Source organism: Macaca fascicularis, chromosome 11 (genome assembly GCF_037993035.2).
Source record: "Macaca fascicularis isolate 582-1 chromosome 11, T2T-MFA8v1.1".
In the NCBI taxonomy this organism is placed as follows: Eukaryota; Metazoa; Chordata; class Mammalia; order Primates; family Cercopithecidae; genus Macaca; species Macaca fascicularis.
The window spans coordinates 87566388-87812597 of record NC_088385.1 but is presented as its reverse complement, the minus strand read 5'-3'; the positions used below and the strand labels follow the sequence as shown (position 1 = coordinate 87812597).

General features: G+C 36.9%; 1 protein-coding gene, 2 long non-coding RNA genes and 1 pseudogene across 6 annotated transcripts; 2 read left to right on the top strand and 2 right to left on the bottom strand.

Annotated features, from left to right (window-relative positions):
- The first annotated feature begins 2321 nt into the window (after positions 1-2321).
- On the top strand, positions 2322-3653 carry LOC102130199 (nucleophosmin pseudogene; annotated as a pseudogene).
- Positions 3654-78504: 74851 nt separating this feature from the next.
- Positions 78505-85859, bottom strand: LOC135966286 (uncharacterized). Its single transcript, XR_010579518.1, has 2 exons — positions 81656-85859; positions 78505-79976 (listed from the first exon to the last, which is right to left on the bottom strand). It is a non-coding gene; the product is annotated as an uncharacterized lncRNA (long non-coding RNA).
- Positions 85860-91416: 5557 nt separating this feature from the next.
- LIN7A (lin-7 homolog A, crumbs cell polarity complex component) lies at positions 91417-245527 on the top strand. Of its 4 annotated transcripts, XM_074007483.1 has the most exons (7): positions 91417-91483; positions 144924-145042; positions 186895-186966; positions 187042-187118; positions 189278-189487; positions 227507-227725; positions 240294-245527. In XM_074007483.1, exons 5-6 carry the CDS (start codon positions 189371-189373, stop codon positions 227723-227725), a joined length of 336 nt encoding a protein of 111 aa, XP_073863584.1. In that variant the 5' UTR covers positions 91417-91483; positions 144924-145042; positions 186895-186966; positions 187042-187118; positions 189278-189370; the 3' UTR covers positions 240294-245527. The 4 variants fall into 4 exon arrangements, with proteins under 4 accessions (XP_073863584.1, XP_073863585.1, XP_005571692.2 ...); XM_074007484.1 differs by lacking the exon at positions 144924-145042; XM_005571635.5 differs by lacking the exon at positions 187042-187118.
- LOC135966285 (uncharacterized) lies at positions 148381-156339 on the bottom strand. Its single transcript, XR_010579517.2, has 3 exons — positions 156234-156339; positions 155293-155395; positions 148381-148504 (listed from the first exon to the last, which is right to left on the bottom strand). It is a non-coding gene; the product is annotated as an uncharacterized lncRNA (long non-coding RNA).
- Positions 245528-246210: the final 683 nt, after the last annotated feature.

The window sequence follows — 246210 nt, the reverse complement described above, 5'->3', positions numbered from 1 at the left end:
TATCTGTTTGGTGGTCTGATAAAAGAAACTTTGCTTAAATATACTATAATATTGAGATTTTTGTCACCTAGGTATTCATTTCTTTTGGTCCTCAGTATTAAAAATCCATGTATTTCTCACTAGTTAGAATCATACCTGAAACTGTTGTCTGCTGCCCTGTAGGAAAGAATCAGTTGAAAATCAGTCCCAGTAATAACAAGAAAAAAGAACTGCCTTGTTGAGACAAGTTATCAGGACAGTGGAAGATGGGGACCAATATTAAATGTTAGTATTGCAGTAAGATCTCTTCTTGTAAATTCTTCACAGATTTGCTTATAGTAGATTCTGTGCAAATGCATTTATTTTGTAAGTAGGATCAAAGGAAAAACAGCAACCTTGATCAAAGTTGAAGAAGGTGTTTTAAATCTTTTGTTACAAGTTATTCAAATGCAAAAAAGAGTTGCATCTCCTTTCTGCTGTATTTAAATGGATTTTCAGTTAAACAAACACCTCTTATATGTGTGTAGATTTTATTTTTTTTCCTCCAAATACAAGATATGTATACAGACTGAGGATAAACTGTGAGAAACAAAAGAAACAGAAGAAATAGAAAAGATATCTAGCTTATCTTCTGGCAAAGACAAGCTTGTTTTTTAAAAAAAATTTTTTTATTATACTTTAAGTTCTGGGAACACGTGCAGGTTTATTACATAGGCATACACGTGTCATGGTGGCTTACTGAAGCTTTGCGTTTTCTATTAAGCCATTGTTACAGTAACTTCAGAATCTCTGTGAATTTAACATTAGTATCATAAAACTTGAGATCTGATAAAGACAATCTAATCTAAACCCCTCATTGCCCAGGTGGTGAAAAAAGTTCCCTTAAATCTCAGTTTAAAGTTGATTCCACAACATCAAAATAGTGTAATCTCATTAGTTTGTTACAAAATCACCAATAGCAAGTAGATTCACTTTTATTTATACCTTTTTTAGTACTAGAACTGTTAGCTGTAAGGCAATAGGGAACAATGTTCCCTATTAGTTGGCATATTGGGATAATTTTTGAATTACTACTTTAGATAGAGCATATTATGTTAGCGGTAACATGACATTTTGTTTAAAAAATCAGTATTCTCCACAGCAAGGGAAACAACCAACAGAGAAAAAAGGTAATGCATTAAATGGGAAAAAATACTTGCAAGCCACATATTTGATAAGGGGTTAATAGCCAAAATTTATGATGAACTCTTACAACTCAATAGCAGAAAAGCAACCCAAGTTTTTTGTTTGTGTTTTTGAGATGGAGTCTTGCTTTGTTCCCCAGGCTGGAGTGCAGTGGTGCTGTCTCGACTCACTGCAACCTCCATCTCCCGGGTTCAACTGATTCTCCTGCCTTAGCCTCCCAAGTAGCTGGGATTACAAGCGGGTGCCACGTCCGGCTAATTTTTTGTTTTTGTTTTTTGTGGTTTTTTTTTTGAGACGGAGTCTCGCTCTGTCGCCCAGGCTGGAGTGCAGTGGCCGGATCTCAGCTCACTGCAAGCTCCGCCCCCCGGGTTCACGCCATTCTCCTGCCTCAGCCTCCCGAGTAGCTGGGACTACAGGCGCCCGTCACCTCGCCCGGCTAATTTTTTGTATTTTTTAGTAGAGACGGGGTTTCACCGTGTTAGCCAGGATAGTCTACATCTCCTGACCTCGTGATCCGCTCACCTCGGCCTCCCAAAGTGCTGGCATTACAGGCGTGAACCACCACACCCGGCCAGCAACCCAATTTTTAAATGGGCAAAGGACCTGCACTGACACTTCTCCAAAAAGTTACAAAAATAACCAACACATATATGAAAAGGTGCTCAACATCACTAATGAGGAAAATGCAAATTAAAACCATTGGGAGATACCACTTCACACCTGTAACAATGGCCATTAAAAACAAGGGATAATGAAGTTTGGCAAGCATGTGGAGAAAAGGGAACTCTGGGAAGGTAGATTAGTTCAGTCATAATGAAAAACAGTATGAAGGTTCCTAAAGCGATTAAAAATAAAACCGTCGGCAGGGCTTGCTGGCTCATGCCTGCAATCTCAACACTTTGAGACGCCAAGACTAGAGGACAGCTTGGGCTCAGGAGTTCAAGAACAGCCTGGGCAACACAGCAAGGCCTTGTCTCTACTAAAACTGAAAAAAAGAAATTATGTAGGCATAGTGGCATATGCCTGTAGTCCCAGCTACTCAGGAAGCGGAGGTGGGAGAATTGCGTGAGCCTGGGAGGTCAAGTCTGTAGTGAGCCGTGATCACGTTACTACACTCTAGCCTGTGTGACAGAGATCCTGTCTCAAAAAACAAACAAGCCTGGTGTGATTCCGTCCTGCGCGGCTGTTCTCTGGAGCAGCGTTCGTTTATCTCCGTCCACCTTCTCTCCCACCTAAGTGCGTGCCGCCACCTGATGGAAGATTCGATGGACATGGACATGAGCCCCCTGAGGCCCCAGAACTATCTTTTCGGTTGTGAACTAAAGGCCGACAAAGATTATCACTTTAAGGTGGATAATGATGAAAATGAGCACCAGTTATCTTTAAGAACGGTCAGTTTAGGGGCTGGTGCAAAGGATGAATTGCACATTGTTGAAGCAGAGGCAATGAATTACGAAGGCAGTCCAATTAAAGTAACACTGGCAACTTTGAAAATGTCTGTACAGCCAACGGTTTCCCTTGGGGGCTTTGAAATAACACCACCAGTGGTCTTAAGGTTGAAGTGTGGTTCAGGGCCAGTGCATATTAGTGGACAGCACTTAGTAGCTGTGGAGGAAGATGCAGAGTCAGAAGATGAAGAGGAGGAGGATGTGAAACTCTTAAGTATATCTGGAAAGCGGTCTGCCCCTGGAGGTGGTAGCAAGGTTCCACAGAAAAAAGTAAAACTTGCTGCTGATGAAGATGATGATGATGATGATGAAGATGATGATGATGATGATGATGATTTTGATGATGAGGAAGCTGAAGAAAAAGCACCAGTGAAGAAATCTATACGAGATACTCCAGCCAAAAATGCACAAAAGTCAAATCAGAATGGAAAAGACTCAAAACCATCATCAACACCAAGATCAAAAGGACAAGAATCCTTCAAAAAACAGGAAAAAACTCCTAAAACACCAAAAGGACCTAGTTCTGTAGAAGACATTAAAGCAAAAATGCAAGCAAGTATAGAAAAAGGTGGTTCTCTTCCCAAAGTGGAAGCCAAGTTCATCAATTATGTGAAGAATTGCTTCCGGATGACTGACCAAGAGGCTATTCAAGATCTCTGGCAGTGGAGGAAGTCTCTTTAAGAAAATAGTTTAAACAATTTGTTAAAAATTTTCCGTCTTATTTCATTTCTGTAACAGTTGATATCTGGCTGTCCTTTTTATAATGCAGAGTGAGAACTTTCCCTACCGTGTTTGATAAATGTTGCCCAGGTTCCATTGCCAAGAATGTGTTGTCCAAAATGCCTGTTTAGTTTTTAAAGATGGAACTCCACCCTTTGCTTGGTTTTAAGTATGTATGGAATGTTATGATAGGACATAGTAGTAGTGGTGGTCACACATGGAAATGGTGGGGAGACAAAAATATACATGTGAAATAAAACTCAGTATTTTAATAAAGTAAAACAAACAAACAAACAAAAAACAAACAAACAAACACAAAAACCCTGTCATAAGACCCAGCAATCTCTCTTCTTTATATATACTCAAAAGAGATGAAATTACCACTTTATATGTGTATTTACAGTTCATTGCAGCATTATTCACAATAGCCAACAATCTAAATGTTCATGGATGGGGGAACAGATAAATAAATGTGATATATATATATATATATATATATATATATATATAATGAAATATTATTCATCCTAAAGAGATCCTGCCATTTGCTACAAACATGGATGGACCTGGAGCACATTGTGTAAGTGAAATAAACCAAACACAGAAAGAAAAATATTGTATGATTAAACTTATATGTGAGATAGAGATAGATAGATAGATAGATAGATAGATAGATAGATAGATAGATAGATATTTTAAAATGTCAAATACACAGAGATAGAGAATGAAATGGTGGTTACTAACAGCAGGTATGTGGGAAAAGGAAATAAGGAAATGCAGGTCAAAGAGCACAAAGAAGCAGATATGTAGATTGAACAAGTTTACAGATCAAATGTACATGAGGATAAAGTTAATAAAATTGTATAGTATTAATAATTTTTGTTAAATAAGTCAATTTTAGCTGCCCTTGTACTTATGTGAGATGAGAGATATTAATATATATAGTATACACTAGTAACTATTTTACTACCTATATATACTGTATAACATCATGTTGTCAATTCCAAATATACACAATAAAATTTATTTTATAAAATAAATAGGTATTTTGCTTATTTTCACATTATATTCAGGTACAAAAATAACACTATCAGTATTAAAGGCACACCAATTAATATGAAAATATAATAATTCTCCCTTAGATAAGTGGAGTTATCATGAATAACATACACATCATTTGAAATTTCCATTTCAAAAAATCATAAAACCAAGCCTTCAAGTGAGAAATAGCAGCAAACAATCTATCTTTAGTGTTCAAATTTCTTGTATTTTAAAGCACGAAACTTTACTGCATATTATTCTTTTAAATTCACACTGTTTTTAATTTCATGCAGTGCTTTAAGTATCGAGTGTCCTGAAGCTCTGGTATTTTCCTGTTAAATGAAGTATTTCCAACTAAGAGCTGATTCCTTGAAATGTATGTAGTTAGAGTAAACAGATAACCTACAGAATGGGAGAAAATATTTGTAAACTATGCATGCGACAAAAATTGAATAACCAGAATCTATAAGGAACTTAAATTAACAAGCAAAAGACAATCCCATTAAAAAGTGAACAAAGGACCCGAAGATACTTCTCAAAAGAAAACAGACAAGCAGCCAACAAACATATTTTTAAAATGGTCAACATCACTAATCATCAGAGAAAAGCAAATGAAATTCACAATGAGATACCATCTCACACCAGTCAGAATGGCTATTATTTTAAAAAGAACAGATGCTGGCAAGGTTGTGGAGAAAATGAAACACTTATATACTGTTGGTGGGAATGTAAATTAGATCAGCCACTATGGAAAGAAGTTAGAGATTTCTCAAAGAACTAAGAGTTGAACTACCATTCAACCCAGTAATCCCATTACTGGGTTTATACCCAAAGGAAAATATTAATAAATCATTCTACCAAAAAGACACTCACTTGTATGTTCATCGCAGCACTATTCACAATAGCAAAGACATAGAATTAACTTATGTGCCCATAAACATGGACTTGGATAAAGAAAATGTGGTGCATATACACCAAGGAATACTATGCAGCCAAAAGAACAATATTGTGTCCTTTGCAGCAACATGAACACAGCCGCAGGTCATCACTCGAAGCAAATTAACATAGGAACAGACAACCAAATGCCACATATTGTCACTTATAAGTGGGATCTAAATGTTGGGTACACATAGACATAAAGATGGGAACAACAGACCCAGGGGACTACTGTAGTGGGGAAAGCAGGAGAGGGGTTAAGGGCTGAAAAACTACCTGTCAGGTACTATGCTCACTACCTGGGTGACAAGATCATTTGTACCGGAAACCTCAGCATGATACAATACAGCTATGTGACAAACCTGCACATGTAGCCCCTGAATCTAAAATAAAAGTTGAAATTATAAACAAAATAAAAAATAAAAATAAATTGCTTTAAGCAAGTTAATTAGCAATTGCTTTTTCTTCTTTATTGAACAGATGTTTATGTATTTTGCTTATTTTAAAATTCAGTGTTTGTTTCATTATTGATCAATAAAAGCTTGTTATTCATTAGATAAGTTTTTTTAAAAAAATAGCTATTGCACTTTATAAATGAATTGTCTAACTAAATCAAGAAAATAAAATTTAATTTTGCTGACTTAATAGAGAGTATTTTAGTGCTATGCAATACAATACTGAAAAACTAGATTAGTCACCCGGACTTTTACAAGTTATACTAAGTAAAATTTTCCTGTGGGAAATATTATCACATAGAGCACATACTAAGATATTTGAAATTACTTTTAGGTCTGTAAAATCTAATTTGTAAGAATGTTTACTTCATTAGTTGGAGACACTTTGCCTAGAGCTGCTATTTTCTCCTTTTTATCCCTACAACTTCAGAGAGTTAGATACTGAAAAATAAAGTAAATGAAATGAAATAACTGTTTTGAAAAAGAAAGTGTATTTATTGGGGAATAAAGCATTGCAATGGAATACACATTATAAACTATGTGTGTATTCAGGGAGGTAGAGAAAGACCAAAGTTTTTAAAGGAAAAAAGGAAGAGGGTTACATAATTGTTTTAAAATCATTATCCTTGGCTACAAAAATCAATAACAAAGGTGATGTCAGTCAGAGGTTGGACAGGCAGTTGCTGGGCTGATGTCCTTGCAGAAGTGTTTTTTGTGTAAGATGGCAACAGCCTTTGTGCAAGGTTATGAATTTTGCAGTCTTTTGTGATAGGTTCTGTTATCCAGCATGCAAACACGAGAACCCTTTCTCCACCGTCTTCCTTGAAAATAACTATTTAAAAAAATACCTGATGAGTATTTTTTCAGGTTAGCTGTTTTCTGGTCATTCTTTCCTATGCTCATTTAAAATTATGGAACCACATTTGGTGAAAATCACTACTTTCAACCACTTGTCCTGCCTCTACGTTTTTCTTCAAATCTATTCTAATTGACTCCTTTTCTAAAGTCTTATTTGATCATCCTGGTTGAAAGATTTCTCTCTTCTAAACTCACATAGCATTCTGATACATGGAATATATTTTTCATTGTCTGTTATTTTGATCTGTATCAAATTGCCATTTGAATAGCCAAAAATGTTGGTAATTTCATATTATTTAAATTAATATATGCTAGGCCGGGCGTGGTGGCTCACACCTGTAATCTCAGCACTTTGGGAGGCCAAGGCAGGTGGATCACGAGGTCAGGAGATCGAGACCAACCTGGCTAACGCAGTGAAACCCTGTCCCGGGAGGCGGAGCTTGCAGTGAGCTGAGATCGTGCCAGGGCACTCCAGTGTGGGCAACAGGGCCAAACTCGTCTCAAAAAAAAAAAAAAAAAAAATTAATAGATGCTAGTTTGTGTATGTTTTTAAATGTGTGATTCGTTCTATTCCCTCAGGTACACCTTGTATACTAGATTTTATTATGTATAATTAAACATATATCACTTTCTCATCTAGCATGTCAATTCCTGATGTAAAGGAATGCCACATTTTTGTTTTTAAAGAAGAAGAGGACAAAAACAATTTTGTTGAAAGAATAGATGAGCATATATGACCATCGCAGTAAAGAAAGAGTCAATTCAGTTATTACATTAACAAACAAAATTAAGGTAGTTCAACCATTTTCTATTTGTAACACCTCCTAGCCAGAGCTTTTGTTATAAAACATAGAAAAGAGAGAAGCAATATAAAATATTGCTATTTGATGTGTATTTATTAATCCAGAAGCATAGTTATTCATTCATTTATTCATTCATTCATCCAACAGTATGTAGTTATCACCTATTATGTTTTAAAAATTATATGGGTGTGGGAGAGACAAAACTCATAATGACAAATGTGTATTAAATATGAGATTTAATATACCAAGCACTATTCTAAATGCTTTTCACATTTTAACTCATTTTATCCTCATAATATCCTACCAAATGTTACCCACAGTTAACAAGTGGTGAAAATGGAACACAGAGAATCTAAGTAAGTTGCTTAAGGATACATACCTCAAAAATAGTAGAGATGGGCTTCAAGCAATGCAATCTAATTCCAAAGTCCATTCCCATAACCTGTAACTACTAGCTAGTACTCCTTCTGAAGAAAAGATCTACCTACATGATCCACTAGACTGAAAACAGAAATTATTCCTTCCTTTTTTTTTTTTTTTTTTTTTTGGGGGGGGTGGGGAGACAGGATCTGGCTCTGTTACCAAGGGAGGGGTGCTGTGTTCTGTGTTGCCATCATAGCTCACTGCAGCCTCTAACTCCAGCTCAAGCAATACTTCCACCTCAGCCTCCCTAGTAACTGGGACTGGGACTATAGGTGCCTGCAGACACATTGGCTATTTTTTTTTTTTTTTTTTTTTTTTGGAGAGATGGGGTCTACCTATGTTGATCAGGCTAGTCTTGAACACCTGGCCTCAAATTATACCTCACCCCTCCACCGCCTCGGCCTCACAATCACACCTTGAATTACAGGCATAAGCCACAGTGCTCAGCCAGAATTTGTTTCTATTGTTTTCATTCCTCCATTCTGAGAACCCAGACCAATGCCAGATACATTGTACACAGAATAGTTGTTGCTGAATAAATGAATTAATGCTCACCAAGAACTCCAGAACTAACAAGATAAGTTAAAACCTGTAATAAAGATTTTTTTTAAAGCATTGTGAAAGATCTCAGGGTGTAAGATTTAATTTAATAGAATTAGGTGGAGTTTCATGAGGGAATACTGTGAACAGTTTTTGAAAGACATTAGCTACAAGAGTATCTCCGGTGTAGAAAACAGCATTGCAAAAGCTCTGAGTCTTACAATGAGTTAGGTTCTGCTGCTGGGTGTTAGAATAGAAAAAGGATAAGAAATCTGTTTAAATTTCCCTGGGGTGAGAATACAAAGGGTGATGTATCTTAGTCTCAGGAGAATGTGTTTAATCCTAGGGGCAAAGGAACAGCTACAGGCTTTCTTTCTTCCCTTCTCTCTCAGTTTGAATGTACATTTTTAAAGTTCTTCAATTCATGAGCGGTTTTTTTCCGCCTTATAGCCTGTCGCCACTATATTTCAGCTAGATTTAGCAGAAGATCAGTCATTGAAAGAATACGTTTCAGATATTAAAACAATATAACAAATTATTAAACAAAACCTCCACAAAATCAAAGAGAATGACTAGTAATTTAACTGTTTATTGGAACACAAAAACACTTTCAGAGGAAGATAACAAAATGCACAGTTTCTGCAACTTTGCTGCACAATTTCTAACATGCAATAAAAGGTGCTAGACTTCAAAGAAGCAACAAAATATGACCCATTGTCTATAAATTTTAAAATGCAATAGAAAATCACCAGAAATGGCCAATACATTGAAAATAGACAAAGTTTTTAAAGACACTATAATAAATATATTTCAATGAACTTAAAAGCAGACTTGAGGCAACAGATGGGGCAGTGAACTTGAACACAGATCAACTGAAATTATACAATCTAAAGAAAGAGAAAAAGGTTGTAAGAAAAAAAACAGCATAGCCTTATAAACTAAGTGGTCTGACATACATGTGAATGGAGTTCTACCAAGAGAGAAGAATAGGGCAGAGATAAATATTGGATAAATTTTTCAAAATTTTCACGAGTTTGGTGAAAAACAAGAAACTTAGCTAACTCTACACAAGATAAATACAAAAACAGTACATCTAGGGACATCATAATCAAATTGCCAATGAATATCAAAGATGAAGAGAGTATCTCAAGTAGTAAAAGGGAAAATATATATATTACATTCAAGGGAACAGCAGTATGAATTGTGTGGACTTGTTTCTCATCAGAACAAAAAAATGAAGAAAATGGAATTACATCTTTAATGTGCTAAAAGAAATCAAAATTCTATGTCTACCAAAAATATTCTTCAATGATAATGATAAAGTCGATTTTTCAGATAAGCCAAAACTGAGATAATTCATCCCAAAGATCCACACTATAAGAAATGCTTGAGACTTTAGATTATAAAACGTGATTGGACAGACTGTTATTATTCCTTTATGTATTTCTCCCATTTCACATCATAGTGACTTATACAGGGTACGTACTCAAAAAATTTTTTCAGAAATCCATATTGTAATTAACAGTTTTGCACCAATTTATCTGAACTACCAATACTTAATTTTCCAACTTTACTTTTGCAATTTTTGTTTTCCTAATCCAGTTCTATTTTTTCTGAAGTTTGAAGATTTTTATTTAATTGTACTCTCCAAAAATTTTACTAAAACTGGGTCAATATTTACTGAAGGAATGAGACTTGTGATATGTAAACAGGAATTCTGAATAACCAACAATTTTTCTTGAAAGATTTGCAGTTTCATTTTATTACTGCCTAAAGTGCTTAAATAATTATCTTTTGTTTAGCAACATTACACATTATCATGGTATAACATACTTAATATCCCTACCTTTATGTTCTAGACACAATACGATTTAAAAAGTATTAATGTGCATTTTGCTGGGATAAGCTTTAACCTATGGCCTGCAAGAAATAATTGTGGGAAATATACTGCCACTACGTGTTTTTTTGTCAGTACAAAAAATTATTGCACCCCTAAACATTCTATTATTTCACTATTTTAATTTCCAGAACTAGAATACAAACTCTTCATAGATAGAATGGAATTTAGATATTCTTGGAATCCTTTGGTACGATGCTTTCTACCTTGTAGCTGCTCAGCTACTGGTGAATTAAAGAAAGAAGTAACGAATTTTATAAATAACAGAATCACTAGTCTAGTGCACAGTCTTTTAAATTTGTTATTTGAAAATAGATCCTAAAGAAATTGGATTGCTTGCCACACTATCTAATTATTTATGTTGTAGACTTCATAGTCTAATGCCACTGGATTGTCTGTATTTACTGACTTCCTACTACTCATTCTTTCTTTCCGCTGCTCCCAGTATTCCATGAAACTCCATTCATCAACATCACAGTGATTTCCATCTTACTGAATGAAGTGGTTTTTAAAAAAATTTCTCATCATATTCCAACTCATAATACCAGTACCGAATCTGATACTGAAATCCTTCTTTCTTGAGCTCTCTATGATATCACATTTGCCTAATTTTTATCCACATTCACCAATTATATGTGTTAAATTTTATTTTATGCCTTTTTGGTTATTTGTTGAATTTGTTATATTATTCTATAATGCATTGATGATATAATCACATTTTAAAAGATCAGTATATCCTTGAATTACTGTAAATAATATTGAATAACTATGTGATTATGGAAGGTTATCAGTTTATTGATTTTTTAATCACTTTCATAGGCTGTTTTATTCTACATATTCATAAGTAGATTTGCATCAATGAGAAAGGGCATCTTTATTTGAACTCAGAAGCATTTTAACATTGAAAATGATAGAAAACATTTTTCCATTTTTCTATTCTGTGGTAGTTTATACAACATTTGATGTATCTACGATACAGTTTGTGAACTCTGCATCCCCCATCCCCATTTTCCTTGGTGCTTTTTATGAGAAAGCAATGAGAAGATAAGTAACTAAGCCATTGCTATGTTTTGGGTCTTTTATTTTTGGAAACTGAGATTGTAAAATATTTATAGTGATTTAAATCTGCTATGGCAGAAAGGATATTTTCTCTCTGCTAAAGTCTCTGCTCATTGAAATATATGAATATACTTTCTATAGCATCTCCTCTCTACTAAAATTAATGTTAAATTAAACTTTTTCGTCAACTAATCTACCTTTAAGTTAATTAATGTTCAAGCATCCTATGTCTATTCATTGTGTAATTAAAATTTTAAAAGTTAAATTGAGTTTATGTCTAGGGAATCACTAACAGTGATAACTGGATTACAAGACATTTTGTAGAATAATGAAAAAAATAAAATGAATCCAAGGAAAAATGCAGCAAGCCATTTATTTTAATATCTTCAATATTTAGGAAAGTAAATCACTAAATTAGTCTCTCCCTTTTTTTAAACCAAAGACTCATTACTTATAAGCCTCCTGAACTAGTCTGTGACTTATTTTACAAGTTTAATTCAATTAATTTGTATGGTACGATCAAATCAAAATTTGACTCTTATATTCCTTTAGCTTTCAAATATAAAATAAAAGCCTTCCAATTACAAAGAAAATGAGGAATAATACTAATATTTATTAGTGCAAGTTAAAAATAGCTCAATAAAAAGTATTATCCAGTTCCCAATTTTCATGTTTTTAGTAATAGGCTTTAAATGATGATCAATACAGGAGACCCACTCTTTTTCAATCTGTGGCTTTCTACATGTGAGCTTCTTATTCATCATGGTTTCATAGCATCTCCTCTAGGCCAGGTGCTGTAATCCCAACACTTTGGGAGGCCAAGGCAGGAGGATTGCTTGAGGCCAGGGGCTCAATTTCCATCTGGACAACAAGCAAGACCCTACCTGTAAAAAATAATAATAATAACAAAAATTAGGTGTGGTGGTGCACACCTATTGTACCCACTACTTGGGAGGCTGAGGTGGGAAGATTGCTTGAGCCTAGATGTTTGAGGTTACAGCAAGCTATGACCATGCCACTACACCCCTGCCTGGGCAACAGAGTGACACCCTGTCTCTCTCTCTCTCTCTCTCTCTCTCTCTCTAAAATATATATATATATATATATATATATATAAAATGTATATATACACACATATACACACAGACACACACATATGTATATACTGCATGCATATTTCAAACTATCATATATCATATATCATTACTTTTAAAAGTTGCTACTTTCTGCTTCAAGTTCCAACACTATATTTTGGTTACAAGTTTGAACACACCATATTTCACAGCTTTTATTCTAACCTCCCATTGTTACTTGATTAATAGTTTACAGGCACTGTGTGGAATCTGCTTCTAAGAGTAAGCTAATTATTTCTGTCAAAATAACTACCCCAGAGATTATTGAATTAATAATTTCTATGATGCCTACATTAATGTGTTTTTATGTAGTTCACCTCCAGCCACATAAACGCAGTCATCCATTTTCTTATTAATGACTTGATTGTGTATCTAAAAAGTTTGATCCTTTTCTCCTTTCAGGTCTTTGTTTAAATGTTACCTTTTTGGCAAGATCTTCCCTGGCCATCTTGTTTAACAGTATACCTCCAATATAACCTACCCACTACCATGATTTGTTTTGGCCCATAGCACTTATCACCATCTCATGTTTTATATTTTATTTGTTTGTCTTCTGCATCAACCCACTTGGATGTAAGTTTCATATAAGTGATATTACATAACTTTGTTCATGCTCTAACCACTGATACTAGAATAATTTTTGGAATATAATAGGTTCTCAGTAAATATTTGTTGAATAATTTTTTAAAAAAACATCCTAAAATGATGTGGACATTATAGAAGAAGGTATATAGAAATTTTCAGGTAAACTTCAAGAGCACTTACACGATTTGCCAACAAAAGTAAGTTTATGCGAGTTTCTGGACTTCCTCATAATATGTATACAGCTGTGTAGGGCATACTATTTAGCAGAATCTTGAAACAGAAAATACGAATGAAGTTCTTAGTACGCAGGATTCATGTTCACAGGGCAGATATTAAATTACCAGTGAAACGATGAGGTGAACATGTGCTGTAACGAGTGGAAATATGCTAGAAGCTAGAAAACAAAATCGGATGTGCTAGTAATAGGTTGTTTCTGTTTTCCCTGAGCTCTGGTGTCTCATTCAGTCATCCTCATTGTAACTTGCTTCTCACTGCCAAGAACACTCTGCAGGAAAAATATAAGGCAGTCTGTCTCTGTCGGTTTCCCCCCATATCTTTTGGCATGTATAATACTCTGGGAAATAAAGACCCTAAATAGAGTTGGTTGCTCTACTATTTAAAGTGCTCCTCAGTGTCTAATGAAGCAAAGTGCTCTATAACTGAGTAGGTAGGGGCGTCATTGCCAGAGCAGCTGGAGTCATAGCTCATTTTGGCACTAGTGACTGATGCAGGGTGAAGAAAGTAGCAATATGCCAGGTGGAGATAAGTCACTTAGCTGGCTGATTACATCAAATTGCTTCCAATATAATCAGCCGGGACACATTTACAAAATTGGCATTTCAAATCATTATACGGAAGTTGAATTAATCACATAGGTATATGGCTTCATATTAGGTGTTCAGTATGTGTTCATAATAGGCACTTAATACAAATGTTAATTATAATGTATGGAGGAGGAAAATAAAACAAATGAAATCATAGCTGATTTTTTGTAAAGTTAGGCTTACCTTTACATTATGACTAGAATATTGTCCTAATCAAAAACTCTGTTAGCTTTAATAAATGTTTTTGATTAGCCTAAAATCTGACTGTTCCAGGGCAACCTGGACAGTCAGCACCTGATTTTCTTTGTGTCAATCTCCATTTAGAGTCAATCAGAATTAAATTACAACTCATTTTTAAATTTACCTAGTTCTCCATTGCTCTGTGTCTGCCAGCTCCTGGATCCAAATTCAACTGTGCTGTGTCCTGCATACATTCCTCTTGATTAAGAACCTCTATTGGTTGGTTGTGGCAAGGTTTTACACAGTGCCTTGATCCCACAGAGTTCATTTAAACTGTCTTGCCATTTTCACATTTCATTACATAGAGAAAATGGAATATGGGAAAGATTGCAGTATAGTATAAATCATTTTTTCTAACCTTTGAAATGATGACATGACAAACGGCAATAAAAAATGTGTTTTAAATCCAAGTAGAGTGACATTGACATTGACATTAACCTAAATGTTAATTTACAGTTTAAGCAGTTCTAAGAACTGAATGATTCCTTTTCTTAGGAACTTTAAGACAGGCAACATCAATATTAGAGAGTCTCTGTACAACATTGTCCCTTTAGCTAAAAATGTTGTGCACTTAAAAATTCATTAAGATGCTAAATTTTATGTTAATTGTTCTCACCACAATAAAAAAACAAAAATCATTTAATTTCAGTCACTGTCATTAGATTTATAATATCATTATATTTTTATAGACTTTTCTAAGATAAATATAGTATCAATTTTAAAAAAAGAATAGACGGGAAATTTTTTTTCCGTTTCAAAACAGTTCAGGTAGAGAAATTTCTAAAATATCACCCCTGGCACACATGTGTGCATGCACACACACACACACAAATGGGAAAAAAATCACATCAAACTGTTAACTCTTGTTATTTTAGGAAAGATTATGACTTTTAAAATTTCACTTATTAAACCAGAAATACTACTTTTTGAAATTTAAAATATTTAACAATATAATTTTAATCACAAAAAGGAATAAACTCTCTCTTTAAAGAAGTCAGTATGCCCCTAGTTTTTATTGAGCACATTAAGGACACTATAAGTTATTTGCCTTAAACAAGGAAATGTACTTATTCTACTATATTTATTTCTTGAGTGATTTTGTAGCCGAGCATTGACTTCTTTTTCTATCTCATATCCTACCAGCCATCTTATTTGGGAAGAATTCCCCTGATTTAAGTAATGAGAAAATTCTACCTCTTACTACAGAAATGGAAGCATCTAGATATCTCCTCTCCAGGACTCCCTTGGCTGCCAGGTCATGATGCTTGACCAGTGAAGTGCTTCAGCTTCAACTTTGAATTTTGAGATGGTGATGCAAAGATTCGGGTCCAACCAACTCTAGCATAGCAATATTGAGAGAGTCTTGCAGAGGTGCCGAGAATGGTATCCTGAGCACAACCTTGGTTGTGTTCATTGATGCCTAACCCTTCGGTGCATGCTTATGTTCTCAGACTGAATCTTTAGCTTTCCTGGAATTTTTGAACTAATCATGATTCATCCAGAAAACAATTTCTGCTTAACTTCTCCAGAGTTGGCATTGCTGCTTACTACAGAAGCTCTGTTGAAGAAATGGGTGTTTGGGAATAGACTGTAGCCAGTAGATACTTAGAGAAATGAGGATTCTTGCCTAAAGAGAACTAAAGGGAAATAAAAATCCCCTGTAACTATCAACAGTTGGAAATCCAGCAACTAAGGTATGCAAGGCATAAGGAATTCAAGACTGTAAGACAGGTGGCTATTTATAGTTGTAACAGAAAGCTTAGAGAGAAAGAGAATGAAACCCACGCTGTCCTACTGCCTAGTCCCATATGGCTAAATATGCCAGGAATATTGAAGACTTAGTGCTTAAGAATAATAACATGTAAGTCTGTCGTTAATAATTTTATATTGCTTATGTATTGAAATTATATTTTGGTTACATTTCATTAAATAAAATATAAAATATAATTTTATTTGTTTACTTTTACTTTGTGGCTACTAGAAAATTAAAAATTGCATGCAAGGCACATATTTGCAGCTCATATTGTTTCTATTAACAGCACTTCCCTAAACCATTAATGTGAGGGCCAGTCTGAAACTCTGGTACTTTCTATTACTGTACTTTAAAAATTAAAAGTTAAGAAAAATTTCTCTTACAGCATTGATAATGAACTAGCCAAATACCAAAATTTGATTGCCAAATTATAATATCGTTGAAATCATGGTCTTGCTAATTCTCTTACATGAAATATATGGCAATGACCGAGAAAGAGTGAGGACACGAAAGAGACGCGTCAAGAAGAGAGGTTCTGAAAGACTTGAAATATGCTTATTCCTCAATCCCACTAACCTACTGCCAGACAAAGAAACCCCTTCCCATTTGCTTAAAATTCTGCAACTCCCTTACATGAGTGTTATCTGGGAAATTAAGCCAGTATCTTTCATATCCAATGACGGCACATTTTTCATTGTTTCTATTCTTCCAGCTGAAGCCATTATCAACATGGTTTCGAAATTGCAGACTCACAGGCTCAAAGAATTTCAGAACTTTTGTTCTTATGTCTGCAAATGTGTGGAAATATTAATGAAAATAAATTCTGAAAATATTTAACAAAGGAGGAAGTAATATTATTTAAAATAGGGCTGAAGGTATCAATATAAACACACATCCCAGAGATTCATGATTCAGTGTGTTACCTCAAATATTGGGTCTAATTATTTGCTCCCCTAGAATGACGTTACCAGTTACCCACATTACTGTGCCTTGGTGAAGGCTGTTAATGGAAACACAATGTGAGCTGCAAATATGTGCCTTGTATGCAATTTTAAATTTTCTAGTAGCTACAAAGTAAAAGTAAACAAATAAAATTACCTTTCATATTTTATTTGATGAAATGTACTAAACATTATAATTTCAATATATAAGCAATATAAAATTATTAATGACAGATTTTACATCCTATTACAGGATGTAATAAGAGAAAGGGATTTGCTCACACCTTTAAAGGAATTGGTACATTGAGCCAATGTTAATTCTCATTTCCCACACTGCCATTGCAATCACCAGTAAGAATGGGAGTGTGTTGCAGTTAGAAAGTTGGTGGAGTTTTGACCCAAGTCTGCCACTTGGTTAAGTCAATTAAAGCCTAGTTGATAGGGATTATATTTCACAAGTTCCTAAAATGATTCTGCAAGTTGTGTTTCTGTTAAAAGAAACCACAGTCTATTTCTATTGCTTGCAACAGAGGGCATTCGCTGGCTGACGTAAATTTATAAAGCTTAGTAATTTATTCCATTTATTGAAAAGGGTACTGATGTTGATAATACATCTACTTTTAATTTCAGCTTTTAAACTAACAACTGTATGACTTTTAGCACCTACCTTCTTCACCTGTGAAATTAAAATATTTGGCTATTATTTTAATTGCTTCCAAGCTTAAAATTTTTGATTCTTTACACCATAACAATCTAAATGTAGCAAATGTCTCCAAATTAAATTTGTTTCAACCCAATGGTTTAACAGCTCCCACACCATAAAATCGTGTGTCAATAGAATTAGAATTATTGACAAAGCCTTCTCTAAACCTGAGGATATTTTTATATTTTTCTCCTCATACTTGTATTAACCGAAATTCTAAAACATAAAGCTTCATTTATTGATTTGCCTCCTTTAAAAAGTGTTGCCTCCTCGCCCTTTTTTTTTTACATTGTGATTTACAGCCTTTGATTGTTAGTTTACAATTACAACAAAGTCAACTTCTCTAATCTACAATAGAATATAATCTCTAGGCAAAGGAGGAAGACAAATATAAAATGAATAGTTTTACAAATATGTAACAACAAATGTGGTAAGTGCCCCAAAGTTTAATAGGGTGTTATGAGAACGCATAATGAAGCACCTGGCAGATAACTGCCTCTGAAAGAAGCAACAGGATTTTCAGAAGTGTACTAAAGATGGAATCTGGATCACACTAAGCCTGGTAGCTAACAGATAACAGGGCTGTTCTCCAGCTGATGTGTTTAATGCAGATCAAACTGAAGCACAGGGTAATGTGTAGTATGTCAATCTGCTGACATAAGAAGTTTTATTAATCCTCTTTTCCTCTTAGAGTTCTGGAGCCTGAAACCTCAAAGGGCTTAGGTCGAGGTTTTCTCCCCTCACCAGCTCCAATTAGGTGTTCGTATCTCTTGGGAAAGATAGTGATGAAAAAGCAAATAAATGCCTTCAGGTTACTTCAAACATCAAGCTATCTGCAAAACTCTGCCTTACATGTATGCAGCATCTCCTTCTCCTGGTTAGTTTCATCTTCTTTTAAACTAAAAGAATAAAAGTTTTAAACTGCAGGAAATAAACCAGAGTTCTTCTCAAGCAGCATAGAGTCCTATAAAAATCCACTAGTCACAAAGCAGAAAGTAGATTTTCTTGTAGGCTACTGGCCTCGTTTCCTTTGACACTTGAGTTTAATTTAGGTCCTGGGCATGAGCTTGTTTTCACAAAGGTATTTATAGAGAGAAGAAAAGAGAGAGAAGCTTAAATTTGAATTTCATCAATGCCTTCTGAGATCAGGGCTTTTTCCAAGGAACATGAATCCATTTTCTTCAGACTGGCAGCTTCCTAAATGCAGTCACCTGGGTAAGTGACAGGCCTGCAGCAAGGAGGTGGAGTTATAATTTTATACTGTCTTCTGCATGGACAAATCACCTAATCACCTAAGCCTCAACTTTCCAGGCTGTAAAATGTAGCCAAGAATGCAATTATCATGAAGAATGGATGAAATACATATGTGAAGTGTTTAGTACAGTGCCTGACGAATATCTGCTCAATAAATGTTAGTTATTAACATACTATCATCACTATTTTTTAACAGACAGCCAAAACCAGAACGGTGGTGGAAATAAGAGTGCACAAAAAGATGAGAGACAAAAAGAAGCATATTCATGTCACACAGTAAGCCTCGGAAAACATTTTAATTTATATAAGACCTATGTTCATCTGCGTTATTCATTTTAATCACTTTTATTGATTGTGTATTTTTGAATTGATCTTTTAAAATTGTATCACAAAGCAGCACATTACAATATTTAAGAGTAAGGTTGGTGGAGTGAGAATGCCTGGATATGAATGTAGTTTCCACCATTTTCAAGCTATATTAGTTCAGACAAGTTCCCCTTCTAAACCTTTGTTTTTACATCTTTAAAGTAGGAGTAATCGATATTAGCCCTTTGTCAGATGAGTAGATTGCAAAAATTTTCTCCCATTCTGTAGGTTACCTGTTCATTCTGATGGTAGTTTCTTTTGCTGTGCAGAAGCTCTTTAGTTTAATTAGATCCCATTTGTCAATTTTGGCTGCTGTTGCTGTTGTTTTGGTGTTTTAGACATGAAGTCCTTACCCATGCCTATGTCCTGAATGGTATTCCTTAGGTTTTCTTCTAGGATTTTTATGGTATTAGGTCTAACATTTAAGTCTCTAATCCATCTTGGATTAATTTTCGTATAAGGAGTGAGGAAAGGATCCAGTTTCAGCTTTCTGCTTATGGCGACAAAGTGCTAATATCCAGAACCTACAAATAACTCAAACAAATTTACAAGAAAAAAAAAACAAACAACCCCATCAAAAAGTGGGCAAAGGATATGAACAGACATTTCTCAAAAGAAGACATTCATACAGCCAGCAGACACATGAAAAAATGCTCATCATCACTGGCCATCAGAGAAATGCAAATCAAAACCACAATGAGATACCATCTCACACCAGTTAGAATGGCGATCATTAAAAAGTCAGGAAACAACAGATGCTGGAGAGGATTTGGAGAAATAGGAACACTTTTACACTGTTGGTGGGATTGTAAACCAGTTCAACCATTGTGGAAAACCGTATGGCGATTCCTCAAGGATCTAGAACTAGAAATACCATATGACCCAGCCATCACATTACTGGGTATATAACCAAAGGATTATAAATCATGCTGCTATAAAGACACATGCACACGTATATTTATTGTGGCACTATTCACAATAGCAAAGACTTGGAATCAACCCAAATGTCCATCAGTGACAGACTGGATTAAGAAAATGTGGCACATATACACCATGGAATACTATGCAGCCATAAAAAAGGATGAGTTCATGTCCTTTGTAGGGACATGGGTGCAGCCGGAAACCATCATTCTCAGCAAACTTTCGCAAGAACAGAAAACCAAACACCACATGTTCTCACTCATAGGTGGGAATTGAACAACGAGATCACTTGGACATGGGAAGGGAAACATCACACACTGCGGCCTGTTATGGGGAGAAGGGACGGGGGAGGGATAGCATTGGGAGTTATAACTGATGTAAATGACGAGTTGATGGGTGCAGCACACCAACATGGCACATGTATACATATGTAACAAACCTGCACGTTGTGCACATGTACCCTAGAACTTAAAGTATAATTTAAATAAAATAAAATAAAATAAAGTAGGAGTAATCATAGTGCCTCCCTCACTGGTTTGTTGTCAGGATCAAATAAAATAATGCACATAAAGTTCTCAGAACAAAGCAGTCTAACACAAGCTAAGCACTCAGGAAATGTTATTTCAAAATACAGTGTGTCACTTAACAATGGGGATACATCGCATCATTAGGCATTGACTGTGCAAACATCATAGAGTGCAGTAGTTTCACAAACCCATATGATATGGTCTACTACACATTGAGGGTGTATGACTTCTAGGCTGCGAACCTGTACAGTATATGACTGTACTGAATACTGTAGACAATTGTAACACAATGATACATATTTGTATATTTAAACATAGAAAGGTTAGGTTGTGGCACAACCTTAGGATGACTACGACGTGGTAGGCGATAGGAATTTGTCCATTCCATTATAATCTTAGGTAAGCACCATCATATATGCACTGTGTCATAGGTTTTACATCTTCCTTAATGATCAATCATGTTCTCTCATTTCCCATCCTGTGAAGCCTGTTTAAGGGTTTAGCTCAGTGTGTTAAGAGTCGACCTGTCAATTCTTTGAAAAAGGGCAGGCTAAATCAAATTGTGTTGCCAAATCTCAAATTTTCAGGATTCATTTGAGCAATATCATGGTATTAGTCAGGGTTCGATTAGAAAAAAAATTGTTTTTAACTCTCTGATATTTAAAGCAAGAATAAATTTAATACAGTGAACATAGTGATTTAAAAATGCATAGAAAGGGCTGGAAGAGCAGCGATCATAAAGAACATTCGCTATTACTCAATCACGAAGAACACTCAGTTTCATCACCAGCCATGAGAGGATTAGGAAGTTTCAGGAATCACAGGAAGCCCTCCACCATGGATCTCAGCTCACCATAGCACCTGATGAACAATTTCCAGGGGATCCGCAGGAGCTGCAAAGCATCATATCTGTTGAAGCCCAAGACATCTCCCCATTGAATAAAGAATAATGGTTTCTGCTTTTCATTCACCTTTCAGACTTTGTAACCTCTGCTTGCTGAACTCTAACCAGGAAACCTGCTGGCAAAGGATTCTGGGACACGTATTTTCTAGGCTTCTAGTCACTGTGATTTGAGGACAGCCAGAAAAAGAAATAAGGGTGCATGCTGGCTGCTCCAAAAGAAATAATATGCAGCAGTCACTCCTCTGGCCATTTAGCATCTATATAAACCTTTCTAACTATGTTTAAACTTTTAAACACCAAAAAAAAAAAAAAAAAAAAAAAAAAAATAGCAATGGTCTAAAATCTAACATATTGGAATTATTTCTGATTCAAAAGAAATTTACTCTCTCAATACAAAGAAAAGATCACAAATTCTACGAGTTATTTTACCCAAATTAGTAATGTTACATATTCTTCCAGTTTGGTAACAATCCTTTTTGATAAACTTTAACCTAAACATTAAATTATCAGGTTATCCACCACCAAAATACTTGATATAAAAAATTACATAGGTTAATATACACAAATATATTCATAGCAAATGCCTGAGTACTATAGAAATTTCTGTCTCTAGATATAAAGCAATAATTAATATTAACAACTTCCCTTTCTGGTAACTGTTCTATGTCCTCAGCTGGTACCTAAGGTGCTGTGGTTCTTTGCTTGGCAGGGTGCCCTAAACTTTAATGATCTTACCTGTATTCAGTTGCTAGAGTTGTCCCTTAATTTCTCCCTCTGTAGATGGAAGCAGTACGAGTTTTCCATACTCCACCCCACTGTGTAGCAGTGACCTTCTTTTCCCTTAATAATCAGGATCATTTACCCCAAACTGTTCAGTACACCCCTGATTTGCCTGTTAGTTCATTTATATGACATATTAAGATGGCAATTTCAACTTCTATTTGCATAGACATTTGGTTTTATTCCATGGTAGAAGAATTCCTCCCTTAGGAACCGGAGCCCAAAGTTGTTGGGACAGGAATTGGGATATTAAGAGTGAGACCGGCCGGGCGCGGTGGGTCACGCCTGTAATCCCAGCGCTTTGGGAGGCCGAGGTGGGTGGATCACGACGTCAGGAGATCGAGAGCATTCTGGCTAACACGGTGAAACTCCGTCTCTACTTAAAAAAAAAAAAAAAAAAAAAAAAAAAAGCCGGGCAATCCCAGCTACTTGGGAGGCTGAGGCAGGAGAATGGGGTGAACCCGGGAGGCGGAGCTTGCAGTGAGCCGAGATCGCGCCACTGCACTCCAGCCTGGGCGACAGAGTGAGACTCTGTCTCAAAAAAAACCAAAAAAACAAAAAAGAGTAAGACGAACCACGAACCACTCTTATTTCTTCCCCTGGTTCCACACCCATGTGTTCTCCTGTATCTGGAGGTGATAGGGTACCCTGTAAAACCAGTGACTCTCATAGTGTTAGTTTATCTTCTCATTAATCTCACAGCAAATGAGTTCCTTGGTCAGAAACAATAGTTGGGATCCTATGACAGTGATATGGTTTGACTCTTGTGTCCCCACCCAAGTATCATTTTATAATTCCCAATGTTGAGGGAGTGACCTAGCGGGAGGTGATTAGATCATGGGGGCAGATTTCTCCCTTCCTGTTCTCACAATAGTGAGTTCTCACAAGATCTTGTTTTTAAAAGTGTCGAGCACGGGTGGGCGCAGTGACTCATGCCTGTAATCCCAGCACTTTGGGAGGACAAGGCAGGCAGATAGCTTGAGCCCAGGAGTTTGAAACCAGTCTGGGCAACATGGTGAAACTCCATCTCTACAAAAATTACCCAGATGTAGTGACACCTGCCTATAGTCCCAGTTACTGGGGAGGTGGAGGTGGAAGCACTACTTGAGCCCAGGAGGCGAGGCGGAGGTCGCAGTGAGCTGAAATCACGCCACTACACTTCAACCTGAGCAACAGAGCAAGATCCTGTCTCAAAAAAAAAAAGTGTGTAGCATTTCCCTCTTTGCTCTCTCTCTCCTGCCCCACCATGGTAAGACATGATTGCTTCCCCTTCACCTTCCGCCATAACTGCAAGTTTCCTGAGGCCTCCCAGCCATGCTTCTGTACAGCCTACAAAACTGTGAGTCAAATAAACCTCTTTTTTTCATAAATTACCCAGTCTCAGGTAGTTATTTACAGCAGTGTGAGAACGAACTAATACAGACTGGGAGTAAGGCATTCAGTGAATCCAAGCATCATGTTTCTGACAGAATATTATGGGACTGGGAAGGAAAATGCATACCCACAGTGTCTATTTCAGTGATTTCAAATTGTTAACCTTAGTATGATATAAAAATCCAATGTAATCAGTTTGCCACCAGATGACTGGCTGGTCCTGGGGAATGGTATCATTAGAGACTCAGCTTTCATCTCAAGCTCTTGGCAAACTCATTATTTAGCAACTTTCCTGGCCAGATTAGCCTTGGAGAGGGTTACACTCATATGGTTTAACTCTTGGATAATTTCCACTGGAGCTGCATTGAACACTTTTTCTTGGATTTATTGAGCAAACACTAGGTGGTTGTTGAAAATGACTGATATTGACCAGGCATGGTGACTCATGCCCATAATTCAATACTTTGGAAGGCTGAGATGGGAGGACTGCTTGAGGACAGGAGTTCAAGACCAGCCTGCACAACATGGCAAGATCCCATCTTTACAGAAAATCTTTAAAAAAAATTAAAAAGCCAGGCATGGTGGCACTTACCCCTGTAGTCCTAGCTACTCAGGAGGCTGAGGTAGCAGGATTGCTTGAGCCCAGGAGTTTGAGGCTGCACTGAGCTACAGTCATACCACTGCACTCCAGCCTGGGAAACAGAGCAAGACCCTGCCTCTGAAAACAAAAAAGCATTAAGACAGACTGACTTCCAACATCCACCAGGTCACCTTGTCTGTGTGATTATCGAGACTCCTCTGCAGTGTATGCCCTGTGCCAAGGCAGTGTATATGTGAGATACAAATATATTTGCACTAAGTAATGACCCAAGAGGTCTTTTGCTGATTTCCCATTTACTTCTTCCTCTGAAAACCTTGTCACTGATCCTCAAGTCAGTTTCCTTTCATGTTTATTATTATTCAGAAAATCTATTGAGATCATTCATTGTTGGGTATGTATCCATATGTCTAGTCATCTCCACTACCATTGAAGTGCACTGCTCAAGTTTCTGCCCCTACTGTCTTCTAGGACCCCAGTGAGTGGAGTTGTTATGTTATAGTTGTATAGCTCTTACTTTGAAAATCCATTTTTAATGTGTAAACCAGCCTTACATTTTTTGCTTTCTCATACAGCTGGTTATAGAAAACTTCCCATGAGATCACAGGTACAGGCTTTAGGAATGGTGGGAAGGCATGTTGCCTGCAGACTCTAAAGGGGCTTTTCCTCAATGGCAGGGGCGTGTAAGGTGTAGAAACTTAACTTCCACCTTGTAGAGAATGAGTGAATGTGGCATAGACCACTGACAACTTAGAAACTTCACCATGGTGGCAGGCGCTCAAATTTTCATGGGGAATACTTCCCACCATCTGGCACATTATGTGCCACACCAAGGCATCTAGGGTATTTGTTGATTCTTGCCACCAGATCCTAAAAAGATACCATCAGTGTAGTGAACCCAAAATCCTATGGGTTGGAGAGATGACCCAGATTCCTGTAAAGAGGTAGAAAATTAAAATTATCCTGGTAAGTGAAAGAAAACTGCTACCAGTAATCTCTTCTAATTGGCTTAACTTCAAAGACAGGTTATAGTTTTTCATGTATGTGAACTGGTGCTTTAGAAAAGATTTGGCCCGGCGCGGTGGCTCAAGCCTGTAATCCCAGCACTTTGGGAGGCCGAGGCGGGCGGATCACAAGGTCAGGAGATCGAGACCACAGTGAAACCCCGTCTCTACTAAAAATACAAAAAATTAGCCGGGCGCGGTGGCGGGCGCCTGTAGTCCCAGCTACTCAGGAGGCTGAGGCAGGAGAATGGCGTGAACCCAGGAGGCGGAGCTTGCAGTGACCCGAGATCGCGCACTGCACTCCAGCCTGGGCAACAGCGTGAGACTCCGTCTCAAAAAAAAAAAAAAAAAAAAAGAAAAGATTTAACATTTGGTGAGAAAGAAAAATATTTTCATATCTAATAAGCAGATTTATGAAACAAAGCAGATGAATAAAATATATAATAGGAGTATTATGCTAAAAGACACATAAAATGACAAGAGGTAAGAAGATGAGATCATAGAATAGAGGAAATAAGATGAGTTCATAAAAGTAAAAATGAATTTTAGAGAAATATAATGAAAATAAGGCATAAGTATAGCAAAAGAAAAAAAGAAATGATGATTATATAGAATACTATGGCAATCTATTCACAATTTACTTCATTATCACTTATTTTCTTTTTAAATTTAGCAAGTATGAAAGGGAAAATATCCATTGTACTTAAAAGTATTTATTACCGGTACATAATAAAAATAACGTTTTGCTACAGTGCTGATACCAAGAAAATCATAGATCTTATTTGAAATTTAAATGTGGCCAATATTCATCTTTATCTAGATACTTAAAACTCACATATGCCGATTCTTTATTTTTATCTTTTCTTCGTTTCATTGTTCTGAAAAAACTTGAAGTATTTCTGTTGAATAATTCAATATCATTATTTCCTAGTAAACTTAGTTACCTTCATGCACTGTTATAAGTTAGAAAGATATCACTGGTTCTAAAAATAACTTTCTTTGCTTTAGATGAAACCTAATGAATATAAAACACGTATTTTCTTCCAAATTTATTCTAATTTAGCATAATTTAATAATTCCTTTAGCATCTTGAATTTTGCATTTTACTATCTTTATGATATTACCTTACCTTTATTGCTTCACCTTTATTTTATTATAATGTACATGCAACAGAATTTTAAATTTTAGAATGCCTTTTGGAGACCTTGGTGGGACCTTTCAAAAAAATAGAATACATTTTCAGGTCTTTGGTTTTACTAAGGCTAAGTGCTAGCCATTACACATTCTTAAAATAACAATGCTAAAACTCAAAGAGAAGTATAATTCAAAGTATGTATTGGCCAGGTGTGGTGGCTTATGCCTGTAATCCCAACAGTTTGGGAGGCCAAGACAGGCAGATCAGTTGAGCCGAGGAGTTTGAAACCAGCCTGGGCAACATGGCAAAACCCCATGTCTACAAATAATAGAAAAATTAGCTAAGCGTGATGGTGCATGCCTGTGATCCCAGCTAGTCAGGAGGCTGAGGTGGCAGAATCTCTGGAAGTTGAGGCTGCAGAAAAAGAAAGGAAGAAAGAAAGAAAGAGAGAGAGAGAGAGAGAGAGAGAGAGAGAAAGAAAGAAAGAAAGAAAGAAAGAAAGAAAGAAAGAAAGAAAGAAAGAAAGAAAGAAAGGAAGAAAGAAAGAAAAAGAAAGAAAACAAACAAAGAAAGAGGAAGAAAGAGAGAGAGAGAGAGAGAGAGACGGAGGGAGGGAAGGAGGAAGGAAGGAAGGAAAGAAAAAGTTTGGAGTAGGCATTCACGTTGTACTGGGACTATGTTGGTTACAGTGCAAAGCAACAATGATCATTGCCATGGGGTAATTTATCATTTAAATCATAAACCACTCTAAATTCCTTTTCATTTTATATACCTTTAAATTTAAAATAATTATCTCATATATTATTTTATAGTTTCTTTAATATTATTTTATAGCTTATAATACTTCTAAACATTTGTTAACATAAAATGTTAAATTGCTAGCATTCTCTTCTTAGGGTTTTCTTTTTTTCACATTTCAGCTCTGTTATTTTTTAAATTATAGCTTTTTATGAGATATAATTCACATAACATAAAATTAAACCATTTAAAGTGTACAATTCAGTAGTTTTTAACATGTTTACCACTATCTAATTTTAGAACAACCATTACCATCTACTTCAGAATATTTTTGTCACACCCAAAAGAAACCCCACAGCATTCACTACCCCTTTCCCCTTTACCTCAGTGTCTAGAAACTACTGTTTATTTTCCTCTCTATCATTTTGTCTATTCTGAACATGTCCCATAAATAGAATCATTCAATACATGGCGTTTTTGTCTAGTTTCATTCATTACAATGATGTTCGAGGTTCATTTGTGGTGTAATATGTATCACTACTTCGTTATTTTTATGAACAAATAATATTGCATAGATATATGATGCTTTGTTTATCAATTCCTCAATTGATATTTGGGTTGTTTCCACATCTTGACTGTTATGAATAATACTGCCATAAACACTCATATGCAAGTTTTTGCATGGACATATGCTTACAATTGTCTTCAGTATATACTTAAGAGTGGAATTGCTACATCATATGGTAACTCTGTATTTAACATTTTGGGAAAATGCCAAACTTTTCCAAAATGGTTGAACCATTTTATTATTTTTATAATTTATTTATTTATTTATTTGTTTGTTTGTTTTTTTGAGACGGAATTTTGCTCTTGTTGTCCAGGCTGGAGTGCAGTGGCGTGATCTCGGCTCACTGCAACCTCCACCTCCCGGGTTCAAGCGATTCTCCTGCCTCAGCCTCCTGAGTAGCTGGGATTACAGGCACCCACGACCACGCCTAGCAATTTTGTATTTTTAGTGGAGAGGGGGTTTCACCACATTGGCCCGGTTGGTGTGAAATTCCTGATCTCAGGTGATCTGCCCCCTTGACCTCCCAAAGTGCTGGGATTACAGGCGTGAGCCACCGTGCCCTGCCGAACCATTTTATAATCCTGTCAGCAACATATATGGATTCCAATTTCTCCACATCCTAAGCAACACTTCGAACAGATTGAGCATCCCTTATCTGCAATGCTTGGGACCAGAAGTATTTTAGATTTTGAATTTTTTCAGATTTTGAAATATTTGCATATACATCATGAGAAATGTTCAAGAGGAATCCCAAGTCGCATCACAAAAATTAATTTATATGTACACCTTACACACATAGCCTGAAGATAATTTATACAATATTTTAAAATAATTTTATGCATGAAACTAAGTTTGTGTACATTGAAACATCAGAAAGCAAAGGCGTCTATCTTAGTCACCCATGTGGATAAACTGCTTGTGTGGCAGCTCCATCATTTCTGAGTCTGAATTTATATGCTACATATAAGCAATCATTTTCTTACACTTAATCACACGTAAGTACTTCACAGTGAAAAACAAAATGACAGACCATTCACACAGTGAAAAAATAATGTATTCAGGGTAACTAAGCAGCACAGCAGCACCACCAGAACCTGTATCAGCTGTTAAAGAACAAAACAGCAAACAACAGCAGGCTTTCAGACTCCACCTATGGTGCTGTGTTTTGATTATAAGATTATTGTACATCTTATTTTTAGATAAGAACATCAGAAGCAGTTGAGGAACCGGCACATGAGGAGGCATTCTGCTGGATGGCTTTTAAAAATGTTTCCTCCAAAGTCATCTGCCCCATTAACAACAGTTTTTATCTTAGAAGTCTTTGATTTTACAAACTGAAATTATTTTTTGTTCTGTCGTGAATGCACACTGCTCTGGTTCAATAAGCCCATCATACATTTTCACCATGTTGCCTATAGGCACTTTTTTTTGCAGTGTTAACATCATCCTCATCATCCCTATTATCACAGTTACCTTGATTCAGAACCATTTTGGCTATTTCACCATTGATCAATATGAACAACTGGAGCCTCATTATCAATGTTAAAAACTCTTCAATATACGCCTCTTCCAGCTTACTGGTGGACTCTAAGGGTATACTCTTTGCATACGTAAGGAGGTCAGACATTTTTTCTCACTTGACATGTGGAATCTTTCAAAGTCACCACCATATTTATCATCATCACTGAACATAGTTGTAGACCAGAGACTGTGTCAGGTCTGCAAAACTGTGTCCTTAGTCACTGTGTTCCAAGCCTTGGCAACAGCTTATCTGTCATCCTTCATGATAAACGCCTTATGAAAACCTTCCACACCTGTATCTTAGTTCACTGTTGATAACAGACTGTTCAAGGAAGTGTTTTTATATTTAATCTTGATTGATCTAAGCATACCCTGGTCACAAGGCTGAATTAGGAAGTCACACTTCAAGGGAAGGACCTGGCACAATCTCATAAATTATTATTTATGAGAATTTCAGCTAGAAAATGAGCGGAACAGTTGTTAGGAAATAACAAAATCTTGCAGGCATTATCCAGTCCAGCTTCCCCGCAATCAACACAAGCCTCTGGTACAAAATGTTTGTGAAACCAATAAGAAAAGATATTCCTGGTGATCCATGCCTTTTTGTTGGCAGAACAATGGACTGGTAAGATACTCACTCTTTGAAAACAGCACAAAATGTTGCCTATCACAGCAAGTTTACACTGATATGTGCCTGCTGTATGAGCACATCGCAGCAGGGTTATTCTGTCCTTGGAATCTTTAGTTCTTGTACAGGGTGCCTCATCCGCTGTAGTCAGTTTCATTCTGGTATAAGGCGGCCAAAGTAGTGATGTTTATTCAGCATTATAGGCTTGTTCCTGAGTCAGATTTTTATCACTGATGACCTTGGCAAACTTGTCAATGAATTTCTCTGCTGCCTTGTGATCAGCAGATGCTTTATCATCAACAATCTTTTAAAAAGTAGTGCTGTGTCTTTTTTTTTTTTTTTTTTTTTTTGAGATGGTGTCTAGCTCTGTCACCAGGCTGGAGTGCAATGGCACAATCTCGGCTCACTGCAGCCTCTGCCTCCCAGGTTCAAGCGATTCTCCTGCCTCAGCCTCCCGAGTAGCTGGGACGACAGGCACGTGCCACCATGCCCAGCTAATTTTTGTATTTTTAGTAGTGATGGGGTTTCATCATGTATGCCAGGATTGTCTCGATCTCTTGACCTCGTGATCCACCAACCTCGGCCTCCCAAAGTGCTGGGATTACAGGCGTGAGCCACTGTGCCCAGCCAACTATGTTTTTTCTTAAATTTCCACTACCATCCTGCTGAATATTCACAATTCTCTTCCACTTTCAGTTTATCACGGTAGATTTTTGCTTGTTTCACGATCAGTGTACCATTACACATGTGTTCACTACAACACTCGTGGATCGACACTTCCAATATTCAATCAAGGTCTTTATTTTAAGCTTTATGCAGTGTTTTTCTATTTTTCATTAATGTCTGTCCATCACTTGCAGTATGGAACTTCAACAGCTTATTCTTCTCTTTCTTTAGGTCTTACAGTGACATATGTCATTCCAGTACCATACTCATCTGTAAGATGTTTCATACTTACACTGCTGTTCAGTTTCTCAACCAGCTTGACTTTCTGTGCTATAGATAAACATAAATGCCCTCTCTTTCTCTTATCACTGTTATCTAGAGGGGTACCTTCGGGCCTTTTTGATATTTTCAACAACACCTTTACACCACAAAGGAGAGAATACACAAAAACCACTGTGAGTAATGCATATAGATCTTGGGCCCACTTGGGGCATCATGGGGAACCTGTCATTGGTTTGTCCAACCTGTACACATGCCATTTTATTATTTTGTGGACATGCTTGTTGAGGAAAACTGGGCAGGTGTGGAAAAAAATATACCACAGCTGAAGGCAGCTGCAAAGGTCATTTTTCCCTTGAGGATACTGAAAAATCTATGTATTGTGCACCTGCATTTTGACTGTGACCAATCACATGAGGTCAGGCATGAAATTTTTCACTTGTTGCATTATGTTGGTGCTCAAAAAAAATTGGATTTTGGAGAATTGGTGATTTCAGATTACAGATGCTCAAACTGTGTCTATCTTTTTTATTTTAGCCATCCCAGTATATGTGATTTGGTATCTCATTGTGGTTTTGATTCAATTTCCCTGATAACTAATTTGAATCTTTTTTCTTGTGTACATATTTTTATTTGTTTCTATATTGCAGATATGTCTATTTACATCTTTTGTTTGTGTTTTAGTTGGGACTTTTATCTTTTTGTTGTTGACTTATAAGTGTTCTTTATGTATTCTCGATTAAGTTCTTTATCATACCTATAATTTGCAAATATTTTCTCCTATTCTTTGAGTGGTCTTTTTACTTTATCAATGCTGTCTTTTGAAACCAAGTTTTTATTTTGATGAGGACGGATTCATTTACTTCTTTGTGCATTTGGTGTTCTATTTAAAAAAAGCATTACCTAATCCAAAGTCTTGAATATTTATTCTTATGTTTCCTTCTGGTAATTTTTATAGTTTATTACATTTATGTCTCTGATCCATGTTGAATAATATTTGTATATGATGTATGGTAGGGGTTTAACTTCATTCTTCTGCATGTAGAGATCCATTTGTTCCAGCACCATTTATTGAAAAGACTATTCTAGTTGATGTCTACATTTGTTTGCATATCATCCATGAAGTATGCATATGTTTAACATAATGTATAAAGAAATATGCTGAAAGTACACATATTATTATAAATTCCATAATCTTTTGGCAAACTAAAAAGTTCTAGGCTAAAATTTTAATGAATGTCTTATCGTCAGTGGAATAATATACCACCAAGGTTAGTAAAAAGTTATTTTCCATCACTATCTATGACTCTTGGCAAGTTAGCTCTATTTAGAAATTCTTCTATTCTGTTTTTCCCTTGTCAACTGGATTGTGGCCTAGATTTACCAATGAGAGGCATTCGTGTGAGAAACAGAGAGCTTAAGAGAGGCTAAAAATGTCTTATTGCTCTTGGGGCATCAGTGGGATATATGTGAGCTTCAGCAGATATGAAGTTTTGAAACGGCTTCTGGGAATTCTCCTAAAACTTATCTGCCTTTGGCTTAGAGGCAGCTACAAAGACACACAATGAATTCCTGTTTACTGAAGTTGCCTGACTCTCAGAAAGCTTGCAGTGGACCTGAGAGTTATGGTGGCTTTTCTCAATCTCTGCTCTTTCAACATACTGAATGGTTTCCCAATCTTCTAGCTCCTTGTGTTAAATATTTTCCTTCTTGGATTACTTAGAGAGTTTCTGTTTTTTCTAATTAAAGCATACATTTTATATATATATATATGGGAGGATATGCCACATACATATTTTAAGTATTATATAATCAAAATTACACATATAAGAGATTCTTTAAACATTAACTATTACAGGAAGTTATCAAAATTTATTTTCCTTTCTCATACTACCATGTCCCTTGCCTTGATATTGCTGTAGCTTCATCTGAGATGTTTACAAAAGAGGGTAATTTTTTCACTCCTGCTGTTTATGGAGGCCACCATCTTAGGGCCTGTGGCATATTAGCTTTACTTTCTACTTCCTGAAAAGCCACAGCCCATAACATTTTCTTCTTGCTTTCATCAGATGTCTGTCTCCCCATGTACAATATGCGGGACCTTCTCTGATTTCCTCTGGGAGAACTGGGTCTTTGTTAAAGGATATATAGACAGAAAAGTCTTGGTTCCTATTATGTATCTTGTAGAAAAAGTTCACAAAAGTTTGTTTTCTGTTCTTTTTGCTTCTAATGGTTTAATTCGTTCTTCTAGTGGTCTAATTCCTTCTCTGTAATACATTCTGGTACTACAACTGAGGTATGTAGGTAAGTAGATTGATAAAGATGATGATATGGGTACAGAAAAAGGCTACCTATTCCCAAGAACCAACTTCATGCCAAATACTATAGGAAGCATTTTCATAATAATAACAGCTGATGGTTTTTAGTGCATAGTATATTCAGGGCACTATGCTAAGGGGTTGATAATCATTATCATGTTAAATCATTAAGCATTTCTAATAAGGTAAGTATTGTGGTCATTTCTATTTTACTGTTGAAAAAAAACAGACTTTAAAAAAGTTAAAAAATATTCTAGCAGTCAGAGTTACTATGTATTAATAATACAACTAGGTTTCAAACCCAGGTCTATGTGGCTCTGTAATTCATATTTTTTTATACTAATTGATTCTGAGACTTACATTTGTGCAATATATTTAAAGAGTCTATAGTTCCCTTCCATATAGTTTTTTTTTTTTTTTTTTTTTTTTTTTTGAGACAGAGTCTCTCTCTGTCACCCAGGCTGGAGTGCAGTGGTGCAATCTCGGCTCACCCCAACCTCCACCTCCTGGGTTCAAGTGATTCTCCTGCCTCAGCCTCCCAAGTGGATAGGACTACAGGTGTACAGAACCATGCCTGGATAATTTTTGTATTTTTAGTAGAGGCCGGGTTTCACTATGTTGGCCAGGCTGGTCTCAAACTCCTGACCTCAAATTATCCACCCACCTCAGCCTCCCGAAGGGTTGGGATTACAGGCGTGAGTACCACAGTTCCCTTCCATATTATTCCAACCCATCTTCCATTGCCACAGGGTGTTATTTTTTCATAAGCAAATAAACACAGCTACTTTTTTCTCCTAATTCTTCAGTAGTTCTCCATCACCTACACTGTGCAATCTATATACTCTTATGCTTGGCTCAAAAGGCACTTTGCAATTTAACCTTTTAAGCTATTGAGTCTTAGTTTCCTTTACTTCCTCTAAACTTCCTATTATTCTAACATGTTTTTCCCTCAGTCTAAAATGCTTATAGGACAGGAAAACTCTTAATGGTTCTCAAGTCCTGCCTCAAAATATCACATTCTCTGTAAAGGTTTTATTGATTTGATTTCTTCCAGAAGACTTAGACAGAACTTCGCCTCTACTCTCATTGCTTCTTGTGCATTTATTTGTGTTAGCTAAATATCATGATGAATATCAAAGAGTATAGTCCTGTCTCGAACTTTTGGTAAAGTTACTTAATTTCTCGGTTCTTCACTTGTCACTTTGGGGACAATAACAGAACTTCTGTCATAGGTTTCTCTTGATGATTAAATAAGAATGCCTATGTAAATGACTCAACAGAATGCCTGGCACACAGGAAATGCTCATCAAAACGTTAGTTATTACTTTTGTACTTTTATTACTAATATAAAATTAGCACATTGTAATTTTATTTATTTTGTGTTATAGCATTTCATTTTATATCATTCTACATTTTTTACAGTAAACTATTTAGATACAGCTTGTACTTACGATCAGAGAAAATCCTGTGAATATTTTAGGCATGGCTTGTAGACGAAGATCCTGTTTAGATGGTCAACAAACCAAATTTGAAAAAGTTGTTAGACTCAAAAATGAAAGTTTTTTGTTATGATGATGTACATTTGGGTTTGTATTTAAATAAGTGTGACTGAGAAGAAGTGAAGTGAAGCAGCTGAGCCTCTCTAGTGATGACAGAGAAGAACTATATTTTCAATAGTTCAGGTGCTTAAAAGGTAAAGGCACTGGCCTCTTTTTGAGAATGGCTTGGTGGAGCCACACATGCTCTTTGCCTGCTCTGTTGGCTACCATGATGTGTAAATGAACATACATCTCTTCACTGACAGGAAGAAAATGATACAATGGGGAGTTACAGACTGCTGAGATAAATTTCTAATTCTTGCTCCTTCTATTAGATCAGCCCATACTTTGTACCCTGAGTGACAGCCAGCAATAAAGTGCCCTCACGTTCTTAACCTGAAAATAAATATATGTGAATGTGCCTTGTCATTATCACCCCAAAACCTAAAAGGACCTGAGACAATTGTGGAGCCAAGTCTGTGATCTGAGTAACATCATTAGGTGTTCAGAATACACTATCATTTTACCTCCAAGTTCTTAGCAATATTCTTATCCCACATGTGTAAACCCAAAAGTATCTGAGACAGGTCTCAATCAATTTAAAAAGTTAATTTTGCCAAGGCTAAGGACATACTCATGACACAGCCTCAAGAGGTCCTGATGACATGTCCAAAGGTGATTGGGGTATGGTTTGTTTTTAGGGAGACATAATACATCCATCAATATATGTAAGATTTACATTAGTTCAATCTGGAAGGGCAGGACAACTTGAAGTGGGGGGGGGGGGTGATGAGGGTGAGGGCTTCCGCATCACAGTTAGATTTAAAAATGTTCTGATGGCAATTGGTTGAAAGAGTTTTTATCAATCAGAAGGAATGTCTAAGTTATAATAAGGGGTTGTGGAGACAAAGGTTTTATCATGCAGATGAAGCCTCTAGGCTTCAGAGAGAATAGATTGTAAATGTTTCTAATCAGACTTACGGTCTATGTTGATGTTAATACTGGTTGGATTTTCTTGAATTCCAAAAGGGAGAAGGGCATAATGAGGCATCTCTGACCTCTCCTTCCCATCATGGTCTGATCTAGTTTTTTTAGGTTAATTTTGGAATGCCCTTGGCCAAGAGGTTGGGTCCATTCAGAGGTTTGGTGCGGGGGGAACCTTAGAATTTTATTAGTGGTGTGCATGAGATACTGGATGAGAGAAAAAAGGAGAGAGAGAGGAGAAATAAAAAGCAGTTAAATGGAGGAAAAGGGAGGGAGATTTGGAGGTGACACTGCTCCCTTTCACTGACTGCACCATACCCATTTTTTTTTTCTGCTGCCAATATCTCTAGGTTTTCTGCTAAAAGTCGTTTGTTCTCTTTTTGCATTATGACACCCTGCTGCACTCAGCTTCTATGGTAACACTTTTTTCATACTCAGAGCTGTTGTAGCAGACATAACTAAAGCTTTACTGGATGGACAAGAAGAAACTATGTTCTATTAAAGTTAGGAATGCCTGTGTGACCTGCACAGGTCTATTAAATGTGAGGAGCAGGGATGAGAGTCTTTTTGTCTGTTTTGAAAGAAGCATTTCTGAGGGGATAACAAATGTTCATGCTCTCCTTTCCTGCCAAGGCAAATGGGGAGGCATGATGTTGAAATAGCGACCTTATTGATAAACTAAGGAAATTACTTTCAATTTAGATCCTTGAGTAACCACGATGAGTGGAGCTCCCAGGTTAACCCTTGGTGACATACAAGTGAGAAGTAATCATTATCTTAAATGACTAACATTTTTGTGTTCACTACTGCAAATAACCTCATGTATAATACTGAATATGATGACTATGCTGAATAATACAAATACACTTTTTCTTTAGGCACATTGAACCTGAAATAGATATTAGGCCTCTCATTCCAATGAAAGACCCTATTATATCAACCTCTTTGTGATCAAACAGAGAAGAAGAATTTTCTAGACATGTATTACTCATCAGGCTGACTGCTTTGGCTATGCGGGTCATTGCTACAGTGAGTTTTAGTCTGATCACACATTATTGGTCAGCTTCTCTTTCAGTATACCGACAGAAATTCTTTACCAACAACTATGCATGTGAATTACAAGGAAGAGTTTTTAGGCTCCATATCCTATTTATAAGTAATAATCTGGAACCACAGTCTCCAACCTTTTTGGCACCAGGGACTGGTTTCAGACTGGCGGGGTTGTGGGGGTGGATAAAACTGTTCCACGTTAGATCATCAGGCATTAGTTAGATTCTCTTAAGGAGCACACATCCTATCTCCTTTACATGGCAGTTCACAATAGCATTTGTGCATCTGAGAATCTAGTGCCTGTGCTGATCTGACAGCAGGCAGAGCTTAGGCAATAATGCTAGCTGGCCTGCTGCTCACCTCCTCCTGGACAGTTGGGTTCCTACCAGGCGGTAGACTGATAGTGGTCCACAGCCTGGGGTTGGGGACCCCTGATCTAGGAGATTGTTGGTTTATGGTGGATGGCAACCAACAGTAGAATAGCCTTTATTTCTATTTGTTTCAACTCTTCTCCTGATGAAAAGTAGCTTCTAATGACGCAAAGACTTTATCCTCAGTTCAGCACCTTTCTAATAAATAATTGTATGTCCCCAAAATAATGCTATCAATTGCATTTTGTTTGGTTCATCATATTCCTAATGTGACTCAATTATAGACAAACTCCTAATATCTGATACACTCCAGAGTTCCTTTGGCTTGAGATTGATGGAACTAAAAATTAGCTGGAACTACTCATAGATTTTTAGGAGGCTAAGCCTGTTTTTCCTTGTATTTCAGGAAACTCAATGGTGTGACGGGGCAGAGCTGTTTCATTATTTTCCAGGGCCATGTTTATGTTCATCCTGAAAAGGAAATCCTTTAAAACCTTAGCATTATTTATTTATTTATTTATTTATTTATTTATGCAACAAATCTTATACTATTTAATATCTTTAGTAGTTCAGGCAGTTTTCTATGTGCTGAGGGCTCTGCCCTCATGGGGATAGCAGGTAATAAACAGGAAACCAAATGAACTGAAAGTGTCAGAAAGTGATAAAGGTAACAAGTGAAATATAATAGATAGATGGGCTCTACAGTGCTTGGCGGGTCCCCTTAGATTGAGTGTACAGGGGAGACTTCTTACCTTATTAGTTTGATTTAGAAATATTAGTGGCCTCCTTCAGGTGAGCTCATACCGGTATAGGTGCTGCGCAAAACAAAAACAAAAGTAGCAGAAGACAGAAAACTGCTCTCAAAGATGTCAGTGAATTTGTGAAGAACCAAATAGTTAACCAAATTGACTCCACACAGAGAACCTTATCAGCTGCCTCCAGTTTTCCACATACCCCCACCTTCCATCTCCGATATTCAAGCCTGGTCCAAATCCAATCAAAATAGTTTGCATCAGAACAAGATGGGTTCAGGAATGTGACTTATCACAAGACCACCTGATTTTCTGCTTTTGGCTCTGAGTGATGCTCTAGTTATGGAGACATATAAAGCCTATTCACTTCAGATCTGAAAATGTCATTATCATTGTATTCACTAAACATCCTCGTTTTATCACAGTGCTTTTATTGATAGCTATGAAAAGGAGAATTATTCTTATCAAAACTAAATTTTAAAAAGAGTCAATGACAAGAAGCTCAAGTGCCTTGTAGTACCAAAGACACTGCTCTGTGTTGACAGCAATTGAAACAACTCTTCAGAAAAACTAACAGTGTGCAGTTTAAGGGGTCAACAAGCCTAATATACAGTTGGTTTGAGCTTCTCATTTTTGTCGAGGGCAGCTAGTGAGCCTCAGTGCCCGGAAAGTTAGAAATTCTCCCTCTGTGCTTCTCACACATGCTAATACAGACCATAACACTTCCCAAGCTGGACAATAACTTGGCTGACATCTGTAATCTGAAAGAGGGAAGGAAAAGGTAACCAGGATTTATTCAGTGCTTTTGATGTGCTACTCAGGCAATCTGCTAGATACTTTACATGTATTTCCTCATTCCAGGTGTGCTTCAATTTCCAACGAGGCATCAAATTCTGCCCTTGATATACAACCTTTAGTTATGTTCAAGTAATTCTGCAACATTTACTGGGATATAGCGGTGGCTCCATGGCTGTAGATACAGTTTATCAGTACAGGAGTGGAATGTGCATACCCACACAAGAGAAGTAAAATACATGCTCCTAAAGGGAACTAAAGCAGCACATTTACAGAATTCTGTTCTAGAAATTATATTCAGGAGATGAAGAACCCTACATTTTTATGGTATTCAAATTGTACATACAAAACCTCTTTATTTAAAACAATAGAAAAGGAAGAATGAGGAAAGAAAGCAAAAAAAAAAAAAAAGGATTCTATCATCTTGCCTCCTATTAAAAAAAAAAAACCTTTTTTTATGTTAAGATTAGCAAAGAAAAGATAATGTCAATACTGGGAGAAGATGGAGGGAAAAGCTAAATACTGGAACATACGTGAAAGTCTCTCTGGCATACGCCCTCAGGCTAGGACATAAATTAAACCATTCCCAAGGGTTGCCTGCAAGAGCAGACAGTCTATTAAGGCAAGGTTTAGAGACTAATTTATTGTCTGTGTTTTTGTTGTCTCTTTTTGTAACTAAAACATATTGGACTTTTTCCCCCCATATTTTCATTTGAACCAAGGTTATGAAAGTAATCTGAATTGTATATCAGCCATTTTACATCCTCATGAAATCTTTCAATATGACACAGTTGGAAGTGAATGATTGTGTGAGGTATGTTTAGAATAGTAAAGCTGTACCAGAAAACGTGAATTGCATTTTTTTCCATTTATCCATAAATTAATTCCTCAAGTACTCAGGTGTATGTAGAAATTGTTGAGTTTTCTTCACTGGTTAATTATTGACCAAAATTCTATTAATATTTACATACATCATTCAGGCATTATTTTCTGATGTGGATTATATCTCAAGAAATAAAATATGAGCCTCTAGGGTAATTGAAAAACCTCTACATTTTACAATTATCAGATAAAGTCTAAAGTGATAGATAATGCCTTTAAAACACCCGGGAAGCCATTATTTCTAAAAATATATTGTAAACTAAGCATGATTTTATTTTGCAAGGTTTCAAAGCTATAAATCAATTTATGGTTGCCACTATTAATTTAACCTATTGTTGTTTCACATTCCCTATTTCTAAGGAGGTGATAATAATAACCCCTCTGTATCTCATAGGGACTCTTATGAAGATAAATGGGAAAATATATGTGAGCATTCTTTGAGCTACTTTAAAGGGAGTATGTGTGTAAATAAATATATATATATATAAAAAATATATATATAAATAGCCATCATTGTTTTTGAGGAACTACAGAATGAAAATTTAATACAATTTTTATTTTAAATACATATACAACTTCATATTTTCAATTAAAAAATTAATTTACCACACCTCTGATATAGGTAAATCAGAATAAATACTATTGATTTTTTCCTCTTCATTGTCCTCTTCAGTTCATTATTTTTGAACACTCTAGTAAGACTTCATGGGCCAGGATTCACTGGTGTATTTTCTGAGCTGTGGAGCCCAAACCCAGAAACACACCCACACCCTTCTTTCCTGTATTACAATTATAGACAGTTAAGTCAATGACTGTGTGAAGTTAACGAATTGTATTCTTAGCATCAATTTCTAAAAGTCATTGTGTTACCATCCTTAATATTAATTGTGCCGTTTTCAATCCACCATTTTGCCCATAAATAGAGAGAAGCAATGAGGCATGTTGTAAGAAATAACAGGTAATTCATTGATCCCTCTATCAGAGTCAGCATTTTTATGCAATAGGGATAGTTGTGGGAATTGTAAAGATGTGGCTGCAAGTGGGTTGAATTTGTTTTTTTCTATGGCTTTAGAAGGCAGTCTCAGCTGGGTTCAGCCCCCAGTTGAATTGTGGTTTCATGGTTTCAAGGTCATCAATAGTTGGAAAATGAATACAGATTAATCTAGGGAACTGAATTTAATTCTTATTACCCTGGAGAAATAGCACTGGGAATTGATGCTATGCCTGCTTGACTAATAGATCCTTCTTCTGTTCTCCCAAGTCACCTTGTCTACAGAAATATTTTCACTTGGACAGATAAATAATCTAGACAATGACATTCATCCTTTAAAAAGACCAAAAATAGGGATTGTATGTTTTAAACCTAGCAACTAGAATGGTGGTGAAATGAACAAATGCAGTATAAAATATGCTTATATGAATAAATGAATTACTTGGAAAAATATTCATTAACCACTTTAGATATCAATTTCAAAAAATGTCCTTTGGGTATATGCCCAGTAAGGAAATTGCTGGTTCAGATGGTATTTCTGGTTCTGCATCTTTAAGGAATTGCCACATCCTCTCCCACAGTGGTTGAACTAATTTACATTCCCACCAATGGTGTAAAAGCATTCCTATTTCTTCACAACCACACCAGCATCTTTTGTTTCTTGACTTTTTAATAATCACCATTCTGACTGGCATGAGATGGTATCTCATTGTGGTTTTGATTTGCATTTCTCTAATGATCAGTGATGTTGAGCTTTTTTTCATGTTTGTTGCCTGCATGAATGCCTTCTTTTGAGAAGTGTCTGTTCATGTCCTTTGCCCACTTTTTAAACGGGTTATTTGGGTTTTTTGTTTGTTTGTTTGTTTTATAAATTTGTTTATGTTTCTTTTAGATTCAAAGGAATATAAATCATCCTATTATAAAGATACATACACACATATGTTCATTGCAGCACTATTCACAATAGCAAAGACATGGAATCAACCCAAATGCCCAACAATGATAAACTAGATAAAGAAAATGTGGCACATACACCATGGAATACTATGCAGCCATAGAAAGGAATAAGATCATGTCCTTTTCAGGGATGTGGATGGAGCTAGAAGCCATTAACCTCAGCAAACTAACAAGGGAACAGAAAACCAAACATCACGTGTTCTCACTTGTAAGTGAGAGCTGAACAATGAGCACACATGGAGACAGGGAAGGGAACAACACACACTGGGGCCTGTCGTGGGGTGGAGTTGGGGGAAGGAGTGCATTAGGAAAAACAGCTAATGTATGTTGGGCTTAACACCCAGGTGATGGGTTGATGGGTGCAGCAAACCACCACAGCACACGTTTACTTATGTGACAAACCTGCAGGTGCTGTACATGTACCCCAGAACTTAAAATAAAAATATTTTTTTAAAAAAGAAAAATGTCACTGTTCTTATAATCTGAGGTCAGATAAAATTAGAAAACAGAGACTTGGAAAGGAATTTCAGAGAAATGGTGGAATTTGAATTGATTGCTTTGTTGGGGAAGAGGGAGCATCTTATTAGGCTATTTTGTTACACACAAATAAAGCAAGGGCTCTGCCTCCTGTTTCTGTTTTTGAAGAAAATTGGGACAATTACTTGGTCCATTTTAATCAGAGCTATAACCGCTCTATTTCTGAAGACTTGTTTTTTTCTTTGTCCAAAATATCTTTCTCTCTCTTCTCTCTCCCTCTCTTTCTCTCTCTCTCTCTCTCACACACACACACACACACACACACACACACACACACACACACACAGAGAGAGAAAAAGAAAATTGGTTCAGCAGGATGATTTGCAGTAGCAAAGTATTTGTTTTTGTAAAGATCATGTATTCTTCTTTGGACAGTTACTCAGAAAATAAAAACCAGAGCCTTAGACACTGAGGATCAGAATTATTTCAAGTTTTACCAGGCGTAAATGGTGGATGCAGCACTTAAGAGGGCTCTACATGTTACAAACACTAGTCAAGCCCCAAGAAGGGCTCTTTCACATCTCTTGTCAAAACAAAGACAACTGCTGTTAGTAGGTATGGAGGTTTATGAGTGATGCTGCTGTTGAAGTTGAGACAGTTGAGGAGATAAATTGAATGGTGAAGAGTGGTGAACAGAAAGAGAAAAGATAAATTAACTAACTTGTGGAATTCCTTTTCTTAGGCATACAAGACCTTGCCTAACAAAATACTATTTCCCAGGCATTCTGAGTGTCCATTTACTCACCTCCCATTCCAATTTGCAGTCTCAGCAGTACTTTCAAAATGTGCAGTATTTATGAGAGTCACCAATGAAGGCTGAAAAACATTTTATGATACCATTCATATTTCTCTTAAATTTGAATTCACATTGGTCTGTATTTATACTCTACAATGTGGTAGTTGCTAGCCAATGTGACCATTGAACGCTTGAAGTGAGGCTGGCCCAAAAGGCTGCAAGTACAAAATAAACACTGAATTCTGAAGACTTACTGTGAGAAAAAAAAGAATGGCATAGATCTTAATAAGGTTTTATATTGATTTTATATTGAAATGACATTGCTTTTAGATATGTTGACTAAAATATAATGCATCCTTAAAATTTTACCTCTTATTTTTACTTTTTTCATTTTTTCAAAATTACTTATGTGGCTCACATTATATTTCTACTGGACAGTGCTTGAAGTTTTAAAAATGGTTAATTTTTTCATTGTATTAAATTAGTTAAAAAATTGTCAAGGGGAAGCTCATGAAATAGTGCTAAATGTATCTCTTAAAAACAAATATGTACTTCCAGAATTGTAGACAAAAAGCTAGAATCATTCTTTGTGCTATATATGGACTTATTTTGACCTCTATCAAAGAAATGTGTCTTCAGCTATGCCAACAGTGTAAACATTTTTTGGATATAGTTCATAAAATAAAAATACCAAATGCCACATTATAACCACTCTCAGACACGCTATGAAAATATCAAGCATGTGCTGTTGAAACAATATACACTAGAGGAATTAGAGAAAACAACAGAAGGTTCTCAAATAACGAATGAATAGTGAAACCACCCTAAACTCAAGTGCTGAGAAGAGGGGATACTTAAAGCTCTCATTCTGTTTTGGGAGGAATTTGCGGAATTTCTATATTTCATATATTATCCAACTATTACACCAACCCATGATCTTGTTAAATGAAGTTCATTAGTCCGTGCCTTGACCCAGAAAACTTAAATTCTAAAGGACCTACCTTAAGCACAGAATTCTTCCTTGACAAATTCCATGATACATCTGAGAATCTCATGCAATATGTATAAGTATGGGATTGTACCTTTGAAATTAAAAAAATTGTATATTATTGTGGTGAAAATTTGAGGTTTCAATGTTTATTAATATTTTTAATTTACCCGTAATGTTATACAGCTGGTGCTCAAAATTGTTGTATATTTGCTGCATAAACTTTAATTGCAGAATATGTTTATGATGTATCAAAAATCCCCACTGGGCTTGTTATAAATAATTGGATAGGTATTAAACATATTAAAACAATCTTTTAAATGCCAAGAACAACAACAAAAAATAGTGAAGTGTGAAAGAAATCAAATCAACCTTGAGTCTGTACTATCTGCTGTTGCTTAGTATAAATTGTTGTTTGCCATTGATAATGTTGGCAATCAGTTCAAAATTTACTTAAATTTAAGATCGGCTACTTCAGTTTTTGACAGGATAAGGTACACTATGTAAAAATTTAGGGAAAATGTTGTTTCTAAACTTAAAAAATGCGTGAGAAAATGTCAACAAAACTGATTTCCTAATAAAATAGGAAGACATTAAATAAATGAAAAATATTTGCATGATGATGATGAAGAAAAAGATTCATATACAAATAAACAGAAACTAATTTCTATTTTAAAAAAAATGCTTCTAGGCTGGGCACAGTGACTCACACCTGTAATCCCAGCCCTTTTAGAGGCCAAGGCGGTCAGATCACGAGGTCAGGAGATCAAGACCATTCTGGCTAACCCCGCCTCTACTAAAAAACAAAAATTAGCCGGGTGTGGTGGTGGGCACCTGTAGTCCCAGCTACTCAGGAGGCTGAGGCAGGAGAATGTCGTGAACCTGGGAGGCCGAGGTTGCAGTGAGCCGAGATGGCACCACTGCACTCCAGCCTGGGTGACAGCCAAACTCTGTCAAAAACAAAAAACAAAAAACAAAAAACAGCTTTCTATTATAAATTTAAGTTATACTCCTAATGCAGGAAGATTTGAGTCATATAGTTCTATTTAAAATTTTCTTTATACTATTCTAGCATTGAAGAATTAGGAAGAATCAAGAAACAAGTATCGTTTTAGATGATGCGTTATGAGGGTAAAATCTTGATATAAGTAATATAAAATTATATAATTGAATTAAATATTTATGTGATAGTTTCTGTAAAGCATTAATTTTTCAAATGTTACCCTTATTACAATGTTTTAGCATATAATTTTATAGGGTAGTTCCAAATATAAATATTGCTTTATAGCTTTATTAATAATTTCATATACTTTTTCAAAATGAAGTTATTAAAATAAACCCTAAGCATTATGATGATTCAGAAAAGATTGTCTAATTTTGTCTTACTGTCAAAAGAATACAAATTATGTGAAAGCCATGATTATAACAATATATGAGTAACTTTGTTGATATGAATGCAATAAATATAATATATAAAATAAAAACGACTGATAAATATATATACATATATATGTTTTGCTTATTAACCATACAAATACTTTACTCTTTTTAATGAAGCAGCCAAGAATGTGTTATAATAATTTAAATTTGGTCATTTAAAACATTTTTTGACCTTTAATAATAAAGAATTACTAAAGTTTAATACATATTTTTCAATGTGTTCATTATAAAGGGCTGCTTGTTAAAAAAGAACAGTGTACTATTTTCATGTAGTAGTCTGAAATTCAGATTTCTAACTTGTACCTATTTGGTCATATTGTATGTGAATCTACATTTGTGATGTTCTCCAGGTCCCACAAGTATCAGTTGTAAACCTAGTAGTGATATTAGATCTGAAGGAAGTGACCATTTCCATTTTTATTAATCATGTTGAAAAAAAGAATGTCAAAGTATAATTTTCTAAAAGAAAAAATGTAACTCAAAAAACACAAAGTGAGCTCACATTAAAAATCTTAAGGAGGAATTAAACCAAAGGATAAATTTGTTCAAAGTAGTATAGAAAAGACCAAAGTATGTATAGTTAAAGAAAGAGAAAAAATGCTGAAATTATGTTGCTAAATTAAATACAAAATGATTTAATGTGCTCCAGGACCAAAACAACTAAGCTTTATGGTTATTTTTTCTGTAAGATAGAAATTATTTGCATCTGAACTAGATAAAAATCATTTGCAATTTAACAGCCTTCTGAAGGTTAATATCTTACTGCACAGAGTTTGGTACTTTATCAATAGTAAATAGTAAATCAAATGAAACTGTATAATCTTAGAGAATTAGATAAACCTGGGGCAGATCTGTTAGTGCTTGTTTAGGCCTCAAGAAGAAGATGCAGTCATCCTTTTACATCCTAGATTTTAAATACTTTTCTTAGCAAGGAAAAGGAAATAAAGTCTGGGAAATTCAGTCTTAAGTTGAAGTGAGCAAGGGAATCCTTCCTTAAATGAGACTTGGGGCAACCCCTCCCCTTATATGGGAGCTCTGTTTTCACTCTTTTTCACTCTAATAAATCTTGCAACTGCACTCTTCTGGTTCGTGTTTTGCCATCGCAGACCCACCGCTGACTTCCAGCCCTCCGGATCCGGCAGGGTGTCCGCTGTGCTCCTGATCCAGCAAGGCGCCCATTACCACTCCCCATTGGGTTAAAGGCTTGCCATTGTTTCTGCACAGCTAAGTGCTCGGGTTCATCCTAATCGAGCTGAAGGCTAATCACTGGTTCCATGGTTCTGATCTGTGACCCACAGTGTCTAATAGAGCTATAACACTCACCACGTGGCCCAAGATTCCATTCCTTGGAATCTGTGAGGCCAAGAACCCCGGGTCTGAGAACACGAGGCTTGCCACCGTCCTGGAAGTGGCCTGCCGCCATTTTGGAAGCAGCCCACCACCATCTTGGGAGCTCTGGGAGCAAGGACCCCCCGGTAACATTTTGGCGACCACGAAGGGACCTCCAAAGCGGTGAGTAATATTGGACCACTTTCGCTTGCTATTCTGTCCTATCCTTCCTTAGAATTGGAGGAAAATACCGGGCACCTGTCAGCCAGTTAAAAATGATTGTGTGGCCACCAGACTTAAGACTCAGGTGGGAGGCTATCTAGGAAAGGGCTTTCTAACAACCCCCAACCCTTGTGGGTTGGGGGCATTGGTCTGCCTGGAGCCAGCTTCCACCTTCAATTTTCTTGGGGAAGCCGAGGGACTAGAGGCATAAAGCTGTCATCCCGAACTCCCGGCATTAGCTGAGATCATGGCACAGCCAGAAGCCTCTACTCAACAGTCACCCATGCGTGCGTCCCTACCTTTCCTTCTGATCTGTACCTCCTGGGTCCCAACCATGAAAATCTTGAAAGTGTAGCCCCAAAATTCTCCTTGCCTCTGAATCTTCCTCTGATCGCATTTCCTCTAGCAAGTTGTATCTCCAAGGGGATCTAAGGAAGCTCTAGGCTGTGTCCTTAGGCATCTAGATTATAAACCCAGGGAGTCTTATCCCTGGTGTCCCTCCTGATTTAGGTATACGGCTCTCAACATGGGCAGTTATGTAGGACCCATTCCCCACCACACTTGCCAGGGCCACAAGTTTGTAATGGCTGTGAGAGAGAGATAGAGAGAGAGAGAGACAAAGAGGGAGTCAAAGAGAAAAAAAAAGAAAAAGATAGAAATAGTAAAAAAGTATGCCCTACTCCTTTAAAAGCCAGGGTAAATTTAAAACCTGTAATTAATTATTGAAGGTTTTCTCCGTGATCCTATAATACTCCAATACTACCTTGTTGTCAGTGTAAACAAGGGCGTAGCCTGAGAACACTGAGGCCACTGACAACCCGGAGCTTTCCTATCAAAAATCCTTAACCCAGCAGATATCCTAACAAGGGATTTAAATCTTAATTACCATACAAAGGTCCGACCAGACCTAGGAGGAATTCCCTTCAGGACAGGATGATAGATGGTTCCTCCCAGGTGATTGAGAAAAAAACCAGTGGGTATTCAGTAATTGATACAGAGACTCTTGTGGAAGCAGTTAGAAAAATTGTCTAATAATTGGTGTCCTCAAACATGCGAGCTGTTTGCACTCAACCAAGCTTTAAAGTACTTACAGAATCAAAAGACTCAACTTATATTCTTCTGCAGTACCGCCTAGCCACGATTTCTTCTTCAAGGAGGAGAAACCTGGCCTCCTGAAGGAAGTATTATTTATAACACCATCTTACACTAGACCTCTTTTGTAGAAAAGAAGGCAAATGGAGTGAAATGTCATATGTACAAACTTTCTTTTCATTAAGAGACAACTCGCAATTATGTAAAAAGTGTGATTTATGCCCTACAGGAAGCCCTCAGAGTCTACCTCCCTACCCCAGAGCCTCCCTGACTTCTTCCCCAACTAATAAGGACTCCCTTCAACCCATTTGGTCCAAAAGGAGATAGACAAAGGGGTAATCAGTGAACCAAAGAGTGCCAATATTCCCCAATTATGCCCCCTCCAAGCAGTGGGAGGAGGAGAATTTGGTCCAGCCAGAGTGCATGTACTATTTTCTCTCTCAGACTTAAAGCAAATTAAAATAGACCTAGGTAAATTCTCAGATAACCCTGATGGCTATATTGATGTTTTACAAGGGTTAGGACAATCCTTTGATCTGACATGGAGAGGTATAATGTTACTGCTAGATCAGACACTAACCCCAAATCAGAGAAGTCCTGCCCTAACTGCAGCCCGAGAGTTTGGAGATCTCTGTTATCTCAGTCAGGTCAATGATAGGATGACAATAGAGGAAAGAGAATGATTCCCCACAGGCCGGCACGCAGTTGCCAGTGTAGACCCTCATTGTGACACAGAATCAGAACATGGAGATTGGTGCCGCAGACATTTGCTAACTTGAGTGCTAGAAGGACTAAGGAAAACTAGGAAGAAGCCTATGAATTATTCAATGATATCCACTATAACAGAGGGAAAGGAGGAAAATCCTCCTGTCTTTCTGGAGAGACTAAGGGAGGCATTGAGGAAGCATGCCTCCCTGTCACCTGATTCTATCGAAGGCCAACTAATCTTAAAGGATAAGTTTATCACTCAGTCAGCTGCAGACATTAGGAAAAAACTTCAAAAGTCTGCCTTAGGCTCAGAGCAAAACTTAGAAACCCTATTGAACTTGGCAACCTCAGTTTTTTATAATAGAGATCAGGAGGAGCAGGCAGAGCAGGACAAATGAGATAAAGTAAAAGGCCACTGCTTTAGTCATGGCCCTCAGGCAAGCGGACTTTGGAGGCTCTGGAAAAGGGAAAAGCTGGGCAAATTGAATGCCTCATAGGGCTTGCTTCCAGTGTGCTCTACAAGGACACTTTTAAAAAGACTGTCCAAGTAGAAGTAAGCTGCCGCCTCATCCATGCCCCATATGTCAAGGGAATCACTGGAAGGCCCACTGCCCCAGGGCATGAAAGTCCTCTAAGTCAGAAGCCACTAACCAGATGATCCAGCAGCAGGACTGAGGGTGCCCAGGGCAAGCGCCAGCCCATGCCATCACTCTCACAGAGCCCTGGGTATGCTTGACCATTGAGGGCCAGGAGGTTAACTGTCTCCTGGACACTGGTGCGGACTTTTCAGTCCTACTCTCCTGTCCCGGACAACTGTGCTCCAGATCTGTCACTATCCAAGGGGTGCTATGACAGCCAGTCACTAGGTACTTCTCCCAGCCATTAAGTGGTGACTGGGGAACTTTACACTTTTCACATGCTTTTCTAATTATGCCTAAAAGCCCCACTCCCTTGTTAGGGAGAGACATTCTAGCAAAAGCAGGGGCCATTACACACCTGAACAGAGGAGAAGGAACACCCATTTGTTGTCCCCTGCTTAAGGAAGGAATTAATCCTGAAGTCTGGGTAACAGAAGGACAATATGGACGATCAAAAAATGCCCATCCTGTTCAAGTTAAACTAAAGGATTCCTCCTCCTTTCCCTACCAAAGGCAGTACCCCCTCAGACCTGAGGCCCAATAAGGACTCCAAAGGATTGTTAAGGACCTAAAAGCCCAAGGCCTAGTATAAACCATGTAATAGCCCCTGCAGTACTCCAATTTTAGGAGTACAGAAACCCAACGGACAGTGGAGGTTAGTGCAAGATCTCAGGATTGTCAATGAGGTTGTTGTTCCTCTATACCCAGCTGTACCTAGCCCTTATACTCTGCTTTCCCAAATACCAGAGGAAGCAGAGCGGTTTAAAGTCCTGGACCTTAAGGATGCCTTTTCTGCATCCCTGTACATCCTGACTCTCAATTCTTGTTTGCCTTTGAAGATCCCTCAAACCCAACATCTCAACTCATCTGGATTGTTTTATCCCAAGGGTTCAGGGATAGCCCCCATCTGTTTGGCCAGGCATTAGCTCAAGACTTGAGCCAATTCTCATACCTGGACACTCTTGTCCTTTGGTACATGGATGATTTACTTTTACCCACCTGTTCAGAAACCTTGTGCCATCAAGCCACCCAAGTGGTTTTAAATTTCCTCGCCACCTGTGGTTACAAGATTTCCAAACCAAAGGCTCAGCTCTGCTCACAGCAGGTTAAATACTTAGGGCTAAAATTATCCAAAGGCACCAGGGCCCTCAGTGAGGAACGTATCCAGCCTATACTGGCTTATCCTCATCCCCAAACCCTAAAAGCAACAAAGAGGGTTCTTTGGCATAACAGGCTTCTGCCGAATATGGATTCCCAGGCACGGCGAAATAGCCAGACTATTATATACACTCATTAAGAAAACTCAGAAAGCCAATACCCATTTAGTAAGATGGATAGCTGAAGCAGGAGCGGCTTTCCAGGCCCTAAAGAAGGCCCTAACCCAAGTCCCAGTGTTAAGCTTGCCAATGGGGCAAGACTTTTCTTTACATGTCACAGAAAAAACAGGAATAGCTCTAGGAGTCCTTACACAGGTCCAAGGGATGAGCTTGCAACCTGTGGCATACCTGAGTAAGGAAATTGATGTAGTGGCAAAGGGGTGGCCTCATTGTTTATGGCCAGTGGTGGCAGTAGCAGTCTTAGTATCCGAAGCAGTTAAAATAATACAGGGAAGAGATCTTACTGTGTGGATATTTCATGATGTGAATGGCATACTCACTGCTAAGAGAGACGTGTGGCTGTCAGACAGCTGTTTGCTTAAATATCAGGTTCTATTACTTGAAGGGCCAGTGCTGCGACTACGCACTTGTGCAATTCTTAACCCAGCCACATTTCTTCCAGACAATGAAGAAAAGACAGAACACAACTGTCGACGAGTAATTGCTCAAACCTACATCGCCCGAGGGGACCTTTTAGAGGTTCCCTTGACTGATATTGACCTCAACTTATACACTGATGGAAGTTCCTTTGGAGAAAAAGGACTTCAAAAAGCGGCGTATGCAGCAGTCAGTGATAATGGAATACTTGAAAGTAATGCCCTCACTCCAGGAACTAGTGCTCAGCTGGCAGAACTAATAGCCCTCACTCAGACGCTAGAATTAGGAGAAGGAAAAATGGTAAATATGTATACAGACTCTAAGTATGCTTACCTAGTCCTCCATGCCCACACAGCAATATGGAGAGAAAGGGAATTCCTAACTTCTGAAGGAATGCCTATGAAACATCAGGAAGACATTAGGAGATTATTATTGGCTGTACAGAAACCTAAAGAAGTGGCAGTCATACACTGCCGGGGTCATCAGAAAGGAAAGGAAAGGGAAATAGAAGGGAACCGCCAAGTGGATATTGAAGCCAAAAAAGCCACAAGGCAGGACCCTCCATCAGAAATGCTTATAGAAGGACCCCTAATATGGGGTAATCCCCTCTGGGAAACCAGCCCCAATACTCAGCAGGAGAAATAGAAAGGGGAACCTCACAAGGACATAGTTTTCTCCCCTCAGGATGGCTAGCCATCAAAGAAGGGAAAATACTTTTGCCTGTAGCTAATCAATGGAAATTACTTAAAACCCTTCACCAAACCTTTCACTTAGGCATTGATAGCACCCATCAGATGGCCAAATCATTATTTACTGGACCAGGCCTTTTCAAAACTATCAAGCAGATAGTCAGGGTCTGTAAGTGTGCCAAAGAAATAATCCCCTGCACTGCAGGCCATACATTTCAATCCCTGTATCTTTAACCTCCTTGTTAAGTTTGTCTCTTCCAGAATCGAAGCTGTAGAACTACAAATAGTTCTTCAAATGGAGCCCCAGATGCAGTCCATAACTAAGATCTACCACGGACCCCTGGACTGGCCTGCTAGCCCATGCTCTGATGTTAATGACATCAAAGGCACCTCTTCCAAGGAAATCTCAACTGCACAACCCCTACTATGCCCCAATTCAGCAGGATGCAGTTAGAGCGGTCGTCAGCCAACCTCCCCAACAGCACTTGGGTTTTCCTGTTGAGATGGGGGACTGAGAGACAGGACTAACTGGATTTCCTAGGCCAACTAAGAATCCCTAAGCCTAGCTTGGAAGGTGACCGCATCCACCTTTAAACATGGGGCTTGCAACTTAGCCCACACCCAACCAATCAGAGAGCTCACTAAAATGCTAATTAGGCAAAAACAGGAGGTAAAGAAATAGCCAATCATCTATTGCCTGAGAGCACAGCGGGAGGGACAAGGATCAGGATATAAACCCAGGCATTCAAGCCGGCAACGGCAACCCCCTTTGGGTCCCTTCCCCTTATATGGAAGCTCTGTTTTCACTCCATTTCACTCTATTAAATCTTGCAACTGCAAAAGAAAAAAAAAAATGAGACCTGGATAGTAAGCCAGGGCTCTGAAAATAGACAGACTTGAAAACATTCTATGTAGTAAGAGTAACCTGGCCCCAGCCACGTAGAGGCAAGACAGAAACCGGGCCAGGAGGTGCCCTGTGACTGGGACTCTTCAAGCATGGTCTGGGCTAGTACTCTCCCAAAGCAGCTTTATGTCATGATAATTGTAATTTATTCTGTGTTTTGATCACCTCTCTATATCTCCAGTCTTTAGTGGAATACTGCCCAGTCTTGTCTTTAGATATGTTGTGGGAAATTAAAGCAAGGTCCGTTCCATGTTTGGGTTAGGTATTCACTTATGGCATGGAGAGAAAGGGGTGAGACAGTGTTTGTCCTCATACTGAGGCCAGTATGATGGTAACAGCAGTCAGTGGCTTAAGGGAGGATGAGGGAAGGAAATCTATATGAAATTATGAATTAACATTGTTGGGTACATTAAAAAGAGGAGCCATATAGACCCAGCTCGGCCAATGGCAGTGGCAAATGAAGAATAGGTCGTATGAAAAGCTAGTGAGGTGCTTACCAGAAATATTTAGAAGGGGACCCTGGAAAAGACTAGCTTTTCCCTTTGGATATATGAATGAGGGCCCAGAGCACCTATGCTTGTTGAATTGTAGTATAATTGAGGTAGGAGGTGAAGTACAGACACCAGACTAAATTGAGGACTAGCTAAAACAGGTCCTGGATGGAAGCCTTTCCCCATAAGACATCCTCACCAGCCTGCCATGTCAATTTACCACTGCCATGGCAACACCCAAAAGTTACCACCCCTTTCCATGGTAATGACCCCAAAACCTAGAACTTACCACGGTCTTCCTAGAAATTTCTGTATAAACGGCCCTTTAATTTGCATATAATTTAAGGTGGATATAAGTATGAGTGCAGAACTGCCTCTCGACTGCTACTCTGGGTTCCCTGGCTGTGGGGCAGTCCTGCTCTGCTGCTGCTGTACACTGGTGCTTCGGTAAAAGTTCCTGTTTAGTACTACCAGGCTTGCCTTTTAATTCTTCTCTGAGTGAAGCCAAGAACACTCCCCAGTTAAGCCCCACTTTTGCAGTTTGCCTCTCTTGCATCACAATGACTGCAGGTATGAACTCTAGAATCATATGACCTGGGTTCAAATGATAATTCCACCTCTTAATAGCTATGTCAATTTTGATCATATTACCTAGCTTCTTTATTCTTCAGTTTCTCCGTCAGTAAAAGAGGGATAAAGCCATATATACCACACAGGGTTGTTATGAAAATTAAATGCGTATCTATCTACCATCTATCTTCAAATAGTGTCTGTTATACCGTCTGCTTTTTGATTATTTTTCTCTTGGCATAGGTGCCATTTCTGACCCCCTATGTTCACTTTTGAATTGTAAGAGTGACAGCCTGCAAACTCTATTTCCGTTACTAGTTAAGAGACTGTAAAGTAGGAGGAAGAGAGATACCAGTTTCCTACCTTTGGAGATGGCCTCAGCAGAAATAGCAGCAGTGTCAGATGAGCTCCTCAGCAGCAGTGTGGCTCCCAGGTGCTCACTAAACTGCAATACCAGCAGGAGCAGAGCCACCAGCCAAGAAGTGGAAAGGCGGACTACAGACCAGGAGTCATAACAACTCCATACCCATGAATAACTACCTGTACTCTTTGGTTCACCCAGCCCTTCCAAGCACTTTGTAACTAATTCCCTGCATTAAATCCCCCTGCAGTTGAAATATTTTCCTTACTGATGGACACAGCTATCGCTATTACTAACCAATTAGAGTAATCTTGCTATTATTATCCTCTGAAACATTACCCAAGGACCAATATTATCCTCTGAAATATTACCTAAGGACCCAAGTATGAATATAACCTTCGTACTCATTTTTCCACTCAACTATTCTAATACTTTTCCCCACAGACTTTGTCCTTGGCCCAGAAGTATTATATAATGAATGGTCAATAGTTATATGTACTGGTGTTTCATCTAAATACTCCACTGTAGGTTTAGCTCCTTCACTGATCAATAACCTAATGGGAGGAGAGATTTAGTTCATTTGAAGTCAGTCTAAGAAGTTCACTGGAGTTCTATTTTGGAGAATAGATGTAAGGAAGCAAACGTGCCTAGAAACATTGTGTGATTTACCTTTAATACTTTATTTTTTTCCAGCTATGTATTGAATACCCATGACTTATAACAGTTTGAAGGAGAAAATATATACCACACAGGTAACCTTGTTTCACAGCTGAAGCAAAGTTTATTTTCAGTAGCCGTTCTGCCTTGGTAAGTGAAACTTTGATCAATGAATTTAGTGTCCAGAACTATAAATTCACAGAAGAATTTGTGAATATGAGGACTTAAAACTGAAGAATAGTTCAAAAAATGATCCAGAAAAGACAGAACTAATATAAAGGGAAAGTGTGGCTCAGAAATTGACTTAAATTATGTAAGAGATTAGTATGATTCACATTGTTTCCTTAATTTTTCTTTGATTCTTATTCTCTTTCTCTAAGGATTTAGTTCTGTGTTTAAATTGTCATATCCATCTTTCCTCATTGTCCTCTTTTAGACTCTGGAGAAGACTATTGTTAAACTTGTCATCTCAGTATACTGGCTTTTGCTGGCAAGCAAAAGACTTCTCATTAAACAGTTATGCAGATTTGTAGCTGGTTATGAACAATGTTAGCTGAAAAATGTCTTTGAATGACTCTTTCAATTAGCATACTTCATCAAACAGCTTCCTTGGCTAGTTATATTAAATTATTTTAAAAAGCCAAGAAAGCTACTTTTATTAGTTTTTTGTTGTTGTTGTTGTTTGTTTGTTTTTTGAGACAGAGTCTCCGTCTATTGCCCAGGCTGGAGTGCAGTGGCGCAATCTTGGCTCACTGTAATGTCTGCCTCCTGGGTTCAAGCGATTCTCCTGCCTCAGCCTCCCTAGTAACTGGGACTACAGGCATGCACCACCACACCCAATTAGTTTTTTTTGTATTTTTAGTAGAGACGGGTTTCACCATATTGGCCAGGCTGGTCTAGAACTCCTGACCTCGTGATCCACCCACCTCCACCTCACAAAGTGCTGAGATTACAGGCGTGAGCTACTGTGCCCAGCCTAATTTCTTTTTATTGATAACCTATAGTAAGTAACTGTACAATATGTGACCAAAAATAAATAAGATCAATACACAGGTATGACATGTAGAACCAGCATCACTATTACAGTTGTACCACTTACAGTATATGATTAGTCTTCATGAGATAGTCTACTACTTTCTGAGAGCTGGGAAAAAAATGCAGAGAACTGCTAGAATATAATTTGAAGAGCTGTTGACTGAAAGACAGCAGAACAGAATTAAAATAACACTGGTTTTATAATCATACCACTTAAAATTAATCCCCAACTTTTTCCTCTCTAAAGATTATTTCTCTCTCTCTATCGCTTTCCTCCTCTCTCACTCTCACCTTCATTCTCCCTCGCACTCTCTCCTTCACTTACATACTCACAAGCCACATATACACCCTTGAATCAGGTGCAGCAAATTATGGACTGTGGGACAAACTTGGCCTACTTTTGAAAATAGTTTTGATGAAACACAGCCATACCCATTTGTTTACATATTGTCTACAGCTCTTTTTTGCTTCAAAAGCAGTTTAGTAGTTGTAACAGTGACCATATATCTGCAAAGCCTAAGATATTTATGGTCTGACCCTTTACAGAAAATATTTGCTGGCCTCTGCTTAAGGTTATAGTAGAAGTTCAAGAAAGATCAGTCTCCTTCCTTTAGTTTGAAAAAATATGACAGAACACTTAGTACTGTGATCTCCAATAAAAGAAAACAGGACTGCTTGGAAAAACAGCTGATTTTATGACTGGGACAGAAAATACACAGGACGAGCCTGGAACATTTTGTAGAGCCAGAAAGTAAAGAAGTGCTAAAAAACAAAAACAAAAACAAAAAACAGAGATATGTCAACGAGATAAAGGAGACAAATGAAAGTGCTCCCAATGGCCAAAGCTAGAGCAATTCAAGTACAATAAATAAATAAAAATGGTATTGGATTATAACTTAAAGTTTAAATTAATGTCCATGAGTCTATGCTGATATAAATGACTCACTGAATAAAGAAATAAGAGGGTAACAAACAAATCTGTAGTGTAGAAGATTTCCAAGTAATTTATGTAGATGCTACCCTCAAAGAAGCGTCATGTTACTGTCCACTCCTCAAGTGTGGGCTGTGCATGCTCACTTTCTTCCAAAGAGTACAGCACTGGAAAGAGGAAAAGGAGTAACTTTACAGTGGAGAAACCTGACAAACACTACCTCAGCCAGGCATCACAGTTAACATCAACAGTGGTAAGTCAGGTTGATAGTGAGAGGTGAAGCTGGCTGGGCTTCTGGGTACAGAGGAGACTTGAAGAACTTTTCTGTCTAGCTAAAGGTTTGTAAATGCACCAATCAGCACTCTGTCAAAACGGACCAATCACCACTCTGTGAAACGGACCAATCAGCACTCTGTAAAATGGACCAATCAGCAAGATGTGGGTGGGGCCAAATAAGGGAATAAAAGCAGATCATCCGAGCCAACAGCAGCAATAGCATGAGGCCCGGTTGCAATTTAGGGATGCCTTGTTCTTTCCCCCTTTGCAGTAAATCTTGCTGCGGCTTACTCTTTGGGTCTACGCTGCCTTTAAGAGCTGTAACACTCACCTGGAAGGTCTGCAGCTTCACTCTTGAAGTCAGTGAGACTGTGAACCCACCAGGAGGAAGAAACTCCAGACACATCTGAACATCAGAAGGAACAAACTCCCATCTTTAAGAACTGCAACACTCACCACGAGGGTCCGTAGCTTCATTCTTGAAGTCAGCGAGCCCAGGACCCCACCAATTCTGGACACAATAGTATGTACCCTTCATATTGTGTGATAAGACTGGTAGCTTGCCTTCATCCACAAAATATGTGATACAGGTCTGATCATGAGAAAACTGTCTAGTTTCAATGTCTCTCAAGTGAGAGACATTCTACAAAGTATTTGACCAGTACTCCTCAAAACTGTCAAGGTCATCAAAAACTAGGAATGTTGGAGGAACTGTCATAGCCCAGAGGAGGCTAAGTAGCCATAACTACATAATGTGGCTTCCTGGATGGAATCCTGGACAGAAAAAGGTTACAAGTAAAAACTAAAGAAATATGAAGAAATTAGGAATTTTAGTGAGTGATAATGTGCCAATATTGTTGTCATATTTATTGTAACAAAGTTATCATACTAATATAAGATGATAATAGGAGAAACTAGGTATGGGGTATATGTGAACTCTCTCTACTCTTTTTGTGATTTTTCTGTAAACTTAAAAGTATCTTAAAGTATAATTTTTTTTTTAATTTGGCAGAAAACACCTGAAAAGTTACTACATTTCATGACAATTTTCTTACACACTCAGATGTAGAAATTATTTCACCATGGATCTAACAAAGAAAATTAAACAAGTTCCAAATATGCTTATTATCTTACGGTAATAGTCTGTGCTTAAGTGTTTTATTTGAAAACTTTTGAAGTTTTTGCATTTACAACTAATGGGCTCCTATCCCAGAAATGCTGGAGAAATACAAAACTCTATTTCAAGTAGAAAAGACAAAAATAGCAAGAAATAACAGTCATGCTCTGAATATAATAAAGTCATTCAGAGGTTCTATATAATTGTAGTATAAAAAAGAAAGAAGGAAATAGTTAAAGGGTAAAATCTACTGGGAACATATTTAATTCGTGTATTGTATTTTGGAAACTACCCAAAAGCAGTAAGAGAGTTAGCACAATGTCTGGGAAATTATAGTGAGCAATACAATGGCATAGTAGTTGATTTGTATATTTAGAGGAAAAAAATCAGCATGAGAAAGAAATTTTTTTTTCTACATTTGAAGAAAAAAATACTCTAAACTAAAAATATATTTCCTAGGGAATAGCTATCTCCAGGTAGCAAATGTGTAGCAAGGACAATTCTATGCCAAGAATAAATCTAAAATTGGCATACAGTTCATCCTAGACATGCTAAACTTTGAATTCTTTAAAAAGTTAAGCAAAGAAATCCAAAGCTGTCATCTGAAGCTTTTTAAATCCATGACAACATACTTAGTTTTAAAATGACAGTTCTAAGACAAATTAAGCCATGATGGCAACCTTTCTAAAAGGGAAACTGATACTACAAGAGGGCTGTGTCAGGTCATGTCATAATAGGGTGTCATTGGCACCCTTGGTCTCTGATGCTAAAAGCAAAGTGATAAACCCCCAATTCAATCTTCAAGAAATCTTTTTTTAATACATACAAATAGAAGAAAGCAAGTCAATCATTTAGATCAGTGGTCCCCAGCCTTTTTGGAACCAAGGACTGGTTTTATGGAAGGCAGTTATTCCATGGATTGGATTCTAATTATGGGAGGATTTCTGGATAAAACTGTTCCACCTCAGACCACTCAGATCATCAGGCATTAGTGAGATTCTCATAAGGAGCATGCAGCCTAGGTCCCTCACATGCACAGTTCACAAAGGTTTTGGGCTGCTATGAGAATCTAATGCTGCCACTGATCTGACAGCGGGTGGAGCTCAGGCAGTAATGCCTCTTCCCATCACTTACCTCCTGCTGTGCGTCCTGGTTCCTAACAGGCCACAGATCAGTACCAGTCTGTGGCCTGGGGGTTGGGGAACCCTAATTTAGATGACTGATGATATTTCCACTAAAAGACACGTTTTTGTGTCTTAACTTAGAATACAGTTAACCACAGATCAATGTTATCAAAGACTTTCCCCAATATAGTAGAAAAATATTTAAAATCACCTTTCCTTTGCCTTGAAAACAATTTTGAAAAACGGATAGTTCCCAAACAGCTAAAGATAATCAAATGATTTCACCTATCTATTCCATAATGCTGGATCAGAAAATGTCTGTTACATAGAAAATATTTATTAGCTTATTAGTGCTATATATTAATACTTCAATATTGTGCAATTAGGAACTTAATTGTCAAAATAATTTTTAAAATGTGATTACACTGAGTAAATTGAGCGTATAGATTCTCCACGTTTGCTTTAGCCTGATATCAGTTTAATCTTTGAAAAAAGTAAAACAACTAATATTTCTATCAATTAAGAGTAAAATAGTGAAGGAGAAACAAACTTAGACCAATTCCTTTAACTGCTTCATAGTTATTCTGTTTAACTTCTCGGCTAAAAGGGAAGGAATTATTTTTTCTTGTCCCATTAGAGCCTTAGCACAGATCACTTATCAACATTCATTTGCATAACAAATATTTCTTGATTACAAAATTTACATGAGTCATTATGGAATAGCTGTGGGAATACAACTGTAAGCAAAATCAGAAAGAGTCTCTACCTTTACAGAGCTTATAGTCTTATAGAAGAAAACAATATTAATTAAATAATCACATGAACAAACATGAAATTGCTCTTGGAATAACTGCTAGGAAAAACAGGTGAATGGTGCTTTCTGATTTAGTTGGAGAATTAGAAAAATCTTCTTCTGGGGAGTCATACAAGATATAAATAAAGCATAAGTAAAACTTAATCAAGGGCAAAGGGAAAATTTTCCAGGTAAAGGGAAAAATATATGCTAATATCTTATGGTGAAAAATAGTTTGGAACATACATGAACTTTAAAAATCATAGTAAGAAAGTTTATCTTTTTCCTTAAGAGGCTACAAAGGCGTTTAAGAGTTTTAGCCAAAAGTGACATGACCATCTTTTGCGTTTTAAAAAATGCCTTGTAGTCTACAATGTGGATAAATGATTAAATGGGGCTGGCCTGGATGCAAGTAGATTAGTTAAAGGGTTATTATTGTTTCCTGGAGTCAGATAATAAGTAAACCATGATGTTTTCTACAGAGCCAAAAGATGGATGAATGTGAGAGTTACTTAAGAAATAATATGCATTGCACTTGATAATGGATTGAATATGGGATAGGGGAATAAAAGAGAGAAACAGAAACAGGTGCAAAAATTAGCCTCTAGGTTTCTGACTAATAAAGTCTCAGTATTTTGACTATTCATTGAGATAAGAAGATCATTAAAATGTGAGGAAAATGATGTGGAGTAGAATTTATCCATTTTGAGATATTAATAAAGCACTGAGACATTCAGGGGGAGTTTGTACTTCCAGAATGGCAGAGTCAAAAAGCCCTGAAAATAGGTCATAAAACAATGCTGCTCATAAAAGCAATGAGAAAACTGGCAATAATAGAGAAAATCAACTGTTTAAAAACTGAAAATTAACCAAAGACTTGCAACAATCACAGCTTTTATGAAAGAAAAATGGCTGAATCTCAGTAAGAACAATGAACTTTTTGACATTTTAACTTGCACTACTCCCATTACCCTCTTTCTTATTCCGTAGCAGCATTGAAAACCAACAGGCTCATAACTATGTTAGTGATCAACCAGCAGTCTACCAGCCAATGGAGGGTTTGGAGCTTCCTAAAAGTGCCATCCCCAGAGAAATGTTAGCATTTGGCTTTTCTAGCAGGTTCTAGGTAAAGCTCCATTCTTAGAGCTTGCCTTTATTTGACCTAAATCAAGACTTCCTCTATGTAAGTGTTGTCTTCAGGAAAGTTGTAGAAAATAATGACAATTCTTTAACATTGCAGCTGGCTGAGGAAGTGATAGCAGTTGTAGCTAGCAAGAGGCAGGCTAAGAATTTTAGAAAGGAAAAAGGGAGTGAAATCCTCACTGGGGGATTTGAAAAGACCGAACATATTCTTAAAAATCTAGAAGGTCACATTCATATGAAGGGCTGTGCATATACCCAGGAATGACCTGAGAAAACTCTAGTCTGTCACATTTGACTGATGTTGATGCCCTTTCCAAGTGGGAAGTAGAGGCTAAGGCAGAGTTTTAAATATGTGATGGAACACTGAAGCTATACACCACAATACAAACAGTACAGCTTGACAAAGATTCAGAGACTTATTGGTTCCAGTCTCTAAGGAAATCTCTGTGTAATTATTAACTGGTCACTAAGTTAACTGAGAAGAAATTTCACTGGCTGCAACAACAAAGAACACGGATTTTACAAAATTGGTCCAAGAAAGTCATCAAACAAGCAATGCCCTTTGCTTTGCTCAGCATCAATGACAAAAATAATGACAACAAATGGCAACAGTAACAAACCCTGGGTAGTGAGGCGTTATTTGATTTCAGAATTATGACGTTATGTTATTTTACATGTCTAGTGTTTCAAATTAGAAAAATCATAAAACACACACACACAAACAGTAAAGCAGGGCCTGAACACATAAAAAAGCAGTCAGTTAAAAATTGGCCTTAATAAAGTCAGACATTGGACTCACTAGACAATGAATTTAAATCAACCATTATGATTATGTTCAAATAACTAAAAGAAGCCACATAGAATATGAAAGAAGAAATAGAAATTATTTAAAAGGCTGAAACAGAAATTCTGGAGTTGAAAAGTACAATAACGTCAATACTAAACTTTCAATAATGGATAGAACAACTAGTCAGAAGAACAAGAAAATAAAAGACATGAAAAACACTATAAACAAACTTGATCTAACAGACATCTACAGAACACTGACCTAGTAAAAGCAGAATGCACACTTTTATCAAGTATAAATGGAACATTCTCCAGTATAGACTGTTATGCCATAAAATAACTCTCAGTATATTTAAAAGGATTTAAACCATACAAAGTTCGCTTTCCAACTATAACGAAATGGAATAACAGAAGGAAAGAAACAGAAGGAAATGTAAAATTCACAAATAAAAGGAACATAAACAGCATGCTCCTAAGTAACCAGTAACTTAAGAAATCCCAAGGAAAATTACTTTGAGATGAATGAGAACAAAAGCACAGCATATCAAAACTTACAGGATGCAGCTAACATAGTGGTTAGAGGTACATTTATATCTACAAGTGGTTGTATTTAAAAAGAAGAAAGGTCTCAGTTAAATAACCCATCTTTTCATTTCAAGAAACCAAAAAAAAAAAAAAAAAAAAGGCAAGTTAAAGCAAGAAGAAGGAGGGAAATAAGAGATACTAGAATAGAAATTAGTGAAAGAGAGAATAGAAAAACAGTCATCAAAATCAGCAAACCCAGCTGGGCGTGGTAGTTCATGCCTGTAATCCCAGCACTTTGGGAGGCTGAGGAGGGCGGATCACGAGGTCAAGAAATAGAGACTATCCTGACCAACATGGTGAAACCCCATCTCTACTAAAAATACAAAAATTAATTGGGCATGGTGATACGCGCCTGAAGTCCCAGCTACTCAGGAGGCTGAGGCAGGAGAATCGCTTGAACCTGGAAGGTGGAAGTTGCAGTGAGCGGAGGTCACATCACTGCACTCCAGCCTGGGAACACAGCAAGACTCAGTATCAAAAATAATAATAATAATAATAATAAGCAAACCCAAAAGTTGGTAATTTGAAAAAAATCAAAATTTGTAGAAATTTTAGCTGGATTGTCTAAGGAAAAATGGGAAAATATTCAAATTATTATTTAATAAATCAGGAATAACAACTATCTACCTCACAGAAATAAAAAAGATTAATAAGAAATATTACAAAAAATGGAATGTTAACAAATTAGATAACATAGATGAGAAGGACAAATCCTAGAAATACAAAAACTATCAATACTAATTCAAGAAAAAATCTGAATAAACCTATAACTAGTAAAAAGTTTTAATTAGCAACTAAAATATTTTCCACAAGGAAATTTCAGGCCCACATGACTTCACTTGGTAACTACAAATGAAAAGATATTGACCTTCAGGAATCGCAACACTTAATATTATCAAATGACAATAGTTCCCAAATTGATCTATAGATTTAATACAATTACCATCAAAATCTCAGCTGCCTTATTTGCAGAAACTGGGGCTCAGAAAATAATACCGTGAAATGAAGGCTTCAGTAGCGACCTCAGAAGCAGACATTTTTCCTTGACCTTCTCCTGCCCTCATGAGTCTCAGTTCCGTTCTTCCCCAAGACTAGCCATAGAAACTAATTCTCTCTTCCCGCAAACAAACCATAAAACTTAAAAATATTACTGTAATTTTCCTCTCCCTTTCCGTGCAGAAAGTGGATATAAAGAAATTATCTGTCTTACTTTGATTACACAACATAAGACCCCCATTCTAGGGAAGAATTCCCTATACTCAAAAGAAACGAATACATGCTCAGAGAGGCCAAGATTAATGTAGAGAGACAGGCCTTTCTGGGTTTCCCCACTCAGTCTGTAAAAATTAGATCAAACCCATTTTATCCAATCACATTTCTACATGACTGTCCATACTCTGTTGATTCTAAGCATAAAAATGGACAATTTCCCCTGTATTTTCAGTTCTTTATTCTGAAGGATCCCACATATACATGTTAAATAAATTTGTATGCCTTTTCTGCTATTAATCTGCCTTTCAAGAGTTGATTTTTCAGCAAAACTTGAGAGGTTTGCTGTCCCCTAGAATTCTAACATTCATATTGAAATACAAGGGACCAGAATAGATAAAACAGTCTTGAAAAAGAATAAAGTAGGAAAATGCACACTTTTTGATTTCAAAATTAACTACAAAGCTATAATAATCAAGAGAGTATAGTATTGGCATGAGCATAGAAATATAAATAAATGGAATAGAAGTGAAATTCTAGAAATAACTGTTTTTTTAAAAAATGTACTTTAAGTTTTAGGGTACATGTGCACAACGTGCAGGTTTGTTACATATGTATACATGTGCCATGTTGGTGAGGTACACCCATTAACTCATCATTTACATTAGGTGTATCTCCTAATGTTATCCCTCCCCACCCGCCACCCCATAACAGTCCCCTGTGTGTGATGTTCCCCTTCCTGTGTCCAAGTGTTCTCATTGTTCAATTCCCACCTATGACTGAGAACATGCGGTGGTTGTTTTTTTTTTTTTGGTCCTTGCAATAGTTTGCTGAGAATGATGGCTTCCAGCTTCATCCATGTCCCTACAAAGGACATGAACTCATCCTTTTTTATGGCTGCATAGGATTCCATGGTGTATATGTGCCACATTTTCTTAATCCAATCTATCACTAATGGACATTTGGATTGGTTCCAAGTCTTTGCTATTGTGAATAGTGCCACAATAAACATATGTGTGCATGTGTCTTTATAGCAGCGTGATTTATAATCCTTTGGATATATCCCCAGTAATGGGATGGCTGGGTCAAATGGTATTTCTAGTTCTAGATCCTTGAGAAATTGCCACACTGTCTGCCACAATGGTTGAACTAGTTTACAGTCCCACTAACAGTGTAAAAGTGTTCCTATTTCTCCACATCCTCTCCAGCACCTGTTGTTTCCAACTTTTTAATGATCGCCATTCTAACTGGTGTGAGATGGTATCTCATTGTGGTTTTGATTTGCATTTCTCTGATGGCCGGTGATGATGGGCATTTTTTCATGTGTCTGTTGCCTGCATAAATGTCTTCTTTTGAAAAGTGTCTTTTCATATCCTTTGCCCACTTTTTGATGGGGTTGTTTGTTTTTTTTTCTTGTAAATTTGTTTGAGTTCTTTGTAGATTCTGGATATTAGCCCTTTGTCAGATGAGTAGATTGCAAAGATTTTCTACCATTCTGTAGGTTGCCTGTTCACTCTGATGGTAGTTTCTTTTGCTGTGCAGAAGCTCTTTAGTTTAATTAGATTCCATTTGTCAATGTTGGCTTTTGTTGCCATTGCTTTTGGTGATTTAGACATGAAGTCCTTGCCCATGCCTATGTCCCAAATGGTATTGCCTAGGTTTTGTTCTAGGGTTTTTATGGTTTTAGGCCTAACATTTAAGTCTTTAATTCATCTTGAATTAATTTTTGTATAAGGTGTAAGGAAGGGATCCAGTTTCAGCTTTCTACATATGGCTAGCCAGTTTTCCCAGCACCATTTATTAAATAGGGAATCTTGTCTCTGTTTGCAGGTGACATGATTGTATATTTAGAAAACCCCATCGTCTCAGCCCCAATCTCCTTAAGCTGATAAGCAACTTCAGCAAAGTCTCAGGATACAAAATCAATGTGCAAACGTCACAAGCATTCTTATATGCCAATAACAGGGAGCCAAATCATGAGTGCTCTCCCATTCACAGTTGCTTCAAAGAGAATAAAATACCTAGGAATCCAACTTCCAAGAGATGTGAAGGACCTCTTCAAGGAGAACTACAAACAACTGCTCAATGAAATAAAAGAGGAAACAAACAAATGGAAGAACACTCCATGTTCATGGATAGGAAGAATCAATATTGTGAAAATAGCCATACTGCCCAAGGTAATTTATAGATTCAATGTCATCCCCATCAAGCTACCAATGACTTCCTTCACAGAATTGGAAAAAAAACTAAAATTCATATGGAACCAAAAAAGAGCCCGCATTGCCAAGTGAATCCTAACCCAAAAGAACAAAGCTGGAGGCATCACTCTACCTGCTTTCAAACTATACTACAAGGCTACAGTAACCAAAACAGCATAGTACTAGTACCAAAACAGAGATATAGACTGATGGAACAGAACAGAGCCCTCAGAAATAATACCACACATCTACAACCATCTGATCTTTGAAATAACTCTTTATACTTATGGCAACTAATTTTCAACAAGGGTGCCAAGACAGTTCAATGGGAAAGAATAATTGTTCAACAAACAGAATTAGAAAAACTGGATATTCATTCTTTTGCATCTGTAATAGACAATGACAATAACAAGTATTGAATAGCATGTGCAGAAATTGAAATCTTCTTAAATTCCTGGTGAGATTATAAGTGATACAGCAACTTTGAACAAAAGTTTAGCAGTTCTTCAAAATAGTAAACATAGAGTTCACATAAAGAATGAAGATATGCCCCCTACCTCACACCATATACAAATATTATAAGTGTATGGACACAGACCTAAATATAAGAGCTTACCCTTTAAATATTTTAGAAGACAATGTAAGGGTAAATCATTGTGACCTTGGATTAGGCTTTTTTAGATGTGAAAACAAAAGAATAAACAACAAAAGAAAAAAGAGATAAATTGAATTGCATCAAAATTTAAAATTTTTGTGTTTCAGTGAACATCACCAAGAAAGTAAAAAGAAAACAGAATAGAAAAAATATTTGCAAATAACATATCTAAGCAGGGAATTCCACTATTGTAGATTAGTTATTACAGAAATAACCCTTTATACTATGGTCAACTAATTTTCCACAAGGGTGCCAAGACAGTTCAATGGGAAAAAAATAATTGTTCAAGAAATGGTATTAGAAAAACTGGATATTCATTCTTTTGCATCTGTTGTAGAGATTACAACTCTACAATAAAAGACAAATGTCTACTTTTAAAAAGGTAAAGTATTTGAATAGAAATTTATCTGAAGAAGATACATAAATGACCAAAAAACTGTATAAAAACATACTCAACCTCATTAGTTGTTAGGAAAATGCAAATTAAAACTATAGTGAGATACCACTTTACACCTACTTCTAGGGCTAAAATAAATAGACAATGACAAAAACAAGTGTTGGCTGGGAGGCAAGAAACTGGAAGACTGGGCTGGGCATGGTGGCTCACAGCTATAATCCTAGCACTTTGGGAGGCTAAGGCAGGCAGTTCACTAGAGATCAGGAGTTTGAGACCAGCCTGGCCAACATAGTAAAACTCTGCCTCTCCTAAAAATACAAAAAACTTGCTGGGCATGGTGGCACATGCCTGTAGTCCCAACTACCGGGAGGCTGAGGCACAAGAATTGCTTGAACCCAGGAGGTGGAGGTTGCAGCGAGCCAAGATTGTGACATTGCACTCCAGCCTGGATTACAGGGTTACAGAGCAACTCTGTCTCAAAAAAAAAAAAAAAAAAGAAAAGAAAGAAAGAAAGAAAATAGAAAGAAAACAAACTGGAACACTCATACATTGCTGGTGAGATTGTAAAGTGGTGCAGCTACAGTTGGAAAACAAGTTGTGCCATGCGATTCAGCAATTCCATTCTTAGATATTTGCCCAAGAGAAGGGAACACCTATGTTCATACAAAAACTCATACATGCTCCGAGTGTGGTGGCTCGTGCCTGTAATCCCAGCACTTTGGGAGGCCGAGGTGGCAGTATCCCTTGAATCCATTAGTTCAAGACCAGCCTGGGAAACATAGTGAGACCTTTGTCTCTCTAGGCATGGTAGCCTGCACTCATAGTCCCAGCTACTTAGGAGGTTGAGGTAGGAGCATCACTTGAGCTCCAGACATTGAGGGTCTAGTGAGCCACGGTCGTGCCACTGCACGCCAGCCTGAGTGACAGAGTGAGACCCTGTCTCAAAACAAACAAGCAAACAAAATACATGAATATTCATAGCAGCATTACTTATAGTAGCAAAAAAAGTAGAGAAAACCCACATATCCTCCATCAGCTGAAAAATGGATTTTAAAATGTGGTTTTTAAAAATGCAAAGGAGGCAGGGCATGGTGACTCATGCCTGTAATCCCAGCACTTTTAGAGGCCAAAGCAGGCAGGTCACTTGAGGTCAGGATGAGAGTAGCCTGGCCAACATGGTGAAACCCCATCTTTACTAAACATACAAAATGATTAGCTGGGCATGGTGGTGGGCATCTCTAATCCCAGCTACTCGGGAGACTGAGACAGGATAATCACTTGAAACCAGGAGGCGAAGGCTTCAGTGAGCCAAGATCGTGCCATTGCACTATATCCCAGGTGACAGAATGAGACTCTGTTTCAAAATAAATAAATAAATAAAATATAATTTAAAAAATAAAAATTAAAAGTCAAAGGAATTTTGTTTGGTCACAAACAGGAATGAAGTACTGGTACATGCTGCAACATGGATGAAACTTGAAAATGTCATGGTAAACAAAGTAAGATGTAAAAGATTTCATATTGTATGATTCCATTTATATAAATGCACAGAATAGGTAAATCTAGAGAGAAAATTAATGGTTTCTAGGGGTTAGGGGAAGTAGGAACAGGAAGTGACTGCTAAAGGTCACGGTATCTCTTTTTAGGATGATGAAAATATTACAAAATTAGATACCAATGACAGTGGTGAAACTTTGTAAATATACTTAAAGCCACTCAGTTGCACACTTTAAATGGATAAATTTTATGGCATGTGCATTATATTTCAATAAAATTATTATTTAAAAGTGTTTAGGCCAGGCACAGTGGCTCATGCTTGTCATTCCAGCACTTTGGGAGGCTGAGGCAGTTGGATCACTTGAGTCCAGGAGTTTGAGACTAGCCTGGGCAATATGGTGAAACCCTGTCTCTGAAAAATACACAAAAATTAGTCAGGGCATGGTGGCAGGAACCTGTAGTCACAGCTGAGGTGGTAAGATCACTTGAGCCCGGGACGTCAAGGATACATTGAGCCATGATTGTGCCACTGCACTGCAGACTGGGCGACAGAGTGAGACTTTGTCTCAAAATTAATTAATTAATTTAATTTAATTAAAAAATTAAAGGATGGAATAATAAATTTGAATGGTTTACAGGAAAGATAACTTTGGGTGCAAGTTAGCAAGCTTTCTCTTAATATGTTGATAGAATGTTTTATTAATGGCATTTCAAAGTAAAATCTCTCTTAAAGAATATGAAAAATAAAGTAGGGGGCCGGGCACGGTGGTTCACGCCTGTAATCCCAGTACTTTGGGAGGCCGAGGCGGGTGGATCACAAAGTCAGGAGATCGAGACCATCCTGGCTAACATAGTGAAACCCCATCTCTACTAAAAGTAAAAAAAAATTAGCTGGGCGTGGTGGTGGGTGCCTGTAGTCCCAGCTACTCAGGAGGCTGAGGCAGGAGAATCACTGGAACAGGGGAGTCGGAGGTTGCAGTGAGCCAAGATTGTGCCACTGCACTTCAGCCTGGGCGACAGAGCAAGACTACGTCTCAAAAAAATAAATAAATAAAATAAAATAAAAAATAAATAAAAAATAAAGTAGGGGAGATATGGAGCTCAGGGATTGTATGAAGAAATGGTTGCAGACATCTTAGAGGTATTACATAGATGTTCCTGGTTTACGCTGGTTTAAAGCTATCATTTTAGAAAACAAAAATATGTTAAAAGTTACTTTGAAACAAGGCAAGAAATATTAAGATAAAAAGAGCCAGGTAGGATTAAAGCATATGGTCTTTTGCTGTTTCTCAAACTTCTTAATGCCTTCTTTTCAAAGGCATTGGAATAACATAGCAAAGCATAAAGACAGTGAAAACTAAAGGGAGCCATTCACGGTAATTGCAATAGCCAAATGTAAAATGCAAATACGTTTTGAGATATTGGTTCTGCTTTGAGAATGCTTGAAGTTTTTTAAGAGAAGATAAAGATTGGCATAGTTCATATAGATAAAGAAAAGAGATTTCAATGAAAAAGAAGCAACATTCCTTTCCATATATGTGGTGCATTTAAACCACTAGGCAATTCTTATAGCCAATTATTTATGTCTGTGAGAAAAAAACTAAAGAAACTAAAAAACTAAAGAAACTATTTTGAGTGTGTTAGTTTTTAAAAGAAAAACATTGTAACATCAAATAAATCCATCTCTAGCCTCATTGTCTTAATTATGGTGTCTTTATCTGCTTTGTCCATATTAGAGTCTTACTCAAAGAAGTAGTCATATCAGTTCAAGTCCTGGTGATAAGGTAAACTGCTGGTATTTAAACAATTGCCAACCTTGAATACTAATATCAGAACTATAAACAAGGAATAGACTGGGATGGTGATAGGTGAGTTAGCCTTTGAACAGTGAATAAAAAGCTGCTATTGTCTCTGATGGGTTCCTTAATGTAGTTTTTTGAAAAAAAAAGGTGGGGTTTGGAGTCTAGCTTATTGGAGAAAGCGGTCATGTTCCTTCACCTCTCTGTGTACTAATTTCCTTACCTGCAAATAGAAAACAATACCTTCATAAAGGCACAGGAAAGATGAAATAATGTTAATATCCTGTGTGTACCTGGCATATATAGTAGGCCCTCAATCAATGTAGCTATCATTACTTCTGTAATTATCAAATCCTACTTTACATTATAATAATGAAAAGCATCAGAAAAAAAGCAACATTGTGGTGACATTATGAAATGTCCAAATATTTATAAATCATTATGATAAGCTTTGACCAACACACTTTAATGTCTTAGCAACTTGACTCATATTCAGATGAGGTTGAAAAAATAATTATCTCTATTTAAATATAGTACAAAGGTACAGTGTTTGTGAAACAGTGTTTCTCTCATTTTCCAGCTGAAAGTAAAAAGGAAAGATTCATTTCAAAAAGATGATATAGCAACTGGTAAAATGAGACAAATGAATGTAAAATATCAAACTCCTCCTGACCCGCTCTCCTTCACGGATGAAAAGTAAAACAGAGGAAAATGGTTATCAAATGACTGTACTTGTCACTTAAATTAAAATACACATATACTTGAATGCACACAAATATTTCATATTTATGTAGGATATACTCTGTTCTGACCATCCTACAAAGAATAGTTAGCTACAGAGTTGTATTAGTCTCATATATTGCAGCAAATATTTATTAATATAATGTTCATTCTTCCCTGCTAGATAATAGGTGTTATGAATTCAATGTATGTTGCTCACCTATTAGTATATTAAGTGTACCACATAATCTTTGGTATGTTGCAATACTGAATAAAAATTGGTTAAATTAATGAGATACTTAGCTGGACATGCTAAGAATACATCTGCCACCACTGTTTCAGTAGGAAGAAATACAGCTTTCTCTTATTTAATCGGAGGCAAGGACTCTGAGATCATGGTAGCAAAGGGGTAAAAGTTTAAATAGCTGGTGGTACAAAAGGGGTGAGTGTGCATGTGTGTCTGTGTGTGTGTGTGTGTGTGTGGAAGTGGACCAGAGGACCTGGGGGCCTCATGGCAAAGCACCTGGAAGAACCATTCCTTTGGTGATTCTAACTGGGATTGGATATGCTATTGAGGTGTGGCCGGGTATTATGACAGGAAAGGCTTTTTGGCCAATGAGCCAAAAAGATTTATTCAGGAGGACTAAACTGGTAGATCTTAGTGATAAGGAGTTACATTACAGGTGTATTTAACTTTTGAGCTGGGCTTAGAATGTAACCCTCACTTAATCTGCATTTGATACCTAAGAGCATAAGACTGATTCCTGTTCAGTAGGGCCTCCAAAGGTAGCGACAGACTGGAAAGATAGGACACAGGCAGCCAAGGTAATCTTTCTATCTTTTCCATGAATAGTGTGCACATGAATCTGCTCAATCAAGATTTAGATTAAAATCCAGTAAGCATTATCTACTGTGTGTCAGTGACATTTATCTCCTTACCTCTTCCCAGGAAACTATTTATTTATATTCATTAAGTTTACAGAGGCTGATTTGTGAAAACAGAATGGAGTAAATTCTGTAGACAGACAAAAACAGTTTATAATTCTCATCCATCATTTGTCCTTTGTTAGGAATTGTATAGTTATCATAAAGTCAGGAGGAATAGCAAACACACTTCACCACACGCTAGACCCTGTTTCAAACCATTTACACAGATTATTTCATTTGATTATCACAACAATCTATTCCATAGGTACAATTATAATCCAATTTTACAGATGTGGCAATGGAGCAAGAGATATTAAGTCATTTGGTCAAGGTCATACAGACAGCTGCTGAGCCATAGATCTGGGATTCAGAGTCAGCACACTGATTTCAAAGCAGGGATTCTTAACCTCTAAACTATACTGTCACTGAGCACTATGGGTCACATGGGTCACTCACTCACTACCCAGAGTTTTGACTTTGTTTTGCCATAGCTTAGCACAGTACTCCTCAAATTTTAATGCATTTACAAATTACGATGTAAAAGTATAGATCTTCAAAATCAAGTTTTATGGGTAATATAAGGGATTTCAAGGGCAATTTTTGCCTTAGTAGATAACTTTACAGTTTAACCCTTTAGAAGTAATCTCGCTGTAATTTGCAAAATTCCAGACAGCCTGTAAAGCAAAGGCAATGTTAAGTAGAAGCCAGCCATCCCTAATAGGGTGCTTGGATATGCTAATTAAAGATAACTTAGGAATTCGTTCGGGCTCAGACTTTTTTAGGCAACACTAGTCTGCTTGCTGTATTGCAGTTAATATACAAAATTTGAGATATAAGATAAACACTTAGAAATATACTTGTATTATTTATCCATTTGTCCCTTTCCTCTTTCCCTTAACTTCTTCCCATTTATTCATTTTTCATTCACCACTATGTCAGATTTGTGGACTAAACAAAACAAAACAAAAAACCCAAACATGGCCGTATCTATGTGCAGCTTATTCACTTTAAATGAGTAAGGAGCTTCCACATTTCTCAGCATTCATTTAGCTCATAGAAACATGCCAAGTATTAATCAATGGAACTGAATCTTTTGCTTAAAATTATATAAAAATTTAAGACAAATAGAAGTATGTTTTGATTTTTATATTTTAGAACTCAGATAAAATTCTGGTACAAGTTGAGGATTATGAGAATCTAGTTTGAAATTGATAAACACACTTGTTGTCATTATGATATTGTCCTTTTATAGCTAGGTAGTAGAAATAATGTGTTTAGCTCTAAAAATTTCTATCTGTTATCAAGCTGAGGGATCAATTGCAGTTGTCTATATTCTATTTTTATATTCTCACATTTTAAATATTCTTAAAAAATATTCATGGATTTTTAACGTCTAAATGTTCCAGTGATTTGATAACCAATTGCTATTGTGTTCAAGTGAAAACTTCTACACCACGAGCAACACCAGAATATTACTAAATGAATTCTTTAGGAAGTGGGGATTTCAGACCAAGAGGATAAAGAAGCTCAACAGATATCTATCTCATTCTGAAAATAACACATTTATAATTCCCTCGATGCAATAAGGTAATGCCCACCTAAGAATATCTCATCTGATGGAGATAATGATGTTACCAAGTTGCAGGAAGATATATTAATATATTTTAATTTATTTTAAATTTTAAAGTGAATTTGAATTTGTAAATCTAGGAAAATAAATGAATGACTCATGGTTTCCATAGAGATAAAAGAAAAATTCCTCAAAATCACCAATAAGCCTATGAACAAACATAATTATATATGCTTGCCATATAAGGTGCTCAGACTTGATATCATACACGATATCAAAAGCTTACTAATTTAATTGGAATGTTTATTTCACTAAAATAGTCAATAAAATATGTAATATGATGGACTTTTTTTTCAGAGCTCTCTTCAGAAGGTGAAGACACAAAGCAAAAGTAGTTTTGTTTATTCCTCTTTAAAGAATGATTTTTTGCTTTAATAAACATGAAAATTTACAGTTCACAGAAGGATGTTTCATTTTTCTGTTTGCTATCATTTCCCTCAGGATTTGTGTAAATTCTTTCCAAATTTAGCAATGGAACATCTTGGAAAGTAAAAATTTGGAAAGGCAATATGAATATTGATAGAAGAGATGAAAATAAAAGCAAACATAGATATGGAAAATTTGAAGGGGAGCATAAGAAAAGAATAAGTAGGTGAGAAGTAAAATCACTAGTAGTAAAACGCAGATTTTCTTTAATTTGCGTACATATTAATTTTCTGAATTAAGAAAGAAGTAAAAAAATAGTAATTTCAAGCCTCAAATTTAAAGACAATGTCAACCTGGAGTTGATGGAAGGTTACATAGTGGTACCCTTGACATATAATGATACTATAACTCAGCTCTAAATCACATTGCAAAGATGAAGATTCATAGAGAATCGGAAAGCCAAATTCTTGAAGCTGCACATTTGAAGTCTCAAGTTCTTTCATTACATGGAAGAAGCATCTATAGTCATTGAGAGCAGTGAATCCCGAAGGACTAGAGAACTACTAAAAAAGAAAAGTGACCTGTCAGATGATAATTAAAATTACCTGCAGGTTTAGTATTGTTGGTGTACTACAACCCCAAGCATGCCACAGAGACAGCTGATAAAACACCTCTTTCCTTACAAAATCTATTTTTCCATCAGATTGCTTGTAATATTTTCCATAGAACTATATTTTCAATTTTATATTGAAAATGAATCAATGGATGACATTGTCTTTATTTTTTTAAATGCCCTGAAACTCAATTTTATGAAATGTATTTCTTCAGTAAACCGAAGAGACAGGGGAACAAAAAAAATTCGGACATCGGATATAAATAATAATAAGGGAAGAAAACCTAACAAGTATGGAGATGAAGGAAAATTGAAAGGCAAAAACATAAATGCTGCAATTTTATCTGCACTTTTTCTCCTGATAGATGTTGAATACAACAATTAACTTGGCACTAACCTCCACCCACACTTCCCATTGACTCAGCGGGAGCTCTTCACAAAGTTACAATTATGAGCTGCACGTAACACAAAATTGTTAACCTGCTCATTTTCCATCTCTCTTATTCCCTAAATATTTTATCTCATTTATTAATGCGAAAGTTCCACTGACATCAAATGTAGATACTCTGTTTCAAGAATTATATCATGTGTATACATCCCACATGATAATGGTACATAAATCCCATGTATATGTTTAACATTTGTCTTACACACATCTTTGTCTTACATGTCCAGTAGTCTAAATCAAAATGCCAGTCATTATGTACTAAAACATTATGATGCTAAAAATCTATGGGGCAATGTTATCCACATAAAGGCCTGATGTAAGGGGGAAAAACTTCTTCCCATGTGATAATATTCAGTCATTTCTATAGGCTCCATGATATTTCCATTTTGTTTAGGCTTTGTCTCTCATTGTAAAATTGGGATTAATGATAATTATAACAGAACTGACATAAATGACTCAGTATACACACCACCATTTAAATCTCCATAGCCATTCTCTCTCCTCATCTAGTTCATTGTTCTCAAAACATTTCAACTAAATGAATATATCATCATTATTTCAGAACTCATCTTGAAATAAATAGGAATCCTTAATAATTCCCCCAAAGCTTCCCAGAATGAACCTCTCATCACTGATGTAGTACCAATATTTTGTTTATATCCTATTAAGTCAAAATATCTCTCACTTTTTTCCTTATTTCATTGTTGTTCTTTATTTACAAGTCTGTTAATACTTAAGCCATCTTGAGAATTATTACCACGTTTTTATACTACCTGGGATCAGATAAGCTACTATAATTAGAGGGTATTCACAAAAGAATACAGTTATTTGGGAGTATATAAAGGGACACTTAAGGAAAGGTATGGGATGTTAAGAAAATGTGGGTCTTCAGAATTTTACACTTAGGCCACTACATACTTTCCTTTGTATACCATTGATTTTTCTACAGTCAGACTTATAAACCTTCAAAAAAGTAGTATGTTTTTTCATTTCTGCCATAGCAAACACTGAAGAAAATGGTATGGAAGGCCATCAAGCCAATGAGTCAAGCTGTAGTTTGGTGTGAAGGCCTGTCTCTATGACCTGAGAATGAATCTCTTCTCTTCATACTAACATAGAATATCATTAGTTCATGTGGATAATTTTGACATTCTGTAATTATACCTCTTTAAAATTCATCATCATTTTTCTATAATAAGTTTTAACACACTGGCAAGAACTTCCTATCACCTTCCTGCTCAAAAAGCTTTAGACTGAATGAATCTTAAACTCCTTAAGGTAACTCTCAGAGCCCCCTATAGTATCTTTCTCTTCCCTTTTCTTTCTACTTTTCACAGGTTTCCACTTTCCTTCATGTCTCCCATGTTCCAGACAAGTAGACTGTTTCAGTAATAAAACACATACCATCATTTCCTGACTGTACCTTTAGACTTTCTGTTTAGGTCAACTGAAATGTTTTTCAATCCTACCTCCACCTAAAAACTCTTCTGTTTTAAAAGATCCAGCATAAATACCACCACGTTTGTGAAACTTTCCATGTTCCATGTAATACTTTGTTCATATCTCTTATATAGGGTGGCACTTACCATGTCCTACCCTGTTTTGCAGAGAATTGTGATAAATGTAAGTTCCTGTAGGGCACGGGCCACATTTTTTTAAAAAATTTTTTCTTGTAAATCTCCATAGAACATAGAAGATAAAACATGTTGTACAAAGTGAGCAGTTAATAACTGTAGTTGAACTAATTTTCCATTGTAAAATGTATTTTAAATGAATATTATTTTCTAGACAGTATGGTTCTTTTACTCATTATTTTATTTATGTATTTATTTATTTTTTGAGACAGGATCTTGCTCTATTGCCCAGACTGGAGTATAGTGGTGTGATCATGGCTCACTGCAGTCTTGACCTCCTGGGGTTCAAGCGATCCTTCTGCCTCATACCCCACCTGTAGGAGCTGGGACTACAGGCTGTACCACCATGCCGAGCTAATTTTTGTATTTTCTGTAGAGTCGGGGTTTCACCATGTTGTCCAGGCTAATCTTGAACTCCTGGGCTCAAATGATCTACCTGCTTCGGTCTCCCAAAGTGCTGGGATTACAGGCGTGAGTCACTGTGCTGGCCTTCTAATTCTTTTATTCACAAATATTTACTGGGCATCAGTTAAATGCCAAGCAATGAATATGCAGTGGCAACCAAAACATTGTCCCTCTACTTGTGAAATTTACAATCTAGTGTAACAGCACAGTGTAATATAAAGGGTACTGGACTGGTTGAAACTTGGGTTCCAGTTTGAGCCCTGTTCCTCACCAGCTAGGAATAGTGGGGCAGTTGATATAATCTCTCTGGGTCTCATCTCATTTTCCACTGTTGGTCAAATTTGATACTCGTAATGAGTATCAAATTCCATTATGGCTCAAAAAATGTTTTCATATTTTATCTTGACTCTGGAGAAACATGTTCAGATGGATGCAACTCGTTCAATGATATATATGTCAATATCAGGGCTGTCATTTTTGGGTTTTTTTTTTGAGTTACTTTTTCTCTGTGTGCAGCAAAGACAGAATCAGCATATGTGGGTGCATAGTAAGTAACATCAAATAGAAATGAAGTAAAAATCAGCTTCAAATATTTTAGTAGGCCTAGAATCATGTACTAAACATTAATCATAAAAAAAAATAGGGCTGGGCGCGGTGGTTCACGCCTGTAATCCCAGCACTTTGGGAGGCCGAGGCAGGTGGATCAAGAGGTCAGGAGATCGACACCATCCAGGCTAACACGGTGAAACCCCGTCTCTACTAAAAATACAGAAAATTAGCTGGGCGTGGTGGTGGGGTCCTGCAATCTCAGCTACTTGGGAGGCTGAGGCAGGAGAATGGCATGAAGCTGGGAGGCGGACGTTGCAGTGAGCCGAGATTGCGCCACTGCACTCCAGCCTGGGCAACACAGCGAGACTCTATCTCAAAAAATAATAATAATAAATAAATAAATAAAATAAATTATATATGTGTGTGTGTGTGTGTGTGTGTGTGTGTGTGTATATATATATATATGATTAGCAGTGTACTGTTTTAGAAAAATGATGGTCACGTTGCAAAATCCTGACCAGGAAGTTACCCAGAGCTATGAGGGTTTCCTCCATCCATGGTTATTCAGTCAGGCAGTCATGATGGGAAAGATCATCTGCTCCAAATCAGTTCAGTGCTCTATGGAGAAACTGAAGCCACTAAGCAATAGCCGAACTATAAAGTGTTATGCTTTACTTTGAGGAATATTAAAAGAAGTAATTCACAAAGCTACTCGTAGAGTTTATATTTTGGCATTTAAGAGGATTGGGAGTGGAAGAACCTATGTGGCCAAGGCAGTATCAATCAACTTAGGTGAAGCAGATCCTTCAAAAACTGATTAAACCTGGACCTCGATCCACTTTTTATTAACTCTATGCAATATATATATATATACTTAAAAAAAGGAAAACAAAAAATACCTCTATGAAATATTTATTTCAATACTCTGTACTCTACTCAGACCTAGTTTGGTCTCAGTACATGGCTTTGCTTCTTATATCACTAAATCCAGGGGTCTTTGTTCAGGTTGGCTCTTCTCTCAGAAGCGCTTGTGACACATTGCCCATTTCTTTTGTATTCCCTTGCTGTATATGCTATTAATCTCTCTTAGTTTTCCTTCTACCTCTTGTTTCTCCCTTCCTGGATCCTTTTCCTTTATATGAACTTTAAATGTAGGCTTTCCTAAGGGTTTAGTGTGAGACACTCCCCATTCAGTAGTCTTTCGTTGTGTGGTTTCCTCACATCTCAAAGGTGTCAAACTTTGGTGTCAAACTTCATAAGTTGAAAACTAACTTTTCTTCCCAATTTTTCCTTCAATATTTCCTACCACCCTTTATCCACTCATTCATGTCAGAAGTCCAGGAGGCACTTTTCAAATATCTTGTCTCCTTTACCACTTGCATACAATCTTACCGAAGGCCGTGGGTGTTATCCTTCAAACATTTCTGGGATCCATCCACTTCATTGAGTTTCGATTCCATCTTTGTAGTCCAAACCACTGTACTTTCTTACCTGGATTGCTGAATAGCCTCTTTAATGGTCACTGCTAATTTATACCTACTCCCTGCACCCTGATCACTCTTCACATTGCATTCAGATATTAAAGAAAATACAAATCTCTTTATTTCACTTATTCTGCTATTTAAGACTATTCCCATGACTTCCCATTTCTCTTGGGATGAAATCCAAAATCCCTCATGTGGCTTTCAAGACCTGTTTTTTTACCTTAGCTTGACAGATTCTTTGGTTCTGTTTTCTTAAGCCACATTGACCTTTCTTTCTGCTTTTTGAAAGGGCCAAGTGCTTTCATGCCTAAGGTACCCCATAGGGTACCTGATCTTGGAATGCTCTCTACAACTTTCACCTTTGGTTGGTTAACGTCTAATACTCATTCTTCACATTATGCCATAAATGTTACTGCTCCGGAGATATCCTTTCTGAATCCCTAGATTGGTTTATGTACCAGTTAAAGGCTTTCTCATTGCACGATGTACTTTCCTCAATCACATTTATATTATTGAGGAATAATTCCTACAAATACCAATAATTCCAGTCAGGTATTCGTGGTTTTGAAAACTGCTCAATGTTTAGTGCTTAGCACAGTATGTGGCACTAAGCATCAACTAGACATGAAATTATAGAATAAATGAAGAATGTCTCTCTCTCTCTCTCTTTCTCCTGAAGCAAATGTCTTTCATAACCATTCCAAAATGTTTTCCTAAGCTTTAAAAAAGCACCAGTAAGATTTTTGGAATCTTTAGAAGATGGTGCAGGAAGTAAGGAGTGTTGGAGGAAAGACAGGAAGGAGCTCATGATGGTGGTCACTGTCCACCATGATTTCCTAAATATACACCCCCAGCCATTCTGCTCCTGGGAGGCCCCCACTTGTTTTCTCCAAAGACAATAAAAGCAAGCATTGTAGCTGCTACTGATTTATGTAAGGCATAATGTTTTCAGTTCGGTTATTGTTCTACATCCATCTTTTTTGTATTTTCTCTTTATTACATGATTATTTGTGGTGATGTATGCCGGCAACTTATTTGCAGAATTCACAACTGACTTCAGTGTAGAAGTTCAAGAATGAATATTTATGCGTGCACATACATATACACACACATCCCTAAAGGAGAAAACAAAAAGAAATTAAAATTAAAATACTATCAGTCTTTGGAGACAGAAATTTATTATGATGGTTCCTATATAACTACAAATTCTACAGTGATTGTAGTTGTAATAAAGATAACGCCAGTAGAGAGCACTATATGCACTAGCTTTTAAAATAGTCTTTGCATTACTAACTACTAATAAAATTTAATGGAAGAATAGTATTTATTGTTTTAAGTTGTACTTAGCTTTTTAATTCAGTTGATGAATCAACATGTCATTTTATTTGAAAATGAAAGTACTTAAACATCTCTTTGTGTTTTCATTGTGTTCCTATACAATTTCACAACGAATATCTAAAAGTGGCTCTATTGTACAGCATAATGACCACAGTTAGTAATCTATGTATTCTTGACATAAGAGAGTGGATGTAAAGTGTTCTCATCGCTATAATAATAATATGGTGAGTTAATACATATGTTAATTAGCTAGACATAAATCATTCCATGATGCATATACTTAAAAGCATCATATTGTATGTGATAAATACATACAATTTTTTAATTATTTATTTATTTTTTAGACGGTCTCACTCTGTCACCAGGCTGGAGTGCAGTGGCGCGATCTCGGCTCGTTGCAACCTCCAACTCTCCTGTTCAAGTGATTCTCCTGCCTTGGCCTCCTGAGTAGCTGAGATTACAGGTGTGCACCACCAGGCCCAGCTAATTTTAAAATTTTTAGTAGAGACAGGGTTTCACCTTGTTGGCCAGGATGGTCTGTATCTCCTACCTCATGATCCACCCGCCTCAGCCTCCCAAAATACTGGGATTACAGGTGTGAGCCACTGCAAAAAGTGGTACTTTTAGGCTTTTAATTTTTATCTTCCTTCGACATATATACTATTTGTTTCTTAGTAGAAAATCATTGTCATCATCTTTTGACTTACTGAATAGTCATCTGGATAGTGTACGATACCACATATTTCAAATGGAAAAATAGTCATCAGTCTATGGTGACTAGTTTTTTGCTTTTAATAATTTTAGGTTTTATGAATTCAATTACATATGACATTTTTATAGATAAGTGGTAACAAATGGCATATGATAGAATGCACACAATGAAGCAGGAATAAATGCATCGCAGGTATTATAATCTGGAAGCGCAAAATTGAAAATGGCCACATTAGCACTGGATTATTCAAAACGACATGGACATAACTGAGTGGAATTCATGTTTATAAAGATGCTATAAACAAGACTGATTTTCTTTCATAGCCTGTTTGAGATAGCAAACACCTAGAAACAACCTGAGATTACACCTATGAGAGACTATTTTGATGAAATTTTATGAAGTAGTTAAGAATTATGCAGATGTATATGTATTGATATGAAAATATCACTAAAATAAAGATGCAAAATATAGTGTATAGTAGAATTCTACTTAGAATTTTAAAAAGACATGTGCACATATAACATACATTATATACATTTCATATTATATATATGGTATTAAATATACCAAAAAAAAAATCCTTCTTAACATTGATGACTTGTGATTGAGTGGGTTTCAACAATACCTTTTGAACTGTTGGACACGTGCATTGTCTTACGTTAAAAATTCCAAAACAAAAACTCTTGTTAGAGAAAGAATATATAAGATTTATAAAAGACTTAATAGTTTGTTTGCTTATCTTACCTTGATAAAGATGGCAGAGATTTGCTTGCTGTCTCCACTTTTTGGGGATTTCTTTGATTTGGAGTCAAGATAAAAATATTTATTCAGGTTGGTTTACCACAATTAATCTATGCAATATTCTGGGTGACAGGAGCCTTGAGATATTAATATAGAGTTAAAACCATCTTCAATTGCTTTGTTTTCCCCCATTCTAGTTAAATCCTTAAGAGACTACAATAAAGTCACAACTGGATTTATTATGTGGGTATATGCTTTAAGCAAGAAGTAAAATTAAGAAACCTTTAAAAGAGGAAACTTCTCAGAGATACTGCATTTCAGGAAGTGGATCTGCCTTGTGTAATGGCATAGACTCGGGAATAGCATAAGGAGATTACAGGGTCAGAAAGGCCCACCTGAGGGGCAAGAGTGTAAGAGTTCCTCCAGGACCAGACAGGCCAGGGAAACACAGAAGCTGAGAGTAAGGAACTGTTTTAGAGGAGCATCATTTGATCCTCCTAATTAGTTTTGAGAAAAGGGCATTTTATGTTTTAGGCTGGGCCCAGAAAGATGATATTTAAATATAAACTAACTACAATTATAGCAATTTTTGCTTCAAATTAGAGCATTGGAGGATAAAAACTAGAGGGAGTTTGGAATTCTCTACTGAATGTGCTGTCCATGCTAATGGTGGGTTTAGCTCTTAAACTTGCTAATTACTGACATGTATGTTTCCCAGCACACTTAGAGTAAATTCTGTTACTAGCCCCAATTACTGTACGGTGTAAGAATGTGAAGAATTTGAAGACGGCCTGTTCATCTGTTTCTTCCTCATATCTTTAATTAATTCCATACTACCAAAATTAGAGATCAATTTTGCTGGTGGGAGGAAGAAGTCAAGCTATATTTAAAGGGATAGAAGTCAGATATTGAGGTGCTCCTCAAGAAAAAACCATTTTAACCAGGTTTTAAATAAAGTTAGAGTCCCAAACAAGTCCTAGCTCTCATTAATGTCCTTTCCAAGTATCAGGTGACAGTGTTATCCCTTCACCATGGTAAGACTCCCCAGCCACATTGAGACTCTATTATGCCCCTCCTCTTTCTTTAGTTTTCTATGAAATTCCTTAGATTCCTTTTATTTTATAAAAATAAAAATAATAATAAAATAAAACAAATACAGAAATGAAAAAAAAAAAAAAGTTCCTGGTCTGCTTAGCAATCCTCTGATTCAAAGTTGCAAAGAGTAACTCTGCTCAAAGGTAAAACATTCTCCTATCTACATGCAAGAAAGTAAATATTTCTAAGTTTCTTCTGGAAGTCAACATAAATTGCCTCCAGAAAGTCATCACAACACACACTTGCCTTTTTTATTTCTGTATCACTTTAACACATATAAATTTATAGTATCATTTATTATTGATATATAATTTTGTAATTAATTTTATGCTTTTTTCCCCAATTATTTTGTAAACTCCATAAAAATATGAATGTCTCCTACTTCTAACTCCATCTCTGGTCCTGTGTCCTAGTCAGTACACACACATCAAGTGGAGTGCAGATTTGATATTTTAAAAAATGTTCTATTAAGTACAATGTGACTTTTTCCCTGACCACTCCAAAGTAGCCTCTTTCCCTGTTGTATATTTCATCACAGCATCCTCTTTTATTTTCATCATATACTTTGTGGTATTCTGGTAAATGTTTAACAAGTGGCTTTCCAGAGGGACAAAAAAAAAATTGGTACAGAGTGTTTACCAATCCCAATGGTTTAAATACAGCCACCATGGTCAATCAAATGATACCAATGTGACATAACTGAAAGTGATGTTGAGACAAAATGCACATTATTAGGTCTCACATACAGTGTGAATAGGCTTTAACACATCAATGTTTGTGATAATCAATACCTAAGATTATCTGATTGATTGGCTAATTTGTATTTTATCTGTCTCTCTTCATCAAAACCAAGTTCCAGGCACAGAATAGTGCCTAGCATATTGCAGGTGCTTAATTTGTTAGACAAAAGCCTAACTTTTTACTCAATGTTAAATACATTTAAAATGTTTAGATGACAATGGTAATAAAGATGTTTTTAAAATTGTTAAAGTTTGTGAGTTCTAATAGTTTAGAAATATCTCCTGAGCAAATGTGAGAAGAGACTGTTTTACTTTTAAAAATTAGTTTGTCTAATATTTCTTGTATTTCTAGACATTCCTGAGAGATGTAAATATGAGTTTGGGATGCATAAAGAAAAAGAAAAAACTAAGCTTTGAATTTAAATTTCATTATTAAAAGATCAGTCATAACTTCTAAATGTGAAAACAGAGAAGTGTTATTTCTTTTGGAGAAAATAAAAAATAATAATAATTAGAATTTACTTTTTTTTTTTTTGAGACAGTTTTGCTTTTTTTGCCGAGACTGGAGTGCAATGGCATGATCTCAGATCACCTCAACACCTGCCTGTTGGGTTCAAGCGATTCTGCCTCAGCCTCCCAAGTAGCTGGGATTACAGGCATGCGCCATCATGCCTGGCTAATTTTGTATTTTTAGTAGAGACGGGGTGTCTCCATGTTGGCCAGGCTCCTCTCGAACTCCTGACCTCAGGTGATCCTCCCACTTTGGCCTCCCAAAGTGCTGGGGTTACAGGCGTAAGCCACCATGCCCGCCCTTAGAATTTACTTTTAATATTTTAATTTCATCCTAAATTTTTTTAACATCCAACTCTGAATTAGTAACTGTTCATTCTGATGTTAGCAATTTTTAATGCAGATGCTATGATGCAAATATTTTTCTTAGCATAGATTGCATTCGTACATTTTATTGTATGATTGGCACAAAGAAATTAATGAAAGGTTCATTGTATTTCTGTTCATTAATTATATTACCTTCCACCACCTAACTCTCAATAGCTCTCTTTAGGCTTTTTTTTTAATTATTATATTCCAAAATGAACTGCCGATTTTACCCAAATACACACTATGCCTGCTCCCTCATCCCTGGCTTTTCTCTCCTGCTCCCTATAAGGCCCTTCTCCCTATCCCTGTCTTTTGTAATTCTGACATTATTCTAGATCTAGTTTAGTCATCAATTTATTCATTCTTTGCACAATACTTAGTCACTAATTGTTCTCTTTCTTGTTTGTTTATTGACTTTCTCTTCCTTACAGAATATAAAACAAGTGAGAACAAGAATTTTTTCTTGTTCACTGTAATACCCCAATGCCTAGTATAGTGCTTGACATATAATCAGTATATTGTCTTTGTTGAATGAGCAGACAAATAAGTAGTTATCAAAACAAATATAAAGATAAAATAAATGTAAGATACGCTATGATGGTTTTCAAAAATAAACATTTAAATTTCAAAGTATTGGTTGGCACTTCGTCTTAATCTAGTGCTATTTTGACAAAGCTGTGTGAATTAAGAAAGATAACATGTTATCTTAAATCAGTCAAAAACAATTTCTAATACCCAGGCTGAAATAACTCTAGTTTGAATGTGCTATTTTCTCATATGAAACTGTGCTCATTATACTTCATTTGTAATCTAACTAAACACATTTCCTTGGTATGCTAATGCTCTATGCAAACCGTCTTTTGATTTTGTCATATAATTTAAAAAAATTCAATTAAGTGAAACCGACCTTAACATAGCTTTGATGATTCTGCTAAGAACAGATTTTATATATCAAATAGGCAGTTGTTTGAATATTAACCTATATGTATACAGAATGGAACCAGTATCATAGTTCTGTTGTTCTTTGACCTAACTTCCCTTCATCCATTCCTCCCTTTGAGTATGTCTCAAGTCAACACACACACAAAATAAGAGAGAGAAAAGATGTGTGTGTGTATATATAATATATCATATATGTATTAAATATATTTTACATGTATTATATTTATTAATATATTAAGATATATTTATAATATTATATATTTATATCTCTTAAAAGATACATATCTTGTCTTTGGTTCTGTTTGTATGACAGATTACATTTATTGATTTGCGTATGTTAAACCACATGATTATCTCAATAGATGCAGAAAAGGCCTTTGACAAAATTCAACAGTGCTTCATGCTAAAAACTCTCAATAAACTAGGTATTGATGGGACGTATCTCAAAATAATAAGAGCTATTTATGACAAACCCACAGCCAATATCATACTGAATGGGCAAAAACTGGAAGCATTCCCTTTGAAAACTGGCACAAGACAGGGATGCCCTCTCTCACCACTGCTATTCAACATAGTGTTGGAAGTTCTGGCCAGGGAAATCAGGCAGGAGAAAGAAATAAAGGGTATTTGATTAGGTAAAGAGGAAGTCAAATTGTCCCTGTTTGCAGATGACATGATTGTATATTTAGAAAACCCCACTGTCTCAGCCCAAAATCTCCTGAAGCTGATAAGCAACTTCAGCAAAGTCTCAGGATACAAAATCAATGAGGAAAGCATCACAAGCATTTCTACACACCAATAACAGACAGAGAGCCAAATCATGAGTGAACTCCCATTCACAATTGCTTCAAAGAGAATAAAATACCTAGGAATCCAACTTACAAGGGATGTGAAGGACCTCTTCAAGGAGAACTACAAACCACTGCTCAGCAAAATAAAAGAGGACACAAACAAATGGAAGAACATTCCATGTTCATGGATAGGAAGAATCAATATTGTGGAAATGGCCATACTGCCCAAGGTAATTTATAGATTCAGTGCCATCCCCATCAAGCTACCAATGACTTTCTTCACAGAATTGGAAAAAGCTACTTTAAAGTTCATATGGAACCAAAAAAGAGCCTGCATTGCCAAGACAATCCTAAGCCAAAAGAACAAAGCTAGAGACATCATGCTACCTGACTTCAAACTATACTACAAGGCTACAGTAACCAGAACAGCATGGTACTGGTACCAAAACAGAGATATAGACCAATAAAACAGAATAGAGGTCTTGGAAATAATACCACACATGTACAACCAACTGATCTTTGACAAATCTGACAAAAACAAGAAATAGGGAAAGGATTCCCTATTTAATAAATGGTGCTGGGAAAACTGGCTAGCCATATGTAGAAAGATGAAACTGGATCCCTTCTTTACACCTTATACAAAAATTAATACAAGATGGATTAAAGACTTAAATGTTAGACCTTTAAAACCATAAAAATCCTAGAAGAAAACCTAGGCAATACCATTCAGGCCATAGGCATGGGCAAGGACTTCTTGACTAAAACACCAAAAGCAATGGCAACAAAAGCCAAAATTGACAAATGGGATCTAATTAAACTAAGGAGCTTCTGCACAGCAAAAGAAACTACCATCAGAGTGAACAGGCAACCTACAGAATGGCAGAAAATCTTTGCAATCTACTCATCTGACAAAGGGCTAATATCCAGAATCTAAAAAGAACTTAAACAAATTTACAAGAAAAAATCAAACAACCCCATCAAAAAGTGGGCAATGGATATGAACAGACACTTCTCGAAAGAAGACATTTATGCAGCCAACAGACACATGAAAAAATGCTCATTATCACTGGCCATCAGAGAAATGCAAATCAAAACCACAAGGAGATACCATCTCACACCAGTTAGAATGGCGATCATTAAAAAGTTGGAAACAACAGGTGCTGGAGAGGATGTGGAGAAATAGGAACACTTTTATACTGTTGGTGAGACTGTAAACTGGTTCAATCATTGTGGCAGACAGTGTGGCAATTCCTCAAGGATCTAGAACTAGAGATACCATTTGACCCAGCCAATGCATTACTGGACATATACCCAAAGGATTATAAATCATACTGCTATAAAGACACATGCACACATATGTTTATTGTGGAAGTATTCATGATAGCAAAGACTTGGAACCAACCCAAATGTCCATCAGTGATAGACTAGATTGAATAAATGTGGCACATATACACCAGGGAATACTATGCAGTCATACAAAAGGACGAGTTCATGTTCTTTATAGGGACATGGATGAAGCTAGAAACCATTATTCTGAGCAAACTATCGCAAGGACAAAAAACCAAACACTGCGTGTTCTCACTCAGGTGGAAACTGAACAATCAGAACACTTGGACACAGGGTGGGGAACATCACACACAGGGGACTGTTATGGGGTGGGGGGAGGTGGGAGGGATAGCATTAGGAGAAATACCTAATGTAAATGACAAGTTAATGGGTGAAGCACACCAACATGGCACATGTATACATATGTAACAAACCTGCACGTTGTGCACATGTACCCTAGAACTTAAAGTATAATAATAAAAAAAGATATATATCTTAATAGATATATATTTATATATCTCTTAAAAGATTTTATATACATATATATACTTATCTGGAACTCTGAAATAAAAGGCTGAAATAACTAAATCTTCAACAACATAGAATAAAGTGCGATGAGGCCGGGAGTGGTGGCTCAGGCCTGTAATCCCAGCACTTTGGGAGGCTGAGGCATAGGGATCACTTGAGGTCAGGAGTTTGAGACCATCCTGACCAATATGGTGAAACCCCGGCTCCACAAAAATTAGCCAGGCGTGGTGGTGGCCGCCTGTAGGCCCAACTATTCGTGAGGCTGAGTCAGGAGAATTGCTTGAACCCCAGGAGTGGAGATTACAGTGAGCAGAGATCATGCCACAGCCTGTGCGACAGAGTGAGACTCCATCTCAAAAAAAACAAAAAAAACCCAAAAAAAACAGAGTGTGATGTTTCTTAGTGGAAATCACAGGAGATCGTGAAGGTGAAGCCAGGTGCTACTATTCTTAAGCAAGTTTTGTAAACTCTGTGAGCTTCAGTTTACCTATCTCCAAAATGGCATAAACATACCTACTTTTCTGGGCTGGAAAGAAAGGGAAAGAGAGACCAACCTAGCACCAAGTCTGGCACATATACGTGCTCACTAAGTATTTATTGAACTAGTTAATGCCATGAAAATATAGTTACTACTGAACTAAATTTCTACGTGTCATTTAATGAAAGAGTGTAGTGATTTTGTAATCAAATAGCTAAGATAAAAGCATAATTAACAAATATTTTAACAATTCTCAGGTTAATACACAAAGCAAAGCAAATGGCATTTGACTAAGTCAAGTATATCCCTGCATGTCTCAAAAAGAAATTCACAAATATTATTGGAGAGATATTATTTCTTGATAAAAACAAATCTAATGGATAATGAATTATTATTAAATTTTCTATACCTGTGCAGACATAAGCTAAAGGGAATGCACTTTCCACTACTAAAAATAATAACAGATGAATTTATGGTGATTTATGCTTCCTCTTAATTTCTCTTTTAATCTTGATTTAAAAACAGCAACAACAACCCTACAGAGTCAACACAGAGAAAGAATGACAGAGCAAATTTTCAAATAGGAAGCTCAAGGCATAAGTCCAGAAATACGCTATGAAATGTTTGGTCCTGAGGATGCATCAGGAAACAAAAAGACAAAAAAACTCTACCTTCATTGACACCACAATCAGGGATTTGTGTTGGAACAGGTACAATTTATGACTTTTGGGCTGATGAATCAAGCTGCTTAAATACATATTCCCTAATAAAGGATGTTGTAAAATAACTACATTAGAAGTCAAGGGATCTGTATGTTCTTTTATCCTCAGTTACTGAGTGAGGTTTAATAATTTTATGCAAAAGCTTAGAACACACTCTGGTATCATTGAGCTCATCTCAACTTCTTTCTGTTGCTTAATTCAGGGAATGTGAATAATGGTAACAAACCAAAGTTGCTTTTTCAACCTCTGGCCTCCAAGAGCACCTCCTTTCAATAATGCTTAGAGTACTTACCGCACAGAAGTTTATGGTTTGCTCACCATCTCTCAAGCAAGACTGGGCAGAGTGGGCCGACTCAATCTTTGCATGGTTAGCACCTAGCACAGAGCTTACCACATGGCTCCAGGGGATGTATGCTTGTACGAATAAATTTGTATATTCTTTACTGTTTTCAAAGCACAATCACATGTATGAGTCCATTAGTCCCTCACAAATCTCAGTGAGATTGCAAGGTAGAATTTGTTTCCTCATATGACAGAATCTCTTTGAGGTTGAATAATATTTTCACCGTATGACAGAGGAGGAAACAGGATCAGTGAGAAATTGTGTGACTTCTGAAGAGCACATAACTAAGACTCAAATGTCAAGACCAGCATTCTTCCTTAAATACTAAATAAAAATAAGCATATTGAACTACTATTTTAGGTTTGTTTTTAGGGTCTGTTAAGTCTATATATGGCCAATCATCTTTGGCTTTCCCACATTGGTGAAATGTTGCTTTTTAAAATTCAATTGTAGACTATAAAATGAAAAAGACCTTCAGAAACCATATCTGTAATCAGAAGAAAATGGCATCAATTATATGCAAATATTTTGCTATAAAACTGTATCTGCCTTTTAGAGTTTATTGCTAGCCCAAACAATTCAGCTCTGTCACAGGGAACAAGATGGAGGCAGCTTTGTCATTTCCAATCCTGCACCCACAGTCACCCCTATTCAGCTTATAGAAGGTTTCTTTATGTCAGGAAATGAATCCCTACTATGACAAGATAGTGAAAGTAGCCTTTTTATTGGGGCGAAGAGGTCACAGTCAGTATTTGAAGGCTCTTGTAATTTAATCCTGATCAACTGACTCTAAAGTCAAGCTTTTAATAACACCATCTCCCACTAGATTACAGGCTACAGGAAGTCAGAGACTAAATTGAACTCCTAAATCAAGGCGTGGCACAAGGCAATGTAACTCTTCTATCTCAATTCCTGGCATATTTGTTAATCAATAAGTGGCATCTCTGACCCACTGGTTAGAAATCAACATGAAAAGTGCTAGGCACATATTTTTCAAACTAAGTGATAGACAACCAAAATCAGTTTGGACATTAAGAGCAAAGTTTTTGTTGTTGAGTGGCTGGGCGGGAGTGGGACATGTTTACAAGACGTGGTATGTAAAAAATTTGGAGAAAATCTGAACACTCTACTTGTTTCTGAGCTACATTTACTGAATTGGTAATGTATTAACAGTGGCTTGAAAAAGAAAAGAAAACTTAGAGATAGAAACTTACCCACATGCTTTTTATTTTGAAGCACTTTTAAGAGGTTTGCTATTTTTTTTTTCCAGGCAATATACTCAGATCCTAAATGAACATCTATGATGGAACTCTGGCCTTTAGTCAGTTATCTTTATATGCCGTTATAGGTCAACATTCCGAAAAACTTCAACAGAAATTAACTGCAAATGTAATTACATCCCAAACATTTCTGACACTGAAGCATTTTCTCTCTAAAGGAGATGGGATTATTGGATTGGCAATTTCTCTTTATCTGAGAAAACTCATCTCCCACTCCCTCCCCCATATCCCCTTTCTATCCTCTCTCTTCCCCTGACACACACGCACACGCATGCACACACGTATATTCTGACCATTTTATTAGAGTGGAAAGTTGAAAGAAAGCAGTCCGCCAGCTACACCCACCCAGTGCTCCTGGGGGTGGAATAGCAAAGTTCCAGGACAGAGCCTTCCCTCCCAGAGCCCGGTGATGCAGTCGCTCTCGGATACCTGCTCAGCTCCGCACCGCAACTGAAAGATCTGCCGCCGCGGAACAGTTGCGTCTCCATCTGGCTACCAACCCACCCAAGCTTTCTTCTCCACCACCACCACCTTCTTTCTTCCCCCTCCTCCCCCTCCTTTCCGTCTTCCCTCTCCACCCCCGCCCCCAATCTCCTCCTTTTTTTCTCACTACGAGCGGTTGCTGATGCTGAAGCCGAGCGTCACTTCGGCTCCCACGGCAGACATGGCGACATTGACAGTGGTCCAGCCGCTCACCCTGGACAGAGGTAAGGGAGCGGCTCGCTAGCCAGGCCACCGCGTCCCCTCTCCCCTCCGCCCTCCCCCGCCTGCCAATTCCCACCGGGACACGGGACGCGCTCGGGCCGGGGGAGAAGGGGAGCGAGGACGAGCCAGGAAGACGTTCGCGCCTAGAGCAGGACACTTTCTTCCCTTCTCTCTCCCCGCTACATCCCCGCTGCCCCTTCCCACTGTACTCGCCCCGCCGAGGGGACGCCTCCTTCTGGCTCTAGGGTCCCCGCTGCCACTCCCAGTCCCTCGCCGGGTCGTCTCCGGGCCTCTGGCTTTGTTGGAGCGGCTGCTTGGGGACGGCTAGGCGCCAGGGGCTCGGGGTTGGAGAGGGGCAGAGAGCAAGCTCGCCCGGCCGGAGCCCAGAGGAGACCCGCGAGGGAGCCGCCTGTCAGCCTGCTCGGCGCGGGGGCGCGGGAGGAAGGAAGTTTGTCCAGGCGCCGGAGGGCGAGGGTCGGTCCAACTGCTGGAGTCAGGGCGGCCGCTCGGGGGGCGGGCTGGGCGCACCCCGGGGCGGCCGGGCGCACAGTGGCGGGGCTGCAGCAGGCAGGTAGCTGCCCTCCGCCGAAAGGGCAAGGCAGAGCGCGGGGAGCCGAGCCCCAGCAGCCGAGCTCGGCTCTCCCCGGCTTCGCGTTCGAAAGCGGCGAGGGTCGCGTCTGCTCCCGCCGCCGGCAGCTCCCAGTCGGTAGCAACTCTCGGCTTCTCCCGCGCCAGCCTCTCTCGTCCTCTCCCAGCTCGGTGCCACCGCGGCGCCCGGGCTGCGGAAGGCGCGGGGACAAAGCGCAGGTCGGGTTAAAATTCAACTTCTGACCTGCGACCCAGTCAGTCCTGCTCTCTGACCCGAATGGGGAAAGTGTTCTCTTCCTCCCCAGGACGCCCCCACCGAGCTCAGGGATGGAGACCTCTGCTGCGATCCGGGCCTCGCTGGTGCACCCGCGCGGGGTTATACCTGTCCCTGAGTGTATGGGTTTCCTTCCTGGCTTCCAACGTCCAGTGATGAAGGCGCTCGAGTCCCACGGCTCTGCAGAGGAGGACACCCGCTAGTCCCTCTCCGCAGCCGCCGGATTTAGGACCCTGGGCGGCCATTTGGAAATTGTGTGCTCAGAAGAAAAATGATTTAGTCCGATGTACCTCTAAAAATTTTCTTTCTAGAGGATTAAACTGAACGGTGGGGCAAGGCAAAAGAGCATCCTGCTGGGAGTACAGTGACAAAGCCAGTGAACTCAGTTTGAGGTTTTTAATTTGAAGAGACTGTGGGTGACTTTACGCAATCTGTTGGCGCCAGAGCAGATGTTATGTGGTGCCCATAGCAACCTTTCTTAGGATAAGAGTTGAAAAATAAAATGTAATTGATTTTATATTAGAAAATGTTGATTTGCAAGCTGGCAAAATTAATAACAGTAGTTAAAGACCTCAGAAATCCATTGTATAATCCATGATTTTACCCACAATATCATCATCTGCACTAAGCAGGATAAATCCATTGCCGGTAAGAACCAAACAGATGGCAAGCTATCAGAAACTATGGGCTTCCCAAGAATTTATGTTTTAATGTGATGTGCTCTTATATTGTCCCATTACAAAATCACAGTCATTAAACATCCCAAACCAAGTGACTACATTAGGAGCAAAAACTCCAAGAAGATTGCATACTTGAGTCATTTTATATACTACCACTACTACTACTAATAAAAATATTTCAATGTTTGGTTTTTACCCTAGCCCTTAGATGCCTCAGTCAGTTGTTGAGAGGAGGTGCTAATCAGACTAAGATTTATTCTTAAAGTTTGTTCTTGTTCACAACCAAACTCTACTTGTCCTTCTGAGTGTGATTACGCCCATGGAGTAGCTCAGGAGGCAAACAGGGTTACCCTGTGGATAGGTCTGAAAAAATTCACCAGCAGCTCATGAAAATCTATAACCAAGAGATGATGGGTTATTGGCATCACCACTGAGCATAAAGTCAATATAAATAAATAATTGTTCTTTGTACCTTATTAAAATATGATTAATTGATTACTTTCATTATTAAACTGATGAAAGAAAAGGTTCTAAAAATTTCCCTGCAAAAAAAGGTGCATTTTAAAAGAGGCAGCCCAGTATTACATATCTGGGTCCCAGTTGTAACTCTGATACTCACTCTGCATACATGAGCCTCTTTGGACATCAGATTCTCTCTGTGCCACATCAGGAGTTTGAATTAGATGATTCTAACACTGTGCAGCTTTAGCAGTCTATAATTCAATTAATTAGAGTTAGGACTCAGTTTTTGGTCACCTACTGGGAGATTTTCCAGATCACCTCTCTCCCAGGCTGCTTTGGTACCCTTTGATATGCTTTAAATTGACTTGCTGCTTTGGCCCCATTAAAGCATTTATCACACTCTGTTGCATTTGTCTCCCTATTGGATGGAACTCCTTGAGGGAAGAGACCATTTCTAAATTCATCTTTGAATTCTCAGTGTCTGCCATAGTCCCTGACTCACAGTACAATAAAAAATTAATGTTTAGTTGGGGTAAGTAAACTCAGGATAGCAGTAACTTAAGCAATGTTAAAATATAGTGATTTGCTAGTGAACTGAGGTGCATTTCATAGATTCACAGTATTTTGGACATGGAAAGGATGATAGTGATAACACAGGCCAGAGATTCTCAACCTAGCCTTCCCCTTATACACTTGATGGATTCCCATCAGTAACAGTAGCTCACCAAAACTGTGACATTTAACCAAGAGAAATTGTGGCAGGTGGGCAAAGGAGAAGAAGGGAAGAAGGTGATGGACAAAGCCTCCCAAGGGCATCCCAGCAAATCTGAATATATAATCTATAATTTTAGAGCTGCTAGTTCTTTTTTGGTATCTTCATTTTACAAATGAAAAAGCATGAAAAAGTGAAGATAAGAGATGTTTTCAAGGTTGCTCTATTTAGTGGAAATTTTATGTTAAAATTGAATTACTTTTTGTTTGCTACCCTTTGACATCATACATGGATATAGTCTTCAGGGCAAACGTTTTAAGCAAACAAATCAAAGCTAGGGATCAAAATTAAGATTTACTGCTTTCCAAATTTGAAAGATATATCTGAAAGTAAGAAACTCAGAAGTCTCCACCTAGCTTCTTGGGTCTGCTCTGGGAAGTAAGCTTTTTCAAGGTCCAGGCTGGGCCCCAAAAGGATGAACAAGGTGATTTCAGACTTCCATGGCTCTGTGCCTATCCAAAACTCTTTTTGATCTGCCATTAAGACCTGAGATCAACACTGTAAAGTCCTCTGGGTGGCTATGGTCATTGTAAGTTCTTGTTGACTTTGGTCCCAGTCCTTGATATCCTTCACTTAATGAGTACCTATCATAAGCCAGAACCTATTATGGAATTGGTACACACTGGTGTGATAAAAAGATATAATTCTACTTTTCACTCTAATTAGAACCTACTAGGAGAGGGAGATTAAAATACACACAGAGGCAAATATTAATTCATTCAACATTCATTTTTCACCTACTATATGCAAGATGCTTGAGGAATACCAGAAACAAAAGTTCCTGCTTTTGTGGTCCTTACGAGTCTAATGGAAGAGACGGATGATAAGTAAGGGCTTAATTAATTAATTTAACAAATAAGTATTGTGCACCAGACTTATGCCAAACATTGCTTTATACACTGTGCCAGTGCTAATGAACAAAATAAATAAAATCTAATGGCATTTGCATGCTAATGAGAGTCACACAATGAACACATACATATACAACGACAAGTGCCAAGGAGAAGAAATAAAACTGGGTAAATGAGAGTGCTGTAAATGGGGGCTGCTGTTTTAGATGTGTTAGTAAGGGAACACTCTCCTGAGTCAGTGACATTTGAGAAGAGCCCTGTAGAAAGTGAGGAGACAAAGTTGCAGATACCTGGGGAAATGTCCTCAGCAGGGGAAACTCCTGTGCATACTGGGAACATCCAGGAAGGTCAATGTGAAAAAGTGAGAGAGGGAAGAATATGAAAAATGGGATGCGTGAAGTTGGTAGCCAGGGGTCAGTTGATGTAACTCATAACTAGAATTTCAGATTATTTGAAAATTTGAAGTGCTCTGAAGAAAATAAACATGTGGTTGGAATAGAGAATAATGGAGAAGGGCCTGTTTGGTTAGCATTGGTCGAGGAAGGCTCACTGAGAAAGCAAAATTTAAACTGTGTTTTGGTATATTAGATTAGTAAGATCCTTAAGATTCTGGAGAGAGTGAAGAGTATACATAAAAGCAGGTCCACAGTCACAACTTGTCTGTCTTTCAGTTTATACATTTATAACCAAGAAAATGATTAAAAACTGAAATTACCAAGAAATAATAACACATTAATTATGCATCCTGGGGTAGAAATTTAATTATATATGCCAAGAAAATCTATAGATCAGCTTTTTGCTTCTTTGTATTGCAAGACTAAAACATCATATATTATAATTAGATTTTCAGAAATATACTGAGCACTGTAATTTACATGTCACTATGCATAAATCTACATGTTGAATCCAAGTGGTCATAATAGGAGATATATTCATTTTCAGTCCAATATTTTATGTTAGACAGTGGTATAGAAAGTAGTACATGCCATTTACCCTTGTAACAAAGAGAAGATACTGATAAGGAGATTAGGGTGGAATTCTTCTCTTCCAGACTTTAAAATGTTCGTAGCAACTCTTCTCTACATCAGAGGTTAGTTTGCTCAGATTTTAATCTCTAAAACCAGGAATGACCTTCAGCTCAACTCAAGGGAACAAAGCAGAATGCAATCCTTGATACTTAACACGTGGATATTAAAGAACATAGAAATGCTTCAGGAATTAAAGACCGCATGGATTTAGGGACTTTCTAAAGTATGGTAGCTCCAATTCTCCTTCACATTTCATCTCGAGGTCAGAGAAGATAATACAAAATAACTCTTCAAATTTTACTTTTGCTTACTCTGTTCCCCTAATTTTAAGCCAAATGGCTCTTGAATACTCATGGCTTATGAAGGAATAATACAAAACCAACTCTTGGAGAAAAATGAATAATTAAAACATTTCTAATACTTTCCTTATGACATGATTAGTAGCTTCCAATCTGCATTTAAATGCTTACATAAGATACAAGGTTGGTACTACTATCATCTAACTTTTCTGTGAGTTAAATTCATTTCAGACAAGTTGCAAAAACGTAAATGGAAATCTTTATTTCTTGGCTTCTAAAATAAGTCGTAATTTAAAATATTGATTAAACAAATCCTAGTGTGCTTTTCATTTAAAACAAATCAAACTTTTGTCCTTTAAAAAATCTGCTATAAAACCAAGAGCTTTTATTCTGTGGATTTCAACCTTATGGAAAACAAATATAAAAACAAAAATTGAATGCAAATAACTATCCCATGGGTGCCACACTTGTCATAGAATTTGTGATACGTTACAATTTTTCTCTTTTCCCTTTTCGCTTTTCAAGGCGGGCAGAGCTTATTACTTCATGTATCTTCTTCCAATTCAAGCCCTGGGCAGCCTATAGCTTTTCTAATCGGTTTTATTCACCAGTTTTTATAAAATCCGTATTTGGCAGAAAAGTGCTTTTCCTTACATTCCAGAGGGATTTGCCCCTTCTCTTACTCCTAGTTTGTTTGTTTGTTTGTTTTTAATTTGACATGGAGAAAGACTAAGGAAGAAGGAAAATAAAAATTAGGTTAGTCTTTATGTCGTCTTCAAGATGTATGCCCTGGTGTTTCGATCAGGGGTGGAAAAGAGGAGAGCTGACTATATTTTATGTATTTTGTCCTAAATCCTTCCCACAGCAGCAGCCACATGTGTTTTCCTGTACGAAAAAGTAAGTGCTTGCTTGCTCTCTCATGTTTTCTCTGGGCTTCAGCAAATATTAAAAAAAAAATTTTTGAACTGAACTTTTTTATTTCTTTGTAAATCAGTGAGTGTTTCCGTTCACACTATATAGTTACAAAACACCCCTGGAGTTTTGCCTTTTTTTTTTTTTTGAAACAGAGCCTTGCTCTGTTGCCCAGGCTGGAGTGTGGTGGTGTGATCTCGGCTCACTGCAACCTCTGCCTTTTGGGTTTAAGCGAGTCTCTGACCTCAGCCTCCTGAGTAGCTGAGACCACAGGCACACACCACCAGGCCCAGCTGATGTTTTTGTATTTTTCAACAGAGATGGGTTTTCACCATGTTGGCCAGGCTGGTCTCGAACTCCTGACCTCAGGTGATCCACCTGCCTCAGCCTCCCAAAGTGCTGAAATTACAGGCAAGAGCCACTGCACCCAACCAGTTTTTTATTTGATAATTAAAAGTTACAAAGAGAATGACCCAAATCTCTAAAGCGTTTTGGCTACAAAAATAAAAAGAAATTTGGTGAATCTCTTCTAGTTTGGTGTGTCAGCCACGCGAGCCCTGAGATGTATTTGTTGTGCTCCTGTCAGTTACGAAATTAATGCTCTTGCTTATGAGTGTTATTTTTCAGGGATCACAACTAAGGCCTAGCTATTAAGTAGAGGAAAGAAAACATCTAGGGAGTACCATCAAATAGGAAGGTGTCCTGGGTATTAGAGATGGTGTTATATGCACAATGCCAGTATCTCTTAGAGTTCTTTTCTTAAAGTCGTGACATTTGCCTGTGAGGATATACTTTCCGTCAGGTCAGAGACCATGTTGGGTTTGTTTATGTAGAACCCAGCACATTGTGTGGCACATAGTTGGCACTCTCTTTGTATTTGTTGTTTGAATGAGTGAATGAATGAATAAAATTGGCCTAGCAAGACTTACTGTCATGGATTATTCTTAATGCAACAAAACAAAACAAAACAAAAGCCATCTAACCTAACGTAATGCAAAAGTAGTGGCTACCTTAGGATGTCACTTAGCCTCTCTGTGTGTACGTAGCTGGCTCCTACAAGTGTAGTGCTCTCCAGGGTCAAGAAAGAATGTGAGGTGTTGGTTTTGATAGTCATAGCCCTGATTCGATTGTCTGCATTCACCTTGCTGTTTTAACCTGTGAATTGAATCGTACAAGCTATCATCAGAATACAACTGAAAAGGTTTTTTAAATGGGTGGAGTTGCTATAGAATTGCCCCCCTCCACACACATACCTATAAGCTATGTTTTTAAATTTTTTAACCATAAATACATGAATGACAGAAGTATGTCCTAATCAACAAATTAAAATGGATTTAACTTGAACTCACTCTGCACTACCAAATGTGCACTTAACCTTAAAAATTATATTAATTTCATCCATACCTTACTTCTGGTTTATTCAGTTGAAATCTTTTTTTTTTTTTTAAAGATTGAATTTTGCTAAGTAATATACTAACTGAATTCAAACAGTTGTCCAATAAAAATAAATATGCCCAAAGACCACTTGAAAAAAATCATGAGGGATTGAAACTTATTTTGTAGTTATATTCAAGTATCTACCTGTCTTGGACAGAAAACTAGGGGATCTAATTTCCATTGATGGTAATTTTCCTTAGAAACAATATAACTAGTCCAAGTCTAACTGTTTGTGCAACTTTTGTTTACTTCCCCAGTGTGGCGATAGTTATATTTCAATATAACATCTTTTGTTTTTAAATTAACCAAAGGATTACCTTTAATAAAAAACGATAGAATAATGGCAGTCACAACATGGCTATAAGATTTAAACCCATAAAATAGATGGAGAAAAATAGCATGAAATTACAGCTGGGTCTATTTAACAATAATGAAGAAAAAATGGGGAATATAATTGAGGGACTGCTGAAAGTGATTTTTGAGGAAAATTGGAGAAGAGCAGTAATTGCTGATGGACCAATAACCTGGCTTCCAAAAAAATGACAAAGGTGTTTTGGGAAACTATAGGGCAATCTATTTGTTGTTGCCTCCTGGCCCATATAGGTATTTTAAAATATATATAAAATATGTATATACATATTTTTTTAAAAGAATGAGATATTGGCACTTAGAAAAGAAAGTGGTGATCCCAGAGGCTACATGGAAAATCACTAAGAGTAGACCTTGCCGAAGTTCAGACATATGCCATAGTCTGATTATATATTCATGACCACACAACTCTCAGATGCCTTGTGGAAAATGTGGAAGTACATAAAGTGGATGATTGCACTGTTGGATTTCTAGTAGCAACACTTCTCCAAGGAAGTTTGGTTCATGGTCTTGTTCAGCACTGTTACCAATATTTTGAATGAGCACCACAGATTATATTTTAATAAACTTTACAGGTGACTAAGCTAGGAGAAATAACAAATAATTTGGCCAACCATACCAATATTCTAAAATTATTCCTAGCTTGAATGGCAGGTTACAATAAAAGAGATATAATTTAGAGGAAATGAATGTAGCTTTCATTTATTAGATTGAATCAAATTAGAATGTTGATTGCATATTGATTGTACTGGTGTATGGCTAGAATAATCTGGTTTAAGAGTAGTTTATTTGGAAAAGATTGAGGACTTTATTTATTAGGTTGGTGCAAAAGTAATTGAGGTTTTTGCCATTGAAGGTAATATCAAAGACTGCAATTACTTTTGCACCAACATAATAATGCACCATGAGCAGTGTGATTAAATTATCAAAATATTATAAAAACTCTCTTGAAAATTAAATACAAAACTATTTAATATCAATAATGTAGAAAAACACGAATACACCATACCCTAGCAGGGATTATTTAAAAAATATTAGAATGACTGTATTGGTATATTAATCATGTTTAATAATGTTTTAAAACATGATGAAAATTAAACTCAATACAATACAAAAATTAACTCAAGATGGATTAAAGATTTAAATGTAAGACCTAAAATCATAAAAAAAAAAAACCTAAAAGAAAACCTAGGCAATACCATTCAGAACATAGGCATGGGCAGACTTCATGACTAAAACACCAAAAGCAAATAGCAACAAAAGCCAAAATAGACAAATGAAATCTAATTAAACTAAAGAGCTTCTGCACAGCAAAAGAAACTACCATCAGAGTGAACAGGCAACCTACAGAATGGGAGAAAAGTTTGGCAATCTACTCATCTGACAAAAGACTAATATCCAGAATCTACAAAGAAACAAATTTACAGGAAAAAAACAAACCACCACATCAAAAAATGGGCAAAGGATATGAACAGACATTCCTCAAAAGAAGACATTTATGCAGCCAACAGACACATGAAAAAATGCTCATCATCACTGGCCATCAGAGAAATGCAAATCAAAACCGCAGTGAGATACCATCTCACTCCAGTTAGAATGGCAATCGTTAAAAAGTCAGGAAACAACAGATGCTGCAGAGGATGTGGAGAAATAGGAACACTTTTACACTGTTGGTGGGAGTGTAAACTAGCTCAACCATTGTGGAAGACAGTGTGGTGATCACAAGGATCTAGAACTAGAAATGCCATTTGACCCAGCGATTCCATTACTGGGTATATACCCAAAGGATTATAAATCATGCTACTATAAAGACATATGCACGTGTATGTTTATTGCGGCTCTATTCACAATAGCAAAGACTTGGAAGCAACCCAAATGTCCATCAATGATAGACTGGATTCAGAAAATGTGGCACAGGCCGGGCGGGGTGGCTCAAGCCTGTAATCCCAGCACTTTGGGAGGCCGAGACGGGTAGATCATGAGGTCAGGAGATCGAGACCATCCTGGCTAACATGGTGAAACCCCGTCTCTACTAAAAAATACAAAAAACTAGCCAGGCGAGGTGGCGGGCGCTTGTAGTCCCAGCTACTCGGGAGGCTGAGGCAGGAGAATGGCGTAAACCCGGGAGGCGGAGCTTGCAGTGAGCCAAGATCGCGCCACAGCGCCACTGCACTCCAGCCTGGGTGACAGAGCGAGACTCCATCTCAAAAAAATAAATAAATAAATAAAAATAAAAAAAGAAAAAAGAAAATGTGGCACATATACACCGTGGAATACTACGCAGCCGTAAAAAAGGATGGAGTTTATGTCCTTTGCAGGGACGTGGGTAAAGCTGGAAAACGTCATTCTCAGCAAATTTATCACAAGGACAGGAAACCAAACACCGCACACTCTCACTCATCGATGGGAATTGAACAATGAGAACATATGGACACAGGGTGGGGAACATCGCACACCGGGGCCTGTCGGGGGGTGGGGGCTGGAGGCTCGGGGAGGGATAGCATTAGGAGAAATACCTAATGTAAATGACTAGTTGATGGGTGCAGCAAACCAGCATGGCACATTGTATACCTATGTAACAAACCTGCACATTGTGCACATTTATCCTAGAACTTAAAGTATAATTTAAAAAAAAATGATGAAAAACAAATTAACAGCAGTGTCTTTCAACTGAGACACCATTGGTAGGTAAGGCGCTAAGTTTATTTGTCATATAAGAGGTTTAGTATCCCTAGTTCCCAGGAGCTAAATGCCAGCTTGAATCACACTGTGTTAACTGAAAATACCCAGTGAATTTCCACATTCCCTTTTTAAAGGCAGTTCTATCTCTTGTAGCTGAGAACCATCAGTGTCCAAAAAAGTAGGATAGTTCAACATTAGAAAACAGTTTACTGTGGCCAGGCGTGTTGGCTCACGCCTGTAATCTCAGCACTTTGGGAGGTCGAGACAGGGGGATCACGAGGTCAGAAGATCGAGACCACGGTGAAACCCCGTCTCTACTAAAAATACAAAAAATTGGCCGTGCGCGGTGGCCGGCGCCTCTAGTCCCAGCTACTCGGGAGGCTGAGGCAGGAGAATGGCGTGAACCCGGGAGGCGGAGCTTGCGTGAGCGGAGATCGCGCCACTGCACTCCCGCCTGGGCAACACAGCCAGACTCTGTCTCAAAAAAAAAAAAAAAAAAAAAAAAAAAGAAAAGAAAGAAAGAAAGAAAGAAAAGAAAATCGTTTACCTAACTCTTTACACTAACCGATTAAAGGAGAAAAAAAACATATCATTTTAGTATATATTGATAAAGGCATGTGATGAAAACATTAATATCTGATTTAAAAACAACTTTTAGTAATCTCTAAATAGAGGGCTTCCTTAACTTGATAAAAACTAGGCATCAGTTGCCTCCAATGTCAATTTTTTCTTTTTCTTTTTTTTGAGACGGAGTCTCGCTCTGTCGCCCAGGCTGGAGTGCAGTGGCCGGATCTCAGCTCACTGCAAGCTCCGCCTCCTGGTTTCACCCATTCTACTGCCTCAGCCTCCCGAGTAGCTGGGACTACAGGCGCCGGTCACCATGCCCGGCGAATTTTTTTTGTATTTTTTTAGTAGAGACGGGGTTTCACCATGTTTGCCAGGATGCTCTCGATCTCTTGACCTTGTGATCCACCCGCCTCGGCCTCCCAAAGTGCTGGGATTCTCAAATATTATATTTAGAGGCGAAAGAGTGAACATTTCTGTTCATATCAGACACAGCACAAAAATGATTTAACCAATGTTATAAAACAATAAATAACAAAATATTAAATAGAAACTGTCAAAATAATCATTTCCAGATTGATTATCAACTACAAAGCTATTAGATGATATTAGCGAATTTGCTAAGGTTATACAACCTTTCATATGCCCAAATCAATGATCCTATTTCTAAAGAGTGTCCAAAAAAACAATCAATCCCTTATATTCAAATAATAAGTTAAAAAATTGATGGAAAACTAACTTATAATAAAGAAGGAATTTTAAAAATAGGAATGAAAATAGGAGCAAAACAGCTAAAATCATATTTTTGAATGCCTTCTGTATGTCATGTTTACTCTATATTTAAGGAGAGAGATACAGAAATAAACAAGATAGATTCTCTGTTAGTGATGGTGCTTATCTTCTAGTTAAATCAACAGATAAAATATTTAAATAAGTAAACAAATAGTATGATTCCAGAGAGCAAAGTGCAGAGAAGAAAAGTAAACAGTGGAATAGGACTGAAAGCTACACCATGAGATTCTGGAAGGGCTCTCCAAGGAGGTGACGTTACAGGAGAAACAACCATGCAACGAACGATCTGGAAGAAGAACACTTTGAGAAGAGGAAAGAGCTAGTGCAAAGATGATCATCTTGCAGGGTGCAAGCAATAGCAAGCAGTAACTAGAAGAAAGAAAATAAAGAGGAGAACGGAGCAGATGGATACAGGGTGGTAGTCAGGTTGTAATGCTTATTTTACAAGATTGTCATGAGGATTACATGAGATAATGGAAAGCAAAATACTGTGCAAACTGTAAAGTGACATTTTAATACTATTTTCTTCAAGTTTCTATTGCACTCGAAGTCATTTCTCGAGTATTATATTGTTTGGGAAGTCACATCGTTCTGTATTTAAAAACATACACTCCAGAACCCATCCTGCCTGGGTTTGAATCACAGCTTTTCTACTTAATAGCTCTCCAATGTCCCTCAAAGTTACTTGAATAAGTCTCAGTTTTCTTATCTGTAAAACGGAAAATAGTAATAACAGCACTGACCCCACAGAGTTGTTGGTTTTAAATGAGTTAATGTGTATAAAGCACGTAGAACAGGTCTGACATATTGTAACCACCCAAGAATGATAATTATTTATTTGCTGAGTCCTGGATATCATGTACTTCCACCCTCCTGCCAAGAGGCAAGGACAGAGAATGTTTGCTGCCTTCAGGCTATATGAAGAGGCAAGGGCTCAGTTTATTTTGGTATCTCCAGAAGCAGGAAGCACTTGGAGATGCCTGGAGGTCCAAATAAAAATTGTCCTGTATACTCACCTAATTTGCCATCCTGCTCTTTCCCCAAATCACACACTTCTTGATGCTTCAATTAACACTTTTTAAATAATTCTATTAGAACACTTACTACATGAGGTTGAAATTTTCTTCTATATGGCTGTCACCCTAAAAATATGTGTTTTAATATATATCTTTCTGTACTCATTGCCTATCACAGTGATTGAAAGATACGTGCTCAAACATTTGCTGGGTAAATTAGTGGTTTGTCTTCAAATATTGCATAGTTTTAGAGGGTAAAACTAGGTAAATGAGTGAAGGATATAAACTGACATTTTTTATTCAAGAAAAAATTTCCTACATTCTCTTTAAAATTAGACTCAGGCAGTGCCTTCTGGGAATTAATGAGCATCATATTAGTGGAAATGGACAGGCAAAATTGAATGACAACTTGTAAAAGTTGTTACAGATGACCTTTGAGATTCAGTGATAGTTCAGGACACGAATTAGAGTTTATGTAGATGTTCAGCTGTCTTATTTTATTTTTCTAATATAAGCTAATCACATACAGAAATCAAATGTGTACTAAATAATTGAATGGGGTAAATATAACCAAGAGTGACTTTTAACTTTTTTTTAGTTCTGTTTAATTGCAATGCATCACATGATGCTGAGAGAGGCAAAAGTGGCTTTAGGGGTGTGAGCTTTGGATCCAGATGGCTGAGTCCCAGTCCTGTCTATCCCTGCTTCATCCTAGCCATATAACCTTGACCTGTTCCTGTCCTTTCTGTACTTTAGTTTTCCTCTGTAAAACTGAAAATAATTATAGTCTCTGCCATATAAGGTTGCTGTAAATATCAAATGAGAAAACACATGCAAGTGCTTAGAACACGATCAGGTCCATAGTAAGTGCTCAATAATTATTTTATTCTCCACCTCTTCTCCCCAGGGGTGGATTTTCCCTAATGCAATAAATGAAAAAATGCATGGGCTTCAGATGTAGACACATATGGATTTGAATTGCAGTTCTGCCACTTACCCTCTATGAAAGCTTTGAATATTGCTACTCTCTCCACACTGTACTTCTTTCATCCTTCCTATAGGAAACATGACACCAAGTTTGCATGGTGACACATTCCTTTGATTATTCTTTCCTTTGCTTAGTCATTCAGTGTAAAGTAAATGATAGCCTAATGAGTGCCCAGTACCAAGGCAAGGCTAGGGAAAGAGCTAATATTCTAGGGAAGAAGACAGTTATTATGCAGATAATTTAGGATAACATATTTTGAGTAGGATAACAACAGCTCACATACACTGAATATTTACTACATGCCAGACATAGTGCTTAGCACTTTTCATGTTTCATTTTAATTAATCTTCACAACAAACTTATAAGGCAACAAGCCTCACAGCAAACTTTCATTTCAATTAATCTTCACAACAAACAAAATGCAAAACTGTATTTTGAAGAATTGAGGCATAAAGAGGCTAAATAAAGAGGAATGGAACTCAGCCTGGTTGATTCTTGAGAACTTAAGCTTAACCACTAGACTATACTATCAATAACAAGTGCATAGATCAGTGATAGCATCTATAGCAAGCTCTGAGGAACATGAACTTGTAAGGAACAATTGAGACACAGGTGCTTGCAAAGACTTCAAAGAACAGACAGGTAGAAGACACACCAGGAGAGTACGTTGTATGATAAAAAAAGGATGGAACTTTGTCCAATGCTTACAAAAGGAACTTACATACCAATTTGGTAAAGCAATTTAAGTAATATATTTTTAAGGTCCAGCACAATTATTGAAAAATAGCAGATGTTAAATAAATGATTGTGCTTATTAATAGTGGTTATTAATTTCTTAGTACAAAAGGCAAAATTACCCATAGACAGTGTATTAGGCAGGGTTTTTCAGAGACACAGAGCCAGCAAGATATACAGCTATAAATTTATGAGAAGAGGATTTATTAGAGGAATTGGCTTACACAATTATGGAGGCTGAGAAGACCCACATGCCCCTCAGAACCAGGAAAGCCAGCGGTGTAACTCAGTTTGAGACAGAAAGCCTGAGAACCCCAAGGGTTGCTGGTGTAAATCCCAGAGTCCAGAAACCAGATAAACTGCAGTTCTGATGTCCAAGGACAAAAGAAGAAAGGTTTTCCAGCTCTAGTAGAAAGAGTGCAAGTTTGCCTTTCTTTTGCCTTTTTGTTTTATCTGGGCTAGGGTGCCCGCCCACATTAGGTGAGGGTGGATCTCCTTTACTCAGTTCAGACTCAAATTCCAATCTCTTCCAGAAACACCCCCACAGACATAACAAGAAATAGTGATTTACTGACTACAATAGTGCCCTCCCTTATGCAAGGGGGTATGTGCCAAGACCCCCAGGGGCTGCCTGAAGCGAAGGTTAGTAGTGAACCCTCTGTATACTATGTTTTTCTTATACAGAAATGGGCAGGTAGTGTATACAGGACAAAGGGATGATTCATATCCCAGACAGAGACAGAAGGCAAGGGGTTTCATCGTGCTACTCAGAGCAAATCACAATTTAAAGTAGATGAATCACTCATTTCTAGAATTTTCCATTTAATATTTTTGGACAGAGATTGACTTCAGGTAACCTAAACCACAGAAATCGAAACTGGGGATAAGGGTGGATTACTGTATCTGGGTATCTTTTAATTCAGGCAAATTGACACTTAAAATTAACTATCTCAGATTACATTATAAGAAAGTACCAGAAATATTCTGATCCTTCTTCCCAAGCTGTGCTAGTGAACCAAGAGATTATGACTGTGACATTCAGGTTACCTTTCAGTGGCCTATAATGCACAGGCAAAACTTCTTTATATGGACCTGCAATTTTGACAGGCTCACAAAAAGGAGTGAAAAGTGGTAATAGTACCCCAAGTCGTCTTTCCTGATAGTCTTTTGCCTCCAAGTGAGAGGAGAGAAAAGCATTTGCGAATGTAGCAGGCCCTGAATTTCACTCATGAAGAGAGAATCGTGACATCTTTTTCCCTTAAATATTAGTTGTGAATGTCCTGAAAGACATAAACAGACTGTTCTTATCCATCATCATTAAAATACATGCCTCGAGGTTTTAATATGGATTTTAGTGGCCCAAATAATGCCATATTTTTCTAGCACTCAATCTGGAAGAGATGTTCTACCTAAGTAAACTTACAGATAACAGATGCTTACTCCTGTAGGCCAAAACTTTTATTTTTAACCATTTTAAACCTAAACATAGGATTTATTTCCTTTCCTGTTTCATTACAGTGTATGTTTTCCAGCAAATGGGCTTTTTTGTAAAGGGTAGAAGATAAAACAAATAAGGCAGTTGAATTTAATGCACATTACTGAAGGAATGCTGAGATACTTATTTTGTGAACTCAAGGGGAAAATTTGCATCCTTCCAGCTTCTCAGACCTATTTTACTTAGCTGAGTTTGACAGATACATGCCTCTGGATAAATGAGATACTCTGTGACCAGGCAGACATTAATTTCTTCTGATGTCACACATTTTTCAAATATTGCCAGTTTGGCATCCACATGGTAACTACCAATAGGAAAATGTTAAGATGGGTGTACGTTATAGGCTGAATGTTTCTGTTCCCCCAAAATGCATATGTTGAAGCCCTAACCCGTAATGTGGTGGTATTTGAGGTGGGCTTTTAGGAGGTAATTAGGTTTCCATGAAGTCAAAAGGGTGGGGCCCCCATGATGGGATTGTCAGCCTTCTAAGAAGAGAAAGAGACCAGAGCATGCTCCCTCCCGCCCTCCGCCGACACCTTCGTGCTCACTTGCTCTCCCTCTGGCTCCTGACTTATGAAGACAGATCCAGAAGGCTACTGTTTGTAACCAGAAGAAGGCCCTCATCAGGCAGAATCTGCTGGCACTCTGATCTTGGAAGTGCCAGCCTCCAAAACTATGAGAAATAAACATCAGTTGCTTAAGCCACTCAGTGTGTGGCATTTTGTTATAGCAGTCCGCCTTAGTCTATCTGGGCTGCTATAACAAAATACCATAGACTAGGTCACTTATAAACAACAGACATATATTTCTTATGGTTCTGGAGTCTGGGAATTCCAAAATCAATGTACCAGCATATTTTATGTCTGTTTAGGGCCTGTTTTTCCCGGTTCTTAGAGAACACCTTCTTGCTGTGTCCTCACATGGCAGAAGGGGCAAGGCAGCTCTCTGAGGCCTTATTGACAGAGCCCTCTTGACCTAATCATATCTCAAAGTCCTTACCTTCAAATACCATCACACTGGTGATTAGGTTTCAGCATAGGAATTTTGCAGGGACACATTCAGACCATACCACAGCTGGAGCTAAGAAAGTGTAGCAATCATTACATGATCTTGGCCTCAGCAATCCTCTGTCCTAAGTAGCTGAACAGATTAGTCACAGGCCAGATAGATGTACATGGATATTAGAACTGGATATTATTATATTATATATTACATATGGATATTATTATATATTACAACTTAATATTATCCATATTAAGGTGTTCCTGTTTTTTGCTTATATTTATTTTTTCTTCTCTGCGTTTAGAAATCTCCATCTTTCATGTACTGACAAGTTTTCAAAACTTCTTCTCTTGGATCACTCCCCATTATTTTCAGAGCTTTAAAGAATATAATTTAATTATGTATATTTTTAAAATTTCTCCTAAATATGTTTCAAGATGAGATTTTCTCATCTTTGTAAACTGTAAATTTTCCAAATGTGACAGAGTTCTAATCAATTGTCTTATATTCAAATAATACTTTAACGATCTAATGTTGATGTGAGCCTTTGCCTATTTTGCTCTGTCTTTATTTTATTGTTTGTAATGCTGGCCCTGGGGTTTAGATTATATACCCTTAATTTAACACAGTCTTCCTTAAAATAATATCACTTATAACTGAAAATATACTTCCCAGTGCTCCCTCCCATCTTTGGTGCTATTGTTGTATCTATAAACCCATAATTATTGCTACAAATTTTGCCTTAACCCAGAGGTCACAAACTACAGCCCTGATACCAAATCTATCTTGAGACTTAAAATTGGCTTTTACATATTTAAATAGTTGAAAAACATGAAAGAAAAATATTTTGTGACACGTGGAAATCATATTAAATTCAAATTTCAGCATCCATAAGTGAAGCTGATTGGAGCACAGCCATGCTCATTTACTCAAAAGTTGTCTACCGGCTGCTTTCCTGCTACAGCTGCAGAGTTGAGTACTTGGGACAGAGACTGGTCTGTAAACTATTTACTATATGGGCCTAATATTTTTCAACCTCTGTTTATAAAGCATTGAAGAAAAATAAAAGGAGAAGTTGTATTTTATATTGACTTTCAACTTAACCATTTGAGGTGCTCCACTCAGCCTTAGGTCTTCAGTGTGCACCTGTGTCACAGGGGGATTCTGTCTCTTTGCTCTCTACCTTTCCCCCGGGGTAGACTGCAGTTGCTTGTGACTTGATACTGAACAAGCTTGGTGGTGGACATGAAGGTGTTTCTCTGTTGTCCTCGTCCAGCCTCAGTCTTAGGAAGTCCCTGTGTGTCTGGGTCTCAAGGATAGGGCTTTTTCAGGATCCTGCCTTTCTTTGGTCTGCCAGACTAAATTCAGCCTTCTGTCTATGGAGAGTCTTGTGTGGGAGAGTTCCCTGCCCCTTTCCAGTGGTAGGAAATCTATAATAATATACCGATACTATCATAGGATTTCAGGACTAGGACTGTTTCCTGCCCTCTCCTTCCCACCCCATTCCTGGGGTAGAAGGTTTTTTGCTTTTATCCTTCTCCCAGTTGTAATGCGTCTTCACGTCTTGTTTTCCACCCTGATCTGCTCTTTCTAGAAGCACCTGGTGGAAATTTGTGGAAATCTGTGAGTGCTTGCCACTCTCAAAGGTTATATACTCATGCTTGCTCACAGTTGGCCCTTCATGAATTTGTTAAACATTTTAGCTGAATTTCTCTTACTTATTTGAAATAGCACTCAGTGTCTGTTCTTCCCACGCTCTGCCACAGGTCAGGGAGCCTGTGTTCACTTTCCAACTCCTCTTAGAGGAGTTTTCACCTTTTTACTACTACTGTTTTGCAACGTTAACTCATACAATATGAACTATAAGTTATTCTCACCTAGCAGAGTAAGAAACTGTGTTCCCAGATGGGAAGACAGACTTAGAAAGCACTTTTGCAGCGTGGTTAATTTTGGGTGCTTGTTTGTACATCTCAGCAACAACCAGCATGCATTCCTTCACGATGGAAATACATTCTGAGAGGAAAGAAGCATTAGGTGATTTTATTGTGGGAATGTCGTATGTAGAGTGTACTTGTAAAAACCTAGATAGTATAGCCTACTACACACCTAAGCTGTATGGTATAGCCTATGCTCCTGGGCTACAAACCCATACAGGCTGTGACTGCACTGAATACTGTAGGCAGTTGTAACACAATGATAAGTGTTTGTGTATCTGAATATAGAAAAGGTACAGTGAAAATACAGCATCATAATCTTACGGGATCATTATCATATATGCAGCTCCTCCTTGACTGAAATGTTTTTATGTAGTCCATGACTGTATTTGGTTATGCAAACTCTTTTTCTGTTGTTGCTCATATTTCAAATTAAAATCCAACTTAGAGATGAATTTAAGTGAGTCTGTAATATGGTAGACTGAGCCAACACAGAAACAGAAGATTACAAATATCAAGACGTGCCAGATAAAATTTAACAATTAAAAAACAGTAGCTTAGATTGCAAATGAAGGAGTATAATCTCTAAGTGTCAGAAATTGAAGGGAAAGTGAAAGCTGGAATGGGAGAGGTGTGAGCTGACAGTTTAGTAGAAGTAGAGGGAGGGAGATGAAAAGGGAGCAAGGGGTCCCAGACAGCCGCATGCCTGGGGGCAATACAGAACTGGAGGTGAGACATTAGAGTTCTAATATGCTCATAAGCCAAACTGCATTACCTAGTTTGCGATCTGAATATATGCCACCTGCTTGGTTCAGGAAACCACCTTTCAAGGAATGTACATAGGCCAGGCATGGTGGCTCACACCTGTAATCCCAGTACTTTGGGAGGCCAACATGGGTAGGGTTGCTTGAGCTCAGGAGTTTGAGACCAGCCTCATCTCTACAAAAATAAATAAACAAACAAATAAATAAATAAATAAATCAGCCAGGCCTGGTGGTGCATGCCTATAGTCCCAGCTACTATGGAGGCTGAGGTGGGAGGATCACTTGAGTCTGGGAAATCAAGGCCGCTGTGAACTGTGATTGTGCCACTGCACTTTGGCCTGAATGACACAGGGAGATGATGTCTCAGAAAAAGAAGAAAAAGAAAAGAAAAAAATAAAAGAAAAAAATGTACATAAAATGAATTGTAGGCCAAGGCATACTGGAGATGGTAAAATGAAAGATAGCACTCTTAAACATTTATTTACACTGGTTTCTCATAGAAGAAACAGCCCCTGCCAAAAGTGTGCTCACAATTAAACATTAAAAACATGTGAGGAGGAGCCAGAATATGGGATGAATCAGTGCACACAACAAACCGACACGTTAATGAGGCCTGTGTTTCAGGCAGAGGGAACAGAAATCTCAAGGGAAAAGGTTATGTTTGAAGAGCGATCTTGATACAACAGTCAGAAACTATAAAATAAACATATTTATAATTATTAAAAATACGTATTGTAAAAGAATAGAAACTATAAAGAACATAGCACTGAAATAATAATAGGTAAATTTGAAAAAAAGATTATTTTAAAATATAAGAATACTGAAGAAAGATACTTTTAAAAATAAAATGGCATCAAATTTTATATTAAAGTTATAAAACAAACATTTTAAAATTATAATACCATTTTTATGTACTCACAGAAAAAAATAGCACCATTTTCCTTTAAACTGATGCTATAGCCTTTTGTCTGAAATGACTTTTGAACTTAAAAGGAAGCTATTGTGAGTTAGGTATTAAAACAGCCAGTTTATGTTTGCCTTTTATTTCCTGAGACACTGATCTGGTCATCCTTTGCATTCAAATCTTCAGTGGCTTCTCATTGTCTAATATTCTTAACATGGCTGGCCTGCTGGGTTTTGTGGAACTGGGTCCATGGTTTCTTTGCCAGTTTGCCCTCTCACCACTTTGTAAGTATTTTTCAATTTTTCCCGTTTATAAGCATATCTTTCTCCTCTTGAATTTGCTGTTGCCTTGCCCAGAAATGCTTTTTCCTCAGATAATAACTTACCTGAGCTTCATTCAGTCTCTTGTTGCTCATATTTCACCTCCCCAGAAGTATTATCTGCCATATCTAAATTGTCTTTTCCCTACTCCCATCATTCTTTATTCTCTATCCCAGCTTAATTTGTTTTTATAACATTTTTATTAACTGACCATATGCCAATATTTATTTGTGTATAGCTTTTCTCCTCTACTTATGATGTCCCAAATGCTAGAACACAGTCTGGTACATTGTAGATTTTTATCAAATATATGTTGAATAAATAAGAATAACCTGAGTCGTGTTGTGTTGCTCTCTGCGGGAAAGCTCTTCCCTTCCTCTTCTTCTCTTTACCTGGCAAATGCCTACTTGTCTTTTTGGCACTCAGTTTCCAAATCCTCATGAAATCTTTTCCTATTCCTGCAACCTACGTTATTTCCTTCTGCTTTTACTTCCAAAGCACCTGTATACCCATTTGTAAATGCATTCACTTATCACAACAAATTCTTATTGAGGGCCCAGTATATTTCAGCTCTGTTCTAGGTTTTGGGGCTGCAGCAGTGAATACAACAGACACAATCTCAACTCTCAGGAAGCTTCTATTCTAGTGAGGTGGGGACAAGGGGCAAACAAGCAGGATAATTGGAGAAGCATGGCCCAGTCAGAGGAAACAGCAAGTGTAAATTCCCTGAGGCAGTAATGATCTAAAGTGTTGGAAGAACAGCAGTGAGCCCAGTAGAGCTGGAGCAGAGGAAACAAGGGAAAGGACAGCAAGAAATGAAGTCAAACAGAGAGAGAGTGAGAGAGAGAGAGAGAAAGAAAGAAAAAGAGAGAAAGCAGGGGGTGCATGAGGCTCAGGGTTACTATTTTAAAGACTTTGGCTTTTACTCTAAAATATTAAGCCACAGGAGGAATTTTGTGGATTACTGACATGATCCAACTTATGTTTGAATAAACTCACTCAGCTATGTTGATCACAGAAAATAAAGACTAGACAGATTAGTAAGAAAGTTATTGAAAGAATTCAGGTCAGAGGTGGTGGTGGTTGGGATCAGGTTAGTAGCAGAAAAGATAATGACAAGTGGTCAAATTCTGGATACCTTTGGAAGTCTTAGTAAACAGGTTTTCTTCCCCATCAACTTTTATTTTAGAATCAGGGAGAACATGTGCAGGTTTGTTAGAAAGATATATTACATGATGCTGAGGTTTGGAATATGAATTAATCCATCACCCAGGCAGTGAGCACAGTACCCAATAGGTAGTCTTTCAATTATTACCCCTCTCTCTCCCTCCCCTCTCTTATATTCCTCATTGTCTGTTGTTCCCATCTTTGTGTCCATATGTACTCAATGTTTAGCTCTCACTTATAAGTGAGAACATGTGATATTTGGTTTTCTGTTTCTGCATTAGTTTGCTTAGGATAATAGCTTTTAGCTGCATCCATCCAGTTGCTGCAAAGCACATGATTTTGTTCTTTTTTATGGCCACATAGTGTCCCATAGTGTCTATGTATACTATATTTTCTTTATCCAGTCCACCATGGGTGGGCAACTAGGTTGATTCCATGTATCTGCTATTGTGAATAGTGCTGTGATGAACATAAGAGTTCATGTGTAAGAGTTCATGTGTCTTTTTGGTAGAACGAATTATTTTCTCTTGGATATATACCCAGTAATGGGATTTCTGTGTTGAATAGTAACTCAACTCTTAGTTCTTTGAGAAATCTCCAAACTATCTCCAGAATGGCTGGACTATTTTACGTTTCCACCAACAGTGTATAAATGTTCCCTTTTCTCTGTAGCCTTGCCTTGCCAATATTGGTTTTTTGTTTTTTGTTTTTTTGACTTTTTAACAAAAACCATTCTGATTGGTGTGAGGTGGTATCTCATTGTGGTTTTGATTTGCATTTCTCTGATGATTAGTGATGACGAGCATTTTTTCATGTTCATTAGTCACTTGTATGTCTTATTTTGAGAAGTGTCTGTTCATGTCCTTTACCCAGCTTTTAATGGGGTTATTTGTTTTTTTGCTTGTTGATTTAAGTTCCTTGTAGATTCTGGATATTAGACCTTTCCCAGATATATAGTTTGTGAATATTTTCTCCCATTCTGTCAGTTGTCTGTTTATTTCCTTGATGGTTTCTCTTGCTGTGCAGAAGCTCTTGATTTTAATTAGGTTCCACTTGTCAATTTTTGTTTTTGTTGCAATAGGCTCAAGTGATCCTCCCACCTTAAGCCTCCTGATTAGCTAGGACCACAATCACTCACCACCACACCCAGTGAATTTTTTAAATATTTATTTTTTGTAGAGTCAGAGTCTCACTATGTTGCCTAGGCTCGTCTTAAGCTTCTGAGCTCAAGAGATCCTCATACCTCAGCCTCCCAGTATGCTGAGATTACAGGCATGAGTCACTGCGCCTGACCATTAGAAACTATTAATAGAGGTTGCCCACCGTTCTGTGTGAAAAGTTAATTCACTGCCAAGTGATGGTACATATTTATTTGATATGAGTGTAGGCAGTTTTAGTACAATGGATGCTAAGCTTAACATCTGGGCAGCTACCAATATGAAGAAAGTCATGAAAGATAACATGAAACATGTAGGTTGCAGATTAATAAGCTTCCTTTGAAGGGAGTGTTTGATTGAGAGTGTTTGAAAATTCTGAGGAAGGCAGTGAACTAATCTGAGTGGTATATTTTTTAACTAATGTGAAAATTGGTTGCAGGATTGAATGTATGGGGAAGATTCATGCTCTATAAACATTACTCTGAGAGATTTTATTGGATGGTCTTTGAACAAAAGTTTCATGGTAAAATAAATTAGAAAATAATGGGTTTCCCAAACACTGGGTTAAACATACTTGAAGGTGTTTCTTTACTGTAGGTTACAATATGCTTTGTGACTCTCCAAGTGGTATGTAATATGCAGACTATGAAACTCTGTTCATGGAACCCGATCATTCTTTGGAAGAGTTTGAGGATATTGGATTCTATTATTATAGTAATCTGGATGATCTGACCTTAACTTGAGGAGGAGTAATGGGAATGAAAGGAAGAAAGAGATCTTGATGGCATGCTTTATTGACTAATATGAGATGAAAATGAGGAAAAGGAAAAAGTCAAAGAGGAAACATGTTGGTCCATGAAGTTGATGAGTTTAGCTCAGCACTTAATGAGCTTTAAGATGCGGGGGAAACAACCAAGGATAAATTGGGACTCTGATATATGAAAAGTATTCTAAGTTAGAGGCAAGTTTCAGAAGCACAGATGCCAAATACTATATAATGATAGAGAATAATCTCAAAGGAAGTAGAGCATGAATTAGCAACATTACAGAAGTAATAGCTATAGATTGTTTTCAGAAAAAAAAATGCAGGATAGAACAGAAGACTACTTGAAGAAAAGCTATGGCAACAAATAGTTGAAAGTAAGGATGTTTTGTTTGACTAGCATCATTGTCAGTGTTCAGACTGAGACATGAAAACCTAATAAACTCAGCATATTTATTCGCTATGGCAGTAAAGTGTGATGATTCCTTCTGAAATCCTGGCATACTCGGGCTACTTGAGCAGTCGGTGATTTTTGACAAGCCAGGAATTCCTCACTGTTTTAGCTTTCTCTTTTCTCAGGCGGGTATTGCCTCATAATTCATTGTGAACACATCAAGATCACAATCCCAGGATCCCATTTCCTCTTCTCCACATTCTCAGACATCTAACTTTTTTCTACACCTTGTAAACCACCCTCCTAGAAGCAGAATTTGTTTCTTAGAACTGTGCTTGTCTGCACTTGCAGGCGTATCATGCAAAGTGTAGGAATTTATAGAATGGCTAAAAGGCTGAAAAGCATCATCACCAGAAACAAAACCTTAAGAAAAAAAAAAAGGAAACTGAGATTACATAAAATGCAACACAATATGTCCTTTGTTGTATTATATCCTTTGCATAATTAGATCTATTTAATACCTGTATTTATGGTTAGAAGGAAATGCATGTAGCAAAATATGTAGATGCATTTTCAAGGTCAGAATATGGAGTCTGGAAGAGAAATAAGGAACAGACGGTAAGCTCATAGGAAAATTAAGTCAGCCAGCTTTCCCCAGATGGTCACCTTTATACTGTTTTTTGTAGCTTGTGAATTAGGCACCTGTGTTTTCTTCAATTCACTCTCTGCCATGTGAATTCTTGCATTTGACATTTTAATGGCAAATAAAAACAATACATCCTGAACATTTTTAATGAGAAACATGAGTGTTTTATTCTTATTTTTAATTTGAATGAAATTAATGTTTTAGAATTTCTAAAATGCGTATGCAGGTATAGTGGTGAGCTCACATACAGGATTTCTTTTTGCATTTTTCTGGAGACTGGCCTGGGTAACCTTTAAGATCTTTTCCATTTTAACATATGTATAACATATATTTTCTATAAAGTGTTTTCTTTTTCTTTTCTTTCTTTCTTTTTTTTTTTTTTTGCAGACAAGTCTCACTCTGTCAGCTAGGCTGGCGTGCAGTGATGCGATCTCGTATCACTGCAACCTCTGCCTCTGGGATACAAGGGATTCTCCTGCCTCAGCCTCCTGAGTAGCTGCGATTACAGGTGTGAGCCAACACACCCAGATAATGTTTGTATTTTTTGTAGACACAGGGTTTCACCATGTTGGCCAGGCTGGTCTCAAACACCCTACCTCAGGTGATCCGTCCGCCTCAGCCTTCCAAAGTGTTGGAATTACAGGCATGAGCCACCATGCCCAGCCTAGAGTGTATTTTTAAAAGGAGATCTATGATTAATGATAAGAATAGCCACACTGATTTTATATCTAATTCAGTTACAAATGTTTCTTGAATGTGATCATTAAATTAGGTATTATATATCCCCCCCACCAACTCCCATACATGAGAAGAACATAATGCCTTTTATATAACCAATGATTTTCAAGTAAACAATGTGTTTTTCTCAGTCACTGCTTTCAAGCTTCTTTGCATTTGAATTTGCATTCCATTATGGAAATGTCAGATAAAGATAGTAAGGCTGCCCTGAATCGGTGCTTGATAAACCAGCATAATAATTTCCTGTTTCATTTGCATTGTGTATATGCATTAGTAAGTGTTGACACTGAGATGCACATAGAAGAGAAGGAATTCCTAAGACTTATTAATTTTTTTCTTATCTGTTAATAAATGTAACAGAAAAACAAATACGTTTAAAGCATTAATAAAATGTGATGAAGTACTTACACCTGAGTTAAGGTATTCAATGTATGTATTATTAAAGATAAGATAAAAATACTCACTAAATTATGACAGGAATAGTTCATGTTAATACCACTTGAAAAACAGTGCCTTCCAAATAAACTTGTTTATGTATGAGTAATTTGTCTTGCATTTAAAAAAATGTGAATTAAGTACCGGGATCTTACTTATCTTGTTCAAAACATAAAACAAAGCTAAGCTTACTTAATCTTCTCTCAAATGCAACAAAACCAAGCTATTTACTATAAATCCAAAACCTTGTTGAGCAAGCCATTTCAAATTTATTGCATTTGCCTGTTTATTTTGAGTCAATTAGATCCTAATGACTCACCAACTAGAAAAGGTACAAGGATAATTTTCAGGAAATCTAGTGGTCTGTGATTAAATTTGTTTTCATTTGGCAAGGAAACATTATGTTATTTGATGAAATATTAAGGTGCTATATCTCTTTCCATATAATTAAATGTCTTGTTTATAAATTTTAAAATTAATCCCTTATGCTTAGAGTCTACAACCCAACCTCCAAGCTTGCATTTCCAAGCTAGGCCCAGTGGCGTGTACCTGTAGTCCCAGCTACCAGAAGCCTGAAGTGGAAGGATCTCTTTAGCCTGGGAGCTCATGTCCAGCGTGGGCAACATAGTGAGACCTCATCTTCTCCCTACCAAACAAAAAAAAAAAATAGACAAACTTCCGTCTTGTTGAACCTCCTTAAAATCACATTTGAAATTTTTCTGACACATTTTCATGTATGTAAAGATTGAATTTTGATTATAGAGTCAGTGAACATGTGTACTGAATAGCATTGAGCAAGGCAAACTTTCCCCCAAATATTTCCTCCATCTTCTGGACAGGTGTTTTAACTCAACAAAGGAATAAATAGAATCTGTTTTTAAAAATTAATTTGTACTTAAAAATATTTTCACAGAGAATAATTCCTGCTTTGATGGTTTCATTGGTGAATTCTGCCAAGCATATAAGAAAGAAATACTATCAGTTCAACACCAACTTTTCCAGAAAATACTAGAAAGGGGTCACTTTTCTCATTTTAGTTGTACAAAATTACCCTAACAAATACCCAAACCAGACAAACACAATATAGGAAAATAAATCTATGATAAATATTTCTCATGGATATGATTGTACAAGTGGCTAACACAATTTTAACATCTCAAATTCAGCAGAAGATACACAAAAAGGATACACATACAAAAGATAATATATTCTGATCAAGTGGAGTTTATTCCCAGAAGGTAAGTATGGTTTAACATATTTTAAAATCAATCCAAATAATTTACCATAACAAAAATCATATCATCATCTCAATAGGTGTAGAAAAAGCATTTGAATAATTCCATATCTATTCATGATTTTAAAACACCTAGCAAAGTAAAAATGAAAATTCTCTCAACAAAGGTTTCTGCAAGAAACTTATAGTAGATGTCATACTTAATGGTAAAAGGCTGAATTCTTTACTCTTAAGATTGAGAACAAGGCAAAGATGTATGCCCTCATCACTTCTACTTAGTATTTTATGAGATGTCCTAGTCAGTACAATAAGGTAAACAAAAGAAATACGTAATATAGATTTGAATGGAAGGAGTAAACTGTCTTTATTCACCGACAATATGATTGTCTGTGGAGAAAATCCTGTAGGATCTGCCAATAAAGCTACTAAAATTAATAGGTGACTTTAGTAATGGAAGAAAATATAAGGTTATTTAAAAATATCAGTTGTACTTCTGTATAATAGCAATAAACAATTAGAGACTAAATTTAAAAGGTAATATTTACAATATCATCAAAACAGGAAAGTACTGAGTCAGATTTAACACAATATGTGCAAAAATTGTTTACTAAAAGTACAAAACATTGTTGAGAGAAATTAAAGACTTGAACAAATGAAATAATATACCATTGTTCAAGGGATTGGAAAACTGAATATTGTAGAGATGTCAATTTTTCCCAAATTATTATTAAGAGTAATGGCAAAAACTGCTATTACTTTCACAGTAACCTAATACATAGATGTAAGACCGTCTTAATTAAAATGCCAACAGGTGCTTTTTTGTTTTTTATTTTGTTTTGTTTTTTTTGATAAAAATTGACATTAGGTGTAAAATTTACAAAAATGCAGATGACACAGAATAACAGAATTGAAAAGCAAGAACAAAGTTGGAAGGTGTTATGATAAAAATATTCGTGTTCACTCAAAATTCGTATGTTAAAATAATAACCTCCAAGGCCATAGTATTAGGAGGTGGGGCCTTTGGGGATGTGATTAAGTTATGAGGGTGGGGCCCTCAGGAATGGGATTAATGCCCTTATAAAAAAGGTCCCAGGTAGCTTCATTGCCCCTTCTGCCACGCAAGGACACAGTAAAAGGTGCCATCTGTGAGAAAGTGGACCCTCACCAGACACTGAATCTCCCGGCACCTTAATCTTTGACATCCCAGCCTCCAGAACTGAGAGAAATAATTTTACAATTTACAAATTACCCAGTCTATGGTATTTTTAATAGCAGCCTCAATGGACTAAGACAGAGAAGGTTCATACTACTTTTTCATTTCAAAAATTACTATTGAGATATAGTAATTAAGATATAGTGTGACTTTTGGTATAAATATTGATATATAGGATCAATGAAATATAATATAGTCCAGAAACAGGCCCACAAATATGTGCTTAATTGATATTCGACAACTGTACCAGGGAAACTCACTGGGGAAAGGCTAATTTTCTTCAATAATGGTACTATCGAAATTGGGTAACCAAATGCAAAAAAAAAAGGAACCTCAATCCTTTCCACTATAATCAAAAATTAACTCGAAATGGGCCAAAAATGTAAATGTAAGACCTACACCAATATTATTTTAAAATAGAGAGTATAAGAGAGAATCTTTGAGGCCTTGAGTTAGTCCAAAACTCCCTAGGTTAAATATAAAAAGCATGTATCATAATAGAAAAGGATGATAAATTAAAAAGTATTAGTCTTCAAAAGATAACATTAAGAAAGTTAAAAGACAAGCAGAAGATTAGGAGAAAATATTTGCAAAACATTTCTGATAAAGGATTTGTATTCAAAATATACAAATAACTCTTAAAACTCAACAATAAAATAAAATAACCTATTTTTTTAAAAAAAAAGAATGAAAGATTTGTATAGATACTTCACTAAGGAAGATACACAGGTGGCAAATAAGCATATGAAAAGATAGTCAACATCATTAGTATTTAGAGAAAAAAAGCAAATTGAAACCACAGAGATAATTCTATGAGAATGTTGTTTTTAAAAATATCACCTTTTGTGTATGAGCTTTAAAAAGGTAAACTGTTTTCTCTATCATTATTGTCTCAACTACAGAAAAGTATAGAAATAGATCTTCTTGCCTCAGTAAGCTCTCTTATTAGTCTAAATACCTTAAGTCACCTCTCTCCAATAATTATTTTTTACTTGATAATAAGTTTTCATAGATGTGTATAGATATTTAACTCTGATAAAACATACTTCCCATATCATTAGATATGTTAAAATATAGCATTTATTTAGGTCATTTTCATGACTCTTTCCCCTGGGTCAAATTTTATTACAACTGTTATTACTTATACATATGAATTTCATAGCCATTTAACATCTATATAGTAGATACGTGAGTATTGATTTAGAAAATGTTAGAATCATTCTTATGATTGGTACACGTTTGTGTATATAGCAATCTATTTTTAATACTAAATCTAAATCTATATTTCTTAAATCTTAACTAAACTTAAATCTATATTTAAGACTAATTGACAAAAGCAAGTCTGGAAATTTTTAATTAAATATTGAGTAGTACAGTGGGAAAAGATCTGTCCTGGGATTCAGAGTATCTTTGTCCTGGTTTTAACTTCATCACTGATATCTCAGGCTAAGTACTTAGAAATGCTCAACTTTTAGATCATAGGCAATTACTTTATCTTACTTGATTTTGGTTTGCTCACCTATAAATTTATGAGTACTGATTTGATTATCACTGGAGTAGCTTCAATTTGAATTGTCTATTCTATACAGATTGATTAATTTCAGGCACATAGAAGCATTAAAATTTGGCTGTATGTCTAGGACACTTTTAAAGAATTATTTTTCTTTTACCTTCTTATATTTATTACTAGTTTACCTTGAAACAGGGATCCTCTTTATTTCTTCCTACTCTTTAAGCATTTTCATTTTCCATTCTCCTCTAAAAAGCCAGGTTGGTGTAATACTATATTGAATCCACAATTGCCCTCTATCACTTTTTTTCATAGCCTTTTTTGTTGTTGTTCTATTAATTTAATAGCACTATTGATAAACAAACCATCCTTTTAGGCAGAGCATTTATTCTTTAGAGCCAGAAAAGATAAACTCATCCAAACACTCATTTTATAGATAAAGATGCTGAAGCTGAGATTAATTAAACAAATTTCAAAAATTTCAGTTACAGTTTTAGGACTAGAAACAAGGACTGTTGACTTACAAGTCCATTGTTTTTTCCATAATGTTATAATGCATTTTCCAAGTAAGTGAATGACAATGAATCAAGATAGTGGGTTAAGCACATATGATATGTCCTCATTGCCTCCCATTCCAAACATCATAGCTGCCAAAAAGATATAAAGCAAATAGTAAATGTTAAAAGGCACTGGAGATAAAAAAGATTTTACTGAACACAAAACATTTTGAAGAATTTCTGAAATATAGCACACAATAAAATCAGACTGATGAGTGAAAATAATGGTAATAATCACCCACAGTAAAATTTATTAAGCATTTACTGTGTGCCAGGCACAATGCTAAGTATTTTTATGTATTCTCTTATTTAATCCTCAATACACACACACACACACACACACACACACACAGCACACACTCTGAGGTATGTTCTATTATGATCATTGTTTCACTGAAAATAAAACTTAGGTTAGGTTAATTGTCTGAAAAGACACAATTTGCAAATACTGAATTGAGATTGGAACCAGGAAGTCTGAACTTTGAGATGCCTTCCTAATTATCTGTCCTGAAAAGTTAGCTTCCCCACCTTTCTAGTTCCTAGCTCCTTTCTTTTTTGTTTTGTTTTGTTTTTTCCAATTTTCATTTCAGGTTCAACGGATGCATACATAGGTTTGTTACATGGCTACATTGTGTGTCGTTGGGGTTTCGTTTACAGATAATTTTGTCACCCATGTAATCAGCATAGTACCCTATAGGTGGTTTTCCAATCGTCACCTCCTCCCACCCTGCACCCTCAGGAAGGCCTTGGTGTCTACTGTTCCCTTCTCTGTGTCTGGTTCTTAGAAAAAGGAACCCAAAAGCATGAACCTGAGAAAGCAAGTGCAAGGCAACCCCCTCCAACCCCTCATGAAAGCAAGAAAAACCATAAACTCAAAGACAACAGGTGAAAGAGAGTCCTGGATCAAACACTTGGTAACTGAATTGGAATCACTAGGTGGATCCACTCTGTCTTCTCTCACTTCTCTACACTGAGAAACAGCAGCACTTGTTGCTAGTTAAAGCCCCAGCTTTTTCTCTGAAGTATGACATGCAAATAGTAGAGTGAGAGCTGAGATAGGAAAAGAGGCATAGCAATATCCTCAGACACTTTTCAAAGGCCCGGAGTGACTGGGCTGCCACACAAGTGACAAACCATCTCTTCATTTTTCCTTGCAGAACACTCCATTCTTTAGCCACCTGCACACCTAGTCCTAGAAATAGGCTCTTATTATTAGAAACTGTGTATACTGACAAGAGTGAAAATACCAATTTTATTATGGAGGTATACAATTTAATCTAAATCTTTAAGTACAAATATTAAATAAAAAAATACTAGCTCTTTGAGGACTTCCATCTTTATGAAAGAACTTATCTAAAATAAATTATCCCCAAGAATGTAAAATGAATGGAATGATTTGATTATATGCTTTAGAAAATAAATACCAGAGATAACCAAGAAAATAATAAGCTGCTATGAAAAAGAGACAATCATAAAAAGAAAGTTTGAAAATAAAGAAATAGAAAATGAAATACTAGGAAAAAGTTAACACAAAAATACAGCAATATAATATTAAAATATCAGTCAAAATATAATTCAAGCCAAAATTAAATGTGAAAGAGTGATATTTAACTTAGAGAAATGTTACCAAGATGCCATTAGCATCCTAAACCTAGAGCCAACTGTGTACCTATCCCCATAGCTTTGAAATACATGTGTATGAGGCAAAAACTGTTAGTGGGAAAAATTAGCAATTCAACCAATTTCTCAAAGATTGCCAGCTCAAGGAGATAAAATAAAATAAGGCTATTTGAGACTTCAATAAATCATTTAACAAGCTTTAGCATACATATTATATATGTTTGTATCTGTATTATCTATTATTTTTAAACATCTGTGGACGATTTACCATATGGAACTCCAAAAATGCTATTAAAATCCAAAATGAGAAACAACACTGGTAATTTTCTCTGACCAATATATAACAAAATTAAAATACAAAGTGCAAAAGTATAATCTTCTTAAAACCATATCCTTTGGGAGGCTGAGACAGGAGAATTGTTTGAACGCAGGAGGCAGAGGTTGCATGAGCTGAGATCCAGCCACTGTATTCCAGCCTGGGTGACAGAGCCACATTCCATCTCAAAAAAAGAAATAAAAATCCTTGGAAATTTTAAAATTATAAATAACATTTACTTTAAAGAAGATATAAAAATTAAATGGTAGAAAGAAATGATCTCCTCTATATGAAAAGAAGCAATATGTCACTAGATTGGAATTCTGAAGAAATGTAGGATCATTAAAACACACACACACTCATACACACACACTCTCTCAGCTAGTCAAACTATAAAGAAAAAATACAGATAAAAGCAAGTAATAATAAGTAAATGATCATGAACCAAAAGATGTTTCAAAAAACTAATTGCTGAATCTTTGAAAAAAAAGTGAATAAAAATTTCCACACCTGATCTCATGTACACAAGCTTTGTTTTATGCACAAAATTATTTAAAATGTTGCATAAAATTACCTTCAGCTACATATATAGGTATATACAAAGTATAAAAAGTTTCATGATTAAAATTGGGTCCCACCCCCAAGACATCTCATTATGTATATGTAAATATTCCAAAATCAAAAATATCCAAAATCTGAAACACTTCTAGTCACAAGAATTTTGGATTAGGGATATTCAACCTGTATTCGATTGTGTATGTATACCACATTTTTGTGTATTATTCAGTCTTGAAAAATAAGGAAATCCTGTCACCTGCAACAACATGATGGATCTGAAAGACATGATGTTAAGGGAAATAAGCCAGACACAGGAAAACAAATACTGCATGATCTCACTTATGTGTAGAATAAAACAAATTCATCTCATAGTAACAGGGACTATCATGGTAGTTACTAGGAGATGGGGGCTAGGGAGATTTTGGTCAAAGGATACAAAATTTCAGATAGAAAAAATAAGTTTAAGAAATTTATCGTTAAACATGGTGACTTTAATTAGTAACATTGTATTGTGTTCTTGAAAATCACTAGGAGAGTAGATTTTAAGTGCTCTCAACACAAAAACATGACTAGTATGTGAGGTGATACATATGTTGATTGGCTTAGTTTGGCCATTCCATAGTACGTGCATGTTTCATAACATCACGTTGTATACAATGTTTGTGGAATTTTTATTTGTTGATTAAAAATAAGTAAATTTTACAAATATATACTTACTCTTATTTAAGTTAAAATTATTAATTTAGTTATATTATTTTCAGTTATTTTCATAAGTTTTCATTTTAATTTTAAAATAAAAAGCTTAGTGATGGTCTTGCCCACATAGGAAAAAGTGTAAAAGATTGTTATAAACATAGAAAAATATCTAAAGTCTAGGACTAGGATTTATACTTACTCTATAAAATCCCAAAATGCTCAAAATCACTAATTGTCAGATAAATACATATTAAAGCCACAGTAAGATATATCATACATCAGTCAGAATAGCTATTATTAAAAAGTCAATAAACATAGCAGGTGTTGATGAGGCTGCAGAGAAAACAGTTTATACACTGTCAATGGGACTGTAACTTATTACAGCTTCTATGGAAAACAGTATAGCGATTCCTCAAACAACCGAAAATAGAACTACTATTTGGTCCAGCAATCCCACTACTGGTTATCGACAAAAAGGAAAAAAAAAATCTTTATAAAAAGAAGATACCTGCAATCGTGTGTTGATCACACAATAGCAAAGATCAACCTAAGTGGCAATCAATGAATAATTGCATAAATATAATGGGGTGTATATACACCGTGCAATACCATTCAGTCATAAAAAATAATGAAATCATGTCTTTTGCAGCAACGTGGATGGAACTGGAGGCCATTAAGTGAAACAACTAAGAAACGAAGTCAATACCACATGTTCTCACTTATAAGTGGGAGTTAAAATAATGTGTACCCATGGACATAGAGTGTGGAATAATAGACATTGGAGACTTGAAAGGATAGGGAGGTGGGTGATGAAAAATTACTTAATGGGTACAACATACATTAATCAGACAATAATAGCTACACTAAAACCCCAGATATCACCACTATTCAATATATCCATGTAATAAAATTGCACTTGTACCCCTTACATTTAATTTTTTATCTCTCAGTTGTTATTTTATTATTATAAAGTACTCCACTCGGTTTTTAATATTTTAATGTTTTGATAATGTTTAAATATTAAAGCAGAACGTTTCTTTGATGCCTAGTTTGTCATAGATAACTTTTGTTATTTTGAGGTATGTTTCTTCAACATCTAGTCAACAAACATTGAAGAAACAAACGTACCTCAGAATAATAAAAGCTTTTTATGACAAACCCACAAACAACATCATACTGAATGGGTAAGAGGTCAAACCATTCTTGAGAACTGGAACAAGATAAAAACACCCACTCTCACTCCTCCTCCTCAACACAGTACTGGAAGTAGCCAGAGCAATCAGGGAAAAGAAAGAAATAAAAGGGATCCAAATAGCAAAAGAAGAAGTCAGACTATCTTCACTGACAATATGATTCTATACCTAGAAAATCCTAAAGACTCTGCCAAAAGTCTCCTAGAACTCATAAATGACTTAAGTAAAGTTTCAGGGTACAAAATCAGTGTACAAAAACCAGTAGCCTTTCTATACACCAACAACGTCCAGATCGAGAGTGAAATCAAAAATACAATCTCACTTACTATAGCCACACACAAAAAATGAAATACCTAGGAATACAGCTAACCAAGGAAGCAAAAGATTTCAATAAGGAGAACTACAAACCACTGCTGAAAGAAATCAGAGATGACACTAATAAATGGAAAAACATTCCATACTTGTAGATTGGAAGAATCAATATCATAAAAATAGCCATAGTGTCCAAAGCAATTAACGCATTCATTTCTATTTGTCTGAAATTACTAATGACATTCTTCACAGAATTAGAAAAAAAATTATTCTAACCTTCAAATGGAACCAAAAAAGAGCCCAAATAGCCAAAGCAATCCTAAGCAAAAAGAACAAAGCTGGAGGCATCACACTACCTGACTTTGAACTATACCATAACGTCACATTAACCAAAACATTTTGGTACTGGTACAAAAAAAAGAAAAAAATAATAATGACACATAGATCAATGGAACAGAATAGAAAACTCAGAAGTAAAGCCACACACCTACAATCATCTGATCTTCAAAAAGCCTGACAAAAACAAGCATTGGGAGAAAGACACTCTCTTCAATAAATGTTCTTGGGTATAACTGGGTAGCCATATGCAGAAGATTGAAGCTGGACCCCTGCCTTTCACTATATACAAAAATTAACTATAAATAATCTCTTATACTGCCCTGTAGTAATAATGTTCTCGACAAAATAGATGTACTATTCACCATAACAACTTCTGCAAACATCAAGCTTTACTTTGCCCTCTAATTACCCCTTAAAGATGTAGATAGCACCACACTGACCTCATCATACAACTCTCAAAGTAATGAAGAAAATGGATGACAGTATGATATAGCAGTGATAAGATAAAAGAGGAAACATTATTAAGGAGCTTTACAGCAGAATTATATATCAAAGTGTCAGTTTAGATAAAAATATTCATCCATTTGCTAATATAGGATGTATTTGAGGACAGGAAAAGTTAAATTTGCAGTTTCTTTATAACAAACGCTCCGAAAACACCCAGAAAACTTGATGGGGTGTCTTTTCAGCAATTTCCTGATAGGTTTTCTCTTCCAATTCCCTGAATGCTATAAAAGGGAACTGGGATTTACTGATAATAATTACAGGGAAAAATCTCTCAATTTTTACAATGCGCACAGATGGAACACTACCAATATAAAAGGTAGTTTGTTTTTTATGTACTAAGCTAGGAAAATGTTACAACTGGTATATTGTTGTGCCTTGCATTTTGACATGCCAGCAATAATGATTTAACTCTTATTGAGAGATCATTAGACAGATAAGAAATTATGGAAGTAAAGGTAAAATACATATACTTCAAATTAAGTTAAACTTGAAGCTCTGTGAAAGGTGTTCTGTTTTTTCACCTAGCTGCATCTGAAATCAATTGAGGTCATAGATGGAATGTAAATAAGGAACAGTGTGGATGGACAGGATGGGAAGCCAGCAGTGCACTGCTGAGTTTTATCATGTTGCTAATCTGTTACATAGCGGTTTTATTTTATTCCTACAGCTGCACTTCTACTGTACTTAATTAGGTAGTGCATAAGTGCTCATCATATTCATTTTCTAAAAAAAGTTGTCTGCATGTAAACTGTTGTAGTTTGGATAAGGTACTTTAAAATATCTTCCCCAGAGAGCTTAAAAAAATGACTTCCCTAAAAATTTTCATGAGTGCTAATAAAATGAATTCCAACCTATTTTCAAGTCATACCCTTCTGTTCTTTTCTGCTTCACTTATACAACTATATTTAATCATTATAAAAAGATGGAGTCCAGTTCCTTAAATCCTCATCTTCTTAGAATTCATATTTGTAAGGATTCTGAATGTTTTCAAATAGAGTTTGACATGGCATCATTGTTAACTAGTGAATACAAATACTTATATAAATAGAATATGAAAATTTGATTTAATACAATCAATTCTATTCAACAAACAGTCTTGCCTGACATAACACATACTCTAAAATCAGCTACACAATCGGCCATAAAAGAATCCTCAGCAAATTCAAAAAAACCAACATCATATCAACCACACTCTCAGACCACAGAACAATAAAAATAGAAATCAATATTAAGAAAATTGTTCAAAACCATACAATTACATGGAAATTAACCTACTCCTGAATGACTTTTGGATAAACAATGAAATTAAGGCAGAAATCAAGAAATTATTTGAAACTGATGAGAACAAAGATATAACATACCAGAATCTCTAGGACACAGCTAAAGCAGTGTTAAGGGGGAATTTTATAGTGCTAAATGCCCACATCAAAAAGTTAGAAAGATCTCAAATTAACAGCCTAACATCACACCTAGAGTAACTAGAGAAACCAGAACAAACCAACCCCAAAGCTAGCAGAAGACAAAGTAACCAAAATCAGAGATGAACTGAAGGAAATTCAGACATGAAAAACCAGACAAAAGATCAACAAATTCAGGAGCTTGTTTTTTGAAAGAATGAGATAGATAGCGTGCTACCTAGACCAATAAATAAAAAAAGAAGATCCAAGTAAGCACAATTAGAAATGACAAAGGGGATGTTACCACCATCTCCACAGGCATACAAAAACCCCTCAGAGAGTACTATGAACACCTCTATGCACAAAAACTAGAAAACCTAGAGGAAATGGATAAATTCCTAGAAATATACAACCTCCCAAGATTGAGCCTGGAAGAAATTGAATCCTGAACAGGCCAATAGGAAGTTCTGAAATTGAATCAGTAATACACAGCATACCAACCAGAAAAAGCCCAAGATCAGACGGATTCATGACCAAATTTGCCCAGATATATAAAGAACTGGTACCATTCCTACTGAAACTATTCCAAAAAAATTGAAAAGAAGGGACTCCTCCCTAACTCATTCTATGACGCCAGCATCATCTGATACCAAAACCTGGCAGAAAGACAACAACAAAAAAGAAAACTTCAAGCCAACACCCTTGATACACATAGATGCAAAAATCCTCAACAAAATGTAAACAAACTAAGTCCAGCATCACATCAAAAAGCTAATCCATCACAATCAAAAAGGCTTTATCCCGGGGATGCAACATTGGCTCAAATGTACACAAATCAATAATTGTGATTCACCACATAAACAGAACTAAAAACAAAAACCACATGATAATCTCAATAGATGTAGACAAGGCTTTTTATAAAATTAAACATCACTTCATGTTAGGAAAAAACCTCCAACAAACTGGGCATTGAGGAAACATACTTCAAAATAATAAGAGCCATCTATGAAAAACCCACATCCAACATCATACTGAATGGGCAAAAGCTGGAAGCACTCCCCTTGAAAATGAGAAAAAGACAAGGATGCCTTATCACCACTCCTACTCAACATAGTACTGGATTAGCCAGAGAAATGAGGAAAGAGAAAGAAAGAAAAGGCATCCAAATTAGGAACAGAGGAAGTCAAACTATCCCTGTTTACAGACTATATAGTTCCATACCTAGAAAACCCCATAGTCTGTGTGCAAAAGCTCTTTGATCTGATAAACAACTTCAGCGAAGTTTCAGGATACAAAATCAATGCACAAAAATCAGTGGCATTTCCATACACCAACAACATTCAAGTTGAGAGCCAAATCAAGAATGCAATCTCATTCACAACTGCCACAAAAAGAATAAAATACCTAGGAATACAGCTAACTACGGAGGCAAAAAGATCTTAACAATCAGGATAACAAAACACTTCTCAAAGAAATCAGAGATGACACAAACAAATGGAAAAAACATTCTCTGCTCATGGATAGGAAGAATTAATATTATTAAAATGGACATACTGCCCAAAGCCATTTACAGATTCAGTACTATTCTTATCAAACTACAATTCTTGAAATAATTACAAAGAAAAACTATTTTAAAATTCACATGGAACCACAAAAGAGCCCAAATAGCCACGGCAATACTAAGCAAAGCAAAAAACAAAAAAGCCACAAAGCTGGAGGCATCACAGTACCTAACTTCAAACTACACTATAAGGCTATAGAAACCAAAACAGCGTGATACTGGTACAAAGACAGACACAGAGACCAATGGAACAGAACAGAGAGCCCAGAAATAATGTTGCACACCAACAACCATCTGATCTTCAACAAAGTTGACAAAAACAAGCAATGGAGAAAGGGCTTTCTATTCAATAAATGGTGCTGTTATAACTGGCTAGCCATAATGCAGAAGATTGCAACTGGACCCCTTCCTTACACCACATACAAAAATCAACTCAAGATGGACTAAAGACTTAGATACAAAACTTAAAATTAAGAAAAAAAAACCCTGAAAGATAATCTAGGAAATAAAAATGAAAGCTGAAACAGAAAGGAAGGTAAAAGACAGATTTAGCAAAGACTTCATAATAAAGATATCAAAAGCAATTGCAACAAAACCAAAACCTAACAAATGGGACCTAATTAACTTAAAAAAACTTCAGCACAGCCAAAGAAACTACCAACACAGTAAACAAACAACTTACAGAATCAGAGAAAATACTTGCAATATTTTGGTTTTGCAAATAATAAATCAGTATTTAATATTTGATTTAATGCAATCAATTCTATTCAAGAAACAATTTTATTTATTTATTTATTTATTTTATTTTTTGGAGACAGTCTTACTCTGTTGCCCAGGCTGGAGTGCAGTGGCACGATCTTGGCTCACTGCAACCTCCGCCTCCCAGGTTCAGGCGATTCTTCCTCCTCAGTCTCCCGAGTAGCTGGAATTACAGGCGCCCGCCACCACGCCGGCTATTTTTTGTATTTTTAGTAGAGATGGGGTTTTGTCGTGTTGGCCAGGCTGGTCTCAAACTCCTGGGCTCAAGTGATTCACCCACCTCAGCCTCTCAAAGTGCTGGGATTACAGGATTACGCATCCAGCCCCAACAAACAATTTTTAGGTGTCTGCCACGGTCACGATTCTATACTGGACACCAAAATTGGTAGGAAACAGGTGTTCTAGGATTTCGCATAACGAGGGCAGGCAGTAGATTGTTCAACTTCTTTCAGACATGCAAAAACAGATTACATTTTTGGAAACAAGAAAATATGAAATAAGCTAATTTAACTGGGATTAGGAATAAAGCTATAGTTGGCTGTAAGGATATAAAAAATATGTACAAAATTAAATACGAAAGTGAGGTAAAAATACAGAAAAAAGGAAAGACATCAAATATAATAAAGAGGAAAAAAATGAAAGCTGAAACAGAAAGGAAGGTAAAACTTTTGACTTCATGATGTCTCGGGTAGTGGTAGGCAAATCAAACTTCAGTTTTAGCTGCTTAGGAAAGAAAATAAGAATTTAAAAAAAAAATAAAAAAGGAAAGAAGAAAAAGAACAAAATGCTAAATATAGTTCCTAGGAAAACTGGGAATGCATTATTGACTTTAACCACATAACAGCAATTGTTTAACAAAGAAGGCTGTATCTTAAGCTTTGTGTATCTAAAGATATGTTTATTGTGTAGGTAATCAATTTCTTTTTTTTTTTATTTTAAGATTATTTTTTTAAAAATTTATTTATTATTATTATACTTTAAGTTCTAGGGTACATGTGCATAACGTGCAAGTTTGTTACATATGTATACTTGTGCCATGTTGGTGTGCTGCACCCATCAACTCGTCAGCACCCATCAACTCCTCATTTACATCAGGTATAACTCCCAGTGCAATCCCTCCCCCCTCCCCCCTCCCCATGATAGGCCCCGGTGTGTGATGTTCCCCTTCCCGAGTCCAAGTGATCTCATTGTTCAGTTCCCACCTATGAGTGAGAACATGCGGTGTTTGGTTTTCTGTTCTTGTGATAGTTTGCTAAGAATGATGGTTTCCAGCTGCATCCATGTCCCTACAAAGGACACAAACTCATCCTTTTTTATGGCTGCATAGTATTCCATGGTGTATATGTGCCACATTTTCTTAATCCAATCTGTCACTGATGGACATTTGGGTTGATTCCAAGTCTTTGCTATTGTGAATAGTGCCGCAATAAACATATGTGTGCGTGTGTCTTTATAGCAGCATGATTTATAATCCTTTGGGTATATCCCCAGTAATGGGATGGCTGGGTCATATGGTACATCTAGTTCTAGATCCTTGAGGAATCACCATACTGTTTTCCATAATGGTTGAACTAGTTTACAATCCCACCAACAGTGTAAAAGTGTTCCTATTTCTCCACATCCTCTCCAGCACCTGTTGTTTCCTGACTTTTTAATGATCGCCATTCTAACTGGTGTGAGATGGTATCTCATTGTGGTTTTGATTTGCATTTCTCTGATGGCCAGTGATGATGAGCATTTTTTCATGTGTCTGTTGGCTGTATGAATGTCTTCTTTTGAGAAATGTCTGTTCATATCCTTTGCCCACTTTTTGATGGGGTTGTTTGTTTTTTTCTTGTAAATTTGTTTGAGTTCTTTGTAGGTTCTGGATATTAGCCCTTTGTCAGATGAGTAGATTGCAAAAATTTTCTCCCATTCTGTAGGTTGCCTGTTCACTCTGATGGTAGTTTCTTTTGCTGTGCAGAAGCTCTTTAGTTTAATGAGATCCCATTTGTCAATTTTGGCTTTTGCTGCCGTTGCTTTTGGTGTTTTAGACATGAAGTCTTTGCCCATGCCTATGTCCTGAATGGTACTACCTAGGTTTTCCTCTAGGATTTTTATGGTATTAGGTCTAACATTTAAGTCTTTAATCCATCTTCAATTAATTTTCGTATAAGGAGTAAGGAAAGGATCCAGTTTCAGCTTTCTACTTACGGCTAGCCAATTTTCCCAGCACCATTTATTAAATAGGGAATCCTTTCCCCATTTCTTGTTTCTCTCAGGTTTGTCAAAGATCAGATGGCTGTAGATGTGTGGTATTATTTCTGAGGACTCTGTTCTGTTCCATTGGTCTATATCTCTGTTTTGGTACCAGTACCATGCTGTTTTGGTTACTGTAGCCTTGTAGTATAGTTTGAAGTCAGGTAGCGTGATGCCTCCAGCTTTGTTCTTTTGACTTAGGATTGTCTTGGAGATGCAGGCTCTTTTTTGGTTCCATATGAACTTTAAAGCAGTTTTTTCCAATTCTGTGAAGAAACTCATTGGTAGCTTGATGGGGATGGCATTGAATCTATAAATTACCTTGGGCAGTATGGCCATTTTCATGATATTGATTCTTCCTATCCATGAGCATGGTATGTTCTTCCATTTGTTTGTGTCCTCTTTTATTTCACTGAGCAGTGGTTTGTAGTTCTCCTTGAAGAGGTCCTTTACATCCCTTGTAAGTTGGATTCCTAGGTATTTGATTCTCTTTGAAGCAATTGTGAATGGAAGTTCATTCATGATTTGGCTTTGTGTTTGTCTGTTACTGGTGTATAAGAATGCTTGTGATTTTTGCACATTAATTTTGTATCCTGAGACTTTGCTGATTTCAAATGAAGTACCTCCAGAGAATCTCTTAAGAACTATAGTTTTTCATTTTGTATCATATATTGTTCCCTTCATTGCAGTAGGTCTGAGAAACACTTTGAGCAGTCAATACCAGGATTTTGTCATTATATAAATTCATGACTCTAGTATTGTCAGACATTTTTTGTGATCCACTTCAGTGTTGTCCCAAATCCCATGATCATTTAGTTTTTGATAACAAATATAAAGTTGGGTATTTTCAACAAAATCCTGAGTCAGTTTTTAAAATTTAAACACATTTAACTTGAACCAGTTTTTCCTTGGCTTTGCCAATTAGTCTGCATTTGAGGAACATGGCAAGTTGTTGGCAGATTAAAGTAGAGATGAGGCTCAGATGAGTAGGACGCATCGATTGTCATGTCTCATTAGTAAATTCTAAATTGACAGTTTCCTTTCATATCACAGTGACAGAAGTACAAAGCATTATTTACCATTTATTTTATGTTGGTACACATGCACTGTTGTATTAGATTTTTCAACTGAGCATTATTTGGTAAAATGTTTAGGCACCTCAAAAAGCTAGTAATAAGTCAGTATTTCATGAGTGTTTTCAAAAATACACTCTTAATGGGGACTTCTGCAATACCGTGCAGGAAATACTGACCTATGGCTAGATATAGTTGTTTATAGCTGTTCTACCTAAACTTTCGTTCCTCAAGTATACATTTTTAAAAGGAGGACATGTAGGCCAGGCACGGTGGCTCAAGCCTGTAATCCCAGCACTTTGGGAGGCCGAGACGGGAGGATCACGAGGTCAGGAGATCGAGAACATCCTGGCTAACATGGTGAAACCCCGTCTCTACTAAAAAATGCCAAAAAAAAAACCACTAGCCGGGCGTGGTGGCGGGCGCCTGTAGTCCCAGCTACTCGGGAGGCTGAGGCAGGAGAATGGCGTGAACCCGGGAGGCGGAGCTTGCAGTGAGCTGAGATCCGACCACTGCACTCCAGCCTGGGCGACAGAGCAAGACTCCGTCTCAAAAAAAAAAAAGAAAAAAAAAAAGGAGGACATGTAGTACCTTATGAAAGGAAATTTGAGTTGCAAAATTTATTTCCTGAAATTTTACATTTCTTCTTCTAACATTGCCACTAACAGAACAGGAAGTGAGGACTCACAGGAGTAAAGGTTTAGGAAAAGACACAGATCTCATAAATGTGTCATATGGGAGGCACAATATATCAAAATCTCATACTTATATTTTCATTTAGACCTCATAATAACTGTATAAAGCTGATATTACCACCTTTTATAGTTTCCACGTCTCTCCGACTTTCAGGTCTTTACTCACATTCTCCACCCACTTGGTGCAGTGATGAAACATTTTACATAATCCCTTATTGACCCAAATTTAGGGATCACATACAGAAAGGAAGAGAATAATGGGAGAAAATGCCACCCTCTTATTGTTTTCTTTAAAAATAATTTTGTCTTCAGGATTCTTCTACCTCGTTATTCTGGGTACCTATTAAATTTATTGACACTGTTTGCTTATAGATAAGGCAATAGCCACAACTAATTATGAAGCACTGCTAAGACACATGACTCTATTCACTAATACATCATTTTTCTGCCTAGCATTCATTCTGTGGACACCGTCATCATATAGCTGTGCACGACGTTACACTACCGATTCTTCTTCCACCCAACTGTGCTTTAAAACTGTCCATGTGTCATCATTCCCACTGCCACCATTCTAGTGTAAGCTTCCACCATCTTTTGCCAAGGCCACTATAATAGCCTATTTTGTAACTAGTTTCCTATGTACACCATTGGTCCATGATTATTAGTATTCCAAACAATGTTCATAGGGATGCTTATACAATGTGAATCACTCACATCATTCTTCTGCTGAATACTTTCCAATGGCTTTGTCTGGCAATTCTACAGAAATCTAATCCTCTAATAAAGTCTTTGTCCAAAATCTGACTCCCATTTACTTGTCAAACTTTGTCTCCTCTCCCGCAGTGTGCTGGCGTTGGTGTTTTCTGGCTTGTGAGAGCTGAATATTCAAGAGTTTTTCAAGCCACTGATATCATATTGGTAACTTGAAACTGTCTGTGGTAGGAATATGTACACCACAGATATCAGTAACTGCTGCAAATCAGGACCCTTTTTCGGTCTTTGTTGATTCATTTTGGAGAGCTAGTGTTATTTATTTACCAGCACATCACTGTTACTATTGCTTGTTGCCTTGATTACAGTGTTCCACTGACACTGGTTTTGTCTGACCTTCCACATGCAGGCTTACTCCCTCACTTTAGCATCTCTGCCCTTTCTGTTCTCCTGTCTGGATGCTCCTCCCTTGGATCTTTACATGGCTGACATTTCCAGTCTCAATCCAAAGGTCATTTCCCAGAGGGGCTTCCATGACGATCTTAATCAAAAGACCGCTGTAGGTTACTCCAGTGTCTCTACAGCATCAATCTTATCCCTGAAACCTAGTAAAGTACCTTTAAAGTCACCTGCTTCCCTGGCAGCTAGATTGTGTTTGGTTGAAAACCAAACAGTGAAGCATATATTTTTTCTCACAGACAAGAATCATGGGGTTGGACAGTTCAGGGCTAGTACAACAGCTCAGTGAGGACATTAGGCCTGTGTCCTTTCCTTCTTCCTACTCCACCATCCTTAGCACTTGGCAGTTATCTTCGTGATCACACAATGGGAGTTTTACCTGCAAGGCACTTCAAGGCATTATAACTGTAAAAAGAAAGGGGAAAGAGGAAGGTCGCAAAGACGAAAATGTTGAAGGCTTGTGCCAGCAGTTTGTCCGTTTCAAAGGCCTTCCTGGAAGCCATACCCAGTGACTTTACACTTAAAACAACTTGGCAAAATTGCAGTAGAGTCTAGAAAAAGAAGTGCATTCTCTTTTCAGTTTCTGTAGTTAAAGATGGCAAGGGATTCGAGGGTTGTGGATAGCTTTGGGATAGATACTTCATATTGTTAGCTTGAGTGCTCAACACATTTTGTGGAATTAGTGAACAGTAACTTTAAATGACCCAGCTGCATCATTATCCATGTTCCAGCTTTGGATGCTTCATAAGTCAAATTCCACAGTCTAAATGTCAATGGGGTTAATGAAAACTCATCATTAAAGAATGAAAAGATAATTGAACTCCTCTAGATCATTGTAAGCTCATCCCTTTTAAATTCTAATATTTTTAAGTTCCAATATTTTGTTCTTGTTTTTGTTTTGTTTATAATGTTCCAGCTATTTTGAAGGAAGTCTTTTGACAATGTGGAACTTTACTATCAGGCAATTCATGATGATGTGATCATCTTTCAATGATCCACTGTTATCACTATAAACACATTGGTAATACTGTAATGTAATATGAGGCTTTTAGCAGTGTTATAACTGTTTACCCAAGCTCACAATGGTCCATGTTGCTGTATCTAAAAAATAAACTTGCCATATCTTTATTGGTTTATTTTGAATCCCTTTTCTGTGGCAGGGTAGAGGAATAAACAAGAGCGCAGGCACTGGAGTCAAACACAGCTGGTTTTGGATTCTGGCCTCTCCATTGTTAGCTGTATAGCTTTGGGCCAGATGATTCATCTTTCTGAGCCTTAGTTGTTTTTATCTTTCTTTAACTGTGCAGTATAAATAAGAGTAATCTCTTAATATAATAGTAAGGATTTTACATGGTGATCTAAGTAAGACAAGTAAGCACTGAATAAATGATGGCCATTAACTCACTTTGTTCTGGACCATGTATTAAACTCAGTGACTGTAGAGTGCATTTGTGAACCACTTCCTGCGTCAGAATCATCTAAGATGAGTACTAAAAGAACAGATTTTAAGGCCCCACTTCTGCCTCTCTTTTTTTACGTCTCAGTTTTTAATATTCGCTTATATGTAGTTTTGCTTTCTGCGGTTTCACTTTCCAAAATTTCAGTTACCCTCAGTCAATTGCAATCCAAAATTATTAAATTGAAAATTCTAGAAATAAGCAATGCATAAATTTTAAATTGTACACCATTCTAATCTGGCACCATCACAGTCCATTCTGCCTGAATCTTCCCTTTGTCCAGGATATCCGTACACTACCTACCTGTTAGTCACTTAGAAGCCATCTCAGTTATCAGCTCAACTGTCACAGTATCACAGTGCTTATGTTCAAGCAACTCTTATTTTACTAATCATGGCCACAAAGTGCAAGAACAGTGATGCCGACAATTTGGATATGGCAAAGAAAACCCATAAAGTGCTTCCTTTAAGTAAAAAGGTGAAACAGATCGACTTAATAGGGAAAGAAAAAAAAAGGTCAGATGCTGAGGTCACTAAGATCTGCTGTAATAATGAATCTTCTATCCATGAAATTGTGAAGAAGGAAAAAGAAATTCATGCTGGTGAAGCACCTTAAACTGCAAGTCATGGCCACAGTGCATGATAAGTGCTTAATTACAATGGAAAAGTCATTAAATTTGTGAGTAGAAGACATGAACGCAATTGTGTTTTGATAGACGACATTTGAGTTTACTACTAGCTGTGCTTCTAGGAATCCATTGGGGATCTTGGAATATACTCCCTGAGAATAAGGGAAAACGCCTCTAAATGGTCCACGGGCAAATTTGTATGTTAACTAAAATTTAAGAACCTCAAGCAAGGACTTGTTGATCAGATTAGCTTAGAGAAGGAGAAGTTCCTGGAATGATTTTAAGTGTTTGGATTCCTAAGCCACATCTCAAATGGAGCCCAGATTCTAGAGCCGTATTGCCTAGACTCAAATCCTAGTTCTACTTCTTACGAGTTATTTCCTTGGAGAAGCAATTTTAACTCTATGGATCTGAGTTTCCCCCTCTACAAAACAGGGATAATAACAGTACCTACCTCCAAGGGCTGTTAAGAGAAGTAAAATGTTTAGAACAAGGACATAATCAACACTATATGTGACAGTAATGAGTATTAGAAGTAACATTGTTATTAGGATTCCCAGTGTGTATCTCAGGCCATCAGTGATTCACAACATGACTATAGATTATAATCACTGGTGCCTGAAAATCCTGATTCCCAGGCCATGCCCCAGACTGAGGAAGTCAGAAATACAGGTATATATGAGGAGGTAGTATCCAGACATCTATGTTTTTAGGGCTCCCAGGTAATTCCACTGGACAGTGAAGGCTAGCACGTAAAACTCTCCAGGTGACTCTGATGATCATTGAGTACTACTCGTCAGAGGTATACTGATAGATAGAATAAAGGTGAATCTTTATTGAGGAGAGAAAGATTAAGAACTCAGCCTCTGACCAAGAAAGCCTACAGAGTACAGAGCTATGATAAAACTACTGAATGTCAAAGAAGAAGCTTCTAAAAGTAAAGCCATGATTGAAAAAATAATAATAATAATAATAGGCACAGGGTTTAGAATCACTCAGATCTAGATTTGAAACCCAGATTTCCTACTTGTTAGTGAATTACTTAAACTCTCAATATTTTCCTTGGCATTATAAGGATTGTTATAAGGATAAAAATGGGTTAAAAATGCAAAGCTCTTAGCATACAATGACCTCCATATCATAGATGTTCAGTAAAAGTTTACTACGGTTATTATTGCTTTTAGGAGTAAGGATTAATGGAATGGGAAGTGTGAGGGAGAGGAAAGGGGCAAGTGTAATATGCAAGTATTTGCCTTATGCATTGAGAGAGTGGTATTCATCAGAGGTGGTAGACAATAGGAGTAGGTTCTAGGAAAATAATCCTTCTTGCTTTCGTTGTGCTTACCTGGCAGCCTCTCCAGTTCTTATGTATTATTCCTCTTGATCTGAGTTATACTAGTAAACCCAAACTTCTCTGTTACTAATCAAACGTGATAGAAGAGTTTCATAAAACAAGCATCAGGAGGTTCTGAACAAGAACCTAAGGGAACTGTTATAAATAAACCACACACACTTTATTCCAATAGATTTAGGAATAAAAGTATGTTGCTGACTTGAAGCCTTCTTTTGCTTCCTTCCGGAACCTGGCCTTGCAGGTTTCTGATATTCTTACAGAACTTAAGGGTATCAGAATGCTGTTTAACACTCCAGCCTCATATCCGTTTATCACTCCCACCTATTTGTTTCCAAAATGGCTAGGCCTGGCTGGAGGAACTTGATCTCTCCCACTTCAGGTTTTCAGACTTCCTTTGGCTTTTACCACCTGCTGTGTATCCCTGACATTATACTGCAAGACTCCCGTGGAGGGGCACCCACTAGATGGCTTACGGGGTACCCCAAGATGGTATAGGCTCCAATGGGCATTGCTTTTCAGCTGTCTCCCTCTGCTCAGACAGAGAGGGCAAGCGGGTCACCAAATTCATTGCCTGTGCCACCAGGAAAGAGATGCTAGTCTCCCTTCTTTCAGGCACACCCAGTAGCTACAATTGTTTCTGTCAGAGCCTTCCTTACTTAGTTATTGGAAGAGAAGCAAAAGACCCAGTAGTGTGTCAAATTAATGATTTAACAATTCTTTAATTTTCTATCATCTCCCAATGACCTCTTATGAGGACTGGGAAAGGCCTGTGGTTAATAGAAAAGGGTTGGCTCAGCTTTCATGAGTCTTAATGGAGACATGTCTGGTTTCCTTGATGACTCTTTTTTGAATAATATTTTTCTCAGCTTTCAATGGTCTTAGAAATTATCTGGAAACTGAAAAACAAAAATTAAAAAACCAACAACTTGTTTAGTAGATTCCACTCCTAGAGATTTTGGTTTAATTGGTCTGTGGTAGTAGGTCAGGGATTTAAAAACTTCACAGGTGGTTCCAATCAGCAGCCTTTGCTAACGACCTCCTTAACACTAATTGCTGTCACCTGTGGGCTTCTAGGACTAATTCTGACACTTGTCAAAGAATCCCATTCAGTACCATGTTACAGACTGTATTAAAGAATACTAGAGAGTACAACGGTTTCTGGAATTCTGGAATGAAAGAAACCTAAAAAAAATCATTTTGCTCACTCTTCTCTCTCTGGGATCTGTAAACTAACAACTACAGAATCACTTTGAGCATGTACTTAAAAGGCATATTCTGGGGACTTATCCTTACACCTTCTGAATCAACATTTCTCAAATGCGGTGAGGATTAGGCATCTGCATTTCAATGAGCTCTTCTGGGTGATTCTTAAACACATTCGTGTTGAGAGCCAATAATCCGTAGCAGAGGTTCTCAACCCTGGCTGCACTTTAGCATCACCTGAAGGGCTTTAAAAAGCCCCATGACCAGCCCCCCACTCTGTGCCAATCACATCAGAAACTATCCAGGTGGGACCAACCTAGGTATTTGTGTTTATTAAAGCCTCTCTGGTTGATTTTAATATGCAGTTAAGGCTGAAAACCACTGTTGTGGAGATTCTGGTTTAATTTGTTTGGCATAGGTTTAAGACATTAGTAACTTCTAAATGCACCCTAGATAATTTCAATGCACAGCCCAGGCTGAGAACTACTAAAAATATTCAGGTTAGTATCATTTTCAATTTTGTTGGACTTCACCCAGTGTGGTCTCTAATACTCTTCAGCCTGCACATTTAGGCTTGCCTTTCTCTTCTAGTCCAGATCCAAGCAAGGCTTGAAGCAAGGCTGATAATAATCTGGAGTTGTAGATTCACGAGAAGTTACAGGTTCATGCAGACACAGACCTCTAACACCTGCCTTCCTGAGCCAGTCTCATCAATTAATCCATCATTCATTCAACAAATGTGCATTAGACACTTGATATTTGTTAGGTACATCCTAAAATGTATGGCATATCCTTGATGTTAGGTACGTCCTAGGATGATATGTGCTAAGACACAGAGATGTGGAATTCTGTGGATGCAATGAATAAGATATTTTGTTTCTGACATCTGAAGAAGTGTATACATTCACAGAGATAAAGGAGGGAGATGTACCTGCAAACAGAGGGTAGTAATTATTATAACAGATGAGTGAACAAAGAGCTGTAGAAATGCAGACATGATAGCAACTGAAGCTGCTTCAGAGAGTCAGGGAAGACGTTGAGGAGATGGTTTTTAAGCCAAGTCTGCCCTTACATGGCCTTAAACACTCACCATGATGTGATTTCTGTCTACCTCATCTCTCGCCACTCATCCCTTGCTACTCTCATCCTGTTTTCAGCGTTAGCTATAATAAATGCCTTTTATTTCTTTGAATATCCCACACTCTCTTAACAAGCCTTTGATCTGCATTTATTCCCTTTGTCTTGAACATTCTTCCCTCTTTCTCCACTTACACCTCCTACCTAGGACTCTGCTTAGCAGTTATTTCCACAAATAGATCCTCCCTGACTTTTTGATGATGATAAATGTCTTTGTTATACATCCATGGACAAGCCTGTAGTGCTTCATTTATAGAACACACCCACTTTATTGCATGTCTATGACTCCTCCCCTTCAACCCTGTGAGTTCTATGAAAGCAAGAGAAAGGAGCTATCTCCTTCACTGCTGTCTCCTGTGCACAGCCCAGGGCTAGCACTACTGCATGAATGAATGAATTGAATTTCAGGAACAGGGAATGCTATGTGCAAGGCATAGGTGTGGAATTCTGTGGCACGTCCTAGCAACAGCAAAAAGTTGGGATGGCCCCACTGTAGGATGGACAGGAGGAGATGTTCTGAGATGAGCAAGAAGTCGGCTGTTAATAGCCTTATATGTAACCCTAAGTGTTCTGAACTTTACTCCGTAGGGAGTAGGAAGCCAGGGAAGGTTTTATGTGCAGGAGAATAATAATTAGGTTTACCATTCATGATAATTACTATGGAAGCAATGTGGCGGATGGACTGAAAAAAGGAGAGTAATTTAAAGGAGATCAGTTAGGAGACATTCCAGTACTGCAAGTGAGAAATGATGAAGACTGCCCTGAGAGTGATGGGGCTCTTTACAAAAGGCAATTCCGAGATAGAATCTACCGCACTTGCCGACTATCTGCATGCAAAGGGAGTGTGAAAGACACCATAGTTTTGCTTGAGAAGGTGACTTGTTTGGGGGAAGAAATTTTTGGAAATATGAAACAAAAGAAAAGAAGAGCAAGTTTTAGGGGGAAAAAAATGAGGTCAGAGAGTTCCATGCATCCATGGGCATCTAGGTAGAATTTTTGTTACTGTTGTTTTAGAGATAGGGTCTCACGCTGTCTCCTAGGCTGGAGTCCAGTGGTGAAATCATGGCTTACTGCAGCCTAGGTAGAGTATTTTTTGCAGTTAGAAATGCATAAAATCTCAGCTTGGTACCTTATTGATTGTGGAAGTATCTGGTTTTGCCAAATTGACTATGTAGACTTCCCGTTTATGTACTAAAAGGTAGACTTTAGAAACTGGCAGTGTCACATTGATTCAATGATTTGTGCTACTTTGGCCCACGACTGGCAATCAGAATGACTACTTCAAAGACAGTCTCCATCAAAGTCACTTTTTGTTATTTTATTCAGTTAGATACATACACCTATGCTAACCCCACCCAGATTCTGAGGTGCTAACAATTGTATTGTAGGTGGCTGTGCTATTATATTTCTTTCTCATTAGATTGTGAGCTTTGAAAAGGGGTATCATATTCTTGTTAAGCTGGCACCAAGCATTAATAACAGAAACTCAAATTACTGGATGGATGGGTGAATGGATAAATTTATGAGCTGATGGCAGGGATGTAGGATGCTTTCTGGAGCTAGGCACTTAGGAATCGAAAACCTCATATCCTATAACATAAATGCCTCAGTGGTTTTTCAGTGAGTTATTTACTGCAGCCACAAGGATAGAAGAGCTCACCCATAAGTATTTTTAAATGGCCCTTTATTGAATTATTTTCTCTTGGCAATATGAAATAATCCAGGGAATTTTAAAGTTTATGGCTATAAAAGACTACATGTTTCTTGATACATGAACCTTTGATATTGTTGAATGAAAGAGAAGCATTTAAAATAACTGTTATTGAAAACTCTTGTTTAGTACTGTTCTAAAGGCTGGTAGATGGGCACATGATCAGACTTTTGTTTTAGGAAAGTAACTTTGTGGACCATTTGAAGAGGTTGTAGGAGAAGAAATAATTCCAATTGGACAGAGGAGAGATGACAAGGCTCTGGAATAATCCAATGGCAGTGAAATGGGAAAAGTACATTAATTTTATTCACTATGATGTACTATACCCTGAGGATACAATGGTAACCAAACCAGACAAGTTCCTACCCTCAAGAAGTTTATAGACAAACTGCAGAGATGCACAGCAATCCATTCATTATAGTAATACATGTAATGTTGTAGCTATGACAAACTGAAATAGGAAAGGAAAAGTTGAACTGAAAGGAAGCATCTCAGGTAAAACTGACAGAATTAGTTTTGTTTTTGCAGTATCAGAATAAATAATAGACATGTGTCCAGCTCTTCTTTACTGACATAATATTCAAACTCATTTGTATGACACAAATTACATGAAATCCCATCAAAGAAAATGTATGAAGTGACAAATGTGTGGAACAAGTTAAAATTACCTTTAACCAAAAGATGAGACCAATAAGCTATGAATATAAATTCTGATTATGCAATTTAATTCCACTTGTTTTTCAATGTCATCATCCAGTTGGAATAATAGTACTATGAGCTGATGAGATACAATTTATTCTAGGTTTCTCTATTTTGGTTTTTTTTTTTTCATTCAGATGTTGCAAGAGCAATTGAATTACTGGAAAAACTACAGGAATCTGGAGAAGTACCAGTGCACAAGCTACAATCCCTCAAAAAAGTGCTTCAGAGTGAGTTTTGTACAGCTATTCGAGAGGTATGGCACTAAGATTTTAGTAACTAAATTCAACCATATGTCTTCTTCATAGAAAACATGTCTTTTCTACACAAACAGTTGAAATTGTTAAGATTGGAACTACATTTTAATTTTTTGTTTTTAGCTCCTTGGACAGATGATAAAATATAGTTTAGCCTGCTAAATTAGATCCAGCCAGGATTTATACATTCATATAAAACCAAATGTTGATCTTCTGGTACCAATGAAGGGACTGCGTAGCAGGTGACTGTTGCATGTAGTCTATGCTATTTAGTGGTCACATGAAGCCACCTAGAAATTCAGGTAGAACTAGTTATCATTAATAGGGGCTGAGGTTGTCTAAAAAGAACATACAATTAATTCTTTCCCAGGTAAATCTGAAGTAGTAACCTCCTACTGACTAAACGTTACTGTCTAAGGCAATGATGGAAAATATACAGTTAGGCTGGTATGTCTTTCTAACAAATCTACATTGTAATCCTTTCTTGACTAATGGTTTCAAGAAGACTAAGGTGAAACAAGTATATTGAAATGACTATTTGAATTTTGTATTGACTTTGAGTGGGATTGACCATTCAACTAATGAATTTAATTGTTTACAAGATAAGTCACTTGAGATCTATAAACTATATTGTTTTACTTGGTAACCCATTACTCCTTCCCCAATAGGAACCAAGTAATAATTCATTAGTTAGAACCCAAAGTCCATAAATCCATTTGCCCTGCCAAAAGTCCTCAATGTTGAATTACCTACTGTTATTCTCTCCAAAGTCTGTTGAAACCGATGACTACCTAGAGAGTTTATTGTAGCATAGGGCAGGCACCTCTCATGAATGCTTGTGTCACTCCACCTTTCTCTTTACAAGTCTTCTTGTGGCTAATGTATATTCTTTTACCTCAACAATACCAGTTTAGTCACTAGGCAGGAAAGATCAAGGTAAAGACATACAAAACTTCTCACTACAGATTTAAACTGGTGCCTATGCAATGCATGTAAAATTTGACCTTTGTTGGAATTTGTTGACTTATGCTGTGCTTGTGCTAAATATTTATCAGGTGAAGTGTTCACTATTTAATTTTTGTTAATATTGAACACAGCTTAAGTACATAACCATAATAACGTCTCTAAGTTTTAACCTATGAATTTGATTGAAGGCTGTAAGGAAATTTCTCAGCATACGGATTCTTTGCCATTAGCTTCCCCTCAGTGGGAAAGGTATAAAATATCTCAAAACTGCATGAGCGTCCTCTTGATTACAGGTGTCACTCCTGTGCTCACTCTGTAGACCAAGGCCAAATTTCCTATACTCTGTTTTCTTCCTTCACAGAGTGCCATTCCCCCGAAATTTGATGGCCATTTTTTTTTCCATTTTAGAGATTCTACCATCTCTTTTATGTCTTAGCATTCTGCTTTCCACAAAAGTAACCAAAGGATAGGATACATCAAATATATACCTCTGCGCATTGAGTACATGGCTTATGATGAATTCAGAGTCTCTACCACCATGGAACTCACAGTCTAATGGGAGAAGACTATGATAAATAAATGTACAATGCAATATCAGAGTGACAAGACTGGAGAGAAATAAAGCAGGATTAGAGGGGTCTGGTTGAAGCTCTATTATTTAATGTGGTCAGGAACAAAAGCAAATAAATGAAAAAAAGAAAGCAAAAAAGTAATGGAACAGTCACACAAATATCAGGGCTCATAGTGTTCCAGGCAGAAGAAATCACAAGTGCAAAAACCAAAAGCTAATATGTATGCAGTAGAGTTAGCAAGGTAGGCTTCCTAGAGGTAGCTGGAGAGGAGAACACATAGGTCCGGCAGGCCATATAGTAAGAACATTGTATTTCTTTCTAAGTATGATAGGAAGCCCCTGGAGAGTTCTGACCTGATTTTATTTGCTTTTTGAAAATGTGTGTCTGGATGCTGTGATGAGACTACAAGTGTGAGTACAAAAGTAGAAACAAAGAGAGACTAGTGATTAAGTAGTGAGTAGATTGTGTGAGAGATGAGATGATAGCAAACTTGGACAAAGGTGGCAGCACTGCAAAATGGGAAGCTGTCTGATTCCAGATATATTTTTTTAGAGCAAAGTCAACAGAAATTATTAATGAACTGGATGGCGATATGGAATGTGAAAGAAAGAAGACCCTATTGAATCTTAGGTTTGGGCTTGAACACTTGAATGAATGATGTTATAATAAGGTGGACTAGTTTTGCAGAAGGCTATCCAGGAACTCCATTATGGACTTAGTAAGTTGATGATGCTTTTGAGATATCCAAGTAGAGATGTCTAACAGGCATCTAAATCTGAAGGTTGGGGGAGAAGTTGGGTCTGGAAATATAAATGTGGTATGGATATCTGTTCAAATAAACACACCAGCCTTTTTTTCTTTCTTTCTTTCTTTTAGAGTTTGCTAAGGAAAATGAGAATGAAATTAAAATGGAAAGTAAATATGGGGGCTTTGTTTAGGCATTATAAATCCATCTAACAAACTCTTCCCATGGTAAAGTGTGTGCGTCATTGGTAGTCCATAGAAGTCTATAACTGATCTATAGACAGTTTGGCATTTTCACAGGGAAAGCAGATGATGTAATTTATCTACCTTACCTTTTTTAAATTTGAACTAGTAAGATTAATTTTATATTCACAGTAAACTCCTTAGTAATAATATTGTTCTTAAAGGCAATGCACGTTATAGAGGAATTGTAAAAGATTACTTCATCTTGGCTAACATTTTATGGCCATTCATATGATATTGTTTATATTTGCTAAATTTGGAATTTTCTTTATTCTTATTGTGTTTATTTACATTTGCTGTGGGAAATAATAATAGTAGCAATATATAAACAATGATTCTGAATAATATTATGAATCTTTCTAGTAAAAAGTTATTCAATTAAAATATAAAATATAAATGCATGTTGCCAGGTAGGTGAAACCAAATGCCCGTAAAGAAAAGTGCAGTTATAAAGTATGATAATAAATGTCTCAAAGTTACATTTAGTGAGCCTAGAATACTTCCTCTCTTGGTGTCTTGGGTACTGATTGTAATACTGGCAAAAAAAAAAAAAAAAAAACTTCGAAGTTTTGGTTTTTTATTCAAATAAAGCTCAGAATCTTTGTGGTTATCTGAGTTTTTCAGAAATATTTGCTAGTTAATACTTTTCCTTTTGAAAGTTATTGATGTTGTCATGCAAAACAGAAAAGAACAAAAATGACAGTGGCATCATTCTTAGTTGCACTCAGCAAAGCAAAAAGAGTTGCAGGTCACACTTTTGCCAACAAGATTGTAAAACACAAATTATGCTCAAAAAAGAAAGCAGGACAAGCTTTTGCCAAAAATATTTTTATTGCCTTACATAATAGTAGTTAGTATTATATGTTGAAATAATTCCATATTTTGCTTTACTTTTGGATGAAACCACTGAATCAGCTCCTGGCATATGTGCAGCACCTATATGAAAAGAATAGTTTGGTAAAATTTTAATTTTTTAACTAGAAATAGATGGCCTTAAAAGAGATTTGAAGCTCCCTTAACTATATTTTTCTATAACCTGTAAGAAAGCATGAAAGTATATGCTGAGATCAGTACTGAAGGAAGACCATCTACATGTACAACTAAGAAAGGCATTCCTCTGTCAAGAAGTAACTTACACTTGAATGCAAATCCTCACATATCTTTATTCACAGAATACAGACAGTGGTAAGCAATGCTTTTCTTAGTCATGTTTTATTGCTGAAGGATCTCTAAAGAGCCCTGATCAATATTTAAATTGCATCTAATCTGTGCAAGTGATTTTAAAGAACATAGCAGAGAAATGGGCTGACACATGATACTACTTTTCTATAATGAGATGTGCTGGCTGATAAGAGCACATTTACACAAGTTTTTGAATGAGAGATGAAATAAATATTTTATGGTACCAATATTCTCAGTAAAGATCATTTCTGTGATTTCAAGTGACTTCAAGCTTTAGCTTCACACTGTATTTATTAATTGAATTAGCCTAAACATATAAATAGTGTTGAAATATTATGATTATTAAATATTGATTTTTGAATAAAAGAATTCCCTAAGAGAACTGAATTGCAGTGCAAATAGCTCAATTGTCAAGAGTTAGACTTTGCCCCAAAACTTCATGTTCTTTGTGCCTCAGAGAAAGAAATCAATAAATGTATAAGAGATCATATTTTAAGAAGACATCTAATACAAAGAATACAAAGAATACAGAATACAAAGGAATTATTGTGGCAACCAAAGTAATAAAAAAAAAAAACAATCTGTGTACTATCATCATCTTCTAAGTTGTAAAATGAATTATTCATGCTCCTGCTTTTCAGGATGATGTGCTCATTGACTTGGAGGGTGACGTACTGCTAACAGTGGTCTGTTGTAAGGACTTACTCGCACATTTATAACTGCTATATGCAGGTTTGAAGCAAAAATGCAGAACAAAATGTCATAATCACCAAAAACTGCCTTCTTTGGCCAATCAACAAACTGAATGTTAGTATTTTCTAAAGGAGAACTATAGAATAAGAAAATAAATCAACCCTATAGGGAATGACTGTCATTTTGTGATAGTAGGATTTCAAAACTGGCCTGGTTCTCTACTTCTTTGTGCACGCTACAGTTGAATTTCTCCATCCTCTCTAAAGCTATCTATGGTTATGATAACTGCTTTAGCTAATCACATGTGAGTGGAAGAAGCTATATGTTTCACTTCTTCATAGGAGCCTATGAGTAAGTAAATGGTTTGCCATGAGTAAATCTCTCTTCCCTTTGCTAGGCAATGAGTAAGTTTTATATTATAAATTATCAATCAGTCTGGGTTTAAGAATGAGAAAATAAAAAATATAGACTCTAGCTAACCTTTTATGAACATATAATCTGAGCAAGAAATAAACCTTTGTTACTCTAAATCTCCAAGGTTTAGAGATTATTGTACCTCAGCATTACCCAGGCTGTCCTGACTGATGATACACAATGATCAAACCAGATTTATTTTGGCAAAAGGTTATAAGCAGCATCAGTCCTTTAATTGCTATAAAACAAAATCAATGTTTTAAAACTATGTTGTATAACCTGATACATCTTTGAAAACTTATATGAAATTTGTAACCAATATAAGTACCTATGGCCATTAGGCGGGTCACAATTGTTAAAATTTTAAGAAAGTTGGTTCCCAAATTTTATTTGCTTCTTGTCTCTCATTTTCTCCTACTTTCATTATTATTTTTATAAAGGGATTTTTTTTTGTCTTATGAAATTAAAGATATAATCAAGATAGGAGAAATATTTGGAGTTTATCCATCTACTGTTCAAGTGCTCCTGGTCCCCAGTGAGAATTAGTTTTTGAAGGGAATGGGAATTTTCACCACAATGCCTCCCAAGAAGGCTACGTGGGAAAGGTCACCGTGAGACATTCTGTCAGATCAGAGACAGAAGCCAAGTCCTTAGAGTAGTGTTGTGGTCAAATTGACCAAAGTTTGAATCCCAACTTGGCTACCTATTTTTGCCTTCTCTAAAATTGTACTTTTTAGTTTAAAATAATGGACTAATACCACCAGTCTTGCACTGATCCTGCTAATTAAATATCATGTATGTACAGCTACCTAATACAGTGTGTGGTAGCCAATAATTACACAGTCAATGGATTTTATCATTATTAAAGAGTAGGATCCCACATTATCTCTAAGTATGGTGTTTTGGTAAGTTACGGAATGAATAACAGATAGAAAGAGACATGGTAGTTTCCATAAGCTGAATCTAAGAAAACACACAAGACTAGTATATTTATATTCATTACCCCACCGTCAATAATTAAAATAAATTGAGCTACTGCACCCTAATTCCACAACCATGTGAGAAGTAGCATTACGACACAAGCTTTTGTTCTTGATGCTCTTCAAATTAATGTCTATTAATGTCTTAATCTACTGTGTGGATGAAAACACAGAAGGAAAACTTAATCAGCTTTATAAGACAGCCAATGCTTAGTTGGGTGATACAACCTAGATTCAGAATTACCCTAAGAAAATACATACTTGGCTAATTAGTGACAGTATGAGATAAAATAAGGATAATAGGAGAAAGAGGAATTGGAGGAAGAAAGAATGGGAGAGAGTGAAGGATGAGAAGGAGAGAGGGAGGGAAGAAAAAGGGAAGAAGGAAAAAGAAGGGAAAAACAGGGAGAGAGGGAGAGAGAGAAGAAAGAAGGAATGAAGGAAGGAGGGAGGGAGGGAAGTAAAGCTGACACTGAATCATAACTTATTGTAATATAATGGAAAAGTGCAGAAAGAATATTGGCAATGGATTGTGACAAATCTGGATTCACATCCTTGCTTGACCACATCATTTTGTAATCTAGTGCCAAGTTACTTAATTTCTGTGATCTTGGTTTTGCTTATTCTCTTTTTTAAGGTAAAATATGACAATAATAACTTCATAGAATTGTCAGAAAGATTAAATAAAATGAGATAGCACAGGCCAGGCGCGGTGGCTCAAGCCTGTAATCCCAGCACTTTGGGAGGCCGAGACGGGTGGATCACGAGGTCAGGAGATCGAGACCATCCTGGCTAACCCGGTGAAACCTCGTCTCTACTTAAAAAAATACAAAAAACTAGCCGGGCGAGGTGGCGGGCGCCTGTAGTCCCAGCTACTCGGGAGGCTGAGGCAGGAGAATGGCGTAAACCCGGGAGGCGGAGCTTGCAGTGAGCTGAGATCCGACCATTGCACTCCAGCCTGGGTGACAGAGCGAGACTCCGTCTCAAAAAAAAAAAAAAAAAAAAAAAATGAGATAGCACATTACATACCTTGACTAATACAGTGCCTGCCTTAAAGAGTTGACAATTAAGAAATGGTAGCTATTGTGGTAAAAATCTTGATGGATTTAGTGATAAAAAGCTAAAATTAGAAATATTAGTTAAGAATCGCCATTGTCATTCACTATTTTTCTGAAGGGCCTAGCCACTAAAATAAGTCAAGTGAAACATAAAATAGGTGTAAATATTAGAATAAAAGAAAAATGATAATAATGTTATTATTCACAGATGATATGATCATATATGTATAAAATCCAAAAGAACCTATAGAGAAACGATTAGCATTGCATTTCTTTACATAATTTCACTCCTAGATACTCAATAAAATATGTACATATGTATGCCAAAAAAGAAATATTAGTTAAGAATGAGAAGAACAATGGTACTATAGTTCTTGATCATTCAAAAAATGCAAAATTTTTAAATAGATGGCTCCAAACTTTCAGATAGATATTAACACATTGTAGTGGTTGTAGAAAAAGGAAACCAGCATGAAAAGAGATCTGGATACCTTGTTAGATGACAAGAAGTTACGAACTTGGTGATATTTAGCCACATAAAGAGAAAAGTAATGTGTAACATAAGGTTTACCACCCAATAGTGGGCTCATTTGTAATACAGAAAACTTCCTATATAACAACAGCAGAGATTAGATGGTACATTTCAGATCACTTTAGAAAAGAGGTATTTTAGTTAAAGATCATATACAGACTTTATGTTGTAGGTTAAGTAACAGCATATATATATATAATATATATATAACTTAGCTTTATTATTTTTGCTTTTTGTACAAAAAATTGTTTATGGTAAAATATGTTTTTTGTTTTTTAATATATTTAATCTTTTAATATTTTTATTGTTTTAAAATATTTTGATCTTTTCCTTTAAACATGGACAGAGTAGCACGTACTTTTTCACATAAAGTTACTATCCTTGTACAATGACATCTGGAATGGCATTGCTTTCATCAGAATTAATGAAAATGCATCTGACATTATGTTTGTGCATATCTCTTTCTGTTCACATTAAACTTAGCTTAAGTTGGCAAATGTCAGAGAAAAGAAAGATGACGGCTCCTACATTTCCTTTGATTTTATTTGCATTGCTAAATGTGATGGGACACAAAAGCCAGACTGTTTCTTGTGTGATAAGTTTCCTGCCAATGATAGGATGAAGTCAAGAACGCTTATTTCTGAGCATCCTGAAAATAAATCACACAATATAGAATTTTTTTTCCCCTAGAGAAGAAGTTCAATTTTAAAAGGATGGAAATTTACCAAAACTTATATTTTCCCTAACATGAAACTTTTGACATGTTTCCAATCAAAAGAAACCATAAATAACTGGAGAAAGCTTTATCATTTCAAGTCCTCTAGAAATGCTTGAGCTGGTGGGTTGCTTAGAATAAAAAAAATCAATGACACCTCTGTTCACTTGCTAGAACCTACTCTTGAACTCTGGTATTTTGCCAATATTTCAAAGCCAGTTATGGTGAAAATAACAGCTGTGTCATTCCCATTTGGCATGCAGCTGGGTGAAAACTATGATTGTTTCAGTAAAACTCTGATTTTTATCTCTCACCTGAATGTTTGGGGTGTGTGTGTGTGTGTGTGTGTGTGTGTGTGTGTGTGTGTGTGTGTGTGTTGCTTCCTCCCAACAGAGTTTCTTATCAAGCAAAACTCCTAATGGAACAAAAATCTTGATACTGCAAGTACATATGGGGTACATATGGAGTTTCTTGATGCAAGATCCAGCGTAATTAATCTGGTGAAGACAGAGGTTCCACTTTTCACAGAGACATACTGCCCTCACCATCAGCATGCATTCATGTGAAAGACACTGATAATTATCCTAAAAAGATGCTTTGCCTGCTCTGTTAAAAGCAACCTAATAATTTCACAGCCATAGCCAGAAATCTAGAGTTTCAAAAGTTTTTATTTAGAAATGAAGCAAAATGTATTCTTTTTACTGTCAGAAGTTTTTTGGCTTTCCATTGGATAAGTGTTAATGCGCTTGGCTGAACTTGGGTCAGAAATTTAATTTTATTTATTTTTTAAGTAAAGGAGAGCTGAATCTTAAAAAAATTTGACAAGAGAGGTTTATCTACATCTATAAGGAAGATGTTAGGCCAAAAAAAAAAAAAATGAGGCTAGTCTTTCAATTTCAGATTTTCTGGTCTAGTAGGGTGACTCTGGAAAGAACTGTTATTTTGGAGGAAGAAATTAGAGGTAAAATCTTGTGACCTTTCCATTGACATAAAAGTGCTGAAAGAAAGACTTTAGTGAGGGCAAGGGAGTTGAAAATGAGAAGGACATGTAAGTTTGTCCACGGAGAAGATCTACAAACATCTGTAAAGACTACAAAACTCTTTTAAAAGTTATTTCTGCTTAGACTACATAAAACTGAAAGAATTAAAACATCTTCCCTTACTGACAAAGGCTGCATTGTTGACACTAAGCTTTCCAAAAATAATTACATTTGACTTGAGGACAAAGGGTTTCACAGAACCTGAATTCACCTTGAAGTATCTTGGAGAAAGCTCAGGTGTCTTGACAAAAGTCTACTCTGCTCTGACTGATAGGGAATTTAATTCTGTTTGATACTGAAAGCTATGTGAGCTGCAACTTTGAGCACATACTGCTATTAAAACAGATGAAAAATTGTTTGGATACTAAAAATAACACCAATATTTTCATATAAAGGAAGGATCACTCTAAATTTTAACTTACTCCTTTTTTTTGTTGTTTCTTTGGCTGCTCCATAGACACAGCAGAGCTATCCCAAAGGCAGAGTGTCCCAGAGTAGCCTAAATTTTAACTTCTTATTAAGCCAAATAAAACAGCCTTCTCATTGAAAACTGTTTTAAGCTGAAACTATGTTTTCTTTTTTATATATGATTTGGTTAGTAATTTGCATTTATTATTGTTTTATTTAGAAAGAGGTCATCAATTTTTACAAGAAAAATGAGTCACATAATTTTTTGTAATATGTGAAATAACTCAATGTCAAATGCAAACAAATAAATAAATGACATGAACATTTACACACGAGTGGATTTTTCTTGGGATAACTTCACAAACTTCATTAGATTTTCTAAAGTGTCCATGATATCTCTTCTCTATCCCACCCCTCTCCTACTCCCCAATAAAGACTAATTAATAAGGGACTATAATATCAGTTGAAAAACACTGCTCCACTAGGTAGTCGATCCCCTGTGGTCCTTCCAGTTCTGTGAATCTATAGTTACATAGCAAGCAATCTATGCTTTTCTTCACATAGATTACATCTACATGAAAAGGTGAGCATGTATGGATACTTGGAATATGTAACTATGCAAGACTGTGTGAATGGGGTAAGAAAGACAGGTACTATGAAGATTTTTTAACTGATAAAAATAATACTACAGAATAAATGTACTTGTGAGAGGTGAAGCCAGCTGGACTTCTGGGTCGGGTGGTGACTTGGAGAACTTTTCTGTCTTACAAGAGGATTGTAAAATGCACCAATCAGCGCTCTGCACCTAGGATTGTAAAACACACCAATCAGCACTAGGTGGCTAGCTAGAGGTTTGTAAAATGCGTCAATCAGCACTCTGTAAAAACGCACCAATCAGCTGTCTGTGGCTAGCTAGAGGTTTGTAAAATGGAGCAATCAGTGCTCTGTAAAATGGACCAATCAACACTCTGTAAAATGGACCAATCAGCAGGACATGGGCGGGGACAAATAAGGAAATAAAATCTGGCCACCCTAGCCAGCAGCAGCAATCTGCTTGGGTCACCTTCCACACTGTGGAAGCTTTGTTCTTTCCCACTTCACAATAAATCTTGCTGCTGTTCACCCCTGGGGTCCGTGCCACCTTAGAGCTGTAACACTCACCGCAAAGGTCCATGGCTTCATTCTTGAAGTCAGCGAGACCACAAACCCACCAGAAGGAACAAACTCTGGACACATTTGTTTTATTCAGTTTTCTGAGAATATAATTTATCATTTTATCAGAGGAATTACAAAAAGAGAATGACTACATCACCCATTGGGAACAGAATTTTAAAGTATAGTTATAGTTCTATTTCTGCAGCTTTCTCTGAGTAAAGACACATTTTTAATGATGTGTAGAGAGTGCAACATCAACATGTCACTTTCTGGTGGCAAGTACAGGAGGCATCTTAGACTATAATTGCACTAATGGGTCATTGATCTTAAGGATATCTAAACAGACCCTTACAAATCATCTATAATGACTCTGAAGGCTGTTAGTGTCATTGTTGGGTAAATACTCAGCCCAAGCCTTTCTATTTGCTATTACAAATGATAAAATAAACAGTGCATATTTCCAGAAGCTTATAATTACATGTACTTACACAGTAGTTCAAAATAAGAGAGTCCTTGGAGAAGTTGTATTTTATATCAGTCAGATAGAGTGAACATTCTGTCTTCTGTTGAGATCACAGGACTGGAAATCAGAACTTCTATTTTTGGCACCACGGATGACAACTGTTTTTTTTGTTTTGTTTTGTTTTTCCCTCCCAGTGAACAAGTCATTTAACCTTTTCTTGCTTCAGTGTTGCCAACATAAATGGAGAGAAAGAAGTTCATTTGTATAAGCCATCTAAAATGAATGTTAAATTACAAATGGACATTTTTAAGCCAGTTTACTGTTATCCCTGGGGGTAATTTGCATGTAAAAAGAAATGAACTTAGTATCATTCATAATTCAAATATATGCAAGGCGATTACTAGCTTACTCCTTTCCTTTCTTCTTCCCTCTCTTCCTTCCTTTCTTCCTTTTTTTTCTCCCATAGGGAAATATAGATTTAGGGCTGAAAACTGATCCCAGCTTTTTTCATTATTTCCTTGCTTTTCTTTGTATATAGTCTGATTGCAGTATTTTTTCCTAAAATATATTTAAATTTTATTTATTTAAAATATTATAAAGAGATAACCATACTGTTGAAATATTCGGGGAATGTTCTCTTTCACTTACTATAATACTGCTAAGATTCCATAATTTTGGCGTTGTTGCAGTTCATTCGCTTTGGCTGCTGTGTGATATTTCATTGTGTGAAGATATCAGTTTATAAAATCACTGTCTCTTATTGATGGACATTTGAGTTATTTCCAGGTTTTCACTATTGTGATTGACACTACTATTAACATACATGTTTCTCTGGTTAGATGACCAAGGCTTCTCTGGGGTGTTTGTGTGCATGTGGAACTTCTGGGTCATAAAGTATAAGAATATTCAATTTTTCTTTTCTTTTCTTTTTTTTTTTTTGAGACTGAGTCTCTCTCTGTCAGCCAGGCTGGAGTGCAGTGACAGGATCTCGGCTCACTGCAACCTCTGCCTCCTGGGCTCAAGCAATTCTCCTGCCTTAGCCTCCCAAGTAGCTGGGATTACAGGCATGTGCCCGCATGCCCAGCTAGTTTTTGTATTTTTAGTAGAGACGGGGTTTCACCATGTTGGCCAGGGTGGTCAAAAACTCCTGACCTCAGGAAATCCTCCTGCCTCAGCCTCCCAAAGTGCTGGGATTACAGGCGTTAGACACCGTGCCCGGCCAAGAATATTCAACTTTAAGAGACAATGCCAAACAGTTTTCAAACTTGATTACTCCAATTTATACACTGAGAAACAATGTGTAATTGTTTATCCATATTACCTCCAACAGTTGTATATGAGACATTTAAATTTTCATCAGTGGGACGTACAATGCAATGGGGTCTTATTGCAGTTATTTTTGGTGTTTACTTGATCAGTCAATTGTTGAATATATCCTCTTAGCCATATGTGTTTATTTTTCTGTGAAACATCCATTCATGTGTTTTTCTACTAACTTGGGCTTTTACATATACTTATATATTCTTCTTATATATTCTTCTTAGTAGCTATTTTTGGGGGTGGTTTATATAGTGAATATATTCTCTTCCTTTGTAACTTGCCTTCAAGGTATCTTTCATGAATAAAGTTCTCAATTTTAAGTGCTCACATTGCTCTTGTTTAGAATATGCTTTTTGCGTATCTCACTTCAAAAATCTTTCCCTACCCCAGTGTCTAAAAGATATTTAGAGTTTTCCTAGTCTGTCACCTTACGATCCATCATCGTCTCCACGTAGGAATCTGTTTCTGGGTTCTCATCCCTTCGTTACTATTTAACTCATGGAGAGCCAAGGGAATGAGTTTGGGGAAAAGGGGTGCTACATAGTTTTGATCCTAGCTACTTGTGATCCCAGCTTTTGTCTCAGTGGGAGATTTCAATTTGTATCTGTCTCTCTCTGTCTCGTTTTCTCTATCTCTCTCTCTCTCTCTCTCTCTGGGGGTGTGTGTGTGTGTATAAAAGTAAATTAATAAAACCAAGGCACTCATGAATCAATGTATAATGATGAGTGTGTGCCATAAACTAAAAGTCATAGTGATTCCAATTCTGTTCTTTGCACCTGAGATCCAAAGGGGGCAAAAAAGTAATAGAATACAGCCTACTGCACTCAAAAAAAGTTAGAACAGTTTCAAATCCATAATTTGTGGATCTCCATCTATTTTTCTTATTAAAGTTAAAGTTTTAAGTAATAGTCATCTACCTTATTAGACTGAAGGTAGAAAATGTCTATTTTAATCAAACAGAAAATTAGTACCTAGCATGATATCAGCCAAATAATAAGCATTTCATAAATATTTGTTGGGTGCATGGAAGAATTCCTTAAGATGACTCATTTTTATTAGTAGACAAACATATCTTTGATTTTCATAAATCTTGAATTATCAAATGAGGCTCTGAGCTCATAGAAATCGCAGACAAAACATGCTAACATTTCTAGTTCAGAATAACATCTTACATTAAAATGGCTTCCACCCTTGAAAAGTGATCTGTCATTAGAGCCAAATTTTCAGGGTTCTTTATGTATTTGCATAAATATGTATGTTCTTATGAATGTGCAAATATGTAACACATGAGTTTTCATGTAGTAAATGTATAAAAGTTGGTAATGTATACAGGGTTAAAAGGAACCATAGAAAGCACCCAGTGCTGTGCTTTCTTTGCCTTTGGGAAATCATAAACTTATTTGTGAATCAGGTAAAATTATGGGCTTTTTTTCCTAGAAAAAAATGTACATGTGCAAATATTTTTATTAAAAATTCAGGGGGTTGGTAAATCTGAGACTGATCCACTTGGCACCTTGTCCTACTGTAAATGTAATTTTATGGATGAGAAAATAAGATACAGAAAGTTTAAGTGGTCTTTCAACCTAGTGAGTGCCTAAGTTAGCACCAGAACCAAAGTATTGCAGGTCCCAGTCTAGTTCTAGTTTTACTTGTTATGGATAATAGCTAAAACAGAACATTCTGGAATGTGGGAATAATGAAACATTATTTTAAAGCTTGTCAGTAATGAGTTAAAGTAGGAAAATTGCACCATGATTCCCATTTCCACAATCCCTATTCATAAATGTTCCATTTGTACCAACAACAATTTTTAAAATTTATGCCGTTTTGTTTTTTGCCTCAGTTAACACAAGACAATATATTGTCTTTTGGTATTCTATTTTCTCATATGTTTGTTATTCAAGTTTTCAAGAAACAATGTAAAAAATTTAGTTACTAATCATTGTATAATTGGCATTATTTAATCAAACCAGTTATGACATTTTCAGAAAATTTAAGCCCTTTCTGGAATAATTTAGTATTTTAAGACCAAACTTTAGCAAATGTATTTCTGGATCTACCACAAATATGCATGTCTATTTAAATGTGCCCATAGTTCTTTTCTTAGTAGGTTAGCACTAAAGGCAGAAAAATCATTTTCAACCAATAGCCACAGAGTTAGGAAAAAAGCCTGTTTTCTTAAATAGAAAAGAAATGTGTGACATGTAATCTTGTTATCCCAAACTACCTTGTTTTTCCCATGTCAACCTGTTCACCATATAATAAGCGATTCCCAGGCTTGATTAAGCCTGATACTTGGAAACTTTGGAACTACATTTTCTATTTCCCATAGATCAACATGTCAGACGTATCCTACTGCCTAAAGTCCAGCCCAAGAGTACTTTGCTGCCTATTCCCTATTTGCTAGCACCTAGAAATGCAGCTACAGAACCCAGCCCTACCAGTTGTTGGGCAAAATAGCAGAAAAAAAAAAATCAGATAAACAAGTAACCAAGCAAACAACAAAAAAAATATAAGAAACCATTTACCTTAGAATAGTCCAGGTGAGGGATTAGAGACTCCCAGTAACATACCTCTTCCTCTTTTCAATCTTGCTTCTGGAAAGATGGGCCAGTGACCAGTGACATTAATGACAGATAAATCATTGAGGTCTAGATAGCCAACAAAAGCATAACCTTGTTGACAATGCACAGGTATACATTTTCTGTGTTAAATGCAAAGATATTCCTCTCTTTATTTCAAATCAGAATGTTTTATTTTCACTTTCATTTTTTTTAGAGACAGGGTCTCACTCTATTGCCCAGGCTGGAGTGCAGTGGTGTGATCATAAGTCACTGCAGCCTCGAGCTCCTGGGCTCAAGCCATCCTCCTACCTCAGCCTCCTGAGTAGCTAGAACTACAGGCTTGTGCCACCATGCCCTGCCTAATTTTTAAAAATTGTTTCTGGAGACAAGGTCTCGCTATGTTGCCCAGGCTGGTCTTGAACTCCTGGGCTCAAGTGACCCACCCGCCTCTACCTCCCAAAGTACTGGGATTGCAGGTGTGAGCCACTGTGCTTGACCTGTTCCTCTGTTTTAAAGTCAGGAAAGGAGAGGGGGGGATTAGCCTTTCTGGAACACTAAATAGATTAGGTTATTTCCCTTTCACTAATTTCCCTAAACACATCTTCCTACACAATTTTCAGGTCTTAACAACCTGGGGCTATCAACAGGCACAACAGCCATAAAAAGAGAACAACACCACACACATCTTTCTAAAGAATACTCAGGGCTAACTGTTCTGAGGAATGTAAACCCACATGGAGACAATATGGAGAAGTTTACTGACAGTCAACAAAATTAAAGAATTCTACCTTACAGTGCATCTGATCAAAAGGATATTCTGTTAATTTTCCTCTATGATCACCTGCTTAGCTGTCAGTTATTGTTGATTCCCTATTTTAGAAAGTGAATTGCAACTGGATTCTATAAAAATTTCTTTGAAAATCATTTGATCTCTTCATATATGGGACGGTAACTATTTTGTCTCCAGGATAGAGCCAACTACCACCACATGTTGAGAGAATTGAGAATGCTAGACATTGACTGAGTAAATCAGACTTTCCTAAACAAGCTATAAAATATGTCCTCCGGTCTCCGCGCCGTGTCTCACGCCTGTAATCCTAGCACTTTGGGAGGCCGAGGCAGGTGGATCACGAGGTCAGGAGATCGAGACCGTCCTGGCTAACACGGTGAAACCCAGTCTCTACTAAAAATACAAAAAATTAGCCGGGCGTGGTGGCGGGCGCCTGTAGTCCCAGCTACTCGGGAGGCTGAGGCAGGAGAATGGCGTAAACCCGGGAGGCAAAGCTTGCAATGAGCCGAGATTGCGCCACTGCACTCCAGCGTGGGCGACAGAAAAAAAAAAAAAAAAAAAAAAAAAGTCCTTCCTCCAAATGTGACAAAGATTTTTGTCAAGTATATTTCAATGAAAACTAAAAAAATTAAATAGCCAAATGACAAGGTTGGAAGAAATTTAAGGTCTTAGAAAATTACGAATACACTATAATAGCTCAACAGAACTTCTCAATAATAAATGTTTTAAATTTTGAAGACAGTCCCATGAGAGGGCAGTAATTTATTAATTACTATGGTTGAGGAGTTTGTAATTATGAGCGTGATTCAAATCACATTGTTGATATTTCATGAAAAATATCTTGTCAAGCATAAGCAATTATTCAAACAATAGTTAACAGGAAGAGATTCATTTAGAATATTCATTTGCCTTAATTAATTTTGGCTCATCATTATAGCTGAGGGAGGAATTTTTCAAGATCTCCATGACTTAAGGACTGCAAATAATAGAATCGCTGAATTATGCTTTGTATTCAAATTTTCATCTTAGAAATGATAAACTTGGGTAATAAAGAGTTGACTTAAAATGTTGATTTAATCACAATGGCATAAAAATAAATGAAATTGATTGTTGTTCCAATTATGGCTTTATAATACTTTCATTGCCAGGTACAAAGAAAAAAATTGAAGTGTCCAGTATTTGAACATACAACTATACAAACATATTTTCTTCAACTTGAATTTATATATAATGAAAATTGGACTCTGTTAAGCTACAGCTTTAAATAATTGTCAAAACAGTTATGCCATATTTAGTTAGCTAAATAGGCATAATGATCTAACAATGAGAAAAATACTTTAAATATCAACTAATATTCTTATATTTTATAAAATATTTCTATTTTGTAGAAGTTTAAAAAATGTTTTCCTCATTGAATTCCTAGTGATAAAAAGGTTTACATTTGTCTATTACAAGATTCTAGAAATATTTTTACCATCAATACCTATGTTTAGTTGTGAAAGTTGTTTTACAATAAATTCCTAATTCAAAACGACTTTACAAACAAAATATTTATAAATTAGTCTCTATCTGACTGTTTTGTTTATTCAATACCCAATGTTCTGATGCTTAAAAGTATTGGTTTTCTTTTGATAAAGCAATATTTATAATGGTTACAAAAACATGCTTATTGAAGTATATTTCAATGTGTTTGGGATTTATATACATAATAACAACTAAAAAAAAAGTAAGATGAGTAGGTTTCCTCAATGCAATAGCTAATTTGAATATATAAAACTATTTAATTGGGTTTAAAAGCAGTTGCAATACAATTAAGCTTGTTCACTTGCTTTCCTAATAGAGAAATACCTTTTACAGATACTATTTCAGACACTGCAATTCAATATACATAATTTTATTTTAATGTAACAAGTTATTTAGGAAATACACTCATTATATATTGTGTGTTAACTGCAAGGGACATTTCCTATTACCCATTCTTTTCCATTACCTCCCCTTTGACTTGGTCTTTTAAAACAAAATAATCGCTGATATATTCTCTTTCCCACTTCTCATCCCATTCTTTATCCTCTAATGTGGCAGGAAGAGGGAAAAAAGCTGAATTAGATGAGTATATTTCCCGCACTATTTTCAGCCTGAGATGTCTTAATTTTGTCTAATACTGGCTCCTTCAAAAATGTAGCAGTTACTACTTTTATGACCTTGGGGCTTAGATCATTTATATTTGAATGCTTTTTACATTTACAGCAGAATTTTGCATTGACCTTTCCCTGAGGTATACAAATAATTCCTTAGCATCTTTGATGTTAAAATAATATGAACATATTACATTTAAAGTTTTCACATACAAAGATAAATTTGGCCCAAAATTTGTGGATGTGAATGTACCTACCAGAGTACAACAAAATATCTTTCCCTATGCAAAGAAATATTAACTTTCAACTTGCAGCTAGCACCTGAAGGAGCACTCTGATGTTCTTGACTCTACTATACATAGTCTGACCATAGTCTTGGCTCAACAGTTTTTTCCTGTTCATAATTTCTGGTTACAAGAGACTTTGTCTACCCCTTTGTGGTCTCCCAGTAATCTATAGATGAGGGTACCAACCATATAGTAAGTATTTGTGATGGCAGTTACGATTTAGTGTATCTTTGGAACATTTCTTCAGTCCTCCATATTGTTATAAGAAGAACAGAGGTGATGAGACCTCTATGCTCCCCACTTCTGTTCATCTTACAACTTCTTGTTCTCCATGCTTTGCCCAGGACCTGCCCAGTGTTTGTATGTCCATCAGTTCTAATCATGTGGACTGACACAATTCACCTTTCTTCTTATTGAAAGAGTATACTTACATTAGTAATAACTCTGAAAATTCTCAAGGATACCAAGAAATATTATTTAATGCACACTTTATGGGGGTCATTCATTTTGTATTCATCCAAGATTTAAATATTTATTATTTAATTCCCTGGCAAATGGCAGCGTTTTAAGGAAGGACCGCCTTTTTATAATATGCATGGATGCACTAATTGTGATAATTATGGAACAAGATTTCCCCTAACATATTCTTTGTCATGTTGTGCCTTTATCACAGGGAGGGCATACCATGTGCATTGAGATCCTAGGAGAGGCCCCAGCACTATTAGGAATTAGGGAAGTTTCCAGAGCCTTGCAACCAGCAAGTTTTTTCTCCTTAAGTTAAATATCCCATATCTTTCTTTCAACTTTCCTCATAATGTCATGGTTTCCAGTCCTTTAAAACATCTGGCTAGCTTTCTCTCCATGATCTCCAAAACTCATGAGAAATTCTTCTTGGAAGTATCTAACTCTATAATTTCATATTTTGTATGATAGGTTTCCATGCAACACTGTTAGGGTAAGTCATGTTCAATTACCCAATTGTTGAGCCAGAGTTGACAGCATTCAAGTGTTGCCTTCTCTTAAACTAAAAAGAAGACTATTTGCAAAAAAAAGAAAAAAAAAAAAAAAAAAAACCCAGAGGCATAATGTGGTTGAGTTATGCTCTTAGTAGTTATATAGACATTTAAATATCTGACAATACCTATACTATTTTTGGCCATCTATTTCTTAGAATCCTCAAAAATGCAAGTTATTCCATGAAATGATTCCCAACAGTTTTTAAATTAAGTATATGTCTATTCTGAGGTCTCCTGAGGTGTGATAAAAAGAAGTCAGAGGGTGCCAATGGACGTGGTTTTCTGCCCACACCTCTTCAGATCTTTGCCAAGCCTCTCCTGTGGTGCTCAGATGGAGTGCAATGCCTTCTGCCTGAAGAAGAATCCACCCCCAGCCAACCAAGCGATCCAACTAGGCAGTCTGAGTTCGTTAGAACTGTGATAGAACATGTTCATAGGTCCGCAGAACTCCCCCCACTGCAGGATCTTCTCATGTCAGATCAAAATGCTGTATTTTTGTGTGACCAGGAAACATATGCATCTTAAAACTATCAACATGAGTTCCCACAAATCGTTCACTTGAGCTGCCTAGAATTCTGCTCATTTGTCTCATGAACTAACCACACAACCTTTAAAAATGTATATATAGAGAGAGTAGATTAGATACTTTGGTTTAAAGTGCTACATGCCAATGCCTTTTCTCCACTTAGCCAAAACTTAGGCCACCTTAGCTTCACCTTCTACTTCACTTTGCAACTTCTTGCTGGCAATCGTGTCATGGTTTAGATTAAATATCGCCTTCTTATCCATCTTAATCTTAAGTGTCAAGTATAGAGCAGTTGAGATGCAGTGGGTCTAGCTTTTAACACTGGAAAAGTCTTGGCTCTAGGATTTCTGTGAGGGTGATCCTGTTTTGCAACCTGAGAGTAGGCATATTTGATAGGGGCCCCTCCTGAAACCAGCCCAGAGGCAAGTACTGGTTTTTAGTGATATTATCTGCTACATAGTTTATCCTCAGTTAATTAAAGCTCAGCAATGGGCTCTGCTGAGCAACTGGGCAGGTAACATTCCTGGTTTCTGAATTAATTACTTCCTGAAAACTTTGACCTGAATTACATCAAAAGACAAATAACACATGGCTATGAAGAAAAGAGTTAAGTCCTGCAGTTTCTTTCCTGTTTTTGTTGTTGTTGTTGTTTGTTGTTTTTGTTTGTTTGTTTGATTTTTTGAGACAGAGTTTTGCTCTTGTTGCCCAGGCTGGAGTGCAATGGCATGATCTCGGCTCACGGCAACCTCCACTTCCCAGGTTCAAACAATTCTCCCTGCTCAGCTTCCCGAGTAGCTGGGACCACAGACATGTGCCATCACACCTGGCTAATTTTATATTTTTAGTAGAGATGGGGTTTCTCCATGTTGGTCAGGCTGGTCTCGAACTCCCCACCTCAGGTATTCCGCCCTCCTCGGCCTCCCAAAGTGCTGGGATTACAGGTGTGAGCCACCGTTTCCAGCCAGTTTATTTCCTCTTTTACCAGCAGGACAGATGTCTCTTTATCCTTGGGTATGCAAACACTGACATGCTGGAAGAACTTTGTGAATGATTACCTTGGTACTAGGCAGATGGCCTCTCATAATGATTATTACACTCTTGTGGGAGGCAACTTAAACATCATCAGAGAAAAGAAGTGGTACCAAGGTGCAGTCAAGTTGCTAATCATCCATTATTTCACTATAGGAAGGTGAAATAGCTGCTTCCAGCTTTCACTTTGCTTTGCTGTCAATGTAGTAACATTTCAGGGATAAGTATTTTTATGTGGACTCTAAACCTTAACTATACTCAAATGAAAATTGAAATACTACTGTGTTAAACTGACAAGATATAATAAATGCAGCAGATTTTTTTTTTTTTACACATTTCTGTGTATTAAGGTGATGGGTTGAAGTACTACTAGCAAGGCACAAGTGGAAAATACTCCATGTTTAGTGATATTGGGCTCTTACCCCAATAAATTGTTTTAAGAAGGAAAAACATTTTTTAAAGTAAACAATTGAAATTTACTATAAGACATTACATCCTGCTCTAGGAATGGGGTTATTTATGGTTGGTATTTCTCTGAACCCTGTCATCTTCATAGTGTCTCATTATTATGGAACATAATGTTCATACAGAAAGCGTGTCAAAAGAAAACTCATAGAAGTCTTGTGTAAGAGAAAACTTGTCCAAGAAGATTGAAAGCTATCTGTTAGAACATGGCAAAAAAGGAATACAGCAGATACTCCAGAGCTGCTACAACAGTCTTCTTCACTTCTCTCTAATTGGCAGAATGATTTTGTTCAGGTTTATACCCCCACCTCTTAGCGCCTGTCTGACTCAGGGAAGGGGTGACTCTGTCCTCGGCTAGTTGGGTCCATCTGACTGGTTTAATCTAAGGCAGGAGTCATGGTCTAATTTCCCTTGTCAGGAGGAAGGATGTGATGCTGATCCAGTCAATGGGGCATGAGGAGAAGTCCAAGGGTGAGTTTCTGACAAAGATATGATGGCTATTAAAAGAGACGTGGGACTAGGCACCGTGGCTCTCATCTATAATCCCAACAGTTTGGGAGGCTGAGGTGGCAGGATCGCTTGAGGCCAGGAGTTCAAGACTGGTCAACATGGCAAGACCCTGTCTCTACAAAAAATGTAACACTTAGCTGGGCACATTGGTACATGCCTGTGACCCCAGCTACTTGGGGCGGCTGAGGCAAGAGGATGCCTTGAGCCCAGGATTTGGAAGCTGCAGGGAGCTATGACAGCATCACTGCACTCCAGCCTGGGTGACAGAACGAGACTCCGTCTCTAAAATAAAAAATTTTAAAAAAGAGACAGGGCAACCAGTAATGCCCTCTTTTCCACTGGGTGTTGCCTTGTCTGCATGTGATTTTTGGAACTGCGGCAGCCTTTGGAGGATGGTGAGGAGAACAAACCTCCAAAGACACAGTTGGCATTCTAAGAATTCCAGAGGTGTAAAAACCTGGATGTCCTTGATGAAAAAATGGTCTCTGAACTAATTCCTTAGATTTTCTTTACCTTGAACTTTCATGTTATTAGTTTTTCTCGGTGTTTGAACCAGTGGTTCCCAAACTGTGCTGCACTTGGGAATCACGTGGAGTGCTTTTGAAAGTCTCAGTGCCCAGCTCTCAGCCCATTGCAATTTGATCAGAATGTTGGGGTGGGAGCCAGACATCACTATGTTTTCAGAATCCCCAGGTGATTCCATTGGGCAGCAACATTTGGAAACCATATGGTTTGAGCAATTTTGAATTATATCTTTCATTTCTATCTGAGTTTTTCATAACTGAAACAACAAAACCTAAACTAAAAAAGAAAATCCAGACTGAAAACATTATTTGTGCATTTAAGTACACTGGATAATAAGACAGAAAAAAAAATTAAGAAGAGTATAATAGAGTCAACAACATGCTTTCATAGTTTTCAAAAGGAACTCCAAGTCAATTACTTAGCAATCAGTTTGAACCATATTCAAATGTAATCAAGTACCTACTACTTTTGATAGTCTCACTGATTGTTTTCTTTGATAAAGCTTTTTATCCATTAAATAACCTGTAGCATAATTTATGTAAAATAATTAAAAGTGAGAGACTCCTTTCATCTTTATTAAATTTAGTCTTTGAAGACTATGTCTACATAACAGAAACAAATAATGGATTCTATTACATTTAATTTCAAGAGAGGAAGACTAGTTATCTTTGTCACTTGTTACAAATCCCCGCGCCCACACACAACACATGCACAGCCTTTTAAAAACATCACTGCTGAATCCTTGATTAAGGCCCTTTATAGTACCTTACCTCTTCTCTGACCCATGAATTATAATTTAGGAAACTATCTAAGAAATGGCCCATAGTGATTTAAACTCCACGTGGGAGACATAGGCCACAAACCTGACAGCTTATTGTGAATCCTGGCAACAATTCTTTGACTTAGCCAGTTTACAGAAGAAACATTTTCCATCCTCTGAAAGGCTGTATGGGCACTTACTTTGAGGAGGGGAACTTACCATCATCTACCTCTCCAGATCACACAGCCATGTCTTAAATCCTTTCCCTTCTCTGAGATACAGAGGGAAGCTGTCCGTCCTTTCTCACATAAAACCCTATGCACTGGATCCAGCATCTTGCAGAGAATCTGTGTCACCTTTCAGCCCTAAAGTAGACATTTTGGCACTGTCACTCCTGACCATGTTTGTGATCACACCACATTGTGATCTAATATGACAGCTGCTAAACTACCAGTTTCAAGGAAAACCTCCGTGATTTCTCACAGCTATTGTTAATCTCATCCTTCTTCTCCATTGCTCAGTTCTTAGACTTAGGCTTTTGCTTCACCTTTAAGTAAGATTGTAAAAACTGGACAGATATTATGTAAGTAGGCATCCTTATTCTTATCCAAGAGCAGGATAGGCCACTCAGTTTAAAAAACAAACCTGTTTTTTAAAATGACAGATGAATGGGCTTTGCATTTCATAGGTCATATCCGTGTAGAATTTCTTTAATTTTGTAATACACAGAGATAACTTGCTTAACAGATGAGAAATATGACTACACAATCTTATTCTTTAAGTGAGAGAGTTTTTAAAATATGCATTTAGATAGGCAGTAAGAACATAAAGAAGACACCATAAACTTTGAAACAGGCATGGAATCAGAAGGTTGTTTTTCTTTAATGCTGAGCTATGCTGACAGTTATCTCCAATAAAAATGAATGAGCAATGTGAGAGGAATAATCAGTGTCTGAGAGATTCTTTGCATTTGCATGAATTGATAGCATTTACCAGATTGAGGGTAAGTACTAATGAAGCACTTCAACCTAATTAAAACTTTCTGAGCTTTCTTTTTCCCCCTTTAACAAAGTTAGATTTTTATAGGATTTAATTTGAAGGTGATGGAAATACAAAGGCAGATTTTTGTCATCCCCAAAGACAGGTTAATAATGCATTCAAATTCATATCTTTTTTCACTTTGATAAAACTGACCTACTTTCCCTTTTAGAGAGAAAATGTCTTATGAAATATTTTTCACATAAAAAAAATGTTGCATTTTGATGCCTTTCTTTTTCCATTCTATAATTGAACCTGGCATATCACTTCCAAAAGTTAAATGAAGTTTAGTTCATTTTCAGGTCTGGGCTTTTTAATGAGTTAGCATCTCTGTTACTTGAGACAAGCCGCATTCAGTGCTTTGCATGCCTGGGAATTTTTCCGACAGTAGTGATAATGATGCAGATGTTTCTCTTTGCAGGGATTTTCCAACAATGTCCCTAATGAAAACACATGTCTACTTCCTGGCAAATAAAAAAAAAATCATTTTTCAAAACAAAAAATTCAAGTGCTTTCATCCTAAAATGGCAAATGTAAACAGCCATTATTTTCTCCACATCATTGTTGCTGGTTTTTTTTTTCAGCAATAAAGTGATTATTATTTTTTTCTCATCTTGATATGGAAACAATTTCAACAAAATCTTATGCAGATCCCAAGTGAAGTGGAGATGGTTAGAGCGGTGGGGTCAAGCCTTGCGAATTGAGTCTTGGAATAGATTTACCATGTCATCTTAAGCCTCATGTCTGGGTCAGCTGATTTCGTTTCAACACAGAAATAATCACAGTTGCTACAAGTATTATGCCCTTAAACTTATGAGTGTAACTTTGTCTTTTGAGTCTTCTATAGATATAAATAATGAAAAAATATCTATATAGATCATGTTTTAACAAATCTTTTTTTATTTTAAAAAATACATGAAATTTCACTCAATTCAGCGAGGTTTCTGCAAAAACAAAATTCCAGATACATTTTGAGGGTTGAGTGAATATTTGCTGCTGCTTTTCTTTTAAATGTTCATTAAAAGAAACATTTTAATGTTGAAAAAAAAAAGCCTTTCATCATTCATCAGTTAGCTGTTAAAAAGGAGTTTCCAGCTTACATGCAAAAGAAATGTCCTTACCCTATTGTTAAGCATCGTAACCCATACCACCAGATGGGGTATAGGAGAGGGCAAGGACCAGAGATGTCTGTTGTATCTATAACTTGGTCATTAAAAAATGCTTTAAAGTTATTTTTCTATGTTAAGAGGACTATGTCAAAATGCCACATCATAAAGACTACATCAATATTTTTTTCACATGTTACTATCAATGAGGCCATTACGAGTCTTCTTTCCCTCCTTGGGTGAGGGTGCCATCATGGTCATTAGGACATATAATTAAACACTCATCAGAATAGAAGGTCAAAGGGCCTGGGAAATCTGGATAACTCAAGCCAAATAAAATCAATGGTTAATTGCATCTTGGCTAAGTTTATCTGCACCTTTGGATAGATGATTATGTGCTCTCTTTCTCCATTCTTTAAGCTGACACACTAACTGCCTTTTTGTAGATCAAACCTTAGAACTTGATTTAGACTCTGCCTCTATAAACAAAGTGTGTTTAATTATGCATATTTTCTGCCTCTATATCAATTACCTGGTTTAATCTACAAGAAAGCGGAGAACTAAATCATTATTTGTGAGAGTCTATTTAGTTCTTGAAATAATGAACTTGAAATAGAACTCTAATAGAAGTCAGCCTTAAGTCAGCATCCTTAAAATCTTCCTCCTTTCCTTCCTCTTTCTTTCTATCAAAGCTCTACATGCATAAGAGCTAGAGCCCATCTTAGGCTACAAATCAGAACCTAGTGATTGTTTTATAGTCTTGACATCCATCTTGTGAAAGTAATTATACAGAGCCAAGCATGGTGCATTGACCATAACTTGAATGTAACAGAACATGTGAGAAAAGACGTAATGGAAAACTCCTCTCTGTGAAGAGTATAGTCTGGCATTTTGGTAACAGTGAGTCAGGATGGTGTTAGTAAAGGTAAGCCCAATCTGGAATCTTTAATTTTGTACCTTCTTTTTCTGTAGAAAAAATTGAGTCATCTAATGCATGCACTCATGTTCCCCAGCTGAGGATGAACAAGGCAATACTCTGTCTTCCTGTTACAACAACTTGTAATGAATTGGGCTTTTTGCCATCTATTTAGTGCCCTATTCATCACATTGTTGTGCCTTTTCTTGGTGATTTTGCTGTTTAAAATAGACCCTCATCATAGTGCTGAGGTGCTGTCTACTGTTTGTCAGTACACGAATTTGGTGATGTGCCTTAGAGAGAAAATATGTGTTAGATAAGCTTCGTTCAGACATGCATTACAGTGCTATTGGCCTTGAGTTCAATGTTAATGAATCAACAATATATATTAAATAAGATGTCTTTAAACAAAAAACATTCACAAAACAGTTATGAATTGATTGTTGCTGAAAATGTGACCAGAGATTGAGAGAAACCTAACCATGTATTTTCTCTAGAAATAGTGGTTCAGAATCTGCTAATTTAGTCTTTGCAGGGACTTTATACAACATTACTGCAAATAAGAAGAATCAATGGTAGTCCTTATTTTCAGTATAATCAATTCAAGAAAAGAGGTCAGGCCTAGGTATACAGTCGTATCACATGAAAGGTTAAGATCCATAATTTTAAAGGATTCCTGGAAATTGTGAAATATGATGAAACTCTTTTTGCAGCCTTTACAGATTACCAAATTGTGCCTCACTCTCCATCGTGTTAGTATAACCTGAAGGACGTGGTGACAGTTGAGACAGTTATAAACTCAACCACCTGGTAACTTCTTTGGAAAATAACCAAATCATCTATTTCTCTATTTTGAGATCTATTTTGAATGTCACACAACTATTATCTTAAAAGTCTTTAAATGATTCTGATACCAGCACATTGATGATGGCTTCTTTAAAATAATGTAAAAGAATATTTAATTAGTGGGGAAAGTATTCACAATATTTTAAGTGAAAAATCAGGTTATATATAAGCTGGTGCAAGACTGACTTCAGAGACAGCTCTCAAAGACCTGCCTCACAGAGCTGCCTGCTCCAGGAACTAGAGTCATCTTTAAGTCATGTCTGTTTTCTGACCAAGATAATTGCTTAGATTGGTTTTATATCCTCTGGACTGCCAAGGGCAGCTAGTTGCCCAGCTAATGTGAGATTGTCTGCAGGTTATGAGCAGAGCTCCTCCGGGCACCTCGCTCTGCAACCAAGAATCAGTGGTCCCGTGGGACATCAATGCTGATTAATTAAGACAAGGAGACAGTCAGGACAGTAAAGACAGTGGTATCTCAGGGTGTATCTGCTTCTCGCTGCAGAGTATCTGCAGAACTAAACCTTCCTGAAGAAAACTCACTTTAGTCCACACCTTCATTCATGGCCCAGTGGCAGTTGTAGCAGCCCTGGACTCCAGGCAGAAGCCAACTGCCCTATCTGTCGGGATTACATGAGTGATACCATCACCATCAAATGTGGACAAAACTTCTGTCACTCCTCCATCCAGCAGCGCTGGGTGGATTTATAGGACAGCGTCCCTTGCCTGTCCAGTGTCACCAGTGCCAAGAAGAGCACTGCAGGAGCAACACCCTGCTGGGAAGGACGACTGAAACTGCCAGGATACGCCACATCACCGGGAACAAAACAAAGAGGCAGGCACCAACATGTTGTGCAAGAAGCACTATCGGATCCTGACTCTTTTCTGTGAGGAAGACCTAGAGGTGTGACGTCTCCTGTATACTCAGCCCCCTGACCACCAGGGTCAGTCACCACTTGAGGCCCAGAGAGAAAGCTGCCTCTCATCACCAGAAGAGGCTCAGCAGTTACATTAAGTCTCTGGAAAGGAAAGTTGTAGACATTCCAAAATTAGTAGCCACTCAAGATAGAAAACCTTTACAATTGAGAAATAGGGCGAAAAACCAGATACAGACAACCTTCTCTAAATGTGAGCACTTGAACCTATTTGTGGATAATGAGCAAGAGGCAGTTCTCTCAAGGTTAGCTGACAAAGAGAACATTCAAAAGAAACTTAATGCAAGCATAGCATTTTCAGACTACGTTTCCACAATCAAAGATCTACTAAAGGAGGTGGCAGAAAAGAGTGTGATGTCAGAAATGAAAGTGCTGCTGGGCATCAAGAGTATCTGCAACAGACACGAAAGCCTGAAAACTTCAGCTCTCTATTCACTCCTTTACAGTTTATTCAGTTGCTCTGGCTTCCAGAATGATGTGCAGTTTATCCAGTTTTTCTGGGTTCTGAAGGCTTTGATTCCTGCCGGCATTACTGAGAGGCTGAAGTGGTCCATTCACCATCCTGAATTAACCATCGGGGCTGTAAAGACTCCCTCTTCAGGAAAGGAAAGTGATCTCTATCAGAACAGACAGATGCTGGACAACGGAGCTACAGAATGGTAACTCTGTTGCTTGAGGCACTATTTTAGTCATCCTTCTGCTAAAGGAAAAGGCCACAGTAGTTGGCATCTATCTGGGCTATGAGTTTGGCAATATTTTGTGTTGCAATTTGAATGACTTGTCTCACATCCATTCTTTCATTGGTGTTAATTTTTCTGAAATACTAAGCTTTATTTCAGTATTGAACATGATTCTAAACCTCTTGCAATCTGTGTGGTAACAGATTATGAAGGATGAACTTGACATTGCTTTATTTTCTGCCTGTAATTTGTGGACAGTAGGTAGAATATTGTACAACTCTCCGTGAACCTAGCACTAAAATTTTTAAAAAATCTTCCTATGACTTAAACACACATATAAAATTGTATAATGTAGGCTCTTTCTTGTCTGGTTTAACTCAAAAGAATTATTTTGAGATTATCTATGTTGTTGCATGAGTCAATAGATAATTTGTTTTTATTGCTGAGTAGTAGTCCATTATATAAATATACCACAGTTTGCTTATTCATTCACCCACTAATGGGCATTTGGGCCACATATTGTCTCTCCACAGGGGATGTAGATTGCTTCTTTGCTCATCTCTTGCCCTTATTATTGGCACACACTGAGCTGCCAAAACTCTACCAAAGGGGCACTATACCAATATCTATCAACATTGGAAATGCATATACTTTTGACTCAGTAATTTACTTCAGTGAATTTATCGTAAAGATATGTTCTCACACTTATAAAACACAGATATTCAAGGTTATTTCTTGCAGTACAGCTTGTAAGAAAAAAAAGCACCTCATTAGAGGTGATTTTTTCAATTAGATTTTTCTCAAAATCATTAGAGAATTGATTAAATGAATTATGATGCATCCAAATTGGAGTAATATGAGGCTTTAAGTAGAATGAGCATTAATATGTACTCAAATGTCATAATTTCCAAATAGTGTAAAAAATAAAGAAAACAAAACAAAATATTAGATTATAAAAAGTATGTAATGATTGGCTTGATTTAAAAAACTAACAAAAAGATTAAAATTAAGTATGATAGATTGTTAATAGTCATGTCCTTCGGCATGGAATTATAAATCATTTTAATTTCTTGCTTATATATATCTATATTGTACATATTTTCTATAGTGTATAGGAATTACTTTTACTTTAAAATCACTTCTTAAAAATTTGGGGTTTTATTGTGTTTATTTTCCCCTAAATATAATCCATTTAAAAAGGAGTACATGTGAGTTATTTAATTTTTTTTAAAAGATGCTTTGGCTCAATAGGTTCAATATGACTAAGGCTGGGCTTATAAATTACATAAATAGATGTTGGAGCCCCTCAAAATTCTCTCATTTTCTCATTCTCAATTTCTCCTAGAGGGTAAAGTATACACAAAGGCTTCTTCTGACAAAGAAATAACCCAAAAATTATATTTTATAGCCTACATTTTCCCTCTGAGCTTTAGACCTGCATATTCAGCTGTCTACTGAACATCTCCTCCTAGAGATCACAAGATGATTCACACAACATTGTCTGAAATCAAGCTTCTTAACCCACATCTTTTACCATACCATCAAACTGGACCTCTTCCTATCTTTTGTAACCTGAGCCTACCATCATCAAATTACATTGTTTGCTCCCTAATTATACTCACTGTTGTTAACATCTCTCACCTCCCAAACTATAAGTCTTGTTTTTAACCTTAATTCATTTATGATGCAGTATTAGTTGTGTGTCAAATATTATATGGAACACACTTAAGCTAGAAATTTATTTATTGTTTATCTGAAATTCTAATTTAATTGGGCATCCTGTATTTTTATTGCTACATCTGGCAACCTTATTATTAGCTATAAAAATTTTAATTCAATCAACTGAATAATCAGGTTGGCTTATTTACTGAGTTAAATTTTTTCCTCAGCGTTCATTTGATTAGCTGATATGACTGCTATGACAATGACAATGTATCCCTAATTGTTCCTAGATAATATATTCACCTGATAAAGACTTATATTAAAAAGTAAACCTTATTTTACAACCCTGGCAAACTTTTAAGTACACTAGTAAATTTCAAGTCTGCTGAGCCAATATCTAAGCACTTCGCAATCCTTCATAAAGTTTCACATCAACATAATCCAGACAATAAAAATTAAGGCGTATTTGAATCCCCAAACCTTGTTTGAATTTTACCCAAAATAAGCAAATAAAGATCATTTAGTCACTTTGAATGGTGTTATGCTAATTGAAAATGACATCTTTCCAAAATTTTGCTCAGGCATTTCCTGTCACAGGGGATTCTGGCTGTGTAACAAGGACAAGACAGGGAACAGCTGCCTTAAGGGAATTCTTATTTGAACAACTAAAAAAAAAAAAAAGAAAGAAATTTCTTCTTGGTGGCTTGGCCACCTGCCATCTAGAGTAGAAACACCCTGTTATTTGTGATCTCATTTTTTTCCTTGAAGTTATTAAATGATTTGTACAAGTTATTTAATGTGAACTACTTTATTAAAGTTATATACATTAAGAGCCACCAGGAAATATAAACCAATTATAAAAATAAGTAGGGAAATTAAAAGTTAATAGCATAGCTTTAAAATTATAGTCATTCTTCAGTGTCATAGTTTCACAATTATTCTGCTTTTATATAATAGAATAATTAGTTCTGAAACTATAAATTTGAGCAAAGTATATTCTATTTACTTTGGAAAATTAAGTGTGTGGCATAGTCATTTTAATTCACCTAAAACAAGTGATATAAATAGCTTCTGGACATTTGAAAATTGGTAGAGACTTTTGAGGACTGTGCTATATTATGTACCTGTAGTCCTGATGCCTCCCTACTGAGCTCCCACAAAACCAGAATCAAATAAAAGGATGTGCTATTTACTGTCAGGAACAAGGAGACATTTAATCCTCTCTGTTAAGTGTTTCTAGAATACCATCCTAGAGGGTCTCCCCATCCTTTACTCATCATTTAAGAGGTAGACTGTTGGAGACGTTTCTCATGTGTCCTTCTCATTAAACTTAATCTATAAACATCATTTCAGAAAAAGGCCCAGTTTCTTTGTAACTTGACTAGGCAGATGGTTAGATATTTAAGGCCATCACTGTGTCCAGAATCCTTCTCATCTTCATCTAATCTGAGCATTGGAGATGACTTGCAACTTGAGACTACATTTTTCTTCAATCTGGTAATACCATTTTCACAGAAATTGGTTTTAAGACATGAGATTGATTATAAATTATGAATAATTTCAATTTGACTTTTCTATATCTGCAGTCTAGTTAATGTCCTTTAAAGCAAATCATAAATGGCATGTATCACATTGAAGCAAAATGTCTGAGTCATGTAGCTGAGCTCAGAAATATGCTTGTGGGCTGTAAGAAGTAGACATGAGGTTTCAGTGCTATTAAGATGGTATTCTATCCAGGCGCCCAGTAGTGCTCAAATCCTCTTTTGCATTCCGTCCTTCCTTCTCAGGGATTACTGCCAAAGGAAGCCAGGTACAAGGGCCATAACCAAATGGGAAACAAAGTACCACTTTGTTATCAGCATGGAAAGCACCCAGATCTTCTCTAGTGAAGCTTTTTCTGATAAAATATAGATTGGAGAATGAAGACTGGGCCCAGATGCCTAAGTAAACCATATGTTTTACTCCACTTTGAATCTAAGATACCTGGCTTGGCCTAGAAGGTGGAATATAAAATGAGAAGACTAACTATGTCAGCTCCAAGCAGGTACCCCCACCTAAGTTCTTGTGACATGGATACAGAAAGAGAAGAAGATGTATCTCACAGCAGCCAACCTTTGAGGGACACTATCAATACCACTAGTAAAGCCATGACCTTGTACAGTTCCTGCGTGCTGATCAGTCACATGGGCAGATCTTCCTTCCAGAAGGATATTGGGGCAACTAATAAGCAGATGTGCAGAGGCTAAAATGTGTGCCAGTGGGCAAGAAATGTTTAATCCCAAAGTATCACGTTTGCATCACATTTGTTTTCAATCGTCAGATTCAGTGGAGTTTTTGTTTTGTTTTGTTTTAGTTATAAGTAATGCCATCCTATTAATAACTTGGCTGTCAGATACATCTTGTCAGGATACAGATATATCTTGACTGAAGTAGTAGGTTCTAGAGGTAGTAGTAGGCTCTAGAGTAGGCTCTAGAGGTAGGCTGATTTTGTTTCTTGAAGACAATAGTGATATATTAATGAGTGTTAACTGAAGTTTCTTCTTCGGTGCCAAAAGGAAGCACTTTGTAGCCAAAGGCACTTAACATTGCAACAGCATGGTTTAAAATACCAATGAAAGTAATGGAGCTAACAGCCTAAACGAAAGTATTATATGTCCTTTGTATGTCCTTTGTGACTAAAAACTGGAGAGTTCATTTGTTTTTCTTCCTTGTTTGAGGACTTACGGAGTATTTCACACGGCACAGTTACCACTGAACCTAGGAGGAATGCTTCCTCTCCAAGACCTTGACCTATTCCTAGAGTTTGTCAACTGGTAAAACCAGTTTGCCACATTTATTTGACCAGTGATACTATCAAATGTCTTCTTTAGTGGTGGAGCCCTCTTTTATAACTCATTTCGGCCTAATAAAGATGTTGTCCTTTGCTTCTTTATACCTGTCAGTATTTTTTCTTGTCTGAGGAGTGGTATGTTTTCATCAAAGTTGACGGCTGCAGAGAAATGTAGAAAGATAGTATTCTGAAAATTCTGTCCTTGGATTTTCACTGGATCGATTTGAGCCATGATGATCTTACTGTAGTAGACATGACTTGTAAACAGTCTGTACCATTGCCATTTCTTTTTTCTTTTTTCTTTGTTTTGCAAGAAATGGCTGGCCCCAGGCAATGAATTCCATACCCTAAATTTTTTAGTTTATAGGAATTCTAACACTACAGTTTTTAACAATATTTTCCACAGTTACAAAAGCATATAGAAAAGATACATAAAAGCTATATAGACAGCTATAGCTTTAAATGTATAAAACTTATATGTGACTGCCAGGTTTTCAAAATGAAAGGAGAAAAGACAATAAATAGATATTTTTAAAACATATCTTCCTTAGTAGATGAATCAGTTATTTTCACAAAACTTCCTAAAATAAGCAGACCAAGTTGTTGGTGACTTAAACTCTATTTCTATTTTATTCTAGTCATATCAAGTACAGTATGCACATTTACATCAGGGCACTTAATTTTGCAGGTATGGACTCCATTCTACTGAATGCAATTAATCAAATGATCCACAAATTCATTTTAGATACCTCCCTTGGCCTAAAATCTGCTTTCAAGAAGCCTGCAGTATTATTATATTATGATAAATACATTATGGCTTAATATTATGAATGTTGTCCAACTACCCAGGTAGCCTATAATTGTAAAAGAATGTGGGGAGCTAAATTTTTATTTTTAATGTAATGAAGATTTTAAAATATTTTAAAGTCAGATACCATACCAAATAATTTTTCTTTATTCAACTCATCTGAGATTCCCAATCAGAAAAATAAAGAAATTCATAAAAAAACTATAGATAGTTATAGATATTAATCTTAATTTTTACATTTTTTTCTTATTAAAAAAACATTCTTACTTGCTTTTTAAGAAAAGCCATACACTTAACAAGGCTTAATGCACACTCCAATGTGCTAAGATTTAGACCTCATCATTTTCCCATGTGGCCTTTCATTTGCTCTGATAATACCTATTAGATGTCTTTTCACTTTTTTCCCTCTTGAGATAACTTAGTCTAATGTCATTTTGTTGTTGAAGCATTTACTTTTTTTTTCCCAGTCACTGTTAGAGAGGGGTTTATATGATGCTAATTGTAATTCTAGACATTTTAGTATCCAACCCATCTATAATGAGGCACTACAAAATCTCTGGAGCATCCTATGTTTTAAAGAGATGTTCTTATCCATTAAATATATCCACTGTTTTCCACGCTTATAAACTTTGTGGAATGAGGATGAATGTCATGTTTTTATTATATGAAATACATCCTTAGATATATATGTCTTTATGTTTCAAACCCCTACTTTTAGCTTCCGAAATCATGATTAAGTTTCTGAATATTTTCATCTCTTTAAAATATTTCCTGCTTTCGGGCCGGGCGCGGTGGCTCACGCCTGTAATCCCAGCACTTTGGGAGGCCGAGGCGGGCGGATTATGAGGTCGGGAGGTCGAGACCATCCTGGCTAACACGGTGAAACCCCGTCTCTACTAAAAATGCAAAAAAATTAGCCGGGCGTGGCAGCGGGCGCCTGTAGTCCCAGCTACTGGGGAAGCTGAGGCAGGAGAATGGTGTGAACCCGGGAGGCGGAGCTTGCAGTGAGCCGAGATCGCGCCACTGCACTCCAGCCTGGGCGACATAGCGAGACTCCGTCTCAAAAGAGAAAAAAAAAAAAAAAAAAAAAAAAATTTCCTGCTTTCCTATGTCTTAAAAAATATTTTTTGCTTTTTAAAAAGTCAGTTTTTCAAAGTATAATTTATAGACAGCAATAGTTGTACTTTTGTGTGTTGTTCTAAGAGCTGTAATAATCACATACGATCATGTGATCGTTACATGATCATGAATATATAGAACAGTTCCAACATTCCCAAAAATGTAATCATACTTGGTAATCTGTTGGTCCTCACCCTTAACCTCTGGCAGCCTTTGATCTGCTTTCTGTCCCTATTGTTTTGTCTTTTTCACAGTGTCACATAAAATCATTATAATATCTGGCTTTTTTTTTTTTTTTTTTTTTTGCTTAGCAACATGCATTTGAGATTCATCTACACTGCTGTATATATGAGTAGTTGTTCCTTTTTAAATAAATTTTGTAGAGATGGGGTCTCACTATGCTGCCAAGGCTTGTCTAGAACACCTGGGCTCAAGTGATCCTCCTGCCTCAGGCTCCCAAGATGCTAAGATTACAGGTGTGAGCCACTGTGCCCAGCCAGTTGTTCCTTTTTAATGCCAAGGAGTCCACTGTATGGCTATACCACCAGTTAATTATTCATTCACACCTGAAGGTTATTTGGGTTGTTTTCAGTTTGTGCCAGTTATGAGTAAAGTTGCTATAAGTATTTCCATATTTGTTTTGTATTGTTTTGTATGCAAGATAAATAACTTTTTATTTATCTTGGATAAAGAGCTAGAAGCAGATGAGTGGATCTTACAGTAAATATGGGTTAAATCTAGCAGGAAACTGTTACTCTGTTTTCTCAAATGACTGTACCATTTTGTATTTCCACTGGCAATGTTCAAGAGTTCTAGTTCTTCAGCAGGGCACAGTGGCTCATGCCTGTAATCCCAGAACTTTGGGAAGCCAAGGCAGTCGGATCACTTGAGGTCAGGAGTTCGAGACGAGCCTGAACAATATGTTGAAACCCCATCTCTATTTAAAATACAAAAAAAAAAAATTAGCTGGGTGTGGTGGTGGACGGCTGTAAGCTACTCAGGAGGCTAAGGCAGCAGAATTGCTTGAATCTGGGAGGCAGAAATTGCAGTGAGTTGAGATAGTGCCACTGCACTCCAGCCTGGGTGACAAAGTGAGACTCCGTCTCAAAAAAAGAAACAAAATTCTAGTTCTTCAACATTCTCACCTACACTAGATGTTGTCAGTATGTTTTTTTAACCTACACATTCTAATAAGTGTGTAGGTGTGTCTAAGTATGGTTTCAATTTGAATTTTCCCAAGTGATTAATGATGTTGAGTATCTTTTCATATTTGCTACCCATATATCTTCCATGATAATGTACCTGTTCAAATATTTGACCCATTTTTAATTGTGTTGTTTACTTTTTGGTTTTTTTTTTTTTTTTGAGACGGAGTCTCGCTCTGTCGCCCAGGCTGGAGTGCAGTGGCCGGATCTCAGCTCACTGCAAGCTCCGCCTCCCGGGTTCACGCCATTCTCCTGCCTCAGCCTCCCGAGTAGCTGGGACTACAGGCGCCTGCCACCTCGCCCGGCTAGTTTTTTGTATTTTTTTAGTAGAGACGGGGTTTCACCTGTTAGCCAGGATGGTCTCGATCTCCCGACCTCGTGATCCGCCCGTCTCGGCCTCCCAAAGTGCTGGGATTACAGGCTTGAGCCACCGCGCCCGGCCTACTTTTTGGTTTTTGACAGTTCTTTATAGATTCTGGATATGAGGCCTTTTATCAGATATATGTTTTGCAAACATTTTCTGCCAGTTGGCTTGTCTTTTCATTTTTTTAACGGTGTTTTTTTAAAGTTTCTTTTTCTTTTTTTTTTTACTATGATTTTAGGCTATCTTCTTGGTTTGTAGGCCCTCATATTAACCAATTTGTACTAATTTCTGATTGGCAAAATTATAAGTTTCAGAATTGGAAGGAACAGAAGAAAAGAGACCCTAAAGATAGCATAGTTCTATGTAACATTTACTTGAGGAATATAGCAATCAGGAACTTTTTTGGCAGAAAGTCCAACTGTAGTGGCTTAAACAAGAATGCTTTTCTTCGTTATAAGAAATTCAGAGATAGGCAGGTGTTTGCATGCATTTAGAAGTTCCATGTAATCAGAACTGACATCCCTACACTTCCTTGGTCCTTCTCTCTGAAGTTGAAGGTTACCACTACAGCTGATAATATCCACACACAAGACAAGAAGTAGAAGACAGAGAAAAGACAGCACTTTCACCATGAGAGCAACACTTTCCTAGCAGCTTCTCACCTGCTTCCAATTGAATTGTCATTGGACAGAAGTGTGTCATACGATCAGGCAATACTGGGAGAAGGGGATTGAAACTGGGGATTGTGTGAGATGAGTCCATCCAGTGTCTGCCTCAGCAGAAAGTTTTAAATAACATCAAAATACAAAAGGCAATAAACCTCTGCTATAAAAGTAGAAGAAAGAACAATCAAAATCTAGCTTTAAATTCAAGGTTTTTAAAAACTTGCTGCTGGCTAAGCAACTAAATTCTAATGGCACTTTTCCAATTGCATCTTGTGTATGTATATAATAGTAATAATAGAAATAATAGCAGCTATTAGAATGAAAGCATAATAAGAATAATGGGTTGTGGTTTATGAAGTCACATACTTTATCTTCTTTGATTGCCTCTTTGAATATAGTCTTTTACATAATAGACAACTAAGGTACACAGATAGTAGGTTACTTAAAGTCACGTAGAAAAGAGATCCAGAATGAGAAACTCACAATAAAGGCTGTCATCTCTAACCTACCTTTCTGTACCAATTAGGGTTTTCAAGATCAAGAAGAACTATACAATGTAAAGTTTATATTGTGGTAATGTTTGCATGACCTGTGTATGTAAACTTGGTAAATAAATTAAAGTGAAGCTTGGACTTCATTTATACTTGTTATTCTCTCAGGGATAAAGTTTCCATCCAGAAAAAGTATTCTGTTTTCATTTAAATACAAAGAAAAATAAAATGGAAATTTTTCACTTAAAAAACTGAAAACAGCCCTTCTATAGTGAAAATTAATATTGTTTCAAACATTAATTAAAAACAACCATTATTTTTTACTTTCATAATTTAGCCCAGGTGCCTAACACATTGACTAGAATTGCTCCTAAATGAATGTTAGCTGAACAAATGAATAAATGAACTTTCTGAACCAACTCACTATAATTTTATTGCTTTTTTTAAGTTAATATATCTTGTTCAATTTTCAGTAGCTTGGAATAAGTTCTAAACATGCAAAATGCTATTGAATCTATGCGATTTATTCAAGGTTAGGAAATTACTAATGCTAAAATATAAAGTAAAACCCTTATGAGTTTCTATCAGTTATTTGGCTTACACTAGGAACTAAACCCATTTTACCAATGAAATGTGCTTACAAATGCTGTAGCTGAAATTTATCATACATTCTGGGACCCAAAGGATTCAGGAGTCTATAAGTCCCACTAATAAGCCTCTCATTAAAGGACATTTCTCTTTTCCCTTTAAGAACTCTCTCAGGGTATCTGGTAAAATACTCCGGCTTTCCATGACAACTTTCTTCAAAATTTTACAAATACTTTAAAAATTGTCTTTGAAAAGTAAGACAGGCGTGGATATATTTTGTGCCTTAGGAAATGAGAGGCTAAGGAAGTTCATAAGGTGACACAGCTAATGGAAATAGAATTAAGATCTCCAGGATTTGATCTGACTGTACAACCAGATCATGTCCTCTTCAGCTCACTTTTGAAAACCAGCTAATCAGAATCTATTGTGTTTTGTAGGAAAAAAAAAAAAAAAAAAGACTGGCAATTATATTGAATTCATTCCATTAAATCTTCATATATCATCATCATAAAGGAAGATTAAAATGATATTTCACTCTGGACTAATGAATTTATTGGTTTCAGAATTGTTGCATCGTATAGTTGCAGCCATCACTTGTTTAATTGTATCCACTATATAAAACCTAGATTCCTTTATTCAAAATACAAAGAAATGCTTGTAACAACTGTAAGTTTTTGTTCACACTGATGCTGCCAAAATAGTAGCGATCTGATGCTGTTTTAATATAAGAAAGTCTGACATGGTTGAAAGAGGAAAGATTTTGAAGGGAGATAGAGATGAGGTGCTGCACCAAATCTGCAACAGATTAGCTGTGTGGTCTTCGGTATGTTCCTCCCTCTGGGATTCAGTGTCTTTGTGTGTAGAGGGCCCAAATCATAAGTTAAGAGAATTAACTGAGCTCATAGATATAAAATGCTTAGTATTACATTTGGTCCATGGTGATTTCTCATGAAATACGTACCAGAATTATGGTAATTTACTCCAATAAATATTTATTGAATGTTTTACAATTGCCTTTACTCGGTGCTATCCAAGTGTGTTTTTACAGCTTACTAATCATTACATATAAGAAGAAAAGGTATAGCTTAATTCCTTAGATCAGAATTTATCAATCTCAGCACTATTGATATTTTGGCAGATAATTCTTTGTTGTGTGAGGCTTCACTGTGCACTGTAGTAATTTAGCAGCATCCCTGGACACCACATGCTAGATGCAGTAGCATCCCACCCCTACCCATTTATGATAACCAAAAATGCCTCCAGATGCTGCCAAATGTCTCCTGGAGGGCAACATTGTCCTCAGTTGAGAACTACAGCCCTTGATCAATTATATGTAAAGAGTGTTCACAAACTGCTCGTCCTAGGAGATTTTCCCCAAAAGATCCATGGTCAAATAAGACGAGAAACATGAAATGCCAACAGCAGCATAACAATGATAGCTAATTTTTGGAAACACACTACACATGGCAAACTGTTCTTATTTATTCCTCATAACAGACCTAGAAGTTACTTAATATTTTAAGGCACATTTTTAAAATGAGTAAATTGAGGATCAGAGAAAGTAAGTAACTGACAAACATGATACAATTTAATTGCACAGCTGGGGTTTGCTTCCAAGCCATCAGAGTCTGTGAAATTATCTACTATACAGTATTGATCCTTGACTATCCCACTTTTTAATTCAAAATCAATTTGGGATCTTAAGGCTAATTATTCTTAATTTGTGATATTTATTAGGTTACAGGTATTTACTTTATCTCCAGCACTTACAAAATTACCTTTTGTTTTAATCAATTGATGACAGTAGTCCAATTATTTGCTAAATGATTGTCTTCATAAACATCCTTGGGTGCAGGCAAAGTCACTTTCCCTGGCAATGTTAACCAAAATAACTTCAAACAAATTCAGATGGCCAGGAACTATGGAAGGAGAGACTCACTCTGCTTGAGGGAGGCAGAAAACATTTAATAGAGGAGACAATATTTGAATTTGACCTTTTATCATCATATTAAATTTGGATGAATAAGAGTCTGCCAGGTGGAAGGGCATTCCTAGCAGAGTAAACGGCATTTGCTGAGACCTGGGTAACTTGGAGAGTTCGGTGTGTCTTGAGGAATGGTGGGGGTGGAGAAAAGAAAACAGGAAAATAGAACTAGAGAGAAGACTGAGTTCTGCATTATTATCTGTGGTTTGACTCCTGTAGGTATTTGCCCTAATCACCTTTGCAGTAAGGGCAGCAGACAGCCAAGAGCACAGTAGGGACATGGTCGGGTAGGTACTTGATGATCACCAAAGTGTGTATTGTTTGATGGCAGGGAGACCCAATTAAGACACTAATGCAATGCTTTCAGCGAGAGGTAATGAGCTAGGGTGGAATGAAGGGTCAGATTTGAGAGAGTTTATTACAAGAGAAGCAGGGCAGGGAAAATCTTCCTCTGAAATGGGCTATTAGAGCAAATAAGTAGAATTTATTTTTGGAAAGGCTGTCTCTATGAAATAAAATAATGCATTTCCAAGGAAATAACCTGGAAGTATGTTTAGCAGCTGTTCAGGTAACCTGGAGAATTTGCAGTAACATATCTCAGATTCCACAAATGATCTTCTGGAAACTTGTTCCTGTCCCCATTCAGATTTCCCATAGAAATTGAACGCCTCATAATTGTTAGGTGGAGATTCAGAGCTAAAAGTTAGATTCTGAATTGCGCTGTTCCCTTTTTAGTACAGACTACTTTGTCAATTTCCTTCTAACCATGTCACCTGGGAAAGATGAGTCAGCCTTAGTGGCGCTTCAACCAAATGTATCTGAGAAATTATGAGCCAGTCAAAAATGTAGGGAAGAGATTAGTCCCAGACCCTCAATAAATAGTTGTTGAATGGGTGAATTAATCAAATGTTGAATTCACTTATTTCATTTTTGACTTAAGCATGTAAAATAAGATTAATAGAAAGGAAGAAAAAAAAACCTTTAAACTTTCAATTGCAGTTTTTCCCTTTTCTTTTTTACTGAAATAGCTAATGGATCACTCCCCAAAAATACTCTAGCCTAGTACCAAATGGACTTTTATTGCTATGCATTATGGAATAAATTTTTATGTTTACTATTTAAATCCAAAATGAACATATAGTCCAACACATTTAACCTTGTTACTTTTTTCCAAACATTTTCCTCAAGGTATCCTTTAAGGTTTTTTTCTGTACTTTGTTTACGATTAAGCAATTTATTTTTACCATGGATACAAAGATTTTATAATCCCATCCCTGGCAGTTTACAAGAAACAATTTTTTTCTACTACATTTTAATGATTTCTGTAATTGTATCTAAAATCACAATGAGTAATAATATCCTCTGTTTAAGGAGTGCTATTAGGTACATTCCTAATCATCAGACCTATTTTATTTTGAGATAGAGAAGTTTTTTCCTACAATGAAAATGTAATTTTCTTTCTGCAATAAAAGAATTATTATTCTTAATGTTCTTACACATTCTTCTTTTTATGTGAACATTTTAGGTGTATCAATATATGCATGAAACGATAACTGTTAATGGCTGTCCTGAATTCCGTGCGAGGGCAACAGCAAAGGTAAGGCTTGAGTAACTTTAAAAATATACCTGACTCCAGTTATCTAGTAATTGATTGTGCGCGTGTGTGTTTCAGGTATTCTCGTGTGTACACTGTAAGAGAATTTAGACATCAGTGGCAGCCCAGAGTCTAGAACCAGTACTACTTCTCAGGTAAAAATCCTAATGGAAAATTGAACGTTTCTGCTGCTTCTGTAGCTTAAGAAAGGAGAATGATTTCATTAAACTCACTTAATGTCCATTTGGCACAAGCAAATCTACTGGTTCATTGTGGGAAATACTATATGATTTTCTGACACATTCTTCTGATCCGAAAGAACCTGTATCGTATTCAGTGCATGAAGATTTATTTGCACCGGTCTAAAGATTTGATCTCAATTAGACAGGAAAAGAATTCACCTGACACCCACTGATCTAGGATACTTCTATGTATTCAGCTGAGCAGTGGGTAACTTGCTGAAAGGGTGTGGCATTGACCTATAGAAGAGGCCTGTCACCTTTTGTGGTAGTGACCACATCTGCCCTTTAAAAACTCAAATCCAGAGATTGTAGAGACCCTACTAATGGAAATGTTATACCAAGAGGATGGTGAAATTATCAGGAAAATAGGCCATTAGGAAATACCAATTTTAAACTAAAATCACTGATGCAGCTCTTCTTTTACAAACACACAAATGTTATAATAGAAACATGACTTGCTTTTAAAAATACTTTATTTTTCTAACAATGTATAAGAAATAACCATTGAAAATGATTAGAATTTTCCATTTAATTCCTTTGTGTTACATCAACGCTTGTTTAGTTTCTCTCTTGAGTTTTTAGTTTTTACTCTGTAACTGAACACTGTAGATTTGTAAGGTTTTTTTGTTTTGTTTTGTTTTGTTTTGTTTAAACTCAGGGGGAAAAAAAGGGTGTTATTATCATTATGTCATGCTTTGCTTGTACTGAAGTGGAACACACACAGAAAAATGATCCCTACGTGGTTTAATTAAGGGGAAAGTGAATTGTGTAGTGTTTTACCATTCTCATTTCTTATTCATGTAGAACAGCAGGATAGCAGCATAATGTTGCAATAGCACAATATTTTCTGGTTGTTTCTGGGCTGTCTGCATTGCATCCATGTCAGCCATTAAAATCTATGCATGACAATGAGGTTTGCATGAGCAAATGCATGTAGCTAAAAAGAAGCCATTGTTTTCATGTCATTCACTACGTTTCACTAAATGCAGACAGTAGCGTAATGCTAAATTGATGTGATAATGCTGTGTGTGGAAAAGAATGTACAGTTGTTGGGAATAAATATTTTCACAGTCTTGAGTAAGTCACTTTATAGTAGGCATCTAATCAACTGTGGTCAAGGTGAATTAATAAAAGTGAAAAATAAGCAGGCAGGGAATCATTTCTTGATAGAAACTACCTAAATGCTGTTATTTTATTTCTATGGGGTTAGAGGGAACTAATGGTAAGTTGTTTTCCTAAACTCATTTAATGAAATCAGTACATGAATTTTAAAACATATTATGTCCATATTAAATGGTGTTTTGTATATCTAGGCCTAAAACCATTGACTATTCATATTGCCTATTTTGTTATAATAATTGAAATATTAATGTATAATATAGGAAGCAAAATCCTGTTCCTGATAAGATTTCTCAGTATGGAATAATAGTAAGGAATATTGGTATAAACTAACAATAATCTGTTTGAATCTATTATTTTATTTTAGTTTTCATTCTCTTTAAGGCATCCTTAATTTTTTAAAAAAGTTAAATTTGCTAAGCTTTTGGGTTGGCAATAGCAAGATTACATATGTATTCAAAAGTATGTATACATATAAGTGCTCTTCAATTTATTAAAAAAAAACTTATGAACTTTTATGTAGAAGCACCAGATTAGACTGTGTGTCATACAAAAGAGTGCAAGACATTGTCTCTGCTCTTAAGGTGCTCATAGTCAACATATGTATAAAACAATTATAATATAGATAATACCTATAACAAAGTTATTTGGACTCCAGGAATAGGAAGAATTGCATCTAACCAAGGTAACTGGAAAAGATTTTTATGAAAACAGGAAAATTTTGTCATACCAGATAAGACTTAGGAAGCTGGAAATAGATGAGTGGGACTTTACCAAAGAAAGAAATCCTAGATGGCATCTAAATGAAGAAAGGCCTCTGCTTTTTGTGTTCTTTCTTTCACAGGAGAATACTATAAAAATATGAGAAGTTGCCTGAGCTACCCACTGCAAAGCATATGATTAGCCTTATTTCCCTCATTTTATTACCAAAAGACTGTCTTTTTTTTTTTCAGGCAACAGTTGCAGCTTTTGCAGCTAGCGAAGGCCACTCCCACCCTCGAGTAGTTGAACTGCCAAAGACTGATGAAGGCCTTGGTTTTAACGTGATGGGAGGAAAAGAGCAAAATTCCCCCATTTATATCTCTCGCATCATTCCTGGAGGGGTCGCTGAAAGACACGGAGGCCTCAAAAGAGGAGACCAGCTGCTATCAGTGAACGGAGTGGTATGTTTATAAAATAACCAGAGATTTTCTCCTTAAGCACATTCTTTTTTTTTTTTTCCTCTGCTATTACTGAAGTCAATGTTGAAATCCTAGAACAAATATTAATTTTATGTCTAACCAGCTTTCTAAACATTGATGGATATTAAACCTATAAAAGCTGTAATATAATTTTTATGTCTCATTTCATTATGTTCAGTTATGATAAATATCAACGAGTTGAAAAAACATCCCAGGAAATTAATCCAACTAGCAGACTTTCTTCCCATAATACTCCAAGTAACATTTACAAGAACAGAGTAATTTCGAGATACTTTTTATCCTAAGTTACTATAAGCATATACATACATTTTAAGAATAAAGACATAACTCCTTACTTTGTAATGTGTGTGGGTTTTTCATTTTAATTACAGAGGAAGGGTAATTTTAATGTTTATATAATAATAACACATATGAAAAAGGCTAATGCACTCAAAATTCTTTTTTTTTTTTTTTTTTTTTTTTTGAGACGGAGTCTTGCTCTGTCACCCAGGCTGGAGAGCAGTGGCACCATGTCAGCTCACTGCAAGCTCCGCCTCCCAGGTTCACACCATTCTTCTGCCTCAGCCTCCCAAGTAGCTGGGACTACAGGTGCCCGCCACCATGCCTAGCTAATACTTGTATTTTTAGTAGAGATGGAGTTTCACCATGCTAGCCAGGATGGTCTCAATCTCCTGATCTCATGATCCGCCCGCCTCAGCCTCCCAAAGTACTGGGATTACTGGCGTGAGCAACCATGCCTGGCCCCAAAATTATTAAAGCCAGATCTACAGCTATAGTATAATAAAAACATATTAGCCTTTCTCCAAAAAAGAGTTTGATTAAATTACCTATTCATAATATATGCTTTCGTTTTTAAATGAAATTAGAGTAAATTAAAATATCTAACATTTTAAAGTAAAAGTATGATTATACATTTTCTCATAACTTATATTCTCTGGATGCCACCACTTCCACTTATAATAAGGGGTTGCTAAAGAAATCGCTTCCTATGAAATGAACAATTTTTTCCCTATAACTTCCACTTATATTAAACATAAATTACCTAAAAGCATACATTTCAGAAATATAAACAGAAACTTATCAATGTTACCTTTTATTAACCTAAGATCTTTTTTCTAAGAACTTAAAGATTTTAATATATAAACTAGATTTCAGTTATTTGTGACCAGATTGATTTATGCTTGGAACACAATATCCAAAATCAAATGCAATTGGAACATGATATTTTATTGGTAACTGTGTAATTAAATTCTTCTGTATTCATATATTGAATTTTATTCATTTGTTTTCTATTTTTAGACTGACTAGTAGTTTCATGGAACCCAAAACTATTCCTTCAACTCTGCTGTCCTCTAATGTATATAAAAAATCTCAACCCATGAATATTTTATATCACTTCAGCATTCCAATAACTATTTAGTTTTTTCTATGTAATAATGTTTTGAGATAAGCTTTTTATTGACCTTTAGATAACTTTGAGTTTTTCAAATCATGTTTCAAGTGATAATTTCAGAGTCTAACTTTCTGGTAGAGGACTCTAGAACTAGGTCACACAATTGTGTCACACAGAGGCTTATGCCCCAGAGTATGAACTTGCAATTTCTCTGAATAGATTATATAAATCAAATAAGGTATAGATTTAAAAACAGTATAAAACATTTAAAAACTCAAAATATATTAACAGTAATTATAATTGCGTAAAGTAACAATAAATATATATATAAAATAAATTTAATACATGGTTGACTTTGAACTATAAGGGAGCTAAACAGACTTTGTTTAACATAAACATTTGCAGGGAACAATTTTTAGGCATGTCATAATTACCCATTCCTTGCAATGAAGTTTTGATATACCTGGGAGGTGGCAGTTACCTTATCTGGAATCAAACACATAAGGTTCTACAACTCAATAGTCATATTATTATGGATTAGTATCCCCTAAACTTGAATTCCCTTATATGAAAAAAGGGAATAGTAACTAATTTGAAAGGGCTCTGATGAAGAATAAAATGAGGCAAAATGTCTGTTAAGAGCTATCCTGTGTTAATTTGCTCATACAAACCTTTGACAGGTAAATGTGGCTACTGGTGAAGGTTGAGGTTGGTGAGGATTAACAACCTCCCAGTGATACTGCTTTTGCTAGTTAGGTTAAAAGTAAGTCTTATGGCAAATTCTGCTACATATATAGGTATATGTTAGCAAACATTTATTAGCAACAAGGCAGTGTTCGACTCACAACCCCTTCCATAAATTTGATAAATCCCCAGGTCTCTGTCCATTTAGGTGTTCTAATCATAACCTTAGAAATGAGACAACTTTGTTACCCTTATATTCAACATCAGATAATCAGAAATCCTATTAGACTGACAGCTGAAAATAGGGTAGTTTAGTGATCAAACTTTGGTCATTAATCCTATGGTATAGGCCATGGGCCTCCATAAGATTTTTATATCCTCTTCATGCAAAGGTGAGGAATGTCTCCAAGATTGTAATATCCCACATATATTTAAATCTCTCATTTTACCAGTTAAGTTCCATTTATAACATTTACCTTGCTTAGTTAATGGGCCACTAATTTCATCAAAGAAAATATATTTCTGACATATTCTTGCTAATAAGTAAAGCATCATTTTTTCACTGAAGTAGGTGCAATAGCTGCTCGTATAGTGGCCACCTCTAGAGTATTACTTTTCCAATATAATGCTGGCTAACTACCCTAGACTGGTTTATTAAGCTCCTAAATTTGAAGGTTAAAGTATTACACATTCATATAGTCAAACTATATATTATAAACTAACTGTTTTATATTGTTTAAAAGTAAGTTATATGCTCTTTAACAATGCCTAATATTGACCAGGTGTTCATCAAAAAGCAATTTTCTGTAAATTGACTTCATGACCCAGTGACTTGTTCATAGTCACACAAATAATAGTTAATCCAATTCTAGAACTCTGGGCTTCTAACAGACACTGAGCCCAGAGGTTTTATCAGTGTAAATAATTCTAGGCAGGTAACAATATTTAATGAAAAAGAAATACTCTGTAATGGAAAGGCCAAAAAAAAGAAAAGATTAGCAAATGATCGAATGATTTGTATTTCTGCCTTTAAATAAGGTGCCATTTCAGGAGATTAAATATGGAAGATTTTCAGAACATGCCATTCTAAACTGAGAAATGTTGAAAGGAAGTGCTTTGGAGGGCTAAAGCAAACCTTAACTACTTTAGTATAAGTTCCCTGAAAAAAATTTCTGCCCTATTTAAAAAGTAAAGAAATTATTCCATGGACATTTAAACATCTGAAAAGACATCTGATGTGATGTCCTGCTTATCTTTGATTGTTTGTCTAATTTTATATTTTGTCTGCATTTAGAAAAAGGATATGTCACGGGTCTGCTTAAATATATATATATAATTATATACATATATATGTATATGATTTTATATATATATACACACACACAGAGAACTATTTTTTTTATTTTATTTATTTTTTTTTAATTTATTTATTATTATTATACTTTAAGTTGTAGGGTACATGTGCATAACGTGCAGGTTTGTTACATATGTATACTTGTGCCATGTTGCTGTGCTGCACCCATCAACTCGTCATTTACATCAGGTATAACTCCCAATGCAATCCCTCCCCCCTCCCCCCTCCCCATGATAGGCCCCGGTGTGTGATGTTCCCCTTCCTGAGTCCGAGTGATCTCATTGTTCAGTTCCCACCTATGAGTGAGAACATGCGGTGTTTGGTTTTCTGTTCTTGTGATAGTTTGCTAAGAATGATGGATTCCAGCTGCATCCAAGTCCCTACAAAGGACTCAAACTCATCCTTTTTTATGGCTGCATAGTATTCCATGGTGTATATGTGCCACATTTTCTTAATCCAATCTGTCACTGATGGACATTTGGGTTGATTCCAAGTCTTTGCTATTGTGAATAGTGCTGCAATAAACATACGTGTGCATGTGTCTTTATAGCAGCATGATTTATAATCCTTTGGGTATATACCCAGTAATGGGATGGCTGGGTCATATGGTACATCTAGTTCTAGATCCTTGAGGAATCGCCATACTGTTTTCCATAATGGTTGAACTAGTTTACAATCCCACCAACAGTGTAAAAGTGTTCCTATTTCTCCACATCCTCTCCAGCACCTGTTGTTTCCTGACTTTTTAATGATTGCCATTCTAACTGGTGTGAGATGGTATCTCATTGTGGTTTTGATTTGCATTTCTCTGATGGCCAGTGATGATGAGCATTTTTTCATGTGTCTGTTGGCTGTATGAATGTCTTCTTTTGAGAAATGTCTGTTCATGTCCTTTGCCCACTTTTTGATGGGGTTGTTTGTTTTTTTCTTGTAAATTTGTTTGAGTTCTTTGTAGGTTCTGGATATTAGCCCTTTGTCAGATGAGTAGATTGCAAAAATTTTTTCCCATTCTGTAGGTTGCCTGTTCACTCTGATGGTAGTGTCTTTTGCTGTGCAGAAGCTCTTTAGTTTAATGAGATCCCATTTGTCAATTTTCGCTTTTGCTGCCGTTGCTTTTGGTGTTTTAGACATGAAATCTTTGCCCATGCCTATGTCCTGAATGGTACTACCTAGGTTTTCCTCTAGGATTTTTATGGTATTAGGTCTAACATTTAAGTCTCTAATCCATCTGGAATTAATTTTCGTATAAGGAGTAAGGAAAGGATCCAGTTTCAGCTTTCTACTTATGGCTAGCCAATTTTCCCAGCACCATTTATTAAATAGGGAATCCTTTCCCCATTTCTTGTTTCTCTCAGGTTTGTCAAAGATCAAATGGCTGTAGATGTGTGGTATTATTTCTGAGGACTCTGTTCTGTTCCATTGGTCTATATCTCTGTTTTGGTACCAGTACCATGCTGTTTTGGTTACTGTAGCCTTGTAGTATAGTTTGAAGTCAGGTAGCGTGATGCCTCCAGCTTTGTTCTTTTGACTTAGGATTGTCTTGGAGATGCGGGCTCTTTTTTGGTTCCATATGAACTTTAAAGCAGTTTTTTCCAATTCTGTGAAGAAACTCATTGGTAGCTTGATGGGGATGGCATTGAATCTATAAATTACCTTGGGCAGTATGGCCATTTTCACGATATTGATTCTTCCTCCAGCGCAAAGAAACTAAAAATCTTGAAAAAAAAGTGGAAGAATTGATGGCTAGAGTAATTAATGCAGAGAAGGTCCTAAACGAAATGAAAGAGATGAAAACCATGACACGAGAAATACGTGACAAATGCACAAGCTTCAGTAACCGACTCGATCAACTGGAAGAAAGAGTATCAGCGATTGAGGATCAAATGAATGAAATGAAGTGAGAAGAGAAACCAAAAGAAAAAAGAAGAAAAAGAAATGAACAAAGCCTGCAAGAAGTATGGGATTATGTAAAAAGACCAAATCTACGTCTGATTGGGGTGCCTGAAAGTGAGGGGGAAAATGGAACCAAGTTGGAAAACACTCTTCAGGATATCATCCAGGAGAACTTCCCCAACCTAGTAGGGCAGGCCAACATTCAAATCCAGGAAATACAGAGAACGCCACAAAGATACTCCTCGAGAAGAGCAACTCCAAGACACATAATTGCCAGATTCACCAAAGTTGAAATGAAGGAAAAAATCTTAAGGGCAGCCAGAGAGAAAGGTCGGGTTACCCACAAAGGGAAGCCCATCAGACTAACAGCAGATCTCTCAGCAGAAACTCTACAAGCCAGAAGAGAGTGGGGGCCAATATTCAACATTCTTAAAGAAAAGAATTTTAAACCCAGAATTTCATATCCAGCCAAACTAAGTTTCATAAGTGAAGGAGAAATAAAATCCTTTACAGATAAGCAAATGCTTAGAGATTTTGTCACCACTAGGCCTGCCTTACAAGAGACCCTGAAGGAAGCACTCAACATGGAAAGGAACAACCGGTACCAGCCATTGCAAAAACATGCCAAAATGTAAAGACCATTGAGGCTAGGAAGAAACTGCATCAACTAATGAGCAAAATAACCAGTTAATATCACACAGAGAACTATTAACATGAAATGTTAGGTTATGAAGTGTGATGGAAAGGTGGGAAAATCAATAAATAAAAATAAAGACAAAATACAGCAATTGAACAATTGATTTTTTCCTCCGAGCTTCTTAGAAGTCAAAACAGATGGAAACTCATGTCAGCTCAGCAATCACTGGGAGAGAAAATTTTTTCTATCGCTAGGCACCAAGAGAAATTTCCCATGGGAATGTTACAAATGAGACATTGAATCACCTAATACAATTCCACAGAAAACACAGAGGCCTTTGGTGTATGGCTACTTCTTATGTCAGTCCTCAGTGAAACCTTACAGCTGAATGCTGAATTAAAATTTAACATTAATAGGAGGTCAAAATGTTACAGTAAGAATTTATACCTTTCTAATGATCTCCTTTTCACCCTTTTATGCTCAGGAGACTTCATGACCTTGAGCATAAATAAGAGACTTCATGACCCAGTGACTTGTTCATAGTCACACAAATAATAGTTAATCCAATTCTAGAACTCTGGGCTTTTCTCTGCAATTTTGAGAGAGGACTCAAGGACTGTTTATAAGGGTTGCAGCCAACAACCCTTGGAGCCAGTGGCAACAGTAAATATATTTAGTGATAGAGTCAGGATATGAAAGTCTCAATAGAATGGTACAATAGGCCTATTTTAATAAGAATCTTCATGAAGTCCTGCTCCTGTGCCCCAAAAAACTAGCTACATATATGCAGAAACAGGGAGGAATAGCTAAATATCAAAGCCTGGGGAAAAAATATTAGGGAATTTCAATGTTGATTTCAAGAGGAATATAAAGCAAGTTGAGGGAGGGGGGCAAAAAATAATGTGATTATAGGGGCTATGATATAAATATCTTATATAGAACACAGAAAGCGATTGGTGCAGCTCTTGAGAGTGCTGTTCGTACGTTCGTTCTTTCTTTCTTTCTTTCTTTCTTTCTTTCTTTCTTTCTTTCTCTTTCTTTTCTTTCCTTTCTTCCTTTCTTCCTTCCTTTCTTCTTTCCTTCCTTCCTTTCTTCCTTCCTTTCCCTTCCTTCCTTTCCCATCCCTCCCTTTCCTTCCCTCCCTTCTCCTCTCCTCTCCTCTCCTCTCTTCTTTTCTTTTCTCTTCTTCTCATGGTCTCACTCTGTAGCCTAGGCTGGAGTGTGGTGGTATGATCTCAGCTCACTGCAACCTCTACCTCCTGGGCTTAAGCTCACACCCTATTGTGCTCTGATCCTCATTCCATCCTTGCAAAGAAAAATAAGCTCATCCAGAGATGAGCAACCTTGTATATGAGGAACATGTTAAAGAAGGACTTGAGTTTTTTAGGGTGGAGAAGAGAATATTTAGGGGAATGATGACTGTCTCCAGCTGTCATCCATTGTGTGGGGTACCAGATGGCAGACCCAAGACCAGTGTTTAAAGTCATGGGGAAGTCATCTTATTATAATAAAGAGCTTTTAAACACTTAGAGCTCTCTAAATGGAGAAAGACTGAATCATAAGGCAGAATGTGCCCATCATTTGAAGTTTTAATCAGAGATTAGGAGACCACCTGATGAGAGTATTTCAAAATATGAGTACTGTGTAGAGAGTTGGAACGATTGGCCCCAAAGTCCCTTCTAAGTCTGTGACTATGTGATTCTGTCTTCCAATAGGATTTTGCTGAGAGTACCATATAACCCTCCCCTGAACACACACGCGCTACCTTACACTCTGAGGTAGATGAGTAGGCTCTACCTATGCTCTGTGTACTCTATTCATAAGACATTTTTTCTGAATGGAAAGATGAGAAATCTAACACAATATATGTTTTATTTAGTACTTTATAGTTTTTAATGATATTTACATTAGGTTCTCTCATTTGTTTCTCAGAAACACAGTCTCATGAAAGAGTAGGGCCAGGAGTGTTCGTCCCTCTCTTTCTCTGTCCCTCTGTCACACACACAACCCAGTGGATACACACAAAAGCACACATGAACTCAGATCCAAATACACACACACACACATGCGCATGCACACACGAGAAAGTGGATTTCAACCTTTACTGCAATCATAACTGATGCTTACCAAACATAATAACTGGTTATGTTAAAAACAAATCCCATTGAAATCTGAGTAAGCTCTCTGAGTTGTACCAATTCCAATTTGTTGGTTTAATATGGTTTTGTATGATGTGAATATTGGGGAAAGCTGGGCAAAGGATGCATGTGATGTCCCTGTACATTATTTTTCAACTTCCCTTAAATCTATAATTATTTAATTTTTTTTATAAAGCAAGAAAGTCCAAAAGATGATATTCTACTGGTACTGATAGGAGAGAGGCAGGTGAGGAACAGGAAAGAAAAGGACAGAAAGATAAAATATAAGCATGAGGACTTAAAAAAATATGTCATACTGAAAAGAAGCCCTCATTTGCTTCTGAAATGCAAACACTATCTTAGAGCACCAATGGTGGGAAAATTGCGGCTGAATTTACCTAGCTCTACAGTTAAAACTAAATAAAATTGTCTTTACAGTATATATAGATTGCTAATTGATTTTTAAGCATAACAGATGAGTGAATAAAAGTTTAGGGATAGGACAGAATAAATTGTTTTCCTGCCATCTGGCTTTTTTTCCATTTTATAAATACCTATGCCAAGTTGAAGGTAAGTACTCACAGCCCAAATTACTTATGCAGAATGGCTGTCAGGTGTGGGATGAAGATGAAATAAAAATTAGAACTGTAGATTCGAGCTCTGTGAAGCTACAACATCCCAGAGGGAAAATCTGTATTAAGATCTTATTTATCTGTTGTCGGAACAAAGAGAAAACATAAATGAAAAGTTTTTTTTAATTGCTATGAACTATACTGCAAGATTTAAGTTCCACCATAAAATGCACGTTCCGATGATGGCAGTAATTTGTATTCATTGCCTTATCCCCATTCTTAGAACAGTTCATGTATATAGTCAAAGCTCTAGAAATATTTGTTAAATGCCAGCGACTGCTGTAAGCACTTTACATAATGAATTCATTATTTACCCATAATGATCCTCAGTGGTAGTTGTCATTATTATCAGTCCCATTTTACAAATGAAGAAACTGAGGAAGAGAGAGATCAGGCAACTTGCCCAAGCTCCTACAGCTACTAAATGGCAGAACTGGAGATTCCAACTCAGGCAGTCTGCCCTTATTAATCATAATGTAAAGGTAAATATCTTAGCCATTAATACATTAGTACTTTCATGTACAATGTAGAAAAGATCAAGGTTTCTTGGCCTTTATGGGTTTGCATAAGTAAATTTTTGGTGGAGAGAGACCAGTTGTTTGTCCTAACTACTCATAAGAGACTTTGACCTTTAAAAAGTTAAAAACCACTTCTAAAGATAGTAATGTTTTGAAAAGGAATTTACTGTGATTCAAATGGCTCAGTACTCTAATTCACCACTGCACATGTGTGAAGAGTTAGGTTTGAATGTGTTTGAATTGCTCCATACCTGCATCATTCCAGTTTGCACCAGGCACTTTGCATTCGCGGCTAACTGAACAGCCCTGGTCCACAAGCACTCTCTAAAGCCACTTGGCCCTTAGAGGCAAGCAGATGCTTGCATGAAGAGGGGAAAGACAGAACCTCAGTCTTCAGTTCCCCTATGGGCCTGGCGCACAGATCCCCAGCTTAATTCCAGCTAAGAGGACTCAAGTAAAGCTATTCTCACAATCTCTCTCTTCCTAGAAGTCATTAGCAGATGCTTTACCTTTCTCAGAAGCTGAGTAGGGGACTATTTGGGTTATAATTAAATATGAGTGCAAGCTGAAATTTCAGTTAAGTGCTGAAAATTTTTATTCTCGGCATGACATCTTGTGACATTGCATTCACATTTGTGAAGAAGCCAAGAGCAGTACAGTTATGTTGTATTAGCCCAGTCACTTTCAGAAGAGCACAAACAGTGCAGCATGATCTGGTATATTTTGCAACACTGAGCAGGCAGTATGCTACTCCCGTTCATTCTGAGTTGGCTCACAGTAAAAGATCTTTTAATTTAAAAAGCAGAACAGGGAAATACCGTGCTATCCCAATGGCACAGGTAACTATAATTCACAGGTTAGAACAGCTACATTCCCACCTGGTGATTTCAGCCTGCAAGAATGGGCACAGGTCTCTCATTCCTTCATAGACCAACTTGAGCTTTGAGCATCCATGAGATTGTGCTAATAGTGTATCGGGTGCCAGAATACACTCAGTTAGTCGGTGCAAAAGAACAAGTCTCTAAGTGAGGGAAGCATTCCCACACATGGGATCAGACTGACCTAAATCCCTATTTAGATTGCTGGTAATGGGTATTTGACTATTCAGTTTAGTTACTGGTGTAGTCTTTCTCATAGTTATTTTTACCATTTGTTGTTTGTGTTTTCCTTCTGTTTGTGCTGTTATTTTAGCAATGCTTTTCTTTCATTCAATAATTATTTGTAGAGCAATTATTATGTGCCAGTTACTGAGCTAAGTCCTGGATATGGAGTAGTAAACAAAACAGAAAGGGTTATAATCTGGTAGAGAGTAAGAACATGATGATGATGATGATGATGACGATGATAAATACATACATATAAATGTAATATATTCACCAGTTATCCCAGCCTAAGGGAAATGCTCCCAGTCATTTTGTTCAGGATCACACTGGTAACAGTAACAGGATTTTTAACTCCAGTATGTGCGTATTAGTTTCCTATGGCCGCTATAACAAATTACCACACACGGTGGTTTTTAAACAACAGAAATGCATTATCTCACAGCCCTGGGAGCCAAAAATCCCAAATCAGTTTCACTGGCTCCAAACCAAGGCATCAACAGGGCTGTGCTCCCTCTAGAGGTGCTATTGGGGAATCTGTTCCTTGCTCCCTCCAGCTTCTGGTGACTGCAGCATTCTTTGATTTGTGGCCACCTCATTCCAATCTCTATCTCCATGGTAACGTTATTACCTTCTTCTTTGCGCCAAATCTCCCAGCTCCTTCTATAAGGATACTTGTGAGTTCTTAGGGTCCACTGAGATAATGCAGGGTAATCGCCTCATCTCAAGATCCTTAACCTAATTGTAACTGAAAAGACCCTTTTTCTATAAAAGGTAACATTTACAGGTTCTGGGGAATAGGACTTGATATTAATATCTTTGGGAAATTATCCAGCCCTCTACAGTGTGTAAATATCATAAATCTAGAGTGCTTACAAGTGTACAGGGCTATGGAATGAGACCTGTTGTCCACAGACCACGGGCACGTTGGTTTTCTAGTCTCAAAACAGCACACACTGAATATTTTTCACTCTACTCCTGGTTCTGACAATGCAAGTTCTTTCTTCCCTTTATACTTTCAGACTTTTCTCCTACTTCTCCCTATCCAGTCAATAAAGCCATTCAGACTCCTCTTCCTTCTTTCCCCACCCCCTATCTTGCCTGGTCTTTGATGAGGAAAAAAAAAAAAAAGTACGTGAAAACATGCAGCCAAAACATTCTCCTGCATAGCAAAGACCTTCAGATATTTTTTAGTCCTTTTTTGCTCCTAAGGTGTGCGCTGAAGGAAGCAGAATGGGAGGGGAAATACACAAAGAACATGAATTAATACTTCAGAATAAAACACTGCCTCATAATTAAACACTGTGACAAGTGTTACAGAGGGGAAAGAAGAAAACAAAGAGCCATGTAATGGAATAAGAGAAGCTACTTTTAAAATACTGATTGATTGATTGATTGATTGATTGATTGAGACAGGGTCTCATTCTGTGGCCCAGGCTGGAGTGCAGTGGCGTGATCTTGGCTCACTGCAACCTCTGCCTCCCAGACTCAAGCGATCCTCCCACCTCAACCTCCCGAGTGGCTGGGACCACAGGCACATGCCACCATGCCCGCTAGTTGTTGTATTTTTGATAGAAACAGGCTTTCACTATGTTGCCCAAACTGGTCTCAAACTCCTGAGCTCGAGCAATCCACCAGCCTTGGCCTTGCAAACTGCTGGGATTACAGACATTGAGCCTCCATGCCAGGAGCTACTTTTAATAGTGGTAGAAATGGCCTCTTTGAAGGGTGACATTTAAACTGAGATTAAGGAGAAGAGTCTGTTACCATAAGAAAGAGCTTGTGTGAAGGTCTTGAGATAAGGAAGTCCATGACTTGCCATGTAGGAGTGGCTGAAAGAACAAAGTGACTAAATTATAAACAGTAGGATAAGATGAGGCTGAAGAACTGATTGGGAGCCAACCAATGGAGTTTTAAGGTTGGTACCCAAAAGTTTTCATTTTACTCTAAGTGCATTAGGAATCTGAAATCAGTTCTGAAATCTGATGATATGCCAAGAGTTTCTAATACATCCTGAGGCTGTTTACTATGAAATGAAATGTATTCTACTTTTTTCCTGTTAACTTATTATTTTTTATATTGAAATTTTCTTTCTATACCTTTGAATCACTTGACTAGGATATTGCATATGAAAACAACTTCAGAGCAATTTTCCTTTTCTTCTTTCATCATATTTAATGAAAATTACAAACTTTTACTTTATTGTCAATTGATATTTTCAACATTTCAAAAGGGACTCATTCAATCTCAAGTTCTTACGGTTTCTCAGGAGTTAAGGTTATTCTAACCATAATATGTTTTATTTACTCTTTCAGACTCTATTTTGTCATATGTAAAGCAAAAATAGCAATATCTTTCTCACAGGTTTAATCCAAAGATTAAATAAGAGAAAGTATGTAACATTGTCTGCCATTATGCTGGATACCTTTTAAATACCCAATAACTATAAATTTTTTCCTTTAAATCAGATAATAGTCTTTTCTTTCTTATAATTTCATCTCCCTATAGAGTTAGACTCTCTGCCCAGTTTAAGTCATTCCCTCTGCTTTTTGTTTATCTTCAAGAGACAATAAAATCCCCCATTAAATACTCTAATTTCAGAGGCAATTGGATCCTTGTCATTGGTGGGTTGATTATGGACAAGTCACTAGAATTTTTGGTGTCTTTATATCTGCAGGACTGATGTAACAACACCTGTCCTGTCTATCTTTCCTAATAGTAATTAGGATAAAAAAAGAGAAATGATAAATACAGCATTAAAAGATAAGACTTAGGCTTCCACAATTACACAACATTGTTGCTGTATATTATTATTAAACAGCCTTTCACCAAACTTCCAGATGCATCTCTCCATGTTTCCTTTTGCAACATTTTGCCTTAATATACAAAAGCAGAATATGTAAACCAAGCAATGATCCGTCTTCTGTTCTAGCTGAGAAATGTGTGGTTTTTCTCAAATGAATAGAGTGTTTGTCTTGAAATCCTGTGCTGGTCCAAAAAAGCATCATTTATGTTTTGTGGCACTCACCAAGCCCAATTACCAGTTATTGCTTTAAACATTAGTGAAAAGCCAATGATTCAATTTAAGCCTAACTTGGGAGGAACATTCTTCTAACTTATTTATGCTGGTCTGCAGACTGTTGGCACTAGCCTAAAGCAAGGTTGGAATGTTAATATGCCACAGCTACATGAGTATACCTAGGGAAATGCAAGCCAAGTGCAAGTCTAAAGGGTTTATACAATTTTCCATAATGGATTTTTATCTTGTTCTGTTTTTAATTATATTCTCAAAAAAAGAAGACACTGATACAGATGGCAATCAGATGACATGTTATAAGCCACATGTGATTACTGACAGGTTCATGTGAGATAACCAAACTTTAATTCAAATGTTGGTTGCTGAGTCTCAGATATGGGAAATGAGTCTCGGCAATTGTGGTATTAGAACCACATCTTTCTAAGTTCAGCCAGGAGGCATGGGCTGTTTCAATAAATTTGCAAATGCATCACATTTGATCATAGGCCTTTCCTCCTTGGGTTTCTTTCTCTACTCTCATAGATACAAAATCATTAGTTACTAATTTTGTCACAGCCAACCTTACTCTGAAATGTAAATTATTGACCTTGCCCTTCAGTGACACCAAATCACTTCTCAAGAGAAGTCATGTTTTCTATTTATAGAGGTGCCTATTATCAACAACAACCATGTAAATACATAGCATATCTTAAGCTTTAAGAATATGAATTTGAATAAGAACCAAAGCATGAGACTTGAGATCCTGAAGTCAAAATCTGTACATGTAGTGCACAAGATTTGATCTAGCATCAGCCTGAACCTATCTTAACACCCAGCACTACTATTTCAACATAGTTTTTTCATTCTGAACTAATCACTGCATATGTGGTAGTCCTTACATATCAAAAATTGAATAAATTGTGACATCAGAAAAGTTGAGGATTCTGGGCAGTCTCTGAGCTTCTACCTCTGAAAGTCAAGGGAACATGACACTGTACTAGATTTGGTTTACAAATCTCAAAACTCTCTTACAAATTTACAAAGACTTTCCAGGAAGTAGGAGTGGTTAAATTTGACTATTTTAGGGTCCAGGAGGAGATTAAATAAGTGAGCAGACATAATCAAGAGGGAATATGGCAATCTAGAGGAGAAATGCCCCATTACAATTCTAGCCTGTTATTGCCATTTGGTACTGTGGACAGTGTAGCGATAATTCAGAATTTAAAAATAAGCAAACACCTTCTGCCTTTGTAGAGGAAATGGTATATAAGAAGAAGCATTTTAAAGGATAAATAGTAGTTATCTATGGAATGTTAGAATGAATAGGTTGATGGAGGGCATTCTAGGCAGAGGGACAACATCTATAGAAACATGTAAGAAACAAGTTTATAGCCGAAGAGTAGGGTTGAAGGGATGGGCTGGAGTCATGTCGTGGAAGACACCATAAGCCATCACAAGGAGCCTGGACTTAACATTTGAAGGTGGTAGGAAATTGCCAAAATGACATGAATTTATATAGGTTATTCTGGCAGTTGCCAACACGTTGGCATAGGGTGTGTGAAGGCATGGAGGAAAAGCTGGAAGTGGAAGATCAACTAGGACACTCTTAGGAGTTCTGGAGGGACATGGTGGAGGTCTTAACTGGAAGAGGGGCAATTTGGAGAGAAAGGAAAAGATTTGAAGATGACTTTGGATGTAACAGGACTATAAACAAGAACTAGTGATTGATTGGATATGCAAGGTGAAGAATAGGGAGTTACCAAGAACTCTCAGGTTTCTGACAAGGATCTTGCCTCTTGTTGACACAGCAGAAAAGATGGTTCAGGTGAGAGGGTGAGCAGCGGAGTACTCGGCAGGTTGTGTTGTCTGTGGCTCAGCCATGTGAATGTATACAAGGACATAGGTTTTAATTTAGTTTTGCCTTTGCAAGATGTAAATTTAAAGTTACTTAACTGAGTTCTATCAAACTGACAGCATTTCAAAGTAGAACACTTAAAAATTATATTATGTAAACTTTTCACTCAATTACATTTGTCAACCAGGATTTCTCACCCTTGGAATTGCTGATATTTTGAATGGGATAATTCTTTCTTGGGGAGGCCATTCTGTGCATTGTAGAATGTTTATCCTGGCCAGTTAACACCCTCCCCATCCAGTCATGACGATAAAAGATGTCCCCAGACCTTGCCAACTGTCCCCTAACAAGCAAAATCATCCTTGGTTGAGAATCACTATCTCAAACTAAATTAGTTCATTTTCATGAAAACAGTTCCAAACCATACAGTAGCTACAATATTAAAATCTGAAAAATGCACACATTGTGCACTGTACCATAAATATGAATAGAATGGACTTCTACCAAATCGTGGTATCAACATGTTTGTAGCTAAAGAGTAGAGTTGAAGGGATGGACTGGAGCCATGTCACAGAAGCTACCATAAGCCATCATAAGGAGCCTGGACTTACCATATGAAGGTGGTAGGAAATGGGAAGTCTAGGCTCCTTCTGATTCAACAAATGAGGAACATTCTGGAAAAGTGATTTCATCCAAGGCTTGATCTCAATTGAATGTTCTGTGTGAAAGAGCACCAGAGTTGATCCTAATTGCCATGGATGACAAAGGCAAAGCAATTGACAGCTTGCCATTATTAAATTTGCTATTGAATCTGTCTCTACAGGCAAACATTATTGTAAGAATATCACTTTAAAGTCTTCAGTCAGACTGCCAATAAGGTTTATTAATCATGGTACCATGCCTGGCACTGGGAAAGGAACAGTTTAAAGAAAACATGGATCATACCCTAAGGGAGCTTACTTTGATCTAATTATCCAGAAACACCAAGTTAAGTTTTTCATAAGTAGAAATGGATGCACTACTCATAATTGCCTTAGCTTTAGCTTTGAATGATTTGTAGAAATACTGTGCCAATATGTCATGAACAGACATATGCCAAAGCCTCACCACTCTTCTTTTTCACCTAAATCTAGAAGGCACAGTATCTATTTGACCCTTCAGTAAAGTCTGTAACCAAAACCTGCAGGGTAACTGAATGCTGTCTATCTCTCAGTTTTACAATGAATCTAAAATAAGGCTGGCCACCAGGCTAGAGTGCACAGCCACTCATCCTGAAATTCCCCTTATTTTTGTGTCCATGATCTGTTTACATTTTGAAAATCTAAATTACATGATAATTATTATTTTGCTATGCACTCTTAGGCAATGTAAGAGCAACTTCAAATATCATTGCCCATGTTATAGCAATTTAGACACAGCTAATTACCACAGGAAACCAGGGCACACACCATTTCACATGAGTCCTGTTTTATTAGATGAAATTGTCAGGAGGGATAATGCAAAGTTGTATGATGTTGGTTATCAGACCACACACCATGTTATGGGACAGGATTTGTAATTGCTTAAAATATGTTCTTCTTCAGTTGTATTGGACATAATTTTGCACATATTGGCAGTGTTTCACAAAGAAGCCCAATCACTTTCAGTCTGCTTGGTCTCTAATAAATTTGTTTACTTTTCTAGAAAAGGATTGATAATTATTTGCAACTTTTAGAATGTCCATTTTGTAAATAAAACAAATCAAATATATTCATTAAAATTCCCCTGATGCACTCTCAGTTATTTATAGGAACGTGAGACCTTGGTTCAGACTTTTAACTTTAGCTGTCTTTGTTGTGTTACTCTGCCTAGATCCAAGCATATTCATCTGCTTTCAGTAATAGATTAACTGCTCAGTTACTCCACCAAAGCCTTAGTTTGAGAGATGTTAGATAGGGCAATAAATTGACAAAATATACATGAACTTGTATCTAAAGCACCTGTGTAGCCAAACAAGGCTATATAACATTGCTTGGCCAGTCTCAAAAGTTATTTGCTCAGTCACTCAGTAAGCATTTTATTGAGATCTACACTGTACAATTTGAAGCAGTCAGGATTCTTCAATGAAAAAAAAGAGAGAGAGAAGTCCTCACCTTTGTGAAGTTCACATTCTAGTATGGCAGATAAGCAATAAGCAAAATAAATACGGAAACCCACATAGTGTTAGAAATGGCAAGTGCTAAGAAAATTAATCAGTACAGTGTAAGGAGGCTAGAGGATGCCATGGCAGGGAGAGTGTGGTGTCGGTCAGAGTAGCCTCAGTTAGGGGGTGATATTCAAGGTGGAGATCAAAGGAGATAAGGGAGTGAGCCACACCTAGGGAATAACATTCAGGTCATTCTCCTGTGACCATCACAGGAAAGCGTCAACACCAAGTCTTTACGATTTGAAGGGCACTGGCATTCGAGAGAAGCAACAAAAAGCCAGTGAAACTGGAGTGGGTTGGAGTAGAGGGGAGAAGAAGATGAGTTCAGTGTTAGTAGTTCATTTTCCTTTTAAATTTGTAATTTTTTTCTAATTAAAAAAATCAACTTTTTAAAAATATATCTTCTACTCAATTATATGTGCCATTGTGTTAAAATGGTAATTTTTAAATTCCCAGAAATTAAGTTTAGAAATAAAGCAAGCACCCCCAAGTGTAGTAACAACATTGGTAACAAAAGTAACTGAAAAGACTTCCTTCCAGAGCTTCTAAGCCAGGCATTTGCAGAACACTCTAAGTGCATCGGGCCCTTAGTTCTCAGTAAATTCCTATATGGCACAAACTCAATGTAAGTGGTGGAGTTTGCTGAATAATTTGCTAACTTACCTGAACCTTAGTTTTCTCATTGCTAAAAGATGATAATATAAGAAGCTACTTAGTTTTTCTATTTTAGTGTTTAAATGGCGTAACACGGTTCTTGAACATGTAGTAAGTACTAAATAAATGTTAGTACTTATAATCATTGCTAGTTTATGATCAAGGCAGCAAGCCATTGATTTAAGCAAGCAAGTGAATGGAGGCAGTGAGGAAGGTGAAAGGGCCATCTCAAGGAAGGGCCCAGACACAAGAGAAAATTGCATGTTCTCCTGTTTGGACCTTCACGGATTAGCAAATGAGGGTGAAAATATACGCAGGGGCCAGATCCTAAAGGGTGAAGTACACTAGGCTGAAGACTTTGGCCTGTATCTGCAATTTAAATATAAAATTATGAGTTTTTAATGAAATGTGGCAACATATTTAAGTTAAAAAAACTGATGAACATTAAACATCAAAAAGCTTAAGTATTTAATCATTAATTCATTTGGCAAAATGTTATTGGGCCTAACATTGTCTTACTCACTGGCAAAATAAAAAATAAATACAATATCTTCTATTTCAAGTATAGGGATGGGGAAAAAATAAGGAGGGAAGCAGAGCATCTTTGTGGTACAGGTTATTTTCTAAATAATGATAAGTATGGGGCTCCATGGGATACCACAGAGCTAGCATCTTACCCAAACAGGGGGATGGAGAGGGGTTGAGCAGAGACAGTTCTCCCATAGGCAAGTAGGTATTGGGCAGGTGAACGGAGGCAGTGAGGAAGGTGAAAGAGTCATCACAAGGAAGGGCCCAGACACAAGAGAAAATTGTGTATTCTCCTGTTTGGACCTTCATGGATTAGCAAATGAGGGTGAAAATATATGCAGGGGCCAGTTCACAAAGGGTGAGGTACACCAGGCTGAAAGACTTCGGCCTGTATCTGCAATACGGGGACATGTAGTTATTTTAAGCACAAGAGTTATACGACAAAATTTGCGTTTTGGAATGATTACCATGATTGCAATGTGAAGAGTAGTTTAGAAGTGGCCAGATGCAACCAGATGTGGATGTAAGTTAATATTTAGTGAGAGAAACACAGATCTCATTGTGATCTATCTAATTATGATCTATTATGTAGAGAATATTGATGTGTCTTTGTTATGACACGTTATTATTTGAGGAGGGGGGAGAAGATCAACAATAATTGTACCAAAGAAGAAAGACAAAGCCAACTCATTTCATTTTCAGAAAAATTCCTAGGTCAACTGATTACTCTCTGTGGAATCTCACATCTATCAAGATTGAGATCACTGCAAGTTTCTTTGTTTTTAATCTCAGGAGCCATTAGATAAAAAAGCAAAATTTTAAACACGAAGTATTTCATAATCCTTCCTCATGATTTTTCCATTGAACATTATTTCTTGAAAACATGGATTTATAGCCTATATATTGAACCATGAATGATCTGCCAGGCCGTATAACTGATATGCTGGTCCCGACAAATAAACAACTGAGAGGAAATATAGGAAAGGAAAACTTAGGTTTCAGCAAATTAACAACGTCGGGAGAAAAACCATTCAGTCATGATTGTTCAAACAGAATCTCATTGGCATTACATTGTGATTGAGGTTTCGAAGCTCCCACAGACTATACTTCCACAACTGTAATTTTTTAGGTAATTTTGCTAAAATCCCTTCATTTCACCTGAATTACCCAGGCAATTATAGAATTACAGTTGTAGGGATTTTTCTTTTGTTTGGGGGGACTTATTTTGCCCAAATTACTTGAAAGCTCTGCCTGAAGGTACTATTTAAACAAAATTATCCTTTGTCCCACCTTCTTCGGTTTGTTCTAGAATGACCTTTCCTCTCGTGTTCCTCGTGGGATGATACTTGGCTGTTGTATTTAAAAATATACAAAAAATATGTAAATGCATTCTTAGCAAATTTTTAAATAATTTAGTGTGGAAAGACTAAAGTCAGATTTTTTTAAAGAGTCCCCTTAACTGTTTTCCTCAATCCGTTCCAGCCCCTTTCTCTCCCGACGTGTAGAAACACCACCGTAGTGAGCATACATTTAAACGTTTCTCTTTGTATTCAAGCACACACATACATCACACACACACACATACCATATTTATTTATTTATTTTTAAATACAAACATATGAGACAATGAAGGGCTGTAACTAAGACGTCAGCCTCCAGACAATGATTTGTTACCCATTAATGGTGTGGCCATGGGAACTTACTTAACCTTTCTGTGTCTCAGTTTCCTCATTTATGAAATTGGGATGATGACACTATGTAACTTGCAGTGTTGTTATGAAAAGTCACTATTTTGCTACATTTAAAGCCCTTGAGACAGTACCTGATAGTACTCAATGAATATAAGCTACTATTATTATTATTATTGTGATTTTCTTAAATGCACTGTTATTTTTACATATACTTATTATCTGTGACTTGCTTCCTTGTTTAAAAATGTCTTGGAGATTTTGCCTCATCAGTACATAGACCTTTTTTAATCTCCTGTATAATATTCTATATATGGTTCATTTAACCATTCCCCTATTGATGGACATTTAGTTTGTTAACCAAATTGTTTTTTGTTTAATTTTGTTTTGCTATTTTGAGCACTGCTTGAATGAAAATCTTTATGTATATGAGTAACTATTTTTCTCAGGTAGATACTAATATGTGCAAGCCAGGATAGGAAGATATAGATATACTTTATTTTAATAGATATTGCCACACTGACTTTCAAGAAGCCTATATCAATTTATACTTCTATGTTTTATGAGGATATAAATTTCACCAAATCCTTGGCGATACATTCTTTTTTTAAACACGTGAATGATTTTGATCTCATTTTAGATTTAATCTGCATCTCCCTAACTGATAGTAGACTTGAGCATCTTGTAGCTGAGACCTTTATGGGAAGAAGCTAGTCATATATAATTCTGGCAGGAATGAACTAGGTGTAAGCAAGAACAAAAAAACACCCAGAATGATTTGAATATGAATGATGGGGACAGTATTAGACATAAGGTTATTGAGGCCAGCTGGGAGTGAAAAGTGAAGGTCCTTGTAAGCCATTGTAAAGTATTTGCTATTAATTTTGAGCAAGAAAGTGACATAATAGAGAATAAGTACTGCTTGGGATGGGCTTTGAATGCTTGGTGTGGGTTTATTCAAATAGAGTGGAGGAAGGACATTCTACACTGAGGGAATAAAACTGAGAGATTATGGAAACATGAAAACATGCTGAAATCAAAAGCATAGTATTGCTTCTATGTTAAAGATTAATATTAGGAAATAGCATTGGACCTACCTGCCTGTACGTGGGAAGTGCGTTGCATGATACAGGATGTTTTCATTTTCATTGCTAGAAAATTGAAAAATATGTATGGGGTAATGCATTTATTGGGTACATTCTGAGCCAGGTTTAGTACTTCTCACTTTACACGGGTAGTCCATATAAACCTAAATGACTTCTATGAAGGAGATGTTTTGTTGGTTTGTTTGTTTGTCTCACTTTGTCGCCCAGGGTGGAGCACAGTGGCAGGATCTCAGCTCAACACAAGCTCCACCTCCCGGGTTCACACCATTCTTCTGCCTCGGCCTCCCGAGTAGTTGGGACTACAGGCACCCACCACCATGCCCAGCTAATTTTTTGTATTTTTGGTAGAGACAGGGTTTCACCGTGTTAGCCCAGATGGTCTTGATCTCCTGACCTCGTGATCTGCCCGCCTTGGCCTCTCAAAGTGCTGGGATTACAGGTGTGAGCCACCGTGCCCGGCCCTGAAGGAGATGTTATTAATGCCATTTTGCATATATGGGAACTGAGGCTCAGGGAAATGAAATAACCTTCTTACAGCAGTAACCTTTGACCTAAGCTTTAAAGTCAGCCCTCTTAAGATGAGCTAAACAAACACTGGATGAGTTCTGTGCACTGTGTTAGGTATCAGGGATAAACCATCGATGCAGCAAGGTCCTTGCCCTCAAGGACAGTGTCTGTCATAGCTGTGCTCTTTCTACTCATCAATACATTTTAAGCAAGGGCATGCAAATACCAAGCAACTCAGCCAGGGGTGGTGGCTCACACTGTAATCCCAGCACTTTTGGAGACTGAGACAGGAGGATCACCTGAGGTCAGGAGTTCGAGACTAGCCAGACCAACATGGTGAAACACCATCTCTACTAAAAATACAAAAATTAGCCAGGCATCATGGCATATGCCTGACGTCCCAGCTACTCAGGAGGCTGAGGCAGGAGAATAGCTTGAACTCAGGAGGGGGAGGCTGCAGTGAGCCAAGACCGTGCCACCACACTCCAGCCTGAGCAACAGAGCAAGACTCCATTTAAAAAAAAAAAAAAAAAGCAAAGCAACTCTGGCTGGAATAGGTAGAAGCATTTAGACAAGAGAGAAGCTGGAGGAAATCCAGGCAAGAAATCATAAGAAATAAGAGGGAGGAGAGGATGAGATGCAATTGTGGTAATTGACCCATTAATATCAACCAGTATTGGTGGTTAATTGGATGTAGGTTAAGGGAAGATGTCCCCAGGAGGACCCAACTTGGGTGGCTGCATGACTAGTGATAGCAGGAAGTAGAAAAGAGGGTTGAAAATAATCTTTGGAGGTTAGAGCCAGTTAGAGCGTTTAAAATAAGCAAAAAATCTTAGTATAAATCAATGGTGACAAAAGCAAAGAATATTCTGTGGGTGTACATTTAATTGGAAAAGACATTTATATGCACAGCTACAGAGATATTGGACAGTAAACCTGAAATAGGCTTTAAATTTTGACTTCTCCTGCAAGAAAGCATCTGCAATGTTGAATCTCTGCAATTAAATTAAATGTTATAGCTATTATTAATGTTTTATTATTCATGGTACACATCAACATAAATGTCCATGCCATTTTACACTTTACAGGAAACACATTTGACAGTGCCAGGCTCAGACAACTTCTGCCCAGATTTCCTGTATTTCCCTCTGATGTTTTATATTAAATTGCCTGGACTTCTAGGATTATAAAACAGGCTAGATATTTGAAGTATATCTTTTGAAGGGTTTGGTTGAATAATTTCAGCAATCTATTGTTGTCTTACGACACCACTTGAAAAACTGTGATATCTGTGAGCTCGCTAGAGTAAGATACTTACAGAAAAAAAAAAAAAAAAAAAAAAAAACTATTCTGATTGACTGGAATTCTAGGAGATGTCATTGCCCATAATACTTGCTGTCATCTTGGAAGAGGAGATAGGATGATGTACTCCTTGCTTAGGGGAGTAAGATTTCTCAAAAACTTCCTATAGGCTAAGCCTTTTTCTAGGTTGCAGAATCTTTTATAGAACCCCCTAACTTCAGCCCTGTTTCCATCACTGTAACAGCCCACCTGTTATAAAAGTCAGGGAAAGTGATTTGAAGGGTGGGCCTTGTTATTTATTCTGAGGAATCTCAGTCAGTATCCCAGTACATAACACTGCTTCATAAACATTTTAAAGTCCTCATCTGATTCTGGCTACTCTTTCTAAGCTAGTTTCACATTTAAAACCAGGCTGAATCATCCCTGGGATTCTGCAGTGGCAGAAGGAGATAATGTCCCATGGCACAAGGTCTGCCCTTAGGGTCTTGGCAGAATTGCAGAGTGGGCAAAAATGACTTAACTACCCTCAAACCTAACTGTTTCAAACCTTTCTTATCACTCAGATCTCTCCTTCCTTTCCCCTTCTTCATGCTGGCAGTGATGCATTCTCTAATAAAACCCCTTCCCTTCCTGGCTATTGATTTTTTTGAAAAAATTATTAAATAACATTTAGGGTTTATAGGTATACAATCATATTATCAGCAAATAGTGGCAGTTCGAGTTCCTCTTGACTGATTTGGATGCCCTTTCTTTCTTGTTTGATTGCTGTGGTGAGGACTTCCAGTACTATGTTGAACAGAAGTAGTGAAAGTGGGCATACTTGTCTTGTTCCAGTTCTCAGAGGAAATGCTTTCTACTTGTCCCCATTCAGTATAATGTTGGCTGGTGGTTTGTTGTAGATGGCTTCTATTACCTTGAGGTATGTCGCTTCTATGCCAATTTTGCTGAGGGTTTTAATCAAAAAGTGATGCTGGATTTTGTCAAAAGCTTTTTCTGCATCTATTGAGATGATCATGTGATTTTCATTTTTGATTCTGTTTCTGTGGTGTAGCACATTTATTGACTTATGTATGTTAAACCATCCCTGCATCCCTGATAAGAAACCCACTTGATCATGGTGGATTATCTTTTTGTTATTGGATTTGGATTTGGATATGTTGTTGGATTTGGGTAGTATTTTGTTAAGGATTTCTGCATCTATGTTCATCAAGGATACTGGTCTGTAGTTTTATTTTTTTGTTATAGCCTTTCCTGGTTTTGGTATTAAGGTGATACTGGCTTAGTAGAATGATTTAGGGAGGATTCCCTCTTTCTCTATATTGTGGAACAGTGTTAATAAGATTGGTACCAATTCTTCTTTGAATGTCTGATAGAATTCAGCTGTGAATCCATCTGGTCCTGGACTTTTTTTTTTGTTGGCAGTGTTTTTTATTACCATTTCTGTCTCACTGCTTATTATTGGTCTGTTCAGAGATTCTATATCTTCCTGGTTTAATCTAGGAAAGTTGTATATTTCCAGGAATTTATCCATCTCCTCTGGGTTTTCTAGTCTGTGTGTGTAAAGGTGTTCATAGTAGCCTTGCATAATCTTTTGTATTTCTGTGGTATCAGCTGTAATATCTCCTGTTTCATTTCTAATTAAGCTTATTTGGATCTTCTCTCTTTTTGTTAATCTCACTAATTGACTATCAATTTTATTTGTCTTTTCAAAGAACCAGATTCTTGTTTCATTTATCTTTTATATTTTTGTTTCATTTCATTTAGTTCTGCCTGATCTTAGTTATTTATTTTCTTCTGCTGGATTTGTGTTTGGACTGTCCTTGTTTCTCCAGTTCTGTGAGGGCTGACCTTAGATTGTCTATTTGTGCTCTTTCAGACTTTTTGATGTAGGCATTTAATGCTATGAACTTTCTTCTTAGCATTACTTTTGCTGTATCCCAGAGGTTTTGATAGATGTGTCACTATTATTATTCAGTTCAAAGATATGTAAATTTCTATCTTGATTTCATTGTTGACCCAACGATCATTCAGGAGAGATTATTTAATTTCCATGTGTCACAGAATCCTTGGGGTGTCACTTTTCTGGCTAGAAACCTCTATGTCCAGTGATGCCTTTGCCCAAATATTGCTTGGGCCTGCTGGGCTCATTCCACACATTCAGCCTGGCAGGTTGTGCTCAGCTTGTGCTACTCACCTGGATCCCATGCCTACCAGGGGCAAGCCAGGTGCAGAGTGGTGAGGAGTGTATGAGCAAGTAAGCATGGAGTCCAGCCACTGCACAGAGCCAGGCATGCTGGCTGCAGCAGGGTGGGCAGCTCTAGGCACTGGCACAGGGGCTGGCTCCCTAGAAGGCTGTGGCTGGACCAGGTATACCACAAACAGTTTCCGTGCCTGGCACCAGGGACTGCAATGGTGCCTGGAAGCTTGGAGTAGCCAGGAACTGCAAAGCCCCAAGAGGGTGTCATAACCCCAGCTCAGGGAGCTCTTAGGTCTGGGATCCCCAAAGGGCCATAGCTCTTCTCTCCTTCTCTCTTCTCTCCTTCTCATCACCCACAATGTTATGAGCAAGGGGCATATTTGAGCCCTTGTTGTGTTACAGTTCTTTAGCAGGTCCCAAGTTCTTGTCCTATCTCCAGGAAGAATGAGGTATATAGACAAGTGGAGAGTGAGCAAGGTGAAGAGGTACTTTATGAGCAACAGAACAGCTCAGAAGAGACCCACGGTGGGTAGCTTCTCTCTGCAGGCAGGTTGTCCCATCGTTTGTTCAGCTCTCAGCAGAGAAGAGACCCACAGTGGGTAGCTCCTCTCTGCAGATAGGTCGACTCATCATCTGTGTGAGTCTGGCTAAGTCTGAGGTTTTTATAGGCTTCAGAGGGGAGTAAGTGCGTGCTGATTGGTCCATAGGCAGGCCAAGAGAAAGCACCGTAAGTTCTCACTCCAGTCTGCCAAACAGGCAGCCCAGCCCCTGGGCTTCAGGCTGTCCCTGGCTTGAAGGTGGGGCTTCACCAGGAATCCACCCCTTTCCACCCAGGAGTCTGCCTGCCTCCTGCCACCATTAACCTGCCATCCTTGATGCCCATGATGCCCTGGCTCTTTGTGCTGAGAGACACCTACAGTCCTGTGCTGAGCCACCCTTAGGCCCCCTCGACTTTCCTTCCTGATGTGGTTTGGCTGGGTCCCCACCCAAATCTCATCTTGAATTGTAGCTCCCATAATGCCCATGTGTTGTGGGAGGGACCCAGTGGGAGATAATTAAATCATTGGGGCAGTTACCCCTTTTATTTTTATTGTGTGTGTGTGTGTGTGTGTGTGTGTGTGATAGAGTTTCACTCTTTCGCCCAGGCTGGAGTGAAGTGGCACAATCTTGGCTCACTGCAAGCTCTACCCCCTGGGTTCAAGCAATTCTCCTGCCTCAGCCTCCTAAGTAGCTGGGATTCCAGGTGCCTGCCACCACACCCAGCTAATTTTTGTATTTTTAGTAGAAACAGGGTTTCACCATGTTGGCCAGTCTGGTCTCAAACTCCTGACCTCAGGTGATCCACCCACCTCAGCCTCCCAAAGTGCTAGGATTACAGACATGAGCCACTGCACACAGCGCCCCCATATTGTTCTTGTGGTAGTGAATAACTCTCACAAGATCTGATGGTTTTATAAGCGGTTTCCCATTTCACTTGGCTCTCATTCTCTCTGTCTGCTGCCATGTAGCTTTGCACTTCCTTGCTTTCTGCCATGATTGTGAGGCCTCCCCAGCCATGTGGAACTGTGAGCCAATTAAACCTCTTTCCTTTATAAACTACCCAGTCTCAAGTATCTCTTTATTGGCAGTGTGAAAACGAACTAATACTTTGGGCTCTTCAGTGCCCAAAGTCCACGGGGGGCTGAGGTGTCAGGGGGTTGGCTTGGCAGTGCTCCGCTGAGTGCACACACGCCCGGCCTGATTGCAATAGTGCCTGCACTTGGCATCAACTTTGCTCTGAAATATGAGCAGGCACAGGGAGCTGGGAGAGGCCAGGCAACAGGAGCAGGAACTTCTGAGCCTGCAAGGGGAGGGTGGCTTCCTGGGTCCCTGAGAATGCAGAGATGCCTGGGTCTGCACCTGCAGCTGGGCAACTGCCACTGAGCCCAAGAGGGTGGGGCTCTCTCCAATTTGGAAGGAGTGGGGCTTCCGCTCCTTGCTGACTCCCACTGGCTCCCTAAAGCCCACAGCCCTACAGCATCTCCCCCACTATAGCTGGTGTCTTCACAGTGTCCACTCCAGACTGGCTGCAGCTGCCATCACATGTATTTGCATTGCTGTCCTATTTTAAGAAATTGCCACAGCCACCCCAATCTTTAGCAACCACTGCTGTGATCAGTCAGCAGTCATCCACATAAAGACAAAACCCTCTATCAGCAAAAAGATTATGATTTACTGAAGGCTCAGATGATCGTTAGCATTTTTAACAATAAAGTATTTTTAATTAAAAAAGAAAATTTACCAGGCACTACTATGCACTGTGCGCATGTGCAACATCTTATGTCTTGGGTGACTTATTATCTTGGTTTGCCCAGGTCTGATGCATTTCCTGGGACTTTCAGTGCTAAAACCGGAACAGTCTCTATCTGAGAGGGGAGAGGTCATTTCCAGAGGTCACACTGTTAATAAGCAACTTGTCTAAGATTCAAATCCAGATCCTCCTGACCCCAATCCCTGGCCTTTCTGCCCTGGCACTCTGGCTCTGCTAAGGCTTTGGTGGTTTAAGAAGTCACAGTAAATTTTAGTGACTAAGATGTATTTACATTTTGTAAGTGGAGCTGTAATGGGGTGAGTGTGGGGTAGGTAGTTCTTTGTGGATATGTAGGGGAAGGTGATGATCACCACTTCCACAACCCCTCCCCTATCCTAATGCAGACCTGAAGGCAAATAATGAGAACTGGCAGTCACAACACTCTGCTTAGGAATATTTACATTTCTAAGCCTTTGCTCATTGTGGGTGTAGTGTCACAGCGTGTCAGGGGTTGGGAGAGCATGGGGGTGCACAGCCTGCATCTCAGAGACAAACCAGTGTGAATCACAGTTGGGAAGGGTTCTCTATTATCCCTGCTTCCTGGGTGAAACCCACCACTCAAGAATTAGCAGACTGATTTAAACGTATCATTTTCGAGGAATATTTTCCCAGGCAGCTTTGTTCAGTTTTTCAGACCTCTAAAGCTCACGTTTGTACTCCTGAAGGGGTGTGTGTGTGTGTGTGTGTGTGTGTGTTTAATCTTCATTCCAACAACCATCAGGACTTTTCCCCTCTTTTGGTGCAGACGTCAAGGATCGAGCAGTTACTATAAAGCATTACCACCAGGATGTAGTAGCTGCGTTTCTTTCCAATTTTAGTCTCCAGATCTGAAAGGTGGGCTGAGATCAACCGAATGTTAGGTTTGTGAATATCTGATTGCTAGAAGGCACTGATCTTTTTCTAAAGGTTTTTTGCTGGTTTTCAGTTTTCTGCCCCCAGGCTTACTGATAATGCTCTGCATTCTCCACTTTCATGATTCAAAAATTCTTCTACTTCTAACTGCTCTCACAGGATAAGAATATGTATAATTATATACACTTTTTTTCCATTAACCTCCTTGCTCTTTTGTGGTGTTTAGTCATTTGATGATTTTCCCCTCTCAAGTTCCCTCACATTATGCATGCTCCTATCAGGTAAATCTCCTGCATGTACCTTCTTTACCTAACAGAGCATGACACTGTTGAGGGACTGAGAGGAACAGTTTTCATGAATAACTAATGATCATTTGTAATTAGCATATCAATTGTATGAATGGAAATGATGCCACTAAATTACTTGAGGATGATTAACGGCAGTGGATTCACCTAAGTAGTTTTAAACATTCTTCCAACAAGCCCCATACACTATTAATTTACTTGGTAAACTTTTGCTTCCCAAATAATATAAAGAAAACTTCTACCTACACCAAAGGTAAAATCATATTTTGTTGCTGTTGTTGTCTGTGAACATCTGAAGCCCTAAGCAACACTATCACCAAGAAAATAGTTCAACAAAGAACTGACATTTGTCGGACGTTTTGTAAATTCCAGGCACTGTTCCAAGTGCTTAGTGTATGTTAAATGTAATGCTCATAATAATCCTATAAACTAAGTACACTATGATGCATAATTTACAGGCAAGGAAAGTGAAGCTTTGAAATATTAAGCAGCTTGTCTGTGTTCACAGAGCTGGTAAGGGAAGCTCAGATTTAAACCTAGGCAATACTGGTTCCTTAGCCTATGAGACTTTATATTTTATATTGATGTTATATTCATTGACTAAGTATTTATTGAGTTCATAATAAATGCTGGACATAGAGATAAATAAATTAGACTCATCCTCCTCTTGGATAGTCTAGTGGCAACAGAATGATGGTGAACTGATAAATTATAGTGCAGTTGTGATAGATATTAGCATAAAGCAAGAACAAAGTACTATGGGAGGTCATTAGCACATTTTTCCAAAAGATAAATGTGATACTTTTAATACTTTTTCCACTTTTCTTAATCAATAAAGACTATATTTAGAACAGGAAAATTAACATATTTGAAAAAAGGGAAAGATAAAACATCATAAAATTCTTTTCTGAATAATGTATACTATATTTTTTCCTTTACTGTACATACATATTCAGGATGGTTTAATTTATAAATGAGGCACAGTAAGAGATTAACAACAACAATACTAGAACAATTATAACAATGTACTACAATCAAAGTTATGTGAATGTGATGTCTCGTTCTCTCTCTCAAAATATCCCATTGTGCTGTACTCACCTATTTTTGGACGTTGATTGACCATGGGTAACTGAAACTGTGCATAAGGAGGCATTACTGTATATCATGTAGCTAATTCAAAGATATTTCTTTCTTAATTAAATGCCCAATCAACATTGCTTTTATTTAATGATCAAGAATGCCAAAACGTAGAGCTACATCAAGGCAAAATCATAAGATTTCCCTCATCTAACCAACACCTTTTTTCTGTAGTAAGGTTGTAGAGAAACCCTTAAGATGACATTTACTATTTTGGTTAGTTCTATTTGGGTTCAGAGTAGTATGTCCAAACACAAATCTACATGTCAGAGACTGGATGGTTGAATCAGAGTTTTGTATTTATATATTCCTAGGTCATATTGCTACAGATCTTAATATGGCAAGGCTGGGAACAGCTTAGGTCTCTATATTTAAAAACTTCTTCAGTTGACTTCTATGTACATCAAAGGTTTAAGAGTGACTGGCCTAAACATCTCTATGAGTAAGGAAAACTGCCAATATGATACTTACTTTTTTTTATTATTTTATTTAAGATTAAGGATTGGTAGGTAAGAGCCTAGACTCTAGAAACAGATAAAGCTCCTTGCAGGTTGATCTGTTCCACTTACTACCTGGTGACCTAGGACACATTTCTTAATCTTTTCATTACCTTTTTAACAGATATGTTGCAAGGATTAGATAGAATGCACAGAAAACAGCCTTTTACTTAATAAATGGTCAATAAAAACTACAGTATACATATACACACATGCATGTTTACACACATTTATATGTATGAGCACACACACACTTAAAATGACAGTAAAAGACCTTCATGGAACAAAAGTAAAACTATCATAAGAAAAAAATAATCACTGTTATATGTGGGAAAGGAATAGGTCTTTGCTTGGTTATGCTGGGCCTTTTCAAAGTTGAGAATCAGGCCAGGCTCAGTGGCTCACGCCTGTAATCCCAGCACTTTGGGAGTCCGAGGCGGGCAGATCACGAGGTCAGGAAATCGAGACCATCCTGGCTAACACGGTGAAACCCCGTCTCTACTAAAAATACAAAAAATTAGCCTGGCGTGGTGATGGGCGCCTGTCATCCCAGCTACTCGGGAGGCTGAGGCAGGAGAATGGCTTGAACCCGGGAGGCGGAGCTTGAAGTGAGCCGAGATTGCGCCACTGCACTCCAGCCTGGGCCACAGAGCGAGACTCCGACTCAAAAAAAAAAAAAAAGACAAAGTTGAGAATCATAACCCCCTAATCCTAATAGTAGTGAGCCCTTCAGGTAGCCCCATGCCACTCCTTCACTCCAGCTCACACCTTTCAGCTAGGAGTAGACAGTTGTTTTCCTTGCCATTAGTTCCTATCCTTTGACATCACACAAAAATGACACTCCATGTATTTCATTTCTGGATTAGTTAAGCTAGAAAATTAGCATGGGGTTGTTGAAAGAGCAGTCATCAAGAAAAATGAGTTCTAATCCAGACCTACAACTAACAGACTTATAAAATGGAGTAAGTTATAGCCAGTCTTGGGGTCTGTTTCCTTATGTATTAAGATATAAGGACATAAATGAGATTGTTTCTAAAGGTCTTTTTAGGTAACATGTTCTGTGTTTCTGAGCTATCTAATTCACTAAGGTATAATTACCTAATACCCTTGATGTCCTTTACTGCAGATGATGATAACATCATTTGGCCTTTAATCTAAAGGAATGACTGATGTTATTTAGGAGTCTATGCATAAACCTGGCTGTAAATATTCCTTGAATAACCACAAGGTCTAGTCAACTCTTGTTGTCCAACAAAGTATTTAAGTAACTTACCCATCAGAAAACTGGATCAGGATGATGTCTATGTAATTCCCACAGAGAAAAACCTGCCTAAAAACTTGGCCAGTTGATGACTGATGGTACACAGATAGCATGATTGCTTCCCTGGGCAGGCATTGCTTCCATCTGAGATCTAGCCAGGGTCAAAATTTAACCCTCTATGGAAGTGGGAGAGAGAGAGCACATGTCATGAGCAAATTCATGTATGTAGTGCAATTCAAATTCTCCCTTATAAGGGATGATCCTTAATCAACCAGGAAATTGAGCATACCAGAAATAAGCTGCCATTTTGATATCTCACAGTGTATACGAATAGAAAAACTGTTGAATGATCAGAATGCAGCCATGTTTAAAACTTGGTTGAGTCTGGGCGCAGTGGCTCATTCCTGTAAACCCAGTGCTTTGCAAGGCTGAGGCAGGCAGATCACTTGAGCCCAGGAGCTCGAGATCAGCCTGGTCATTGTGGCAAACCCTGTCTTTACTAAAAATACAAAAAGTAGCTGGGCATGGTGGTGGGCACCTGCAGTCCCAGCTACTCGGGAGGCTGAGGCACAAGAATTGCTTGAACCTGGGAGATGGAGGTTGCAGTAAGTCAAGATCGTGCCATTGCACTCCAGCCTGGGTGACAGAGCAAGACTTCATCTCAAAACAAAACAAAGAAAATAAAACCTTGGTTCATTTTCCAGACATTGATTTGCTAAACTTCAATCAAATTAACTAACTTGAAAGCTGCCTAGAGCTTACTGCTGTATGAGATTGCTGATGAAACATGTATGCCTTTGGTTATTTACTGAGCTATTTTTTCCCCAGCTTCCTAAATGAAAATATATTTATTTGTATATCAATATTATAGCAAATCCAGTTCGTATGGTTTTTCTATCAGTTTAGTATTTTATTAGTTTGTATTTATCGTAATACAACTATTTGAGGCTCTCTCTCTCTCTATATATATATATATGTATATATATATATGGAAAGGAGCCTTCAAATAGTTATATATGATAGTATACAACTATTATATATAACTAATGTATATAATTGTGTGTGTGTGTGTGTATATATATACTTTTTTTGGGGGGGGGGGACAGAGTCTCGCTCTGTGTTGCCCAGGCTACAATGCAGTGACACAAACACGGCTTCCTGCAGCCCCGACCTCCTGGGTTCAAGCCACTCTCTTGGTTCAGCATCCCAAGTAGTTGGGACCACAGGCACATGTCACTCTCCCCAGCTATTTAAAAAAAAAAAAATTTTTTTTAGAGATGGGGTCTTGCCATGTTGCTCAGGTTGGTGTTGAACCCCTGGGCTCAGACAATCCTCCTGCCTCAACCTCCCAAATGGCTGGGATTACAGGCATGAGTCACTGTGCCTGACCTCATATTAATTTTTATGTTTATTGTTAAAAGACTTATCAGCTAAAGATAGAAGCATTTTCAGGATGGTAATGTTCAGTCTTCATAGTGCATTTTAATTTTAATTCATTTCATGTATGCTCATGGCCAGCCTAGGCACAATTGTCGGGTAGGTAACGTTTCTTTTTAGGAGTTTTTATGTTTTAGGCTATACTTTTCTTTGGTCAAAATATTTCCTGGGAACCTACTATGCCCTCAGGCTGTTCTCATCACTCCTCACCTTCTTAATAAAATCCAATTTTACCAGATGTCCATTGCAAGAACTTGTTAAATTAATTTATGCTAATGCAGTAGGTACAACAAAACTCTTAAAGCAAGGGAATAAAACTTAAAAATATAGAATTTCAGGTTTTAAATGGAAGAGGGGGTTTCACTTTAAAATAAGAAGTATTTTTAGAGCTCTTAAGTCATATAAGAACCACCTTCTCAGCCTATGTAGAAAGCTAGTGCTACAAGTTTTCAGTGATTGCTCAAACTTACACTGGTTGTTATAAAAGACACCTCCAAATCAGGAGTGCTTGTATATACAGCTTTGATAAAAACAGCTTAACTGTTTATAAATAATCTATCACATTTCAAAATATGTCTTAAATATTTAGCTAGAAATGATGCATATTTTCATTAAGAGTGAGACATACACTAAGTCAAAAGCAAGAATAGATGCTAAACCTTCAGGGCTCAAGGAATACTTGTGAAGGGCTTGCACATCAACATTTATACACTAGCTGAGTAGATCTTTTGGCTTCTTTTTATTCATGCAACAAGACTTCTGTAACAAGATGGTTTGATTTCTTGTTTTTACCTTAAAAGGGAAAGAAGGAAGAAGAGAAAATTGCCTTATCCTTCTTACAAAGTTATACCGACGGACTGAAAGCACTCCAGAGATAAATAATAAGTTAAGGAGACAAGCATATGCACTCAAAAGTATTTACAAAGTAGGCAAAGCTAGTGGGGGAAAAAAGGCCACAAAAATAATCCTTAAGACAATTTATCCTTCTGAAAACAACTAAAAAGCAAAGTTGAGGAGTGTTTGAAATAAAAATTTTTGAAGCATGCTTATATTTCTTAATCTCTTTCTAAAGCTCACTTCTTAGCTGCTTAATGATATAATTTGTGGGATGTTAGTAAAGCATTTCAGTAGTACAAGTAAGGAACTGTGACACTGCCCAGATCTCTCACAGTGACTCTGTATCCTGGTGGGAAAGACAGTAGAACCAAACCAAGAGACCTGTTGACTCTGCTGAGCCTTAAAGAGAATCTGAGTCCTTGTCTAAACTGAAGATAAAGCATGAAGGCAAAATTTCTGGAATTGGCAACTGTGGGGTCCACTTTTGATACATTGTTAACTGTGTGGGAGAGGGCAGAGCAGGGACTGGAAGAGGATAACCTTGATGGTTTTGCAGGGCCTGGTATGTGGTACACCAGCCAGCCATGTTTCTCTCAACTCCTCACCACCGCAGTGAGGGCCTAATGGCCCACACACATTAGTACCACAGCTCTCCTGTGGCAACTGAATTGCAGACACAGTGCCAAAACAGAGATAATGGGCCTCTAAAGGTCTGACCTAGAATCTCAACCCTATTAAATAAAAGCAAATAGAACAAAAGCCACAAAGAAGTCTACAGATTGATGATCTGGCCTAGAAAATGGGTGAACCATTATTATTAAAACATAAAAACATGTAAGTTTTAATATTAAAAAAGAAATTAGAGAAGGGTAGATAGACGACCAAATCACCAAGTTCTCCTTTCAAAGGAAAATTCTATGCATTAACAAATCATCGTGGGACCAGTTATAAAGAAATTATAAACATACGGAAAATAGGGTTTATATTGCACGATGCTGTCAAAGTTTACCTTTCATGTTTTCTCAAGAAATGTAGTAGACTATAATTCATAGAATAAATGCTCAATAAACATATTAGTTAAGTGACTAAGCCAATGATCAAATGATCCCTTAAGTCTCCCAATCTGCAGTAGAAATTACGAATCTGAAGGTTTAAGTCAAGGGTGCTTAGGATTTCACTTCCTTTATTTTTCCGTAACTCAATTTAGTGTCCATTTTGAGTTTCCCTTCTGCTTGGATTGTGAAAATGTAATGTCAAGCAATTGAGGGTGGCCCTCTCTGCCTCTTCAGTGTGACTCTTAGGTGTTCTGACACTCTTTAAGCTTATCTCAGTCTCCATCCATCACACTGCACTGTGATTTTTTTTTTCTCTGTACTTTACCCAAGAAGCAAGGCAAAAAGGCCTTGGCAGTTCAATCCTGTAAATTAAGGGTTCTGTCATTTGCCCTAGTGATCAGCTCAGAGGCGCAGGAGCCAGGGTCTCCTTATTTAGGGTCCTATAAAGTCTAATTATGACTTTCTTCTTTTTGCTTCTCCATCATCCCAACCTGGAGACTCTTCAGAAGACTGGGAAAAAAGCAGCTTTGTGTTTACTTAGAGGAATCATAGTTTCTCCAAGTATTGTCTATGCCATGATGTTCAAAAGACTGTTTTGAAATTCAAAAGCCAAGAATTGATTTTGTTTTTTGTTTTCTATCATATCTATCTTACAAGTATGTGTGCATATTTGATTATATCCTGAATAGATTTTTCTGAATATAAAATTATTCACTTATAATAAGGGGTTATTCAATGCATAACAATAGTGCCCTCCAGAAAAATTTCACCAGTTTTTTGTTATTAGCAGTCTGAGTCCAATTTTCCTACATCCTTGTCTGTACACCAAATTTAAAAATACATATTTATTATTTTTAAGTCAAAAATGAAATATTGGCCAGGCGCAGTGACTCACGCCTGTAATCTCAGCACTTTGGGAGCCCGAGGCAGGCGGATCACAAGGTCAGGAGATCGAGACCATCCTGACTGACACGGTGAAACCCCGTCTCTACTAAAAATGGAAAAAATTAGATGCACATGGTGGCAGGCACCTGTAGTTCCAGCTATTTGGGAAGTTGAGGCAGGAGAATGGCGTGAAACCAGGAGGTGGAGCTTGCAGTGAGCCAAGATCGTGCCACTGCACTCCAGCCTAGGTGACAGAGCAAGGCTCCATCTCAAAAAAAAAAAAAAAAAAAGAAGTATTTTATGTTGGTCTATACTTCTTTGATTACTAGGGAGTCTGAACATCTTTTCTGAGGTCTATCGACCATTTTTATTTTTTATTTTTTGTCCATGCATATCAACTGCTCATTCTGCTTAGATCTTTATTGATTTGTTAGAAGAATGAAGGGCAGGCTGGGCACGGTGGCTCATGCCTGTCTCCCAGCAGCTTGAGAGGCTGAGGGAGGTGGATCGCTTGAGGTCAGGAGTTCAAGACCAGCCTGGCCAACATGGTGAAACTCCATCTCTACTAAAAATGTAAAATTAGCCAGGCGTGGTGTTGCACACCTTTAATCCCGGCTACTCGGGAGGCTGAGGCAGGAGAATCGCTTGAACCCAGGAGGCGGAGGTGGCTGTGAGCCCAGATCAGGCCATTGCACTCCAGCCTGGCCAACAAGAGTGAAACTCTGTCTCAAAAAAATAAAAAACGGGCAAATAAACCAGAAAAAAATCCCTTTTGCACTAAGTATATGACAGTCATATACTGAAAGTGTTTTTCTGATTTGCCCTTTTTTTTTTTTTTTTACAGTGTTTGAGACAGAAACTTACACTGTGTACATCTGATTTTGTGGTTATGTTTCCCTGGGTATTTTAAATTAAGAATTCCCTTTCTATTGAAAAATGATTAGTGTTCACCTTTCTTTTATTTTAATTATTTTATGTTTTTATTTTACATTTAAATTTTAATTAATCTGTTATATTTAGCATAGTGTATGAAATTGGGTCTCCTTTTTTTTTTTTTTTTTTTTTTTGAGATGGCTGTAAACCTTACAATCTTACATAGGCTATCAATTTTTTTTTTTTTTTTTTTGAGATGGAGTCTTGCTCTGTCGCCTGGGCTGGAGCGCAATGGCACTATCTCGGCTCACCGCAAGCTCCGCCTCCTGGGTTCATGCCATTTTCCTGCCTCAGCCTCCTGAGTAGCTGGGACTACAGGCGCCCACCACCAAGCCTGGCTAATTTTTTGTATTTTTAGTAGAGACGGGGTTTCACCGTGTTAGCCAGGATGGTCTCGATCTCTTGACCTTGTGATCCACCCACCTCGGCCTCCCAAAATGCTGGGATTACAGGTGTGAGTCACCACGCCCGGCTGGGTCTCCATTATTTTGTATTATTTAATTTAGTTAATAGCCCTTTTCTCCTTTGGTCTAAAGTCCACATTTATAATAAATAATACTTTCCATGTGATGACTCTCCTTTTGGACTCTGTGCTATGTTCTACTATCTCTTTTATACACACAATAAGATACCACTTTAATCATTGTAGATTCTTAATAAATTTTAATACCTGATAGAGAAATTTCCTCTTTGTTACTATGTTTTAATTTTTTTCAAAATTTTGTTGACTAGTGCATTTACTCTTCCAGATGCAATTTGGAAATTTCATTCCTAATGTTAGCATTATAACTTAGGTCTTCATTGCTTTTCACCCGCATAACCTGAATCCCCATGCAGTCCATTCTGTGACCCCGTGCAGCCTAACCTGCTTATAGTTTAATCAGAGTGTAATACATAATAACGATGATGGTAAGATAACTCATTTGCCATGCTTTCTTAAAAATTTAAATTTGGGGTTCTTAATATGATACTAATTTCAGATTTGTCTCTCAGGGAAAAGAACATTGAACCTCCTCCCTTTAAGAAGTGTCATTGTCTTTTCAGAGTGTGGAAGGAGAACACCATGAGAAAGCTGTGGAACTACTCAAGGCTGCTAAAGACAGCGTCAAGCTGGTAGTGCGATACACCCCAAAAGTTCTGGAAGAAATGGAGGCTCGCTTTGAAAAGCTACGAACAGCCAGGCGTCGGCAGCAGCAGCAATTGCTAATTCAGCAGCAGCAACAGCAGCAGCAGCAACAAACACAACAAAATCACATGTCATAGGTGAGAAGTGACTTATTTGATACAAGGAGTATATATATATATATATATATAAAATGTTCTAAAATATATTTTCTTTAGCTGAAACAAAACCATTAGATTTAAATAATCCAAACAAAATCAATCAAACAAAAGACAGTGATCTAAAAATATATAAACAAGATAGTTTATGTGCCATTCAGCTATATGCTCCACAAATGCAAGATAATTTGGAAAATGATGTACTTTGAAAGGGACAAGTATGGGCTGTAGGATGCTTTTAGACAAATTAAGAAAATGCAGCCTCGTGCAAACCCGGATCCTAAGGAGAAGAGTGTGAGCTGGATTCCAGGCCTCACTCACCCTGTTGGCCAGTTACCTTTACACAGTGTATTAACTGCACAACCTTATAGCACTGACCATGGAAAGATCTCCTTTAGAATACTGAGATACAATTTATTGGAAAAGTGCCCCACTGAAAAGAATGAAGCTGAGACCTGCCACTGTCCATGCTCTAAGAGATTCTGAAGTTCTCATGCTCCTTTAAAGTGTGTCTAACATACAAATGGCCAACAGCTATATGAAAAAATGCTCAGCATCTCTAATCATCAGGGAAAAGCAAATTAAAACCACAAAGAGATATCACCTCATACCTTTTAAATTGGCTATCATCAAAATGATGAAAGATAGCAAGTGCTAGCGAGGATGTGGAGAAGAGAGAACCCTTGCACACTGTTGGTGGGAGTATAAATTGCTACAGCCAATTTGACAGACAATACAGATTTTCCTCAAAAAGTTCAAATAGAATTCCATATGATCCAGCAATTCTGTTTCTGGGGAGATATTCAAAGGAATTGAAATCAATATGTCAAAGAGATGTTTGCACTCCCATGTTCAATACAGCATTATTACAACAGCCAAGATATGAAAACTGAAGTGCTATCAATGAATACGTTTCTTTAAAAGTGATAAGTATGTGATAGATATCTATATCTACCTACACACACACACACACACACACATGAATACCATTTAATATTTAGCCTTTAATTAGCAGGAAATGTTGTCATTTTTGTCAGCGTGGATAGGCCTAGAGAACATCATAGTAAGTGAAATAAGCCAGGCATGGACAGACAAATACCACATGATCTCACCTATGTGTGGAATCTGAAAAACTTTAATTCATAGAAGTAGAGAGTTGAATGTGGTTTCCAGAGGCTGGGAGGTTGGGAGAGGAGGGGAGAGAGAGAAAAGGGAAAAGGTCTTAGCCAAAGGGTACAAGTTTCAGTTAGGTAGAAGGGGAATAAGTTAAGATGATCTATTATACAATTTGGTACCTATGGTTAATAATATTGTATTGCATATTTCAAAATAGCTAAGAGAATGGACTGTAAATATTCTCACCACAAAGAAACAATAAGTATTTGTGGTGACAACTTTGGTAGCCTGATTTGATCATTCCACACTGTATACACGTATTGAAACATCACATTATAATCCATAAATACATAAAATTATTACTTGTCAATTAAAAATAAAACTTTAAGAGTTTTGAAAAAGTTGTAAAGTAGAAATAAAATGTGTCTAAGATTCTCCTGCCTTTTTCTAAATTCCACTTTGTAACAAAGAATACTAAATCAGGTTTTGCTACATATTATCAAGAAAATTGAAGAAAAAATGTTAAGAGACCCCATCTTTGAAGTCCCTACTATGCCCTATGCCCTTATCACATTTTGTCCTTAATCCTCAGAAAAAAATCCCTTCAAGGCAAGTATCAATAAAAAGTTTTTTAGATGAAAATATGAAGCTAAAATAACTTCAGTGGATCTCCCATGACTACATTTACAAGAAACATAGAATTCTTTTCCTTTTTACTCTACCAGGTTTTCATCTGCCAACATCAGATATTCTGGAGTTATATAAATTTTCCTTGCTATCCTTTAGAGAAGACAGTTCATATTGTTAGATACCTTTACACTATGGTGTCTGCGAATGTGTATTTGAAGTGAGCTTCAAATATTCTTAGAAAAATGATTGTGGGTAATAGTGGTTTTAGGTCATTCAACATCAGATTACTATTTGCACAAAGAGAAACACTGGATATAACATGAGGCTTTCAGTTGTTTGTGACACTTGTGAAAAGAAGAAGCTACATAGAAAAGGGGGTAAAAGGTATGGGATTTGTTCTCCAACAATTCTGGGAATTCAACAATCTATCTTTCATAGGCTGCTATTTTTTATTATATATACCATGTTTCAGTATCTTTATCTCAAATTGCATTCTATCCTAAAAATACATTTATTGAACATTAAGTATTTATTTGACACTGTTATAAGTGAGGCACTGTTTAATGAGCTGCAAAAATGGCGTGAATAATGCAAAGTTTTTGCCCTCATCCCTACATTCTGGTTGCAGGAGATAGTTAATAAACAAATAAACAAGTAAATAAAAATATCCTATTGGGACCAGTACTTTGCAGAGTAGAAAAGGGGGTTTAAATAGAGAACTGCTTGGTGGTAACTTGACTGTGTGATCAGGGAAGATCTCTGAAAGGAGGTAACATTTCGATGGGACTGAATCACAAGCAGCAAGGAAAAAAGACTAAAAAGAGAAAGAAATAGCCAATGCAGTAGCTCTGTCACAGGCATATTTGAGGAACAGAAAGAAAGCCTGAGTAGTTAGAGAATAGTGAGTCAGAAGAACAGTGGTGGTGGCTATGGGGTCAATGGGATAGCTGGGGACCAGGTCACAGAGACCTTTGTGAGCCACTGAGGGAAGTTAGATTTTATTGCACTGGAAGCCACTAAAGGTTTTTAAGCACAGGAGTGACATGGTCTGATTTATTTAAAAGATTACTCTGGCTGCTGTGTGAATAGGTTATTGAAGACTGAGAGTGGAAGCAGAGACCAATTAGGAGGCTAATGTATAGTAGTCCAGGCAGGAAATATGGTGACTTGGTCTAGGATGATGTAGTTGAGACAGAGGTCTATAGACAGACAAGGACAAGTCATTTTGTCCACATCGTTCTCTGTTATCCATTCCAAATATAAAGCCACTTTACATTTGTACTTTTAGAGCTCTTAAAGATCTCTTTTGTGGTAATGACAATGCATTATTCCTTAGTACAACATTTACACTCTTTTTACTAACTCATTTTTCTCTCATCCTTGATAATATAGATGTATACCAATTCTCCTAATTGATTTACCACATTGGTCCATAGTAAAATTGTGCTAGTATTTTGAAACAAATATGTTCCCATTCAGACTTCTAAGGTCTTACTAAAGGCTTCCAATATTATACTCATTCAATCATCTTTAAAAGTATACAACTTGGCCAGAATTATTTGCTGGGCCATATAACTCAATTCCATTTCTCCGTTCCATCCATCTTCATTAAATTTCCTATGGTTTCACCACCACAGACTAGTTAGTATTTTTAGTAAAAAGCCTTTATTATGCAAACTGTGTTTTTTCTGGCATGAGATATAATAGAGTTCTATTTAGGTGAACATGAAATTTTTGTTTGTGCACTTGCAATACACATAAGCATGGTCCCTTGAGATAAAACTGTAGTGATCATTTCAGGTACAAATAAAATATAACCAAGTCATGTCATTCATGGATTTTCATGGTGACTTCAGTCAAAGAGACCTACATTAGCTCCTAATTACATTTTAATTAATTTGATTTCTAAGGACTAAATGGGATTTGTCACACTTGTTAATTCTTACTACAGTTGCTTCTGAAAAAAGTTTGAAGCTAATTTGAACTATTAGACTTTAAGCATCTCAGATTTTTTAAAAATTTAACCAGTCAAGCAAAAACCAATTAAAATCAAAATACTTGTCTGATATTATCTTATTGTTTATCAAATGAAATATAATTTCTAATCTGAAATTAGGAATAATGTGTTTTTTTATCTGAGATGGTAAAAGTTATAAAGCATCTAGCAATGATAAATAGTGAATACAAACGGAAAACAGATTTAATGCAAGTACTGTGCAGGGAATTTGTGTCTTATGCTTATTTTTAATTGTAAATTCTCTTAAAGTAAAAATCAATTGTCTTTTCCCCTAACTTCTGTATTTGACAATATTGAACGATATAGATTACATTTTCTAAAATGTAAAAAGTATTATTGTTGCGCAATAATATGCTAGAAATGTAAACAGAGAATATGAATAAGGGTTTTGTTAGCGCTATACCCACTTTTTTTGAGAAACAGTTGCATTAGTTCGTTTTCACACTGCTCATAAAGACATACCCGAAACCAGGAACAAAAAGAGGCTTAATTGGACTTACAGTTTCACATGGCTGGGGAGGCCTCAGAATCATGGCTGGAGGGGAAACGCACTTTTTTTTTTTTTTTCCTTTTAACGCGGATTCTCGCTTTGTCACCCGGGTTACAGTGCAGTGGCGCGATCTCGGCTCACTGCAACCTCCGCCTCCTGGGTTCAAGCGATTCTCCCACCTCAGCCTCCCAAGTAGCTGGAATTACAGGTGCCTGCCACCACGGCCGGCTAATTTTTGTATTTTTAGTAGATACGGAGTTTCACCATATTGGTCAGGCTGGTGTCGAACTCCTGACCTCAAGTGATCCACCCACCTCGGCCTCCCAAAGTGCTGGGATTACAGACATGAGCCACCAAGCCCAGCCCGAAAGGCACGTCTTACATGGCCATGGCAAGAGAAAAATGAGGGAGAAACACAAGCAGAAACCCCTGATAAACCCATCAGATCTCGCGAGATTTATTCACTATCACAAGAACAGCACGGAAAAGACCAGCCACCATGATTTAGTCACCTCCCGCTGGGTCCCTTCCACAACGTGGGAATTCTGGGAGATACAATTCAAGTTCAGATTTGGGTAGGGCCACAGTCAAACCATATCAGACTGTTATATTTTACTCAGCTTTAAGCACCTCAGCTTCTTATTTTGACTCCATGTATATCATATTTCACCCACATTCTCAAAAAATAAAAGTAAGAAGAAAGGAATATCTCTGGAGATATCAACATTCTGAGGATGTCAAGACCAAAATCTTGTCCCTGACCTCCATGACTGGATCTAGGGTGGAGAATTCATTCCAGTCAAAACCAGCCTGTATCTTATTAAATTTACAAAGTTGCTAGCATTTGCCGGTAGCCTCCCCAAATCTCTTTTTCCCTTACTCTGAAGACCCCCCATTTTCTTTATTTTGCCTACCTTTAAAAGCCTTCTCTACCTTCTTCTAGCATTACCACATACATGATCCTGATGATCTAATCCAGGGAATTACTACCAAAACTATCAGCCCAGTCAGTCACTGAGAAAACCAAGTTCCAGGGGATGACTCCAATAAAACTGAACACAAGGAACCCAGAGTTTCCAAGCAGAACACTGGACAGAAATAATCATAAAGCTGACTAACACTTATTAAACAATTAGTGTGTGCCAAGAACTCTTTTAAGTGCTTCATATATATTAAATTACTTAATCTTTTCAATAGCCTTATGAAGATTAGGTACTATGTTTCATCTTGTTTTAAAGTAGCAAACTAATTAGTACAACCACTATGGAGAACAGTTTGGAGGTTCTCACTGCAGATATCTGCACTCCCATGTTTGCTGCAGCTCTGTTCACATTAGCCAAGATTTAGAAGCAACCTAAGTGTCCATCAACAGATGAATGGATAAAGAAAATGTGGTACTTATACACAATGGAGCACTATTCAGCCATAAAAGAGAATGAGATTTATGCCAGGCATGGTGGCTCACACCTGTAATCGCAATACTTTGGAAGGCCAAAGCGGCCGGATCACTTGAGGCTGGGAGTTTGAGACCAGCCTGGCCAACGTGGCAAAAACCCATCTCTAGTAAAAATACAAAAAAAAAAAAAAAAAAAAAAAAGTTAGCCGGAGCTGGTGACACACACCTATAATCCCAGCTACTTCGGAGGCTGAGGCACAAGAATAGTTTGGACACAGGAGGTGGAGGTTGCAGTGAGCCAAGTTCATGCCACTGCATTCCAGCCTGGATGGCAGATCAAGACTCTGTCTCAAAAAAAAAAAAAAAAAAAAAATCAGTAATTTGCAACAGCATGGAGATCATTACGTTAAGTGAAATAAGCCAAGCACAGAAAGGCAAACATTACATATTCTCACTTATTTGTGGGAACTAAAAATCAAAGCTATTGAGCCCATGGAGCTAGAGGGTAAAAGGATGATTACCAGAGGCTGGGAAGGATAGTGGAGGAGTGGGGAGGGAGGTGGAGATGATTAACGGGTACAGAAACACAATGAATGCATAAGGCCTAGTATTTGACAGCACAACAGGGTGACTATAGTCAATAACAATTTAGCTGTACACTTAAAAATAACTAAATGAGTATAACTGGATTGTTTGTAATGCAAAGGAAAAATATTTAAGAAAATGCACACCCCAGTTTCCATGATGTGATGATTACACATTGCATGCCTGTATCAAAACATCTCATGTACCCCATAAATATATACATCATGTACCCACAAAAATTAAAAATTAAAAAAATTAAAAATAAAGTAGGAAACTGAAGCATATAGGAGTTTTTAAAATGTGCGTAACATTTCACATCTATTGTAACAAGTAATAGGGCCATGATTCAAACCCAGGAACATGGGCTTTAAAGCCTCTTGCTCTTACTCATATTGCCACACTGCCTCTTTGTTCAGTGGGACTTGCCCTTACTTTTCCTGACCCCACTTCACAGACATATTTGTGAACTGTCTGGGGATTCAGTCTCATGCAGTTATCCAAATCACCCTTATCAATTACCTTTAAAATAGTACCCCATCCTTTAAAGTACTTCATCCTCAAAGATGCATCAGCTTTCCATGGCTACCATAAAAACTACTGCAAATATAGTACCTTAAAATAACACAAATTTATTGTCTCCTGTAATGCTGTAGAATTCAGTGCTCTTACTATCAAAATTCCAACGTCATTTTTCACAGAAGTAGGAAAAAAAATCCCAAAATGTGTATGGAACCACAGAAGACATCAAATGGCCAAATCAACTTTGAGCATAAAGAACCAGACTGAAGCCTTCACACTACCTGACCTTGGGGTCTATTACAAAGCTATGGTAATCAAAACAGCATGCCACTGACATAAAGAGAGACACATAGACCAATGGAACAAGCTAGAGAACCCAGAAATAAATCCACATATTTACCGTCAATTGATTTTTGACAAAGGCACCAAAAACGTGTAATGGAAAAAGGACAATCTCTTCAATCAGTGGTGTTGGGAAAACTGGATATCCAAAGCAGAAGAATGAAATTGGACCCTTATCTCACCCCATAACAAAACCAACTTAAAAGGATTGGAAGCTTAACTGTAAGACTTGAAACTATGAAACTACTAGACGAAAATAGAAGAAATGCTCCACAACATTGATATGGGCAAAGATTTCTTGGATACATTCCCAAAATCACAGGCAACAAAAGTAAAAATAGATGAACAGGATTCTGCCCAACTAAATAGCTTCTTCACAGCAAAGGAAACAATTAACAGACTGAAGAAATAACCCATGGATTAGAAGAAAATATTTGCAAACCATACATCTGATAAAGGACTAATATCCAAAATATGTATGAAACTTAAAAAACTCAATAGCAAGAAAACAACCCAATCAAAAATGGGGAAATGACTTAATAGACATTTCTCAAAAGAAGCCTAAGGAATAGCCAACAGATGCATGAAAAATGCTCATTGTCACTAATAATCAGGGAAATGCAATTTAAACCACAGTGAGATCTCACCTCACACCTGTTAGAATGGCTATTATCAAAAAAAAGACAAAGCCAGATGTGGTAGCAAGCACCTGTAGTCCCAGCTACAGAGGAGGAGGAGGTGAGGCAGGAGGGTTGTTTGAGTCCAGGAATTTGAGTCCACCCTGGGCAACGCAGTGGGACCCCCATCTGTTAAAAAAAAAAAAAAGTAAAATTTTAAATTTTAAAAAAGAAAAAAATATATAACAAGTGTTTGCAAAGGTGTGGAGTAAGAGGAATCCTTATGCAACAGTGGTGGGAATGTAAATTAATACAGACATTTTGGGAAAAAATATAGAGGAGGGTCCTCAAAAACTAAAATTAGAACCACCATATGATCCAACAATCTCACTTCTGGGGATATATCCAAATGAATCGAAATTAGCATGTTAAAAGGATACCTGCAGTACATGTAGATTGCAGCATTGTTCACACTAGCTAAGATAAAGGAGCTACATAGGTGTCCAGCATCAGTTAAATGAATATACATAACAGAATACTATTCAGCCTCAAAAGGGAGGGAAATCCTGTCATTTGCAACAACATGGATGAACCTGGAAGACATTGTGCTAAGTGAAATAAGCGAGGCACAGAAGAACAAATGCCACATTTCTCACCTATAAGTGGAATCTAAAAAAGTTAGACTTCTTCGGGTGCGGTGGCTCACACCTGTAATCCCAGCACTTTGGGAGGCCGAAGCTGATGGATCACGAGGTCAGGAGTTTGAGACCAGCCTGGCCGATATGGTGAAACCCTGTCTCTACTAAAAATACAAAAATTAGCCAGGCATGGTGGTGCACCTGTAATCCCAGCTACTCAGGAGGCTGAGGCAGAAGAATCGCTTGAACCCAGGAGGTGGAGGTTGCAGTGAGCCGAGATCGCACCACTGCATTCCAGCTTGGGCGACAGAGGGAGACTCTGTCTCAAAAAAAAAAAAAAAAAAGACTCATAGAAGTAGAGAGGAGAATGGTGATTATCAGAGGTTTCAGAAGAAGGGTGAACAGGAAAAGAAAGGGGAGAAGTTGACCAAAGGGTATAAAGTTTCAGTTAGACAGGAGGAATAAGCTTTAGTGATCTATTGCACAGAATGATGAGTTAAATAATAATGTCTATTTCAAAATTGTTAAAAGGATAGATTTTAAATATTTCCACCACAAAAAATAAGTGTGTGTGGTGATAAAATGTGTTAATTATTTTATCTTGTTTAATCATTTCACATTGTAAACATATCAAAACATCAATTCAATATATTTGTACATCACAAATGTATTTGTACATCAGAAATTTGTACATCACAAACATATACAATTATTATTTGCCAATTGAATATCAAATTTTAAAAATATATCTTGTAATTCTGTAGGATAGAAGTCCAACACAGTTTTACTGGGCTTTAGGGGGCTCTGGGGGAAAAATTCATTGCTTCCTGGGCCCTTCCTCCATCTTCAAAACCAGTAGCGGTGGTGGAGTCCTTCTCACATTGCATTTCTCTGACCTCTGCCTTCATTACAATGCTCTTTTCTGTCCCACTCTTTCATTTGTGTTGTTGTCTTGGTGCTTGTAAAACTGTTTAATTTATTTCTACTGATTTACATTTGATGTTTATTGTCTATGAAAGTGACACTTTTTCATTGCAAAATTTTTAGACAGTAGAGAAGTATAAAGAATAAATTAACCTTTCAGCTATGATCTCACTTCATTTTAGTACACGTTGTTTTTTCTCCAGACATGTAATTTCTATATATGTATGTTTATATGTATGTGTTTTTATATATATATATATGCTTATTTTCACTCATATTTTACATACTAAATTATAGCCTGATTTTTAAAAATTAAACAATATGGTTAACATTAGTAGACTTAGGTCTACAGTTTAAATATCTGTGTAAAGTCTTACTGTCTAGGTATACAATAATCAATCTCTTATGAATGGACATTAAGGTCATTAACATTTTTATATCTTGTTGGATTTGATTTGCTAACTTTTGTTGAGGATTTTTAAATTTATTTTCATGAGAGATATTGGTGTGTAGTTAGGTTTTTTTTCCTTCTAGTGTCTTCGTCTGGCTTTGGTATTAATGTAATGCTGGCCATATAGAATGAGTTAGGAAGTATTCCCTCTGCTTCTGTCTGATATGCTGAAAGCAATTATAGACAATTGGTATAACTTATTTCTTAAATTTTGGTAGAATTCTCCAGTGAACCTATCAGGGTATGGTACTTCCTGCTTTGGAATGTTACTAATTATTGATTCAATTTCTTTTATAAATATAGACTTATTCAAATTGTCTATTTCTTCTTATGTGAGTTTTGGCAGATTGTGTCTTTCAAGGAATTGGTCCATTTTATCTCGGTTATCAAAATGGTGGATATAAAGTTGTTCATAGTATTTTGTTTAATATCCTTTTAATGTCCATGGTATTTGTAGTGATGTGACTGCTTTCATTTCTAATATTGGTAATAATTTGTGTCCTCTCTTCCTTTTTGTTAGCATGGCTAGAAGTTTATTGATTTTATCAGTCTTTTTATTTTATTTTTTTTGAGATAGGGGGTCTTGCTATGTTGCCTAGGCTGAACTTAAATTCCTGGACTCACACAATCCTTCCATCTCAGTCTCCTGAGTAGCTGGGACTACATGCATGCACCACAGTGCTTGGTTTTTATTTATCATTTTAAAGAATCAGCTTTTGATTTCATTGATTTTCTCTATTAATTTCCTATTTTCAATTTCATTGATTTCTTCCACATTAATTTTTATTAATGAAAAATTAATCTGCATTAATTTTTATTATTTGTTTTCTTCTGCTTACTTTAGATTTAATTTGCCCTTTTTCTAGTTTCCTAGGGAAGAGGTATAGATGATTCATTTTTTTGTTCCCACAACTTATCAAAACATTTTTATTTTTCATTTTTACTTGGTTCAAAATATTCTTTAAATTTCTCTTGTGATTTTTTTCCTTTGACACATCCCTCTTCCACTTTTAATTGCATTGGGTTGAACTAAATAATCCAAGATAATTTTCCTATTTTAACATAGGCTGATTAGCAACCTTAATTTCATTTACAACCTTAATTTCCCTGTCATGTAATCTAACATATTTATAGGTTCTGGAGATTAGGATGTGGACTTAACATTTAGTGGATGAGGAGGCACTATTCTTCTACCACAATGGCTCTTTTAAGAGTTAGTAAGGCAATTTGATCAACCAGATCCACACTAATATGGAAAAGAAGCTTTTGTTAAAAATAAATTGTTAATCAGTTAAATTATAAATCATGACTGAGGGCAATATTAACATTTGTTGCAGCTGGTTCTTCCCAACAGGTATGTCAGTGGCCCACATGTTGAATGCCCAGTGCTTTCTCTCAGGCTGACTCCTGCCCTGGATAGTTGAAAAGATCCAAGACTTACCCAAACTCACCTGTTCTGAGTCCCATTCCTTCAGGACATGTAGTTATATTATCATATCATTCATTAAGAACTCAGCCTCTAGGCCAGGCACGGTGGCTCACACCTGTAATCCCAGCACTTTGGGAGGCCAAGGCGGACAGATCACCTGAAGTCGGGAGTTTGAGACCAGACTGGCTCACATGGGGAAACCCCATCTCTACTACAAATACAAAAATTAGCTGGGGTTGGTGGCACACGCCTATAGTCCCAGCTACTCAGGAGGCTGAGGCAGGAGAATCGCTTGAGCCCGGGAAGCAAAGATTTACTTCATCTCAAAAAAAAAAAAAAGAACTCAGTCTAGATCTCTGGTCACTGTACAGCTAAATGACCTTTAGGAAGTTATTCAATCTAAGATTTCAGTAAAATGGTCTGTTGTGGAGATTAAATATGAAAAAAAAGTGAAACTCTTAACAAACTGTGTGACACTTAGTGAGCACTCCATAAATTTTCATTAGTCATAGGAGTAGTAGTCGGAGTGGTGATGTTGTAATAGTTAAAATGTTAATGCTCATGTGTTGTTATATAATATCTCAGTGACTCCTGAGGAAACACAATGGCTTTATGCACGGTATTCAAACCACTCAGTAGACCCCAGGGGAGGTTGGGCACATCTCTCTAAAGCACGGCAGCTGGAGAGTGTTGACGTAAAGTAAACAGAACAATTTTGTTAAAATCTGTTTTCAATATGGTGCTTGGCATTCACTGAAATAAAAATATCTGCAGCTTAGAGAACAAAGATGTAAAAATCACTGTTCTTTCTGAAAGAAATGACCCCCTAATCGTGGAAGAGTGGCAGGTATGGGGGGAAGTGTCTGGCAAGACTGCTCCCCAAAATCTGACCATAGAGGCAATTGCCTATTCTGTTCCACGTGGTGTCAGGCTGACCTCATGAAGAGAGACAGATTTAATGTCTGCGTCAGAGAAGGAATATTGGTGCTTCCAGCCCAGCAGAGGGAGGTTTTGCTGGCTTCCACCTCAACAAAAGCACTACAAAAAGCCCTAAGAGTCATAACATAAATGTTGGTTATTCTTTGCCTTCATGAGGAAAAATAGAATCATCTGGAAATGGAAGAGAGAAATGTTTTACATTTGAAATGTTTCCAAACTGGTGTTCTTTCTTTCATTTTAGGGAACAACTGTGGCTTTTCCATCTTCATTTGATAATTACTTCCTTTGCAAACATCAAACGAATTTTTTCATATGTGGAAGATGGTGCATGAATGATAGCACCCAAAATAATCCTTGCTGTTCTCACATAGCATATGCTCTTTTGATATTTTTAGCATATTGTAGTTGACAAATGAATACTAATCACTGATTTCTCTTCACTCTTTTTCCCTTTCAGGCCCTTGAGGGAAAGCTACTTGATCAAACATCCTATAGTCACAAATTTGAAATCGTGCTTCAGAATCCCGGCACATAGTAAAAGACAACACAGATAATTATACCTGTCAAGAAGCTGTGAACACATGGTGTATAAATTCTTTACCAAGGCAACTCGACACCTTCTTTCTCTGGGCTTGAACCGCCACTGCTCACGTGGGCTTTACATACATTGACCTTCCATTCACGGCAGTGGGAATTCTCAGTGTGCAGAGGGAGAGGTTTTCTAGTCTGCAAACTGAAACAGTGTAAGAAGAATAAAGTCTGTGACTTTTAAATAAATCACCAGGGCCAAGATTGAGTGAATCTTGGGTCCATAGCTTTTCCAGATATTAGCAAACCCCTCATTAGGCTATAATTCAAACTGCATCAGTTCAAAGGGTGTTGCCACGTGACAGAAACCTACACATTGCCCCTTACCCTGACCTGCTCCACAATCCATAGTGCTGAGTTGTCTGAATTGGAATTCCAGTTAATTGCAAGTTCAACCTCTGTTTTCCTCTTGAAAATCGCAAGGTATCATAGTATATTTATATTTTCTTCAGGTTCTAGAAGCAGTCGGATTTTTATTTTGTTTCCACGAATTTTATTATGCATTAATAGAATGGACCAATTTTAGCTCAACTTTCAGTTTGTTAGAAGCAAGGGTAGGAACTCTAGCACTGTAGTTTTTGATCTAATTATTGCTTGTATCTATTATTATTAATTCCAACAGAATATAATGTATATTTATTCTACAAAATATATATTATCAGAGTGCATTCGTTACAACTTAGGTTCTTTTCTTACCAAGTGTTAAGAATCTAGTAAGAGAATACTAGCAAAGGACCTAGCCCCGTGAACAGATTCTCATATGTTATATACATAACCCCACTCTCAATATTTTTTGTTGAGTTTTATACTTTTTGATTGATAAACATTGAAGAAATCTAAACTCTACTGACACTGATGTGCTGTCATGGAAGCCTATTTCGTATTTTAAAACTTAGCAAAACTAAATTATATGTGCATATATATTCAAATATTTATGTCACACAAAGTTTAGGTCAATTTCCCCAAATATAAACTAGATATTTTTGGCACTCTAACATAAACAAATATTATTTCTCTTATAATTGGGCAGATGGAAACCAGTGATATCAATATTGTGAATGGCAGATGCTGCTTCCTCTATAGAGAAAAAAAAAAAAAAACCACCTACTTTGTTAATATATTCCCATAGGTAAATAGACAGTGAGATACCATCTTTCAGAAAATATCATTCCCTAGAAAATAATCTGTTAGAACTACCTTTACAGGTCATAATTTTTGGTTTATGGTAAATCTAGGCACCTAAGTCTGATCTTTATGAAATAAATAGGAAGCAATAATTATTTGAGCATTTGAATACCTTAAGCACAGAAATGTATCTGAGAAAAGGATAATTGCTTAGTTGAAGTATTCAAAATAGATCAGGAAACCAGAGGCAAATATTTGAATATTCCTTATTCTCAAATACAGAAATTGATTCCCCAAGATACAATATAATTGGACACTTCAGATAATCCCCCAAAATAGAAATGTATGAAGCTCAGTTTAGACTGTCTTCTTGTAAATAAAACAAAACCAATCAAAACTACCCAGCACATTTTATTATGCCCTGTTGGGTGATAGTATTGTCAATACCAGGTTTTCCCTGCTCTTCACAATGCATCCCTCACCAGAGGAAAAACAGCAAGGAAACTAGGACGTTCGCTAATTTCAACAATGCCCCGCTGTGGTAACAGATTCCCATCCTGGAATACATATCATTTTTTACTAGAGACAACGGGGGTGGTGGGGTGGGGTCAATGAGGACCCTGAATGTTATGTAAAATAGATTTACAAAATAGACAAGCATGATAAAAGGGAATGAATGGAGACGATGTATTATTCAGTTTGAAAGAGATAGTTCACATTTTTATAAGAAAAATTTAATAAAACATATATTTTAGTTATCATTTAACAAAGATATATTAAAGCTATTCAGGCAATGCCACAGGATTCTCATAAAGGGAAATCATTGAACCCTTGCCATGAGAAAATGGTCATTTCAACACATTTCAATACATTGTATAAATTTGGAGCTTAAGGTGAGTGAGTATGTTTTCACTTAGTCATAAGTGTTTGTTCAATATTAAAGTTATCATATGGTTTCACATCAATACAAATATTGTCACAGTGTTACAGAAACAACTATCAAGTGGTAAGATAGCTTACATTTGTGTTTTCTAGAAGCCTTTGTATTTACGCTTCATTTGCTTAATGCTAAGTGTTGATAAAGGTATGCCAGATTGTTTGTCAAAGTAAAGAGGCAATCCATCACACCTAGGACTTCTAAGGACGGATTATACTTCAGAGTGGTCTCATATACAAATGACCATTTTCCTTCAGTAAAATCTTATTGGTTGAAATGTAAGCCTTTTCCTAAAGCTTTAATCAGAAGTAGCGATCACTAAGACTTAAGCCACTTGTGGTTCCTAAGTTTCACTGAAACCAGAAGAAGAGGGAAAAAATTACCACAACTTGTGTTATACTAATTATCTTCATTATTAATGATCATATTAGAGCCACTGACATGTCCCAGATTATATTAAACTAAAAACCTGCATTGCTCTGACATGAAGCTCAATTCAATGTAATAAACAAATTAGGTATTAAAAGTCAAAAATAAAAAAAAAAACTGCTACGATATCACCAGAAATCCTGGTGAAATTTAATTTTTTCCCTTTTTTAGGTCAGTGGTCAGTGGGATAGATTTTTCTAAACTTTTTCCTGCTATGATTTTGAAGACAAATACATGGAGTATAGTTCAGTAAAAGAGAGCTTTCAAGCCTTTTCACTGGAGCATTTGCATTTTGATTCTGTTGTCATTTGAAACAGAACATCTGCAGGGAGATAATGAGCTTAAGTTACAATTGACTTTGGAAAGAATAACAGACTTGTGTTTCCTCAATCATGTAGTCAATAGGGAATTCTCCAGTTATGTGAACAATCACAATCTTTTAAGACAATACTTAGATCTAAATGCAAAATCTAGCATGCATAGGCTTTTTAAGGATTTTAGGCTGTCTCCAAAGAACTTGGCTCGAGATGGATTACACAATTTACAAATGCAGTTTTCAACTGTGACATCAAACTGATCTTATCTCATTTCCTGTTACTCAACTGTGCCTGTAGGACTCCAAGAGGTGAAATATTTTGTCTACATTATTTTAAACATCTATAGATATGTGTGGATGTGTGAATAATGCCAGAATTTCTCATCTTTTAGCTAGTTTGTTTTTATCATACAGACACAGCCTGTTCATAAGACCAGCTTTAGACAACATAGAACTCAATGCTCTGAAGATTCAGGGAGACCAACACGGAAAAGATCTTCCAAAATACGGGGTGACCTGACCCATCTCATCCCTCTCTAGCTGGAAACCTCTATAGAGAAAGGGCTGTGACTGCCTTGACCTCTGTCTGGCACAACGTAGGTACTCAGTATTTGTTGGATGAATAAATGACTGAATTAATGAATAGACAAAAAAATGGATTTTACCTTCTGAAAATCTCACAGATTTTACCAGCTTATATTATACTGATTGTCACTATGATTTCTAAATTTCATGGTTGGAACCATAACTGAGTCTTTATAAAAACTTTTTAGATGTATGAATTTGGAATTTCATTAATTAAAGACTTCAAAGATTTGAGGACATTTGAACAGTGGATAAGGAACAATGTTTGGGGATACAGAGTTTTTACACTGAGTTGAACCCAACCTTTCTAGTTCTTTATATAAGCTTTCTGAATTTTCTGGCAGGAATGATTCAAACATAAAGCCCCATTTTTAAATTTTATAAAAGATGTTGTCATTTTTATATAAAAAGATCATTACGCATATTATCCCTTTGATATTTATTAACAACCGTTCTCTAAGAAATTCATAAGAATTGGAGACACCATCCCTAAATCTCTTCCTACTTTCAAAAGATCACTTATCCTTTCATATTTGATTCCTAGAATATACTAAGCTGAAGTTTAATCACACACTTATTCAGATGTTTCCCTGTGTTTATTCATTTAACAAATATGTATTGTGTACCTAGTGCATGCTAGGTTCTGGAAATGCAACAGCAAACAAAACAGACACAATCCCTTGTGGAGTTTACTGTGAGAAACTCTCCCACATTTACCCTAGCAATAACTAGAGAGTTTACTGTCCACTGGGTCCTCTTCACACCTGATAGAGAAAATAAAATTCCTCACCCCATGGAAATCATGAAATACTCCCTGCACGGATTTATGTGAGCTTGCTTTTATAAAAACACTGCTCGAAAATGCTGCTTAGTTTATCTATAAACCACAGTTATACCCCGGTGAGGTAGGTAAGTAATTTATTAATAACTAACATTTATGCAGCTCTATTTTCTAGCTACTGTGCTGAGTGCTTTTATGGACTATCTCATTAAATCCCTTCAACAACTCTATTCAGTAGGTTCCATTTTATAGATTAAAAAAACTGAAGCACAGATATATTATGTGACTTGTCCAAGGCCACACAGCTAGAAGGTGGAACCGGGATTTGAACCCACGCAGTCTGACACAAGAGCTCATGTGTCTAATCATTATCTGTGGTTTGGGGGGACACCATTACACTGAAATGAATGAGTCACTAAGTGAGTCACTGTATATAAAATACTTGGAAATTGTAAAGTAATATACAAAAGATATTAATGAAGTATTATTCATGGTAAACAAATCACATCAGTAGCAAATACAGGGTGAGAACTCAATCTTATGTTATAGTTCTTAAGAAGAATATGTGAAGCCAGGAACATGGTTAAAGGTATAGATCAGAAAATTTCTGACATGTGATAAATATTTCAGTGACTTTTCAGATTTATTTCTTGTTAGCCACTGTGTCTATTTGGTGCTACAAAAACTGAAAGAAACAAAATCCCTGATATAAGGGCTTATAACAAATACACAGTTTGGAGATGAACTAAGGATATTTTACATTTATGGGGAAGGATTGGACAATAGTATCATTTTCTCACCACTTGCATGTACATCATGTCTTTCCAATTGTTTTCATTATTTTTCTGAAAAAGCTGCAAAATTGTGCAGTGGTTCAACCTGACCAAAGTGGTATTATGCTGCTGGGAAGTAAAAGTATTAGACACCAAACTGGAAGTATTGTTTTCATTATCAAATGACTTTAAGTTCTTTTAAAGCATGGATGTAAAAGAATTTTTACATACTGAAGACACCTGAATATTGGGATGCTAAATTTTCTTGGGTTTCTCCATTCCTGACCACACACTGGTGTCATTCTATTGAGGGCTTAGATTCTGTAAAGGAAAAGACAATTTTTTTTTTTTTTTTTTTTTTTTTTTTTTTTTTTGCTTTCTAGTCTCAAACTCAATATAGAACACTTCTGTGACCAAATGTAAAGGTTTCCCCACCCACCCCTGCCCCAACAATTTTCCAAGCAGGTACCAACTGGATATCCTATAATTCAATTTAATTCTGAAACTATTTACTTGAAGATGGTGAAGATTCCACAGATTGAGGGCTCAGTCTCACAACACTTAGCTTACTTAAGATGCCAACTGCAAGTAGTAGGTTGTCACCTGTCCTTTGACTGGCTGGAGACTGAGGTTCCCACAAGCCCTTCCTTGGGTTCAGCTGGGACAGCTCAGAAAACTGAGGAAAACACCTACTTAGTTTACTGGCTTATTATAAAAGATATCATAAAGGGAATTTTTACCCCATTCAAATGATATGGTCATATAGTTACCAGGAACCTATATTCAGGAATGCTTATTAGTGTCCTTTCTATCCTTTAATGAACCTCCTTGAAGACACAA

What these genes read in the sequence shown, in the direction of transcription:
- LIN7A (XM_005571635.5), top strand. Translation starts at nt 91,441, where the DNA reads ATGGCGACATTGACAGTGGTCCAGCCGCTCACCCTGGACAGAG. An exon ending in GCCGCTCACCCTGGACAGAG is followed by an intron (nt 91,484 to 144,923) that starts GTAAGGGAGCGG and finishes TTTTTCATTCAG; the next exon opens with ATGTTGCAAGAGCAATTGAA. An exon ending in TTTGTACAGCTATTCGAGAG is followed by an intron (nt 145,043 to 186,894) that starts GTATGGCACTAA and finishes TGAACATTTTAG; the next exon opens with GTGTATCAATATATGCATGA.